General features: G+C 41.5%; 2 protein-coding genes and 1 long non-coding RNA gene across 7 annotated transcripts; 1 reads left to right on the top strand and 2 right to left on the bottom strand.

Annotated features, from left to right (window-relative positions):
• Positions 1-52,552: 52,552 nt before the first annotated feature.
• On the bottom strand, positions 52,553-172,079 carry LOC125459762 (uncharacterized). Of its 3 annotated transcripts, XM_059648356.1 has the most exons (7): positions 171,898-172,077; positions 157,453-157,606; positions 136,806-136,918; positions 130,452-130,554; positions 111,348-111,461; positions 97,150-97,250; positions 52,553-52,650 (listed from the first exon to the last, which is right to left on the bottom strand). In XM_059648356.1, the coding sequence occupies exons 1-6, from the start codon at positions 171,950-171,952 to the stop codon at positions 97,184-97,186; spliced, it is 606 nt and encodes a 201-aa protein (XP_059504339.1). In that variant the 5' UTR covers positions 171,953-172,077; the 3' UTR covers positions 52,553-52,650; positions 97,150-97,183. The 3 variants fall into 3 exon arrangements, with proteins under 3 accessions (XP_059504339.1, XP_048402538.1, XP_048402548.1); XM_048546581.2 differs by lacking the exon at positions 52,553-52,650 and having other exon boundaries at positions 93,246-97,250; positions 171,898-172,076; XM_048546591.2 differs by lacking the exons at positions 52,553-52,650; positions 111,348-111,461 and having other exon boundaries at positions 93,246-97,250; positions 171,898-172,079.
• Positions 171,118-172,744, top strand: LOC125459772 (uncharacterized). Its single transcript, XR_007249102.1, has 2 exons — positions 171,118-171,324; positions 171,461-172,744. It is a non-coding gene; the product is annotated as an uncharacterized LOC125459772 (long non-coding RNA).
• A 13,339-nt stretch (positions 172,745-186,083) lies between these two features.
• LOC125454680 (vasculin-like) lies at positions 186,084-242,782 on the bottom strand. 3 transcript variants are annotated; one of them, XM_048535725.2, is made up of 12 exons: positions 242,645-242,782; positions 239,271-239,442; positions 238,959-239,077; positions 228,876-228,999; positions 225,996-226,216; positions 217,961-218,024; positions 214,289-214,473; positions 208,168-208,287; positions 205,710-205,874; positions 197,503-197,690; positions 196,629-196,731; positions 186,084-187,005 (listed from the first exon to the last, which is right to left on the bottom strand). In XM_048535725.2, the coding sequence occupies exons 3-12, from the start codon at positions 239,019-239,021 to the stop codon at positions 186,859-186,861; spliced, it is 1,380 nt and encodes a 459-aa protein (XP_048391682.1). In that variant the 5' UTR covers positions 239,022-239,077; positions 239,271-239,442; positions 242,645-242,782; the 3' UTR covers positions 186,084-186,858. The 3 variants fall into 3 exon arrangements, with proteins under 3 accessions (XP_048391682.1, XP_048391690.1, XP_048391674.1); XM_048535733.2 differs by lacking the exon at positions 242,645-242,782 and adding an exon at positions 242,059-242,598 and having other exon boundaries at positions 239,271-239,423; XM_048535717.2 differs by lacking the exon at positions 242,645-242,782 and adding an exon at positions 242,059-242,598.
• Between the last annotated feature and the right edge of the window lie 37,076 nt (positions 242,783-279,858).

A 279,858-nucleotide genomic window follows, 5' to 3' on the forward strand; every position in this document is an offset into this window, starting at 1 on the left:
GGTGTCAAGCTGCTTGAGTGTCGTTGGGGCTGCACTCATCCAGGCAAGTGGGGAGTATTCCATCACACTCCAGACTTGGACCTTGTAAATGGTGGACAGGCTTTGAGGAGTCATGAGGTGAGTTACTCGCCACAGTATTCTCAGCTCTGGCCCGCTGTTGTAGCCACTGTGTTTATGTGGTGAGACCAGTTGAGTTTCTGGTCAATGATAATCCCCAGGATATTAATGGTTGGGAATTCAGTGATGGTAACACCATTGAATGTCAAGGGACAGTAGTTAGTTTGTCTCTTATTGGTGATGGTCATAGTCTGATATTTGTGTGGCGTGAATGTCACTTGCCACTTGTCAATATCTGGATATTGTCCAGATCTTGTTGCATTTGAACATGGGCTGCATCAGTATCTTAGAAGTTGCAAATGATGCTTAATATTGTACAATCATCGGCAAACACCCCACTTCTGTCCTTATGATGAAGGGAAAGTATTTGATGAAGCAGCTGAAGATGGTTGAGCCTAGGATATTACCCTGAGGAACTCCTGCAGAGATGTCCTGGAGGTGAGAAGATTGATGTCTAAAACCATAACCATCTTCCTCTGTGTCAGGTGTGATTCCAACCATCAGAGATGTATCCCCTGATACCACACTCAGCCGAATGCAGCCTTGATGTCCAGGGCTGTCATTCTCTACTCACCTCTGAAGTTCAGCTCTTCTGTCCATGTTTGAAACAAGGCAGTAATGAAATCAAGAGCTGAGTGACCCTGGTGGAACCTGGACTGGGCGTCACTGAGCAGGTTATTGCTGCTTGTTAGCACTGTTGATGATACCTTCCATCACTTTATAGATGGTTGACAGTAGATTGATGGCACGGTAATTGATTAGGCTTAGATTTGTCCAGCTTTTTATCTATAGGACACATCTGGGAAATCTTCCACATCATCAGGTAGATCCCAGTGTTAATTGTACTGGAACAGCTTGACTAGGGGAGCAGTAGGTTCTGGAGCACAAGTCTTCAGTACTATTGTCGGAATGTTGTCAGGGCCCATAGCCTTTGCAGTATCCAGTGTCTCCAACCGTTTCTTGACATCACGTGGAATGAACTGAATTGGCTGAAGACTGATTTCTGTAATGCTGGGGATCACTGGAGCAGGCCGAGGTGGATCATCTACTTGGCACTTCTGGCTGAAGCTTTCTGCAAATGCTTCAAACTTTTTTGGACTGACGTGATGGCCTCTTTCAGTATTAAGGATGGAGACCCTCCCCAATTTGTGGAGCCTCCTCCTCCTGTGAATTGTTTAGCCATCTACCACCATTCACGAATGGATGTGGCAGGACTGCAGAGCTCAGACAGGATCCCTTTGTTTTGGGATCACTAAGCTCTATTTATCACCCACTGTTTATACTGTTTGGTGTGCAAGGCGTCCTGTTTGGTGGCTTCACCAGGTTGCCACTTCATCTTCAGTTATGCCTAGTGCTGTTCCTGGCATGCCCTCCTGCACATGCCATTGAATCATGGTTGATCCCCTGGTTTGATGATAATGGTTGAGTCGGACATATGCCAGACCTTGTGCTTACAGATTATGCTGCGGTATTCCGCTGCTGTTGATGGTCCACAGTGCCTCATGGATACCCAATCTTGAGTTGATAGATCTGTGTGAAGTCTATCCCATTTAGCACAGAGATAGTGCCAGACATGAGGTTGTTCTCAATGTGAAAGTGGGATTTCATCACCACAAGCACTCTGCAGTGGTTGCTCTTTCCAATACTATCTTAGATAATGCATCTACTGCTGGCAGATTAGTAAGGATGAGGTCAAGCATTGTTTTCCCTCTTGTTGATTCCCTCACGACCTGCCACAGACCCAGACTAGCAGCTATGTCCTTTAGGACTCAACCAGCTTGATCAATAGTACTGCTGCCAAGCCACTCTTGGACATTGAAATCCCCCACCAAGAGAACATTTTGCACCCTTGCCATCTCAGTGCTTCCTCTAAGTGTTGTTCAGCATGGAGGAGTATCAATTCATCAGCCGAGGGAGGATGGTATGTGGTAATCACTAAGTGGTTTCCTTGCCCATGTTTAACTTGAAGCCATGAGACTTCATGGGGTCCAGATCCAATGTTGAGGACTCCCAAAGCAACACCCTCCGGACTGTATACCACTGTGCCCAGCCTCTGATGGGTTTGTCCTCTCAGTGAGACAGGGCATATCCAGGGATGGTGATGGTGGTGTCTGGGACGTTGCCTATAAGGCATGATTCCGTGAGTACGACTACGTCAGGCTGTTGCTTAACTAGTCTGTGAGACAGCTCTCCCAATTTTTACACTAAACACCAGATGTTAGTGTGGGGGACAATGCAGAGTTGACATCACTGTGTCTGCCATTTCTTTGCCGGTGCCGAAGTCAATGTCCGATGATCCGTCTGGTTTCATTTCTTTGAGACTTTTTAGTGACTGGTACAACTGGGCAGCTTGCTAGGCCATTTCAAAAAGCAATTGATAGTCGACCACATTGCTGTGTGCCTGAAGTCGCGTGTAGGCCAGGCCAGGTAAGGGTGACAGATTTCCTTCCCCGAAGGACATTCGTTAACCTGATGGGTTTTTCCAACAATCAGCAATGATTTCATGGTCATCAACAGACTCTTAATTCCAGACTTTTTTTGATTGAATTCAAATTCCACCTCCTACTGTTTAACACAGGATAAAAGAAGTGAAGGAAAGAGAGGCTAAGGAACGTGAATAAGAGGCTCCTATAAGCTTAGAAACATAATGGGGACAGAAATAGGCCATTCGGCCCCTTGAGCCTGCTCCACCAATCAATAACGTCATGGCTGATCTGTTTCTATTTAACATTCCACATTCCACATTCCCATTTACCCCAATAACCTTTGATTCTCCTGCCTCTTGGGTAACTTGTCACAATTCCATAAATTCTTGCTGTCACTAGCCCAGGTACTACAGCACTACTTACTTTGTGCATGATGTATTTCAGAAGGAGTGTGCAATGTAAATAGACAGTAAAGTCACGTAATCTGGTTTTAAGCAATCACTCATCATAATTACGAAGTAATTTGAGCCTTTCTAATTGAATGAAAATATTTTATGAATTGGTTCTGGAATGAGAGTTACTTATGTTCCTACCAATTTATAAAATTGCATTTAATTAGAAGTTGTACATTTGTACATACTTTACAATCTAAATCAATAGTGTAGTTTATAATGTTTAATGTTAATACTCTAGAATCAAATGCAAAATTATTCTGTTGTAACTTCATTTACTTCTGGTCCCTTCTGACCAGTCTCCTTTCCAACAGATAGTAGACTTGACTTCACTAAACCATCCAGTCACGGCAGCTACTTCTCTTGGGTCGAACACTATTCAATGCTATTCCTTGAGGCCATGGAGATGAATTTAATGGCAGACTGCCAAAGATGTATTTTAAAATTACTCATGTGCTATTAGCGTTTTCTACACGAACTGCCAATGGGGCCTTGATGCCACCAAATCTTCTTCTTCAGGTATTAGGCTCAGATCAAATGCCAAGCGACAACGTCCAACCCAAAAGCCAGCGGACTAAAACATTTTCTCATTAGGGATGCATCGAAATATTTTTGGTATGTGCTAATATTACTAATCATACTTCACTGCTCAAAGCTAATTCCTGTTTTCAACTTTGAAATCAGAGCATGGCTCAACAGTAACATTAAGCAATTGCCAACTTTTATCCTGCAGAGAAATAGCCCATATAAATAACCCATTAAAACTCACCTTTTGAGTTACATTAATTCGGCACCAGCATTGTGGCACGTGAGGGTGGATCCCGAGTTTGAGAAGTTGGACTTGGGGAGCAGGACTCACGGAGTTTGCCAGTTACATAATTGTACCCAAGAAAAAGAGATGGCTGTGATTCCAAAGCCTTAAAAGCAACAACACTGATTACTTTTGAGGGACTAGAGGGTGGGTGACACAGAGAGCTGAACCAAATGTATTTTTGGCATAGCGTGAGTTGTGTCAGGTTTTTTGCATGATTTTTCAACGTGAGACTTGGAGAGATTCCTCACTGTGTATTACTGATTGTGTCTCAATAACTAGCTAAACTACTTCTAGGAAATCCTTATTTCAAACTAGCTTTGACTGAGTCAGCGTATATGGAACTGGACAGAGTGTGCATGATAGAGATCAGAGATAATGGGAACTGCAGATGCTGGAGATTCCAAGATAATAAAATGTGAGGCTGGATGAACACAGCAGGCCAAGCAGCATCTCAGGAGCACAAAAGCTGACGTTTCGGGCCTAGACCCTTCATCAGAGAGTGTGCATGATAGTTACCCTGATTAGTTCCAACCCAACATGGGAAGCAGTTCGAGAGAATGGTACTTTTCAAGGCCTATAACTTTAGACTTCAGGTGATAGATCGCTTCCAAAATAAATCCATTAGAATTGCTGAGGTTATCAGGTTGATACGGTCATCAGTAACTCATTACTCCATATGTAACCGGTGAAAATGAGTCTCAATAACAGCACTGGCCACATTATGGCCACTAATGCTCCAACCTAATTATATCCAAAAAACAGAGACTCATTTGCAGCACTAAATAATTTGCATGATACGTTTGCTAAGACCATGGATACTATACTCACAACTTATAACTTACATGAAACTATTAATGAACCAAGTCTTTCTACAAAGTTAAGGATGAGACAAAATCTATGCAAAGATGCTACGGCTGGAATTTTCACTGAGTTCGGGACAGTTGGTGACTTCCACTTGTTTCAAGGCTGATCTCATATTCTCACGAGGTCAGTGTAAGGTGCCAATGGGTTATTTGGAAGATACAACTTTTGTAGAATGTGGAGCTTAATGAACTATTGGCTGAAGTCCAGGATGGGTGCATACAGCAACAATAGGGTTTGTGAGGGGGATCTTCAGTAATATTGCCTTTAATTTTCTAACTTCTGGTTACAGTTCTCTGGCACAGGGAATCACAAATTGGTGTTAAGGACATGTGTTTACATAGCAACTGATTTAGTGACAGTTGAAAAAGTCCCAGCTCAACATCAGGCAGCTTTCTGTCTTTCTACCACTGCAGGAAAAGTTGTCTCAACGGAATCATTATCTATCTACAGGTTTTTCTTCTTATCATATTTGTTTCAGAAGTTTCCAACCTTAACATACCTATGTATGAAGCTTTTTGCTTGATTTTTAATGAAATTCTGGAATCATTGGGAAGACTAGCATTTGCTGCCCATCCTTTGAAATAAGTGACTTACCTGGCCATTTAAGAATCGACTGCTCTGCTGTCTGGAATTGCACAGCGACCAGATCAGTAACAAATGGTAGATTTCTTTCACTAAGGGACATGAATGACCCAGATAGCTTTATACAACAATTGATTATTGGTTTTTTCGTCATCATTGATGAGACTGGCTTAATGTTACTGATTGAATTTTAGTTAATCCAGTTTATATTCCATCAGCTTTCATAACATGATTTGAAATTTTGTCTTGACAGCTCTAGCCTCGAACTTTGAGTTAGCAGTCCAATGTTGAACGATATTACTGCTCTGGATTACAGCTTGCTAGACTCCATATTAATTCCACAACTCATCTCATTATTATCCAGCTTGCTACTTACCAAGTTTCTAAAGTATAATATAAATCTTTCTGAAGTGCATTGTGCCATGTTTATCTCACACCTGCACACCACCTTATAAATCCACAGCATGTGCAGCAAGCAAACAGCTATGTCTCAAAGTATTAGGGCAGTAGTCCTCAAGAAAGCCTATGGAAGCAGCAGTCAGTCAGCAGGCACAGTAAGTCAAGGGAAGCTCTGAAACCAGTCCAGAGGAATGGCCATAGTCAGACTTCCTGTCAGTGTAATCTCAACCAGGGTTCTCTGTCTTCACTTTCAATAACAAAACCTACAGACAAACCAACAGTACATCCATGGGATCTCCGACATCAGGGTTCTTAGCAGAGGCAGTAATGCAGAGACTCGAACAAACAGCTCTGCCAATCATCCAACCCAAACTTTGGGTCCGCTACGTGGATGACACTTTTGTCATCACTAAACAAAACAAATTAGAGGAAACCTTCAAGACCATCAATAATACCCTTTACTGGCATAACATTCACAAAAGAGGAGGAAAACAACAACAAACTGCCATTCCTAGATGTCACAGTAGAGCGAACAGCCAATGGGGAACTTCAAACCAGCGTCTGCAGGAAAGCAACACATACGGACCAAATACTGAACTACAGGAGCAACCATCCCAACACCCACAAACGAAGCTGCATTAGAACATTATTCCAACGAGCCACCACACACTGCAGCACAGAGGAACTACGAAGAGCAGAGGAAAATCACCTATACAGCGTATTCAAAAAGAATGGGTACCCTATGAACACAGTCCGCCGATTTCTCAGCAACAAACCCAAACAAACAGACAAAACATGCCCTGAAACCATAACCACTCTCCCCTACATCAAAGACATCTCGGAAATGACTGCCAGACTACTCAGACCTCTTGGCATCATGGTAGCCCACAAACCCACCAACACACTAAAACAGCAGCTAATGAACTTAAAAGACCCTATACAGACAACAAGCAAAACGAACGTCATTTACAAAATACCTTGAAAGAACTGTGACAAACACTACATTGGACAAACTGGCAGAAAGCTAGCCACCAGGATAATGAACATCAACTAGCCACAAAAAGACATGACCCACTATCACTAGTATCCTTACATACAGATGAGGAAGGACACCACTTTGGATTGGGGCAACACATCCATCCTAGGACAAGCCAAACAGAGACACGCACGAGAATTCCAGGAAGCATGGCATTCCAACCGGAACTCCATCAACAAACACATTTGGAGCCCATCTACCACCCTCTGAGAAAAAGAACAGGAAATGACATCACCAACACAGGGAATGACATCAACACAGGAGATGACATCACCAACCCAAGGAAACCTAAATACATAAATAGAAAGCGGGACATAACACCAGCGCTTCAACGGAGGCTCACTGATGATGTTACCTAGAATGGTGACAAAATGCCTGAAAACTAACCTTCCAGCTCAGTGAGCAAACTCACATCCAGAACCTCAACCTGAGCTACAAATCTTCTCAAAACTTGCTAGGGTTCTCTGTGTCTCTATGGCCCAGGGACGGGGAACCCATCATTCCTGGCACTGCGCACCAGTCAGTCTGGAAGTGTGGGACTAAACCAAATGGGGAAATTTACAGGCATCAGTCAGAGCTCTGCAAACTTCCTGTCAGCTGCCGCTCTGTTAGGTTGCTCAAGGAATGGATTCATCCAGAGAAACTAATGGTGTCCGAGAAGTGCAGGGAGACAACAGGGACCAGTGTCATGGAAATGAGGCACAGGAACCTGTCCTTTGTGGCTGGAAGTTGCAGCTCGCGTGAGATGAGATTGTAAAGGCGAGTAACAATATTTTTTAAAGGGTGGCTACGGTAAAACATGGATGGGAATAGAGTAATGCGGGAATTGTAGGCTTGTCCATGGTTAGGAACACCCTGCTGTTTCAAGGTGGGTAAAGTGCATGACCGCAATGGGTGTGGTCTCCTCATACCCCAGGGCTAGGGTGAGGGGGCAATGGGCAGGTGAAGGCTCATGTAGATAGGTTTGGTGGAGGCCTGAGGAGGTGCAAACCCTATGAGATTTGCAGGAAGGAGATTTGAATGTTCAGGGCCACACCTACAATGTGCAGCTGGAGGCTCAAAAGCTACTGGCACTCACAGTTGCCTTCCATCTTGCTGGAACACAAAAAGTAAATAATATGAAAGAAAATGGCCACAACCACACACAGAGTTTTGAAGGTAAATGTCTTAATCTGTGAGGGAGGCCCTTCAGAAGTCACTAACATTTCACACAGACCTGTGCGCTGTAAAGGACACAGACCTGAAGTGTCCCTAATCCCTGGCCATCCTAATGCATTGACTCTCTGTGTGTTGTACAGCTCCTGTTCAGACATTACTGACCGCCTCATTCACTCCAACACTAAGGAAATAATCAAGATGTTTAAGACAGTGGGCAATGGTTTCAGCAGGGCCTATTACCTGTATACACTTGTTCCTCTTGCTTTCACATACTGCAGCAGACTTTCAACACAAATATTTAGCCGTGATACTTCTTGCATAGGCATGAAGTCAGGCATCGTGCTGTCAGAGTTATCTTCAGGGCTACTCAGTCATTCAAGCAAATAGATCTGGTGCCAAAAAAAGAAATTTGTAAAAACATGCAACTTCATGCACAGTTTAATTTCAACCTTGTCACAACAGTGCCCTCAATTCAGTTCCCTATTTCTCTCCTTCCCACTGCATCTTCGCGTAGTTCCTAGATTCTGGGTTCTGAGGAAGGATCACTGGACCTGAAACATTAACTCTGAATATTCTTCACAGATGCTGCCAGACCTGCTGGGCTTTTCCAGCAACTTCTGTTTTTGTTCCTAAAATCTGTAGCTCGGTTGGAGAGACGCTGCTCAACAGTGGAGCCTGGCGAACCTAGACATTTAGTGGGCAGTCCCAGAGTGTTTGAGTTTGGGCCCTAAAGGTGTCAAATCCAGCTTGCCAGTGCCTTGTGCTTCTGTGCTGGTCATCCTGGAAGAGACGACCCTTAGCTTGCATCACAACCACCCATGGGGACCTCCAGGTCCATATTGCAGCATGTTCCCTCTCTCCAACATGTTCAGAATCCGTCCATCACGGTGCTGAGAGCTTCAGAATGCCAGTGATCCTCCATGCATGCTGCAGCTTTTTAAATATGGCGCGCACACCAGATACTCTGATCCTACCAGCATCCACATCCAGAGGATTGTTAGCTGCCATTTCTGCCACCTCCAGAAGAATGCCACTACTAGACTCATATTCCCCTTCCCTCCCTCGTCAGCCTTCCGCAAGGACTTTCCTTCCAGGACACCTTGGTCCACTCCTCCTTCACTCTGAACATCGTCCCGAAGCCCCATAGCACCATCCCCTACAACTTCAGAAGGTGTAGCAGCTGTCTGTTTACTTCCTCCCTCCTCAGTATCTTTGGCAGATATTCAGTGGGAGGCAAGTTGTTCTGGGAATGGCCCATAGTAAAGTGAGCCTAGGATTAGATGTGAGGCCTCACAGGAGCAGGGTAGATAGTTAATAAGGCGAGTTTGCTCAGAATAGTGAGAGATCTCACTGCGTCTATCAGCAAAAATCCCTCCAAAAGACTTAACGCAACCGATACTTATGATAAAAACCGTAAGATTCAGCCCTACATTTCTCCATTCGCAGATGGTGCCTGACCTGCTGCGTCTTTCCATAGTTTTCAGTTGTTTAAGTGATTTCTTGGCTGCTATATCAAGCCAGAAGCCAAAAGAAAACTTTTTGAATGTTATTTTGAAGAGGGAGATTATAATTAAATTGACACTTGGAGCAGCTGTAGAGTTTCTCATTAATTTATGGAATTTTGAGACACTATTTATTCAGATAATAGCTCAGCAAATATATTCCTTTTCAGTTTTACATTCATATTATTCAACTAGGATCAAAAATTGACTGGAATTGAAGTGACCTCTCCATTCTAAAACCATGCTAATTTAGATGCATCTGCACTTCAAAAAGACAACAGCCATCTTGAATATGCACAGTACACATGATGTAATGGGGATTTTCACAAGGCTGCCTTTCTTCAATCAGAAAATAAATGTGGAAATCTGGATCTTATTCATACAGAACAGAAATACCGTAGAGTTACTTTTAACTCATTCACTGCCAAACTATCTTAAGTTACCATCAGATTGGAATGTCTAACAGATTTATACAACAGTCAACAAACTACTATAAGTAGCAAAAACAGATATTGCTGGAAACTCTCAACAGTTCTGGCAGCATCTGTGGACAGACATCAGGGTTAATGTTTCGGGTCCAGTGACCCTTCCTCAGAACTGATGGTAGCTAGGAACAGAGAACAGAGAACATAGAACATAGAACAATACAGCGCAGAACAGACCCTTCGGCCCTCGATGTTGCACCGACCTGTGAACTAATCTAAGCCCCTCCCCCTACACTATCCCATCATCATCCATCTGCTCATCTAAGGACTGTTTAAATGCCCCTAATGTGGCTGAGTTAGCTACATTGGCAGGCAGGGTGTTCCACGCTCTTACCACTCTCTGAGTAAAGAGCCTGCCTCTGACATCTGTCTTAAATCTATCACCCCTCAATTTGTAGCTATGCCCCCTTGTACAAGCTGAAGTCATTATCTCGGAAAAAGATTCTCACTGTCCACCCTATCTAATCCTCTGATCACCTTGAATGTCTCTATTAAATCCTCTCTTAGCCTCCTTCTCTCCAACGAGAACAGACCCAAGTTCCTCAGCCTTTCTTCATAGGGCCTGCGCTCCAGACCAGGCACCATCCTGGTAAATCGCCTCTGCACCTTTTCCAATGTTTCAACATCCTTCCTGTAATGGGGCGACCAGAACTGCATGCAATATTCCAAATGAGGCTGCACTAGCGTTTTGTACAGTTGCAGCATGACATCTCGACTCCGGAACTCAATCCCTCTACCAATAAAACCTAACACACCGTAAGCTTTCTTAACAGCACTATCAATGTGGGTGGCAACTTTCAGGGATCTATGTACATGGACACCAAGATCCCTCTGCACATCCACACTACCAAGAATCTTTCCATTGACCCAGTATTCTGCCTTCCTATTATTCCTCCCAAAGTGAATCACCTCACATTTATCTGCTTTGAGCTCCATTTGCCACCTTTCAGTCCAATTCTGCAGTTTATCCACGTCTCCCTGCAACTTGTAACATTCTTCCACACTGTCCACTACTCCACCAACTTTAGTGTCATCTGCAAACTTACTAAGCCATCCACCTATGCCTGCGCCCAAGTCATTTATAAAAATGACAAACAGCAGTAGTCCCAAAACAGATCCTTGAGGCACACCACTAGTGACCTGACTCCAGGCTGAATATTTTCCATCAACCACCACTCGTTGCTTACAGAAATTTTACAGAATCTTACAGATTTCTTACAGAAATCCCGTGTCTAATCCAAACTGCAAAATCTCCCTCAATCCCATGCCTCTGTATTTTCTCCAATAGCCTACCATGTGGAATCTTATCAAAGGCTTTAGTGAAGTCCGTGTACACCACGTCATCTGCCCTACCCTCATCCACATGCTTGGGCACCTTCTCAAAAAACTCAATAAGGTTTGTGAGACACGACCTGCCCTTGATGAATCCATGCTGACTATCTCCAATCAAATTGTTGCTTGCTAGACGATTATAAATCCTATCTCTTATAATCCTTTCCAAAACTTTTCCTACAACAGACCTAGGGCTCAAAGGTCTATAATTACCTGGGTCATCCCCACTGCCCTTCTTGAATAAGGGCACAACATCTGCAATCCTCCAGTCCTCTGGTACTAAACCTGTAGACAATGAGGACTTCAAGATCAAGGCCAAAGGCTCCGCCACCTCCTCCCTAACTTCCCAGAGAATCCTCAGAAAAATCCCATCCAGCCCAGGGGATTTATCTACCTTCACACCTTCTAGAATTGATAACACCTCCTCCTTACTAACTTCAACCCTTTCAATTCTAGTAGCCCGTAACACAGTCATCTCCTCTACAATATTTGCCTGTTCCCCAGTGAAAACAGATGAGAAATAATCATTTAGCACCTCTCCAATCTCCACAGGGTCCACACACAACTTTCCACTTCTGTCTTTGACTGGGCCTATTCCTACCCTAGCCATCCTCTTATTCCTCACACACCTATAGAAAGCTTTAGGGTTCTCCTTTATTCTACCTGCTAATGTCTGCTCATGTCCCCTCCTTGTTCTTCTTAACTCTCTCTTTAAATCCTTCCTAGCTAAGCTGTAACTCTCCATCGCTTCATCTGAACCATCTCGTCTCATTGTCACATAAGCCTCCCTCTTCTGCTTAACAAGAGATACAATTTCTTCAGTAAACCACGGTTCCCTTACCTTATCGCTTCCTCCCTGCCCGACAGGGACATACCTATCAAGGACACGCAATATCTGTTCCTTAAACCAGCTCCACATTTCGAATGCCCCATCCCCTGCATTTTGCTAACCCATTCTATGCCTCCTAAGCCTTGCCTAATCTCATTACAATTGCCCTTCCCCCAACTATATCTCTTGCCCTGTAGTATGTTTCTATCCCTTTCCATCGCTAAACTGAACATAAACGAACTATGGTCACTCTCTCCAAAGTGCTCACCTACCACTAAATCAAACACCTGGCCTCGTTCATTACCAAGCACCAGATCCAGTTTGGCCTCCCCTCTTGTTGGACCTTCGACGTACTGTATCAGGAAACCCTCCTGCACACATTGGACAAAAACTGATTCATTTCGAGTCAATGTTAGGAAAGTTAAAGTCTCCCATAATGACCACCCTGTTCCTTTCACTCCTGCCCAGAATAGTTTTGCCAATCCTCTCCTCCACATCCCTGGAGCTTTGCGGAGGCCTATAAAAAACTCCCAGCACTGTTACCACTCCTCCCCTGTTTCTGACCTCTGCCCATACCACCTCAGTAGACAAGTCCTGGTCAAAAGTTCTTTCAACCATCGTTATACTGTCCTTGACTAACAAGGCCACACCTCCCCCTCTTTTACCACCTTCCCTGATCTTAATGAAAGATCTAAACCCTGGAACCTGCAACATCCATTCCTGACCCTGCTCTATCCATGTTTCCAAAATGGCCACAACATCGAAGTCCCAGGTACTTATCCACGCTGCAAGCTCACCTACCTTATTCCGGATACTCCTAGCGTTAAAGTAGACACACTTCAAACCAGCTTGCTGTCTGCCAGCACACTCCTGTGACAATGAGATCCTGTCCACGTCCCCCCTACTCTCTTCCTCCTGTGTACTGGAACTATACCTCAGTTTCCCATCGCCCTTGTGAGCTAGTTTAAATCCACCCAAATAGCACTAGCAAATTTCCCAGCCAGGATATTAGTGCTCCTCTGGTTCAAGTGGAGACCGTCCTGTTTGTAGAGGTCCCACCTTCCCCAGAATGAGCCCCAATTGTCCATGTACCTGAAGCCCTCCCTCCTGCACCATCCCTGCAGCCACGTGTTCAGCTGAAATCTCTCCCTGTTCTTGGCCTCGCTATCACATGGCACAGGTAACAAGCCAGAGATAACTATTCTGTTTGTTCTAGCTCTCAGCTTCCACCCTAGCTCCCCGAAATACTGCCTGACATCCCTATCCCTCTTTCTGCCTATGTCGTTGGTGCCTATGTGGACCACGACTTGGGGCTGGTCACCCTCTCCCTTCAGGACCCCAAAGACATGATCCAAGACATCACGGACCCTGGCACCTGGGAGGCAACACACCAACCGTGAGTCTCTTTCGTTCCCAACAAGCCTTCTATCAGTCCCTCTAACTATTGAGTCCCCAATGACTAACACTCTCTTCCTACCCCCCCTTCCCTTCTGTGCAAGAGGGACAGACTCTGTGCCAGAGACCTGCGCCCCAGTGCATGCCCCTGGTAAGTCGTCCCCCTCAACAGTATCCAAAACGGTATACTTGTTTTTCAAGGGAATGACCACAGTGGATCCCTGCACTGACTGCTTTTTCCCCCTTCTAACAGTTACCCAGATTTCTTCATACTTAGGAGTAACTACTTCGCTGTAACTCTTATCTATCACTGACTCTGCCTCCCGAATGGAGGAGCAAGAGTTGGGTGGACTTCCTGCAGACGTATTTGGACGGGACACCAATGGAGTCCCTCACCTCATACATCATGCAGGAGGAACATTCCACTCCCTGCACTGCCATCCCTGCTAGTCCCCTTATCAGAAAGTCAAAAAAAGAGAAGCTTACCTGATTTGTCCCTGGTGTATGAGGTTAGAGGAGATGGATGGGTGGGAGGTCCTACAAGGGTAGGGTCTCGGGTTTAGCCAACAATCACTTATATAGCTGAGGGATGAAAAAAAAGGTCCCTCCCTTCCCAGAAACCTCTGCTCCGAGGTGCTGCTGCAGCAACCAAAAATGGAAGGCTCCGACACTCAAGGTAAGCTTTTTAAAGATTTAAAGTCACTGACCAGGAAAAGGTTGGTTTTACGAAGAAGATATGGTGGAAGGAGGAGGTAAAGAGCAAACGATGTGGGGAGATAGAGCTCAAAGAGAGAGAAGAACAGTTGGACGGAAAAAGGAGTGGATAACAGTCAGACTAGAAAAATGAATAACTGCTAATGGGGACTATTAGTGGCTAACAATGGGTTATGTGTAATAGCAGAGTGTGTGATAACAAGTCTTGGTATGTGGGAATTGGGGTAAGGACATGGGAGTAAATGCCTCATGCCCCAAAACTGTTGAACTCATTATTGAATCCAGAAGGCTGTATAGTTCCCAAATGGGAAATGAAGTGCTTCATTACTGCAGCAAGTCTGAGACAAAGATGTTGGCCACGGAACAAAGTGGTGTGTTGAAATGATAGGGTCTTTTCTGCAGGCAGAATGTTGGTGTTCTGCAAAGTGATGCCTCAGTCTACATTTCATTTCCTCAAAGTTAATGAGACCATATTGTAAGCATTGAGTACAATCGGCTAGATTGAGTGAAGTGCAGGTAAAGTACTGCTTCACCTGGAAGATGTGTCTGATCCCTTAGATACTGAGAAAAGAGGAAGTAAATGGACAGTTTTTACACTTTCTGCGATTGCAGGGAAAGGTGACATGGGGCTATGGGTAGTGAGAAGAGTGAAGGAGGAGTGGACGAGGGTATCCCAGAGGGACCGGTCCTTGCAGAAGGCTGACAAGGGAGGGGAGTGGAAATATGCGTCTGGTGATGGCTTCCCACTGGAGGTGGCGTAAACAGTGGCTAATGAATTTTCTGTTGGGATGGTAGATGAGGGCAAGGGGGATCCTATCACTACTGTGGGAAGGAAGAGAAAGGGCGTTTGGTGAAGTGCAGGAGATGGGTCAGACCTGGCTTAAGGTGCTATCAATTACAGTGCTGGGGAATCCTCAGTTGAGGAAGATGATGGGCATGTTAGAAGCTCCCTTGTCAAAGTTGGCATCACCAGAGCAGATGTGATGGAGGCAAAGGGAATGGGAGAATGGAATTGAGTCTTCGCAGAAAGAAGTGTGTGAGGACGAAACAAAAACGGAAATGGCTGTAAAGTTTCAGCAAGTCTGGGAGCATCTGTGGAGAGAAGTTAGAGTTAACGCTTTGGATTCAGTGACCATGCAGCAAATTTTGTTTCAGATTTCCAGCATCTGCAAGTAGCAATTAGGTATTAATTGGAATGACTGTAAATATCTACAAATAATCAATGTTGGGGCATTATTTTTCCAATTTAATTTGTAAGTAACTATGAAAGAATTGCAGCTCGTCAAGGGGTATCGTGAAGCAGAATTTGTGTACAAGAAAAATAAAATTCTTGGCCAAATTGACACACATTGGTGATCAGTGGCAAATCCGTTGTAATGTTTTCCATGGAATTGGAACTAATTACTCTAAACAGAAAACATTGTACTGGTGGAGGATGAGATTTTCTCAGGACACAGTATAATGGAATTTTAAGCATATTATTTATGAGTACGTTGGCAATTGCATGACAATGTAGCACAGGAAATATTTCTCTATTATTTATTCAAAGAATAAGTTGGTTAAAGGACTTCTGTTGCTGATGGTCAAAGGACGTGGGGTGAATGATGGAGTTTTAGGCTTGATTTACATTGTGATTCGTATCAGAGCCTCACAGCCAGAAAATATATTCAGCATAGAGTGTATTCATGACAACTGGGGATTTAAAATAACATACTACCTCTTTGAATTGGCGTGAGGAACATAGAACATAGAACATTACAGCACAGTGCAGGCCCTTCGGCCCTCGATGTTGTGCCGACCTGTCATACCGAATGCACAGAAATAATCGTATTACAAATTTAGATGAGATGAGGTGTCATCGAATCTGCATTTGACCAAGTGTGGCATCAAGTAGCTCTAGAGTCAATGGAAATCAGGTGGAAACCTCTCCACTTGGAAATGGCACAAAGGAACTGGCTGCAGATATTGGAGGCCAGCCATCGCAATTCTACCAGGTAGATATTTTCAAATCAACCAGCTCAAAGGTGAGATTACACACCTCTGGAGCAGGTGGGACTTGATGTTGAATCTACTGGCTCAAAAGTAGTGGCAGTACCACTGCGTCAGAAGAGAAATTCTTTGCGGTAGTGTTCTATTGCTACCTATCCTTAGTTACTTCAGCAATGACATTCCCCCCACCTTAATGTTAGAAGTGGGGATGTTTGTTAATGATTGCAAATGTTCAATACCATTTTTGCCTCCATAGATACATGTCTAACATATAAATATGTATTCTATCAAAACCCTTGATAATTCTGAATGTTTATGGAGACCAAAACTACACATTGCAGTCCAGTTGTGGTCTCACAAAGTCATGGCAGCAAGAATTCTTTTTTCTTGTACTTTAAACTCCTTCAATAAAGGTAAACATGACATATGCCTTCAGAATTGTTTGTTGTAAATGCATGCCAACTTTCTGTGTAACTTATACAAGTAACCCAAGTTAAATCCTCCTTTCCCAAGGCTTTAACAGTTTGAGGTATGCCATCTGAAACTGTAACAAATTGGGGAATCTTGCCTAGGGACTGGTTGCAACAGTAGATCGTAAATAGCTGAGTAACCAACACTGATGCTTGAACCATTGCACTGGTCACAGTCTGCCAACTTGAACATATCTCCTGCTCCAATGATGCTGCTTGGCCTGCTGTGTTCATTCAGCTCTATACCTTGTTATCTCGGATTCTCCAGAAGCTGCAGTTCCTACTATCTCTGATTTATCCCTCATCTCTTCTTTGGGTCCAGGAACCAAACTTCTACCTATGCTAATATATCACTCCACTCCATGTGCAGTAATCTTTCACATGCTCTCTTTTTTGAACACCTTTCCTGCACTAACAAACTTACTGGAAAAGCTCAGCAGGTCTGGCAGCATCTGTGAAGGAAAAAAACAGAGTTAACGTTTCAGTTCCAGTGATCCTTCCTCAGAACTGATTTACAGCATCAGCCGTTCTTTCAGTTTTTACCTTATCTGCACTATTGGTTGTATCCCCAAAGAATTCTAATACATTTTTCAAACATTATTGCAGTTTCATAAGATGATGCGGACTTGTTCTACTTATAAGTCCATCCTAAAGGTTCCCTTAATAATATATTTCAAAACTTTCACAATGGTGTGTGTCAGGCTAACTGGCCTGTAGATCTCTGGTTTTTTCCCGCTTTCCTGTCTTGCACAGCATGGCAGTTACCAAATATACTGACTCACTGGGATTTTGATGGGCAGAGGAGAAGGTAAAAGCACAATATCAAATGGTTCAAAAAGCAACAAAAAATTATTTTTTAATGTTGGAATTGCATTTTTGAAGAAACCACATGGGCTTAATTGAGCCCATTGTAATGGTTCACAAGGTTAGCTAAACGGATTTGAATTCCATCAGCTTTGCTTAAAGCCAATATTGAGAATGGAAAGGTCTTTCTAAAAGGCTAAACTGACAATTTTATGAGACAGATTTTGAAAGAACAGTATCTTCAATTGTTTTGACTAAATAAACCAGGAATGTTCCAACATGTTTGAAATAAATAGAAGAAAATTGCTAGCTACCAGCAGAGCTGAGTATACCATAACAGAACAGCTAAATATTTTGACTTTGAACAATATTCTATTCAAAAGTTTTGGCTTTAAAGCTTTGGCAGTTAGAAAATGATAACCTACTCACTGAATGCTTAGTTTAGGTTACAAAAGGAACACTCTTTATCTAAGAAAAGACTAAATTCCACAGTTGCGGGGAAAACAACTGCACTCAATATCAAGACAACACTTGACCAATGCAGCATCAAGAATCCCTCATGCCCACTATTGCCCCATGGAAAGGAAAACCAGCCTGTGTGTTACTCCAGATATACAGCAATGTGGTTAACTCTTAACTGCCCTCTGCAATGGCCTAGTAAGCCACCCAGTACAGGGTAATTAGGGATGGTCAATATTTTGCTGGTGACTTTCACATCTCGTGAAAGAACAAAGAAAAAATAACAGAAGCATTATTAAAATCAAAATCAATGGGAATCAGGAGAAAACATTGTAGTACAAGACAACAACAACAAAAATGGAAGCTGCTGGAAAAGCTCAGCAGGTCTGGCAGCATCTGTGGAGGAAAAAACAGAGTTAACTTTTTGGCCCCGATGGCCCTTCCTCAGAAGGAGCTGAAGACAAACCTGCACAAAGAAGGATGGTTGTTAGCCAATCATCACAGCTCAGGACATTGTTGAAGGATTTCATCAAGGCAGTTTCTTGGAGCCAGACAACTTCAGCTACTTTTATCATCAAAAAATTAGGAGCAGTACTATTTGCTTACACAGTTGTCGACTCCATTTGTAATTCCTCAAATACTGAAGCAGTCCATGTGTTACGAGATGTGCCTTTAAGAAGGATTTGGTCTGTCGTATTTTTTTTTAAAGCAAGTGTTGGAAACATGGAGGCAAGCTGTCTGCTCTGAGCCCAACTAGTTTTAGTTTCTCTTTAGAGTTAGAGCAATAAAAGCAGCATGTAGGGGTAGGGTCATGCTCACGTAGAACTAGGATTTTAATATAACTTCCAGTAATTGCTGGGGATCTTGAAGTCAGATGTGGAAGCTATTATTCTTCGCTCTGTTGCTGCTAAAAGCTTGGGTTCTCTTCCTGCTGCTAGAATTGGATGTGAGAACACCTATTTTACTTAATTTGCCTTTGCCGAGAATGCATTTATGGGATGTTACTAAAATGGAACAGTTGCTGTTTAGCAGTTAAATAATCAATTGTGCTGTTAAGTTTTCCAGTAGGGTTAAGTTATTACAAAGAACAAAGAAGAAAGAAAATTACAGCACAGGAACAGGCCCTTCGGCCCTCCAAGCCTGCGCCGATCAAGATCCTCTGTCTTACCTGTCATCTATTTTCTAACCGTCTGTGTCCATTTGCTCCCTGCCCATCCATGTACCTGTCCAAATATATCTTAAAAGACGCTAACGTGTCTGCGTCTACCACCTCTGCTGGCAACGCGTTCCAGGCACCCACCACCCTCTGTGTAAAGAACTTTCCACGCATATCTCCCTTAAACTTTCCTCCTCTCACTTTGAAATCATGACCTCTAGTAATTGAGTCCCCCACTCTGGAAAAAAGCTTTTTGCTATCCACCCTGTCTACACCCCTCATGAGTTTGTGGACCTCAATCAGGTCCCCCCTCAATCTCTGTCTTTCTAATGAAAATAATCTTAATCTACTCAACCTCTCTTTATAGCTAGCACCCTCCATACCAGACAACATCCTGGTGAACCTCCTCTGTACTCTCTCCAAAGCATCCACATCCTTTTGGTAATGTGGCAACCAGAACGGCACACAGTACTCCACATGTGGCCAAACCAAACTTCTATACAACTGCAATATGACCTGCCAACTCTTGTACTCAATACCCCATCCAATGAAGGAAAGCATGCCATATGCCTTCTTGACCACCCTATTGACCTGCGTTGTCACCTTCAGGGAACAATGGGCCTGAACACCCAGATCTCTCTGTTCATCAATTTTCCCCAGGATTTTTCCATTTACTGTATAGTTCGCCCTTGAATTTGATCTTTCAAAATGCATCACCTCGCATTTGCCCAGATTGAACTCCATCTGCCATTTATCTGCCCAACTCTCCAGTCTATCTATATTCTGCTGTAATCTCTGACAGTCCCCTTCACTATCTGCTACTCCACCAATCTTAGTGTCATCTGCAAACTTGCTGATCAGACCACCTACACCTTCCTCCAAATCATTTACATATATCACAAACAACAGTGGTCCCAGCACAGATCCTTGTGGAACACCACTGGCCACAGGTCTCCAATTTGAGAAACTCCCTTCTACTACAACTCTCTGTCTCCTGTGGCCCAGCCAGTTTTTTATCCATCTAGCTAGCACACCCTGGACCCCATGTGACTTCACTTTCTCCATCAGCCTGCCATGGGGAACCTTATCAAACACCTTACTGAAGTCCATGTATATGACATCTACATCCTCATCAATCAACTTTGTCACATCCTCAAAGAATTCTATTAAGTTGGTAAGACATGACCTTCCCTGCACAAAACCATGTAGCCTGTCACTGATAAGCCCATTTTCTTCCAAATGGGAATAGGTCCTATCCCTCAGTATCTTCTCCAGTAGCTTCCCTACCACTGACGTCAGGCTCAACAGTCGATAATTACCTGGATTATCCTTGCTACCCTTCTTACACTAGGGGACAACATTAGCAAGTCTCCAGTCCTTCGGGACCTCACCCGTGTCTAAGGATGCTGCAAAGATATCTGTTAAGGCCCCAGCTATTTCCTCTCTCGCTTCCCTCAATAACCTGGGATAGATCCAATCCAGACCTGGGGGCTTGTCCACGTTAATGTCTTTTAGGATACCCAACACTTCCGCCTTCCTTATGTCACCTTGACCTAGTGTAAGCAAACATCTATCCCTAACCTCAACATCTGTCATGTCCCTCTCCTTGGTGAATACCGATGCAAAGTACTCGTTAAGAATGTCACCCATTTTCTCTGACTCAGCGCATAACTTTCCTTCTTTTTCCTTAAGTGGGCCAATCCTTTCTCTAGTTACCCTCTTGCTCTTTATAGATGAATAAAAGGCTTCGGGATTTTCCTTAACCATGTTTGCCAGCAATATCTCATGTCCTCTCTTAGACCTCTTAATGCCTCATTTCAGATTCGCTCTACATTCCCGATATTCTTGCAAAGCTTCGTCTGTCTTCAGTCGCCTAGACCTCATGTATGCTTCCTTTTTCCTCTTGGCTAGACTCACAATTTCACCTGTCATCCATGGTTCCCTAATCTTGCCAATTCTATTCCTCATTTTCACAGGAACATGTCTCTCCTACACGCTAATCAACCTCTCCTTAAAAGCCTCCCACATATCAAATGTGGATTTACCTTCAAACAGTTTCTCCTAATCTACATTCCACAGATCCTGCCGAATCTTGGTATAGTCGGCCTTCCCCCAGTTTAGTACTCTTCCTTTAGGACCACTCCTATCCTTGTCCATGAGTATTGTAAAACTTACGGAATTGTGGTCGCTATTTCCAACGTAGTCCCCTACTGTAATATCAACCACCTGGCCGGGTTCATTCCCTAACACCAGGTCCAGTACGGGCCCTTCCCAAGTTGGACTACAGACATACTGCTCTAGAAAACCCTCCTGGACACACCTTACAAATTCTGCTCCATCTTGACCCCTAACACTGAGTGAATCCCAGTCAATGTTGGGAAAATTAAAATCTCCCATCACCACCACCCTGTTTCTCCTACACCTTTCTATTATTTGATTGGTCAAATTACCACATTTTAAACAAAACATACTTTACTTTTACTCTATAGTTAATTACAAAGAATCAGAATAACACAGCAGGCCAAGCAGCATCAGAAGAGCACAAAAGCTGACGTTTCAAGCCGAGACCCTTCTTCAGAAATCATTTCTGAAGAAGGGTCTCGGCCCAAAATGTCAGTCTTCCTCTGATGCTTCTTGGCCTGCTGTGTTCATCCAGCTCCACACCTTGTAATCTCAGATTCTCCAGCATCTGCAGTTCCTCTGTTTCAGTTTATCTCTGAAACAGTTGCAATAGGGTCTCCGGATTAACAGTCCAGTGATAGTACCACCAGGCCATTGCTTCCTGTGAAGCTAGTTCAGGAGTCTGGAAATTTTCAAATGGGCAAATGATAAATGTAGGAACAGAATTTAATGTTTTCAAACAGGAAGATCAAGATATGGCTAGTACTTAGGCAGAGTGGCAATATAACAAAATGCATTCTGTTCCCATGCTCAGATATTCACATGTAAGTATCACGCATAAGCTTTAATCAGAACATTCACATATGGGCCCAGGTCATTGGATAGGGATTTCAGGGGAAAATGCTTGTTAAGTTTTCTTACTCCCTAGAAAAGTGAACGAAACATTTTAAGATCGTTGGTCTCACTGTGATCAACTAGCACAGCAACTGCCCACAGATTAACTGAACACCCTTAAAAGACCACGATGTGGTCATTCACTTCACCAGCCACGCAGTTCAATTTTTAAAGGTTTTCCACACATTTTAGTTTCAATTTTGAGGGACAGGTGAACTGTTGTCAGAATTGCTGCCAATTATTGGCAATTCCTCCTGCACTGCAATAAAAAAAAGCAATACCAAATGGAAAGACAAGATTTTAACCTTGAAAATGAGAAGATTCTTTAAAGCACTTCTCAGTTTGTTCAAAAACCTCTTCTCTGCTACAGAGAAACTTGAAACCTATATTCTCTAAATGCCTGCTGGCTGTTGGAGTGACGCAAATGACTCATTCAGAAGCCCGTCATGTCATTATTTCTTATGCTGAATGTTTGCGCAATTGTCCATCTCCTACTTGCTTCTCACTGAGCAATAATCAGATATTGTCTCATTCTGTTCTGAAATACTTTATGTAAAGGTTGCAACTCCAATGCTCTTAAATTATAATCCATCCGATCAGCATTCCCCTCCCTATGCCTTGATATTTGAAATGCTAATTTGTCATTACATCCATTTAGTAAGCTTCCTTCACTTGAAAGCGCCTGGGGATTCACTTAGATTCTTCAAGTATGTATTTTTCTTGCAGGTACTTTTAAAGCTGTGCAGCCATTGTTCTGTGAAATCCATGTAGACCAGTGCAAATTGATAAAAAGAATTATGAACTATGATTAAAAATTGCTGTTAGGCTCATCAGCTTCTTTACCACCCTTTGAACATCAGTAACACTGCGTGAGGAATGCTGAGCTGGAACACTGCCAGCATATGAAGCTGATGTTTATACTCTAATGAATTAAAAGCTCAGCAGCTGGAAAGAGAAAAGTGAGCTGAAAAAAACCACTGGTAATGAATGTTACCATCGCTGGAAGTTTTCTAATTAATTTTTATTGCAATAAACTCCCATGCAATCCTTGACATTCTCATCACAGAAGAAGGGCTTATTACCTATTGTGGAAAAAATAAGTTCTCTCCAAAAATAGGCATGAAACTTGCAGTGCAGAATTACTCCATGTCCATTCATAACACAATGAACGAGAGAGAGTGGGGAGTCTGGTGAAGGAGGCGAAAAGGAAGACAGACTAACCAGTGACACTCACATATCAAACAAATTTTTAAAATATTTTTAACAGTTCACTTTCTTAAGGTGTTGTCCACCTTGAATTAATTATCCATATAACTCACAAAAAATGCTAAATGGAGAGTCTGCCTTATTCTGAACTCACTGAGCCCTTTGGGTCTGCAAAAAGTCAGCCAATTTCTGTAAACGAAAACTCCAAAGTCAAACAACCAAGAACAATAATCACTGGCAGGGAGAGCATTGCAGCTCAACCGTGTCCCAATTCCTGATGAAATGGTCACATAGTTGCATGGAGACTTCGGCTTCTGTTCAGATGTAAGTTACAAAGAGAAAAATCGCGTACCAAGTTATTGCCTCCAATTTAGTGTGATTGGAGCTTTCTTCTGAGCGAAACAGAGAGAAGGGCTGAATAACTGTATCTGGAGATTTGATGTAATGTGGAGATTTAACTGATATATCTTTTTGAAGTTCAATGGTTGTCTAAGATTACAAAGCGATCTTGATCAATTGGGTCAATGGGCTGGGAATGGCAGATGCAGTTTAATTTAGATGAATGCAAGATGTTACTTTTTGGTAATGTGAACCCAGTCAGGGCTTATACAGTTACTGGTAAGGACCCAGGTAGTCTTGTTGAACAGAGACACCTAGGGGTTCAGGTACATAATTCTCAAATGAATGAATGACGATTCATTGCCACTTGTATTCTACAATGAGCAATATGGTAAAATACAGTGAAAAGCTTCAACTGTCATCACAATCCATCACCATTTAAATACTTTAAGAATAAAAAGACAAAAGCTGAAATAAAATCCATCTTCTCTCCGCCATGTCCACCATGTTCCGAGCCCAGACTTGGCCAACAAACCACACCCATCGCCAACTGGGCTGGACCTACCTACGTCAGAGTCACCACTCTACAGGTTCCATCACTGGACCCACACCATTGACGGGCCACTGATGCTGGGTCCTGGTAGCTGGACTCACATTCACCCTGCCAGGAGTCCCCGGCTCTACCACTGCCTCATTAATGCCTGGAGACCCTGCTCCAGGCCTACCGCAACCAACTAAAGTTCTTTGACAGAGATAATGGGAACTGCAGATGCTGGAGATTCCAAGATAATAAAATGTGAGGCTGGATGAACACAGCAGGCCAAGCAGCATCTCAGGAGCACAAAAGCTGACGTTTCGGGCCTAGACCCTTCATCAGAGATCTGATGAAGGGTCTAGGCCCGAAACGTCAGCTTTTGTGCTCCTGAGATGCTGCTTGGCCTGCTGTGTTCATCCAGCCTCACATTTTATTATCAAAGTTCTTTGACAGTTGTGTCACAGGTTCACAGGGTGGTTCAAAAGATACATTTAGCACACTCGTCTTCATTGCTCAGACCATTGAGCATTGGAGCTGGGGCATCATGTTGAGGTTGTTCCGGACATTTGTGAGGCCACTTTTGGAGTATTGTGTACAGTTCGGGTCACCCAGTTATAGGAGGAATATTATTAAATTGGTGAGGATTCAGAAAAGATTTACCAGAATGTTGCCGGGACTGGAGGGTTTGAGTTATAAGGAGAGGTTGGATAGGCTGGGACCTTTTTTCAATGGAGGGTAGGAGGTTGAGGGGTGACCTTATAGAGGTTTATAAAATCGTGAGGGTCGTAGATAAGGGTGAAGAGCAAATGGCTTTTCTCTACAGTGGGGGAATTTAAAACTGGGGGGCATGTTTTTAAGGTGAGAAAAGGAAGGTTTAAAAGGAAGCTGAAGGGCAATATTTTCATACAGTGAGTGATTCGTACGTGGAATGAAATGCTAGAGGAAGTGGTAGATGCAGTGCAATTATAACATTTAAAAGACATTTGGACAGATTCATGATTTTATTTGATTTGATTTATTATTATCACATGTACTTAAGTACAGTGAAAATTTTTGTTTTCTGAGCAGTACAGGCAGATCATAATATAAATGGACATACAGATCAAAAGGTGTTGAGACACAATGAGGCATACAAGGCTGTGGTGTATAGGAGGTTCGGAAATGCAAGATCAACATTAGATTTAAAATTAGAGAGGTCCATTCAGCAGTCTAAAGACAGCAGGAAAGATGGTATTCTTGAACCAGTTAGTTCCAATGTTCAAGCTTCCATATCTTCTGCTTGACAAAAGAGGTTGGAAGAGATTATATCCGGGGTGGGAGAGGTCTTTGATTATGTTGGCAGCCTTTCTGTGGCAACAAGTGTAGATGGAATCAGTGGATGGAAGTTTGGTTTTTCTGAAGGCCTGACCTGTGTACACAATTTTACGTAGTTTCTTATGGTCCTGGGCTGAGCAGGTAACAAAGCAGGCTGTTACGCACCCGGACAGTATGCTTTCAATGGTACATCTGTAGAAGTTGGTGACAGACCTTATGGACATGCTAAATTTCCTGAGCTGCCTGAGGAAGGAGAGGCATTGTTGTGCCTTCTTGACTGTCACATCTATGTGGGTGATTCAGGACAGATTGTTGGGACTATCATCCCTCTTAGGAACTTGTCACTCTCCACCATCTCCACCTCATCTCCATAGATAGGGACACGACCCCTCCTTTCTTCCTGAAGTCAACAATCAGTTCCTTAGTTTTGCTACATTGAGGAAGAGATTGTTACCATTGCATCATGACACCAAGCATTCTATCTCTATCTCCTTTCTATATTCTGACTCATCATCGTTTGACATCTGGTCTACAATGGTGGTGTTGTCAGCAAACTTACAGATGGTATTCATATTAAATTTGGTCTTACAGTCATGAGTGGACAGGGAGTACACATCCTTGCGAGATGCTGGCATCGGGGATTATCGTGAAGGAGAAGCTGTTGTCTATCTTCGCTAATTGCAGTCTGTGGGTGAGAAAAGGTTTAGAGGGATATAAGCTAAAAGCAAACAAATGGGACTAATTTAGTTTAGGAAACTTGATTGGCAGAGACGAGTTGGACCAAAGGGTCTGCTTCTGTGCTGCATGACCCTAGACTTAAAATCAGATTCTGCAAAAAGCTTTTAAGTAAATTGAACCAGTCTAATGAAATGATATATCTGCCTGAGATATTTTTCAATCAGCCTACTTAGTCATGTTACACACTGCTGGAGCAGCTGGGATTTGAATCTGGACCTTCAGGCTCAAAGGTAGAGATACTGCCACTGCACTAGAAGAGCCACTAGGCAGCTACAGGATGTTGACAGTTATCATTTCAGGTACCTTAAATCCCTTGTCTAGTGAGGTGTTGATTACTCCAGCTAAGAGGTGGCTCTGAGCAGCTCCATATAAGAAAGGGATTTTTGTACTGCTCAGTCACTAAGTAACGTGGCTGATGAATGGAGACATTGATAAAAGCCCAAGTGAAAATATCTGGATATTTGGTTTTAATTGAGAATTCATGGCAGAGCGAGAAAATAGCAGCTTTAAGTAAGGTTCAAACCAAGAAACAAAATCTCCAGAGTGAGGTTGAGGTTTGAGGTTGAGGTTACTTGAGGTTATACAAAACTCTACAGTCTGTGTCCTTACTGACCTCGGTTCTCATTTAGCTACTTCTCTGATCTCACTGACCTACATCCATTCCATGTTAAGAATGGTCACAGATTTAAGATTCTCAGCATTGTGTTCACATCATTCCATGGCTTAGCCTTCCCTGTCCCCGAACTCTCTTAAGCTCATACTCATCTGAGATATCTTCACTTCTGGCTTCTTCAGCATCCCTTAGTTAGTTTCCAACATTGGAGGCAACAACTTATCTGCCTAAACCAAAGTTCTGGAACTCCCTCCCTGACACTATGTCTTTCCCACTCACTTTCTTACTCCTTATGTCTTTGACCAGATCTTTGGTCTTCTGATCTAATATCTCCTTAATTAACTTCACGCTGTATTTTATTTTAGATTCTACCTGTGCAGTGCCCTGAGATGGTTTCTTACTTTTAAAGTTTGGCACAAAATTGCTGCGACTGCAAGGTGTATGCAGCAAAATGCTCAGTAAGTTGGAAAACCTGGCGTAAAATCTGCTGTCAACGTCAAGGAGCATAGAGGAGTCAACTTCCCTTGACATTGGTCCTTTCTCAGGGTTTAGGATCCACCCTGTCCAGCATGGAGCTGGCAGATCAAAAGAACAACCCTAGTTTCTGCAGTGGGATTGCAATTGACTTCCATCTGGGATGGAGAGGAAAGATTGTGACAGGAGAAGCTCAAGGATTTAACTGCGGACTAAAGGAGAAGAATTCCAGCTTCTCTGATTTGTAGTTTTAAAACGGATTACTTAACATTTTTGTGATTTTGGCCACTCCGCGGCCCCATGCTAGTTGTTTCTAACAGGCTGTCACCTGGTTTCAACTGACACTTGCTGCCCCAGCAAATACCATTCCACAGGGAAGGTGACAGTCCTTTGGTATTAATAGTGACCTGTTAATCCAAAGACACAGGGAATGTTCTCGGCAACCAGGTTCAAATCCTGCCATGGAAGACAGTGAAATTTGAATTCAATGACTTTTTTATAAAATCTGGAATTAAGAGCCTAGTGGTGGCCATGGATTGATTATCAGAAAAACCATCTGGCTCACTAATGTCCTTTCGGGAAGGAAACTGCTATCCTTTCCTGGTCTGGCCTAGATGTGAATCCAGACGCACAGCAATGTGGTTGATTCTCAACTGCCCTCTGGGAAATTAGGGGTGGGCAATAAATGCTGCTCTAGTCAGCAATGCCCTCACATTTGAATGACTTTCTTTTAAAAAATAGCTCAATAGCAGCAGTCTTGTCATCAAGCAATTTCAAGTAGGTCCTTACCTGCCTAAAGCAGGAGCTCTGGCCATTTGAAGATAAACTGCTGGAGATGAAATGTTGTCAGGTGGGAAAGGCCTTGTATCAGTTGAGATGACTCCTACTCGATGGAGGGTAGGGAATAGATAATGTTGACCCCACCTGTTGGACAGCCTTTGACCCACACCTGCCGGTAAGCAGAGGCTGCATACAAAGTCATTTCTAGCCATTGTGAAAAAAATCTTTCCAGGGAAATTTGTGAAGCCTTTTGCTGAGTCTAAAAGGTTGTTTGAAACACATTCTACGACAATAGGGGACAAAAGGCTATGATCCAATGGGGTGCAAGAATACCCTGGATTGGGACAAGAAAAACAACCTTATGTTAAATATATTTGTTGCACAGGCCACTGGCACATATTGTAGGTGTTAGATTGATGTTTCAGTGTAGTCTACATCAAGATTTCACACTCTGGACAGATCCTTATTGATACATATGGCAGGCAACTGGCTGTCTATTTGTCACTGTTAAAATGGTGAAATATGGTATGCTTTCTATATTGCATTAATTAACCAAAGATATAACATATGAGTTAGAGATCATACAACTGTTGTATCACGCACCTGTTAAATTTAATCAAACAATGTATCAAATAATCTAAAATTACATATCATACGGTCACCGTTAAAGCAAATGGAGCAGTTAACTTATGAAATGCTGTAAAGTCAAGAAAGGATATGACCGTTTCCCAAGGTTATACTGAATTCCAAGAAGATGTACGGCAGAGTTTGTCAATCAGACTGCTTGTGGGAGGGTTTGATGATACTGAATGATGACAATGAGGTATGCACAGTAAAACCACATTCACATTTCTGAGGCAACTTTCCTGGCAGTTTGAATTACCGTGCTGTAAGCAATAGCTACTGGCAACTTAATTTGTCTGAATGGAAACCAATGACACGTTATGTCACATTGTTGTCTATTATGTAGCATAGTTATATTCTTTCACTGCAACGGCTATAATTAAATAAATTACCTAGCTTAATTATATTGTTTACTGCTGTTGCAGTTCACAAGGTCACAATCTCTATTAGCCTGAATGCAAAGCTGGTGTAAACTAGTTCATGAAGTGCCTCACAGCACTACTGAACAATATAGAGGGAATGCCCTTGAGGAGATGTTGGTGTAATGGGTGATGTCACTAGACTAGTCAACCAGAGACTTAAGGTAAAACTCTCAGCAGGTGAGATCCTGCAATGGGATATGGCTCAACTTTAAGGGTCCTTGTGACCAGGTTCAAGTTCCATATATCCCAGACATTTGGCTGAATAGGTTAATCAAAAGTATCTGTAAAGAATGCCCTGCAGTAGAGAAGAAGTGGTTCTAGGCTGTTGCAAATAAAAGGCACAATAATGGATAGCATGCATTTTATACTCACGTTCTAAGAGCTAAGAGCTGTTCTTTGCTGCAAACTGAGATGTGGTGTAGAATCTTATGGGTTTTTCAGTGAGTGCCATTTGTGTTGTGATTTTTTTGATGGGTCCTTTGCCATGACGTCAGTGATATTTGTCTCTGTATCTTATGATTCAATCTGTTAAATATGTACTGCATCCTGATGGTGCCACTATCATTCAACTTTAGTTTTACCTGACCACGTGACATTCCCAGAACAACTCGCCACTCAGAATGCATCTGCCAAAAGAACAGCATCTGTTTTTCCCATGCCATCTCTGAAAAACTGCTGAGCACACTGTTAAACTTTGGTAATCTACCATTGCTCCTCACTCAGATGTAGGGTAGTGTATGTCAATCAGACTGCTTGTGGGAAAGACTGATGACACTGAACCCAATGAAATATGCGCAGCAAAACCATATTCACATTTCTGAGACAAATTTACTGGCAATGTGAATTTCTGGGCTGTACCCATTAGCTACTGGCAATCTAATTTCTCTGACTGGAAAGTAATTACGTGTTACATCACATTGTTGTCAATCAGGTAGAACAGTTTATGTTCCCATAGTTATATGCATATAACCACCCTACATCTCCTTGGATCTCCTCACTGCCATATGGAACCCCCAACACAATAAGCAACCACAGACACCCAAGACTAGGCAGGCTAGGAAAAGACTTATACAGTTACTGGTAGGGATCTGGGGAGTGTTGCCAAACAAAGAGACCTAGAAGTGCAAGTTCATAGTTTCCTGAAAGTGGAGTCACATTTAGAAAGGGCAGTGAAGAAGGCGCTTGACATGCTTCACTTCATTGGTCAGTGCGTTGAGTAAAGGAGTTGGGATGTCGTGTTGCTATCGTACAGGATATTGGTGAGGCCATATTTAGAATGCTGCATTCAATTCTGATGTTCTTGCTATAGGAAAGATGTTGTAAAACTTTAAAGGATTTGGAAACGATTTACAATGAAGTTGCTGGATTGGGGTGTTTAAGCTATCGAAAGAGACTGAATAGGCTGGGGCATTTTATTTACCTGGAGGGTCAGAGGCTAAGTGGTGACTTTATAGAGGTTGATAAAATCATGAGGGCACAGATAGGATTAATAACCAAGGTCTTTTTCCTGTGACAGTGAAGTCCAAAACTACAGGGTATACATTTAAGCTAAGAGGGGAAAGAGGTAAAAGGGACTTAAGAGGCAACAATTTCACACAGAGGGTGGTGCATGTGTGGAACAAGCTGCCACAGGAAGTGGTGGAAGCTGGTACAATTACATTTAAAAGGCATCTGGGTGCAAACGTGAATAGGAAGGGTTATAGAGTGATATGGGCCAGATGCTGGCAAATGGGATTAGATCAATTTAGGATATCTGGTCATCATGGATGAGTTGGACTAAAGGATCTTTTCCGTGCTGCATAATTCTAGGACTCTAATTCTGTGTTGCAGACAACAGAAAACAGCTCTCAGGCATGATTGACCAGATCCCAGACCATTGAGCTTGCAGCTCTCACATTAATGATTCCCCTGACCAGTTGTGATGGCCCATCAGGTCTGAGTATCGCCCACTCCCCACACTACAGTCAGACATGTCCACTGCCCATGTCCAACGCAAACAGAAAACTGACTATGCCAATGACTGACTATACCATGGTCCCTTGACTAACAGAAACAGCCCCTTGACTGGGGTCAGGGAAAGCCCTCACCCACCTTCAGACATGGCACTTATGTTAAATATATTTGTTGCACAGGCCACTGGCACACATTGTAGATGTTAGATTGATGTTTCAGTGTAGTCTACATCAAGATTTCACACTCTGGACAGATCCTTATTGATACATACAGCAGGCAAATGGCTGTCTATTTGTGCAAAAGAGCACATCAATGTGACAGTGTGATAGTCTCTAGACTGGTTGAAACATCAACACGCTAATAGGCACAGCATGAAAAGGCAAGTTTGCAGGTAGGCACTGAGTGAGCAAACCATAAGAGAGTAAGCAAGAAACTCTGAGGTGCAACCTGGTTCTGTCAGTAAACTGGGTGCCTGTCCATGTGAGCAAACTGTCCTTGCAGCAGCCTTTTGCTGCTCGTTGATGCAAATGTAAGTCTGTGTTTCCAATGCAAGTGGATTGGAGACATGCCATGAGGAACGCGAGAGGTTGGCAAATGTTAGATGCCAATGTGTATGGTCAAGGGGCCAGTGTGGCTGGTGCCAAAGGCATACCCTGAGATGCTGTTTTGTGCTGGGTAACACAGAGGCACCTGAATGCCAACAATGAACTGAAGTCACCAGGTCTGACTTCTAATTTTCTTAGCCTCTAGTTTGTTCCGTATATTTAGAGAAATAGGATGTTCAACATTAGTGAGGTGAGTTGTGGCTTTAATAAGGCATTTAACAAGCTTTAATCCCCCCTATTTAGCAACTCACTATTGCCTGGTGAGAAACTGACTATATCACTCAGCAGATGGATTTAAAAATGCAGTGAGGTGCGCTCTACAATGAAACAATCCTTGCTGGACTTCTCAGGCAATCCTGCACCAAATCTTGTACAGCACCTGTTATTCAAGCCCCTATAAGCTTCTACCGGTAATTTGTTTTCTTTATTCCATCAAGAAATGTAGACATCACTAGGCTAACACTTCATATTTCAGATTTCCATTGAATTTAAATTTCACCATCTATGTGCGTTACTGAGAGGTTCTGGATTACGATTTCACTGATTTTAATATGATATATTTGATCAGTCGTAGCCTCCTCTGTGACTTATCTATTTTTATTCTTTGAACCACTGACCATCTGAACAATTCCTTATATCCCCACCCACCCAACAGTGCCCAAGCTCCCATTCAATTCCATTTTCTACTACATCTTTCCCTGAAAGACATACCAGCCTTTTTCAAATTTCTAGACATAGGCCCTTCATTTCCATGATACTTTACAATTGTACTGTCAATTTCTTTATTTGTGCTTTGATTTCTTGGCCTTATCTCATTCCTAAAAAGTTCTTAATTCTATCTCAATTCTATTGGTCTCCTGGATTCTTCAAACTTTGTTCCTTTTAGTCTAAGGAGCACAACTAATTCACAATGTGTTCAATCAATAGTTGCCAGATCTGATTAAGCCAGACAAAAGTACCAGACCTTTCTGAAAATTGCCTATAAGCATTCCAGGTAAATATCCAACTCATTAATTCTTCAGCTCTGCCTCCTAGGAAACCTCTTCCAACCACTTTACCATCAGTTGCAATTAAGTCTTTAATTGTCACCCAATTCTTGGCATTCCTTCCCTTAATAGCTCTACTTTGTTATTTCATTCGCTAACTTATTGTTCTTCTCTGTAGAGAACATATCATTAAGGATGCCGTATGAATGTAAGCTGTTGTTGAATTTAGCATAATAGCTACTTTTTGTATTTATGGTAATTTTACAACCAAGACTGAAGTCCAAACAGGTCATCATCTGTTTCACATCTAAAACCCAAGTTCTCAATCTCAACTCAATGCATGTAATATTTTCCCAATTTCCTGGGGCTATATTTTGTCCCATTCTCTGCTGAATGCACTGATTCATGATTAAGTACAATTCCACATGGCCGCCTAGCCTTTGGCAACTTCTAATAGCCATTTGTGATGTATTGAGTTTTGATACTGCATAGCTTCCTGGAAGGATTAAATTTGGCAGAAAGAAGCCATGCTAGTCCTATGGAGCTGAAAGAACACAGCAGGCCAAGCAGCATCAGAGGAGCAGGAAAGCTGAGGCTTTGGGTCTGAACCCTTCTACTTTTCACAATTATTCTCACTCCACTCCCCATAACGCTCCAGCAAACCTTTCCTGTCCAAGTATATATCCAATCGCCTCTAGAAAGCTGCTATTGAAGTCACTTCCACCAGCCTGGCTAGAAAGAAGATAAAGTTGATTAGCTTCAGAGATAATGGGAACTGCAGATGCTGGAGAATTCCAAGATAATAAAATGTGAGGCTGGATGAACACAGCAGGCCAAGCAGCATCGCAGGAGCACAGTGCTCCTGCGATGCTGCTTGGCCTGCTGTGTTCATCCAGCCTCACATTTTATTATCTTAAAGTTGATTAGCTGATTATTTTTCTCCCTTTTGCCTTCAACATTGCACCAAGTGACGTGAGCTAACTCAGCACAAATCAAGGTTAAGATAATAAAATGTGAGGCTGGATGAACACAGCAGGCCAAGCAGCATCTCAGGAGCGCTGCTTGGCCTGCTGTGTTCATCCAGCCTCACATTTTATTATCTTGGAATTCTCCAGCATCTGCAGTTCCCATTATCTCTGACACAAATCAAGGTTAACCCTGATTGTAAAGCCCGTGTGTCTCAGGAACACACTACATGAAGCAGGAAACCATTATTCAATCATTATTTTACTGACTGATAAAAATTAAAACTGAAATCGTTCTGAGGGGGGGGGGTCACCAGACCCGAAACATTAACTCTGTCTTCTCCTCCCCATATGCTACCAGACCTGCTGAGCTTTTCCAGCAACTTTGTTTTTGGTCCTGAATTCGACAAGCTTCAAATTTTGCATAATATTGTTGTGCATTAGTTTTCTGTTGAATAAGGCAGTTTTCTGGCATAGATTTACATAAGTTCATGAGGTTAAATACTGAGGAACAAGAAAGAACATTGAATACCATTGACAAATTGTTACAGTTCACATAAAAATAAGTGAAAATTGGAAATCCTTAGTGACACAACATTAGGTCGCTACCTTTGGGTTTGTGCTGCTTTACAGAATGTTACGCAACTACGTGTTTCATTTAAAATGAGGTTGCCTTTCTGGTTTTGACCAAAAGGATGTAGAACTGAAACATCATTTGAACTGGTTTGGTTTGATGGTAATCAGCTCTGCAGCCCCAGTAGCTCAGATATCCAGCTGTTAAGTTGTCAGTCATTAACACTTCAAGCATGTGAGGCCTCCATGGAGTCTTGGTTTTGGGACATAACGTTCTCACTTTACAGAATAATTTCTGTTTATCCATCATGTGGGAGCAAAGCTCACATGACTCAAGCAAAATAAGAAGCCAAATGATTTAGGAGGCACATGGACAAATCAGTGAATTTTACTGTATAAGTTTAAAGCAAGTATTAGACAAAATTTGAACATTCTGAATTTTACAGCAACTTGAAGTGTGCTGCCTGCAGAACACATTTTCTAGTCTGAAAATGAAGATTTGATGTATGCACATGAAATGAAGGATCTCAAAGGAAATGCACAAAAAATCAGTTTGGTTATTTTTCTCTGATTACCCACCAAGCAACACGCTGTCAAACTTTTAACATACTAGGATAATTAAGACACCCAAAGGCATGACAGTACCAATCAATGCAGCTAATCATTCTTCACATCATGTTTTTTAAGTTCTGCAATTTCTACTTGAGCTTCGACCATGGCTTATGAAATTTCAATAGTGGATAAAAAATTTACATTCTGCATCTTCCTCATTCCTTTTATTTTTGCTTCTGTATCTTGCTTAGGATCTTTCCATTGTATCAAGAAGTCTTATTATTACAGCAATTCATATTTGGTGTCAGCCTTTGCTCAATTTTAGGGCTCCCACCTCCCCAATCACCTCATATGTGCCTCTCATAATGTTACACACCCTATCAACTTCTACTAACTTTCTTTCACCCAGTCCTTTCATAATTCTTTTCTTCCACGTGATCATCTATTTGAAAATTCAGTCTGCTCCATACCCAAGTTTTGGTCATTGACCCCCGTCCTTTTTCCAGTGCCTTTATGCAGACTCACTCTCACTTGAAAAACTGCTGACAATATCTGCTATTGACCTTATACCAGTCTCCCCACTCACACTATTGCACCATCTCGAATTTTTCTTTCCTTTCCATATCTTAGAACATGTCAGTGTCATCTGTTGCTCAATATCGTATCAAAATTGTATCATTCTCAACTTTTTTCTCTGCTCACAACATCAATTATGGCTTTTGTCACTGCAACTGTGATCTTTCCACCCAGAACCCATAGCAATCAACATCTTCTGCTGCTTTCTGATGGCACTGTTCTCACACTCTGCTCTGCACTGGCCAAAACAATCTGTTGCTACTTAAGTCAATTCCACACACTCCTTACTCATGTTCTAAAAATCCATTGTTCTCTTTCTCCTTCTCATTTACTTAATGAAGATGAATTTTCATTTTCAATTGGCCTACACAGTAGATCCATTGCATCCAATGTCCAAAAGTTGAGATATTTAAGTAAAAAAGATCTATTTAACTCAGTCTTTCATTTTCAAATGAACATCCTAAAATTGTCCTAAACTGTAAAACAGTGACCCCTTGTCTGGAATTCAATCAAGTCACACTTCATTGTTCTAACCTCCAGTGAAAACAAGCCCGATTTGTCCAAACTTTACCCATGAGCTGCCTCACTAATTCTAATATCAATCTAATTAACCCATTTTGAACTGCCTCTAATTCAGGAACAGCCTTCTTTTAAATAAGGAGACCAAAATTTCACACAGTACTTGAGATTAAGGTATCACCAATATGTTATATAACAAAGCATATTTCTCATGACAATGGACCAGAACCCCATATTTTTACTGGAAATATTGAACTTTCGGACAAGACATGCATTTCTTTTTCAAAAAAGACAGCAAGCCAAACCTGGCTAATAATGTAAGTTCTCAGAATGGAATTTACTGACTGCTGAAAGATTCTCTTGTGTGAACCCCTTGAAAGTTGGACCTTGTAGGGTGCCAAGAATGCTTCACAGAAAGAAGAGTGGTACAAAACAATCTAATTACTACTTCTCAACTGGAATATATCTCCTGGGTTATATTCCAGACTTTGGATGTGAACTAAAAGATATCTTTGTGCTTTACCCATTCATAAATATAAAGATAAAACACTTAAAAACAACTGTAACCCCTCATCTGTGTGTGGGAGGGCTGAAAACATTTTTCCTGATTTCACACGAGCGGCCTGGCCACTCTACTTTGAAGATAACGGATTCACGTACTAGATAACTCTACCAAAAGGAATAGTTTCTCTACACCTGCCCTATCAATCACTTAGTTATTTAGGCACCTCACTTAGATGACCTGTTAACCTACTAAACTTAAGGAAGTACCAACCTAGTCGATATAGCCTTGTGTCACATTAAACTTTAACTGCTGGTATAATTCTAAACCAGTATGGTTTTCCTCAGCTAAATGTGAAACACTGCAGATGCTGGAAATCTAAAACAAACAGACAGAATGCTGGAGAAGCTCATCAGTTCAGGCAGCTTCTGTGGAGAGAGAAACACAGGATTACTGTTTTGAGTCTGATATGACTCTTCTTCAACATTCTCTGTGTTTTTCCTCAGATTTGGTGTTCAAACAGCAACGACAGGATCAGTGAATGAAATTACCTGGCCAGGGTGCATTCTGTGCCCTCATTTCTCTCAGAATATTCAGTACTGCATGTGGAAAAGAGTATAATTGGCCTGCTGATCCTATGTAGAAATTCTTTCTTGTCACTGTCCGCCTCTCATGGATAGCACAGCCAACAGACAACACAAACGGTGCCATCACACTACCTTATCTAAAAAAAAACCTTGGACAATGAAGATTTAATTTGATTTGACTTATTATTGTCACATGTACCGAGATACAGTGAAAAGTATTGTCTTGCATGCTAACCAGAAAATGCCTTACATAACTAATCATGGTAATAGAACAGAACAGAATACAGTGTTACAGTTACAGGGAAGGTGCAGAGAAAGAGCAACTCTAATAAATGAAAGGTCCATTGAAAAATCTGATAACAGTAGGGAAGAGGCTGTGCTTGAACTTGTTCCTACACGTATTCAAACGTTTATATCTTCTGCCCAGTGGAAGAGTGTATAACCAGGGTGGGAGGGGTCTTTGGTTACGTTGGCAGCATTTGCAAGGCAGAGGAAAGTGTTTGCCAATTAAATGGATGTAAGACTGATTTTCATGATGGACTGGGCTGCTTTTACATCTCATTGTTTTATCATTGCGGTCTTGGGCAGAGCAGTTGCCATGCCAAGCTGTGATGCATCTGGATAGGGTTCTTTCTATGGTGCATCGATAAAAATTGGCAAGAATTTGTAAGATGCACCCACAGCTTGGCAAATAAACCGTCCACCTCTCATTACCTCAACTACTCTGTCACAGGTGAACACTGTCTTTCAGCAAGATAATAAAATGTGAGGCTGTATGAACACAGCAGGCCCAGCAGCATCCCAGGAGCACAAAAGCAGACGTTTAGGCCTTGACCCTTCATCAGAGAGCTCTCTGATGAAGGGTCTAGGCCCGAAACGTCAGCTTTTGTGCTCCTGGGACGCTGCTGGGCCTGCTGTGTTCATCCAGCCTCACATTTTATTATCTTGGATTCTCCAGCATCTGCAGTTCCCATTATCACTTTCAGCAAGATACTCCACTTCACTGTGAGGGTAGGAGCGAACATAAACTTGACAGCATGGAGGGACTGAGCCTTTAGGGAGCTGGCGACAGTAGCGATTCTGGGTGCAGCTGTCAGTGATGGCACCAGAGTGGGGCATCTTTGATGTTGGTAAGCCCGGCACAGGGCTCGAGGGGGTGGCAGCAGCATTGGATTTCAGGTTGGTGGAGAAGGCAGTATCTGTGCCTGGCATCGGTCAGCTGCAGCAATGCAGTCAGTCGGAATTGATACTCTGGGTGCTTTGGCAATGGGGAGTACGCCCAGTGTGGAGTCTCCTGGCATGGACTGTGCAGGAAAAGCGTGACAAAGAAGAGGAAGTCGAGAGGGTGTAGGAAATGAAAAAGACTGTAATGTTTGACTTTTAGCTTTATTTCTTTACTTTTCTACTTAATACTAAGATTTTACTGTAATGTTTACCTTTTAACTTTGTTCTTTCTATGTGGTTCTTATGATTCTATGCCTAGGTTCTTGCACCTAAGATGGTGCTTCGTGTGGAAACATTGTGTACTTTTCACTGTACTTTTTTTTGTACTTGGGTACACATGACAATAAAAGTCTAAATCTAAATGACCTAAATCATGATACGTCTCATTGAACTCAGGCAGTGTGAAAACTCCTAATTCCAGCTGTAACAATGTAATGGGGGTCTAAATATTCCTGCCACTGTTATGCTACATAGGTTATTAGCAGAAAGCAATAAATCTTCTTGGTAGATCACTAAATTCTGCATGAGTGAGCACATGAAGGAATCATTTCTTCTGGTATCAAGGCTTTCCATTCACTTTATTTCCTTGAGTTAGGGGTTTTTGTAAATATGAAGGACCGTGGCACGATAGAAGGATCGAGTCATTTATGTTTGTTTTACGAGGTCCGTGCATCTTCCGCGAAAGTTTAGCAAACAATTGGTACAACCTCACGCTCACCAACATTTGCCTGAACCATCAGGACAACTAGATAGGTTCTCTGTTTTATATCTCATCACAAAGGCAGCACTCCAAATCAAGAAGCATTCACTCACACTGCAATGTCAAGGCAGAATATAAGCTCTAGACATGGATTTATGACACTGACTGAAAGGCCAGAAAGATACCAACCATAAATAAAGTTGTATCCAGCTGGGTGTTAAAAAGTTCTGCAAATCACTTCACAGCGATAGACATTTCCTCATGGTACCTGTTGACATGAGTTGGTATTTCTGATATTTCTGAATAAATTGGTAAAAAGTCAAATTTTAAGCAAGACATCTAATGGGCACTTCCCTTTAGCTAAATTTGCTCTTGCACTTTTAGGTGTTTATCCTTTTTTTACGTAACAAATTTCTGAAAATGCAAGCTGATACCTGTACAATGATAGATCAAGATTTCTGGAGTCTGAGTGACCAGAACAACAAATTTTTAAGTGCACCAGTAGCCAGGTAATGAAGGTCATGATCTGTGACCTGCCTGTACTGGTGTTGGTGGAGACAGACAGCATCAGAATTTAGCTGACTCTGAGCCAGTATTTATCCTTTTTCTACCCTTCCTCCACCCACCTTACTGCCCCAGAAAACATAAGATATATTAGAAAAGGTGGAAATGGTATTAGTATTGGTCCTTTCATAAACCTGGTTAAAATAATACAGCTTTACAAATGATTAGGAGAAAATGAAAGCTCATAGGCTAGCATGGATTTTAAATATTGCGTAAAGGATAAATGTTTCATAGAATTACAGAGTCACTCCTTCAGATGATTATAATATGTTACTTGCCGGTTGTCACCTTTGTTTTGTTTCAAGTGCCTGTATATGGAAAACATTTGATAAATAATCAACTTAACCTACTGTTTTTGGAAAGAATCGAGTTACTGTCATGAATAATGAGCTTTTATGAACAATTAATTCAATCTTGCCACAACGCTGCTCCCCATACTTGCATCGTAGTTCAGTACATGTAATAGGTGTCAAACAGCTCATTTGTATGATGCAGCTGTGAAGTAGAGGAATGAGAAGTTAAAACAATGAATCTGATCTAATGATGTGCTGTTGGCTTAAGGGTGCTCCCAGATATCTCTGCTTTGTTTTGCTTATCTTTTGGTTTAAAATATCAAGAGAAGGTCTCAATTCCAACTCTCTGATGCCTTCTAGTTTTTATACCAGGAGGCAATTAGTGGCAATCATTTGGTGGAAAACCAGCTTGGCAGTAAGTAAGTAAATGAATGGAAAAGGCAACACGTACCAATATTCTAAAACATGTCAATTGCGTAAAGCTGTTTAGCTGGATGATTCCGAACCATCACCAGACCACTAGATCACATGGGAACACAGATTCATTCCTAAATGCCTGTAATGCTGACCTGTGTACAGAGGAAATGAGAAGCAATAAACTTTACAGACAGACAGCTGCAGGAGATGTAAGTCTCCATGTTGAAGAATTGTTTAAGGTTGCCTTGGCTAACTCAAATTTTGAAAAAAACTGTTTTGTAATTGCTGAACTAAGGCATTGTTAAGTCCAGTCATAAGAGTTTAAGTCTGTACCATTCCATAATTTTCAGGCCTGATTACAATACCTGGTTCAGAGTGGTTTAATCCTGTACCCCCTCCAAGGCCAATATATCCTTCTTGAGATATAGCACCCTAAATAAAACACATATATTTAAATGGAATTTAACCAGTGACATCTACAACCAGAGTGATCAGTCCATTGCATTCCAGCCCTCTCTAGATAAATGGTAAGATTTTGCTAACATTTTCAGTTTTTTTTGTATCTATCATTGTCATTGTGATTTATCTACTTGGAATTCCAGCGAACAATAGTTCTATTTTTTCTTCATTTAGAAAACACTCTGAGCTATTTTTCTAAGATCCAGGACAGATGACCTCTCAGGTATTCATCACCTCCTACTCGAGCAAAGGAAACCATTTAAAACAGACAGAATCTAAAAGCACGCTACCTAACCTGTGGACTATCACAAAACTCTGCAACATAAAGAACAGAGTGGTGCCTGCAAGATAGACATATACTGCAAAGAAGAAATCTAATAACAAACAAGATTAGTGCTCACGACTGCAGGAAAACTGCAGACAACTTGTTGTATAAGGGACGATCTTAGATGCAGTTTGCTATTTACTAATTAATATGCAATAAACCTATTTACACTTTATCATAGCAAGCCAAGCAGCATCAGAGGAGCAGGAAAGCTGACGTTTCAGGCCTAGACCCATTTCTGAAGAAGGGTCTAGCCCCAAAACATCAGCTTTCCTGTTCCTATGAGGCTGCTTGGCCTGCTGTGCTCATCCAGCTCTACACCTTATTATCTCAGATTCTCCAGCATCTGCAGTTCCTACTATGCCTACACTTTATCATGATTAGGCCTTTCTTCTGCCGAAGATGACATTGGTCATTCTTCCCCGCGTGGTATCAGTAGCCTAGATTAATACGATAACAACATAAGATTTCAAAGCAGAATTTGGCCATTTGGCCCATTCAGTCAGCTCCTCCATTTGACCATAGTTGATATATTTCTTAACTCCTGTCCTCTCCCCATAACCACTGGCCCCCTTACTAATCAAGAACCTGCCTGTCTCCATCTTAAATACACTCAATGACTTGCCCTCCCAGCCTTCTGCAACAATGAGTCCCACAGATTAACCACCCACTGGCTGAAGAAATTCCTTCTCATCTCAGTTCTGTACAGTTATCACTTCACTCTGGGGCTGTGCTCTCGGTTCCTAATCTCTCCTAAAAGTGGAAACATCTCCACATCCACTCTATCCAGGTATACTGTAAGTTTCAAACAAATCCCCCTTCAGCCTTTCAATCTCCATCGAGTACAGACACAGAGTCCTCAATCGCTCTTCATATGACAAGCCCTTTGTCACAGGGATTATTCTTGTAAACCTCCTCTGGACCCCCTCCAAAATTAGGATCTCCTACTTTAGATATGGGGTCTGAAACTGCTCACAATACTCCATATGCAGTCAGACTAGAGCTTCATACAGCCTCTGTAGTACATCCTCACTCTTGACCTCTAGTCCTCTTGAAATAAATGCGAACATTGTATTTGACTTCCTAACTGAACTAGGATTCCCTTGTCCCTTTCTGCTTTAGATTTCTGAAGTTTTACCCCATTTAGAAAATAGTCTTTGCCTCTATTCTTCCTACTAAAGTACATAACTTCACACTTTCTCATATTATACTCTCACATTCTCCCACGCTCCTAGCCTGTCCAAGCCCTTCTACAGGCTCCCTGCTTCCTCAACACTACCTGTCTCCACCTATCTTTGTGTCAACTGTAAACTTAGCAACAATGTCCTCAGTTCCTTTGTTCAGATCGTTAATGTATAGCGTGAAAGGTTGTGGTCCCAACACTGACTCCCGCAAGAACTCCATTAGTCACCTGCTACCAATTTGAAAAAGACCCCTTTATCCTGAGTTTTTCTGTCTTCTGCCATTCAGCCAATCCCTCTATCCATGCCTGTACCTAACGCTCATCTTATTTAGCAGTCTGCTTTATGGCACCTTCTCAAAATCCAAATAAATCATGTCCACTGGCTGTCCTTTGTCTAATTTTCTCCTTACTTCCTCAAAGAATTCTAACTGTATTGTCCAGCATGATCTCTCCCTGACAAACCCGTGCTGTCTCAACCCTATTTTCTCTCCCACTTCCAAGTGCTCCACAATCTCATTCTGAAGAATTGACTCTAAAGTCTTTCTAACAACTGAGGTCAGGCTAACCAGCCAAAATTTCCTGTCTTCTGCCTCCCTAAGATTTGTGACACACCTTGGTTCAGACCCAGATGAAGAGGAGATTCTGGAATGTGTAGTGGATCTCTTGGCTAGAATTAAAAACAGAATGGGAATGGGCCAATAAGTATTCTCAGTTTTTAAAAATAAGGATTTAGACATATAGAGCAGAAAATTACCAGCTCCTGAACATTGTGGGCATTGGCAAGTCAGTTAGAAAAATAGGTGAAAAGTAGAATGAAGACAACAAGCAGCTGGTAATGTAGTGATTAGTAATCCAGACATCTAGCTAATGATCTGGGGGCCAGGGTTCAAATCCCATTGTGACAAGTGTGACACGTGACTCCAGACTGACAGAAATGTGGTTGACTATCAACTGCACTCTGAAATGACGTTCAGTTGTATCAAAACTGCTAAAAGCCTTGAAAAAAAGGAACAAAACCAGGCAGACCACCTGACGTCGCTTAATGCCCCAGAGACAACAACAAACCCAGCCCAGTTGACTATGCAAAGACATCCTTCCCAACATCTGGAGTCCAGTACCAAATTTGTGAGTGCTGTCTCACAAAATTGTCAACATAACATAACTATACCTTACAAACACTTCCATCGCCATTCTTTGGTACGTCCTGTGCCACCAGAAGGACAGACCCGGCAAAATTGGCATCACAGTGGTATACAATTGAAAGGAGTTGCCTGGGAATTTGAATCCTAACCCTACAAGGTCAAACATGGGCAAGAAATCCTGCTGATTTAAACATTAACCTCCCCTGCCTTGGCTGATGAATCAGCACTTGAACTTCACTTGGAGGAAGCATTCAGATCGGCATGGGTGCAGAATGCATTCTGGATGGATGATTCAACACCCATCAACAAGAGTGGCTTGGCATTGCCACTACTGATCAAGCTGCTTGAGTTCTAAAGGACATGGCTATTAATTGGGTCTGCAGCAGGTGGTGGAAAAAGCAGATGTGACTTCATCTTCAATTTTCCAGCTGCAGATGTATCTATCCATGACCACCTTGTGGAGAAAAACTCCTAACTTCATAATAAGCATAGCCATGATTGCTTCGAGTGTTGCCATCACTGTGTTACATGGGATAGACTTCTAACAAATTTAACAATTCAAGACTGGGCATCTATGAGGCACTGTGCACCATTAGCAGCAGAATCATACTCCAGCACAATCTGTAACCTCATAGCCCAGCATTTCCCCCACTCTACCATTACCACCCAGCCAGAGGATCAACCCCGGCTCAATGAAGATTACAGAAGGGCATGTGGAGGCAGCACCAGGCATACCTAAAAAATGAAGTGTCAACCAGGTGAAGCCACAGCACCTATGCTTATTTGCATTCCAAACAGTAGAAGCAGTAAGTCAAAAACTGGGCTAAGCAATCACACAGCCAATGGATCAAATCTAATCTCTGCAATCTTATCTAATTTAGTATTGAATGGTGGTAGATAACTAAACAACTCACTGGAGGAGGCAGCTTTATAAATGATCCCATCCTCAATGATGTAAAAAGCCAGTGCAACTTTGCAAAAGTTAAGGTTGAAGCAATCTTCAGCCAGAAGTGCTGAGTCAATGTCCTGTCTTGGTCTCCTCCAGCGCCCCCCAACATCACAGATGCCAGTCTTTAGTCAATTCATTTCATTCCACATGATGTATCCAAATTGTTGGAGGCACTGGATCCTGCAAAGGCAATAAGCCTTGACAACATTTCAGCAATAATGCTGAAGACTTGAGCTCCAGAACTCACCCCACCCCTAGTCATGCTGTTCCAGTCCAGCTACAACACTGACACCTATCTGACCGAGATTGAGATAATTAACTTCAAAAACCATACAGTTGAATAAGGTTTCTGAAGAGTTTACTCTCCATGTTGCTGTAGTTTCAACTGATCTGTTGATGTCACACACAGTCTATGGATGGAGACAAATAATTCTACTCTAGCTGTTAGAAGGAGCAAATGTATCTGTACCAGCTCACTAAGGTACTTGTTATTATATTTGACTAAATGTGATTGTACGTATCATGCAACAAATCTTGTTTATCATACAGAGGATCATGCACGTATGGAATGAGCTGCCAGCCGAAGTGGTGGAGGTGGGTACGATTACACATTTTAAAGGGAATCTGGATGGTACACAATTAGGAAGAGTTTAGAGGGATATAGGCCAAATGCTAGCAAATGGGACTAGAACAGTTTAGGATATCTGGTTGGCTTGGATAATTTGGACCAAAGGTTCTGTTTCTGTGTTGTACTTCTCTTGGACTATATGACTCCAATTAAGAAAAATGTCTGTTCTATAGATATTCGTTAATGATGCATGCTGTACCACTAATCACTCAACAGGTCAAAGACAAATGAGAATTGGTGGCAGCAAACTACCTCAAACAACCTTTACCTAGTACCACAAACCGATAAGATGGCAAATATCTAGAGCTAAGGACCACTATTTAAAAACAATGCGCTATCGATTCAAGACAGTGAAGAGTCCTTTCCTCACAGGTGGTTGTGATATTTTTGAACGGTCATTCTCAAATTGGAATGAGCCTGTGGATAGTTTTTAAGGCAGAGGCAGACAAATTCTGGATAATGACGGGGATGAAAGTTTTTCAGAGTAGGTGGGAATATGGATGAAGAGATCGGCTGTGATCTATGGAATGGCAGGGCAGACTTGAGGGCCTAGGTCACCAACTTTTTCCAATTTATATGTTCATGCCACAAGGTACCAGATATAGTCATGTTGTAAAAAATCCGTGACAACCGTCTTCTTTTGTATAAGGTATGACTCGAACCAGCAGGGAGCTCTCCCCCAATTCCTATCACCTTTAATCATAACAGGATTCCTTGATGCTGCACTCACTCAAATGCTGCCCTGACATCAGACTAATCACCTTTTTAGTTCAGCCTTTTATCCAGGTTAGACTAAGGCAATGGTGGACCAAACACAAATTGAGGCTGGCCCAGTATCTTATTGCTGTATGAGTGCCTCTTGATCACACCGTGAATGACCACTTTCTTCAATTTGCAAATGATTGGAGAGTAAATAGATGGAATTGAATTAGATTTGTCGAGCATTTTGTGAACCGAATGTCTTGCCAAATTTTCACTTTCAAATTAGATGCTGGTGTGGTAACTGTGCTGGAAGAGCTTGGCTGGATTGAAACTAGGTCTGGAGCATAAGCTTCCAGTCCTTTTTCTGGAATGTTGTCAAGGCTCATGGCCTTTGCTGTTTCTAGTGCCTTCAGTCATTGATATCACTTGGAGTAAATTTAATTGGCTAGAAACTATGGTTGTGGGGATCTCGGGAGGAGGTGCTTATATCAAAAGATCTGTGTGGAGATTGCTAAAACATTCCAGAAATGTAAAACAAAAAATGCTAAAGTCAGAGACAGAGGCAAGACTTAAAGATAGTAGGAGACCTAGCTGTAGCTGATTGCCAAGAAAACTAGGTTTGAAAAAATGGAATTTGTCAGGATATTGGGAATCTAGTAAGTAAAAAAAGAAAGAGCTTTCAGTTTTGTACTGTATTTATTGATCTCAGGCTGTTACAAAGGACTTTACAACAGAAAGTGTACTTCTGCAGCATGGTGATGAAACAACAGAGCCAAAATTCAGGAAAATCACAGGAGTTTCAATATACAGGCTAAAAAAGTTTCTGCAGATGAAAGGGTGGGGCTTCAACAACTTTCCTTCTTTTGATTGATGAGACAATATCCACAAGTTTATCTCAATTGTTGCATTTTGGAAAGTCAAACTAAGGTAGGGCTTATACTGTAAATGGTAAGGTCCTGGGGAGTGGTGTGGAACAGAGGGGGACCTAGGAGTACAAGTACTCAGTTCGTTGAAAGCGGCATCACAGGTGGACAGGGTGGTGAAAAAGGCATTTAGCATGCTGGTCTTCATTGGTTGAGGCATTGTGTATAGGAGGTGGGATGTTATATTACACTTGTATAAGTCATTGGTTAAGCCGCACTTGAAATATTGTGCGCAGTTTTGGTTACCCTGTTGTAGGAAAGACATAGTTGAACTGGAATATATGCAAAGAAGATTTATGAGGATGTTGCCAGGACTAGTAGGCCTGAGTTATAGGGAGAGATTGGCAAGGATAAGACTTTATTTCTTGGGATGTAGGAGAATGAGCAGTGACCTTATTGAGGTGCATAAACCATGAGGGCCATAGATTAGATGAATGCATATAGACTTGTTTTTCCCCAGGGATGGGAAATTGAAAACTATAGGGCATAGGTTTAAGGTGAGATGGAATAAATTTAAGAAGGACCTGAGGGGCAATTTCTTCACACAGAGAGTGGTGTGTACTTGGAATGAGCTGCCAGAGAAAGTGGGTGAGGAAGGTACAATAGCAACATTTAAAAAACATTTGGATAAGTACATGGATGAGAAGGGTTTAGAGGGGTACGGACCAAATGCAGGCAATTGGAACTAGCTGAATGGGCACTATGGTTAGCCTGGACCAGTTTGGGTCTGTTTCCATGCTGTATTACTCTATAACTCTATAATTACAGGGAAAAGTTTATTTTGTCAAATAATAAGGCATATGATGTAATTACTGCTGAACAATATCCAGACTCGGGTAGCCAGAGAGTGGTGGGCCTGTGGAATTCATTGATACGGAGTGCAGCAGAGGCTGTGACTTTAAATGCCTTCAAGGCAGAGATCGATAAATTCTTGATCTCAGAAGGAATCAAGGGCTACGGGGAGAGTGCAGGGAAGTGGAATTGAAATGCCCATCAGCCATGATATAAATGGCGAAGTGGATTCGATGGGCCGAATGGCCTTACTTCCACTCCTATGTCTTATGGTCTTTTAAGTAGGATGCAACAAAAACAGAAATAGCTGAAGAAATTCTTAAACAACATGGCTGCAGCATGTTGTTATGATCCCTGTTGATGTTATTACTGGACAAGTGACATCCTAAACTTGACAGATCCAATGATTTTTTAAAACTTAGTGAGGTGGACTTTCACTTATACATAAGCATGCAAAGTTTCAGATTGGTTTTAGCAATAAAACAAAAGTTTGTTAAACAAAAGAAAGGAGGATAAAATAAAATAAGCTTTTTACATGCAACACAAATATTTCACACAACTAATTTCCACCAGCGTCTGTGTGAACTGAAAAACAAAAGTTTTGCTAGATTTGAGATTTTCCCCTAAATAAAAAATAAAACCTGATCTTTCTAAACACGATACAAACTATTACTTTTGGAATTGTGAGCAATGTTCACGTCTGAAGAATTTTTTTTCTCTGTTTAAATAGAGAGCTTTCAGAGAGGAGGCCAAGTTACATCTCCTAAATACAAATAGAAGGCTGTAGACCACAAATGGGAGAATGGATGAAAGAATGAGAGTATATGATGTTGGAAAATGAAAGCACGAGTTTGACTTAAGTATACCATATTAACAGTTCGTCCAAAAAGCAGCTAAGGTTTGAACCTAAATTCACAATCAAAAACCATTCTTAAACAAATCTTTCACTAACATTTGAAATATTTTAAATTATATCATTTGGAGAATATGTTGCTGTTCCTGTTTGCCTAAATGAGAATTACTCTGTTCCAATGTTTTTTAAATAAAAACAACTATTGATTAGTTACTGATTTTGCAGCCCACAGGCATACTGCAGTGACCTTGGCTCTGGATCATTGCATTTATTTGTCAGCTCAATTTGTTCATACATACTCACTAGCATGCTCAGGTCAGGGTTCCATGGAAAATTAAGCTTTGAATTTAGCTTTAAATCTCTCAGGTTAACAACTATATATTCTAAAAATATACTACATTGAAAATGTGCTGCGTTATAATCACCAACAGTGTTGAAATGCATTGGAACATAAAACACTGAGATAGAGCAAATTAAATTCAACTTCCCTGGAGATAGCTTCAAATAAGATGTTAACCTTTCTCTCCCCAGGGAGTTCTTCGCAATAACAGACAACTATTATTTTTCTTTCTTTTTCCACCCAAGACCTGGCCTTGCATTTTGGCCTGCCTTAATGCAACATAATATCAGCAATAGTCACTTATCCATATTCCTTTCACATTCCTTCATATCTGGCATATTCCTTTCCAGAGCTTCCCCAGGATCAATCCATCCTCTCCCCACAAATATCTTTGAGATAAATGGCCAGTCAATGGGTTTGGTCACATTAGTTGAATTGTAGGAAGACTGCACACAGCAAGTCAAATCCAAGTTTTCACATGAACACATAGTTACAGTAAGGGGTAATGGGAACTGCAGATGCTGGAGATTCCAAGATAATAAAATGTGAGGCTGGATGAACACAGCAGGCCAAGCAGCATCTCAGGAGCACAAAAGCTGACGTTTCGGGCCTAGACCCTTCATCAGAGAGGGGGATGGGGGGAGGGAACTGGAATAAATAGGGAGAGAGGGGGAGGCGGACCGAAGATGGAGAGCAAAGAAGATAGGTGGAGAGGGTGTAGGTGGGGAGGTAGGGAGGGGATAGGTCAGTCCAGGGAAGACGGACAGGTCAAGGAGGTGGGATGAGGTTAGTAGGTAGCTGGGGGTGCGGCTGGGGGTGGGAGGAAGGGATGGGTGAGAGGAAGAACCGGTTAGGGAGGCAGAGACAGGTTGGACTGGTTTTGGGATGCAGTGGGTGGGGGGGAAGAGCTGGGCTGGTTGTGTGGTGCAGTGGGGGGAGGGGATGAACTGGGCTGGTTTAGGGATGCAGTGGGGGAAGGGGAGATTTTGAAACTGGTGAAGTCCACATTGATACCATATGGCTGCAGGGTTCCCAGGCGGAATATGAGTTGCTGTTCCTGCAACCTTCGGGTGGCATCATTGTGGCAGTGCAGGAGGCCCATGATGGACATGTCATCAAGAGAATGGGAGGGGGAGTGGAAATGGTTTGCGACTGGGAGGTGCAGTTGTTTGTTGCGAACTGAGCGGAGGTGTTCTGCAAAGCGGTCCCCAAGCCTCCGCTTGGTTTCCCCAATGTAGAGAAAGCCGCACCGGGTACAGTGGATGCAGTATACCACATTGGCAGATGTGCAGGTGAACCTCTGCTTAATGTGGAACCCTGCAGCCATATGGTATCAATGTGGACTTCACCAGTTTCAAAATCTCCCCTTCCCCCACTGCATCCCTAAACCAGCCCAGTTCATCCCCTCCCCCCACTGCACCACACAACCAGCCCAGCTCTTCCCCCCCACCCACTGCATCCCAAAACCAGTCCAACCTGTCTCTGCCTCCCTAACCGGTTCTTCCTCTCACCCATCCCTTCCTCCCACCCCCAGCCGCACCCCCAGCTACCTACTAACCTCATCCCACCTCCTTGACCTGTCCGTCTTCCCTGGACTGACCTATCCCCTCCCTACCTCCCCACCTACACCCTCTCCACCTATCTTCTTTGCTCTCCATCTTCGGTCCGCCTCCCCCTCTCTCCCTATTTATTCCAGTTCCCTCCCCCCATCCCCCTCTCTGATGAAGGGTCTAGGCCCGAAACGTCAGCTTTTGTGCTCCTGAGATGCTGCTTGGCCTGCTGTGTTCATCCAGCCTCACATTTTATTATCTAGTTACAGTAAGTCATGGTTTCAAAACATTGAATTTCAAAGTAATCAATTCTGTTCCTACTTTTGTGAACTATGTTCATTTAATATTATTTAGAAGCGAAGAAGTCAATATGGGTGAATGGGAATGAGAGAGTAGAAGACAGTAGATGGGAAGGTAAATAGAGATGCAGGTGGGTGAAGGGGTCGGAGAATAGGGTGAGAAGGGGCATTATGGTGACCAGGTGCTCTCTGTTGATCTGTAGAATTGGGTTGATACATTAGCCACTCCCATTTCCATTCCAAGCTGTCTCCACCTTCTGCCATTGAAAATTGTCCTGATATTGCCATGATGAACACATGATCGTAATGTTGGGAAAGTTCTCACCTCACAATTCTCACTGCCATGATGAAAATCTGACCCAATCAGTTACTATCAGCTGAAATTTCCAAAGATTATCTAGGTATAAATTTTGATGAATTTAATGAAGTGAACCCTAATGACTTTGATCATGCAATTCTACAATACTCACCTCATAAAGTATGCACCACACATCCATTGGGCGACATGCATGCTATCTTGCACTCAGCAGCAGTGAAATGCTCATCATTGGCTGCACCTTTCGGTACTCACACTTGGGGCACTGTATTTAAATACCAGCTGCACACTTTGTCAAACATTGTCAGCCTGATCTGGAATAGTCACTGCAATGCCAATGGTCTGGAGGATTGTACAGCAATGCTGTAAGGGGGTTAATGATCTTCTGTGCTCCATTATCGCTCTGCAACCTCACACTTAACATAACTCTGCAACTGTGACTATTGCACCAACCCCCCCCCCCAAAAGCTAATGGTCTCAATTCTCAATATTGCAATGCTCACTGGCCCTCAACCCCTCCATCTATTCAAAATACCTTTGCTAAACTGAGTGCTTCCTATTCACTCAATGAGGATGCTTCACTACTTTTCCTGACTGAGAACAAACCAAGCTTTGATTCATCATAGTCTCACTCAACTGTTCATTGCCGTCAAACAGGATAGCTCCCTGGTTATCTGCCCATGCTAAGTTGCAAGTCAAGGCAAAGATGCTGTGAGCTTCAAAATGGGCACAAATCAAGTAAGTGCTATGAAAGCAAGAAAGAGGCCTGAGATGCAGTGTGCTCTGATTCATGAGCTGAACGTCTCTGGCTTTGCACAAAGTAACCTTGTAGCAGCACTGCAACGAAAAGCGTTGGTAAGTTCAAGTTTGGTGTAGGAGTGCTAAAATGTATTTTAGGTGAGTCTGAGATGTGCCATGATGACGCAGTACCCTGAAGGTTTGGGGAATGCTGGACAAGATGGAGGGAGTGGGAAAATGCGAGGAAGCTGCAGCCAATAGGTAGCCCTCTCTGAATTCCATGTTGGTATTGTCTCTGTCCAGTTTCTCTCCACTACCTGGGAAATAGTAAGCTGCATAAATAAGAGGAGAGACTTAGGCAATAATGGGATGTTAATGCTTACACATTGACACCTAGCCAGTCACATGGCAAAATTCTTATCTACCCATTAAGACCTTTCAAAGCTTTCTCCTTTCTTGCCCTTTTTTCCCAACCCTGTACCATTGCCCATGTCATTCAGAGCCTTGAGCAAAAGCAACTCTATGTTACATATAGGATGAAGAATTTTGAACAAGAAAAGGTTGAAAAAAAGTGTGCGACACAAATGTGGTAACAGGAAGTAAGGATCTGATCGAACTAAGTTGTTAAATAGATCTGAATTATCTTTATTATTGATAAAATGTTATTTGCCAGTTTACATATTAATAGGACAATGAGCAACTAGTTTAACTGCTAACATTGCTATGTATGTACATTCTACCTCTGTCATCTACAATGCTATCTATCACTTTCTGTAACATATATTGTTCAGTGTTCTATTTTCCAAAGTTGGGCAACTGTAAACATGTGAAACATTTGACAGCTGAAAATATTTATATAAAATCCTGGAACTACAAGTTGCTTGTCTCAAAACACCATCATACTATTCACTTCTACATTGGTAGCATATCGAAAATTTGCCCTTTCATCCATACACAAATGCCAGAATCTAAGTAGAAATGCTGGGCTCACATTCCCAGGTAACATCTCCCCACACTTTTCCATACATCTCAATATTCATGGTTCTTACTTTAACACAACATCCGGACAACTCAAGAAGAGTTTTTTTTTGATGAATCGCTTTTCACATCATTTGTGTTGGAAGCTTGACATATTTGCACTAGAAGCTGATTTTATGATACATTCAACTTCCTTCACTCACGGTAATGTTTTTATACCATTTTATAGTGAATGGAATGTATATCCATAAATAATTTGCTGTCATAACATTAAAAATTTGATTGCAGGAGCAACTGCAATTGCTAAGCAGGAAGTTGAATATGAGATATGAATCAGTCTGAAAAGCCATTGTAGAGATAAGAGGTTTATATCTTGCAAGAAAACAGTGTCAAAATATGGAGATCCATGATCATCTGAAAGAAAAACATAAATTAATGTCTCAGATTGACTTCTCACATTATAAATGATTCAGGACAATGCAGAACAAAACAGACAGCAGAAAAACCAAAAGGAAACAGTATAAATTGCCAATTCTTATTACAAAGACTAAATGTGCCGATTTAACAGTCAAAAACATTTCAACATATATTATTTTACTATATTTGTTTCACAGGACAGAACTTCACCTGAAATCTAGACTTAAGCAGCCCCTTTTAACCTTAGCTTTTTACAGATTGGAAAAGGTTCAACACTTGTTGTTGAGTTACAAACCAGAACATGATGTGAGGTTGCTTATTTTTTGCATTGTTATTTATAAAACTGACCTTTCTATTAAATAAATGAGATGCAAAATGAGTAAGCAGGCTATTCTAGATCTAACACAAAACATTGGTCAGTCCTTTAACTCAATCATGACACAATTGCCTCTTGCTCTTAAATATACAAATGACGCTTATAACTGCGGAACTCATATTTCTTTAATTGATTGAGTCAATGAGCTATTTAAGTGTTGCTCTGTACCCTGAAGCAAAATGGTACATTTCCACTTTAAATGTAGTCTTCTTTAGATTTGTGCGGCTTATCACATGGCATATAAATCTGTGCTGAAATACTTGAAAGGAATTTTTAAATGTAAATTATCACATAGTTCACAAGGTTCTGAGGTCTGTGTCCCACCAACCAGTGAATTTGAACAATGGAGGGTATAAATGGCAGCCTGGATTGCAGGGACAGAGTCATGCCCACTTAGCAGTTAGCTCAAGCTCACTTGGATACAAAAGAGGAAATCGCCATGTTCACCTCATCAAAATGGAAAAGACTTCTCCTGCCTTTGCAAATTAGGCAAAGAGAAGGTCCTGTCTGTTCATCTCTGTAAAGGTAAGCTATGAGTTTACAAAGAATAGCATGTTTTCAATAGCGTGACATGGTTTATTTGATACCTGTTAAGATGGAATATGTGTTCCTTACAGATATTTTTAACCAACATTTTCAAATGTGTTATGGAACCTGGCCTTCTAGCTCAGAGTAGGGATATATCAGCACCACAAGAATTCTCAAACATTTTTATGAATTCAAAGTTCATTATCTGCCAGTGTAGAATTCGCCAAATCATCAGCCTGGGATTCTGGATTATAGTCAGGTGACATCACCTCTATGCCAGTTTCTCCCTGTTTTGTAGTCTTTATGCTCCTAGACTATAGGCGCTGATACACTGATAATATCATGAGCATGTGTTTTAAAGATACTGACTGGAGAGATAACACAACATCCCTCTTTTTCCCCAAGAATATCCTGAACAAATACTCATGGTTGTACATAAGCATGTGTTGTCTAGTAATAGTTACATGAACATATAAAACAGCGTTTGCAAGACCGCCAGCTTAAACTTCAATGTAATGCTTTGGAGATCTGACAACTCATTGTGATTTGGTGATTGTATAAACCAATTTGAAAGGTGCGCATTGTTCTCTATTGCAACAAGTTGTTTGGCAACTTGGCTGTCCTCTGCTGGTAGCTGTAACTTTCCATCACCACATAAGCATCACTGCCAGTGTTTTCTTCCTCACTCTCTTTGTGTATGAATGGAGTGTTGTACTTTGGTGTGACCTGGCTTACATTCCTTCATAATTAAGCATCATGATCAGTAGTGACTTTGCATAATCTGGGCAAGCTGTGTACTCTAGCAACCTTTGCTGGTGTCTAGGTATTTGCATTTATCCACTGCAGCAAGGTGGCAATCCATGGAAAGGGAACTTCTGCCAGCATCTTCTATCTCCTCCACAATGAGATGTTGGCAATGGTCCTCACTGGTGGTAATATGATAGAATTCTTTGAGGCCAAGACAGTGATAAAGCAAAGATGTAACATCGCTCCTACTCTTTTCTCCATCACCACCATTCTTTATCTTGTGCAGAACAAACTTCCCGCTCGTCTGAACAATGTCCACAGAATGGACAGAAAACCTTTCTACCTCAATTGGTTATAGGTTTGCATTTGCCTTTCAAGTTTAAGTTGTGCTGGAGATAGTAAATCCCTTCTTCAATGTTGGTGCACAAAACTCCTGTTTTGTTAGTCAACACCTAATAACTGTTGTATTGATAATGCATACCATATGTTATTGACCAAACTATTTGAACATGGAGAATGGGGTAACAATATGATGTGTATCAAACCCTGCTTTGCATGCATGTCTTGAAATAATTAGCCAGTGAGCTATAATCCATTGTTCAATGTTATTCATTCTGGGATAGTGAACTGAAAGTAACTGTCACCGACTGTATACATAAGTCAACTTATTGAGTTGCTAAATCATTGAACACTAGTAAGTATTAGAGAAGTAACCTAGTACAAGGATTGCTCAGGCACCTTGAACAGGACTATTTGTAATTTCAACCAAAAAGTGAATGGAACATCATGTGGGTATTGAGATTCTCTCCGTTGCTGGTGTTGATAAGTTTGGCATGTCTCACATACATTTGCAAGTTTTTGAATATCGTGATTCATCCCTAATTGGCACACAGATTCGTGATTAGCTGTTTTGTGTGTTTAATATCCATATGTCCCTGATATAACATGGACATGATATCTGGACATAATACTTTTGGTATGAGGAACTGTTTGCCCTTGAAAATGGCATGCTGTGATATACCAGGGTCATATTTGTATGGACAAAATGAATGGTACTTCTTTAATATGTCAAGTCATTGCTGCAGCATTTCTTCAGAAGCTATTCACTGCAGATAGTTTCACTGACTTTAGCTAAAGTGTACTCACTTAGCCAATCTATATTGGTCTGCATTTTTGTTATGGCATCTTCACCAATATTATTCCGCCTGTTTTTGTGTCATTTGCAAGTGTAACCATTGTGCCTTTGCTCCCTTCATCTAAGTCTTTGATATAAAGTATAAAGAATTTGAGGAACCAGCACCGATCTCTGTATAACCCCTCTCGCCACATCCTGCCATTCTGAAACACATCAATTTAGGCATTCTCTTTGTTGTCTGCCACTGAGCCAATCTTCTACTACATCACCCCCCACACCATGAGCTCCTTCTTTACACAATAACTTTTTATGTGTCACCTTCTCAACTGACGTGTGGAAATCCAAGCACAGCACATCAACAGCCTCTCCTTCAACCACAATGCATGCCGCACCTTCAAAGAATTTCAATACATTGGTTAAAAGAAATTTCCTTTCCACAAAACCATGCTGGCTCTTCCTGATTATTTTGCAAGTGCCCGGTTACTACCGCTCTAATGATTGATTCTGATAATAGACATCAGCTCGTTGCTGTTAGATTCCTGTTTCCTGCCTCCCTCCCTTACAGAATACTTGCTTCCTTTCAATCCAATGGAAGCTTTCCAGAATCTAATGCGTTTTGGAAAATTAACACCAATGCATCTATTGCCTCATTAATCAGCTCGTTTAAATTCCTAAGATGAAGTTCATCAGGATCCGAGTTCTTATCAACTTCCACCTCCATCAATTTGCTCAATACCACATCCTTAGTGATTATAATTTCACCATGCTCTTCACTTCCTTCAAACTCCTGATTTACTGGGATTTTTATTTTGTCTGCTATTGTGAAGACAAAGGCAGTATAATTATTTATAACCTTCACCATCTCTTTGACTCGACACTTGCACCTTAGAGAACCAAAACTCACTTTACTCACTGGACCCAAAACGTTAACTCTGTTTTTTCCTTCACAGATGCTGCCAGGCCCGTTGAGCTTTTCCAGCAACTTTGTTTTTGCTCACTTTACTTTTTCCTTTTCAAACACCAAGATAAACTCTTACTATTAGTTATTTTTACACTTCTATCTAGCATCCTCTCCTGTTTAAATTAATTTGTTCTGATTAACCTTACAGTCATTCTTTGCCATTATTTTTATTTTAACTAGTCATATGATCTTCAACTCAGCTCAGTGAAATTATATTCTTTTCCTAAGTTGAAACTATCCTCAACTTTCCAGTTAACCATAGGTGGTGGTTCCTCTCTTTGGAATGTTTCTTTATAGTAGGAATGTACTTATTCTGAGTGGGTTGGTGAGCTCATTTGGGTGGATGGCTAGTTTGCAATACAGAATGATGCCAGTGTGGGTTCAATTCCTACACAAGTTGAGGTTACTATTAAAGACTCTTCTTCTTAGCCTCCCCCTCACCTGAAGCATGGTGACCCTCAGGTCTAACCACCATCAGTGTCTCTCTCTCTCTCTCTCTCTCTCTCTCTGTCACTAATGAGAGAACAGTCGGACAGGACTATGACAACTTTACCTTTTTTATCAACTTTTTGCTTATTTTGAGTATGCTGAAATGTCCCTTTAAATATCTGTCACTCTTTCTTGACTATTTATCTCCTAGCCTAATATTTATGTTCACACCAATTAATGCAGCTTTTATGCCTATATAGTTGCCATTCTTTAAAGTTTAAAATACAAGGTTTAGATCCAATCATCCCCCTTTCAAACTGGATGCAAAATTTAATCATTTTGTGGTCACTGCTACCCAGGCATATCCTAACTCTGTGGTTATTAATAGTGTGCTGCTGTTTGGCAGTTCTGGAATATGTCACTCAAAATAACTACCTCAAAAGCATTCTATGAAACCCACATCCAGGAACTAATGATGGTATGACATTACCAGTTTATATGTTGAATGTAGTCACCCATAGTTATTGCTGTTCCTTTATAAGAAGTACCTAGTATTTTTTGCATACTTTGTCCCATACTGTGACTAATGACTTATTTCGCCTAATATTCCTTATTTACTCCTAATCAAATCTACATCTTGATCTCCTCAACCAAGGTCATATCTAACTATTACACAAATGCCATCCTTGATAAACAGTGCTACCACTCCAACTTTCCTTAGCTTCCCATTCTTTTTGAATATCAGATAACCCTTATTATTCAGGACCATTATTATTCATTACTATCCTATAGCCAATTTTTGTAATGGTTATCAACACCACATGCATTGAGATAAAAAGCCTTTATGTTTTGTCTTTTTGTTATCTTGATACATCTAGCCTTGATTTCTTTTTTATCTCTCCATCCCTTCCTCTGATCCTTATTTGCCATAATGTATAACTATTTTCCTCTCTTACCATGTCTCTCCTCTTTGACATCAGGAATCTTTCCACATTTGGTCCCTTGCCTGTCACTATTTGCCTTAAATCCAACAGATGTTTAGTACACTTAGCAATTATATGTAAACATTGTATTCATAGGCACATAAGTGTCTGGAGTAGCGTTAAACCATGAGATCACAAAAAAAGGAAAAATACCAAGGCCCATTACCCAAATCATCACACACCCACCCTCAACCAAACATGACCATCCCAATTTTTCTTCCATCCCCATCACTACCTCACTCCATCGCCCTGTCCCGCATAGATCTTCCTCCAACCCACCAACTCCACCTGCACTACCCAGGAATCTGCAATTCAAAGCAGTGCATAGCGATCATGCTTCAATGCCAGAAAATGCAGTTTATGCTATAATGCACCCTGATGCTTTTGTGATAACCCCATCCCCCTACAATGAATACACTAATAGGGGAGGTTAAGCTACACACTCAGCTTAACAATTTACCAAGTAATCCTTCAAAGTAAACACAGTACCTGTAATGCCCATCTTCATCATGTGACTGAAATCTGACCTTAGATTGCTTAAATTGAATTGTTTAAATGTACAACACTGGAATTCAAATTAAGTTGCTGTTAGGCCACCTGGGGAAGACTTCCAGGCTGTCAAAAGCCTGCTTCAGAACTTTTATCTCTGTCTCTACTTTACTGCCTCAGAGCAGCCTACAATGAATTTAATAATATACTTCATAAGGTGAAGGTCTTTGAGATGTGAAAGAAGCAATAAGGGAATAATAGTGACAACAATTTTTGTACCTTAGATCATTCATCAAACAAAAGGAATAGATGTACTTCTGACAATTCAGCTTATTCCTTCCCAAGTAGAATGGACTTGCTGAGAAAAGTAGCAATTTGTCATTCTGCTTATAAATTATTGTGCAAACCCAACATGGAAGTCATTACATAGAAAAAAACTTGGCTGTGCTGAAGGGAATAATCAGCAATCTGTCCCAAAAAAAGCGCCAAAGTCAGAAAATCTTTTTGACTTTGAGTCAAGAAAGGCAAGGTATAATGAAGTTAAATTGACTGACAATGTCTAATTAGAACAAATGATCACACATCTAAAAGCTTCAATAATGCAAATATAACAAGTTTCATTTTAACACTATCCAATCAGAAGTTGGACAAATGCTAAAACTCAATACTACCCAGTTAAAAAAAATCCTTACCACTGACAAATAATTCCATGTGCTGCATAATATGAGAAAAAACTGACTTGTGCGTTGCCGTAAGTTTATTGTACTAAGCAAATAACTTACTTCCTGTCTCATCCACCATCTACAAGGCACAATTCAGGAGAGTGATGAAATACTCCCAAGTCCAGCATCAATCCAGGAGCTAAACACCACCCAGGACAAAGCAGACCACGCGATTGACAGCCCATCTAATATCTTTGATATTCACTCCGCCACTACCAATACATAGCAACAGTGGTGTACACCATTTACAAGTTACACTATAGCAGCTCACCAACATTGCCGTGACACAACCATCCAAACCCATGACCCCTACCACCTAGAAGAACAAGGTCAGCAGATATATGTGAGAATAGCAAACTACAATTTCTCACTAAACCCCGCATTATTCTGATTGCAAACTACATCATCTTCCTTCACTATCACTGAGTCAAAATCCCAGAAGTCCCTCCTTGACAGTAGTGTGGGCCTACCTACATATCAGGCAGTGCAGCAGTTCAGGAAGGTAGCTCAGCACCAACTTGGCAATGGGAAGGATAATACATGCTGACCTAGTCAGCAACACCCACATCCCATGAACAAATAACAACAGGTAGACAATAGAATAGATGACAGAGGATCATTTTGTGTCTTACCAAGTGAAGGAAATAGGATAAGTCCCAAAAATGATATTGGAATTTTCTATGTGCCAATCACTTCCTTAATCAAAAATTGTCCTCAATTTCCTTGCTTCTTTCAAATAGGAACATATTTCCTATAATTTGAAGCCAACATCAGATTTTTTCCAAAAGAATTCCAACATAAATTACTACAACATTGACAGATTAACTCAGAGGGACCACAAACTGGCTGATATGGAAAATAGTTTGGAAAACATCACCCAGGTGCAGAAGTAATGTTGTTTCGAAGCAACGGCTAGAGACATTTAGCAGCTTACATGGAGTATCTAACCATGCTATACCACCCTCAGAAGAATTTAAACTGGCTTAGAACGGAAAAGTAGTTACATTCCCCATATTAGAACACCCCCACTTCACAAAGTTTTGCTTCTGGACTGCTCTTATAAAGTGAGAGAACTCACTGCAAATCCAGAACTTGCTTGATTTTGATGTTCTTGCCTGATATAACAAATTCATTTTTTAAAGTCATCATACAAAAATGCTCATATAATATTTTAATGACTAGCGCAAGTACTGAAAGGTAAGCTTGAAGCTGAAGGGTGAAAACATCATTTGCAGCAGGAAAACCAAGATGCCTGTGTCAGCTGGTCCATTCTCCTTATTTGAATGAACAGGACAATAGGACATCATTTTTGCCATGATATAAGTGAAGTCCAAAAAACTTTAAAAAGAAATTTGGACATCCAGTTCTTAACTGAAGGACTTACTACTCAAGATTTCATGATTTAAGCAAAAATCATCAGTGTTCAAGAATTAAGCAAAACAAGTACTATTCACTGAACATTATTTTTCATACACTTTTTTGGTTAGAAAGAAGTCTCAATGGATCACTTTCTGTTCTACTCTTGCTCTTTTATAAGAGTTTCGCTGATACCTCACAGGATCTTGAAGGTTTTTTGACTTCTGTGACCAAGGAGTTCTCTTCAGCATCCCCACTATTCGATGAGATATGAGACTATTTTGGGTCCTTCCACTAGCATCTGACTAAGTGATCCTCTAACCTTCCTTAAGCATCTCACAGTTCTAGAAACCATAGCTCAAGCAGTGACCTCATTGCATTCTTTCAAAGTAACTCCAACTTAGAAATATCTCTAAATTTCCGACAGTCCTGTGTTCCCAGTCCATACCTTCTGTACAGCTCCTAATCCAAACTTCAGTGCTTGGTTCAAAGCTGCTTTCAAGCTGGCTAATTGCTTGTGTGAGACAAATGAAACATAGAGCAAATAAATTCAAATCAAAAGTGTACCTCCAAAGTAATGTTGTACACCCAGGATGTTCCAGACATCAAATTTAATTAATAACTTAATAACCTAATTAAAAGCTTTTCCATTCACTTTGAGCAAAATCATAGAGCAAAGTTGGTGAATCTCTGCGTAAATTTCTGACTTATTAACATTTCGGAATAGGATAGAAATATGACTGTGGAAAATGGCCGAAAAGACATGAGAAAAAGACAGATGCACAGATTGCTACTGTAAGGACAAACATCAACTCAAACTTTTTAAACTGTTTCAACTGGTTATTGCCATTTCTGTGTAATCCTATCTAGTTATTAAAATGGACGAATTAATTCCATTTGGACATAAGACAGCACTGGCTCATGGCTCAATTGGTAGCCAATTCACGTCTAAGTCAGAACATTCTTGGTTCAATGTCCACCCAAGACATTCGCATACCCAACCACACCGAGAGAGTGCTGCACTGGCAGAGGTATTGGTTTTTGGATGAGATGGTGAATTGACTCTAGATAAAACTCACATATCATCGGTCAATGGAGGATCCCACCAGAAGATCAGCGGGCTATAACTTTATGTTCGAGGAATTGTGAGCTTGCCTATTTCTGAACATTACATTCCTACCTCCTGAAAGAACCATGCCCATGGGTTAATAAAATGTGAGGCTGGATGAACACAGCAGGCCAAGCAGCATCTCAGGAGCACAAAAGCTGACATTTTGGGCCTAGGCCCTTCATCAGAGAGGGGGGTGGGGTGAGGGTTCTGGAATAAATAGAGAGAGAGGGGGAAGGCGGACCGAAGATGGAGAGAAAAGAAGATAGATGGAGAGGAGAGTATAGGTGGGGAGGTAGGGAGGGGATATGTCAGTCCAGGGGAGACGGACAGGTCAAGGAGGTGGGATGAGGTTAGTAGGTAGGAGATGGAGGTGCGGCTTGGAGTGGGAGGAAGGGATGGGTGAGAGGAAGAACAGGTTAGGGAGGCAGAGACAGGTTGTACTGGTTTTGGGATGCAGTGGGTGGAGGGGAAGAGCTGGGCTGGTTGTGTGGTGCAGTGGGGGGAGGGGACAAACTGGGCTGGTTTTGGGATGCAGTGGGGGAAGGGGAGATTAGCTTCCTGCCAGGGAATCAGGGTCAGCATGGATTCAGGGACATGTAAGGTGGGTGGATGCCAGGGCTGGCAGGATAAAAGTCTTATATCCAATTGCTAGGACATCAGCCCAGATCTATTCACAATTGTTAGACACCTACCCCTAGGCCATGTCTCAGCCATATGTCTGATTTTATTAAACAAAACTAATTTTTAACTTGTAAAAGTGGAAGATCAGGGAATATTTCAATCCTGCCAGTTACAGCAGCCTCTTCTCTTTCCTAATAAACTCATTCCCTTCCCCCATGTGCAGCACCATCTCCAAGTTAAAAACTCCCAAGGGGTGACTTTCCTTGTTTCTTTAGTATGGCAGAACCATTCACCATGGTCCAATAATTAAAGTTGATGTCTTTAGTAAATATTTACAACAATGTAACTCAGAAAATGTTGACCAAAGCAGTTTTTTAGTGATATAATCACTAGCAATGTTAATTTTATTTACATTTGCATTTGTGAGCATATGTGGTCTTTATATTTGTAAACCCTACCAGACATCCTGGCTATCTTCCTCTTCAAATAATCACTTTTGGTAAACATATATCAGTGATAGAGTCCAAATATCAGCTCTGTGTTTATATACACATGCTGGTCTCTACATTGCAAGCACTCATTGGTCACTCAGTTCAAAGAAAAGGATTTCTGTTTGAAAACAGTCACCAGTATTATTGCTCAACATTCAGATATATTAGTCTGAACTTCCACCAGTGTTTCTCCAGTGAAACCTCAGAAAAGCAATTTATTCATAACAGACACTCTATTTGTACAGTTTCTTTTGCCACTTTTACAGGATAAGGTTGATTAAGACCTATCGATATTTCATAAACGTGATTAGGGAAAAACTGAATAAAAAGTCTTTCCTTGAATATATTCATTCCTTTGAAAGTGGATTAATTAATACTAGAAGCAGCTAATAAAAATCTGATGTTGCTTGATATGTTTTTTTGTTGAGGTCACAAGTGAGAAATACTTAAATTGCGGAGTGAGTATTTTGTTCCTCTGAAGAGTTAGTGAACTGATTTAAGCAGGAGTGTTTAGATGGTGGAGATGGACGGTCCAGGCATAGTATATAGTTGTCATGTAAAGTTTAATTTCAAAGTACAATTAATTTTCCATTCCACGAACTAAGTTGAGATGTAATCCTTTCAAATGTGGATCTGTTGTTAAATAAAAGTAAACACATGGGAAAACATGCAGGGCTTCAGGGTGAAGCCAGGGGAGTAGGACAAGATGAGTTGCACTTTTGGCAAAGCAGCACAGACTGAACGGGTCTGAATAGCCTCTATCTATGATTGTAACCATTTATGATTCTGTGACGTTGTTACATTGCAAAGTAGTAGATGATACAATGGGGTAGCATGAATTCCATTAAGGAAAACATGATAAACATGTTCTTTAATACCATTTATAATATTCCTTACATGCCAACCAACCAGATAAATGGATAAACACTCTGTCATTGAGGGACCGCCTGTTCCTTACTTTTCCTGGAAAGACTGTTAGCTGACAAGAGACATCCACGGCATCCGGTGCAGACAAAGCCAAGTCCTGCTCTAATAAGCACAAATTACAAAATTATAACAAAGTTTCTTACATTCAGCCAAAGGTGATTATGGGTGTTCAACTGAGAATTGAATTTTAGCATGTTATCATAAAGCCTTGAAAAATATGTTCCTCCAGGGAAGGCAAACATCGTGACATTGTAAGGCTGATTGTGCAGAGTGCCAGGGCTAAGTTCTGCTTCTTATAACCGTGTTATGCTGCACAAGCTGGCCAACTGTGTGAAGGAAACCCAATTTTGGCTTTGCTAATCAAATTGATTACCAAGAATGAAATGGCCTTTCTTCCTCATTACTTTAAATGAAAACCCAAGAAGAATTCATTGAGTTCATGAAACGCCAAACATTTTAGATATGACAAAAATAAAGCTAGGTGCAATTCTTAAGATATTAATGTCTGTGCTAAAATTATTTTGTGACTCTGCCTTGAAGTTTACTATTAAATAATTCACCTACACCAAGGAACTGCCAACTACATTTGTTATAAAAGCATTGGAAAACCTCTAGATACTGAATAAAGCTCTCAAAGGTCCGATCTACAGCAGAGCATGGAACATAGTTGGAATTTCAAAAGACTTTGAATGGACTCAGATTCAGCTACAAGGCAAAATGGTCCTCCACCCACTCACTACATTGAATGGAAAGATTAGTGTTAATGTTTGGCAACTGAGCAATGTTTTTCACCGAGTGGATTCTGCAACGTTCCACTAAAAAGATATCCAAATAAAAAAATTTGTATTGATGGCATACAAAAGTAAGTTTTAGACATTAGATGAACATGTATTGGAAGCAGAAGTGTTGCTATTTAGTGAACACTGCAAAAGACTCAATTATCTTGTCTTCATACTACTTGTCAGATCCCTCTCAAAACGATCAAGACTATTAAGAGTATCTTTGTCAAATAACCACAGGGCAGGCAAACAAGCAAAAGCCAGAAAGCTTCAGCTTCCAGAAACTGTTAAACACTGAGCAGTTTGTATCTGTGTACTGTAATTTGCTGTTTTTGTTAAAGGCCTGTAAATAGAAGCTTTAGAGGTTGAATATTGCAAAACTGTTCCAAACAAGGTTAAAAATGAATAATGTGGCATTAACACACCTCAGAACTGTAATAAAGAAAACTTTAAAGTCAGAGGGTGAAAAAGTGAAAGAAAAAGAAAAATGAGGAAAAGTTGCATTCACATAACCTTGTTCATGACTTCAGAACATCCCAAAGCTTTACAGACAACGAAGTATCTCCGAAACATAAACTTCTCCCTTCGTGACCCCATTTTGGCGCTTTGACCTTGCCCCAACTCCAAAGAGGAGCGGGGCCTGTGAAAGTTGGGAGTGGGAAGTGTGAAGTTATTAGTGAGGGATTTGTGAGGGACAGAGTTGAGAGACCAGAGTGGGGGAAAGGGCAGATGGTTAGGGGAGGGATTGAAATGCCTGTGGTACAGGTTGGGGAAGAGGGAATTAACCTTTGAGAGCAGGGGAGGGGTCTTTCCATTTAATGTACAGTGTTTTTAACTAAAAAGGATTTACCTTTCTGCTGTACTTCTCAGGAGAGTATTTGGGCCTCAATCAAATAGAAACGTAGACATTAAAAAATAGAATATAGCAACCAGAGGTCAATCATCCCCTTGAACTGTTCAGCCAAGATAATGACCATCATCTACAAGGCACAAGTCAGGAATGTGATGGAATACTCCCCACTTGCCTGGATGAATGCAGCTCCAACAACAGTCAAGAAGCTCAATGCCATCCAGGACTAAGCAGCCTCCATGATTGGCACTACATCGACAAACATTCACTCCCTTCACCACCGATGCTCAATAGCAGCAGTGTGTTCTGTCTAGAAGATGCAGAAATTCACCAAAAATCCTGGACAGCACCTTCCAAAGCCATGACCAATTCCATCTGGAAGGACAAGGGCAGCGGATACATAGGAATGCCACCACTAGCAAGTTCCCCTCCAAGCCACTCAACATCCTGACTTGAAAATATATCTTTCCGTTCCTTCACTGTTGCTGGGTCAAGATTCTGGAAATTCCTCCCTAAGGGCATTGTGGATCTACCTACAGTTCATGGGTTGCAGTTTTCTGAGAAGGCAACTAACTATCACCTTCTCAAAGGCAACTAGGGACAGGAAATAAATGCTGGACCAGCCAGTGACACCCACCTCCCAAGTCCCACTAGTGAGTTTTAAAAAAATGACGATCATCTAACTCAGTTCCCTGTTCCTGCTTTCTCCCCATATCCTGCAGACCCTTTAGTCCCCCAAGTGCTATATCCAACTCCTTCTTGAAATCGTACGATGTTTTGGCCTTGACTGCGTCTATGTTAGCAAATTCCACAGGATCACCACTCTCTAGGTGGAGAATTTATCCTCATCTCAGTCCCAAATGGTTTACGCCATGTTCTCAGATCGTGATCTCTGTTTCTGGGCTCTCACACCATCAAGAACATCCTTCCTGCATCCACCTTGTCTAGTTCTTACATATTTCTTACATATTTCTATGAGATCCTCGCTCATTTTAATATACTTTTGTGAATATAATCCTATACTCCAGTCTCTCTCTCTCTGTACATCAGTCCCCTCATCCCAAGAATGAGCCTAGTAAACCTACTTTGCACTCCCTCAATAACCAGAACATTCTCCCTCAATGAAGGAGATCAAAACTGCATGCACAACTTGAGACATGGTCTTCCTGAGGCCCTGCACAATTGTAGCAAGACATTCCTGCTCCTGTATTCAAACCCGCTCACTATGAAGGCCAACATGCTATTTGCCTTCTTCACTGCCTGCTGCAACTTCATGCTTAATTTCAGCCACTGGGTACAAGGACACTCAGGTCTCATTGCACCTCCCCCTTTTCTAATTTGTCACCTTTCAGATAGTAATCTGCCTTCTTAATCCACATTAAACTGCATCTGCCATGTATTTGCCTACTTACAATTCACAATGAAGCTTCCATGCATCCTCCTCACAGCATAGTGTCTCACCCAGCTTTGTGTCATCTGTTACATCCCCTATCAAAAAATACTACAAGCAGCAAGAGGAACCATACAGCTATTAGCTCTCTCACTGAGCCTGAGGCTGCAGCTGAAGCAGAGCCGCCTCAGGGCTCACAGCCTCAAGATTTTCACCGATGCCTTTACTGAAGATTATTTGTGAAACTTTCCAGTATTGTAATGTAGGAAACTTCACAGCCAATTTGGAAAGAACAAGCTCTACAGGGAGCAATGTCATAATTACCAAATAATCTTCTTTATTTGCTGAACAACAGATGAAAATTGATCAAGACACCAGGGTCAAATCCCCTATTTTTCTTCAAAGTAGTGCAAACTAGGCCTTGGTTTAACATTACAGACAAAATGTGCCACCTCTGCCTGTGTAGCACTTTCTTAGTCCTGCACCGAGATTTTTAGCCTCAAGTTTCAGGGGCAGAAGTGAATTCACAAACTTGTCTTGAAACCAAGTGTAAAATCAACTGAATACTAATGCTTTACATGTCAACTCCAATTTAGGGTAGCACACATGGAATCAAAAGGAATTCATTGAAGATGAGAAATTTAATTTGTGTATGATAATACAAAATAGTAAAGACCAGACATCATGAGAAATGATTGAATATTGGTCCTTATAGGGATTTGGGTGCCCTTATATTCAAGGTTCCTTGCAGGTACAGAAAGCAATTAGAAAGACAAATGGTATGTTGGCCTTTATTGCAACAGTCAGGACATCGTGTTGCAATTGATAAGGCTATGCCCAGACTATTGTGTAGTTTTGTCTCCTTACTGAAGGAAGGATGTGCATGTCTTACAAAGGGTACGATGGGAGTTCATTGATTCATGGGAAGAGAAGACTGTGTTCAAGTACAAAGTTTATAAGATTGTTATGTTTTGAGTCAGCCTCTTTAATGTAGGATAAGATGGAAGAATGAAAGGTGTCACGTGGGCTGTTCTATAAGCTTCGTAATTATAAAACAGCTCTCTCATCACATGAATCAGTCAACTATCATAGAGACTATTTCGCTTCAATTTTTATGCCACTGAAGTGAATGGTAGACATTACTGTTCAATGGATAAACTTAATGCTTATTATTAACTTTATTGTTGAACCAATAGGAATTCCACATTGAAACTAGCATGACTGACAAAGTCTTTCAAGTCCAATTCTGGAGTAGCCAATAAGGCGGCACATAGCCCCAGAACTTTCTTTCGACTTGAGGTTGGGTTCCCAGATCCTGCTCATTCAATTTTTTTTTCAGTATTTGAATATCTAATGAAATTTCTATTGCCCCACTCTGCTTTCTAAGTGCTGTGCATAGCAGCAGGAGTAAAACAGACTTGAGGAAAGGGGTGCTGTTGAAATAATAATGATAGCAACTGGTTGCAATAATAGAGACTTCCATAGCTCTATAAAAAGTGAAGCAGCATAAGCATTCACATCAACTGTGAGTAGCTCAGTGGTTAGCACTGCTGCCTCGCTGATTCCAGACACAGGCAACTGTGTGTGGAGTTTGCACATTCTCCCCCTGTCTGTGTGGGTTTCCTCCCACAGTCGAAAAATGTGCAGGTTAAGTGGATTGACCATGCTAAATTGCCCATAGTGTTGTCTTAAGTATCAAATTGTCTGGCACATTTGTTAAACAAACAATTTTGCAATGGTCTTCCATAAGGTAGAAAACATGCTATCGCATAATAGATTTGTGTACAATATATAGTCATATAGAGTCAGAGTTTTACAACACAGAGACAGGCCCTTCAGCCCAAACTGGTCCGAGCCAGCCAAATGTCAATCCCATCCTAAGCCAATTTTCTTACACTTGGCCCATACCCTCCAAAACCTTTCCTATCCGTGTATTCATCCAAATCCCTTTAAATGTTGTTAAAGTACCCACCTCGACCACTTCTGCTGGCAGCTCATTCCATTTGTTTACCACCCTCTGCATAAAAATGTCGCTCCTCAGGTTCTCACGTATTGTTTCTCCTCTTACCTTAAACTGATGCCCTCTGGTCCTCAATTCCCCATCACTGGGCAAAGGACTGAGTGCATTCACCCTTTCCATGCCTCTCATGATCTCATACACTTCAAAGAAATCCCTCCTCAGTCTTCCACACGCTAAAGAAAAGAGTACTATCTTGTTCAACCTCTCTCTTAATTCAGTCCCTTGAATCCTAGCAACATCCTTGTAAGTTTCTTCTGCACTCTTTCCAGTTGAAGAGCAATCTTCCTATCGCAAGGTGACCAAAACTGAGCACAATATTTCAAATATAGCCTCACCAACGTCATGTACAACTTCCCAACTTCTGTACTCAATACCCTGACTGATCAAGGTCAGTGTGTCAAAAGCGTCCTTTCACTGTCCTGTCGGCCTGTGACTCCACTTTCAGAGAACCATGCACTTGAACTCTTTTCTTCCACTACACTCCTCAAGGCTTTACCTTTCGCCATGAAATTCCTACCTGGATTTGACTTTCCAAAATGCAACACCTCCTACTCATTAAACTCTATTTGCCACTTCTCGGCCCACTTCCCCAGCGATCAAGATTCTGCTGCAATTTCTGATAATCTTCCTCACTGTCCACGATACTGCGTCACATATAACTAAAACAATTTAAAGTTAATAAATTCTGGATGTGAGTTTGCTCGCTGAGCTGCAACGTTAGTTTTCAGACGTTTCGTCACCATTCTAGGTAACATCATCAGTGAGCCTCCAACAAGCTAGTTAATAAATTACCAAGGATTATAAGAGATCAACTTGATCAAACCTTATAATACATAAATAGGGATTTACTGAATTAACTTGTGTGAACTGTTTGATTTAGGATTTGCTTAAGCGATTGGTGATTGCTACACTTACTATCTTGTGAGTCTGTATTTGCTTGATATCCTTCACCATAGAGGCATTATATGCCAAAAGCAGAACAGGAAGTTCAGGCACATGCGACACATACAAATATGCAATTTGCTCTCCTGCTGTGTGAAGTCATCTGCCAATACGGCAGTTTTAAAATTAATCATTATCACCAACTTACCAATATCAAAGCTGCACCCACAACATGGAATTTTTACATACCAGAGTCTTTAAAATTATTATATAAAACAGGAAGTTCTGGATAAACTCAGAAAACCTGGCAGCGTTTGTGGAGAGAGAAATGAAGCAAATGTTTTCGTTGGAGGCTTGTAAAATGATTTTCTGAATTTAAAGAAACAATTTCCTTTGGTGAGGGAAGCTGTGACATAATCTTAAAATTAGATTTAAACCATTTAGGAGTGAAAGCAAGAAGCACTGCTTCACAAAGATTAGCAAAAATCTGGAACTCAGTCCCACAAAAGACTAAGCAATACTCAACTGAAATTCTTAAGACTGAGGCTTTTACTAGGTAAGTGTGGTAACCAAATGAAACAAGGGCATGAGAATAACATTGAGGTGCAAATTAACCTTGATCTAGTCGAATGGTGACGGGTTAATAGGTTGATTGCCTTTCCTGTTTAAGCACAACTCAAGTAAAAACGCTTCACCACATTTTTCAGACATCAATTAACTATCTCACTAGCTCTGTTTATTGTTACTTTTTTATTTACTCAGAAAATATACTGTTTAATCAAAAGTAAAATAAACTTCAAGATATGAAAGAAATTCAGTATATTAAATGTTGTTGTGGAAAGAGGATTCATGAATTTCCCAGTGTGTATAAGATTCATCAAAGAACACAAGAACTCATTAACAGTTCTGCTCTATAGGATCCTGCTTTCAAAGATCTCCCACACAACATACACAAAGATCTCAGTGTTTGGAGCACATCTGGCACAGACGGAAGGGCCTGCTGGAGCTTTCAGCTCATGTGAAATAAACTGTAGCACCTAATCTCAACAGTGGGTATGATTGGGTACGTATCAAATGAATGAAAATAACTATATTGGCCATTTCTTTAGGGCACGGACTATGCACGGTAGAAAACTGAGAACCATTGTACAAAATAGATCCCATCAAATCAAAATGATTAGCCTGATAAAGAGAACACAAAGATCATTCAGTTTTCAAACCAACATGCAAATTGGGAGCAAGACGAAACCATTTGGCCCTTCAAGCCTGCTCCACATTAGATAAGATCATGATTGACCCAATTATGGCCTCAACTCCCACTTGTGACCTACCCTGCCCTCAATTATCCTTTGATTTGCTTGTTAGTCAAGAATCTATCTATCTATCTATCTACCTCTGCCTTAACATTCAACAGCTCTGCCTCCACCACTCTCTGGTGAAGGAAGTTTCACAGACTTATGACCCTTGGTGATTTTTTTTTGCCTCATCTCCACAGGGACACACATTATTTTTAAACTAGTTCTGGATTCTCCAAGAGGAGAAAACTTCTTTTTGGCATCTATTCAAATAGAGTCAAGGCCCACCAGGATCTTATTGAAATGCATAAGATCATCTCACATTCTTCTAAACTCCAATGGATACAAGCTTAACCTGTATGATCCTTCCCCATGAGATAACACCTGCTATCAGTCAAGGGAACATCTTCCAAACTGCTTCTATTGTTATTTTTATCCTATTCGAAATATGCAGATTAAACCATGTACAATGCACTAAACATAATTACTTGGCTGTACTGATTATAAATATTGTTCAAAGGCAGTGCGAGGTCAAAACTTTTTGACTTGCACTCACCTAGACACAGACACAACCTGGAAAAGCAACACAAATTTAAGCACCATGAGAGAGGGTGCTGGTTGGAATGGGATTGCAGCAGGAACTGTTAACTCTCAATCTTAGCTGACAAAACTCAAACCAGGCAAGTAGACTGTGATTGGTCAGGATGTTGCCATGGGGAAAGCCGCAGGGATTGACAGTCTCCATGAAGGGCAGTCTAGTAATGGAATCATGTCTAATCCACGACATGATCTTCTGGAGTTGGGCTATCATTTGTTGGTTTTAGTGCTGGTGTGATGCCTAGTATCCTGACTGTCAAGCCCAATGACTTGCAGTTTATATCAAATGATATATCTTTTTGACCATTTGCAGTGAAAAATGTGCCAATGTGAAAAATGTGATCTCAACTAGCAAATGGTTGCAAACCTCAGAATGCCACATCCAATATTGGCTACAATTCTGCTATTAGATAACATTTAGTAAATAATCTGACTGCACTAAGGATTACAATGGAAACCATTTTGGATTATCAATTGGGCTCACAGTATGATTAATTTATGTTTGCTAAAAATTACACACACTAACACATTACCCTGTACCTTGTAACCAAAAGGAATGTATTTGTATATTGTTCCTTTTTTCTTAGAGACCACCAATCCCTGTTGCATTATCCCTCACAACAGCCTGATAAAACAAAGCCTGAAGTATTTCAGCTAAATTAGATTGGCATGTAACTGTCCCTGCTACATCTCTTTGTAAACATGATCCGACCAGTCAGCATACTCTTCCCATACCATATATATTAGTATTCATTTTCCAAGTTTGTTTTCTTTTGTGTGACAATCCTGGAATAGAATTCCTGACAGAATAATAGAGAAACCTTGCAATCATTTAAGAAACAATTACTTCAATAATGAGGAGAATGTACACTTGTTCTGCATGGATGATTTAGCTGGGTCAACATCATTCCTCATCCATAAGTATCATGTGATGTTTTGTGATCTTACTCTGTTGTTAGACTCTGAAACTGGAACAAAGTCAGGAACTTTGGTCTTTATCTGATCATGATGTACTTTATCTGAGGGTGCTCAGTGTTGTATGGACATACTAGTTCACTATTCTGTGTGGGCTGTTACACATGATGAAAGTTCTTGTACCATCATCTTTAAGTGCAACAAACCACACAGATAACATGTTTTAGCATGATAAGGGAAAACGACTTCCTGCTTTAACTACAAGGGCCTCTTTCGGTTAACAACATATAGTTTATTGCATATTAGCAACTAGTCAAATCCTGCACAAGTATTATTAACATTGTTACAAAGATTTTTGAGGAGGGCCAGATGGTGGCCTCACTTTTTTTGAGGTCCTCAGCTATTCTGACCCATATACAACATTTTTCCAAAGCCTATAACTCATCATTATTTTTTGCATATATAATATTCTTTACCATTATTCCATTACTCCGAAGTCTCTAATTTTATTGTCAGCCTTGGGTGCAGTAACCATACCCAAGCATTACTCATTTAGTTCCATAAGGGAAGGGAACTGATGTCTAACCTTGCCATCTCTGCTTGCTTCATGCAGAAGACATTTGAAGGTCCAGAACACACTGCACTGTAAAATTTCTTAATCCTGGGACAGAAAGCAAGGAAATGGTGGAGAGTTAAGTTAATGTTAGTTAATGATGCTATTAGCATAATAGAAAAGGATAACCTGAGTTCAGGAGGTGGAAACACTTTGTGTGGACTTGAGACATGGTAAAGCCAAGCAGTGTTTTGTGAGAGCAGTGTATAGGCTCTCCAACAGTAACCAGAGAATCAGTGAAGCATAAAGGAAGAAACAATGAGAACTTGTCAGATAGGCATAGTGTTAATGATTGGAAATTTTGATCTACATCGAGAGTGGCAAAGTCAGATGGACAAAGGGAGTCTAGATTGTGAATTCATAAAATGTTTTTGACATAGTTTCTTTGAACAGTATGTTCTGGAGCCAAGCAAACAGGAGGTTGTACTACACCTGGCATTTTGCAATATGATAGAGTTAACTAATGATCTCATCATGTAGGCATCATTGGGCGGCAGCAATTATAATACAGCTGAACTTTATAAGCAGTTTTAAGGAGAATGGAATGGGTCCAAGATTACTTTTTAAAGCTGAAATAAGGATAATTATCTTCAGAGGGCTGCTGTCATCTACTTGCGGTTGAAGAAGGGCACAGTATGCCATGATAATGTGGTACACAATTCCTGGTTTATACTGCAAGGCCCCATTGGAACTGTTTTAATGAGGCCTATAGTCTGTTGCTTTATGGCCTTGGTGGAAGAGAGGGCAAAGTTGTATCTCTGCATAAGTCAGAGGGTTTCATAAAGGTATCACCAGCCATATTTGGAAGGGGTAGTCCTACTCCCCAGCAGTCATCCCTGTTGGAGCCAGGTATCTTGGAATAACACAGGAACCCCTAAGTTCTCCAACATGTACACATCATCAGAATTTCCAGGATTTGTGGCACAGGCCTCCCAACCTGGCATCGATGGCTACAAATATGTTGTCAGAAGTCACATGACACCAGGTTATAGTTTTTCTGAAGAAGGGTCTAGACCCAAAACATCAGTTTTCCTGCTCCTCTGATGCTGCTTGGCCTCTGCATCGTGTTATCTCAGGTTATAGTCCAACAGGCTTATTTGAAATCACAAGCTTTCGGAGAACAGCTCCTTTGTTAAGTGCATAGTCACCTGATGAAGGAGCAGTGCTCCAAAAGCTTCTGATTTCAAATAAACCTGTTGGACTACAGCCTGGTGTCATGTGTCTTCTGACTCTGTCCACCCCAGTGCAACACCGGCATCTCCACATCACAGATATATTGAGCACTGATGGAATGGAAGCCTCTTCGGCTGTTAAACTCTGCAGGTTGAAGATTGAGTGTGCTTAAAGCAACTTGGATGCAAATGTCAGGGAAGGCAATGGCCTTGTGGTGTTATGATTGGATTGTTAATCCAGAGACCTAGATAATGTTCGAGAGACCTGGGTTCGAATCCTGCCACAGCAGATGGCGGAATTTGAATTCAATAAATACCTGGAAATAAACGTCTAATGCTGACGATAAATCCATTGCCAATTGTCAGGGGAAAAGCCCACCTGGTTCACTGATGTCCATCCTTACCTGAGTCTGGGCCTACATGTGACTCCAGACCCACAGCAATGTGGTTGACTCTGAACTGCCCTCTGGGCAATTAGGGATGGGCAATACATACAGCCTAGCCAGCAATGCTCTCGTCCCATGAATGAATAAAAAAAACTGTCATATCCTGCTAGCATTGTTGGAGAATTCCACTGGCCAACCTGTTGGACTCCCTTCATCGTGAGGGATGGATAGAAACTGATCTAATCTGGAGAAAGTGACATCAATGCCATCCTGGATGCAAATATATGTCAGGGAGTGGATAATGCCACACAGGTCCCCAATTACTTCTTGAAATGATCTGCTGGCAGAAATACTAAATCCATCTACAACCTTGACAACCACTGGGATGGGATGGCCATACAGTCATCCTCCAGCAGATGACACAATGCGACCATGGTGGCCCAGGATATACTTAATGTGCGGTTGCACTTCGTTTCTCAGAAATGGAGATAATGACTGCCAGGTCTTCTCCTCTGCCACCTCTTTGGTGAAGTTTTTCACTGCTGCCTCTCCTTCTGGAGGCTGTGTGTCAGCCACTGGAGGTTGCTGTGTTTTTGCTGACAGTATTATAATCACCCTCTCCTTCAATATTGTCTTTGTGCACCAAAGCCACAAGCAATCCACCAGCCGTGATGTCCTTGCAGATATGTGAATGAATAATCTACGGGCATTTCACAAACAATATTCCAGAGCGCTCACATCATCACAATGAACCATTGTACAATCTGACATATTGTTAGACTTCACAAGGAGGCCAATATCATGCCTGGATAATGCATTCTGAGCTATACAACCTTATTCAGATGCGTGTTACAGAACCACGTCATTAATACTGCATTGGAGGAGTGAGATTCACTTATGTACTGTGATAGCATCCTCTCTCAAAAAACCCACCCTTGGACACCACAGGCCATGTGCAAATTTATAGTTCAGTGTGCGAACGTGGCAGCTCCAAAACATTGTGTTCCAGTATTTGGTATGAAATGTAATTCAGAAATGACAAACCCAGGTGAGATGTTTAAGTCAGGTTGCATAATAAACATGGCAAGGAAGCCATTAGTGAAAACTATGTAATGATCATGATTGCTTGAGGTCACAATTTTAATGTTCATTCTTGCAAAAAGAATGACCTGTCAATGAATTGTACTTTTGATGCCAAATGGATGGCATTACTGAATCAGTGAATATACGGATCTATCCCTGCAAAGGGAGGCCAGAGGGAAATGCCATCCCCACTGGAGGTGGTGGAAATTGTGGAGGATTATGCAGGGATTGATGGATTGGGCAGTGAACAACATAAGGGTATTTCTTTTGTTCTGAGAGCGAGTGGAAGGGGCGAGAGTAGAAATGTGGGAAATGGGTTGGACCTGACTCAGGGCCTTTTCACTTGCTGTAGGGGAAAGGTATCTTGGTCGAGGACAGGGGAGGTTATGTCAGAGGCAGCCTGGCAGCAACTGACATCATCCGAACAGATGTAAGAGACGGAAAAACTAGGAAAGCAGAACAGAGTCCTAGCAGGAAGCAGGATATGAGGAATCATAGTCAAATACAGTCCTGACACCCTGTTTTTGTTTATCACTTCTCTTCCTATTCACCTTTTGTTTATTATGTTATGGAGTTATGCTGCACTGCAGGTTTCAGCCACCCATGGGAATTTACTGTAGTAAAGCTTCTGGACTGCCAAAGCTTTGTGCTTACATATGACTGGATCCTGTATCTCTTATATTTTTCACTAAGTGATTCAAAATAGTTGGCAGAAAGGCATCTTTACACAGGCTTCTTCCAGTGGCACCATGGTCTGGGAGCACACTTAGCTCTCGGTAGCTGCAGGTTAAGGGGTTGGCAGTAAGTTGCTGACTGGGAAGATCCACTTTGCTGGGACCTTGAGGCCTTCATGCTAGGTGGTGGAGGCAGTTCAGCTGTGCCTTACAAAAGCAAATTGGATAATTATCCAAACTCTCAAGATTTTCAGGCTGCAGGGAAAAGGGAGAGAATGAGAACTAGATGAGTTGAAGTTGCAAAGTGACAAAACAGAGCTGACAGGTGAACGGGCTTCTTTTGTGCTGAAACTATTCTATGCCTCTTAGTTAGTGCATTGGAATCGTTTATGCAGATCTGAGAGGGAAAATCAACTCTTGGTTTAATATTTCTCCCACTTCCTAAGTACTGTATCACCTGCCTGGATTTATTCACTCAAATCTCTGAAAATGCACTGTCTGGAACTCAAGTTTTTCTGGGGGAATCTACAGTGTCAGCCAATGAGCCACAGCTGATATGCAAAGCGACTATTGAGCTATCCATTTGATACCGATATCAAAAAGGTATTAATTCAAGCTGACAACATTTTCCAGTTACATTAAGCAACATGTAACTTCTGCCACAGGTGATGGCTGGAAACTATTTGAGAAGCACACAGCAGCCCAAATATTTCTAAATCACAGCGATGCCTCACTAACAATTTTAAAAATTGCTCTTTGTCAGCAGAATCTACTGATTTGTGCTGATTTCATTGTCTCATTTAATTTTGCTGGTGGCATATAGAAGTTACACACCTTAAACAGCATTTCTTTTCTTCTGTAGTTAATTAACCTCATTGGAGTCAGGGGGTTAAATCGAATTGCAGGCAACTGTCCAATAAATTCAACAAAGAACACATCCTTTGACAGAAATGTGGAACAGATGTATAAGTTTGTTAGACAGAGGGAAGAACTTAGCTATGCTCTAGGAATAAATTAGTCCCATGTTATTTCTCTTAAGTAAGTTTTCTTTTAATTTAGTAAGCATTTATGCTTCTTAATTGTAAAGTTATCATTGCTTCCTTTGCTAGACCCTGGGGGAAGCAGACTGCCCTCCTCCGCATCTCGCCATCCTCCAGGACCTCCAGATCTCCATCCACGAAGTGGGGAGCAAACGTCCCCTTATCTACCACATACTTGGCAAAGCAAATCAGGGCAGCTCTAGACTGTCCTTCACCTGGTACACAACTGCCTGTTACATTGGCTGCCAGTGCCAGGAATCCTACTTCAGCCGACAGCAAGTGGGAGAATCCAATGAAGGGGGTGCCATAGGGGCACTGGTAATGGTGCAGGTTTAGGAAGACAGCATGGGAAAACATGATGGGGGTGTCACAGAGAAAAACATACCTTGAAACTCGACAAAATTGAGGCTAAGCCAATTTCTGGTAAGATTCAGCTCCATCAGAAAGAAGGCAGGTGGGGAGTATGGATGTTACAATTTAAGTAGAAGGCTGAAGGAGTTGAGTGATCTACTCCTAATTGTTTCGTACTTAAGTTATTATTTGGATTGGTTGGTTACTTTGAGACTGACTAAAATAATAAGTTGTCTTTTAATCATAGGGGACAGCATAATGGCTCAGTGGTTAGCACTGCTGCCTCACAGTGCCAGGGACCTGGGTTCAATTCCACACTCAGGCAACTGTATGTACGGAGTTTACACATTCTCCCTGTATCTACGTGGGTCTCCTCTGGGTGATCCGGTTTCCTCCCACAGTACAAAGATGTGCAGGTTAGGTGGACTGGCCATGCTAAATTCCCCGTAGTGTTCAGGGGTGTGTAGATAAGGTGGTTTATAGGTGGATGGGTCTGGGTGGGATGCTCTGAGAGTCAGTCTGGACTTGTTGGGCCGAAAGGCTTACTTTTAAAAAAAGTCAAACATTCTGCAGTTGTTCTGATGTAACTCAAGTGACTGGTGAAGATGCAATGGAGGTAGAATATAACATTGATAATGTCTGCACCAGGGACCTGGGTTCAATTCTAGTCTTAGGTGACTGGCTGTGTGGAATTTGTACGATCCCCCCATGCCTGTGTGGGTTTCCTTTGGGTGGTCTGGTTTCCTTTCACAGTCCTAAATTGTGCAGGCTAGGTAGATTCGCCATGGAAAATACAGGGCTAAAGGGCTGGCTCTGGGTGGGATATTTTACAAAGTGTCAGTGTGGTTCTGATGGGCCGAATGGCCTGCTTCCACACTGTAGGAATACTATGATATAAGCTTTATAAGATTATAAGTCCAAGAGCTGAGGCCCAAGTACAAGGGGTCTTAGAGCAGGGTGGTGAGGTATGAGTGGGTGGAGAAAGAGTGCATTTGTTGGGGTTGGGGCTTTGTTCAAGTTGCCAAAGCTGGATGGAACATCTACAGTGGACAAATCCCTACAGAGGTCACCTACCATGAAAAGGGGTGCCATAGGAGGAAAACGTCTGGGATGTTTTGGGCTGGTTTCTGGTCATGGGTTGAGGGTGTCAGATCCGACATGTGGGAGGGCTTGATCAGACTAATGGAGGCAGGGTGGAGGTGTCAGTGCTGGGGAGGTCAGGCCAGTGGAGAAGGTGTCAGGTCTGAAGACTTTACAACCCACCATGAGTTGGGGAGGTGTTGGGTCAAGAGGATGACAGGCTGGCAGTAGGGTAAGTCTGTCAGTTCCATGGGCATCGTGTTGGCAGGCAAACAATGTTTACTTAGAGGGAGGAGTCATATTGGCAGGATCCAATTGTTTTGCTTTAAATTCCCTTCACTATCTGTGAACCATTTTGCAACATGCTACGGGATATGATGTGCTTCTGTAAATGATACATTTTTATTACCAACGTCAGAATAGGAAGACTGTTCTGGTATTTATGCTCCATTATTTATGCTCCATTTGTACATGGACTTCAGTAAAGGCTTTGATAAGGTTCCACTTGGTAAGCTATTGGAGAAAATACAGAGGCACGGGATTGAGGGAGATTTAGCAGTTTGGATTAGAAATTGGCTTTCTGTAAGAAGGCAACGAGTGGTGGTTGATGGAGTCCGGATACTAGTGGTGTGCCTCAAGGATCTGTTTTGGGACCACTGCTGTTTGTCATTTTTATAAATGGCTTGGATGCAGGCATAGGTGGATGGGTTAGTAAGTTTGCAGATGACACTGAAGTCGGTGGAGTGGTGGACAGTGTGGAAGAATGTTGCAGGTTGCAGGGAGACTTGGATAAACTGCAGAATTGGGCTGAAAGGTGGCAAATGGAGTTCAATGCGGATAAATGTGAGGTGATTCACTTTGGGAGGAATAATAGGAAGGCAGAATACCGGGTCAATGGAAAAATTCTTGGTAGTGTGCATGTGCAAAGGGATCTTGGTGTCCATGCACATAGATCCCTGAAAGTTGCCATCCAGGTTGATAGTGCTGTTAAGAAGGCTTACGGTGTGTTAGGTTTTATTGGTAGAGGGATTGAGTTCCGGAGCCGTGATGTCATGCTGCAACTGTACAAAATGCTAGTGCGGCCTCACTTGGAATACTGCATGCAGTTCTGGTCACCCCATTACAGGAAGGATGTGGAAACATTGGAAAAGATGCAGAGATTTACCAGGATGTTGCCTGGTCTGCAGCCCAGGCCATATGAAGAAAGGCTGAGGGACTTGGATCTGTTCTCATTGGAGAGAAGGAGGCTAAGAGGGGATTTAATAGAGACATTCAAGATGATCAGAGGATTAGATAGGGTGGACAGTGAGAGTCTTTTTCCGAGAATGATGACTTCAACTTGTACGAGGGGGCATAGCTACAAATTGAGGGGTGATAGATTTAAGACAGAAGTCAGAGGCAGGTTCTTTACTCAGAGAGTGGTAAGGGCGTGGAATGCCCTGTCTGCCAATGTAGTTAACTCAGCCACATTAGGGGCATTTAAACAGCCCTTGGATAAGCATATGGATGATGATGGGATAGCGTAGGGGGATAGGCTTAGATTAGTTCACAGGTCGGCGCAACATCAAGGGGCGAAGGGCCTGTTCTGCGCTGTATTGTTCTATGTTCTATTATTCCACCAGCCATCAGAAATGTATAAATGCATATCTGAATTACCAAGATGGTTAATTTGCCTGAATTTAGCTGCTATATGGAACAAAATAAACTCACACTGTACTAGATTTCATTAAAAAACAATAAAAAAATCAACAAATTTATCCTTTAACAAATGGATTATTATCAATCAACTTAAAGTATGCCACCTTTGAACCCAAATACACACGCACACATTCATTCAGAAATAGAACTGACAAGACCACTCTGCAGAAATATCACAGATGGAAAACATTGGCAAAAAGGGCCAAACAGTCCAAACCATAATAGTGGAATAAAGTGACTTTGGCACAGTTCTTGTGATCTTTTCATCATGTTATATTGTTGCCAATCACAGGGTGATGAATTTCCTCAATCCTGAAAACGGTCAGTTGAGCCTATGTCTTTGATTAAGTCATAAATTCTTGTTTTCAAAGTCTTTGAACTTTTTTTCACCCACATAAAGTAAGCAAAAAAGACATCTGTCTTTCCTTGCAGTCTTCCAGGACTTCAGAATAGCGTTTCTCAGGACCATGACAATTTGCAACTTAAAAATGCAAAAGCTCTTTCTAGCCTGCTTTTTAACACAAAGCACCTGGTTTCAAAAAAAAACATCAAATCCAGCTCCTCCAAATGTTACATGAAATTCTGTAAGCAATAAGTAAATACCATACATTTCCACTTTTGACCTTTTGGTTACGCAAAAAAAACAAAACCACTCAATTCTCTGCTTCATAGCAGTGTCCAAGCTTGTATTCTTCCCAGATTATTTTGCAAAAAAAAGACTTTACAGAATACATTATGACATTGACAGATCACAGATGATAAATGTAAACATTTCAAAATTTTGAAAATGTAAAAATTTAATATAACCAATAATAAGAAGTGGATTTTATTTCTCCAGCAAAACATAAATGTCAAAACAGCAATATTCTAAAATAATGAAGTGCGTATATTTTAAATTGTCAGATTATTTAAAATTTATTTATACAGAAGGTGTGGGAGCAACAGTAGAAGTTGTGAAAGACTGAGCAATTGAGACCTATTGCAGATTGGCCATGATCTTCTTGATTGACAGGGTAGGCTTGAGGGGCCAAATGGCATACTCTTATCTTTATTTCTTATGTTCTTGGGGTAGAATTAAGTTGGATACCCTGCTAAAGACTTTCAGAGAAAGCTTTATGTCTCTGCAGTAAGTTGCCAGTAGTGTGGTGAACATGGGTTTACAAAGAACAAAGAACAAAGAAACCTACAGCACAGAAACAGGCCCTTCGGCCCTCCAGGCCTGCGCTGATCAAGATCCTCTGTCTAACCTGTCATCTATTTTCTAATGGTCTGTGTCCATTTGCTCCCTGCCCATCCATGTACCTGTCCAAATATATCTTAAAAGACGCTAACGTGTCTGTGTCTACCACCTCCGCTGGCAACGCGTTCCAGGCACCCACCACCCTCTGTGTAAGGAACTTTCCACGCATATCTCCCTTAAACTTTCCTCCTCTCACTTTGAAATCATGATCCCTAGTAATTGAGTCCCCCACTCTGGGAAAAAGCTTTTTGCTATCCACCCTGACTATACCCTTCATGATTTTGTAGACCTCAATCAGGTCCCCCCTCAATCTCTGTCTTTCTAATGAAAATAATCCTAATCTACTCAACCTCTCTTCATAGCTAGCACCCTCCATACCAGGCAACATCCTGGTGAACCTCCTCTGCATCCTCTCCAAAGCATCCACATCCTTTAGGTAATGTGGCGACCAGAACTGCACACAGTACTCCACATGTGGCCGAACCAAAGTCATATACAACTGCAACATGATCTGCCAACTCTTGTACTCAATACTCCGCCCAATGAAGGAAAGCATGCCATATGCCTTCTTGACCACCCTATTGACCTGCATTGTCACCTTCGGGGAACATTGGACCTGAACACCCAGATTTCTCTGTTCATTAATTTTCCCTAGGACTTTTCCATTTACTGTATAGTTTGCCCTTGAATTTGATCTTCCAAAATGCATCACATCGCATTTGCCCAGATTGAACTCCATCTGCCATTTATCTGCCCAACTCTCCAGTCTATCTATATTCTGCTGTAATCTCTGACAGTCCCCTTCACTATGAGCTACTCCACCAATCTTAGTGTCATCAGCAAACTTGCTGATCAGACCACCTACACCTTCCTCCAAATCATTTACATATATTACAAACAACAGTGGTCCCAGCACAGATCCCTGTGGAACACCACTGGTCACAGGTCTCCAATTTGAGAAACTCCCTTCTACTACTACCCTCTGTCTCCTGTTGCCTAGTCAGTTTTTTATCCATCTAGCTAGTACACCCTGGGCCCCATGTGACTTCACTTTCTCCATCAGCCTGCTATGGGGAACCTTATCAAACACCTTACTGAAACCTTTCAAAAGGGAAATATGTAAGTTGCTCAGATTCTGAGTTGTAGAAGTGGAGGTGGGTTAATTGGGGCAAGTGATAGCATTTGAGGCAGTCTTCAGGAAATTGTTTGGTTGCTTTCTGATGACCCACAGAAATTTCCTCTTCATTTTCAAAAAAGGTGTTGCTCTATACAAAGGGTGGGTTCATGCTGCCATTGGTCTCACCATGTTGTAAGCTTAATAAATCAGTAAGTATTGTCTTGTCCACTTTTAAATGTTCATTTTCTTTTATCCTCAGATTATGCATTCCAAGATTTTAAATTGTAACTTGTCACGGTCTAACTTTGAAGTCTTTTCAGTTGGGTTTCGTTGTTAATTTAGAAAGGTTTAATGTGTACTCTTTATCTTCTATCTAATCATACAAAAGGAAAAAGCTCACCTACATTTATAACATTGGTTTGTTTGTACATTGTCCGCAGCGTACACTGCAGCAAAACTGTGTAATGCATTAAATACTTGCGTATTTTTTTTAAATGTGGCTTCAAAAGGTTAATGCTCAACTGACCGGTTACAGGATTGAGGAAATTCATCACCCTGTGATTGGCAACAATATAACATGATAAAAAGATCACAAGAACTGTGCCAAAGTAAACTCACTTTATTCCAGTCTTATGGTTTGGGCTGTTTGGCCCTTTTTGCCAATGTTTTCCACCTGTGATATTTCTGCAGAGTTGTCTTGTCAGTTCTATTACAAGTTATAAACAAAATAAAAGGAATAAAATAGTTCATCTCTGGCATGTTTTTTTTCAGTGAAACCAGGAGAAATGAGAAGGCATTGGTACAAACTAATAAAAGGCAAGTTCAGCACTGAGATTGTGGAAACATTCAAGAGTGCACTAAAGATCTATTGTGATGCATCAAGCCGATTATAACGAGCATTTCAGGAAGCACCATGTCACAAAAGGAATGACCAGTACTTGGTACAGTCATCCAAGGAGGAAAATAAGTACCAAAATTCTTAAAAAAATTAAGTGGCAATTGAAATACTGAAATGGATACACTGCATGACCGAAATGGCCTGTGAAGAACTCACCAGGGTAAGATGCAATGGTCCATTTAAATTGTAGTTGCTATGCACGGCTGGTGTTATGATTGTGTGATCCTTTTAAATTTAATTTGTGCAGTAATTATAACAGAATCTTTCATGGGACCTTCCAGCAGTTGCATGGTCTCAGCACCTTGGCAAAAATATTGATGACAGAAACAATTTAAAAGGACATAGGCACCTCATGATAATGCTTACATATACAGAGGGAAATGTTTGGTAACCTTCCAAGCTTCCAATATTTTTCACATAAATTGTAGTCTTTGTAGAGGCTACTTGACTGCCAGGATATAGTGGCTGGCAAAATAAATGTGGAGGCAGAAAGCAAAATCTTGCACGAAGAAATGGAGCAACAGAAAACTTGAATCGCTTGTGTCAGAGTTGATATAGTGAACATAATACGAGCAAGGAGTAGCCCTGTTTGTTATACCAGGACACCAACCTCAATCCCCATAAGACAACATTTTAATATACCAGGAAGTAAGTAATGGCAGAGACCACAGCTGAAATTACTTCCAAAGGCAGCTCCAACCCTAATGTACACATTAGTTATACCTTCTCCTGCAGGAACCAGCCCGCCTCCGTTATTGCCTCCTGATGATTCAAAGGTTACTTGTCATTTGTATTCCTTCACAGGATGTGGGCATCACTGGCTGGGCCAGTACTAACTGCCCATCTCTAAAGTGAATGTAATAAATCTGATGGGTGAGTTGTTTCTACTTTCAACACATAAAGGAAATAAGGCCCTATAGGTCAACCAATCATGCCATTGTAGTGAAGGTTGCAAGTAACTGGGAGTGTAAAATTATTATTTTGCAGCAACAAAAAATCACTTCAGTTCATACCAAAAAAAATAAAAATGACAATCTCGAGCAAAATGGGACACCCATTTTACAAGGATGGGTTAATGACAGTGCTATGTTCAAGCAAGCTGTAGGAATGTGTATGAATTTCTAAATCACATGAATAGAGCCTCACTTCAATGTCCTGACTGACAAATTGTTGACAGTGCTTGAAATTCTCACTGGAAAATTAAATTGGGCATTAATGAAGAGAAGGCGATGACATTGTATTATTATTGCTAGACTGTTGTTCCGAAAGCCCTTGTAATGTTCTGGGGACCCAGGTTTGAATCCCATTATGGCAGATGGTTAAACTTTAATCCAACAAAAATAGGGGAATTAAAAGTTTAATGATGACCATGAAACCATTGTCAATTGTCAGGAAAAACCCATCTGACTCTTAATATTCTTCAGGGAGGGAAACTGCTGTCGTTACCTAGTCTGGCCTATACGTGACTCCAGACCCTCAGCAATGTGGTTGACTCTTAACTGCCCTCTGGGCAATTAGGGATGGGCAATAAATGCTGCCTCGTCAGCAACACCCTCATCCCGTGAATGAAAAGTAGAAATCATCTTAGCCCGATTACAAAATCTTTACATATAATTATCAGATATAATTGTTAGCTAAATCAATCTCAACAATACTTTTTAAGTTCGCCCACCTAATAAAGTAACCGTTTTTCAAACTAATTACCTGTGAAGCACTTTTCAAAATTCTGTGAGTCATAACATGCTGTATAAGTGGGAGTTCTTTCTAACCTATATAGAAAGTTCATGTGGAATTTACATAATCTGCAGAGTAAATGCAAAAATCTTAACACTTTTGAAAAGACATAAAAATGTGATTTTTGAACACTGGTTCTGTGTTGAACAATAACAACATTTTAATTTCTGTAATTCTGAATAAGTTTTTAAAGGATCTAAGCCTCAAACACAATGAAACACTGGTTTTACTGCAAAAGAGTAATGGTAACACATTTCTAATGACTTTACTTTTAAAAATTTACTCTTGGGCTTTGAAGATTGCCAGCAATAATTGCCCATCATTACTTGCACACCAATTTTTCCATAGCAATAAATACTGACCTTGTTACTGACTCCTACATCTCATAAAAGAATAAATTTACAAGATCAATAAACCAAGTTACAATGTTTGAATGCAAAGATTTTTCTTTTATTAATTCTGAGGCTAGTTCAGCATTTATTTTCCATTCCTAGCAGCCCAGGAGACAGTCAAGAGTGAATCAGAGATAATGGGAACAAAGTGTGGGGCTGGATGAACACAGCAGGCCAAGCAGCATCTTAGGAGCACAAACGTTGACGTTTCGGGCCCTTCATCAGAAAAGAGTCTAGGCCCGAAACATCAGCTTTTGTGCTCCTAAGATGCTGCTTGGCTTGCTGTGTTCATCCAGCTCCACACTTTGTTATCTCACAGTAAATCACATTGCTGTGGTTCTGGAATCACATGTAGATCAGATTAGGCTAAAACAGCAGATTTCCTTTCTTTAGCAAACTATGTGGGTTTTTATGATAATCAACTATGTTTAAATGGTCACCATTGGACTAGCTTTTTATTCTAGATTTTTTTTCTAATTTGATTCAAATTTCACTTTCTTCTATTGTGCATCATGCCCATGTGCCCAAAGCATTAACCCAGGTCTCTGGGTTACTAGTCTCATGACATAATCACAATGCCATCTCCTCCCCAAACTCACACTGTGTAGAACTAAATTTCAGTCAGGTCAGCTTCTATCAAATGTGTTAAAAGCCTGATCTCTTACTCCTCATGTTGATCCCAATTTAATTATGCAAGAATTTATCGAATTTAATTAAAATCATAAAGTGATACTATTATACTTCAAATCTCATCAGAATTGCATACAAAGAAGCAACTGATGAAATGTATAGACCACAAGAAGTTCTGTTGAAAAAAGTGGAATCCAGGAATGGTTAGGTCTGCTTTCAAACAAGTGACTCATTTGGGAAGACAGGATGAGGGCCATAGTGCAGGAGATAGGTCAGACCCAGTTGATAGCCCTGTCAATAATGATACTGGGGAACCCTTAGTTGAGGAAGAAGATGGACATATCAGAGGTTCCCTTGTCAAAGCTGGCCTTATCAGAACATATGAGACAGAGACAGAGGAACTGGGAAATGGGATGGAGCCTTTATAGGAGGCAAGTGAAAGGATACATAAACCAGGGAACAGTGGGAGTCGGTGGGTTTGTAATGGATATTAGTGCCCAGTTCATCCCCAGAAATGGAAGCAGAGATATTGAGGCAGTGGAGGGAAGAGTCAGAGATGGACCAGGTGAGGGTGAAAAGGGGGCAGAATTTGAAAGCAAGCTCAATAATTTTTTCTAATTCTGGATGAGAGAAGGAAGCAGCACTGATCATATCATGGAAATATTGGAGAAAGAGTTGTGAGTGGGCCACGAGCAAGGAATGTTCCATGTAACCTCCAAAGTAACAGGCATAACTGCAGCCCATGCAGTTACGCGCGGCCACCCCTCTGACCTGAAGAAAATGAGTGGAGTTAAAAGAGAAGCTGTTCAGGGTGAGGACAAGTAACCTATGTCACTTTGACGGTTCTCAATGAACAGATCGAGTGCAGGAAGGACTCCTCCCTTCCCCTCCGCGACATCCATTTCCATTTCTGGGGATAGAATGGCCACCAATACCCACTATAAACCCATCGACTCCCATAGTTAACTTGACTACACATCCTCACACTCTGCTTCCTGTAAAAACTCTGTTCCTTTCCTCTAGTTCTACCACCTCCGTCACATCTGTTCTGATGATGCCAACTTCGACAAGGGGGCCTCTGAAATGCCCACTTCTTCCTCAATCAAGGATTCTCCAGCACCATTGTTGACAGGGCCCTCAGTTGGGTCTGATCCATCTCCCACAATTTGGCCTTCACTCCCTCTCTTCCCTCCCACAATGGCAATAGGGTTCCCCTTGTCCTCAGCTACCATCCCAACAGCATCCACATCCAGAAGATTAAAGTTAGCCACTACTTCCAGAGAGATGCCACTGCTAGACACATATTCCCCTCCCCTCCCCTCCCTTGTCCTCCTTCTGCCGGGACCGTTCCCTCTGGGACACACTGGTCCACACTTGCTTCATCCCAACACTCCCCCACAGCCCTATGGCACCTTCCCCTGTAACCGCAGAAGGTGTAACACCTGCCCATTTACCTCCTCCCTCCCCAGAATCCAAGATCCAGACATACCTTCCAGGTGAAGTAGCACTTTACCCGCACTTCACACAATCTAGTCTACTGTGTTCGCTGCTCACAATGTGGTCTTGTCTGCCATGGGAAACAAAGTGTAGACTGGGTTACCGCTTCACAGAATACTTAGGTTCTGTTCACAAAAAAGACCCCGAACTTCCAGTCAATAACCAAAAGAACTGCAAATGCTGTAAATCAGGAACAAAAACAGAAGTTGTTGGAAAAGTTCAGCAGAATCTGTGAAGAAAAAAAATCAGAGTTAATGTGTCGGTTCCAGTAACCTGAAACATTCTGAGGAAGGGTCACCGGATCTGAAACTTTAACTCTGAGTTTTTCTTCACAGATGTTGCAAGCGCTGCTGAGCATTTCCAGCTACTTCTGTTTTTGTTCCTGAACTCCCATTTGCCTGCCACTTCAAAACACCACCCTGCTCCCTGGCCAACATTTCTGTCTCAGACATGCTGCAATGCTCCAGTGAAGCTTAGAGCAAGCTGGAAAAACAACACTTCATTTTCTCCTTGGGGACCCTGCAGCCTATTGGGCTCAATATCAAATTCAATAACTTTAGGGCTTGATCTCTCCCATGTCTTCATCCCTGCCCCACATATCAGGCCTGGTTACCACATATTTTGCTATTACATGCAGCCCATTGTTAGTCACTAACTGTGCCCATTAATAGCTATCCACCTTCCTAGCCAGATTGTTATCCACTCCTTCGTTCATCTGCTCTTCCCTCTCTTTGGGCTCTATCTCACCTATAGTTTACTCCTTAACCCCTCCCCTCACCCATCTTCTGCATTAAACTGACACTTTCCTAGTTACCATCAGCACTGAAGAAGGGTCACTCAACCCGAAACGTTAACTCAAGTTTCTTTCCACAGATGCTGACAGATCTGCTGAGCTTTTCTGGCCAACTTCTGTTTTTATTTCAGATTCACAGGATCCACAGATCTTTCGGTTTTTGTCTAAACTCCGCACCCTTTCTCAGAAACTTTCAGGGATGTTGCAAATTAATTTTATCCTTGCTACTCGCTAATCTTTTTTTTCCAAATAATGTGCACTCAACGGTGAATTTACTAAGGTGCGATAATTACTCAGATCAAATGATTAATTTGCTGTTTGAGAAGTGTAAAAAAAGTCATAATTGCAGCCATTTCTTGTAACTATTTCATAGTCGTTAATTAAATAGAATTCTTACCGATCACACTTTTCAGCATGCATATCCCTCTGATTTTGTCAGCAGTTTTCTTAATCTTATAGAACCTGCCTTTTGCTTGTGACTGCAAGTGATCTGATCAGACCATAACGTACAGGCAATTATAAACTGGTCTGAGAACAGCATGAAGGCACTGGGCTATCTGGCATCACATTCTCTCCAGATCTGTGCTTTAGTTGGAAATGTGAAAACAGTAAATTGTGAAATACCTTTCAATGATGAAGCAATTTTCACCTAATTAGCCAGTACATGCTCAGTAGTTTCTTCATTCACTAACTGGAATAAAATTATTACCTCTATAACTGGTCACTGCTGTCCTGCAAATTTTTCAACACTCAGCCTTCACCCCAGACATCAGCCTATTCATTCCCCTCTCGGAATTTTTCATCCATGAGAGGTATTTGTAGATGGATTCCAACAAAGTTTGGTAAGGTATTCCAAGGCACAGCATAATAACAAGCTCATAACAATTACTTCAAAAATGAAGCCTTTTGATGATATAAATTACAACGCATGCAACACACTACTGATCAGCTAAGCTCAAAATCCCTGTATGTCAATATTAATTATTGACATCCATGAGCCTTCAGCTGAGCTTTCCATGAAATGTGTCCTCCAATATAGGGCTATGACAAGAAAAAACAGTTCACCAACTCACGTTTTTGAGTGTCAGGTTTAACTGTTTGCAGTTTTCAGTCATGGTACATGCTGTAACCTTATTTTTGTGCTTGTTTTTGACTTTTAAAAGAACCTTTAAAGGCGAGTTATTTTTAGAAAGGCTCATTAATAGCCCTCCACCTACAGATTCAGTCTGGACATCCTTTATGACAGGTTCCTCTAGGCATGCAGTTTGTAGGCTAAAGATGTCAAACTAGCCTCCGCTTTAATCATCTTCATTTTCACATGCGAAGGAAGTTCATATCTGGGTCTCAAGAAAAACTCCCAGAACACTCAACAGTCCCTGAAGCTTCCCTAAAGTTAAAATTACCCTCCATTTCCTCAATTATCCATTTTCAAGCAAATGTTTGGTTCCCAATTGTCACCACACCTAGCTGTGCTTCTTTTTTAAAAACACAGTGACTTGAAGTAGAAGCAAAAGCTTGGTTAATTCCTCATGCCGAGCTCTTGAACATTACCTTAGATGAAATCGAATGTTGAAGGTTTGTAGTTGAACTTGAAGCTTTCCTAATATATGGTCCCCTCCGAGGCACAGACTATCTTGACTTGGAACTGTATTGCCATTCCTTCAATCAAAATCCTGGAAAGTCCCGGAACTCCTTCCCTACCATAAATGTGGGTGTTCCAATATCATATGGACTGCATCAGTTCAGAAAGGCAACTTACCACCACTTACGTGACCATTCCCATACATACACCCATTCCCAAAACAGTCCCCATCCCCACTTCCGGCCCCAGATCTATACCCAACCCCAGTCCCAAGCCATGCCGAGTATTCGCCATTTCCCCAGACCTCCGCCCTCACTGTGGATGAATGGTCAGCCCTCAGTAGAGAACTCACCTTCTTTCCCCTGTGCCCTCACATCAAGGAATTCCATTCATGTCAAACATTTTTTCCGCCACCTCCTGTCTATTTCTTTGTCTAGGAGTCTAACCCACCCTCTGCCAACCCCATCTGCCACCTTTGACAAACCCCATCCCTTTGGACACCATACCATGGCCTCTTACCCTCCCTCGAACTCTTCATCTTCAACTGCCATTGCAACATCAATTACCTGAATCTCTCTACCCCTCTCACTCACTCCAACCCCTCCCCCATGGAAGGTGCAGCCCTCTGCTCCATCCGCTCCAACTCCAACTTCACCATCAATTCTGCAGATTGGGAAGCAGGGGATGGGGAGCGCAGTAGTGGTGTGTACTGACCTCTACATCGTCGAGGCCAGGCGCCAACCCTCTGACACCTCCTCCCACCGCTGCCTCGATTATGACCCCTCCTCTGATCACCAAACCATCAAGTCTCAGACCATCCAAACATTATCTCCCACCCAAAGCCTACAATCTCATCATTCCCCAACCCCGCAATTCTTGTTTCTATCTCCTTCCCAAAATGCACAAACCTGACTGCGCCGGCTGACCCATTGTCTCTGCCTGCCCCTGCCCCACTGAACCCATCTCCGCTTACATCAACTCTATCTTTTCCCCCGGTCCAGAAACTCCACACCAATGTTCGGGACGCTACCCCTGTCCTCCACTTCCTCCATAACTTCAAAATCTCTGGCCCCCAACACCTAAATACCCTCCGCTTCTTCCTCCCCCACAGGTTCTACCAGTCCTCCCACACCATCACCCTCATCTGCCTAACGGAACTTGTCCTCATCCTCAATAACTTTTCCTTTAACTCCTCCCACTTCCTACAAACTAAAGGTGTGGCCATGGCCACTTGGATGGGTCCGAGCTATGCTTGCCTCTTTGTAGGATATATGGAACAGTCTCTTTTCCGCTGTTACACTGGGACCATCCCTCACCTCTTCCACTATTACATTAATGACTGTATCAGCGCCGCCACATGCTCCCATGAGGAGCTCAAACGGTTCATCAGCTTTACTAACACCTTTCACCCCAACTTCAAGTTCACCCGCACCATCAATGATACCTCCCTCCCCCTCCTGGACCTCTCAGTTGCCATCTCTGTTAACCACCGACATCTATTTCAAACCCACTGACTCCCATGGCTACCTTGACTACACCTCCTCTCACCCATATTCCTGCAAGAATGCGATTCCATACTCTCAATTCCTCCACCTCCGCCACATCTACTCCCAAGATGGGGTGTTCCACTCCCTAACATCCCAGATTCCTTCTATTTCAAGGACTGTAACTTATCCCTCCAGTGATTAAAAATGCCCTCAACTGCATCTCTTGCATTTCCTGCACTTCTGCCCACAAAACCCTTCCTCCCAACAAAAAACAGGGACAGAGTGTCCCCAGTCCTCACATACCACTTCACCAACCTCCAAGCTCAACATATCATCCAACGCCATTTCCGCCACCTACAATCTGACCCCACGACCAAGGAGATATTGCCCTCCCTGTCCCTATCTGCCTTTCACTGCTCACTCCATGACTCCCTCATCCGCTTCACTCTCCCCACTAACCCCACCACATGCAGCACCTTTCCCTTCAACGGCAGGAAGTGCTACACCTGCCCCTACACCTCCCCACTCACCTCCATTCAAGGTACAACACAGACTTTCCAAACCCGAGAGGGGTGATCGGTACATTCTCCAACCTGGTCTACTGTATCCATTGGTCCCAACGAGGCCTCCTCTACATCGGTGAGACCGGGCGCAGACTCAGGGACTGTTTCGTGAAACATCTGTGCTGTGTACATGATAATCGACAACAACTTCTGGTTGCTGACCATTTTAACAACCTCCTCCCACTCCCTAGGTGACGTGCCCATCCTGGGCCTCCTCCAGTGTCACAATGACACTACCCACAAACTGGAGGAATAACACCTTATATTCCTCCTCGAGAGCCTACAAATTGATGTCCTTAGCATAGAATTCACCAATTTTAAAATCTCCCCACCCCCGGCCGCATCCCACGTCCAAGCCTCCCTCTCATCCCCACCTCCTTGACTAGACACGACCTGTCCATTTTCTTCCCCACCTTTCCACCCCACCCTTCCCACGGACCAATCCCTACTAGCCCCCACCTGCATCCACCTTTCACCATCCAACCTCCCCTCCCCTAGCCCCACCCCTCCTCCCTCTCACCTTGACCTGATACAACCCATCCATCTTCTCTCCCACCAATCCGTCCAACCTTTCCCACTGACCAATCCCCACCACCCCCTACCTGCATCTACCTATCACCATCCCACCTACCTTCCCCCAGCCTACCCCTCCTCCCTCTATTTATTTCTGAGCTCCCTTCCCCCTCCCCCATTTCTGAAGAAGGCTCCTGACCCATAACGTCAACTTTCCTGCTCCTCTGATGCCACCTGGCCTGCTGTGTTCCTTCGGCTCCACACTGTGTTGACTCTGACCTCAGCATCTGTAGTTCTTGGCATCTTCGAGTGACTTTCCACCACCTTCTCGAGGACAATTAGTATGGAAAATAAAATTTGCTAGCTGGCGATGCCCAAGTTCAATGAACAAATTTTTAAGACAATTGCACATGAAACATTACAATTCATCCATTAGATACTCTATTTCATCATAATATATATTATTCAGATTGATTTTACAAAGTTACAGAAATAAACAAGTTACAAAATGTGACTTATCAAACTCTAAAGCTCATGAGAAAGAATCCTCTTTCAATGAAATTATAAGAGGTAAAAACTCGCAGAATGAAGAATGCTCCGATTCACAAAAGGTCTGAACGTAACTGCAAACAGAAGGATTGTGAGCGTTATAGTGAGCATTACAGATCTAGAGGTCGACAGCTATCAAAAACCAGCATGGATATATCCAATTGCTTCTTTTTCAACCAGATAAATTTGTTTGTTACCAAAGGAGAGAACCTGGTGCTGGAATGGCACAGGAAGAAACTGACAGCACGAGGGAGAAGATAAAGTGAAGGCTTGGCTTCAGGTCCATCACCTTACTGAAGAGGGAATCAGGAGCCGGATCAGTCATACAGCAGAGTTTGAAAAAATGGAAATAAAAATAAGCAGCTGGTGTCACTGCAGCATGTCCATGAGGCTTAGAGCTTTATGTGTAGTATATTAATGGATGTAGTTACCCTGCAGCTTAGGACTACGTAGAGACAGGGTATAGTAGTGTTCTGAGTGAATAAGTGAATCTCACTGACAAACCAATATTCAACCTGAATACTGACAAAAATGTTGTTTCATTATCACCCAGGTAAATTGGTATCAAAGAGTGACAGACAAGACTGAAACTAAACCACTAGCTCCCTTTAAAGAAGAGATCCTTCAGGCACAATTAAGGCATATTCCACCAGGGGAAAGGTAGCCAAATCATCGTAGAATTTCGTGATGACAAATGAGATAGAAAGTAAAATGAAAATAAAGCAATGTGTTATGTCAAATTTCAGGTGAGCCAAGACCTAGACCGAGTACAGAGGTTTTAGAGGACAAGTTAAAAAAAAAGCTATAGAAGCAAAGAGAGAGTATATAAAAGAAACTGGCAGCTAAAATAAAGGTGAATTCAGAAGCCTTCTCCAGGTATATAATTAGGAAAATTTGGTAAAAGGTGCAGCAGGGACAATTAGGAACCATAAAGGGGATTTACAAATGAAAGCAAGACGTATGGCAAGGATATTAACTTTTTATCTATCCTTATCAAGGAAGAGGATGCTGTGCAGATAATGCTAAAATGGGAAGTGTTATTGGATATGCCACCTGGAAAGTTGATAAGGCACCAGGTCTCACTGAAATGCATTTAAGGATACTGACAGACGTGACATTAGAAATGGCAGACCATAATTTTCCAGTCTTCCAATGATTCAGCAGGTGGTGCCAGAGGACTGGGAAATTGCAAATGTTACACCTTTCTTCAAACTGTGTACAAAGATAAATCAAGGACTATAGGGCAGTCAGTTTAACTTTAGTGGTGAAGAAGCTCCAATCATTTGGTACAAAATTAATAGTAAATTTGGCAGTTATGGATGAAGAAAAGAAAGCCAACATAGATTAGTTAGTGGTGAAATAATAACTAGCTTGCTTGTGATTTTGATGCCATAAGAGAGAGGTTAGATGAAAGCATTACTGTTAATGTCTTTCAAAAAGTATTTGAACAAGTTCTGCACAACACAGCTCTGAAGAAAGGAGGGCTTCCTGACACAGTATGTAGACAGGCCAACAAGGGGTGAAGCCACATTAGATTTGGTACTGGGTAATCACCCCGGCCAGGTGTTAGATTTGGAAGTAGGTGAGCACTTTGGTGATAGCGATCACAATTCTGTTATGTTTACTTTAGTGATGGAAAGGGATAGGTGTATACCACTGGGCAAGAGTTATAGCTGGGGGAAATGCAATTACGATGAGATTAGGCAAGATTTAGGGAGCATAGAATGGGGAAGGAAACTGCAGGGGATGGGCACATTAGAAATGTGAAGCTTATTCAAGGAAAAGCTCCTGTGTGTTCTAGATAAGTATGTACCTGTCAGGCAGGGAGGAAGCTGTAGAGCACGGGAGCTGTGGTTTACGAAGGAAGTGGAATCTCTGGTCAAGAGGAAGAAGAAGGCTTATGTTAGGACGAGATGTGAAGGCTCAGTTAGGGCGCTTGAGGGCTACGAGGTAGTCAGGAAAGACCTAAAGAGAGAGCTCAGAAGAGCCAGGAGGAGACATAAGAAGTTGTTGGCGGATAGGATTAGGGTAAACCCTAAGGCTTTCTATAGGTATTTAAGGAATAAAAGAATGACGAGAGTAAGATCAGGGCCAGTCAAGGATAGTAGTGGGAAGTTGTGTGTGGAGTCAGAGGAGATAGGGGAAGCACTAAATGAATATTTTTCAACAGTATTCACTCTAGAAAATGACAATGTTGTCGAGGAGAATACTGAGATACAGGCTACTAGACTAGGTGGGATTGAGGTTCACAAGGAAGAGGTATTAGAAATCCTACAGTGTGTGAAGATAGATAAGTCCCCTGGGCCGGATGGGATTTATCCTAGGATCCTCTGGGAAGCCAGGGAGGAGATTGCCGAGCCTTTGGCATTGATCTTTAACTCGTCATTGTCTCCTGGAATAGTGCCAGATGACTGGAGGATAGCAAATGTGGTTCCCCTGTTCAAGAAGGGGAGTAGAGACAACCCTGGTAATTATAACCTGTGAGCCTTACCTCAGTTGTTGGTAAAGTGTTGGAAAAGGTTACAAGGCATAGGATTTATAATCATCTAGAAAAGAATAAATTGATTAGGGATAGTCAGCACGGTTTTGTGAAGCGAAGGTTGTGCCTCACAAACCTTATTGAGTTCTTTGAGAAGGTGACCAAACAGGTAGATGAGAGTAAACTGGTTGATATGGATTTCAGCATGGCGTTCGATAAGCTTCCCCACAGTAGAATTCAAGAAAGTTTATGATTCAGTTGCTAGGGGTCCATTAGGACCCATGGCTCCTGATTTATGACCTCATCCAGAACGCAGAGCACAATTTCAAAATTTGCAGTTGATAGAAAACTTCTCTGTTTTCTTAACCATGAGGAGGATAGTGTAGACCATCAAAAAGACACACGCAGGTTGGGGAATGGGTACATAAGTGCCAGATGAAATTTAATGCCAAGAAGTTTTAAGTTAAGTGATTGTGGTCATATGAACATGAAGTGATAAGATAAGGTAAAGTCTCCAAATCTAAAGAGGGTACAAGAGCAGAGCATCCTGACAGCTTATGTGTAGGAATCATAGAAGCAGGCAGGACAGATTGAGAAAGTTAATAAAGCATTCAGAATCCTTGGTTTTATTAATAAGGCTATAGAGTTCAAATGTAAGGAAGCTATGTTAAACTTGCATAAACTGGAATATTATTTTCAGTTCTGGGTGACACACTTTAGGAAGGATGTGAAGGCATGAGAGAGTGCAGAAAGCATTCACAATAATGGTTCCAGGGTTGAAGAACTTCAATTGCATAAACTGGAGAAATTTGGACTTTTCTTCTTGGGGAGGAAAAATTTGAGAGAAGACTTGACAGAGGGATTCAAAATCATGAGGGGTTTGGACAGAATGAGAAGAAACTATTCACAATGGGAAAAAAATCAAGAAGCAGAGGGCACAGATTTTTTTTAAAAACTTACAAAAGAAACAATGGCGACATGAGGAAGAATATCTTCACAGAGCAAGTAGTTAGTTTCCTGAATACATTGCTTAAGAATGTGGTAGGGGAAAATCCAACCACAGTTTCCAAGAGAGGACTGGATTATTATCTGTAAAGGAAGGAAATGCAGGGTTATGGGGAGAAGGTGGAGATGGAGACACTAATGAACTACCCCTCTAGAGAACAACACAGATGCAATGGGGCAAATGTCCTCCCCTTGTGCTGTAAGTATTCCGTGATTCTGTCATCCTGTTTCAAAATCCAACAGAGTTCTGCAGAACAGGCTTGAATATCGTTAACAATCCAAATTGCAGAATGTGCAAATAAGGCATTAAAATTACATTGTGCATAAGTCTCTTCAGGATGATGAATTGATCACCCAGCATTCTCTTCGTTCTCGCCAAAAATGAAGTAAGGCGCCACTTCTGCATTGCGGCGAAGCCTGTTTAGGAAAGAGAGATATGACATGTGACACTTTCTACTGGCTTTTTATGTATCGTTCATAATGCAAAAAAAAGGCCCGAAATAGAATCTAAATCTACTTAACTATTTTCCTTTTTTTTTAAATTTTATGCTTGTTCAGTTTGCATCAGAGATGCCGTATGAAAATACTGAGGTAGAACTTCTTCTTTGAGTGCACTGAAAAATTGCTTCAAAATTGTGCTCGTTTGGCTTCCACTGGCATTTATGGTGTATTCACAAACATAAAATCTTCCATGCACCAGTGCAATTGGGTGACATAACAAATGCATTTGTTTATATTTTCCTACAAAAATATACATCTTGATGTATTTAGGAATGGTAATCTGTTGCAGCTTGGTTTATACAGCTCAGAATTGCTTTTTACCAAAAGGAACTATTTTTAGCAAGTGTCCAGTCCTCCAAATATGAATAGCTTGATTTAACATCAAATGAACACAATTACAAAAACTGTACTGAATCTTTTAATAACTAATTGATGTACCTCGGTAATTTTCCTAAACACTTTTCATCCCAGTGGTGCCTGCGTGTCTAAGAAAATGAGCATGATCTGAAAAGACTTCCCAAACCATCATAATCAATAGAATCTTCTAATTTCAACCTAGGGCATAGCAACTTTTGTAGATGGGGCCTGATCCAGTTAAATTGAACATTAAACCAACGTGAAAGGTCAGCAAATTACATTATTTTTATGCTGCTATGATCGATTTAAATGTAATGTGGTGCAAAACTAATAGAACAAAGTGGAAACTCTACTCCAATATATTTGACAGATGAAAGCTAATGTAATTTATTTCAGCAACTTCACTTACAACATCAGACAGGTACTGGAACTTGAAATGAAGATTACGTTCTCCCTTAAAGGTCAGCAGGGAAGCATAATGTGAGTACTATTTTTAATAATAACTTTGACTAGAATGAGAAATGATAGTCCAGTGGTGTTATTGCTTGACTATTAATCCAGAAACCCAAACAATGTTCTGGGGACCTAGGTTCAAATCCTGCCAATTGTCCAGAATGCTGGGCTGCTGGGTTTTGTGAAGCCGGAGGATATTGGTAGAGTATTAAATATTTCACATCTATCTTTACTTTTGGAGAGGGAGAGTTACTACACTCAACTCAAGAATACAGGCTGCAAAGTTCTTGAGCAGATTAATACAGTAAGTGAGAAGGAATCAGAGATTTTGGCGGATTTAAAAGCGGACAAATCCCCAGTTGTGGATGAGTTGCATTCCAGGCTGCTATGGGAGATGAAGGACAAAAATAGAGTCCCTGACCTAAAGTTTCAAAATGTCTATGGCCACAGGACAGGTGCCAGAGGATTGGAGGACAGCTATTTTAGAAAAAGAGTGGTGAAGGCAGAGCAAGGAACTATTGACCTGTGATTCTAAAATCAGCGATAACAAAGTGTGGAGCTGGATGAACACAGCAGGCCAAGCAGCATTTTGTGCTCCTAAGATGCTGCTTGGCCTGCTGTGTTCATCCAGCTCCACACTTTGTTATCTCGGATTCTCCAACATCTGCAGTTCCCAGTATCTCTCATTCTAAAATCAGTGGTAGGGAAACTATTGGAGAAAATACTGAAGGAGAAAATTAAGCTCCGTTTAGAGAGGCAAGTTTTGATCAAAGATAGGCAGCTTGGCTTTATCAGAGCAAGGTCATGCCTAACAAATCCTGGTGGAATTATTTCGGAAGTGACCAAGTGTTTTGATGAGAGTGGTGTAGTGGTTTTAATGAGGTCAGCCAGGTGGACCTCACAAAATATGAGTTCCCTGAATGGGACTGTTAATCTGGTCCAGTCAGGGAGCTCTGGCTGATACGCAAGAACAGGAGTGTCAGACATCTTGTTCACTATGAGACCTGTCTCTGACTAAGCTGGATCAGTGTCAAGGACATTCCATATGTAAATAAAGGGTGATTTGGTGATGGGATATTGGCCTCTGTGGAGTTATTTCAGGTGGGGTACTTTATGTAGTTTTTATGGATTTGAGCAAGGCCTTTGACTAAATCCCACACGGGAAACGGGTACAGAAGCTAAAAGATCATGGGATCCAGGGTAACGCAGCAAGTTATATCCAAATTGTCTAATGACCAGCAACAGAGGATGGTGGTAGAAGGTTGCTTGTATGACTGGAGCCCAGTAGGCAGTGGTGTACCACAGAGATCAGTGCTGGGTCCTTTATTCTTTATAATATTCATAAAATATGTATATGAGAACGTGGGGAATGATTATAAGTCAGTCTGCAATGACACAAAGATTGGCCTGATGGTGGAGACTAAGAAATATGTTAGATTATGGACAACATAAACAGGTTGGTCAGATGGGAAGCGCAGTGAAATTTAATAAATGTGAGGTGATGTATTTTGGAAGAAAGAACAAGACAAGGGAGTACTGAGCAAATAGTACAACATGGGCAGGCTCAGAGAAACACAGGTCTCTTGGAGCGCTTGTCCACAGATGCCTGAAAGTGGCAGGACAGGTTAATAGGTTAATTAGGAAGGCATATGCGACATTTACCTTTATTAAACATCTCATAGATTATAAGAACAGGGAGGTTATGTCAGAACTGTACAGAACTTTGGTGAGGTCAAAGCTGAAGTACTGTGTGCAGTTCTGATCATCACACTGTAGGAAGGATGTAACTGCACTGGAGGGGGTGCAGAGGAGATTTACCAGGATGCTGCCTGGGATGGAACATTTCAGCGATGAGCAGAGACTGGATAAGCTCGGGTTGTTTTCTTTAGAGCAGAGAAGGTTGGGGGAGTTGTGGTGGGCTGATAGGCACGTATAAGATTATGAGGGGCATGGACAGGATGAATAGAATAGAAAGCAGCCTTAGTCAAACAGTCAATAACAAGGAAGCATAATTTTAAAATGAAAAGCAGGAGGTTTAGAGAGGATTTGAGGAAAAACTGTTTTGCCCAAAGGGTAGTGGCATCTGGAAGGCATTACCTGGAAGGGGAGTTGAGGAGGAAAACCTTACAACCTTTAAAAAGTACTTGGATGAGCACTTCAAATATCATAACATTGAAGGCTCTGGGTAAGTCAGAAGATTGGGACTATGGAGGGAGTAGTCTCTTTTTGGTGATATAGACTCAATGGGCCAAATGGCCTCTTTTGTACTATGATGCTATTCTAATATATTTTAGAGGTACCTTCAGAAAAAAAAGAGTACTTAATTCTCCCAAATATGATGCTATCACTTGGCAGGTAAGGGTGCTCTGACACAGCAAAGTGTTTCATTGATGTTGGCTTTGGACACTACAATAATTATCATTGACAAACATTGGGGTGAAAGTCAGCATGCTTCAGTAAACTGCTGAAAACATTCAGAAAACAACGAACCGTGAATGACAAAGCATTTATAAATATTTCAACATTTTTTGAATACCCAAATCTGATAAATGCAAGCAATTAAAAGCCAAATTGAGCTTCTACTACAAAAGAATGATACAACATAATTGACAGCATAAATGCATCACTAACTGGAAAATATGGATGGGAATATGTCATTTGCTTCAAAGTTAGCTGGAAAGTTAAATGTAGCTAGAAAAATGCACAATCTTACATCTGAAATTAAGTACGTTCACAATTACACTACAGTGTGATGATGATCACTTGTGTAAACAACACCATCCCTGACTAAACTTCATCTCAAAAATAAAGATCAAATCCAGCTGGAATTAACTGAATTAATGCATTAACCTCGCTACAATTAAACCAATTTGAACTCTTTATAGAGATAGAAAAGAGATATTTTTGGTACATCTGACCATATAGGACTTAGACAAAAAGATAAAGCTCCTGCCTTTCATTTTAATAATATGCCCCTTTGTTATTGACCTTTGACCAAGGGGAACAGCTGCTCTCTATGCCTAGAATGAAGAAAAACATTTAAAATTACGGTTTGCATTGGCTCATATACCAGGAGGGAAATGTTATGCCCACAGCATTGTATATTTGGTTAGGAGGGATATTAGTATTCATCACAATAGTGGTAAAATATGAGTTGTCAATCCCCAACTGATTTTAATGGCTGAGGCCTTTATGGATTAAGATTGTCTCTGAGAAAAGAAGAAACACTGAAATGGCTGCAATAATCACCCGACGACAGACAGACACAAGTTCAGAAAACCAAAGTGGAATAAAGGAAATCAGCTGGACTACTTTAGCTAAAGAGACTGAAAATAGTCAACCGAGTCAGGAATCAAGAAACTCACATCTCCTGTTTTAATTTACACATACGAGAAGTTGTACATTTTGCACATGAAAAGGTTTCTTGCAACTATCCACCTTGGAAAAACAATGCAGCCTGACTCAGGAATATAGGAAACAAACTGTATTACAGTGGCTGTTTAGTAGAGCAGCAGAGAGAGAGAAATTTTGACCACATTTTAGCACCATCATTCCGACAACTGCAGATCACATGGTGGATATCCTAGAATTGACATCCTTTGTCCCCCAGCCATCATTAAAATCTCACTGCATGTCCTCAAACACTGTCAATACAGACCTGCCCTGAACAGTTCCTGATACTTATCCCAAACATGGTTGACATGGGGAAATTGGCACCTTGCTCTGTAGGCAGGATGTGACTTCCTCTTATCCCAGATCCAGCACTAGAAACCATGACAACAGACCTTGCCAGCCTAGTCTGAGGCTGCCACCGGGTTAAAACAGCCATAACTGTCTGGAGTAATGCTGAGTACCTGAAGAAAAAGGGCAATGACCTTCTCCACTCCACCTGCAAAAGTGTCACTATCTTCTCTCCAATAACTCACATTCTACTTCTGTTACTGTACCCACCTCCCACCAGGGCTCATGCACTACCACTCTCAATATTGCCTGCAACACCTTCCCCCACTCAAACACGCCTACCCCAAATCCCCAACACCACTAACTCTGTGTGCCCTCTGTGCTGCCTACTCACTTGCTCAGGACCCCTCCCCACTTGCACTAAACATAATAACTGTACTGGCCACTTCCATCTTCTGTCATTTGGATCCCTCTCTCATTCCAGGAGGAGACGAGCCCAAATTTGGGAAGTGTCATGGCCTGCATGATGGACAGCATCCTGACTCTACCCATCATGTTGACCATTTTCTAAGTCCTGAACTGGTATTGAAGACTCACCCAGATAGACTCAGGGCCACTGAGCACTATGACAGCAAGTGAAGAGCCAGATTTGTAGCCTGATCCAATCCATAAGGGTGTCCCTGAATGCACGGTGACGTTGCTGCACAAATAGCCAGGATTTTATTGAATGGTGGATCAACGTCCAGGGGCCGAATAATCTCCTGCTATTTCACCTGTTCTAATGATCACAATACTGTATAAATAGCCGGAACTCCCAAAGAAATGGCCAATTCTGCCATTTTCAACATTTCTCCAGGGTTTCAGCTGATTTTTAAAAAATTCATTGATGGGATATGGGTGTTGCTGGCTAAGTCAGCTTTTATTGCATGTTTCTAATTTCCAGAGGCAATTAAAAGTTACCTACATCACTGTGGATGATCCCTGAATGTTGTTAGAAGAAATTTTCACAGGGGTTTAGTGTTGAGCATAGGACTATATTATAATTTAAAGAGATTGGATAAATATTTACAAAGAACATGTATAAAATGATAAGGGAAAGGCCAGCAGATTGGAATTAGTTGAGCTACTTATTTTTGGCTTATTCATTCATGGGACGAGGGTGTTGCTGACCAGGCAGCATTTATTCCTCATCCCTAATTGCCCAGAGGGCGGTTCAGCCAGTGGGTATGGAGTCACATGTAGGCCAGCCTGGTGAGGACAGTAGTTTCCCTCCCTAAAGGGCATTAGTGAACCAGATGGGTTTTTCCAATAATTAACAACGGGTTCACGGTCAACATTAGACCCTTAATTCCATTTATTTATTGAGTTCAAATTCAAACATCTGCCATGGCAGGATTCAAACTCGCGTCCCCAAAACTTTATCTGGGTCTCTGGATTAAAAGACCAGTGATAATACCACTAAGCCATCACCTCCCAGTTAGCTCTGCTTAAAAATCTACACTATGATTTCTATGGTCTGGCCTGTACTCAAACATCTTATCAAAGTCATTTTAAAATTGTGTATGTATTTATGCAAAGAAGTTTGAGAAGCCTTTGGCTGATTGTGTAAATTTCTAAGTAAATATTTCAATCGTAATTTAATGAAAAGGGTAGTATAAACATGATTTTTGTGTACTTCAGAAAATGATATGATTGCTCCAAGTTTATAATTTCCTGTTATTTGTTTGTGTAGTAACACACAGCATTAGTAATCGTTTGGTTTGGACACTTGTATCTGGCGATGGGTTTCCGGCTGACGAAAAAGTATGGGTTATCCACAGTGACGTGTCGCATACGTGTGTCTCAAGTAATGTGTGGGTGTATATTTCAAACACTGGCTTGCTTTACCAATGTGTGTTTTACTGTCATCCCAGTCATTGTTATTGGCAAGCAAAGGCTTTTTTTTTAAAGTTTCTGCCCTAAACTACAGTGCCACCAGTAGTGAATTTGCCAAGAAATATTAGCTCTTGGATTCAACTTGTGTGCTCGGCGAAAAGAAAAACAAGTACAACAGATGTACTCTAAAACAAATTTGTGCTTTTGCTCTCAACAATCACCCTGAAATCTAGTATTTTATATTCAAAAGCAAGATTGTTTTAAATCATCGCTCAATTATTTTTTTCCCGATATTTCAGTAAAGTTGCTAACAAGCTAATAATGAAGAGGGCGTTTCACTTGATTGCATTAACCATTTATAAACTAATATTTGAAGAGTCTAATTTGGAGATATTAAATTTGAAGAGTTATTGGATTTCTTTGGCATTTTAAAACAACTCAGAATGAGGTTATTTTGCTTGATTTCCTGCACTAAAACATGAATTTTACCCTGAGAGTAAGCTGTGAGGTGGTGGGGTGATTTTTTGGCTCTGGAGGCAGGCAGGCCACTGAATTTGGCAAGCTGGTGGCATTCCTGACCCCTGCCACCTTCTTGCTTCCGTCTGAGTTAAGTTCTGGGTGGAGATGCCCAAGCTTTCTGCATTGACCCCCAGTTGAGGCCTTAAAATGGTCAAGTAATGAGCACTTCAGGGACTTCCCCAGCCTGAGCTGCAACAATTTTAGCTCCAGGCAGGTTGTCACCCAGGTTGATAGTGCTGTTAAGAAGGCTTATGGTGTGTTAGGTTTTATTGGTAGAGGGATTTAATTCCGGAGCCATGATGTCATGCTGCAACTGTACAAAACGCTAGTGCGACCTCATTTGGAATATTGCATGCAGTTCTGGTCGCCCTATTACAGGAAGGATGTGGAAGCATTGGAAAAGGTGCAGAGGAGATTTACCAGGATGTTGCCTGGACTGGAGCGCAGACCCTATGAAGAAAGGCTGAGGGACTTCAGTCTGTTCTCATTGGAGAGAAGGAGGCTAAGAGGGGATTTAATAGAGACATACAAGATGATCAGAGGATTAGATAGGGTGGACAGTGAGGGTCTTTTTCCTAGGATTATGACTTCAGCTTGTACAGGGGGGCATAGCTACAAATTGAGGGGTGATAGATTTAAGACAGATATCAGAGGCAGGTTCTTTACTCAGAGAGTGGTAAGGGTGTGGAACGCCCTGCCTGCCAATGTAGTTAACTCAGCCACATTAGGGGCATTTAAACACTCCTTGGATAAGCATATGGATGATGATGGGATAGTGTAGGGGGAGGGGTTTAGATTAGTTCACAGGTCGGCGCAACATTGAGGGCCGAAGGGCCTGTTCTGTGCTGTATTGTTCTATGTTCTATGTTCACTGTCTTTTGTTCATAATACTTATCTTCTCCCCCTTGTCATTAATTTGACAATCAGTAGAAATAAGTTAATAAAATGTGAGGCTGGATGAACACAGCAGGCCAAGCAGCATCTCAGGAGCACAAAAGCTGACGTTTCGGGCCTAGACCCTTCATCAGAGAGGGGGATGGGGGGAGGGAACTGGAATAAATAGGGAGAGAGGGGGAGGCGGACCGAAGATGGAGAGTAAAGAAGATAGGTGGAGAGGGTGTAGGTGGGGAGGTAGGGAGGGGATAGGTCAGTCCAGGGAAGACGGACAGGTCAAGGAGGTGGGATGAGGTTAGTAGGGAGCTGGGGGTGCGGCTTGGGGTGGGAGGAAGGGATGGGTGAGAGGAAGAACCGGTTAGGGAGGCAGAGACAGGTTGGACTGGTTTTGGGATGCAGTGGGTGGGGGGGAAGAGCTGGGCTGGTTGTGTGGTGCAGTGGGGGGAGGGGATGCACTGGGCTTCCTGCACTGCCACAATGATGCCACCCGAAGGTTGCAGGAACAGCAACTCATATTCCGCCTGGGAACCCTGCAGCCATATGGTATCAATGTGGACTTCACCAGTTTCAAAATCTCCCCTTCCCCTACTGCATCCCTAAACCAGCCCAGTGCATCCCCTCTCCCCACTGCACCACACAACCAGCCCAGCTCTTCCCCCCCACCCACTGCATCCCAAAACCAGTCCAACCTGTCTCTGCCTCCCTAACCGGTTCTTCCTCTCACCCATCCCTTCCTCCCACCCCAAGCCGCACCCCCAGCTACCTACTGACCTCATCCCACCTCCTTGACCTGTCCGTCTTCCCTGGACTGACCTATCCCCTCCCTACCTCCCCACCTACACCCTCTCCACCTATCTTCTTTACTCTCCATCTTCGGTCTGCCTCCCCCTCTCTCCCTATTTATTCCAGTTCCCTCCCCCCATCCCCCTCTCTGATGAAGGGTCTAGGCCCGAAACGTCAGCTTTTGTGCTCCTGAGATGCTGCTTGGCCTGCTGTGTTCATCCAGCCTCACATTTTATTATCTTGGAATCTCCAGCATCTGCAGTTCCCATTATCTCTGATAGTAGAAATAAGTGTTTGTCCAAATTCATGACTTTCGCTTTTATATTTTGTGTCTCATATACAGAAATCAGAATCTGCTTTGTCCCCGTTAATAGTGAAAATTCTGGGGAAAATACCCAGTGAGTAGCTCAGTGGTTAGCAATGCTGCTTCACAGCGCCAGGGACCTGGGTTTGATTCCACCCTCACGCGACTGTCTCCGTAGAGTTTGCACATTCTCCCTGTGTTTGCTTGGGTTTCCTCCCAGAGTACAAACATGTGCAGGTTAGGTGGATTGGCCGTGCTAAATTGCCCATAGTGTTCAGGGGTGTGTAGATTAGGTGGGTTATACGAGTTGGTGTGACCTTGTTGGGCCGAAGGGCCTGTCTCGACACTGTAAGGATTCTATGATGATGATGGTGATCAGTGTGGCCGAAATGGAACCTTTTCCTGTCAGTGGAAAACTGGTGTGATTAGATCATCCACCCATTTTACGTCTCACCCAATTTTGCCTGCAATTGACCTCCATCAGTTTTCTAGCCAATAACCAATCAGATACCATTAGTTTACTCCATATCTCTTCACTTGGACATCTCTCAGCTCACAATCCTTCTATGGGAGAGTATATTTAAATTTCATGTTCTTCACTCTCCAGTGCCCGACAAAAATACGACTTTATATTTCCCACCATTGAACATTATCTTCAAACTTTCTGCTCACTCTGTCTCCCATAAAGTTTCACACACAGCTAACTTTGATGCCATCCCTTTGTTCCTATATCATGTATGAGAGGGTGACGGTATTGCTGGTGGTAAAATTATGAGATTAATAATTTCAAATATCCAGGCTAATGTTCTTGGGCCATAAATTTCAGTTAATTAATAAAGAAAAATTTGGAATTAAAAGCTAGTCTCGGGAATGGTAACCATGAATCTCTTTGGGAAAATAAATCTGAATCCTTATCTGCTTTGATTTCAGGCGCACTGAAATGTGGTTGGCTCTTAACTGCCCTCTTAGTAAACCATTAAATTCAAAGGTAATTGGAAAGAGGGCAACAAATGCTGGCCGAGTCCGTAATGCCTACATCCTTTAAAAAGAATTTAAACAATGAATATAGTAAAGAAACTTTAATGAGACACACGATTTCTCAAATCCTGCCAATCTGAAAAAAAACTTTTCTTCCACCGTTCTATCCACAAGTTGTCACCACGTGTGAATAATTACACTGGCCTTAATACCATGTCCATTCATTCTCGTTATATTTCTGATATGTGGTACCTTCTCAATATCACCTTATACATACATTCCACGTTCATGGCATTCTCTTCCTCCACCTGCTGTGATTCATTTAAAGAAATTAACTTCTACCTGCCCTTTCCAGAAACTGGCTATCCCAGGTGCCTTGCTAAGTTGATAGTAATGTCAACCAAACATATTAACTCTGTGGAATTAAAATTAATTAAGACATAATTTCTTGCTGGACACATTTCTTTATTCTGAGTAGGGGCTGGCTAGATCAATTGCCTGGATGACTAGTTTACAATGTCCAGTTCTGAGGAAGGGTCACCAGACCAGAAACGCTAACTCTGTTTTCTCCTCCACAGATGCTGCCAGACCTGCTGAGCTTTTCCAGCAACCAGTTTGCAATGCAGAGTGACAACAACAGTGAGGGTTCCATCCCCACAATCACATTTTTACCTTCTACAATAGAAAATGTGGAAAACACAGAGGCATCTCCACCATTTTCTCGCTTCATGTACAACAGTCTGCTTTGAGACCAGGTTATCATACCCCTCTTTTAACTGGACTTTCATGTCTGAGCTTAGAAAAGCCCCCTTTTCTCATTAGTTCTGCTGTAAATCTTCTTTTCACACTTCCATCTCAATATTTCTGATCTCAAATTTTCCTCCCTTTTTAAGTATTGGGTATAATTTCCTCTTTTATACCTGATGCTATATTATATGTCTCTCCTTAAGTTGCATTTTGTTTCTCACTTATTTGCCTTTTGCTTGGGCATTACCTTGAATGCACATTTTTACTCCTTGTTAAGTACCTTATCCAATTCATTTTTAAACATTCTTTATTGCTGATCTGCCATTTAATCTACTTTCTTTTCCTGGACAATTAATCACTCACACACAGACTCAATTCCCTTCAATAATCAGGAGTTAAGTCTGCCAAATTAGACCAAAGGGTCTGTTTCTGTGATGTATGATTCTATGACTCTCAGAGCCAGGAGATCTCCCCACTCAAGCTTTCAGCTTCTACAGTGAAAACCTGGTCCTTTTGAAATATGAGAAACAGAAGTACAAACTTCTCCTATTTCTGATATCGATCATTTCTTGTCATCTGTTGGATCAGTTTTTAACAACATTGCAAGGTAAGCGGACAAGATAACAGACAAAGACACATGCCTCCCGGACATGCTCAATGCTCTCCATGCTTGGTTGGAGCAGAATACCACCAGCATGGCAACGTCTGCGCCGACAGCCCCAGACACACCTGTACCCTCGCTCACCGCTGCAGGTGTCAGATCAGTCTTCCTGGGAATCAACCCAAGCAAAGCAATAGGCCCAGACGGTGTCCCCGGCTGAGCACTCAGATCCTGTGTGGACCAAGTGGCGGAGGTATTCACTGACATCTTCAACCTGCCCTTTCTACAAGTCAAAGTCCTCATCTGCTTCAAGGAAACCACCATCATGCCCGTACCTAAAGCACGTGCAGTGTGCCTTAATGACTACTGTCCAATTGCTCTGACTTCAATAATCATGAAGTGCTTCAAGAGGCTGGTCATGGTCCACATCAACTCCAGTCTCCCAGCCTGTCCCAATCCCCTACTGACGAAACAGGTCCACCACGGATGCCATATCCTTTGCCCTGCACTCATCCCTGAAACATCTGGATAACAAGGACACCTACATCAGTCTCCTGCTGATTGACTACGGTTCTGCCTTGAATACCATTATCCCCTTCGGACTGATCTCAAAACTCCGTGACCTTGGTCTCAGCTCCACCCTCTGTAGCTGGATCTTCAGCTTTCTGACCCACAGACCGCAATCAGTGAGGATGGGTAACTGCACCTCCTCCACAATAACACTCAACACTGGAGCCCTCCTCAGCCCAATACTGGATTCCCTGTACACCTATGACTGTGTTGTCAAATTTTGAACAAGCACCATCTACAAGTTCGCTGACGACATCACCACAGTAGGACGATATCTAACAATGACGAATCAAAATACAAAAGGACGATAGAGGGCTTGGTGACATTGTGCAATGAAAACAAGCTCTCTCTCTCTGTCAGCAAAACTAAAGATCACTGACTTCAGAAAGAAAGGAGAAGGGCACACCTCCATCTACATCAATGGAACTGAGGTTGAGAGGGTGGACAGCGTCAAGTTCCTCAGAGTGACAATAACGAATGACCTGCCCTGGTGGATAGCAAAAAGCTTTTTCCCAGAGTGGGGGACTCAATTACTAGGGGTCATGAGTTCAAAGTGAGAGGAGGAAAGTTTAAGGGAGATATGCGTGGAAAGTTCCTTACACAGAGGGTGGTGGGTGCCTGGAACGCGTTGCCAGCGGAGGTGGTAGACGCAGACATGTTAGCGTCTTTTAAGATATATTTGGGCAGGTACATGGATGGGCAGGGAGCAAATGGACACAGACCGTTAGAAAATAGATGACAGGTTAGACAGAGGATCTTGATCGGCGCAGGCTTGGAGGGCCGAAGGGCCTGTTCCTGTGCTGTAGGTTTCTTTGTTTCTTTGTTTCTTTGACCTCCCACATAGATAGGACGGTCAAGAAACCACAACAACGCCTCTTCTTTATCATGCAGCTCAGGAAATTTGGCATGTCCATAAGGTCCCTCACCAACTCCTACAGATGCACCATTGAAAGCGTACTGTCTGGGTGCATAATAGCCTGGTACGGCACCTGCTCTGCCCAGGACCGTAAGAAACTACAGAAGATGGTGTGCACAGCCCAGACCATCACTGAAGCCAACCTTCCATCCAATGGAAAGGCTGCCAAAATTATCAAAGACCCATCGCACCCCGGGTAATGGCCTCCTACAAACTCTTTGTCAGGCAGAGGATACAGAAGACTAAACATATCCACCAGCAGGTTCAGGAACAGCTTCTTCCCAGTCATCATTAAAGTGAGGAAGGGCCCTCTAGCCTCAAACAATGCTGATTTTGCTCATGTTGATCTTGCCTAGCATACGCCCTGTGCTATGTAACCTGTATGCCTCTGTCTAAGTCTTTTTATAACTTCAGTTCTGTACATACTTGTCCGCCTGTACTGCTCATAAACAAAGTTTTTCACTATACTTCGGTACATGTGGCAATAAATTGATCAATCAATCAGTACGTCTTCAACTTTAAATTATTGACAAAGCACTCAGATTTCTCGGTTATGGTTTAGAATTATGCTGCAAGTCTTTACCACGTTCCTACCTTGAAATTAACTTTGCATTCTATGAATTATACATACATTCATACCCTCCATTAAATGAAATGAAAGTGCAAGAAGCAGAAGGTCAGGATATTTATTGAAGTTGTAGCAATATCTTTCCAATCGTGGTCAAGTTATCACGTTAATAGAACCAATGAGTTGAAATGTTTAAGTTAAACAAGAATCTTGGATATATTTATTTAATGAGTAATTGCTGTTAGAAGTTGCAAATTCCATTTTTTTTATTTGAAAGCGCAGGACTGGAATAAAATTTGGGCATCTCATTACTACATAAAAATCTACTTAATTGGGGCGGCACGGTGGCTCAGTGGTTAGCACAGCAGCCTCACAGCGCCAGGGACCCAGGTTCGATTCCAGCCCCGGATAACTGTGTGTGCGGAGTTTGCACATTCTCCCCGTGTCTGCATGAGTTTCCTCCGGGTGCTCCGGTTTCTTCCCACAGTCCAAACTTGTGCAGGCTAGGTGGATCGGCCATGCTAAATTGCCCGTAGTGTTCAGGGGTATGTGGGTTATAGGGGGATGGGTCTGGGTGGGATGCTCCAAGGGGCAGTGCGGACTTGTTGGGCCAAAGGGCCTGTTTTCACACAGTAGGGAATCCAATCTAATCTTAATCTTTGGATATAAAGAACATGTTACCTTCACAGTGGCCTTTTCAAATCTTAAATTCAAGTAAACACTGTCAAACAGCTTAAAAACAATACAATAATCTGGCAATTTAGTACCTTAAGAATGTACGGAATCTTTCATCCATTCTCCACTTTTTATAAAATGAATAGGACAGATATATCAGGATTACGCCACCAATGCAACCGAACACAGCTCCAGTCAGTACATCCCTTACCGAGAAAAGAAAGCAAAATAATCTTCAAGATGTGAAAATTTGCTCAAACATCACACTTTCAGAAGCTCAGCATTACATTTTACACTTCATATACTTAGTCAGACTGTGCATTTGTACGTAAAATTATATGAAAATAAACAGTTCCTAATTAATTTAAAAATAGTTATTTCTTTTGTAATGAAAATGGAACACTGCAACACTGAAGCTCCCATATTTTGAACCCTGTAATTCCATAAAGATACACCAGCACAAATTATTTCAAAATAACTATCAAATACTTAACTGGCAGCTTGCAGTAATAACCAATCATAACCAGGATAGGGCACTAACATTATGTCATATCATAAAATAAATTATTTCACAAATGCACATTCCAAGTCCTCGGATGGAATCTTCCAGAATCTGAGGTAGTAGGCCCAGAGACGAGAAGTAAACATCAGTAGGCAGGATGGTGGTGGACCAGAACACCGGCACTTTTCTGTTTTTTCTCAAATAAATTCTGGGCCAGGTGGCCCAAGGTCCTAGTCCATCAGTCGCTAGAATATTTAAGAAGCCAATTAAGAACTATGTAAGGGACTTGTGCTGTCTGGCCTGGAACTGTTTAAACTCCAGGTGAGACCAGAAAGAACTGTCCCCTCTTAACAGTGCAAACAGGCTGTCATGTCAGTTGGAGGGTCTCTCCATCTGCTTTAATGTCTACACAATCAATGGACTGGGCATGGGGAAGTGGGATGGTGCCTGAGAGATATCCCATTGCCCTTACTTCCAAATCTCATGAGACCACTCCCAAGCGTCAAATAGCTTTCCCTGGAGTGATAATCCATCCTGGGATCCTGTGGCTGGGGATCAAGTTGTTAGGACTTCTGGAGCTTCCACCTTAGATTTGTCAGCAGCTCTTGATGGCCAGGACTTCCTTGCCCCAGGTCCAAATTCCAGGTGAAAGCCCTGTATCATCCAACTGGCTGATTGCTGGAAGACCCGACAAGCTTTCCAATCTTCTCAGGCTCCAAGTTTCCCTCCCTTATAAGCTGTGCCGTTTTCTGACTTGGCCTGAGAGCTAGAAGAGCCCAGCCAATTTTCAATTGTCTGGAGTACATGTTGGAAAATGGGCATTGCAATTTAACATCCATTTAGAAAATTACTCCTCATAAAATATATCTTACCCAATGGACTGTTCTAATGGAGCTCTATCATCTGACTCTGAAACAACTTCTATTGTCTTCATTTGGAAGCTTAGCTTTCAACAATGTACAGCATACAGGAACATAAGTAGGCTATTCAGCCTATCAAGCCTTTGCTGCTATTCTAGATCATGGCTAATTATTTCCTTAATGCATTTCCTGCACTGTCTATCCCTGAATACCATTCTGTCTTTTTAAGAGATGGAAATTCATTTCTATTTGTGTTATTACCTATAGGCATCATTTAATCACAGGAAAGTTGTCTCACTTGTGTATCCTGTTAGTGAAAAGCAGTGTGGGCATGTTTACCATTGATTGAAAAGACAGAGCTCAGTACCACCATACCATTAAGGAGGTCATGTAGATGACACAATCAAGACACCTTCGTTTTAGGTTTCATCTGGCAAATATTGATCACGCTGCTATTCTCTCCAGTGAAAGAAATAATTCATAGAAGCAAATGAGTGTAATGTGACATTCACAAGAGGACCATATGGCACTCTCTAGAAATTTGAGCTGAATATGAGGATCACCACACCTCAGGCAAGGATTGAGGTTGAGAAGGCACAGATGTTCATGGTGACCTCTGCCAGTACAGGAATTAAACCCATGCAGTTGGAATCACCGCACTGCAAACCAGCCACCCAGCCAATTTAACGAACCACTCGAAATAGAAAGTGAGGGATAGAAGCACCGAAATATAGAAACAAGGGTAAGCCGTTTAGCCAACCAAGTGTGTTTCACCACCTAATACGATCATGACTAAACCTCCATCTTCTTCTATTCATTGCTAGAATGGGAAGTAATTTATCAAAATAATTTATCACTGACTAGGCCAGCACAATTGCCCATTAAAAGGTAGTGAGTTGCCCTCTTGAACTACTGCAGTCCATTTGCTGTAGGGAATGTAATTAGGAAGGAAACTTCAGGATTTTGACCCAGTGACAATGAAGGAACGGTGATGTATTCTCTAGTCACGATTATGAGCGGCTTGGAGCAGAACTTGCAGGGGGTGGCGTTCCCAAGTATCTGCCGCCCTTGTCCATCCAGATGGTTGTGGTCATAGGTTTGGAAGGTGATGTCTAAGGAGCTTTGGTGAATTTTTGCAGTGCATCTTGTAGATGCCTCACACTGCTGTTGCTGAGCATCAGTGGTGGTGGGAGTAGATGTTTGAGGATGTGGCGTTCACGAAGTAGGCTGCTTTGTCCTGACTTCTTCAAAATTGTTGTAGCTTCATCCATCAAAGCAAGTAGGCAATATTCAGTCGCACTTCTGACTTATGCCTGGTAGATGGTATAAAGAGAATATTGGAGCAGAAGTAGTCCATTTGGTCTGTAGCACTCTGGGGAGTCAGAGGTGCATTATGCATTGCAAAATTACAAGCCTCTGACCTGCTCTTGCAGCCACAGTTTAAGAATAGCTAGTCCAGTTCAGTCCCAGGAACTCAGAAAGCGAGGACACAGCTACAGCAGATAATCAGGAAAACCAATGGAATGTTAGCCCTTATTTCAAGGGAGTTAGACTATAGGAGTAGGGAAGTCTTTCCGCAACTGTATAAGGTGCTGGTGAGATCACATCTACAGTACTGTGAGCAGTTTTGGTCTCCTTATTTCAGGAAAGATAAAGTTTCATTGGAGGCAATTCGGAGAAGATTTGCTAGGATGGTCCCCAGTATGAAGGGATTGTCTTATGAGCAAAGGTTAACACTGGAGTTTAGAAGAATCAGAGGTGATCTTGTGGAAGCATACAGGATTCTTAAGGGACTTGACAGAGTAAATGCTGAGAGGGTGGCTCGCCTCATGGGAGAGTCTGGGACCAGAGGGCATAATCTCAGACTAAAGGGGCGCTGATTTAAGACTGAGATGAGGAGGAATTTCTTCTCTCAGAAGGTTGTGAAATCTTTGGAACTCCTTGCCACAGAGAGCTGTGGAGGCAGGGTACTTGTGTTTATTTAAGGCTGAGATAGATTCTTGATCAGTAGGGGAATCAAGGGTTACGGGGAGAAGGCAGGAAAGTGGATGTGAGGAATATCAGATCAGCCATGATCCTGTTGAATAGCAGCGCAGGCTTAAGTTGCAGAATGGTTTCTTCTTTGTCCTTTTGTATGATAGGATGTTGATAGTAGGATTTAGTGATAGTGATCCCAATGTATATCTTGGGTAAACTGTTAGATCATGTCTAGTTGGAGTTGGCGCAAACCTGGCACTTTGTGCGGCATGAATATTACTCGCTTTTTGTTAGCCCAAGCCTGGTCAGGACTTACTGCATTTGAATATGGGCTGCTTCAGTATCCAAGGAGTCACAATAATTGCTGTGCACTCATTAGCAAACATCCGCACTTCTGACCTCATGAAGGATGGAAGAGTATCTCAACACCATACTCCTTGCTGCATTTATTGTCAGAAATCAAACTAATTCTTTCTTAAATATATTAGGTGACTTTGTCTCCACAGTCTTCTGAGGTACATTATTCCACAGTGTCACCACCATCTGAGTGAAGGAATCTCTCCTCACCTCAGCCATAAACGTCTCCCCTGTATTTTGAGACTGTGACCCTCGTTCTAGATTCCCAGGCCAAGGGAAGCATTATCCCTGCATCGGTCTGTCCAGCCCTCGCAAAACTTTATACATTTTATGTGAGCTGCCTCTGAACTCATTCCTCTGAACTCCAATGGATTCAGGCCAGGTTGACCCAATCTCTCCCAACACAACAAACCTGTCCTCCCAGGAAATAGTGTAGTAAAGCTTTGTTAAAGTCTGTCCATGGTCTATCATTTCTGAGACAATGAGGCCAAAACTGAGCACATTACCGCAGCTGTAGCAAGATATCCTTGTTTCTGTACTCAAACACTGTTGTGATGAAGATTAACACACTACTTGTCTTGCTCACTCCTGGCTGCAAATGCCAGTAGCCTTTTTAACATCAGCATTTTCCAACCTAACACCACTTAAATAATACTCTGCCATTCTGTTTTTCCTACTGAAGTGGATAACTCCACAGTTATTCGCATCTGCTATGTATGTGCCCATTCACTCAACCTGTTTAATTCGCCTTAAAACCTCTTTATTTCCTTCTCACCAGTCACATTTTTTCCTAATTTTGTGTTGTCAGCAAACTTTGAAATTTCACATTTAATTCCCTTATCCAAATTATTAATATGTACTGAAAATAGCTGGAGCCCAAGCACTGGTCCCTCTGTCATCCTATTAGTCACTGCCTTCAACTGCAAAAAAAAATTTATTCTCTGTTTCCTAGATAACCAAGTGTGGAGCTGGATGAACACAGCAGGCCAAGCAGCATCTCAGGAGCACAAAAGCTGACATTTCGGGCCCAGGCCCTTCATCAGAGAGGATGTTTCCTGTCTGCTAAGTAATTCTCAATTCATGCCAGTATACAATTCCCATTCCCATGAGCTTTGACTTTGCACAAGAGCCTCGTACCCACTGACAATCCAGATAAACCACACCCTCCTCATCTATTCCTGTAGTTACATTCTCAAACATCTCCAGCAGATTTGTCAAACATGATTTCCCCTTAATAATACTTTGTTCATTTTGTTTAATCCTTTGATATTTTCCAAGCGTCCTGCTGTTGCAGTCTTTATTAGAAACCCTCTTATTTTACTTACTACTGATGTTGTGCTCACCAGTCTGTAATTCCCTGTATTCTCCTTCCCTCCAATTGTAAATATTGTGGTCACATTTGGCAGACTCCAATCTACTGGGACAGTTCCAAACCATATTGTAGGAAAGGAATTGAAATTGAATTTTGTAAGATGACAACCAAGACATCCATTATCACCCTGGGTAAGAGCCAAGATTCAAAGGGAAGACAAGTAAGAACTCAAGTGAAAGATAAATAATCTAGTTGAGTTCTTCTGGGGAGAAATGTACTTTACAAAATATTTGCTGCTTGCATTACCCTGCAGAGATCTTCACCTGCTAAATATGCAGTCAACATATCACACACATACAACCATTGATTTTCAATCTTTAGATTTTAATGTTTGGAAAATAATGAGTCAAGTGTCTGCAATTGATGATGTACAATCATGAAAGATAAAATTTTACACTGGAACTATATTGATCAGGTAAAATGGGCAGATTTTACAGAAATGAGTTATTCAATGCCTCTAACATGATATGGAAACAGATCTGTATGCTGAGTCACCAGAAGGGAAACCTGTGGGCAAATTATACAGTTGCTTTCAGGTCAGTGCTGTTTAAATACAGGCTCTTTGTTTACTTAGTTTTTTTTAAAAAGTCACTACAATACTAACCCAATTCAATCTCAGTTCTCAGGAGAGGTAAAAGGTATTCATGGATGATATTTTACGGATATTAAAAATAATCAAAGATTACCCAGAAAGTATATTCATTCCAAGATCGTTATTCAATGAACTTACAGATTCCAAATGTCAACTTATTAGCTTATGCATTACGTACAAATAATATCCTGGCAGATGTAATGCTGTTAGAAACATATATAAATTCAAAAACAGAATCAATCCCTTTTTGGAAAAATTAAGAGAGTAATGTTCTGATCTTTAACAACTGCACAAGACTGAACAACTGTTACAAACAACAAATAGTGTTCCAATGCCAAATGTGAAGTCCTTCATAGGGCAGTTGATGTTAAAATCTTTCCAAATATGAAACAGGATTCATAATTAAAGATGTCGAACTTCTTTCATTTTGTTTAAATTGCAGGAAGCATCATTCAAAGAAACAATGAGTTGATAAGGGAAAAGTATTGGATATAAATACGAAGTATGTTGGTAGAATTAAGGATCACAGTATCAGAGGGAGTAGTGTGGACATTGACTATGAAACAAAAAGAAGATTGCGCTTAACAGAGGATTTTTGGACTGCAGAGATGTCAACCTAGGGTTTATTTCTTAAGGCTGCTGCTGTTATGTCTGTACAAATGATATAGACTCAGAAAGGAAAGACAATTCTGAAATGTACAGACAATGCAAAAGTAAAGGCCATGGTTCATCATGAAAGCCAGTGCAACCATCCTCAATAAATCTGTGGACTGATTAACAAGTTGTGCTATGAGGTGTAAAATGAAATGTAGTGCTGGGAAGTGTGGTATAATAAATTTTGGAAGGATAAGAAGTATACTTTAAAGTGTATGTGGAAAGTGTTCCTGATGGTGCTATCACAAGGAACTTCCTCAGTAATAAAATTTCTCACTGGCACACAGTTTGGGTTTGTCATAGCTACATAGCTCCTAATTGACTGCAGCCTTGGTCCAAGCATGAACAAAAGTGCTAAACACAACAGGTGAGGTGACAGCGATTAATCCTTATATCAAGGTAATATTTTACCGAAATTAGACTCAATGGCAATTGGGAAGAAACTCTCTGCTAGTTGGAGTCATACCTAGGACAATTAGGACACTTGTGGTTGTTTCTGTATAACCTTCTCAGTCTCAGGATAATAAAGCAGGAACTCCTCAGGGCAGATATTTTCTAATCAATGCTTGGAAATGTTACTGCATACCACTGCAGGAGGTGGGACTCAAACTTGAGACCCCTAGGGATACTACGTTTGTGCCAGATGAGCCATTTACTTCCTCCCAATTAAGCTGAATGGCCTTTTTTCTCCAGAATGATACTTTAGCAGGTGCAGAGCAAATTAGACTGAATTTTGTTGAAACCACTGGAATATTGGAACAGGAGTAGGCCATTCAGCCCCTTAAACCTATTTCACCACTCAGTAAGATCATGGATGATCTGGGACCTACCACTGTATACCTGCTTTGGCCCATTTCCCGTAACACACTTTTGCTTAGAAAGAACTTATCTGTCTCACATTTAAAATGAATGACTGGCTCAGCACAACTGTCATTTGAGGAAGAGAGTTCCAAATATCTACCGCCCTTTGTGTATAGGAGTGCTTCCTAACATCTCTCCTGAATGCCCCCTTCGTTTTAGAATTCTAAACCAGTGGAAATAGTTTATTTTTATGTGTCCTGTCTCTTCCTGTTAAAATCTTGAAGACAGATCAGATCACCTTCTAAATTCTAGAGAAAACAGGCCCAATGAGAATGATCTCTCCTCATAACTTAACTGCTGAAGTCCAGGTATCGTTCTTATAAACATACATTGTACTGTCTCCAAGACCAATGTGTCCTTCCTAAGGTGTAGTGCCCGGAGCTGCTCACAGTACTCCAAGTGGGATCTAACCAGGGTTTTGTACTGCCACAGCATAACTTTGGCGTCATCATCTCCAGTCCCCCAGATGTGAAGGGCAGCGCTCCATTAGCTATCTTGATTACTTTCTATGCCTGCTTGTAACATTTTAAAGATCTACAAAACTGAACTTCCAAATTTCTTTGGACATTTCACTTATTAACTTCATGGCATCTAGAAAGGACACTGATCTATCCTTTTTTGATCCAAAATGGATAACACACACTTCCTTATATTCAGTGCTATCTGCTACAGCTTTGTTCATTCATTTAGTCTATCAATACCGCTTTGTAATTTTATGCTATTATCTATGCTATAATGCTACCTAACTTCGTTTCATCAGCAAATTTGGATTTATAACATTCTATGCCACTGTTCAAGTCATTAATAAATACTGCGAATAACTCAGACCCTAATACAGAGCATTGTGGTATAACACAGTTCACATCTTGCCAAATTGAGTACCCATCCATTATTCCTACTTTATGTCACCTACCACTTCACCATTTTGCCGGCTATATCTATAGCTTGCCCTCAATTCCATGGGCTTTACCATAGTTAACAAGCTCTCATGTGGGATTTCATCAATTGCCTCTAGAAGTCCATATAAACAACATTGATACATGAGTTTTGAGAAGATTTGTAGCTCAGGTTGAGGTTCTGGATGTGAGTTTGCTCACTGAGCTGGAAGGTTAGTTTTCAGACGTCTCGTCATCATTCTAGGTAACATCATCAGTGAGCCTCCGACGAAGCACTGGTGTTATGTCCCGCTTTCTATTTATCTGTTTAGGTTTCCTTGGGTTGGTGATGTCATTTCCTGCGTTGGTGATGTCATTTCCTGTTCTTTTTCTCAGAAGGTGGTAGATTGATTTGGAGCCAATGTGTTTGTTGATGGAGTTCCAGTTGGAATGCCATGCTTCTAGGAATTCTTGTGTGTGTCTCTGTTTGGCTTGTCCTAGGATGGATGTGTTGTCCCAATCAAAGTGGTATCCTTCCTTATCTGTACGTAAGGATACTAGTGATTTTGGGTCATGTCGTTTTGTGGCTAGTTATGTTCATGTACCCTGGTGGCAAGCTTTCTATCTGTTTGTCCAAAGTAGTGTTTGTCACAGTTCTTGCAAGGTATTTTGTAAATGACGTTCGTTTTGCTTGTTGTCTGTATAGGGTCTTTTAAGTTCATTAGCTGCTGTTTTAGTGTGTTGGTGGGTTTGTGGGCTACCCTGATGCCAAGAGGTCTGAGTAGTCTGGCAGTCATTTCGGAAATGTCTTTGATGTAGGGGAGAGTGGTTATGGTTTCTGAGCCCGTTTTGTCTGTTTGTTTGGGTTTGTTGCTGAGGAATCGGCGGACTGTGTTCATAGGGTACCCATTCTTTTTGAATACACTATATTAGGTGATTTTCCTCTGCTCTTCGTAGTTCCTCTGTGCTGCAGTGTGTGGTGGCTCGTTGGAATAATGTTCTAATGCAGCTTCGTTTGTGGGTGTTGGGATGGTTGCTCCTGTAGTTCAGTATTTGGTCCGTATGTGTTGCTTTCCTGTAGACGCTGGTTTGAAGTTCCCCATTGGCTGTTCGCTCTACTGTGACATCTAGGAATGGCAGTTTGTTGTTGTTTTCCTCCTCTTTTGTGAATGTTATGCCAGTAAAGGGTATTATTGATGGTCTTGAAGGTTTCCTCTAATTTGTTTTGTTTAGTGATGACAAAGGTGTCATCCACATAGCGGACCCAAAGTTTGGGTTGGATGATTGGCAGAGCTGTTTGTTCGAGTCTCTGCATTACTGCCTCTGCTAAGAACCCTGATATCGGAGATCCCATGGGTGTACCGTTGGTTTGTCTGTAGGTTTTGTTATTGAAAGTGAAGTGGGTGGTGAGGCATAGGTCCACTAGCTTGATGTTGTCCTTGCTGATGAGGTTGGTGGTGTCTGGTGTATGTGTCTTTGGTTCTTCTAATAGTGTTGTCAGTGTTTCTTTGGCCAGGTTGATGTTGATGGATGTGAACAGGGCTGTTACGTCAAAGGAGACCATTATTTCATCCTCTTCTATCTTGGTGTCTTTGATGGTGTTCAGGAATTCTTGGGTGGAGCAAATGGAGTGTTGGGAGTCTTCTACTAGGTGTTTTAGTCTTTGGTGTAGTTCCTTGGCTAATCTGTAGGTTGGTGTTCCAGGTAGCAACACTATGGGTCTGAGGGGGGCTCCTGGTTTGTGAATTTTTGGTAGTCCGTAGAAGCACCCGCTTCACTTTCAATAACAAAACCTACAGGCAAACCAACGGTACACCCATGGGATCTCCGATATCAGGGTTCTTAGCAGAGGCAGTAATGCAGAGACTCGAACAAACAGCTCTGCCAATCATCCAACCCAAACTTTGGGTTCGCTACGTGGATGACACCTTTGTCATCACTAAACAAAACAAATCAGAGGAAACCTTCAAGACCATCAATAATACCCTTTACTGGCATAACATTCACAAAAGAGGAGGAAAACAACAATAAACTGCCATTCCTAGATGTCACGGTAGAGCGAACAGCCAATGGGGAACTTCAAACCAGCGTCTACAGGAAAACAACACATACGGACCAAATACTGAACTACAGGAGCAACCATCCCAACACCCACAAACGAAGCTGCATTAGAACATTATTCCAACGAGCCACCACACACTGCAGCACAGAGGAACTATGCAGAGCAGAAGAAAATCACCTATACAGCATATTCAAAAAGAATGGGTACCCTATGAACACAGTCCGCCGATTCCTCAGCAATAAACCCAAACAAACAGACAAAACGGGCTCAGAAACCATAACCACTCTCCCCTACATCAAAGACATTTCCGAAATGACTGCCAGACTACTCGGACCCCTTGACATCAGGGTAGCCCACAAACCCCTCAACACACTAAAACAGCAGCTAATGAACTTAAAAGACCCTATACAGACAACAAGCAAAATGAACGTCATCTACAAAATACCTTGCAAGAACTGTGACAAACACTACATTGGACAAACTGGCAGAAAGCTAGCCACCAGGATAATGAACATCAACTAGCCACAAAACGACATGACCCACTATCACTAGTATCCTTACATACAGATGAGGAAGGACACCACTTTGATTGGGACAACACATCCATCCTAGGACAAGCCAAACAGAGACACACACAAGAATTCCTAGAAGCATGGCATTCCAACTGGAACTCCATCAACAAACACATTGGCTCCAAATCAATCTACCACCCTCTGAGAAAAAGAACAGGAAATGACATCACCAATGCAGGAAATGACATCACCAACCCAAGGAAACCTAAACAGATAAATAGAAAGCGGGACATAACACCAGTGCTTCGTCGGAGGCTCACTGATGATGTTACCTAGAATGGTGACGAAACGTCTGAAAACAAAACTTCCAGCTCAGCGAGCAAACTCACATCCAGAACATTGATACACATTTCCCTGTCCACTATCTTAGACAACTCTTCAAAAATTCAATGAGATTTATCAGGCTTGACCTCCCTGTCATGAATACATGTTGGCTCTCCATGATAAACTGAAAATTTTCAATCCTGAATTATCGAATCCAGCAATTTCCCCACCACAGATGTTAGGCTAACTGATCCATATTTCCCTGGTTTCCCTCTTTCACTCTTCTTATAAAATGCAGTGACTTGTGGAATTTTCCAATCCAGAGGGACGACTCCTGGATTGAGGGAACTCTTAAAGATTACATTTAGGACATCTACAACGTGCTTCCCTATTTCCTTTAACCAATGGAATCCTTTAACTCAAACTAATACAACAGACAAGAGACAAGGTGAGGAAGAAAACAGAAGAATAGATGACGATTACTGGAACAAAAACAGAAGTTGCTGGAAATGCTCAGCAGGTCCGGCAGCATCTGTGAAGAAAAAAATCAGAGTTAACATTTTGGGTCTGGTGACCTTTCCTCAGAACTAGACCTGAAACGTGAACTCTGATTTTTTTCTTCACAGATGCTGCCAGAACTGCTGAGCATTCCCAGCAACTTCTGTTTTTGTCCCTAATTTACAGCGTCTGCAGTTCTTTCAGCTTTTATGATGGTTATTGAAGTTTGTTGATGCACTTCTCTATTTCGCAAGGATTGCTAATGCATAACTTGGAGAAAGGATTGAAGTGAGGACGTAAGACTGTTTTTAAATATTTGCAAAATTTTACATTGTTAAACCTCTGAGATCATCCTACATCTTCATTGCATATCAATGTACAATTAAAAACTGGCTGTATTTTAATTTATAAGAAGTTATTTTTTACACCACTGTAAACTGAGTCACCTTAATCCTAAGTTATTTTTTATAAACATCTTTCAAACTCAAGGCACTTATTATTGGGTGAGTTCTACAACATCATCCAGCTTTAGGACTGCAGTCTACAGTGCAAAGTGCTCTTGACTTCAAAGCTGATGAAACACTGGCCAAAATCACATTTTTACTCAACTGCTGTAAACATAAACTCCACAATCTAAAAATGTCAACACCCACTCACTGTTGAATCTTTGCGTCACATTTTATCTAAACTGAAGCATTTCTGGAATCAAACACACTTTGTGAACAAACTCATGATTCACAGAAAGTTCTACCCATGAAGACCTTAATTACTCAACTTTTCAATGTGGTCTGCAATTAAACATCCAAAAAGGCTTTGAAGAAAAATCAATAATTCTGTAACTCGCTGTCATTCCATAAATGTAATGACATATGAATTAACGGTTAGAATACAAATGTCTTTAAACTTTCTCATGAAACAAATCAATGCAGACATTCAGAAACTGATATCAAATTGTAAAATTTTGATGTACAGGAAAACAATGTTCCTCATGCAAAAAGAAATTTGTTAGGTGATGGTAAAATCAATCAGAACAATTCTGAATACCATTTCTCTTCTTTTTATGCAAAGCTTACTGTTACTTTGTCAAAGCTTTTTTTTGAAACAACAGGAAGGAAAAGAGAAAAATCTTTGGGGGACGCACTTTGCCCAATTTGGGGCACCCTCTTACTTCAAAACCAACATATTGCCTTGTCCCCTTCCATAAAGTGGCAAATCTTCCGCACTAACTATGCCTTTGACTTACCTCACTCCAGGATACTCAGGATCGCTACTCTGCACTCAACTCTCATTTTCACGTTGTCAGTGCTGCCCATAGCAATCTCGCCTTTCACTCCACAGCTCAGTCTCTAATCCAATTTCTAGTCTAGTGGGCATTACTGTGGGGGGGGGGGGTGATTGAGGGGAAGCAGTCCACACCCATAATTTTCACCCAAAGTTTCAAAATTAAATATGCAACATAATTTTCTCCTTGAATGAGTCACGAAAAATACACTGGCCAAATATTTTGAGCGTTCAATCATATCCACTCCTAAAGGGCTTCGCACATTGTCCAAATTAGCTGTAAAATTAGGATTAAAGTGACTCAGTTTACAGTGGTGTCACATTCCTTCAACATAAACATTAGGTTACAGGTCAGAATTTTTACTTTATAACTGAATTTGGCAGTTAACTTGAACACAGAGGCTACTTTTTCTAACAATAGCATTGCTATAAGATATATATCATTCGCATATCAGTCGGTCTCCCATGATGCTGTTCACAGTGAATCATACTAAACAGACTTTCATAAGGTTGTCAGTTGTCTCTGAGATTGGCAGGAGCACTTAAGGTTCAGGCCAAACTAATATTTTCCAGCAAAGCTAGTGGCTCCAAAAGGTCCCTGCATCTCGTCAGTTCTCCCTGGATAAGAGTTGCTCTGCTATTGTTGCATGGAGAGCGATTCATTTTACAGCATCAGCAGTTGCAAGGCGTGGGAGCATATTGAATGTGTCCTAAGGTCTGTACAGAATTTGGGGGCAGGAAATAATGTCCTATGTACCCAGGGCATTGGGGATGTTTTTGGGATCTGAGAGTACTGAGAATGCAGTCCAGGGAACAATAGGCATTAGAAAGCAACTAGGTGAGGGAAGAGCAGCCTTCGTAACCATCAAAATTGTGGTGTTGTATTTTGAAAGGGCTAACGTCTGAGGATGTGAATATAATCATATTGATGATGCAAGAGAACATGTGACTAAAAAGACTCATGAGAGTATGATCATGGCAATAGCAGAGTAAAATATACTTTTGTAAAGCTGTATATAAGTGCTTTATATAATAAACGAGTTACTGGTTATGTCCATAGAAGATAATTTCTCAAAGTCAGATGCACCAAGACACAACAATTGGAGAGGAAATTCAGAAAACAAGGGGGTAACTGGAATCCATCCATATTGAGATATCTTGCCCTCACAGTGTTCAACAATCAAAACCAAACTGCACTTGGCTCTTTTGAAGGATTAGAACAGAATTACACCATCTTCCCACAAATCGGCCTCCTCTCCCAAACTGTTCAGACTTGTGTTGATAGGTACCACCCTTTAATGATTTCACCATCACTGGATGAGTTCTTGACTTTGCATTCCTACCTTCTGTGCTCTTTAACAATTAGTGAGTCTATATCCAGATTTTAAGAAACTTAAATGTTCATAATCATAAAAACTATACCATATAAATTCAAAGCTTGATTATTCATTCACTTTCCAAGTTTTGAAATATTAAGACAATCCCCTAAGGCACGAAAATAATACAGAACACAAATATTTTCACCTTTGATTTTTGCAACTTAAATAAAACTGAAAATGTTGCGGTTTGCATAAATACTGTCAGCTTGGCAGCATCTATGCAAGAGAAACAGAGTTAAGATTTCAGGTCAGTGACCTTGTTTACAAACTTGCTTTGACTGGCACAGGCCATATCAAGTTAACAATCAGCAACAAACATTTGTACCACACAAATGCCAAGCAATAACTATCTTCAATAAGAAAGAATCTAACCATTGCTCCTTTACATTCAATGTTGTCACCATCACTATAAACTTCCGGGGGTGGGGTGTGGTTTACCATTGACCAGAAACTGAATTGGACTCGCGACATATATATAGTGGCTACGAGAGCGAGTCAGAGACTAGTAATCCTGCAGTGAGTAACTCATCGCCTGACTCCCAAAGCCTTTCCACTGTCTATAAGGAACAACTCAAGAGTGTGATGGAATACTCCCTACTTTCCTGGATGCGTGCAGCCCCAACAACACCCAAGGAGCTTGGCATCAAACAGTTCAAAGCAGCCCACTTGATATGTAGAAAATCCACTAACATACATTCCATCTATCACTGCCAATCAATAGCTGCACTTTGTAATATTACAAGATACACTGCATCCATCATGCATCCATCAAGGCCTCTTAGACATCACCTTCCAAACCACCGTCACTACCATCTAGAAGGACAAGGGCAGAGTGTACAGGGGAACACCTGTAAGTTCCCCTTCGAGTCACACAGTATTCTGATTTACAAATATATCGCTGTTCCTTCCATTTCACTGGGTCAAATTCCTGGAATTCCCTCCCCATTCAGATTGTGGGTTCACCTACAGCGCACGAGCTGCAGCATTTCAACAGCAGCTTACTAAACACCTTCTCAACGGCAACTAGGGATAAGCAATAAATGCTGGCTCAGCGTCCCATCGCAAATAAACAGAATCCAATTTCTCAAGACTCTTTTTCCAATTGTTTTTAAATCGCTCAGAGAAACTCGAACTTGATTTAAAAACATAATATTGACTAAAAAAAATTTCTACAGTCAGCAATCAATTGCCCTTCCGTGAAGTACAGCTTTATTATCCACAGGTAACGTTTAAATCAGCAACTCAGCATCTAAAAAAGTAAATATAGAAATGTACCTCAAATAAAGCTTTGAGAATTAAATCACCAGTCTTTGGGAAGAAGCAAAGGAATGCACAAATTCTAGGAGACTGACAAATCCCTAAGTCAAAAGCTAATGATAAAAACTCATAAATTCAGCAATCTGATGTGTTGAAGATGCAAATAAAATTGGAAACTCAATTGTTCTGGGGAAAAGTAATCAGTTGAAGTGTAGCCTACTGAGGTTGACTGAAGTTATAAAGTAATTACTTTAATGTAGGAGTCAGGAGACATATAGAAGTTGATTCAATACATTAATTGAGACAAACTGCTGTGCTCTATGTGCTTTTTTTGACTTTGTTGCTTTATTTAAAACAAACTTTGGATACAATTAATACCAGATGCTGAAAAAGAAAGCTAATTAATTTTTCTATGAATTTCAAAAATTTCACTTTGTTCACTTTTCCAAGTATTTTTGTTGCAGGCTTCCAGACTATCATTCAGCACATAACTTCATGCAGCCTCAGTGGTCTCTGCTTTGCAATTTCCTATCTGGCATAACTTTACTTGCATTTGTATGCTCCGATTTTAACTCCAGCTGGATTGAGAACTGGTGGGTATTAAAACAAGTGCAAAACTCACCCAATGCCTCAAAATAATTATGCGAGGAGAAAAATCTATGCAGGGCTAAGGGGAAAAAGGCAGAGAGAGTACAATTAAGTGACTATTATTGAGCCAAGTGGCCTCCTTCTGTGCTGTTGCCATTCAATGGTTCAATAAAATGCTTAGAAACAGAAGCCATCTTTCACTTCGTGACGTTAATATAAGTGAAATAGTTCAAAATTAATGATTTGCTGACCCCTACTGGTACAACATAGCAGAGCATAAGGCCTTCAATACAAAACTACTTCCACAATATAAATTACTTCTCAGCTTTGACAGACAACACAATTATTACAATGTGCTGAGTTTTCCCAATATTTGGCGAAGTGTTAATTTCACACACCTTCATGGAAGGTTTCTCTCTGTGAGCTCTAGCAACCTTTCTTACACAATTCTAAGCTGTTCACTACATTAAGTACATACCCTGTCTCCATGAGGGCCACTCTCATTCAATCTGGCACCCAGCAGTGGCAGAAACGCTCGCGGGAGCCAGGATCTTACAGCAATCAAACAGTGCATGCTAAATTTAAATGCCAGCTCATCTTATTAGGCACTGCCAGGCTGGTCTGAAGTGGTCACCCAGGTCAGTGCAATTATCATGGTCTGGAGGAACACACAGAAATGCTGCAATTACCTTCTGCATTCTACAGGATAAGTACACCTTCTCTCTGCAACCTCACACTAACTCTGTCAATGCACCTACCTTCCACCAACGCTCATGTACTACCCATTTCTATGATTTGTATCATCTTGTCTCAGTGACCCTCATCTACCACATTCCCCCTTGAACTACCAACCTTTCCTCCTTGTGATCAGTGATAATGGGAACTGCAGATGCTGTAGAATCCAAGATAACAAAGTGTGTAGCTGGATGAACACAGCAGGCCAAGCAGCACCTCAGGAGCACAAAAGATGACATTTCGGGTTGGAGGGTCTAGGCCCGAAACATGAGCTTTTGTGCTCCTGAGATGCTGTTTGGCCTGCTGTGTTCATCCAGCTACACACTTTGTAACCTTTCCTCCTTTCTGTGTTTCCTACTCCCTGAGAACACCTCACCACTTTTTCTGACTGAGACAGATCAGCCCACTGACTATCCACAATTCCCTTCGACTGAACTAAAGATTCTCCCTTATGACTGCCAGACATGGCCATTTGGTTGGAACACATGCAGACGGTGTGCTACATAAGCTGCTACTGCATGCTGTACATGTGACATTGACATAGCATGGTGCTGTACACCCAACATATTCATCCCTTGCCTGTTCATTTCTGACAGGCTGCTGGATTTCTGCCTGTGCTAAAAGGCAAGACAAGACAAGGCAGAGATGGTGTGTGTATTCAGGTAAGTAAAAAGGCAGTGAGCATCAATAAAGCAATCTAGTTCCAATACATGAGGTGGGCGTGTGTTCCTGTACACAAAACTCTGCAGCAACACTGCAATGTAACGTATTGGTGAGCTTCAAAGTACAGTATTGAAACACTGAACCATATTATAAATTAATCTGAATCATGCCATGATGAAGTGGTGAGTTTGGTGCTTTGTCAATGCCAACCTCCATGGATGGAGGGAGATGGTCTTCACTCAAGGTCACCTAGAATAGTAAATCTAGAGCAGAGTCCAACGTCAGTCCAGGGGCTTGGGCACACTCAGTCAACTACTCGGGCAGTCACATTCAAGCAATACATATCAAAACAGTCTGCAGAATTGGTCACGGTCAGTCCTGCAGCTCCAGTGCAACTACTCAGGGAAGACATGGGAACTTAGTTGGGGGAGCTACACCACGATCAGGCAGAGGCTTGGTCACACACCATAGGGGCTTCCATCAAATCTGATCAGCGGTGTGGCCCATGGGGTTCAGCTCAATGAAAATCAAGGGGGATTATCAGGGCCCACTGCTATAATAGGGAAGTGACAGAACACAGTTGTGGGTGAGGCAGCATGCCGCCATGCAGAGGGGACAACAATTGAGAAGGAGGTAAATTCGACATATAAAAGGTGCGGATGAAAATTACAGGAGATGAGCTTCTGCAGGAGGTGGGGTCATTGACAGTCTCACTGCTGGTACAATGTAGCACCAATAGCTGGCATGGCACTGCTGTAGAGCCTGGGCTCATGAGATAATGCTGTGAGAGGAAAAACACAAAGCAGGACACTATGGACCATTTAGCATAACATCCATCATTGGGAAAATGCTATTGTTATTTATTAAGGTAGAAATAGCAGGATATTTGAAAGACTTTACACAATCAAATCAACATTTTTGACAAATTTATTGGCATTCTTTGAGGGTATAACAAGGAGACAGGGTTGATTGAGGGGAACTGGTAGATTCAGTGTATTTAGATGTCCATAAAGTAATTGATAAGGTGCCACGTAAAAAGATTCTTGGAAAAGATAGGAGTTCACAGCACTTTGGGTTATGTAGCATGGAGGAAGTGCTGCACAGCTGGAAGTATCGCCTTTCAGTAGAAGCATTTAATTAAAGACCCCTCTGGTAGATGTAAAAGATCCCATTGCATTCTTTTAACCTTAGACCTTAATCAACCTCACTGAAAAAAAGAGGCTTTCAGATCAGTCTTACATTGTTGGTGGGAACTTGCTATGTGCAAACTATAGTCCACATTTGCAACATTTCAACAGTACTTTAAAAGTAGTCACCAAAGACTTACCAGAACATAGGGCTGCTCTCTCATTACAGACAGACAACCGGTGATGGTTTAACCTGAGAATCACCACACCTCATGTGAGGAGAGAGGTCGAGAAGGAGAGTCCTTTACGGTAACCTCAACTGGTGCAGCAAGTGTTTTAAAGTACTACACAATCTATATACCTGGAGGTCTTGAAAAGCATTTATATTTTTTATCTGTTCATGGAATGAGCCAGCATTTCTTACCCATTCTTAATTGCCCTTGAGAAGGTGCTGGTGAGCTGTTTTCTTTAACTGCTGAAATCTTTGGTGAGTACGGACACCCTGCAGGCTATGGAGGAGGGAGTTCCAGTATTTGGATCCTGCAGTGGGGAATGTAACCTTTCTTGAAGTTTCAGGTTGTAAATTTGACTCTGCCATTGGGAAAATGTTCAAACCAATGTGGGTTTTGAGTGATTTTGGAAAAATTCCAACATGCACTGCCTGAGAACAACTGTTGTAAGCAATTTCTACTTTGGAACCAGTATAAAAGTTATACGTACGAACTGAGTATCTTGGCATCATTCAGTTGATTGCCTAATGTCGACTGAGTTCCTGGTCTTGATGTGTACAGAGATGTCAATGGGTGAAAACTTGGCGCGATACCTGGAACGCAAAACAAAGTGATGTTTCAACACAAGACAAACAAAAGAGATGAAGAATGCTTGCTGCAACATGAGGAATTGAGAGTTAGAACCCAATTCTATCTTAATTAACACATGTTAGAACAACTTCAAATTCATTATCTAAATTGTGAAATATATAATCTGGAAGATTTGATTCAAAGGAAAGAGTGGGAATCATTATCTAGGCCAGCATTTAATGGCCATTCCTTACTACCTTTGAGAAGGTGGTAGTGAGCTGCCTTTCTGAACTGCTGTCGTCCACGTGATGTATGTGCACCATCAGTGTCACTAGCAAGGGAGTTCAAAGATTTTGTTCCAGGAACACAGAAGGAACGGTGAGATATTTTCAAGTAAGAATGGTACATGGCTCGGAGGGAAACTTGTAGATGTTGGTATTCCCACATAACTGTTGCCCCTTTCCTTCTATGTAATAGAAGTCGCAGATTAAATGAAGGTACTGTGTAGGAGCCTGGTGAGTTGCTGCAGCACATATGCAGATGGATGAACACCACTAATACTGTGCTGAATAGATGTTTAATATATGGTTGGGTGGTAAATGGACTGCTTTGTCCTAGATGGTTTTGAGCTTCTTTAATGTTGCTGCAGCCATATAATGCAGACAATATTCCATCACACTTCTGATTTGACTCTTGTAGATAGAACATAGAACATAGAACATAGAACAGTACAGCACAGAACAGGCCCTTCAGCCCACAATGTTGTGCCGACCATTGATCCTCATGTATGCACCCTCAAATTTCTGTGACCATATGCATGTCCAGCAGCCTCTTAAATGACCCCAATGACCTTGCTTCCACAACTGCTGCTGGCAACGCATTCCATGCTCTCACAACTCTCTGCATAAAGAATCCGCCTCTGACATCCCCTCTATACTTTCCTCCAACCAGCTTAAAACTATGACCCCTTGTGCTAGCCATTTCTGCCCTGGGAAATAGTCTCTGGCTGTCAACTCTATCTATGCCTCGATAGATAGTTGTTAGGCTTTGAGGAGCACAGGAGGTGGGCTAATTGCTGCAGAATTCTCACCTATAACCTGCCCTCTTCCTTGAATTCATTCAGAATATGTGTACTTCACAGCATTTATTGCCCGTCCTTAATTGAGAAGGTGGTAGTGGTGAGATGCCTTCTTGAACCACTGCAGTCCATTTGGTGTGGTTATACCCACACTACTGTTAGGGAGGGAATTCTAGGACTTTTACCCAGCAACAATGAAGGAACACATACATATTTTCAAAACAGGACAGTGAGTGTCTTGGCAAGGAACTCGCAGATGGTGGTGTTTCCATGTAATGGCTGAGCTTGTCCTTCTGGGAGGATTTGGAGCTATCTAATGAACCTTGGTGAAATTTTTTGTAGGTACAATATATTTACAGTTGTTCCATTTCACTTTTCAGGCAATAGATGTTAATAGTGAAGGATTCAGCGATGGTGATACAATTGACAATTGGTTGGGGCAGGGAGGGTCGGGTGTTAAAATCACTCTTTTTGAAAGTGTCACTCCCACCTGATTAGGAAGCAATCGCACGACCAAAGGGATGGCAGATATTGACCAACATTCCAGCAAACACATAAAAGACTGTAAACAGGGAAATATATGCCAAAAAGTTGAAGAAAGCTACAACAAAAAGGTTCTTGGGGGCACTTGTATATGAAACATAGAAAGCTAGCACAATGGTGCAGTAGCCAATCAGGAAGGCTATTGAAAGAGGGGCGGCACGGTGGCTCAGTGGGCGTGCTGGTGATGTTTGGGGACCAGGGTGACATGGAAGAGTTGCATTGGGATAACTTGCTACTGCATTCTGGGCACCAGGAACTTCCCAAGGTTTTGTGGAAATAGGATAGGCTCCCCGCTCCACAGAACAGCAGCCTGTTTGCTGCTTTGTCACCATGGTAAGGGTGATTTTGTAGCGTCACCAGAATTTTGGCAGCAGTGCCATGGCACTGGCCATGTGCAGAGGCGACGAGCTCAGTATAACGTGGTGAGATGGCACAGTGGCTCAATGGTTAGCACTGCCGCCTCACAGCACCAGGGAACCGGGTTTGATTCCACCTTCAGGCAACAATCTTTGTGGAGTTTGCACGTTCTCCCTGGGTCTGCGTGGGTTTCCTCCGGGTGTTCCGGTTTACTCCCACAGTCCAAAGATGAGCAGGCAGGGTGGATCGGCCATGCTAAATTGCCCATAGTATACATAGGGATGTATAAGTTAGCTGGATTAGCCAGGTGAAGTGCAGGGTTAAAGGGAAGGGTGATGGTCTGGTACGGACTGTGTGGACTTGTCAGGCCAATTGACCTGTTTCCACACTTTAGCGATTCTACAATTCTAGTGAATCCTATTTCAAGGGGTTTGGAACATAAGTGTAGGAAAGTCTTACTGCAACTTACAAGGTGCTGGTGAGACTATATATGGAAAACTGTGAACAAAAACAAAGTTGCTGGAAAAGCTCAGCAAGTCTTGCAGCATCTGTGAAGGAAAAACAGAGTTAACCTTTCAGTTATCCAGTGACCCTTCCTCAGAACTGGAGAGCTGTGAGCAGTTTTGGTCACCTTATTTAAGGAAAGATATCATTTCATTGGTGGCAGTTCAGAGAAGGTTTACTGGGATGATCCCTAGTGTGAAGAGATTGTCTTATGAGCAAAGACTAAACAGGTTGGGAATCTATTCATTGATGTTTGGAAGAATCAGAGGTGATCTCATGGAAACATATAGGATTATTAAGGGGCTTAACAGGATAAATGCTGAGAGGATATTTCCCTTCATGGGAGAGTCCAGGGCCAGAAGGCATGCTCTCAGAATAAAGCGAGCCAATTTAAGGCTGAGATGAGCAAGAATTTCTTCTTTCAGACGGTTATGAACCTTTGGAAGTCCTTGTCACAGAGAGCTGTTGGGGGGAATGGTTCCTGTGTGTATTTAAGGCTGAGATAAATAGATTCTTGATTGGTTATCTTCTACATCATGAGCTTTCATTTTCTGCAATAACCTTTGAGGCACTGCTTTATCAAGTGCCTTCTGCTTGTGCTGTGAAGGATTAGCCCTTCACAAAACTCCAATAAATTGATTAGAGATAATGGGAACTGCAGATGCTGGAGATTCCAAGATAATAAAATGTGAGGCTGGATGAACACAGCAGGCCAAGCAGCATCTCAGGAGCACAAAAGCTGACGTTTCGGGCCTAGACCCTTCATCAGAGAGGGGGATGGGGGGAGGGAACTGGAATAAATAGGGAGAGAGGGGGAGGCGGACCGAAGATGGAGAGTAAAGAAGATAGGTGGAGAGGGTGTAGGTGGGGAGGTAGGGAGGGGATAGGTCAGTCCAGGGAAGACGGACAGGTCAAGGAGGTGGGATGAGGTTAGTAGGTAGCTGGGGGTGCGGCTTGGGGTGGGAGGAAGGGATGGGTGAGAGGAAGAACCGGTTAGGGAGGCAGAGACAGGTTGGACTGGTTTTGGGATGCAGTGGGTGGGGGGGAAGAGCTGGGCTGGTTGTGTGGTGCAGTGGGGGGAGGGGATGCACTGGGCTGGTTTAGGGATGCAGTAGGGGAAGGGGAGATTTTGAAACTGGTGAAGTCCACATTGATACCATATGGCTGCAGGGTTCCCAGGCGGAATATGAGTTGCTGTTCCTGCAACCTTCGGGTGGCATCATTGTGGCAGTGCAGGAGGCCCATGATGGACATGTCATCAAGAGAATGGGAAGGGGAGTGGAAATGGTTTGCGACTGGGAGGTGCAGTTGTTTGTTGCGAACTGAGCGGAGGTGTTCTGCAAAGCGGTCCCCAAGCCTCCGCTTGGTTTCCCCAATGTAGAGGAAGCCGCACCGGGTACAGTGGATGCAGTATACCACATTGGCAGATGTGCAGGTGAACCTCTGATTAATGTGGAATGTCATCTTGGGGCCTGGGATGGGGGTGAGGGAGGAGGTGTGGGGACAAGTGTAGCATTTCCTGCGGTTGCAGGGGAAGGTGCCGGGTGTGGTGGGGTTGGAGGGCAGTGTGGAGCGAACAAGGGAGTCACGGAGAGAGTGGTCTCTCCGGAAAGCAGACAGGGGAGGGGATGGAAAAATGTCTTGGGTGGTGGGGTCGGATTGTAAATGGCGGAAGTGTCGGAGGATAATGCGTTGTATCCGGAGGTTGGTAGGGTGGTGTGTGAGAACGAGGGGGATCCTCTTGGGGCGGTTGTGGCGGGGGCGGGGTGTGAGGGATGTGTCGCGGGAAATGCGGGAGACGCGGTCAAGGGCGTTCTCAATCACCGTGGGGGGAAAGTTGCGGTCCTGAAAGAACTTGGACATCTGGGATGTGCGGGAGTGGAATGTCTTATCGTGGGAGCAGATGATTAAACTATGCTGACTGCACCTCGGGTTTTTCTAAGATATAATCTCTTTAGTGATCAATTTAAGACCTTCCCACAATGAGCTAACTGGACTACAGTTTCCTTTTTTGGACCTCTGTCTTGAACAGAGGGGAATCCAAGGACCAAGTGGGTGGAGCTTACGGTCACAGTCTGAATCATAGAAACCAGCAGCAGTGAGAAAGCATTTTGGAGAAATCACTATTTGCAGAGAATTCAGGATCCGCTAGCACTGTCAAACCTAAAGAAACAGGGCAACAGCTAAACAATTACACTCAGGCTTTTTAATCCTTGCCAACCAAAGGATTCCTAAGATTTAGTCCTGCATTTGCCTTTACCTTCCTCTCTATATGAGACATCCCTCCAATGTGTGTGTGTGGTGCATAGTTTCATCAAAGGGAAATCACGTTTAATCAATTTATTGGAGTTTTGTGAAGGGCTAATCCGTCACAGCATAAGAAGGCACTTGATAAAGCAGTGCCTCAAAGGTTATTGCAGAAAATGAAAGCTGATGATGCAGAAGATAACCAATCAAGAATCTATTTATCTCAACCTTAAATACACAAAGGAACCCTTCCCCCCAACAGCTCTCTGTGACCAGGACTTCCAAAGATTCATAAACGTCTGAAAGAAGAAATTCTTGCTCATCTCAGCCTTAAATTGGCCCGCTTTATTCTGAGAGCATGCCTTCTGGCCCTGGACTCTCCCATGAAGGGAAATATCCTCTCAGCATTTATCCTGTTAAGGTCCTTAATAACTCTATATGTTTCCATGAGATCACCTCTGATTCTTCCAAACATCAATGAATAGATTCCCAGCCTGTTTAGTCTTTGCTCATAAGACAATCTCTTCACACTAGGGATCATCCCAGTAAACCTTCTCTGAACTGCCACCAATGAAATGATATCTTTCCTTAAATAAGGTGACCAAAACTGCTCACAGCTCTCCAGTTCTGAGGAAGGGTCACTGGATAACTGAAAGGTTAACTCTGTTTTTCCTTCACAGATGCTGCAAGACTTGCTGAGCTTTTCCAGCAACTTTGTTTTTGTTCACAGTTTTCCATATATAGTCTCACCAGCACCTTGTAAGTTGCAGTAAGACTTTCCTACACTTATGTTCCAAACCCCTTGAAATAGGATTCACTAGAATTGTAGAATCGCTAAAGTGTGGAAACAGGTCAATTGGCCTGACAAGTCCACACAGTCCGTACCAGACCATCACCCTTCCCTTTAACCCTGCACTTCACCTGGCTAATCCAGCTAACTTACACATCCCTATGTATACTATGGGCAATTTAGAATGGCCGATCCACCCTGCCTGCTCATCTTTGGACTGTGGGAGTAAACCGGAGCACCCGGAGGAAACCCACGCAGACCCAGGGAGAACGTGCAAACTCCGCAAAGATTGTTGTCTGATGGTGGAATCAAACCCGGTTCCCTGGTGCTGTGAGGCGGCAGTGCTAACCATTGAGCCACCGTGCCATCTCACCATGTTATACTGAGCTCGTCGCCTCTGCACATGGCCAGTGCCACGGCACTGCTGCCAAAATTCTGGTGACGCTACAAAATCACCCTTACCATGGTGACAAAGCAGCAAACAGGCTGCTGTTCTGTGGAGCGGGGAGCCTATCCTATTTCCACAAAACCTTGGGAAGTTCCTGGTGCCCAGAATGCAGCAGCAAGTTATCCCAATGCAACTCTCCCATGTCACCCTGGTCCCTAACTATCACCAGCACGCCCTCCACAATGTCGCTGGGAAAATTCAGACCGTTAGCTCTGCTGTCAGACCTGCAAACTATTTCCAGCATTTTCTGTGTTTACAACAAAACCATGCCTTCATTCTGAAGTGATATTAAACGACACCAACATACCTGTATCAATGCTGATATTTGAAGACTTGAGTATCGTTTCTCCATTGAAACAGTTGACACTGATAGTGTAAAGAGTCCCAGTCTTGCGATCTGTTAGCTTCAAACTTCCATTTCTAGAATTATAATAAATATTAAATATATCAACATGATTTCAAGCAGCTGTAAAACATCATAACCAATAGGCGTTAAGGTGGAGCCCAAAGGACCACAGTATGGTGTTCAACAACTTATCATTTGAAAAATAAAAGCATCAATATACCTCAACAGTGTACTTAAACTATAGATAGTTTATTACACTTCAAAAGTGATAATACATCCTGTTTCCCTCCAGTGCATTAGACCAAAACCTGAAACAGTGTCCAGTATCCACAGGTCCCAACAGGAACTTTCTGCAATTAAAAAATGGGTCAAAGAGATCATTTGATGACATAGTGATAATTGATAACATCATTGGTGTAAGCATACGTTGACAGAGGCATTTTGTTTTGCGGAGAACTTTCAGCTCGTCTTCAAAAAGTGTAAGGAGATCATTGAAGCCTTTCAGACAGTGTTTCAGTTTTATATCTCAACCAAAAGACAGCAGTGTGGAGTTTTGAGTTTGCCTGGCTAACATTGCAATCTGGTCAGAATGAAATGAAATCGTGCTAGGGACTAGAGAAGTCAAAGTGTAAACAACAATGCCCTTTACTGACTTTATGCAGGAGGTTTTAACATTGATTTAAATATCCATTTGTTCATGGAGATCTTCATTGAGAAGTCTGTCCAAGCCCCCCTTGGTGTTTGGAGCTGTTCATACTTTCTACCAGATTGGGTACACTATCACCCTATGGAATGATAGAATTCCTATAGTGTGGAAGGCATCAAGTTTACACCAATCCTCTAAACAGCATCCCACCCAGACTGACTCCCTTACCCTATTCCTGTAATCCTACATGTTTTAAGCTAATCCACCTATCATGCGCATCCCTGGATACTATGGGGAATTTCCCATGACCAGTCCGCCTGACGTGCATATCTTTGGACTACGGGAGAAAACCTACGCAGACGTGGGGGAACGTGCAAACTCCACACAGACAGTCACCCGGGGGTGGAATCAAACCGAAGTCCCTGGCCCTGTGAGGCAGCAGTGCTAACCACTGAGACACTGTGCCGTCCACAATCACGTGATCCTTGCATCAATCACCAAGAGTTGCAGCGGGCAGCTGTGAATGAAGCCTGACTCAAGCTGTTCCTCCTGTTGTTGCTGCAAGTATTTCAAATGAATTGAAACAGAATTGAAAACAAACTATATTCAGTCCATTTCAGCAGTGGACACCCGGTGGCTTCAACTGCCTACTGCTCACCATTCTGACATGTCTAGAGCACATCAAAGCAGTCAATTGATATCAAGATAATAAAATGTGAGGCTGGATGAACACAGCAGGCCAAGCAGCATCTCAGGAGCACAAAAGCTGACGTTTCGGGCCTAGACCCTTCATCAGAGAGCCTAGGCCCGAAACGTCAGCTTTTGTGCTCCTGAGATGCTGCTTGGCCTGCTGTGTTCATCCAGCCTCACACTTTATTATCTTGGAATCTCCAGCATCTGCAGTTCCCATTATCTCAGTCAATTGATATCAGTTGTGATTAGAGACATGGATAATTTGGTGATGGGGCAAAAAGGAAATTCAGAGGTGTGCAAATCTCTACATCAAAGAAAGACTGAAAGTCGTCATGGGCCCTTAAAAAGAATTGACTTATATTAAGTTTAACCTGAGGCTCACTAGGCCTCAGGTAAGGGGTAAAGCTGAGAAGGTGGGACACTCATGGTGACATCAGCCAGCACAGTACAGTGTCAGTCTGTGTCACAAACAAGCCAGCCAGTCACCTGAATTCACAGAGCACGACCACCCCATCCCCAAAAGTCAACTCAAAAGTAAGAAGACACAATCTCCTGCCATTAATTTCTCTTTGTGATGCCACAGAAAGCTCCTGTACAGTCATCTACCAAAGAGCAGTGGTTCCAACGTTAGTTTACAATAACTTGCAGGGAGTAGGACATTTTGATTTGATTTGATTTGTTACTGTCACATGTACCTAGGCACAGTGAAAAGTTTTGTTTTGCATGCAGTGCAGGCAGATCATACCATAAAAAGATTGAATCAAGCGAGGAATACAAAGCTATGCCTGTAAAGGAGATGCACATAAAGCAATATCAAAAGTAGATTTCAAATTTGAGAGGTCCATTCAGAAATCTAATATCAGCAGGGAAGAAGCTGTTCTTGAATTTGTTGGTACGGGTGTTTAAGTTTTTGTGTTTTCTACCTGACGGGAGAGGTTAGTTAAAAGTAGCGAGGAGGGGTCTTTGATGATGTTGGATGCCTTTCCATGGCAATGAGAAGTACAGATGGAATAAATAGATGGGAGGTTGGTTTGAGCAATGGACTGGGTCGTATTCACAATTCTATGCAGTTTTTTATGGCCCTGGGCAGAGCAGTTGCTATACCAAGCCATGATGCACCCAGATAGAATTCTTTCTATTTTAGTATAGAATAGTAGCTGGACTTTCATTTTCCACTTTATCGTACAAAAGAAACCAAAAAGGTCCATGGCAACATGATCCAAGTTGCCTCTGTTATGTAACGTCTGTTTCTTCTATATAATAAAGCAGAAAATGAAAGTTCAACTGTTACTATCTACTAAAAGTCCCAAGAGGAAGGTATTTGTGACTTTGAGATCAAGTGAGATAGTGAGGTGTACTTTTTACTTGCTGTATTTTTGGACAGTGAGGCAGACACATAATGAGACACAGTGGCACCAGGAGTCTATGAGTTAAGCAAAAACTGCTTAATGACTAGGATTGGTCTGGCTGCAGTTAGTTACAGACTTGTGAGCGCAGCACACTCAGACACATTGACAAGCCTATGCCCAAGAAGCATCTCTCACCAACTCTCTGCACAGGGGGAGTTCAGGCAGAACTTGCAGACTCTGAGAAAAAACTACATTCTCAGAGAAGAAAACACCTGGGTCCACCCAAACAGCTATTGAATCAATATTGAATCTTGCTCAGCAGACAATATTATGTCACTGACGCCAAAGAAAATCAAAAGAACCATGAGAAACAGTGATAATGGGCGCTGCAGATGCTGGAAAATCCAAGATAACAAAGTGTGAAGCTGGATGAACACAGCAGGCCAAGCAGCATCTCAGGAGCACAAAAGCTGACGTTTCGGGCCTAGACCCTTCATCAGAGAGGATGGCTTTTGAACCAGGGAATTTGTTTCTCCATGGCTATCTTTTCCTACCATAATATTTATGTTATATTATCTGTGTATTTTCTGTCTTATTCATCAATGACTGTGTATGTGTTTCTGGTTTTAAAGGAGCATAGCTGAAGGTGCATAGCAGTAAAGGGTAATCCATTTTTCTTTGGCCATTTGTTAAAGAATAAGTTTACTTAGAATAAAATTATTTTCCTGTTAATGTCAAATCCCAGCATCAATTATGTTTATCTTAAATAACTGTCAGTCTTGCCAATTGATCATCTTGCTGATTTAGTTGAGTCATGACACAGTTGTAAAGGTTGTGGAACAGTGAGGCTCGGTTATCAGCACATTGTCACGACTCAATTAGAAGCAATGTGCTGACATCTTGGAATGAGTCTGTCAGTTACTTTAGCATCAAGTAGTAAATATTCCCAATAAAAGCAGTGATTTTTATCAGCTCTGAGTGAAAGCCACAAATCCATGCAATGTCTGTTTTGGAGACTATGCTCATAAAAAATGGGACATACTGTTGAAACTTTTCAACCTACACTTGTCAGGACAGACACAACATTGCCACATTTCAAAGCAAGCAACAAGTTATACTGCAGGGGAAATGAGTGCTAATCGGTTGCCAAGTCCATTCTCAATGGCTGGCATATGACCAAGGAGGATGCACCAGAAAAGTATTGACCCTTAAGTTTTTGTTTAATTTTTTAAAAATTGCAAAGTTTGTCTCCATTTCTTTTTTCTGTAGAGGACGGTTCTCTGGGAATGAATGTGCTTAGCAGAGGTTAGAGAACTTTTTATTCATTCAGTGTAACTTCCTTATTTCTGTACTCAGTTATGTCTCTACTTATGAAGCCCATGGTCCCAAATAGTTTGCTAATCATACTCTCAATTTGTATTGGCACTTTTCAAAACATGCATTGTCAAGCTCTTCTGTTCCTGTATATTGTCTTTGGAATTTTGCCATCGAGTCTATTTTGCCTCTCCCTGTTCTTTCTGTCAAATGCGTCACACTGAAAAAGAATGCTTATAGAGTCTTACAGATGTGCAGCATGGAAACAGACCCTTTGGTCCAACTCATCCATGTCGACCAGCTATCTTAAATTAATTTAGTCCCATTTTCCAGCATTTCGCCCATGTCCCTCTAAACACTTCCTATTCATGTACTCATCCAGATGCCTTTTAAAAGTTGTAATTGTACCCACCTTCACCACATCCTCTAACAGCTCATTCCATACACACACTACCCTCTGTGTGAAAAAATAGCTCCGTTGGTCCCTTTTAATTATTTCCCCTCTCACCATAATCCTATGCCCTTTAGTTTTGGACTCCCCTACCCTGGAGATAAAGGCCTTGGCTGTTCACCCTGTCCATGCCCCTCTATAAGATCACCCCTCAGCTTCCAACACTCCAGGGAAAATAGCCTCAGCCTATTCAGCCTCTCCCTATAGCTCAAACTCTCCAACCCTGTCAACATCCTGGTAAACATCTTTTCCAAACCCTTTCAAATTTAACAACATCTTTCCTGTAAGCACATAGACTGTTGCCCAAGACTGGAATTAAACCCGGGTCCCTGGCACTGTGAGGCAGCAGTACTACCTAAATCTTTTGATTTGTTTTCTCAGATTGATTCCAAAAACATACCCACTAATAATGTTCAACTATCTGACCTGTAGTTGTTAAGGCTGTCCTTGATTGATTAAGTGTGTGAGATTTACTATTCAGTTCTCTAGGACTTTCCCCATATCTAAAGAAGGTTGAAATATTAAGGCCAGTCCTTCAAACTTCTCCACTCCCACTTCCTTTAACAATCTGGAATGCAATCTGCCAAACCAGGTACTTATCTACCATAAACTAGTCTTTCTAGTACCTTCACCCATTCAAGTACTCTTTCAAGGGATGCGGGCATCATTGGCTGAGCTGGCATTTATTGCCCAGGCATAACTGCCCTTGAAATAAGTGGCTTGCTAGGCCATTTCAGAGGGTCAAGGCCCTCCTAGGCCAAGGGTCATCAACATTGCTGTGGATCTGGAGTCCAATGTAGGCCAAACCAGGTAGAAACATCAGTTTGCTTCCCTTATGGGCATTAAATACTCGATGGGTTTTTATGACAATCAACGGTGGCTTCATGGTCATCATTATTGTGTCCAGTTTTATATTTCAGATTTGTATTAATTGTATTTTAAATCTCACTACCTGCCATGATGGGATTCGAACTTATGTCTCCACAGCATTGGCCTGGGCCTCGCCATTACTTGTTCACTGACATTAACACAATATACAGTGATTCCACGATCTCTGCTCCTGTTGATATTTTATCATATTTCTCTTCCTAAATAAACAGTACTGCAAAAAACTTAAGTATTCTAGCCTTACCCTGCCTTTCTAACAATACATCATCCTTTTCATCCCTAATAGGACCCACTTCATATTTTTCTACACCATACCAATTTAAATGCTGGCAAATCTTTGGAATTCCTCTGTATGTTGACATCAAATGCCTTCCCCATCCACGACAGCAAACACACCTCCCTTTCTTCGTTTCCCTTCCTCATCCATGCACTTTGTATCCTCGATTAAGCACACTGTCTTTACCATTTTAAAGCCACATTTCCATTATTGTCCCCTATCATGTTGCCACATGGCTATCTATGCATTTAGCTCAACAACTTTATTCACCACAGTTTCCTTCTTAGTTTGCTCCCACCTAATGTGGTGTTACTTCCTTTTCTAGTACTGTCCAAACCTCTCACTTGGTGCACCTTTTTCCTCTTGCTACTTATATTTGCTGGTGACCACTCCCCTGCCAATTTAGTTTTTGATCCTCCTCAACCTGCAACAACATTTGCCCCAGTTCTATTGAGCTGCATCGCTTCTGAATAGTGCCTTCTATCTCATGGCTGGTTGCAATGCCACAAGAATCTGAAGCCCACTCAACTGCACCATGTTTCAAGGCATCCATCGACCCACTTATCTTCCTATTTCTACTCTGGGCAGCATGGAAATAATGCAGAGATAACTCCTGTCAAAGGCCTACTTTTTAACTTCCTCCCTAGCTCCTGAAAATCTGACTTTAGGACCTTAACATGTTACCTCTCAACGTCATTAGCAATAATCCGCATTATAACTCCCTCCTCCCGGAAGAAAACTCTGCACCCTCTCCATGATGTCCTTTATCCTGACACCAGGGAGGTCACACATCATACAGGACTCATGATTGCAGATGCAGAAATGCCTGCCTGCCTTCCCAACTAACGACAGCAGTCTCCTATAATAACTGCATTCTTTCTTCTTACTGTTTCCCTCCTGTTAGGTCCATAGTCCATCGGCTCTATGGTTTGGGCTGCACCCCTTCAAGGCACCATCACTACAAGCAAATTCTAATTCTGAATGTCTGTTTCAACATGGCACATGCTTCTACTACCTGCCCTTCTATCCTTCTGGATGGTTGCCCATCTAATATCAAGATCTCTCACTGCCTGTGGGGTGACCACTTCCTGAAACATATCACCCAGGAAACCCTCATCCTCCCTGCATCTGCAGCTTTTCCTCAAGACCAGAAATCCTGAGTTTGGAGTTGTAGCAGTTAGAGTCACTTCCAACTCACATGGTCACCAAGACATCTGAAGCGTCCTGAAGTTCCCACGTGGCAAGGGATTCCATGTCTCAGAAGCCCATCTATGATGTCCTTGATTGCTAAGCTTTCGTAGATTTTCTTCATATCAGTCTTGTTAGTGTTGTCCCTGTCGACAATAACATTTCACTCTGAAATAATCCTTTTATAATCAAGAGTTTCAACATTTTAAGGACTGTGTCATGTCTATGTGAAATCTGTGTTTAATCCATTCTGTGAACCTCTTCATATGAATCACAATTTCTGCCATGGAATCATCTTGGTTTCTATGTTGTAAATCCATAAAGCTTTTAGTGCATCTCTGCTTAGACGTTTCTGTTGTTGTTCATCGATTCTTCTTCTCTCAGTCTCGTTTATTAAAACATTCTTATTTCCAAATAATGGAGTGCTGCCAGCTGATAACATCGGCTAAAGTAGATGATATAGAGCAAATTCAAAAGCTGAGCAAGAGCTTTGATAATCTGAGCATCTACACCTCCTGATCTAGTAGTTCATTCTTTATAAAATGTACCAAATGGCCTCATTCTGCACTCTAATTTCTTTATATTCAAAGTTCTTTTGTATAAACATGTTCTGACTAAATTAACTTCCATAGAAATTTTAACAGGCTTCCACAAATGCTCATTATCCTCTGTCTTGCAAGCCTGTGATTGGAACTTTGTCCTTCTCAATAGGGTGAAAGCTAGATGCAGAATGCATATTTGACTGTCTCCAACTTGCCCCAGCTGAAAATGAATCAATGAATTTCTCACGCCCTTCAGCCAGCAGTGGAAGAGAGCGACACTGCCATCTAGTGATCTTCCAATTAAAATCAAGGAGTGAAAATATTAATTTTTAGGATTTTTTTTTAAAACTGAAGTTAAAAATAATTTGATCAAGAAACAATATTTTGAAACAACTCTCAGGGAGGGGTATGATAACTGGATCATACATTTAATTATTTTGTGACTCTGAATGCCTCAGGAAGGATATTAATAATACTTGCCATGTTCAGGAAATTTGGCATGAATGAATGACTTCAGGACTGTGCATTCATAATTTAAAGGAGAGTCTGAAAGATGAGCTTACTTTTGTTAGAGAACAGAGAGTTGAGAGGAAAGGGGACTGATTTATAGCTGAAGTCTTAACTATAACCCAAACTGAAACAAACAGCGATGGTACGAATATTGTCAAGACTCAAATCTGATGAAGTCTTGCAAGCGTAAGTGTCTAGTGTAACCGATTAACAAGCCTCACGGTAAGCATCCAAGGTTTGCATCTTAAACAGGCAGCAGCCTTATTTAAATATTTAAATCAAGTTCCAACATTTATCATCAGACATCTCAATCCAGAATTTGTTAAAAATAATAAATGTGAACATGACACAAACCCAGCCTAGTGATCCATGGCACAGTGCAGCCTTGCCAGGAGTCCTTAAAACAGGAGGTTGCACCAAAACAAGCAAACAAAGAATTCTTGCAATTCTGTGGGCCCATGCATAGAAAAGAGAAAGGAACATCACAGGTTGGTCAGGGCGGTAAAGAAGGCATTTGACATGCTTGCCTCCATTGCTCAGGCCATCAAGTATAAGACCATAAGACATAGGAGTGGAAGTAAGGCCATTCGACCCATCGAGTCCACTCTGCCATTTAATCATGGCTGATGGGCATTTCAACTCCACTTCCCTGCACTCTCCCCATAGCCCTTGATTCCTTCTGAGATCAAGAATTTATCGATCTCTGCCTTGAAGACATTTAACATCCCGGCCTCCACTGCGCTCCGTGGCAATGAAGTCCACAAGCCCACCACTCTCTGGCTGAAGAAATATCTCCTCATTTCCATTTTAAATTTATCCCCTTTAATTCTAAGGTTGTGCCCACGGGTTCTAGTCTCCCCACCTAACGGAAACAACTTCCCAGCGTCCACCCCTTCTAAGCCAGACATTATCTTGTAAGTTTCTATTAGATCTCCCCTCAACCTCCCAAACTCTAATGAGTACAATCCCAGGATCCTTAGCCATTCATCATACGTTAAACCTGCCATTCCAGGGATCATCTTGTGAATCTCCGCTGGACCCGCTCCAGAGACAGTATGTCCTTTCTGAGGTGTGGACCCCAAAATTGGAGACAATATTCTAAATGGGGCCTAACTAGAGCTTTATAAAGCCTCAGAAGCACATCGCTGCTTTTATATTCCAACCCTCTTGAGATAAACGACAACATCACATTCGCTTTCTTAATCATGCTGTGACTCTACCTGCAAGTTAACCTTTAGAGAATCCTGGACCAACACTCCCAGATCCCTTTGTACTTCTGCTTTATGAATTTTCTCACCGTTTAGAAAATAGTCCATGCCTGTATTCTTTTTTCCAAAGTGCAAAACCTCGCATTTGCTCACGTTGAATTTCATCAGCCATTTCCTGGACCAAAATACTAAAGTGTCTAAATCTTTCTGCAGCCTCCCCACCTCCTCAGTACTACCTGCCTGTCCACCTAACTTCATATCATCGGCAAACTTTGCCAGAATGCCCCCAGTCCCTTCATCCAGATCATTAATATACAAAGTGAACAGCTACGGCCTCAACACTGAACCCTGCGGGACACCACTTGTCACCAGTTGCCATTCCGAAAAAGAGCTTTTTATCCCAACTCTCCGCCTTCTATCAATCAGCCAATCCTCAATCCAAGCCAGTAGCTCACCTCGAACACCATGGGCCCTCACCTTACTCGGCAGCCTCCCGTGAGGCACCGTATCAAAGGCCTGTTGGAAGTCTAGATAGATAACATCCACTGGGTTTCCCCGGTCTAACCTACTTGTTACCTCTTCAAAGAATTCTAACAAGTTTGTCAGGCACGACCTCCCCTTACTAAAACCATGCTGACTTGTTCTAATCTGACTCTGCACTTCCAGGAATTTAGAAATCTCATCCTTGACAATGGATTCTAGAATTTTACCAACTACCGAGGTTAGGCTAATCGGCCTATAATTTTCCATCTTTTGTCTTGATCCTTTCTTAAACAAGGGAGCTACAACAGCAATTTTCCAACCATCTGGGACTTTCCCTGACTCCAGTGACTTTTGAAAGATCACAACCAAAGCCTCGGCTATTTCCTCAGCCACCTCCCTCAGAACTCTAGGATGTAGCCCATCGGGGCCAGGAGATTTATCAATGTTTAGACCTTTTAGCTTTTCTAGCACCTTCTCTTTTGTAATGCCTACCATACTGAACTCTGCTCCCTGGCTCTCCCTAATTGTTGGCATACTACTCATGTCTTCCACTGTGAAGAGTGATGCAAAATACTTATTAAGTTCTTCAGCTATTTCCTTATCTCCCATCACTAGCCTTCCAGCATCAATTTGGAGCAGCCCAATGTCTACTTTTGCCTCTCGTTTGTTTCTTATGTATTGAATGAAGCTTTTACTATCATTTCTAATATTACTAGCTAGCCTACCTTCATATCTGATCCTCTCCTTCCTTATTGCTCTCTTTGTTATCCTCTTTGTTTAGGGGTTGGGGTGTTATGTTGTGATTGTACATGATGCTGCTGAGGGTTCTTCTGGAGCACAGAGTACAGTTCTGGTTGCCCTGCTATAGGAAGGATATTATTAAATTGAAAAGGTGCAGAAAAGATTTACCAGGATGTTGCTGAAACTGGAGGGCTTGCGTTATAAGGAGATGCTGGTAAGACTGGGCCACTTTTTCACCTGGAGTGTCAAGAGGCCAAGAGGTGGCTTTATAGAGGTTTATAAAATCATGAGGGGCATAGATGAGATGAATAGCCAAGGTCTTTTCCCCAGGCTGGGGGTATCCCAAACTAGATGGCACAGATTTAAGGTAAGAGGGGCAAGATTTAAAAGGGACCTGAGGGGCAACTTTTTCCACACAGAGAGTGGTTCGTATGTGGAATGAATTACCAGGGGAAGTGGTGGAGGCTGATGCATTACAATATTTAAAAGACATTTGGACAGGTGCATTTTGAGGGATATGGGCCAAATGCAGGCAAATGGGACTAGTTCTATTTAAAAAACCCAGTCGGCATGGACCAGTTGGTCCGAAGGATTTGTTTCTGTGTTGAATGACTCTCTCTCTTTTCCTTGAACAGTTCCTCCCCGTCACCTCCTTAAAGTACTCCAAGTTAGATCATTCACATTGCAGTCACAAAAACAGAACATATTGGAAAAACTTAGCAGCTCTGGCAGCATCTACAGAGACTGAAACAGAGTTCAATATGACACTTCTGAAGAATCACACTCAAAGTGTTAATTTTGCTTCCATCTCATTGATCCTCTGCTTTTGTTTCAGATTTCTAGCATCCACAGAATTTTGCTTTCATTAGAACAGCAGTCTATTTCCTGGCTGCTCAGAGTTTCAAAATTCCAAAGAGAGTTTGCAGTGTAGCCAGGCAAAATTTGCAGAAAGACAAAAACAGGCCCATAATCTTAATCTTCAGAATATTGAGAGGCATAGATGATATACACACAAAGCAGTTATCTGACTTCAGCTAAAAGCACAGAATAACAAAACTAGATTTAAATTTATGAGAAAGGGTGACCAGACCTGAAATATTACCTATAATTTCTCTCTACAGATGCTGCCAGACCTGCTGCGTGTTTCCAGCAATTTCTGTTTTCATTTCTGATTCACAGCATCCGCAGATCTTTTGGTTTTATGTTATTTCAGTGTCAGGTAGCAATAGTGTGTTAAAGACAGGCTCTGCCTCATATGTTTAATGCAGTTTTTGGATAAAATAAGTAATTAGATGGGTAAAAGTGAATGCAGAATGTGCACTACATACGCGTTTCAAAAATATGGTGGCTCACAAGAAGCTTGTTGTAAAATTCAGGAATTGAGCAAAAGATGAATTACATTAGCATGGATAGAGCCTGTTTAATGGACAGAAGACAAAGTTTCAGTCAATGGGTTCTACTTTGTGAAGGGGAGAATTCTGTTTGACACACACAGCAGTCAATACTGGATCCACATTTGTTCTCATATGGATGACTTGGACTTGGATTCAGAAAACATGACCATGACATCTGCTAACTGGACAAGAGGACATGGCTTGCTAAATATTAGCCACTGTATTGAATACAGCAGGAATACACAGTTTAATGGAATGGATAGACAGATAACATACGATTCAAATGCGAATAAATGTGTGAAACATTTGGGGAGAGTGAAAACCAGGATCAGTAGTACACATCAAAAGAACTATTGAAAGGGTATGGATACATCACAATATCCAAGGGTTAAGTATATATTTCTCTAAGTATAGAACAGTACATTCAGAAGGAGGCCCATCAAGTGTTTGAAATAGTAATCCAGATAATGTTATTAAAATGCTTTTTCAAGTATTTATCCAACTCCCTTTGAAGGCTATTATTGAATCAGTGTCCACCATCCTATCACATTATGCATTTCAAATCTTAACCATTGCTCATATACAAAAGATTCATCCTCGTGTAATCCCTGCTTGTTTGACAATCCCATTCTTTCTGGTTAACAATACTCAGCCACTGAAAACAGTTTTATTTATTTCCTTTACCTAAACAATTAATTATTTTAAATGCTCAGATCAAAACACCTTTTAGCCCTTACTGCTCTGATGTGCAGAATCTCAGTTTCTCCAGAATGTCCATATAACTGTAATCCCTGTCATTTCTAAAACCTACTGCCCAGAATTGGACATTATAGTCTATCTGGGACTGAACAAGTGCTTATATATTAACATTAGCCACCTGTTTATAAAGACCAGGATCCCAGATGCTGCATTAACTATTTTGTTATCTTATGGTGCAGCATTCACCAATCAGTGCACAGACACTCCTAGGTCCATAAGTCAAATAGTGGTAGAGTCTCTACCTCAAGACCCAGTTTAGGATGTCATGGCTACAGAGATATATCATGGCATGTCAAACAAGTTAATTAAAATAATATATTCCTAGATCTCTCTCTCTTCTCATATCCCTTCAGAATTGTAGCAAGCAGTTTGTATGGTATGCCTTCATTCTTTGTCCACCTCACACTTCTCTGTGTTCAAATTTTCTCTGTCACATGTCTGCCCATTACCTCGGTCCTGAAGTCCTCTTGGTGTCAATGACAATCTTACTTACTGTTTACGACACTTCCACATTTTGTGACATTTGCAGATTTCAAAATTTTGCTTGTACCCTCATCCAAGTCATTAAAATAGCATTACAACAGCAGTGGTCCTAAATAGTGAACCTTTAGGGGAAACTTCACTGTGAACTGCCCTCACAGCTATTCACAATAAATCTGCTTTACTATCCCTCAGCTAATATTACCGATACTACTTCTGACACTTTTACTTCATGAGCTATTATTTCACGAACAAGCCTACCATGGGGCCATTAATCAAACGGCCTTTGGAAATTGCAATAATCAACTGCACTACCTTCAGTCACCATCTTACAATGTAAGAAATGGGAGCAGCCCTTGGAGCTGCATTCAACATAATAAATAAATTCCATGTAATGCCCTGATTAAAGTGGCCTCTGCAAAAAAACTCAACCAAACTATTTAAACAGAATTTGCTCTTACCAGCTCTGTACTGATTCAATCTTTTGTCCATGTTTTGTCCATGATTGACTAAATGGTGACTAACATTTTCCCAGATTATTGTTGCTAAATTTTTTTCTGAAAATCAATGTTAAAGTGGCAGGCCTATAATCACGACAGTTTTATTATTCTCCCCTTTATTGAGCCAAGATGTAATTCTTGCAATTTTCCAATCCTTTTACACCTTCCACAGTCTTTTGTTGTAACACATTGTTTTCCTCATTCAGTCCACATTCAGAAATAAAGTCAAACAAAACAATACATTCCTCACAGCATCAGCTCATCCAAATTGTATAACCTATCCACAACCTATTCTTAACCTATTCATAGAGCTACAAGTTTCCAAATATCCACTCTTTATGTTTTTATGCTTTTCTAGAAGATCTAATTGATTCCATTGTATGTTAGCTACCAATCTACAAATACCCTAGAGAATAACACTTCTAGCTTGAGTCAATAATGTTCCTGATTTAACAAACCTGCCGAGAGATAAACAACCCTGCCATAAGTAATTTTCACAATGCGGATGCAAGGACAGGACCAAATCATAGAGTCATACAGCATGAAAACAGACCCTTTGGCTCAACTCCATGCCGACCAGGTTTCTTAAATTGAACTAGTCTCATTTGCCTGCATGTGACACATATCCCTCGAAACATTTCCAATCCATGTTCCTGTTCAAGTGTCTTTTAAGTATTGTAATGGTATCCACCTCTACCACTTCCTCTAGTAGCTCGTTTCAGACACGCACCATCCTCTGTGTGAGAAAACTGCCTCTCAGGTCCATTTTAAATTTTTCCCCTCTCACCTTAAACCAATGTCCTCTAGTTTTCAACTTTCCCAGCATGGGGAAAAGACCGTGGCTATTCACTCTATTCATGACCCTCACAATTTTATAAACCTCTATAAGATCACGCCTCAGCTTCTGATGCTCCAGGTAAAAAAAGTCCCAGGCCATCCAGCCTCTCCTTATAACTCAACCCTCCAGTCTCAGTAATATTCTGGTAAATCTTTTTTGCACCATTTCCAGTTTAATAACATCCTTCCTACAGCAGGATGATCAGAATTGTACACAGTACTCCAAATGTGCACTTACCAATGTTTTGTAGGGCTATTATACCATGTCATAACTCCGCTGCTCAATGCTCTGATTAATGAAGGCAAGCGTGCCAAATGCCTTCTACACTCACATGTCTATCTGTAACGCCACTTTCAAGGAACAATGTATCTGCACCCCTAGGTCTCTCTGTTTGACAATACTCCCGAGGGCCCTGCTACTTATTGTGTAAGTCTTGCCATCATGCAACATTTATCTCAATTAAACACCCTCTGCCATTTCTTGGCCCTCTAGTCCAGATGATCAAGATCAGGTTGTACATAACCTTCTTCACTATGCATTACACCACCAATTCTGGTATCATCTGTAAACTTACTAACCATGCCTCCTATATTCTCATCCAAATCAGTTAAATAAATGATGATCAGTGGACCCATAACCGATTCTTGTGGACACTGTTGGTCACAGGACTCCTGTCCAAAATAATAACCCTCTACCTCCACCCTCTGTCTCCTACTGCTCTCCCTGGATCCCTTGTGATCAAACCTTACTAATTAGTCGACCACATGGAACCTTGTTGAAGGTCTTACTAAAGTCCATGTAGACAATGTCCACCACACTGCCTTCATTCATCTTATTGGTAACCTCTTCAAAATACTTAATTAAGTTTTCGAGATGTGATTTTCCTCTCAGAAAGCCATGGTGACACTCCCCATTCAGTCCTTGCATTTCTAAATCATGTCTGTCAAGCGTTCTCTCCAACAACTTACCCACTATTGACATCAGGCTCAATGGTAAATAATTCCCTGGTCTTTCCTTGCAGCCTTTCTTAAACAATGGCACATTAGTCACCCTCCAGGCTTCTGGCACGTCATCCTGGCAGTCAACGATATAAATATCTGTGAGGGGCAGTCAAGTTATTGCTGGAGACCCATTTCCATTCTCCAGGATTTTATCATGATTATTTTTAAAGCTGTTAGGCTTTCTAGTTAACCCATCTGAGACCCTGCCCACTTCACTGCACATGCACACCACCTCACAGTCCAAGTGCTAGCTTAAACACATCATGGTATCTCCATACTCTCATTGGAACTCCAAGTCATAACTAGCCTCTATGCCATCTCCAAAGCTACACAACTTGTATCGAATATTGGAAGACATCAGAAGCTATGTGGACATGAAAACAATAACTTTTAACAATTGAATGGAACTCATATACACTTGATACAGAAAAGAAATCTCTCATTTTTGAAGCTCATTCAGAGGTTTTAAATTCCCTCAAGTGCTCAATCTTCTATAACTACAAATTTCTATTAAGTAATTACATCATAGAAATTAATCTTTTAACAATCTTGTTAAGCCACCCCTGACACAATAAGAGCTTTGGGTGCTTCTGAAATTCAGACAGCATTTAGAATGACCACGGCTGTAATCATAGCTCTTCTGAAATCTCAACAATGAGCTCTATTGAAATTCGCGAGCAGATACTAAAAGATGTTACTAAGCTATACCAGTTGGCTTGTAAATCTAAGCAATCCAAATGTCCATTTTTCACTTAAACTGCAGCTCATGAGTTTTTTCTCATTTTTAAATCATTTCAGATCATGGCACTTCTCCAGATTTTATCTTTACTTCAAATGTGATTCCTATTCTGAGAGTTAAGACCCTCAGAACAGTGAAAATGGAGCTACAAAAATTTTGCATTAATTTCAAATGGTCCTGCCGAGGTTGAGTTTCTGCCGATGTGATTCATAGCCCGTCCGCTGCCAGCAAAGTGAGATTTCTTGTTAATGGGGTTGGGACATGCAAATCCATGTCTTGCTGCTAGTTTTAAAGGAATCCAGATTCAGCCTGTTCTCACAAAAATCTGGGCCGCAAAACAACTTATGCGTGGAAGACAGCCACTCAGCCCATCTAGTCCATTACAGTTCCCTGTGGGGAATTGCAGTTTGTCTCACACCTGTTCCTGAAGCCATAGCCCTGCGGGTTTACCTCCTTCGTGTGCCCAACCAATTTCCTTTTGAAATCCTTGACTGTCTGCATTTACAGCGTCCTTGTGGATGTAAGCATCAGATCAACAACTGCAGCCTTTCCAAATAAAGCTTGCAGCCAAAGTCCCATAATCTCTGGAACTATTCTGATAACTTGCTTCTGTATCCTCTCAAAACCCACACTTCTTTGCTAACACTTGGTGTTTCTTTGAACCACTTATCTCTTTTGTTTCTCGCATCTCTGTTGTATGTTTACACTTGTCCTGGTACTTCCCTTCGTTAGCAAACTGAAACCTGTTGGACGTTGCCATTTTCTGCTCTATTCAAATGGAGCATGTAAGAAATGTACTCTAATACCACAGGTGACTTCAATACATATGTAATTTGGAAGAGTCAGGTTGACAAAACTATCTTAGAAAATAAGCTTATTAAGTGGCTTCAGGACAATTATTTAGTACCTTCCAGAGCCAACCAGGAAACAGGTCCATAGATCTAGTAATGTGCAGCGAGAAAGGCTTAATTAATAACTTCAAAGTAAAGGAGCCTACAGCTGGCAATAATCATGATAGAATTTAATATTCAGATTGTAAAGGAGAAACATGGGCCCATGACTAGAGTTTTAATCTGAAATAATGCTAACTATGAGGGCATGAAGGGAAAGCTGGCAAACGCAAAATGGGAATCTAAGTTGAAAGTTAGGTCCGTGGAGTTTCAATGGCAAATCTTAAAGGAGATGTTCAGTTACTTTCAGCAAAGATTTATCTCAGTTTAAAGAAAGGCTCTTTGAGAATGAAGCATCACCGTGGCTAAATAAGTCATGTAAAGACAGTATTAAATTTAAACAAATACTGCACAAACCTGCAAAGATTACTGATAAGTCAGAGGTTTGGGCAGGATTTAAGAATGAGCATTGAAAGACTAAAAAGGACATAAGGCAACAGAAAGCAAATTATGAGAGTAAACTAGCAGGTGATATAAAATCAGTTAGCCAACACCTTTCTGCAAGTACTTGAATAGGAGAAGAGTAACTAAAGATAGAATTGATCCCATAGACAGTGAGTCAGATAAATTGAAATGGAAAAGAACCACATGGTGGAGGATGTCAACTGGTATTTTTAATCTGTTGTCAAAATATTTACTCATTACTTCTTCTATCTTGTTCTTATCTACAATGAACTCCATTCTCACTCTCTAGAGGACCAACTCTCACTTTTCTTACCTACAGAAACACCTGTGATTTGTTTTTACATTTCTAACTAACTTCCCCTCATATTCTAATTATTTGTTTTGATTAACCTTTTAGGCATTCTCTGCTGTTCTTTACATTCTGATCTGTCTAATCAGGACCTGATCTATCCTGTTACTCGATTATATAGTCTTTTTCTTAAGAATACTTAGTGAACTTCCCAAGTATAATCAAGAGGTACTAGGGAGGGAAAAACTTACAACAATCACCAATACCAGGAAAAAGATGCTAGACAATGATTGGGCCTACAGGCTAATAAATGTACAGGATCAGATGGCCTACATCAAATGTCTTAAAATAAATGGTGGCAGGTTGTAGATGCATTGGCTAGAATCTTCCAAAATTCCTGAGATTCTGGAGGGGCCTGGGTCATATGAAACAAGAAATGTAACACCTTTGTTCAAAAAAGAATAACGGCCGAAAGCAAGAAACCTTGGGCCTTTGCACAATAGTCTTTTATGTACAAGCTTGTTAAATGCCTTCTGGAAATCCAATTACAGCATATCAGCAGCTCCCCTTTATCCAAAGTGCACTTTAGCCTTTCAAAGAATTCCAAAATACTGGTTAAACTGAGTGGCCTTTCACAAAACAATGCTGGCTCTTACTAACTGCCTTCAACCCACTGTTCCATTTAATTGCTCAGGGCTCGTCTAGAGATTATAATTTGATTAAGTTCCTCTCTTCCTTCATCTTCCTGATTTACTGGGATGTTTTTATGTCTCCTCTATGCTGAAGATGGAAACAAAATATTTACTCATTACTTCTTCTATCTTGTTCTTATCTACAATGAACTCCATTCTCACTCTCTAGAGGACCAACTCTCACTTTTCTTACTCTTTTCTTACCTATAAAAACACCTGTGATCTGTTTTTACATTACTAACTAGCTTCCCCTCATATTCTAATTATTTGTTTTGATTAACCTTTTAGACATCCACTGCCATTCTTTACATTCTGATCTGTCCAATCAGGACCTGATCTATGCTGCTACTCAATTATATAATCGTTTTCTTAAGTCTGATACCTTTTCTAACATTTTTAGTCAACCATGGATTGTGGGCCCCCCTCTTTGAAATTTTCTTTATACTAAGAATGTACTTACAGTGAATATTCTGAAATATACCTTTAAATGACTGCTACGCTATAACAACTGATCTACATCCTAGGCTAACATCCCAGTTCTCTTCACTTAGCTCCAAAGGTTGCCCTTTTTTAAGTTTAAAATACGAGTCTCTTCTTTTCAAACACAATGTAAAATTCAATAACATTATGATTGCTGCTACCAATGGGTGCCGTAATTCTGAAGTCATTCATGAAACCTGGCACATTATACAGTACCAAGTCAAGTGCTGCTTTCAGTTCCAGAACATGTTGGTCTAAGAAACTACTTCAAAAGCATTCAGTGAGTACTTCATCAAGGCTAGTGTTACCACTGTTACTTTTCCAGTTTATATATAGTTTCAAAATCACCCACAATTACTGCCATCTCTTTAAAGTAAACACCAAATATTTCTTAAAAATCGAAAGAACTGTGGATGTTGTAAATTAGGAATAAAAACAAAGTTGCTGGAAAAGGTCAGCAAGTCTGGCAGCATCTGTGAGAGAAGAAACAGAGTTAATGTTTCAGGTCCAGTGACCCTTCCTCAGAAGCATTCTTCTTGAATGGTTCATCCGACATCATGCATTTCTCCCGTACCTTCTGTTTGTTTCAGATTTCGGCATTTGCAGTATTATAACTTGATTGGAAAAGATTCCTTCAGAGGGTGGTGAATCTGTGAGATTTGTTACAAGAGGGCTGTCAAAGCTTGGTTGGTTAAGAATATTTAATTCTGGACTAGTCATATTTTTAATCATTAAGGGAATGAAAGGTTACAGTTTAAAGGTAGGATGGTGGAGTTGAGGATTATCTAATCAACCATGATCTCATTGAATGGCAGAGCAGTCTCAACGGGCCAAATGACCTACTTCTGCTCCAATATCTATTGGTCTTAAAAGAACAAAAAGATGCAAAGGATGATACATAGTAGATAGAAGCAGACTATCTTCACCAGTTGAAGGATCAGGAGCAGAAATCAGAGGTACAAAATGATACAACAAAAGAGACCAGGAGATGTTTCACCACAGCGATGTAAGGCTGCTGAATTCACTTCCAAAGTTACATTTTTGGGTAAAAACTATGTTAAAAATTAGATAAGAAATGGAAGAAGAAGAGGTGATGAAGGGACATGGAACAAAGTTGTTGAATGTGATTTAGATTTTGCTTAAGTGGAGGCCAAATGTGTGAGTGCACTGGTACCACATGTTACTTGTGTCGGTGCTCTGATTTCTTTGAACTCTATAAGAGAAATGCTGTCAGGACTGCTCCTGTTCTATAGAACATAGAACATAGAACAATACAACACAGAACAGGCCCTTCGGCCCTCGATGTTGCGCCAACCTGTGAACTAATATAAGCCCATCCCCCTACACTATCCCATCATTATCCATATGCTTATCCAAGGACTGTTTAAATGCCCCTAATGTGGCTGAGTTAACTACAATGGCAGGCAGGGCATTCCACGCCCTTACCACTCTCTGAGTAAAGAACCTGCCTCTGACATCTGTCTTAAATGTATCACCCCTCAATTTGTAGCTACACAGAAACCCTGATTCAAAATTGCACAGGGCAATTGATATAAGCACTAAATGCAATTATTGTCTACATCTTAGAGAATGTACACTGACAAAGTATTCCAAAGTCACTCAATCCCAGAATTAACTTACATATCTAAAATGGCTTGTAATTATGTAATCTATGCTGGTTGTGGAGTGATCTCAAGTCTCAATAAAGAAAATAATCAGGAAACATCTGTAACAATGCAGAATATTTGCATGTTTCCTTTATCTCCTCAACGGCACTGTACAGTGTTTTACCTGGGCAGTAAAAATATCTCATCTTCCTTGCTTCCTTTTACGAAGATGACCAGAACACATTGCAATACAGAATGAAGATGTGAGTCCCACTTAATATGGATACTGGTAGAGTTTTCCACTTCCACCTGCACATCAACATGAGGTCCCACGACATCTGAAATACACATTAAGAACACATTTTAGGTTAAGTGTTTTAATCTTGCAGAATCTACCAGGCTTATACAGTGGGCCTAATTTTGATATTCAGTCCATTTTAAATGAGTGATCAGCTTTCCAGATCCCCTGGAACCTAAAAGAGTAAGAAAAGGGTTAAAGACCTTATCAGATCTCCTGAGGTCAAACATCCTACAGTTTGAAAACTGTCTCACATCCCCAACAAACACTAGCAATCACTCCCTGCTCCACTGCACCAGCAATATTTCCTTCCACATATATTCACAAAATCAATACCTATTATCTCGTAAGTGGCTCAAACACCATTCTGCTTTCACCTTGTTTGGACTTGAAATCATTTTTTCACTTCTCTGATATTTTACACTGCGCAATTTTTCATGTCCCCTTCGATTTTGCACTCCCTTGCATACATTTCCTGTTCCATTCTGTCAGAGTACACAACCAGTTAAGCTTCCTCGTCCACCTTCAATTTACCCGTATTGACCTACTCTTAATATTCTTGCAGGATAACTTTGCACTCAACAATAGGAAGTCTGGAAGAACACTGTTGTCTTGGACAGAGAGAGGGATGCAAATGTTACTAAAGCTGGTCATTTACAGCAGGGTGATTGACTAGTTTCCATTACTCTTGACCCAAATTTTCAGTTCACACCCCCACAGCATGGCACGTTGGAGTTTCATTGTGCTGCCAATAAATTGCTTTTATTTGCCTCCGGGAACAGGATTAGATGGAACATAATGATCTAATTGACAGTGGCACCATAGTGGACTTAATTCAACTGACTCAAAATTGCCCTTGATTTTACCAGAGAGCAAAGTCACTGTAGTTGGCTGTGCAGCCATTTCAGTGAGAAAAATGATGGGGTGGTGCAAAAGGCTCAGGAAATTAGGGAGCTGATTAAGTAAACATGGAAATCACTGAAAAAAAATTTTTGCAGTGTCTGAGACATTGTTACACCATCATCTTCTTCGGGAAATTCAGGCCAATATTTTTATAAGGACAGCAAGACCTGCAGATGCTGGAGTCAGAGATAACAAAGTGTGGAACTAGACAAACACAGCAGGCCAGGCAGCATTAGAATATTTTGGCGTAGAAGGGTCCCGACCCGAAACATCAACTTTCCTGCTCGTCTGATGCTGCACGACCTGCTGTGTTCATCCAGCTCCACACTTTGTTATCATTATTTTTATAAATCAATTTATGTCCTCGCCATGAGTTGGAAATAGGCATACAAATACAAACAAGATAATGCTCTCAGCACATTCAAAACATGCCCTAAAATAGTGAAATCTAGATGAGTTGAATGGTTCCATTTTATGTGTTGTGCCCTGATGTTTAAATGGCCAAATATGTTGCACAATTTCCAGCATCCACAGTTCTTTTTTCTCACATTTACTCTACTGGGCAACTACTTGTCAATGAAAAATATACCAGCGAAATTGTAATGAATAGTTATCTGATATTATGATTGATTACATGGCTTAAAAGTGATAAAATCACTGGTCCCAAGCAAGCAGCACTTAGCAACTCACACAGTAACAAACCCTTGTAACAAGAAGATCTTCCTGTCATTTCACACTCCTTTGGTTAAATCTCATACCGGTCACGAGGTAGTACTATAAACCACCAAAATTAAAATGCAAACAAAGTGGGAAATACGTAAGAGAGATAGCCAAACAAAACCTGAAGGATGCTGGCAGTATTCAACGTGCCAGGCAGCATCTGCCATGACCACAGTTTGATTTGTGTGGTTTCTTCTGGGGCAGAGGTGACCTGTACATGAGGAACGTGTTACACCTGAACTGGAGGTGAACCAACACCCTGGTGGGGAGATTTGTTAGATCTACTCAGGAGAGTAAACTAGTCTGGCAGCAGAGTGGCACCCTCAACAGTAGAGGGCTGTTTGTCAGACCGGAGACCTGTGACCAGCGGTGTTTCGGAGGGCTCGGAGCTGGGTCCACTTTTGTTCACCATTCATACAAACAATTTGGATGAGAGTAGTAGAGGCATAGTTAGTAAGTTTGCAGACGACACCAAAATTGGTGGTATAGTAGACAGTGATGAAGGTTATCTAAGAGTACAACATGTTCATGATCAACTGGGCCAGTGGGCTAAGAAATGGTAGATGGAATTTAATCTGGATAAATGCAAGGTTGTTGCAGATTGGTACAGCAAACCAGGTTAGGACTTATACTGTTAGTGATAGGGCCCCAGAGAATGTTGTCGAACAGAGAGACCTAAGGGTGAAGGATCACAGTTGCTTGAAAGTAGAGTCACCAGGAGATCGGGTGGTGAAGGCGGCATTTGGCATGGTTGCCTGTAATCAGTCAGAACATTGAGTACAGGAGTTGGGCATCATGTTATGCAAGACATTCAGAGTACTGCATACAATTCTGGTCACCCTGCTATTGGAATGTTATTTAACAATAGAGGCTGCAAAAATTATTTACAGGGACATTACTGAGGCTGGAAGGTTTTAGCTATAAGAAAAGGCTGGATAGGCTGGGACTTTTTTCCCTGGAGCATTGGAGACTGAGAGATAATCTTGTAGAGGTTAATGAAATCATGTGGAGCACAGATAAGATGAATAGCAAAGGTCTTTTCCCTAGGTTGGAGGAGTTCAAAACTAGAGGGCTTAATTTTAAGGTGAGAGGGGCAAGGTTTAAAAGGGTCCTGACAGACATTTTTACACAGAGGGTACTGCATATATGGAACAAGCTGCCATAGGAAGTGGTGGAGGCGGATACAATTACAACAGTTGCACGGATAGGAAATATTTAGAGGGCTTTGGGCCTAACGCAGGCAAATAGGACTAGTTCAGTTTAGGAAACTTGGTCAGCAGGCACAAGTTGGGCTGAAAGGCCTGTTTCTGTGCTGTATGACTTTACAAGTCTATCTATCCTGTTTGTTACTTCCTCAAAGAACTGCAATAAATTTGTCAGGCATGGTATTGTTTCAAAGGAGTCAAGGAATATAGGGAGAAATCAAGAATGTGGCATTCAGATGGAGAATCTGCCCTGGTAATATTCAACGGCATGCAGGCTGTTATTGAAGGGTGAAATGGATACTCCTGCTCCTAATTTCTATATTCCACCTTCATGAAGTCATGCTAACTTTGCTTGATTATATTACATACTTCTAAATGCTCTGCAATTACATCCTGCACAATAGACTCTATTTTGTTTTCCCAATAACAGATGTTTAGCTAACTGGGTTTTGTTTTCCATCCTTTTATGAACAAAGGTGGCAGTTTCCCATTTATCTGATATTTTTCTAGAAGCTAATCACTCTTGTTAGTTTACCTGAACACTCATTATCTGTTCCACTACTCAGTTTAAAATCCTCCGGTACAACCTACCAGCCTTTAACTCCATTAGTTTCTCCAGAGACAGCTATTGTGTTTACTTTGTCGACCCTCTTTAGTGATAATTGACATCTGACCTATTATGTCATTCTGGGTAAAGAGATTTGCGCTAGTTCCCCGACCCTCCTTTGTTTTTGACAACAACAGGAAGTGCTAGAAAGACTCACCATGTCAGGTAGTACCTGTGGAGAAAGGGAAAAACAGTTCACATTATGAGTTCAGTGAACTTCCTTGGACAAGTCAATTGATTACTGACAGAGAAAACTGGCAGGCAACTATATGTGTGGAATTTGCACATTCTCCCCATGTCTGCGTGGGTTTCCTCCGGGTGCTCCAGTTTCCTCCCACAGTCCACAGTGCGGGTTAGGTGGATTGACATGTTAAATTGCCTGGAGTGTTCAGGGATGTGTGGATTAGGGGGGTTATAGGGGGGTGGGTCTGGGTGGGTGCTCTGACGGTCAGTGTGGACTTGTTGGGACAAAGGGCCTGTTTCCACACTGTAGGGATTCTATGAAAACTATATCATAGCACATCTACAGAACAGGCACAGTTCTTCGCGTACAAGGTTTATTGCACGATAGCAATACGTGCAAGACCATTTGGTCAGGCATAATTACTAGGAATGACTGATCTCATTTTGTTTAAAAACAGATGCTTAAAGAAAACTTTAAAATATTTTCAGTCAACTATGACATGTACAAAGTTGCATTCTTACAAACAATTCTTTTTTTTCTGAAACAAATTTATATTCAAAATGTTGGCTCTTTGCACTTCCTAAAAACATACCCACTGTAGCTCACTCAGTCCTCAGTACAGACCCTGTACCCGACTCTGTCCTCAGTACAGACCCTGTACCTCATTCTGTCCTCATTACAGACCTTGTACCCCACTCAGTCCTCAGTACAGACCCTGTACCCAACTCTGTCCTCAGTACAGACCCTGTACCTCACTCAGTCCTCATTACAGACCCTGTACCCCACTCAGTCCTCATTACAGACCCTGTACCCCACTCAGTCCTCATTACTGACCCTGTACCCTACTCAGTCCTCAGTACAGACCCTGTACCCTACTCAGTCATCATTACAGTCCCTGTACCCGACTCAGTCCTCAGTACAGACTCTGTACCCCACTTAGTCCTCATCACAGACTCCGTTCCCTACTCAGTCCTCTGTACAGACCCTGTACCCTACTCAGTCCTCAATAGAGACCCGGTACCCCACTCTGTCCTGAGTGCAGACCCTGTACCCCACTCTGTCCTCAGTACAGACCCTGTACCCCACTCTGTCCTCAGTACAGACCCTGCACCCGACTCAGTCCACATTAGAGACCATGTACCCTGCTCAGTCCTCAGTACAGACCCTGTACCCTAATCAGTCCTCAGTACAGTCCCTGTGCCCCACTCTGTCCTCAGTACAGACCCTGTACACTACTCAGTCCTCATTACAGACCCTGGACCCCATTCTGTCCCTGTACCCAACTCTGTCCTCAGTACAGACCCTGTACACTACTCAGTCCTCATTACAGACCCTGTACCCAACTCTGTCCTCAGTATAGACCCTGTACCCCACTCTGTCTTCAGTACAGACCCTGTACCCCACTCAGTCCACAATACAGACCCTGTACCCCACCCAATCCTCATTACAGACCCTGTACCCTACTCAGTCCTCAGTACAGTCCCTGTACCTCATTCTGTCCTCATTACGGACCCAGTAGCCCACTCAGTCCTCAATACAGACCCTGTACCTCACTCAGTCCTCAGTACAGACCCTGTACTCCACTCAGTCCTCAGTACAGACCCAGTACCCTACTCAGTCCTCAGTACAGACCCTGTACCTCACTCAGTCCTCATTACAGACCCGGTACCCGACTCAGCCCTCAGTACAGACCCTGTACCCCACTCAGTCCTCATCAGACCCCGCACCCTACTCAGTCCTCAGTACAGACCCTGTACCCTAATCAGTCCTCAATATCGACCCAGTACCCCACCCAGTCCTCAGTAAAGATCCTGTACCCTACTCAGTCCTCATTACAGACCCTGTACACCGCTCAGTCCTCAGTACAAACCCTATACCCGACTCAGTCCTCATTACAGACCCTGTACCCCACTCAGTCCTCATTACAGTCCCTGTACCCCACTCAGTCCTCAGTACGGACCCTATACCCCACTCAGTCCTCAGTACAGACCCTGTACACTACTCAGTCCTCATTACAGACCCTGTACCCTACTCAGTCCTCAGTACAGATCCTGTACCCTACTCAGTCCTCGTTACAGACCCTGTACCCCACACAGTCCTCATCACAGACTCCGTACCCTACTCAGTCCTCAGTACAGACCCTGTACCCTACTCAGTCCTCAATACAGACCCTGTACCCCACTCAGTCCTCATTACAGACCCTGTACCCCACTCAGTCCTCAGTACAGACCCTGTACCCCACTCAGTCTACAATACAGACTCTGTACCCCACCCAATCTTCATTACAGACCCTGTACCCCACTCAGTCCTCAGTACAGTCCCTGCACCTCATTCTGTCATTACAGACCCAGTAGCCCACTCAGTCCTCAGTACAGACCCTGTACCTCACTCAGTCCTCAGTACAGACCCTGTACCCCACTCAGTCCTCAGTACAGACCCTGTACCCTACTCAGTCCTCATTACAGACCCTGTACCCCACTCAGTCCTCAGTACAGTCCCGGTACCTCACTCAGTCCTCATTACAGAACCTGTACCCCACTCAGTCCACAATACAGACTCTGTACCCCACCCAATCCTCATTACGGACCCTGTACCCCACTCAGTCCTCAGTACAGACCCTGTACCCCTCTCAGTCCTCAGTACAGTCCCTGTACCGCATTCTGTCCTCATTACAGACCCTGTACCCCACTCAGTCCTCAGTACAGACCCTGTACCTCACTCAGTCCTCAGTACAGACCCTGTACCCTACTCAGTCCTCAGCACAGACCCTGTACCCCACTCAGTCGTCATTACACACCCTGTACCCTACTCAGTCCTCAATACAGACCCGGTACCCCACTCAGTCCTCAGTATAGACCCTGTACCCCACTCAGTCCTCAATATAGACCCTGTACCCCACCCAATCCTCATTACAGACCCTATACACTACTCAGTCCTCAGTACTGACCCTGTACCTCATTCTGTCCTCATTACAGACCCTGTACCCCACTCAGTCCTCAATATAGACCCTGTACCCCACCCAATCCTCATTACAGACCCTGTACACTACTCAGTCCTCAGTACTGACCCTGTACCTCACTCAGTCCTCATTACAGACCCTGTACCCGACTCAGTCCTCATTACAGACCCTGTACCCTACTCAGTCCTCATTACAGACCCTGTACCCCACTCGGTCCACAATACAGACTCTGTACCCCACCCAATCTTCATTACGGACCCTGTACCCCACTCAGTCCTCAGTACAGACCCTGTACCCCTCTCAGTCCTCAGTACAGACCCTGTGCCCCACACAGTCCTCATCACAGACCCTGTACCCACTCCATCCTCAGCAGAGACCCTGTACCCAACCCACTCCTCATTACTGACCCTGTACCCCTCTCAGTCCTCAGTTCAGACCCTGTACCCTACCCAGTCCTCAAAACAGACCCTGAACCCCACTCAGTCCTCATTACAGGCCCTGTACCACTCTCAGTTCACAGTACAGACCCTGTACCCCACCCAGTCCTCATTACAGACCCTGTAGCTCACTCAGTCCTCAATACAGACCCTGTACCCCACCCAATACTCATTACAGACCCTGTACCCCACTCAGTCCTCAATGCAGACCCTGTACCCCACCCAATCCTCATTACAGACCCGGTACCCCACTCAGTCCTCAGTACAGACCCTGTACCCCACTCAGTCCTCATTACAGACCCTGTACCACACTCAGACCTCAGTACAGACCCTGTACCCCACTCACGCCTCATCACAGACCCTGTACCCCACTGAGTCCTCATCACAGACCCTGTACCCACTCCATCCTCAGCAGAGACCCTGTACCCAACCCACTCCTCATTACTGACCTTGTACCCCTCTCAGTCCTCAGTACAGACCCTGTACCCCTCTCAGTCCTCTGTACAGACCTTGTACCCCACTCAGTCCTCATCACAGACCCTGTACCCCACTCCGTCATCAGTAGAGACCCTGTACCCAACCCACTCCTCATTACAGACCCTGTACCCTACTCAGTCCTCATAACAGACCTTGTACCCCACTCAGTCCTCAGTACAGACCTTGTCCCCCACACAATCCTCAATACCGAACCTGTACTCCACTCAGTCCTCAGTACAGACCCTATCCCCCACACAATCCTCAATACCGAACCTGTACCCCACTCAGTACTCAGTACAGACTGTGTAACTACTCGGCCTCTCAGTACAGATTCTTATCATCTTTTCTCAAAAAAATGATGAAATCTCTTCTCCTACTCTGATCTGATAATCCCCTTTTACACTCAGTAATTTTGCTGAAGCCACTTCCTCCTACTGCAGCACTGACCTCAGACAGAAAGAGAAACCAAGAACATAAAGAACTAGGAATCAACCATCTATTGTGGAGAGTCATTGGAAGCTATAATTACACTGAGAATAACTGTGCCGCAGAAAATTCGAAGCTAACTAGAGGGAATTGACATGGGTTTGTAAAAGGTTTTTCATGTCAAAAGAACCTAATTAAATGTTTTGACGAAGTAAATAGAGTAGCAATATGGGAATTTATGAGGGATTCTCAAGGACATTCAACAAACTTCCATATATGATACTGTTCAATATATTTGAAGCTCATGGGATAGATGGCAAGTTATTGACATGGTTAGGAGTTTACTTAGTCATGTGGAGAATTGATACATACTTGGATTGAAAAGAAGAGACTATTTGAGTTGCACAAAAATCTTTACTAGGTCTTGAAATGTATGTTGATAGCACAACTGAAAGCCAGATATCCAAATCTGCCAATGACACTAAGATTACAAAGAGTTATTCACAGGCTAAAAGAGGGCATAAAAGCAAAAGTTCAGTTCAATGCAAACATTTGTGAGATCCTTCATCTTTCAATATCCATCTTGTACTCCTTGCGTCAGGTAAAAAAAAGTCCAAAGTATTGGTGGATTAGTAAGTTTGCGGATGATATGAAGGAGGGTCAAGTTGTGGATAGTGCGGAGGCTGTTCTAGGTTACAAAGTGACATTGATAGGATGCAGAGCTGGGCTGAGAAGTGACAGATGGAGTTTAACCCTGGAAAGTGATTCATGTTGGAAGGACAAACTTGAAAGCAGAATACAAAGTTAAGGGAAAAGATTCTTGGCAGTGCAGAGGAGCAGAGGGATCCTGGTGTTCATGTACCACAGTTCCATGAAAGCTGCCACCCAGGTGGATAGAGTTGTTAAGAAGGTGTATGGTGTGTTAGCTTTCATTAATAGAGGGATTGAGTTTAAGAGCCATGAAGTTATGCTCCAGCTCTACAAAAGCCTGGTTCGGCCGCAACTGGAATATTCTATGATCTATGTTCTATTTTCTATGTTCCATATGGGAGGAAACCCATGCCGACACAGAGAGAGTCTCCACGCAGTTGCCCAAGGCTGGAATCGAACCCGCCCTGCATGTCCCAGCCAGTCTCCAGTCATGTTTTACATCAAGTTAATGAGAAGTGATAGCAGGGATCATGGCTCTTAAGCCGACATGATCACCACCTGGCTCCAACTGGTCCCTGGAGCCTCGATGTCCCTTTTCATCTCACTCTACCCCAATATTTTATTCCCACAAATGAACTTCCACTCCAACTATCCTCCCTGCCCCAAGGCCAAATAGTACACTTTGATAAAGCGCACTCTGGTTCATTACATCTCCCGTGAAGGTCACAATGATGGTCACTGCGAATAAACAATATCAGATTACATTTGTAATACCATGAGCAGTTTTGGGCCTTGTATTTAAGGAAGGGTGTGCTGGCATTGGAGAGGGTCCAAAGAAGGTTTACAAGAATGATCCAAGGGATGATGGGCTTGTCATGCGAGGAGCAGTTGAGTGCTCGGTGGAGTTTAGAAGGATGAGTGGAGAGGATTTAATTGAAGCTTACAGAATACATAGAGATCTGGATAAAGTGGATATGGAGAAGATGTTTCCACTAGTAGAAGAGACTAGGGCCCGAGGACACAGCCTCAGAGTGAAGACACAACTCTTTAGAACTGAGATGAGGAGGAATTTCTTCAGCCAGGTGGTGACTCTGTGGAACTCACTGCCACGGAAGGCTGTGGAGAAAAACTCATTGAGTGTATTTCAGACAGAGATAGATAGACTCTTTATTAGTAAACAAATCAAGGGTTATGAACAGAAGGCAGGAGAATGGGGTTGAGAAACATCTCAGCCATGATCGAATGATGTGGAGTGCCAGTGTTGGACTGGGATGGACAAGGTCAACAATCACATGACACCAGGTTATAGTCCAACAGGTTTATTCAAAAACACAAGCTTTTGGAGTCTTACTCCTTCTTCAGGTGTTCGTGACAGAGGTGGCATCTAACACAGAATTTATAAACAAAAGTTCAAAAGGATCATAGAACTGATGTAAATGTATTGAACAAACCTAAGATGGCTGTTAAATCTTTAATCAGTTAGAAAGGAGATGCAGGTTTCGATTGATTAATATGCAAATCCCAGAATTTCTTTCAAGCCCCTGCCCCGAGATAGCCAAAGGTTTTTTCCAGTGAGGTGATGTACTAGAGGTGACATCTCAGGTCAGACAATGCATTTCAGGTGTGAAGCCTTATTAAGAATCTGTGTTTTATCCTGGAGTCAGACTGGTTTTATTTCCAAAGCAGGAATTTATAAAATCCCCATTGACCGATTGTGCCTACAAATTATGTGCTCTTTGAACAAAATAGAATGTATCTGCAATTACAAATCTGCAATTGCAAATTCACACCATAGAATTATATGTACGTGCACGTGTCTGTATGTGTGAGGGGTGGGGAAAGAGAGAGAGAGTTTGTGTGTGAGAGGGAGAGTGTGGGAGAGACTGCATGCATGCATGTATGTGTGTGTGTGTATGAGAGACAGAGAGTGTGTCTGTGTGTGTGTGTGTGTGTGTGTGTGTGTGTGTGTGTGAGTGAGTGAGTGAGAGAGACAGACAGAGAGAGTGTGTGTGTGCACGTGAGGGTCTGTGAGAGTATGTGAGTATGTATGTGAGCGTGTGTGAGTGTATAGTGTGGTGGGGTCACCTGTAGTGTGACATGAACCCATGAACCCAGTTGATGCTGTCCTTATTGATACTGAACTTGCTATCAGCACAATAATCAATTGAAACCTGCATCTCCTTTCTAACCGATTAAAGATTTAACAGCCATTTTAGGTTTGTTCAATATATTCACATTAATTCTATGGCCCTTTGATCTTTTATTTATAAATTCTGTATCTGATGCCACCTCTCTCACTAACACCTGAAGAAGGAGTGAGACTCTGAAAATACATGATCTGGTATCATGAGATTTTTCACCATGATCGAACGGCAGTTGGGCCAATGGCTTAATTCTGCTCCTACGTCCTACAGTCTCATGGATAGTTTTCAACAGTTAATTTTATCAGCACAATTGGTAAGGTGGATGCCAAATATTATTAATATTGCATTTCACCTGGATAAGACACGGAACAAGCTGTAACCCTCTTAATTGGAAGCTCATTGCGCCCTAGTGAGAGACCTATCTCACTGCTTGGCAAAAGCATAAAAGATGTAGCCAGTTGCTCCTGACGTCAAGATGGACCTCACTGGACTTCCTACATAATTCTGTCACAAATCTTACGCAGCCAGCATTCCTCAGGCCCCAGTACATTTCAACAGGAAACTGGACAAATGGGTGAGAACTATCAAGCATGGAATTTCAGAATGTGAACTCAAAGAAACCTAAGAAGTCTCTGAGGTTAAAGTTTCTAAAGAATTTTCTCAAACTCCTATCACCTGTTTTGTTGAACAGGATGCATGCTGAAATTGACCTGTAGCAATTTCAGATGAGCAGGTTAACTTGATAAGTTGGATTCTTTGCACTGAACACTTTGTTGGCATCTCTTTGATTGTCTGTCTGATCAAGACAAATGCAAATACAAACATAAGCCCAAATGTTACTGACTGGAGAAAATCCCCAATGACTCGAGCAGAACGTCAGCAGAAACTTCAATAAAGTACAAATTAAATGGATGGAGGTCAGTCTAACCTCTCAAAATTCTGGATGAGCAAAATATTACTCTTTTAACCTTCTTGAGAAATTTGAGTTTGTTTGATTATTTATTTCCTTTTCTTCAAAGAACATCTCATCAGCCACAATGTTTTGCAAGGAAATTTCTGCACATTATTTCTTTGTAAACTATCTATAATTTTAATAAATGGAAGAAAACAGATCTTCTAACAACCCACACTCACCCTCTTGAGAAAAGATCACAGAAAAACAAGTTAAAAAGCAACACTAATATTAAAAACATCAAAAGGGAAAGCTTGCTTAACTTGAGTGTTGGATTAGTATATATTTTGGTTGGGTGGGGCTGTCAAGTGAAGTTTTCCTGTGAGCAGTATTTATACAAAATACAATGAACAATCACACAATGATTAAACTGCTTTTAACGAGACGGTGGTACCACATTACACTAAACTATGTCTCAATATTATCCTCAAGAGATACTGTTACTGCAGACTTTCAAACCTATTGTGACAGACCAGTGGTAAAACTTGAATTTCCACATGAACATACAAACTAGGAGGGGAGTAGACAAAACCACCCCTCAAGTCTGCTCTGCTGATACGTTTCTTTTGAACTCCACATTGTCATCTAGTTCTGATCACCTTTCATTCCCTCGCCCTTACAAGGTTCAATCTGCTTCCATTTTAAAAAGTATTCAACAAACATACCTCCATCACCTCCTGAGGCACAACCTTAAAGAAAACATTTCCCATTGTCCCTGTTCTAAATGAGTGATGCCTAACTTATAAACAGTGTCCCCTGGTCCTGGACTGACCTGCAAGAGGAGATTTCATAAGATCATTAGACCATAAGACTTAGGAGCAGAAGGAGGCAGATCGGCTCATCAAGTCCACTCCACCATTCATTGACATTGTGATTGATCTGGCAATCCTCAATGCCACTTTCAGGCTTTATCTCCATTATCACTGAATCTGTAGAACATTGAACTGTACAGTATAGGAATGGGCCCTTCAGCACAGGATGTCATGCTAATCATGATGCCAAATTAAACTAATCCCTTCTAACCTGCCCTTGGTCCATATTCCTCCATTCCTTGCATATTCATGTGCTTGTCCAAAAATCTCATAAACGTCCTTATCGTACCTGCTTCCACCACCATCCCTGGCAGTACATTCCAGACTCCTACTACTGTCTGTGTAAAGAAATAAATAGGGCGAGAGGGGGAGGCGGACAGAAGATGGATAGAGGAGAAGATAGGTGGAGAGGAGACAGACAGGTCAAAGAGGCAGGGATGGAGTCAGTAAAGGTGAGTGTAGGTGGGGAGTTAGGGAGGGGATAGGTCAGTCCAGGGAGGACAGACAGGTCAAGGGGTGGGATGAGGTTAGTAGGTAGGAGATGAGGTGGTGGGGCTTGAGGTGGGAGGAGGGGGTAGGTGGGAGGAAGGACAGGTTAGGGAGGCAGGGACCAGCTGGGCAGGTTTTGGGATGTGGTGGAGGGGGGAGCAGATTTTGAAGCTTGTGAAGGTCACATTGATACCATTGAGCTGCAGGGTTCCCAAGCGGAATATGAGTTGCTGTTCCTGAAACCTTCAGGTGGCATCGGTGTGGCACTGCAGGAGGCCCAGGTTGGACATGTCATCTGAGGAATGGGAGGGGGAGTTAAAATAGTTCGTGATTGGGAGGTGCAGTCACTTAGTGGGAACTGAGTGTAGGTGTTCTGCAAAGCGGTTCCCAAGCCTTCACTTGGTTTCCCCGATGTAGAGGAGGCCGCAACAGGGACAGCGGTTGCAGTATACCACATTGGCAGATATGCAGCTGAACATCTGCTGATTTGGAAAATCTTCTTGGGGCCTGGGATGGGGGTGAGGGAGGAGGTGTGGGGATAAGTGTAGCACTTCCTGCGGTTGCAGGGGAAAGTGCCGGGTGTGGTGGGGCTGGAGGGGAGTGTGGAGCGGACAAGGGAGTCACGGAGAGTGTGGTCCCTCCGGAAAGCAAATAAGGATGGGGAGAGAAATTATCAGTCTACTCCCAATAATCAGCGACGTGTTAGAAGAAGTATCGTCAAACAGTTTTGGCAGGGAACTAGGAACGTTAAAATTGAACCATTGATGGACCAGAAGCCAATGTAGATCAGAGGTAGGATTGGAAGAGATTGCAGTTTAAAATTGAGCTTTGTTTATAAATGTTAATCGTACTAGAACTATTCAGGAGGCTCTAATCAGTTCTGTACAGTATTACTCTCAAGAGTTGTATTTTGTTTTTAAATAAACAGGGCACATCAAAAATCAGAGGCGGATTTAAAGTCAACAACATAAATGACTGTTCTAACAGTGCCTCGGATACAGTACCAGCTAATGAACAAGGATTCCCTTTCAAGTTTTGGAACGAAATTAATTGTAATTTTCTGTTTATTCTGTAAATAAATGTCAGCGTCCAAAACCTGGATTTAAAATCAATCAATTAAAACTCTACAGTAGATACTTCCTATCAATTGTTTGGCGATGTTGCCAATTACAGGAAGACCCGCCTATTCGACCCTCATTCGTCCAGTGTCAAGAATAATATTGTCGTCAGTTATTTAATTAGACACTGAAAGCATCAATCACTTGACGCTGGATGGAAACTTCGCCTTTGTGCTCAGCGGAGAGACAGAAGTGAATTGCGTATTATATTGGACGCAGGGAGACGCTTGTTTTGCTCACCCCTTACCTTCATCATATGCGATTGGTACTAAGGAGAGCAGCAGCAAGAAGGATAGGCTCATGTTGTGTGGCACCCGGTGCAGAGTATTGCTGGTCCTGAGATCTGGGCTTCCATTCCGTGCAGTCCTGTTGGCCGCCTCCTGGGCAGTTTGCCAGCGACGTGCACTACTCGGAACTCACCGCTTCCTGTCATCATACAAAGGCGGAGCAAGGAGCTGCCACCACCTCTCCCTGGCGTTAATTCACAGGAGACACAGGCTGTAGAAACCTACCTGCACCATTCCTACATCAGGAAGCAAAGCTGGGGGGAAAAAAAAGATAATTTTCCTTTCAGTCTGGCAATCCCGGTATTCCTACAAATTCTGTCTGACCTACCTTTTACGATATTATGCGTGAAAATTTGTAATTCCGCAAGCTGGCCGTAGACGGCACTCGCTTTTAACCTTCAAATCGCTTCTTGATTATTTTAAGAACTGAAAAATTAGGGAGGAAGCGCATCTTTTGCCGTACGTATATTGAATATGTTTATTGAATTATGTTTTGGTTTCAAATTCAAGATGAGCTCTCTGAAGCACGTCTGCTTCACTACCCAAGAGATAGTCGGAGCTGCAGAATCCAAGATAGCAAAGTGTGAAGCTGAATGAGCACAGCAGGCCCAGCGGCAGCACCCAGCCAGCCGACTTACAGCTCCTGACCATTGTCTACCTGCAGTCGTATTTGTTTTCATAGCATTGCACAAACTGGCAATCTCCAGAATGACAAGAGGCTAATGTGAACCCCACAAATTTTTAAGCTTCGGCTGGGCCCAAACCTTTGGATTTCCTTCATTAAACGTCTTGTTTTTCCTGCTTTAACACACTAATGGTTCAATTTTTTTTGATATTGCTTCTGTTATGCCCTTTGGGACATTTTACCACATTGAACATACAACAACTTATATAAGTAATGTCTTTATTCAAGATTTCCCTCTTTTTTTTTCATGGGGTGTGAGCATTGCTGGCCGATCCAGCATTTATTGCTATTCCCTAGTTGCCTTTGAGAAGGTGGTGGTGAGCTGTCTAATAGAACCATTGCAGTCTACCTGCTGTGGATAACCCACAAAGCTGTTAAATAGGGACTTCCAGGCTGTTGATTCTGTAACAGTGAAGGAACAGCAATATACATATGTCTGGATTCTTATGCTTGGTAGTAAGGAATAGTGTCTCCCTACAGTCCAGTTGTTACAGGTAGATCTGTAATGCCATTAGGGAGGGAATTCCAGGGTTTTAATCCAATGATGCTGAAGAAATGGCAATATATTGCCAACTCAGGATGGCAAATGGCTTGCAGGGGAAGTTACATGTGGCGATGTTCCCTATATCGGCTGCCCTATCCCTCAAGACAGAAGTGGTTGGGGGTTTGGAAGGTGCTGTCTAAGGATCTTTGGTGAATTTACGCAACACATCTTGCAGCATGTAGACATTGGTCCTATTGAGTGTTGGTGATGGAGGGAATGAATGCTTGTGGATGTGCTGTCAATCAAGCAGGCTGCTTTGGTCCGACTGATGTCAAACTTCTTGAGTGTTGTTGGAACTGCACTGAGGCAAGGGAGGAATATTCCTGACTTGTGTCTTATCGACAATGGACAGACTTTTCATAAAGGCATCCAACCCAAAATCTTCCTCAGCACTTTAACTCAGAGCTTGAGACCAATGTTGGATTGGCCATTGATCCATCAAGGGCCTACGGGTACCTTATGGACCAAACCAGTCAGATTCACCTCCTCTAGCCCTGGAATCAAGCAACTTTATTTGTTATGTCACCTAATTTTTTTTAGAAAGATTATGTTTCCACTACCCTCTCAGGTATTCTATTCAAAGACATAACCACTCACTAAGAAAGATTTCCTCTCATCACCTTTGCATTTCAGGCCAAAAGAACTTCCATCTGTGCCTCAAGGCATGGCAGAATTAGCTAATCATAACAGCTTTTATATATTTTAATCTAAAACCTGTTGTTATTACAAACAACAGGTGGAGGGCAGCACGGTGGCTCAGTGGTTAGCACTGCTGCGTCACAGCACCAGAGACCTGGGTTTGATTCCACCCTTGGGCGACTGTCTGTTTGGAATTTGCACGTTCTCCCTGTGTCTGCGTAGATTTCCTCCAGGTGCTCCTGTTTCTGCCCACAGACCAAAGGTGGATTGGCCATGCTGAATTGTCCCATAGCATTCATGGAGGTGTAGATTAGGTGAGGTGCTCTGAGATTCAGTGTGGGCTTGTTGGGGTCAAAGGGCCTGTTTCCACACAGTAGGGAAACTGTGAAAAACTCAATCAAATCTCAATCTCCTTTCAACAATGCCAAACTTTAACAACCTAACCTTGTCAATAAAATGCCTCAACTCCTGAATCACTCTCACAAATCCATTCTAAAGGATCCTCACATTTTTCCCCAAAGTATCTTGACCAGAACTCAAGGCCACGTTCTAGTTATGACCTCAGCAGAGCTTTATAACATTTCATCATGACCTGCAAAGATCCCATACACTTTGCTAACTACACTGTCAGTATGTACAACCAACTTCAAAAGAACTCCCAGGTCCCACTGACCCTACAATTGTGTCATTAAGTCTACATTCACTTCCCCTATCTCCTCTGTGAAAAAAGAATATCACCTGACACTTCTCTGTATTAAATTCCATCTGCTTCTCACCTGCTCATTCTGTTACACTTGTGTCCCGTTTCATGCAACTGATGTCATCCCATCTGTCACACCTGCAAATTTGGTATCATCGGCAAATTTTGAACTGTTATTCTGTATTTCAACATCCAAATCATTTATATGTAGTTAAAAAAAAGGTAGTCTTAGCATTTATACACAAGGAAAATGACTGCCTACCACACACACCTGAAAATCTACTGCTTTCACTCCTTAAGCCAATTTTTTGTCCAAACTGAAATGCACCTGTTTATTTATAGAGTCTGTTTTGTCAACTAGGCATTTGGTGGCTGATTGTCAAACAATATTGACATTTTCTACCCATTCATTAAAATCTACTTTTTCCTTTTTATTGGTTTTAAAACCTTACCCAGCACTAATATAAATCTGACCAACTTGTTGTTTCCAGGAACATTCTTGCACATTTTCATGACTAAGAGTGTTACATTTGTTGTTCTCTAATTCTCAGGCAGACTGGAAGATTATGGTGAGCCCTTCCATAATCTTCACTTTACCTCCTTTAGCAATCTAATTCACAAGTCATCAGATCTGGGCAAGTCATCAACTTTAAGCATAGATTGTCCCCTTACTATCAATTCTCAATCTATTCAATCTCTTGCTTCCGCTAGTATTTTGAAAGATTCCTTCTCCTTGGTATCAATATGAAGCACTCATTAAGTATTTGAGCCTTGCCCAGTGTTTCTGAACATAATTACCCTTGCCTCACTGTCTCTTCCCACCTGGTTACTCTATACATGTTAGTCAAAAATATTTACAATTTAAAAATCTCAGAAATCAATTAGACCACAGTTTCATTTCTCCCTGGCTGCAGGGTGTCTTCGTTTAAAAACTTGCTAAATTGTTTTCTTTCCTTCAGTAGACAAATCGAATCACAAATACTCTCAGCAAAGCACCTGCAATTGTTGACACTCTGGCACAAACTTTTCCCCACCCATCATGTTCCCCACCAAACTCCACATTCATAATCTGTGTTTAGGAATCTTTGAACAGAAATATCACTGCTTAACCAACTGGAGCCTTTTTTCCCCCCCCTAAAAAAAATGTGACCACTGTTTCAGAATTTATTCTTTTGAGCATCAAAAACGCAGGGTATCAACGAAGCCAAATAAGCATCCGTTTGTATCAGAGATAATGGGAACTGCAGATGCTGGAGAATCCAAGATAACAAAGTGTGAAGCTGGATGAACACAGCAGGCCAAGCAGCATCTCAGGAGCACAAAAGCTGATGTTTCAGGCCTAGACCCTTCATCTGAGAGGGGGATGGGGAGAGGATTCTGGAATAAATAGGGAGAGGCGGACCGAAGATGGAGAGAAGATAGGTGGAGAGTATAGGTGGGGAGGTAGGGAGGGGATAGGTCAGTCCAGGGAAGACGGACAGTTCAAGGAGGCGGGATGAGGTTAGTAGGTGGTAAATGGAGGTGCGGCTTCAGGTGGGAGGAAAGGATAGGTGAGAGGGAGGCGGGGACAAGCTGGGCTGGTTTTGAGATGCAGTGGGGTAAGCGGAGATTTTGAAGCTTGTGAAGTCCACATTGATACCATTGGACTGCAGGGTTCCCAAGTGGAATATGAGTTGCTGTTCCTGCAACCTTCGGGTGGCATCATAGTGGCACTGCAAGAGGCCCATGATGGGCATGTCATCTAAGGAATGGGAGTAGTGTAGTTAAAATGGTTCGCGACTGGGAGGTGCAGTTGCATCCCAAAACCAGCCTGGCTTGTCCCCACCCCCCCAATCTGTTCTTCCTCTCACCCATCCCTTCATCCCACCTCAAGCCGCACCTCCATTTTCTACCTATTAACCTCATCCCACCTCCTTGACCTGTCTGTCTTCCCTGGATTTCAGTTGAAAAGGAATCAGGTAACGAGGTAGGCTGTCATGACCCAAGAGAGGGTTTGTACATGTGTGCCTTGCCAATGAAACATGAAAAATGTAAAGCTGGACTCCGGCTCTCCCTTTTGTTAATGAGGAGCGGCAAAGTGTGTAGCTACACTACGCCATATTTGTGTGGGGAGTTGATGCTAGTGGTTGTGGGTGTATAAGAGATATTTGTTAAACAGACTACTTCAAACGAAAATTTATATTTGAGGCAGCACCTGTGCGTGTTCATTCACAAAATGAACAAAAGGAAAAAAAGTGGGCTCTTGTTGATGATTTCTTCATTTGGTATAACTTGAATATGTAGTTATTTTGGTTTACTATTTCTGCATGGGTCCATAACAACAAAGATACATAGTAAATATGTAGACCCTGACTGACAAGTGGCTGGGTAAACACACTCATTTAGTGTGACACTAACATAGCGACCCAGTTTGATTGCCAAATTGTTCACAATTTGTTCAAAGGGTGAGATAAAGTCAATGAGAATTCCCGCTATGATTGTTTATGCAGCAATCCTTGCTGCATAAACAAAGTGCATGGCTGTGATAATCAGCAAAACAGGACCATGTAATTGAGTATAGCCTGTCTGCTGCTGCAGCATTGAAAGCATTAGACTCATTAAGTACAACTTCCTCACGCAAAGCAGCATTTCCTGCAATGGCAAAGGAACCAACATACTAAGCCAGGATGAACAATAAACATTAAAATTTAAAATTAAAAATAAACTACAGATCTGAAAATCTGAATCAAAAACAGATTTTTCACCAGAATTGAAACATTAATTTGTTTCTCTCCAAAGATGGTGCCGGAACAGCTGAGTTTGGCCAGCAATTTCTGTTTTTGAACAGTAAACATGAAGCGTGTCATTTATCAGACATAACTCCACATCTTAAGAACTGATTATCCATACTAGCAGTAGGTTTCACAGGTGAAACAAACATGTTAAAACACGTAACCTTTAAACAAAAATATGCTTGTGTTACAAGTATTTTGTAGCACAAATAGGAGTCTTATAAACAGTGATTATGAATTCCTGATAAGACAGGATGCATAACTGCTATCCACTTACAGTCACTGTGACTTAAAGAACAGGAGCAACAATGCCAATGGAAAACCATCAATCCAAGGTCACATTATCTGACTTGGATATATATCTTCACTGACACAGCGTGAGTATCCTCAAACTTGATACCCCTCCTCAGCACACAGCCCTCATTCCTACAAACGACTACAATGGCACAAAGTGCTGGCATCTTCTCAGATTGATATTAAATGCGGACTCGCCCATGTTGGCCATATCACATATTTGTGAAAGAGTGTTACAGGTTATGAACAGTGTTCAGAATATTTAAACTAAATTGACAGGGGAGTGGGAACCAGTATGTTCAGCACCGGAAGATAAATGGCCAAAGTTAGAAGAGACAGTGAGTCAAAAAGCCATTGACGCTCTAAGCCAGCTAAAGGCAGGAGTATAGGAAAATGGTATTGATTTCAATGCAGCATATGACAACAAAGGCAGGTGAGGCATAGGGTTTGCTTCCATGCTATGACCCTTCAGACCAACTCATCCACACTCAAAAATCATCCCAATCTGATTGAATCCCATTTGCCACTATTTGGCCCATATCCCTTTAAAACCTTCCTATTCATGTACCCATCCAGATACCCTTCAAATGTTCTAACTGTAGCCACCTCTACCACTTCCTCTGGCAGCTTGTTCCATACACGCACCACCCTGTGTGGAAAAACTTACCCCTCAGGTCCTTTTTAAAATCTTTCCCTCTCACCTTAAACCTATGCCCTCTAGTTTTGGACTCCCCACCGCCACCCCAGGAAAAAGGCCTTGGCTATTCTCCCAATCCATACTCCTCATGATTTTATAACCCCCAATGTCACCCTTCAGCCTCCAATGCTCAAGGAAAGAAAAAGCCCCAGTCTATATCTCCTGGCAACAATCACTAAATCTTTTCTGCAACATCTCAAGTTTAGCAACATCCTTCCTAATGAAGAGTGCACAGTATTCAAAAAGTGTGCAGCGCAGCAGGACATCCCACTTCCTATACGCAATGTTCTCACCAATGAAGGCAAGTGTGCTAAAACCTTCTTAACCATCCCCTGTCTACCTGTGATGCAAATATCAAGGAATTACGTACCTGCACCTTAGGTCCGTTTGTTCAGTAACATTCCCCCAGGCCTAACCATTAACCATATATGAGTGCCACCCTGGTTTGCCTTAGATAAATGTACAGTGTTGCATTTTGCTAAGTTAAACTCCATTTGCCACTCCTCAGCCCATTAAGCCCATCTGATCAAGGTCTTGTTGCACTGTGAATTATTCTTCATCACTGTCCACTACACCACCTAGTTTGGAGTCAACTGCAAACTGACTAACCATGCCTCCAATATTAACAAATGACAAAAAGCAGCGGACTCAGCACCAATCCTTGTGAACACACCGCTGGTCACAGGCCTCCAGTCTGAAAAGCAACCCTTCGCTACCACCCTCTGTCTCCTACCATCAAGCCAATTTTGTACCAGAGTAGCTCTCCCTGGAGTTTGTGTGATCTTCCCTTACAATCCAATTTACCATGTGAATGCTTTGCTGAAGTCCATACAGAGAACATCCAGTGTCTGCCTTAATCTTCTCTTTGAGCTTTATTCCGCGCCCCCCCCCCCCACCCCTGCCACAAAAGGTAACAATCAAGTTAGGTGAGACAGGATTTCCCACACACAAAGCCATGGCGATTATCTGAAATCAGTCCTTGCCTTTCCAAATATACTTAAATCCCGTCCCTCGAAATCCCCTCCAACAACTTACCCACCACTGACGCAAGGCTCACTGGTCTCTAGTTCCCAGGCTTTTCCTCTCAGCCCATCATAAATAATGGCACCACATTAGCCACCCGCCAGTTTTCCAGCTCCTCAACCATAGCTGTTGATGAAAAAGTATCTCAACAAGGGGCTCAGTAATCTCTTGAGATAATGGGAACTGCAGATGCTGGAGAATCCAAAGATAACCAAGTGTGAAGCTGGATGAACACAGCAGGCCAAGCAGCATCCTGAGATGCTGCTTGGCCTGCTGTGTTCATCCAGCTTCACACTTGGTTAGCTCAGTAATCTCTTTCCTAGTTTCCACAAGGTTTTGGGAAACACCTGATCAGGTCCTGGGGACTTATCTATCCTCATGAATTTTAAGACCTCCGGCCCCTCCTCTTGAGATATTCTCTGGGAAATAAATTGCGACACTTGTCCTTCTTTAGTAGTATCTCACCCATCTCTTGTGATTTCACGCACACAGTCTTGTTGATCGTTAAGAGGCCCTATTCTCTCCTCAGTTACTCTTTTGGCCTCAAGATATTTATAAAATTTCTTTGGATTCTTCTTAGCCCTATTTGCCAGTGCGCACACATATGCCTTATTGCCCTCCTGATTTGCCTCTAAAGTATACACCTTATGCCCTTATACGCCTCTTGGGATTCACTCAATCCCAGCAGTCTATATCTGACATACGCCTTCTTTTTCTTGATCAGATTGCCTACACCTAGCCGTCTTGCCCTTCACACTAACAGGAATATTCTGTCTCTGAACTCTCATTATCTCATTTTTAAAGGCCAGTCACTTTCCAACCATCCCGTTCCTTGCAAACGTCCTCCAATCAACTGTTGAAAGTGCCTGTCCAATACCATAAATATTGGTCTTACTTCTATTTATAACTAACTTTTTGATCAATTCTATCTTGTTCCCCTAACTATTTTAAAACTAAAAGAATTATGATCACTGGCCCCAAAGTGCTCCCCCATAGACTCAGTCACTTGCCCTACCTGATTTCCCAACAGAAAGTAGGTACACCCAAACACTGAACAGAATTGAGCACACAAATTAAAACAAGGTGGCATGATGGCATTGCTGTCACTGACACGTTTGGGAAGAGGAGAATTGGCAGCTCAATATTCCAAGATATAGGGTCTTCAAGCAAAACAGGGGAAGGAGGTGGTGTTGTAATTTTGAATAGGTAAGCTATTATTACAGCGGTAAGGAATAATGATATCTTACAAAGTTTCACAAATGAAGCCATATGGGTAAAACTTAAAAACCAAAAAAAAGAGTAATCAAATTGCTTGGAGTGTACTGTAGGCCCCCTAACAGTCCAAGGAGGATAGAACAGCAGATATGTAGGCAAATTTCAGGGATGTGTAAAACTAATAGGGTAGTGCTACCAGGGGATTTCAATTTCCCCAACGCTGACTACAGTAGTCACAGTGTGAATTGTGTAGAGGGAGTGGAATTCTTAAAATACATCCAGCAAGGCTTTTGAAGCTAGAACATAGAAGGCCCTGTGACAGGGGGCAGATCTGGACCTACTTTTAGGTAAAAAAAGCCAGGTGAAATAGTTGAAGTATTAGTCAAGGAGCATTTTGCAGACCACAGTCAGAACATTGGATTCAGATCGTTGTTACAGAAAAGGACAAGGATGGTCATGAAATCAAACTTGTAAAACTAGGGAAAGGCTGATTTTACTAAACCAAGTAATGATTTGTCCAAACTGGACTTGCAAAATACCACATCTTTAACTTCCTTATCCTCTCTAAAATCTTTGTGCTGTTATTTCCCCACATCTCTGCGCATCTTTCCCCAAACTCTGAATTTCTCCAATTAGGTTTTTATCTCACCAACGTACTAAAAACACTCATAAGTCACAAATGATAGCCTATGTGACTGTGATTCTGTTAAAATATGCCTTCTTGCCCTGTCTGGATCCTTGGATATGCTTGACCACAATGCCTTCATCCAACATCTTCCAGTAGGATACGGATACCTTTTTCTTATTTATCCAACTATGGCCACAGAATCATTAGATTTTCTGATGAAACTGCATGAACCTGAAACATGATCACTTTCTCCTTCCACAAATGTTGCCAATCTGATTATTTCCAGAAGTTCTGATTTTATTTCAGACAGTGTACAGACTTGGCATTGCATTTTATTCAGAGTTCACCCCAGCACCATTCTGCTGAAGCTTACAACTGATTAAACCCCCATCTAGGTCTCTCTTACTCCTGGGTTACACTATTCCAATGTACACTTGGCTAGCCTCCTATTTTCCAGCATCCACTGTCTAGCTCATTCAAAATGCCACATCCATCATAATTTATATTTACCTTTTTCATAATGCTCACCGACACATACTGGTTCCACATTAAGCATGATTTTCAAGTCTCTCCATTTCATCCCTCCAAATGTCTAGCCTCAGATTCTCATGTTCCTCCAGTTCAGACTGCTTGTTAACATTCAGCTGCCAAAGGTCATAATCTTGGGAATTTCCTCCTTAAATCTCTCAATTGTTTTGTCCATTGACCAAGCACTTTGGTGATCAGCCTTACGATTTCTCCGTAATTTAGTATGAAATTTTATTCATTAACACTCCTGGGAAATTACTTTGAGATGTCTTCCAATGAAGAAGATGCTGTATAAATTATTGTATGAAGAAAAACTTGAAAAAATCATGTTATCATATTTAAAGGTGAAAAAAATTGTACAAAATATTACAGAATTTCCTGATAGGGTGAAATGTAGTTGAGGACGGGGAATAACCATAGAGGAAACCAGCTGAATTGAACAAAAGCAAAATACTGCAGACGTTTGAAATCTGAAACAGTACTGAAAAAACTCAGGAGGTCAGGCAGCATCTGTGGAGAGAGAGCAAGAGCGAGACAGACAGAGACAGACAGAGACAGACAGAGACAGACAGAGACAGACAGAGACAGACAGAGACAGACAGAGACAGACAGAGACAGACAGAGACAGACAGAGACAGACAGAGACAGACAGAGACAGACAGAGACAGACAGAGACAGACAACATTTCCAGTCCAGTTTATTTCTTCTAGAGAACCATACTACATCAAATTCACTTACTGATGAGGTTTATTATTTTGAACCTGGAAAGAGGGAAATTTGGACACTGATACACAGGAAAGATGAGAATGTGCAATTGTTGATACAAGAAGTGTGATTGAGGTTTTCGAATTTGCCATCAATAATGTAATCATGTTCTTGTCCCTGTCTTTCATCCTCTCGCTTCACATTTACCTCCTCTTATTTCTGCTGCTCAGCTTCTCTGACGATTGGCGACGCCAAAGCCCTGGAAAATGCACAGGTGATGGATCATGCACATTTCCAGTGTAAAGCTTCATACCAAGTACTATGGCACTCCTCAAGTAGAGCAAGAACACTGACCATGAGCACAGATGGCATGTTCTATCATACTCCTTCCAGTAACATTGCTCTGACTGCATCCACACTGTGCACATACACGTTTTCCAAACCAAATTTATCAACAAGCACTACACAACAATTGACATGATCTCCCTGCTTCACACGTTAGAGTCAAAATGCACATTTGCACCTTTGATACCATTATCTGGCATTGGAAGGCCAATTTAGTTTCAGTAAAATATAAAAAGATGATTAGGGTCATACAGCCTTCGGTCTAATTCATCCATGCCAACCAGGCATTCCAAACTGATCTAGTCCCATTTGCCAGCATTTGCCATACCCCTCTAAACCCTTCCTATTCACATACCCAGCCAGAGGTCTTTTAAACATTGGAAGTGTACCAGCCTCCACCAATTCTTCTGACAGCTTGTTCCACACGTGCACCACTCTCCATATAAAAAGGTTGCCCCTTAGGTCCTTGTTAAATCTTTCCCCTCTCACCTTAATAACTTATGCCCTCTAGTTTTGGACTCACCCCGTCCTAGGGAAAAGTCGTGGCTGTTTACTCTATCCAAGCCGTCATGACTTATAAATCTAAATATATAAACGTCTATAAAAGTTACTGCTCAGTCTCTGATGCTCCAGAGAAAACAGCCTCAGTCTATTCAGCATCCTCCAAGAACTCAAACCCCTCCAGACCCAGCAACATCCTTGTAAATCTTTACTGCACCCAGTCCAGTTCATATCCTTCCTCAAGAAGGGTGATCAGAATTATATGCAGTATGCAGAAAGTGGTCTCACCGATGTCATGGGCAGCCAAAACAAGACATCCTAACTCCTGTACTCAATGCTCTGACTGATGAACACTTTCTTCACCACCCTCTTTACCTGCAACTCCACTTTCAAGGAAATCTGCACCCATAACCCAAGGTCTTTGTTCAGCAATTCTAGCCAGGGCCCTACCATCAGCTGTACAAGCACTTCAGCCTTAGCAAAATGCAAAACCTCACACTTTTAGCTAAATTAGATGCCATCTGCCATTCATCAGCTCAACAGCTCATCTAATCAAGATCCCATTGTACTCCAATATAACCCTCTTGACGGTCCACTACACCATTGGAAAAGCTATTCACCATACCTGCGATATCACATCCAAATATTTTATATAAAATGACAAAAACAGTGGGCTCAGCACTGATCTTTATGGCACACTGCTGGTCACAAGCCTCCAATCCAAAAAACTAAACGATGAACCAAATGAACCATGAATAAAACTTCACTTAAAGAGCCGGACCCAGTATTTGGTTATGTACAACAGGACGCACCTGTATAATGAGCTTTTATAGAAAGAACAAAAGAAGCAGAAGCCTGTTAACAGGAAGCACAAAAAGGATAAAATGCCTGAAAAGCAGGATTTTGTTTAGTTGGAAAAAGGAAGACTAGAGTGGTGCAATTAAATATTTAAACTAACAAAACCAAAACATGATCATTAAAACAGAGGTAGAGCAGAAGCTGAATGTAAGGTAGCAATATAAAAAACCAAAAGAGCTTCCTTAAAAATTTAGAAAGAAGAAAAAGAAGAAAAAACATGGATACTCAGAGAATTAGGTTGCACAAACAATAATGAGAAACCAGGAAATGGCAGAGGAATTGAATACATACTTAGCATAAGTCTTCACAGGTGAGGACATTGATAGCATCTCAAAAATACTACATCACGAGGTAAAAGGTGGTTATGAAATAAACAAAATAACTATTAAAGAAAAAGTACCGCAGAAACTAAAACAAAACTGCAGATGCTAGAATCAAGAACAAAATGCTAGAAAAACCAAATGGTTCTGGCAGCATCTGCAGAGAGAAAGCAAAGTTAATGTTTCAGGTCCAGTGACCCTTCTTCAGTTCTGAAGAAACAGAAACCAATTGAGCGAAAAGATCTCTCATATAATACAGACAACAAGGTGTAGAGCTGGATGAACACAGCAGGCCAAGCAGCATCAAAGGAGCAGGAAAGCTGACATTTTGGGTCTGGACCCTTCTTCAGGAAGTGCCTACCCGCAAGCAACCCCTCTGAGCCCCTCATCGTCAATCTTAGTCTCAGTCTCCAGACCCCACTTCCTCTAACACATACACATTGCTGCACCGTTCGGACTGTCTCTGCTTTCTCGATTCTGATACCAATCTCTAGTTTGTGACACCTTACATGCCACAAACATGTTGTATCTCCTGCACTTTAAAAATGCAAGAGACAAGATGCTGATATTTGAAGGTTTAAGCAGCTGAATTTCTACTTTCCCATTCAGCAAATAAGGCCACAGAAAGTCTAGCAAGAAATGGTGTAAGCAGTGTCTCTGGCAGTTCAGATTCTTCTGCCTAAGTTATGTTGATAACAGAACTCCAGTAGAAATTCATCATCCAACATTAATGAGACCACTTATGATGATTTCAAAAATTTGATTTCAAAACACAAATACCAGAAGAGAATCCAATGGAATTAAGTTTCTTCAGTCCCCATAAAATCAGTGATCCTGACTTTACATCCATTGTTATACATCACAATATAGATACCCTCTCAATCAAAGCAATGACACAGGAGATCGTGTGCTTTAAATAATTTGCTGCCTCAGATTCTAACGCCCATAACACACCGTTAGGAACTTTATACAATTTTAGTAGTATTAAATGCCTTAAAGAAATTTTAAAACGAAATACTATAAGCAAGCTTCCAGGGGTAGCATTGACTACCTCTGGACCAGAAGATCTGGATTAAATTCCCAACTGCCACGGAGGTGTGTTGTAACAAGTCTGAACAAGTTGATTAAGATAACTGTAACCAGCAGTCAGATTGCAATGTCCAAATAAAATAATTGTGTGCCTATAGTCAACATTAATGAAATCAAAGGCAGAAAATCTGGGATGAAGGAAAGAAAAAGGTAGAAAATGTGCATTTATATCGTATCATATCACTTGTTGAAAGAATGATATGGATTGATCACGAACTGTAATGTGCGTAAACATAGCGGTCAATTGGATATAGCGAGGTTCCACATGGAATAGATAATGAAATGAATGACCACAGTCAATTTTGTTACTGATTAAAGGAATAATTTTAACTAGTCCAGAGGAAAATTCTATGCTGTTTGAATAGCACCTTGGGATGGTTAAATGCATAATTTAATGTCAGTACCTCTGCGTAGTACAGCAGTGAAGTAGAGTGTCAACCGCAATGTTTTTAAGGTTTCAGCTTCCCGTACAAGATGATGAGAATTTGAAGTCTGCCCTCGAGACAGACATTAAATGTGCAGGAGCATCCACTCCTAAAATATTTCTGGCACAAAAGTCAGACCAGTATCAGACTTGCTGCAAATCCAGTTTTTATTCCATTTAGGTGAATAGATCCAGCAACTGTGATCATAACCTCTTGGTAAGACTTGTAAATAACTGCTTTATCAAAATAATCTGTCCTTTTTAAATAGCTTGCTTTGGATAGTCCACCCTGAATATCAAGGCTGTGTGCAGTAATGATAAAGCTCTTGATCTCAGAATGTGATGATTTTAAAACAACCTAAAAATGGTTTTTAAAAAAAGCAATCAACTTGGAAAAGAAAATGGAGCAGTACAATAGTACTCCTTAAATTTAGGCAATGAGAATTCTACTGTATCTTTCACCATTTCTGATGAACATGTTACATCACCTGTTTTACTGTACAGCGAACTTGCAGGTCCTGTTTTGGTAATGAGTATGATTCAACAAGCAGGATACTGCATTTTCAGATTGCTGTTTCTGAACAAATAGAACAACTTTAAGCTAAAAGCTCCATGGAACAATACACAATTTGAACTTCAATTTGATTTATTAGATCTGTAAATTATCCCATGATCAATAACTTTTCACATTGTAGTAATGCATCTTCTGATCATCAGTGATGAAGCAAATCAATGCTAAATCCAACTGAAATCCTCATTACTACAAAAGGCCGTTACAAAGCATTAAGCAAAGTTCAAATTAGGCCAAGTCCAACAATCTGTGTTCTTGAATAAAGAAGTCCCCTCAAATTTCTTCTGGTGGGGTACGGCACTGCTTTAAATGCAGTTTATTTTTGGCAGTTTACCACAATGATAATCATTTTACCCAAATAATTTTATGTCTTTCTTTGATCTCTCACGCATCATCATCAGATGTATCACTGCTGCTCGTCTCTGTATCATCAACAGTGGGCTTGTAAGTGCTCTTCCAAGTACTAAATTTGAAGTTACAAGTGAGACCATTTTTCAGAAGACCATTTTTTCTAAGGCCGTTCTTCTGCAGCTGAAATTAAAACCAGAAGCGATGTAAGAACATGTACAAAAATCGTCACTACAATTTCTAAAATCTCCCACTATACTGAATTGGAAAGAACCCAACAGTACAGCAATTATAAATGCAAAAGGCTGCAGCCTTGAACCAAACATGGACCAGGACGTGAACTTCAGGTGCAAGATTTAAACGTCTGCCCTTGTCATGCATCCAACTAAGTGAAGTTGCAGCCAAAGTAAATCTAAAGACAATCCTAATCAGCAAAAGGTCTCCACCAAGAGAAATCTAATCTTACAGAAAGAATGTGTTTACAGTTGGCACAGGGCATTTGTCTCAACTTCAGGCATCTGCACATGAAATCCTGAGTCCAAACATCTTCAAATGCTTAATTACCGATTTGCCTTCCATCATAAAAGGTCAGAGTAGGGACGTTCACTGATGATTCCACAATGTTTAGTACTATTTCTGACCCCTGCATATTGAAATGATCCAGGTGCACAAATGCAACAAGACCTGGACAACATTCAGGTTAGGGCTACAAGTGGAAAATACCAATTGTGGCACACAAATGCTACGCAATGGCCATCTCCAAGATCAGAGAATATCGTACCTCTTTTGCTATTGATCGTCATTACTATAGCTAATCTCCCACAATCAACATGCTTTGGAGGAAACAGGACAGAGACTGAAAATTCTCTAGTGAGGAACTCATCACCTGACTTACCAAAGTCTACTCACTATCTACAAGGCATAAGTCACAAGAACACAATTTCTCCACTTACCTGGATTGGTGCACCTCCAAAGTCCTCAAGAAACTCAATACCAAAAGAACAAAAACAAAATTGCTGAAAAAGCTCAGCGGGTCTGGCAGCATCTGTGAAGGACAGAACAGTTAACATTTCGGGCCCAGTGACCCTTCCTCAGAACCCCTCCTCTGAGGAAGGGTCACGGGACCCAAAACGTTAACTCTGTTTTCTGCTCCAAAGATGCTGCCAGACCTGCTGAGCTTTTCCAGCAATTTTGTTCTTGTTCCTAATTTGCAGCATCCGCAGTTCCTTTGGTTTTTACCAAAAGGGCCTGCACGATCAGTTTCCCATCCACCAGAAACATTACGCCTGCCATCACCAATACACAGTTGCAGTAGTGCATATCATCTACAAGCAGCACTGCAACAACTCACCTTCGGTATTTTCCGAACCTGGTGACCCTTACCAAGTAGAAGAACAGTAGGTACATGGGAATTCCATCACCCGCAAGCTCCCCTCTAAGCCATACACCATTACGACCTGGAACAATATGGCTATTCTTTCACCCTCACTGTGTCAAAATTTTGCAGATCCCTCACACTAAAAGCACTGTGGGTATGGACATGTCGCATGGATTTCAAGTAAAAAGTTCATTGGTTGATCCAGTCAGACTCAGCTCAAGAAGGTGGCTCACTCCTCCCATATTCTCAAGCATAATTAGCAATTAGTAATAAGTGCTTGCTTTTATTCTTGGCTCCCAAGAAAAATTTTTATGTTACTATAGACTTCAGAACATGAATAAATTCATGGATTGAAAGAAACAGCAATAAGTATTTCTGGACTAAATGGTTTCTTGAGATTAAAGACAGAGACAAGGGGAAACTGTTTTAAAGGAATTAACAGAAACATGCAAATTAACCATCGCTGGAAAGAAGCAACAGAAACAATGTTTTCTGGAAGAAAGGAGATAATAACTGCCTGATAGCCTGTTGCCTGATGACAAATGGGCAGTTAAGCCTGCCTGCACAAGTAACATCCGAAAGTAATGGGGTTAATTGCAGGAAAAGCTGTGGCGTTTTAAACAAACAACTAAGCCTGAATGTTACACCAATAGGCGAGCTACTTCTGATAAGGTGGCAGGATGCAGACTTGAGGTCTCCAAACGTGTAATCAGCATTGAGGATAAAAAAGATTCTATGGAGTCATACATAACATCATACCACAAACATGAAAGACAGAACACTGAATAAGAACCCAACTCCAGAACATTTCAGCAGCATAACTTCAAAGAACAACAATGCATAAGAATTGAGCCCTAGACATATTCAGAGATAAGCACTGCTGGTTGGAATCCTGACTAGATTCTACCATTAACTGGTTAATAGCCAAGTTGGGTTGCCGCTTAACGTGCTTACTTTCGGGGTCATATTTTGGTTGCTACATGTAACAAAAAGTTTAAATCATTGTCTGTGAGACTTGTTGATAATTAGCCCAAAAGAGAGATTGTGGTGATTTACCCACAACAGTTTTCAAAAAGTGCTCAAGCCTTTGTAAACAGCAAAAGCTCTGAACTCAACTTTTTTTTTAAAAAATTGGTTCTGCTGTCATCACAACATTAATGGTGGCAATGTACCAAAGTAAATCCATTCTTTCTCCTTCACATTCCTTTTTCCTAACCAGGTTGAAACAAACAATCTAAGTGACTGCTAAGAATGAAGCATGAAATGAATAAAGACAGTATAAAACAAAAATATTTTGTACCTATTTAAGACACTTATGTTTAAACTGCCATCTTAAGGCTATCCAAAATATATAAAAAGTGAGATGTATAGCGACGCAAACTCTCTTGCAAATACAGTCATAGAGCTGTGTGGCGTGAAAACAGACCCTTCAGTTCGACTCGTCCATGCCAACCAGATATCTTAAATTAATCTGATCCCATTTGTCAGCATTTGGCCCATATCCCTCTGAAACCCTTCATATACCTATCTAAGTGCCTTTTGTATGTTGTAATTGTACCAGTCTCCACTGCTTCTTCTGGCAGCTCATTCGAAACACATACCACCCTGTGTGAAAATATTGCCCCTTAAGTCCCTTTGAAATCTTTTCCCCTCTCGCCTTAAACCCACACCCTCTAGTTTCAGGCTCCCCCACTCCAGGGAAGAGGCCTTATCTATTTATCCAATCCTTGCCCCTCATGATTGTATAAACCTCTTTATAAAGGTCAATCCTCAGCCACGGATGGACGATAGAAAATACCCCAGCCTATTCAGCCTCTCCCTATAGCTCAAACTCTCCAACCATGGCAACATCCTTGTAAATCTCTTCTGAATCCTTTTTAGTTTCCCCAAGAGAGACCAAATTACATGCAATACTCCAACCGTTCAAACCAAAGTCCTATACAGCCGCGACACGACCTCCCAACTCCTATACTCAATACACTGACCAATAAAAGGCAAGCATACCAAACACGCTCTTCACCTATCCACCTGTAATTCCACTTGCAAGGAACTATGAACCTGCACTCCCAGGTATTTTTGTTCAGCAACACAGTCCAGTTTCTTACAAACTTAATGGTAAGTCCTGGCCTGATTTGCCTTTCCAAAATGCAGCACTTCTCCATCTGCCACTCCTCTGTCCCTTTGCCCATCTGATCAAGATCTCGTTGTACTCAGGACGTAACCACATTCTCTGGCCACTACGCCTCCAATTTTAGTGTCATCTGCAATTTTACTAAATATACCTATGTTCATATCCAAATCATTTATATGAACAAATAGGAGGAGACCCAGCAGCAATCCTTGGAACAATCCTACTGGTCATAGGCCTCTGGTCTGAAAAGCAACCCTCCACTACCACCCTGCCTCTTACCTTCAAGCCAGATCTATATCTAAACAGCAAGTTCTCCCTCCATTCCACGTGATCTAACCTCGCTAACTGGTCTACCATGAAGAACCTTGTCAAACACCTTACTGAAGTCCATATGGGTCAAATCCACCACTCTGCCCTCAATCGTCTGCATTACTACTTCTTCAAATAAAAAATGGAATCAAGTTTAGAGAAACAGGGTTTAACATGCACAAGGCTATTTGACTCATCCCTTATTAGTTCTTGCCTTCCCAAATACACTTAAATCCTGTCCCTCAGGATTCCCTCCAACAGCTTGACCACATCGATGTCAGGCTCACTGGTCTGTAGGTCCCCAACTTTTCCTTACCACCTTTGCCAACCTCCAGGTCTAGTGGCACCTCACCTGTGGCTAAGGGGCCCAGCAATCTCTTCCCTCACTTCTCAGAGTTCTAGGGTACACCTGACCAGGTCCTGGGGATTCATCCACATTTATGCATTTTAAGATGCTCAGCACCGCATCCTCTGTAATATGATCATTTTGAGATCTTGCTATTTGTTCCCCCACGTTCTCTGGCTTCCATATCCTACCCCGCAACAAACATTGTTGCAATGTACACGTTTAGTTACCTCCAATCGCTTGCAGATGCACACGTAGGCGGCCTTGCTGATCTTTAAGGGGCCCTATTCTCTCCCCATTTACCATTTTGTCCTTAAAGTATTTGTATAATTCCTTGGGACTCACTGCAATCCTATTTGCCAAAGCTATTTCATGTTCCCTTTTGGCTCTCCTGAGTTCCCTCTGAAGTAAAAGTCAGAGTTAAATATGTACTAATTAAAGGAAAGCGAGCAGAATGTGAGGAAAATTAAAGACAAATAGTGAAAACAGAAAATGCTGGAGATCACAGGAGGTCAGGCAGCATCCATGAAGAATAAGCAATCGAACGCTGAGTTTAGAGGACTCTTCAGAGCTAACAGTGTAGAGGGGGCAATATTTACACAAAAGTGGCAGGGTAGAGTGCCGGGGCAATAAGAGTGTTGATAGTGCATATTAAGTGATCAGAATGTGAGAATGGCAGAAAAATTGTGTGTCTAACTGCCAAACTGGAAAAAAACATATGGCCCCACTGGAGTCGGGCTAGGGGAAGAGAGAAGACAAGGTGACAGAGAACTAAAGACAAAAAAAGTGTTAAACTAACTTGATTGGGAGGGGGGGGGGGGTGTCGCATTCGTCATGGCGCAGCCAGTAATCATTCCTGACTTGTGCCATGCAGAAGGTGAACAAGCTTTGGGAAGTCATGAGATAAGCTACTTACTGCAGCATTTCTAGCTCTGACCTGCTCTTGTAGCCACAGGATTTACATGGCTGATCCCATTGAATTTCTGATCAAAGGTAACTTCCAAGACTTTCACAGTAGGACATTAAACAATGCCATGCTACTGAATGTCAAGGTAAGATGGGCACATGCTCTCTTATGGGAAATGCCCTTCACTGACTGTTTCTGGTACCTACGTTAGCTGATATTGAGAATGAATGTCTCTCTACAGATATAGTCCCTACCTGCTTAAAAGGCTCTTGATCAATAATCCTTGGAACGAGCAACCCATTTCCAACCTCTTGCCCCCTCCAAGTCCTGTTACCGCTTCCTAAATCAGTGACTCCTTTAGTTTTAATGCCTTTATGGAATGTGGACACTACCGGTAACGTCAACAAATGACTACAAGTACAAGTACATGTATACATGCAGACTAGGACAAGTGAACCCTGGTGTCTCAAGCTTGCTGCGCCATTCATCGTGGCAAATCAGATTACGACATAATGCTACCTACCCTTGACAACATTTCAGCCCTTTGCTGATCAGTAATTTCAGGTGGCAGAGTGGTTAACACTGCTGCCTCACATGGCCAGGCACCAGAGGTCAATTTCAGCCTCAGGCGACTGTGTGTGGAGTCTGCACATTCTGCCCCTGTCTGTGTGGGTTTCCTCCAGGGACTCCGATTTTCTCCCACAAATCAGAGATGATCAGGTTGGGTGGGCTGGGTAGGCTGGGTTGGTTAGTCATGGGAAAGGCAGGTTTACAGGGATAGGGTAGGAGGATGGGTCTGGGTGGGATGCTGTCTGGAGGGTCAATGTTGACCTGTTGGGCCAAATGGCCTGCTTACACACTGTAGGTATTCTACGACTTTATGTTTCTATATTAAAATATTCAAAGATTCTGCTTTCAATGCATGTGGAGGAGAGTTCCAAACACAACAAAACTAATTAAATAAAAAACATCTAGTTATCTCCACCTTAAAAGGCCAACTCCTAGCTTTGGTAGCTCCAAAAACAGAACACACCCTCTCGAAATCCATCAGAACGAGGTCCCTTACCATCTTATACATTTCAATCAAGCTACTTCTTATTCTTCTAAACTCCAGCAGAAACATGTCTAGCCCATCTAACTTCTCTGCGTCAAGCTGATGATTCAGCTTCTATTCTAGTAATGGTTTCACAATCATGGACTTCATCCTACAGTCTTAAAACATAGGGGCTAATGACCTGTTAATTTTTATTCTCAAATTCCCTGGATGTTTCATCACATTGAGAAACACGGTCATAACTCCTTGATTTATAAAAAGATGGCAGAAACCAGGAAACTAAGGTTCGTGCTTAGCAACTGTCGGAGGGAAAAACTGAAGAATCACAGAAGGGTTACGGCACAGAACGAAACCATCTGACTCATGCCTGCACCAGGTCTTGATGACTTACCATCAATTTCCTCGTTCATCCTCACACATTATTTGGATACAGGTAATCACCCAATACCCTCCTGAAGCTATTAATAAGCAAGCTGTAGCAAGGCACTTGGATAACTTCAACGCAATCATAACATGATGACATAGGAGCAGAAATTAGGCCATTTGGCCCAGAGTCTGCTCCACCCTTCCATCACGGCTGATAGGTTTCTCAACCCCATTCTCCAGCTTTCTCCCCATAAGCCTTGAGGTTCTTGATTGTCAAGGGGCTATTACTGTCTAAAATATACTCAATGACCTGACCTCCACAGCCTTCTGTGGCAATGAATTTCATAGATTTACCACTCTCTGGCTGAAGATGTTTCTCCATATTTCCATTCTAGGGGATCTCCCCTTTACTCTAAGGCTGTGCCCTCAAGTCATAGTCTCTCCTGCCAATGGAGACATCTTCCCAACACCCCCTCTGTCCAGGCTGTCCAGCATTCTTTAAAAAGATTCCCCACCTCCCCAATCCTTCTCAATTCCATCGAGTACAAATCCAAAGTACTCAAACATTGCTCATATGTTAAGTCTTTCATTCCTGGGATCATTTTCATGAACCTATGGGCTTCAGATCGGTATGACAGGTCAGCACAACATCGAGGGCCGAAGGGCCTGTACTGTGCTGTAACGTTCTATGTTCTATTAACCTCCTCTGGACCCGCTCCATGGCCAGTACATCCTTCCTGAGTCAACATTGGCTGGTGACAGGAAAATCATGTTAAGCCAACCTATTGGAATTCTTTATGGTATTAACACATGCTGTGAATAAAAGGAAACCAGTGGATATTTGCACTTACAACTTCCAGAAGGCACTTGAAGTGCCACATCAAAAGGTTATTGCAGAAAATTTGATACAATAGAGAACAGCATACTGACACAGATAGAAAACTGGCTGGCTAACAGGGAGCAGAGAGTTGGGATAAATGAGGTTTTCTTTAAAAACAAAGTTGGCAAGATGTAACGAGTAGTGTGACACATGGATGGACACTGGGAATTCACCTGTTTATAATTTATATAAAACGACAGATGAAGGGACAGAGTACCTAGTTACAAATTTAAAGGTTGACAATGGAAATTAAGTTGTGAATAGGCTGTAAAAATATCGGTAAAAAAGGTAAGGGCCAGGGGGCATATTGGCAACAAGCTGGCGAATTGTGTTAACAGTAGAAAAACGTCAAATTGGCCATTTGGCAGGAAGAATTTTTTAAAAATCTGGTGTTATTATCTAAATGGTGAGAAATGAAAGGATTCTGAGGATAGATAGATCTGGTTATCCTAGTGCATGAATTGCACAAGATTTAGGTGCAGGTACTTCAAGTAATTAGGAAAGCTGATAGAATGTTTTAATTTTTCCTTTAGGCTGCCTCACTTGAGCAGTTACTTGTACCATACTGCTATGATCAGGTCACTCAGCCACCTGCAGATCTCCACTCTTACCCAAAAAGCTGAAAACAACTGACTTCCACAGTTAATTAAGCAACTAACTATGTTCACATGTTTCTGTGCCATTTGTTTTGTATCATGCATTAATTCAATTTATTTTACAAGGCAAGCTGCAAGCTTATCTTACACTGGCTTCCTCCATCATAACAGTCCATGCATTTGGATGTTTGTGCTGTTCAGAGAGAGATGATTGCACTATTTTCAGCATCTTTTAATTGAGCTGAATCAATATTCCTGTATTTTAGATTTCTCCAGAACATCATAACGGATATTCTTAATTCCTTATTTATTACACTGGCCAATTAAAAACTGTAAAAATAACTTGCACTATAGATGCATAACGACAATTCTATTTATGTTCCATAAATGGGTGTTCGTCTGATTGGCAGAACTGAATGACTGGAGTCAGTACTGGGGCCTCACCTTTTTACAACAGATATCAAAGATAGATAGGTAGGAAACTATGTTTTGAAGAGGACTGCAGTCAGTTGCAAACCAATATTAGATAGTTTGAGAGAGTGGGAAAAAAATCTGGTAGACGACATAGATAATGGGAAAATGTGAAGTTGTTCACTTTGACAGGAAGAACAAAGACAGAGTATTACCTAATTGGAGAACAACTGTACAATCTGGAGGTGCAAAGAGATCTAGGTGCTCTCACACAGGAGTCATAAAAGGTTAGCTTGCAGACACAGGCTAATGGAATGCTATTCAAGAGCAATTGAACATAAAAGCCAGGGTGTACGTGATAGGGCAATGAGATCAAATCTTAAATATGCGTGGCCACCTTATTTCAGGAAGGGCATAAATGTAACCGGTGGTAGTTCACTGAAAGTTGTGATTGATGCCTAGAATAAGCAGGCTATTTTATGGAAAAGACTGGATAGGCTAAGCCTGTTTTCACTGGATTTCACAAAAGCAAGTGGTGTCTTGATTCAAGTATAAAATGCTGAAGGGTCCAGACAAGGTGAATATAAAAACATGAGATTTCCTCTTGTGGGTCAGTTTAGACCTACAGGTCACAGTTTAGAGGTCATCCTGACAGAGGTGAAGGGATTTCCTTTTCTCACAGAGTTGTTCAACACTGGAATGCTAGCTCAGAAGGCAGTGACAATACAGCCATTCTATTTTATCCAACATGGAGACAGATTTTTGTTGGTCAAAGAATCAAGCATAGAGTAAATGGAAATGTGGAATTTTAAATTCAAAACAGACCACTTGTGATCTGACTGAATGGTGGAGCAGACCTAAGGGGCCAAATGACCCAGTTGCATTTCTCATTCATATGTTTGTATGCTCATAACCATGCAAAGTGCTTTTAATTATCTGCACACAACCGTCTTGGGGACAAAGAGACATATTGGCAAAATTCACAAGCTCATCCACAATCTTGTCATGAAATATCGTGAATGTTGTTCCTGTTGCGTCAAGCATCTTTATAACATCTGAAAGAACATTTTTAATGGCAAAAGGAAATCATTGGCTTCTAAAATTCAAATATCTGGAACAGAGGGAGACCCAACAACCTCGATATCAAGCCTGGTTCCAGCAATTAAAGCCAAAGCTCTGTTCAGCACATGCCAAGAAAACCTACAGTGGGGGTTTGACCACTGCATGCTTAGAGATGGCTTTAGACTTGCGAAAAATCCTCTCAAAATTTACCAACTTACAATTTGATGTTTGCAGAATTTCACTAATTTGGAATATTGACTGCTATCTATCCAAAAAGTTGCATACCTATAAATACAACAGGAATTTACAAAGGGAAAAGCTGAGGATTTGAAAAGTTTGAAGAATGGATCCAATTTTGCCTATTACCTGTTCACTGATGGCCTGGAATTCCCTCATCTCATCCTCTGTTAATGGAGCACAAGTTTCATCATTTTCACTTTCTTCCTGCCAACCCATTTCTTTAAGCAGCCTACATGCAAAACCAAAATAATATTACAGAGGTGACAGTGGCATACCAAAGGAAATCCACATTCAAATGTTAAATACAATTAGAAATCTTCACTAACATCTGAAGAATCGAGCAACTTTAAAGTGAAATTTTGCCATTCCATGTTTCTAGTTCAAGGTCAATTATTCACCATTTAGCAAGTTAGTTTCAGTGTGGCCCAGATCATGACATTAGAATTTTTAAACCCATTTGTACGAACAAAGTACAGCAAACCCAATTATCCAATACAACATTTCCATACATATTCAAAGAACAGTTTAGTTGGTTGTGATAACAGATGCAAACATTGTACACTGAAAAATGATTTCTGGTATGGTATATGATGTAGTTGGAATGAAAACATGGCGTTGGTTAAAAATACTGCCAGGATAGCTTGACTTATGGCTATGACAAAATGAATGTAACAATCTTTAAGATCAAAATAACATATCTATTCAAGAGAAAAGGATCGCTTTTATATAGGGGGGGGGTGAGAAAAACTCAGTCACAAACATGCCAAAATACCATTACCAGGATAAAAAAAGGGGAAGGAAACTGCACCTGTCTATGGAAATCACCAAGGCTACAGCTGGACCAGTATATTCATAGCAGCCGGCAACACTAATGTCCAAGTCTCGCTATCAAAGGATGGTAATTTTCTTCACAACTCGGATGCAATTTTGCTATGCCCATTCCAAAAGACAAACTGAAGTTTCGAGGTTTAGAAGTAAGTCAATGATTTTATACACATACCTATGCTCAGCTTCCAGTGAACTTGATAAAATATTACATTGGGGAAAAGCTGCTGGGTGAATGGTTGACTGGGACAGAGTTCGAGCATTTCCCTTCTCCCTACGATCACCACTTTTATCAAAATTTCGATTTTCATCTCTTTCTTGATGAGTATTCTTGTTTTGTTGCATGCTAAACATTCCATAATCCTGCAGGCAATAGACCAAGATAAAGATAAACAATTCTTGCAGACAAGCTGTCGGAAAATATTTATTTCTTGGTGAAAACTTTTAAAGCTCCACAATTACAGTATAACAACTTTTATAGGTAAGCAAAAGCCAAGAGCTGTTGATGCTGTAAATAAGGAACAAAAACAAGTTGCTGGAAAAGCTTAGCAGATCTGGCAGCATCTGTGAAAAATAAGAGTGAACGTTTCAGAACTGAGGAAGGGTCATCAGACCTGAAACGTTAACTCTGATTGCTTTTCACAGATGCTGCCAGACCTGTTAAGCTTTTCCAGAAACTTCTGTTTTTGTTTATAAGTGAACAGATGTTTACTTTTTCTTAAAATACATGCTCAACGCAAAAGTCGTCCAATACCATTTGTAGCACAAGTGCTTTCAATATGAGCCTTTGTGATTAGTAATTCTTAAGAAAAGTAAAATATTTCTATTGGGCAAGAGAAAGTGTATCCCTTTAGAAAGCAGATGGAAGAAAACCAAAAGAAAATCAAACATCAATTTTAAATATACTAACATCTATCAATACCAGTGGTTCTGTAGCTGAAGTGAGAGCAATGTCGTGACCGAGTCAAAAGATTCAAGGACCCCAGCAGTTTGACCCAATTTCTAGGCCAACACTTCAATGCAATACTGAGGGAGTAATACTCTGTAAAATACCATCTATTGAAGACTTGTGTAAATAGGGCTCTGCCTGCTCTCTCAAACGGAGATAAAGAGGTTTCATATTACTGTTTCAACAAGGAGCACTGAAGTTACCTCTGGTGTTCTACCTGAGATACATCCCTCAAATAACATTACTAAGACAAACCAAGTCACATTCTGTTGCAGTCCATGCAAGCTGCAGCATGTAAACTGGCTGTCGTTTCTTCCATAAGAGGGCTGCACGTCAAAAGAATTTCAATTGTAAATTCTGCAGGGTAAAGGTAAGTCAATGTCTTTGCTCCCAACATAAAATATATTCCATTCTCCAAGACATCATTTCAGTCTGAAATTAACTGTATTTTCCTCCATCACACGACATGCTACTGCAATAAGAACTGAAGTCTTAAACAGTGTTAGAAATTAGCGTCTCTGTAAAACTCACATACACCCGCGCCCTGTGCCCCCCCCTATACTTCCTGTAAAACACACACACACACAGTCTCATGTAAACTGTTGTTACAGCAGTTACTTTCTGTTCCTAAAATAAACAATTCTAACAAGGCAAAAAGGATGTTATAAAGACCATTTGGATCATTCTGCCCTATAAGCTGACATCTGCACTTCATTATGAAGGCAGAGTTTCGGAAAATACAAATTTTATTTTCTTAAAAAGATTAACAACTAATCTTTAAAATGAACGTTTGGAATTGGGGAAATAGTTATTCTAACAGAGTAGTTGCCCCATATCCATTGGCCAGAAGGATTCAACTAAGTAATTAACACAGATTAACAACTGGCCCTGAGAAATAAAGGTACATCAATAAGTGCTCAGGGTTAGACAGCAGTCACCATCAGGTGATCCTTATTCAGGGCAGCCCAAATCAGGACTTCTCCAGGTGGGAAGATTGACAAGAGATTTAAGTCAGGTCCAAGAAAGAGATCCTAATACTTGAGCTACAGCATAGGATGCTGCCTTCACAACTTGAAAGAGATCACTATCCTCTGTGATAACTGTGGCTTCTCTTGGGATATCTGTAAACCATCCCCAATTTTGATGGACAAAGAGGAGAATGTAGCCCAAGTAAAAAATGTATCATGCCTTGCCTGTTGCTTCATAACAATTTAATGCATCTGATGACTTTATAACAAATGATCAGATACGATAGGAGTCAAATTAGCTCATCTGAGCCATCCTCCACAGTTTGCTTATGAATGATATGTTTCTCAACACCACTATGCTGCCTTCTCTCTATAGCACTTGATCCTCTGACTAATCGAGAAGCTGTCTGCATTAAATACACTCAATGACTTGATGTCCACAGGCTTCTGTGGTAGTGAGTTCCACTGATTAATCATCCACTGGTAAAGAAATTCCTCCTCAACTCTATTCTGAAGGGTTGGCAGTCACCCTGGGCTGTGCCTTTGGGTCCCAGTCTCTGCTACTATTGGAAACATCTTTTCCACATTCACTCTATCCTGCCCTCTCAGTATTATTTAAGCTTCAAACATATCAAAATTAAGTCTCACTGTATTTTACAAACTTTTTTTTAAAGATCTAAATTCAATCCAATTTTTAACAAGGGGACTAAAAGAAAATTCAATTAGTACAGGGTCTGTCTATACCTGATTTCGGTTCACAATATGAAGAGCGGCAAGTCAGAGAGAGGCAAAACAGGTATAAACACAACCAAACAGCTGACTTGGTATTGCCTAAACCGGCCCAAGGCATTTCAAAGACATATTATGAAACAGGATGAGGCAGTGGAGTTACACAAGGAGATATTAGGACAATTGACCAGAAACTTGGTCAAGGAGGTTAAGTTTTAAGGGACCTTAAGAAAAGGAACGACAAAAAAGTGGGATGGAAAAAAAGGTGAGACAGAAAGAGACAGGGGGAAATTCAAGAGCTTGGGGCCTAAGCAACTGGTGGTGCACAGTCACCACAGTGAAGCAATCTAAGTGTGGCATGGAGAGACTAGTATTAAAAGATTGCTGAAATCTCAGGATTATAGGAAATGCCAGATAGTCAGGGTGATACCATGAAGGTATGCAAAAACGAGAATGAGAGTTGTAAAAATCAAAGCATTGTTTCTTCAGAAACTAGTGTAGATCAGCAAGTACAGGTCTGTTAGGTGAGTAAAATTTGCTGCGTTAAAGGTACAGGCATTCTCTGAAGTGCAGTCATTGCGTAGAAATATAGAAGCCAGTATACCGACAGCAAAATCTCACAAAACAGTAATGACTAAATTATCAAAAGTTCCCAAAATGAACAGCAGGATCTGTCATGTCACTGATCCAGTTAGAAAATGACTTATGCACCTTGCATAGACAAAAGGAGTCCAACTATTTCACAAATAGCCAAGTTGTTTTTTTAACCCCTGATGCACACGCATAACATGCACGCATGATGTCACAGAAATTTGTTAAGTTCCGCATATAGTCTCAGATGGATGAGAGTTTGCTCGCTGAGCTGGAAGGTTAGTTTTCAGGTATTTCGTCACCATTCTAAGTAACATCTTCAGTGAGCCTCTGGTGAAGCGCTGGTGTTATGCCCCGCTTTCTATTTATCTGTTTAGGTTTCCTTGGGTTGGTGATGTCATTAGCTGTTCTTTTTCTCAGAGGCTGGTAGATGGGCTCCAAATCAATGTGTTTGTTGATGAAGTTCCAGTTGGAATGCCATGCTTCTAGGAATTCTCGTGCGTGTCTCTGTTTGGCTGGGACAACACATCCAACCTAGGACAAGCCAAACAGAGACACGCACGAGAATTCCTAGAAGCATGGCATTCCAACTGGAACTTCATCAACAAACACATTGATTTGGAGCCCATCTACCAGCCTCTGAGAAAAAGAACAGCAAATGACATCACCAACCCAAGGAAACCTAAACAGATAAATAGAAAGCGGGGCATAACACCAGCGCTTCACCAGAGGCTCACTGATGATGTTACCGAGAATGGTGACGAAACGCCTGAAAACTAGCCTTCCAGCTCAGCAAGCAAACTCACATCCAGAACCTCAACCTGAGCTACAAATCTTCTCAAACCCCGGTAGTCTCAGATTTCAGAACATCCTAATATTATTACTCCATATGGCAAGAAGGATACATGATAGAATTACCCTCCACAAAGCAATACTTCACATACCAAACTAATGCAGCAAGGAACAAAGGCAGCAGATTCAGAAATATCTGTAACAGTGCTAGAACAGGCGTCCGTGAAATAGTTAAAATATTTACCTCCCCCCACCCTCCAAGTCTGATCTGACTGTTCAGATTCGATCTGTTGTTAACCGTTTCTCTCTCCTGGCCTAAGTTGTTCCAATCCCACTATTTTGCTTTTACTCCGAAATATTTAGCTCCTTTACATATCCAACAATTGGTGACCAAAAAAACTCAAAACAAAGGAATCACTGCAACAATTTTCACAAGTTATTCGTAATAAGTTACTTCTGGGCTGCAGTTAAAATTATTACACAGGTAAACAAGGCAGGCAATTTTCACAGAACAAATGAAGCAGCACGAGTAGCTCATGCACTGACAAAAAATACCTAACAGAAAGAATGGCTCCATTGGCCTATTTCTTCCCCTCCACCTCCATTATCAGTGGGAACAAAGTTCATGCTCCGTATTGTTTGCCAGCAACCTGCTGTTCAAAGTAAGTTTCTAGACAATGGACAAGAGATGATTGGAATCAGCTACAGCAGCCATACAGCTAAATGGGTAATGGTACATTGACAGATTAGCAACACAGCAAAGAAAACAACTTCAGATAAGGAGGAAACATTCAGGGCTGGAAATGGGGCAGATGCACATGGAAGAGAAGGGAAAAACTGGGGGGCAGTACAAAATAGAGTAATAGCATGATAAATAATTTGGGTCAACGGATAAATGTAAAGAACTGAAAATTTCTGGAAAGGAAAAAAGGCAATAAGAAATGCCAAGTGGCTTAGTGGTTTAGCACTGCCGTTTCACAGTACTTGGGTTCAATTCCAACCTTAGGTGACTGAATAGAGTTTGCACATTCTCCGCACGTCTACATGGGTTTCCTCCAGGTGCTCTGGTTTCATCTACAGTCTAAAAATGTGCATGTTAGATGGATTGGAAATGTTAAATTGCCCCAAAGTGTGCAGGTTAGATGGATTAGCCACCGTAAAAGCAGGATTTAGGGGGTGGGAGTTTATAGGTACAGGTGGCATCTTCTTTGGAGGGTTGGGGGTGCAGACTCCATGTGTCAAATGGCCTCTTTCCACCCTGCAGGGATTCTATGAATTTGTGACATTAGCAAATGATCACAAATCTAAAAAAACTTGTATTGTTTCCATGTGTGGTATTGGCTAGATTCTGGACACCCAATCGTGGGAAGATACCCTTGCAAGCATTGTAACAATTAAGATTCCTTATAGCAAGTGCTTGTTGAAAGAATAAAAAAAGTCACATCCATCCCAGTGAACCCAATAGCCAGGATTGGTTTCCAAAGTCCTCATCTTCCACTTTCCCCACAATCCCATCAAACCAGAGTCATACTTCAGTGAGAACCACTCCACACCCGAGCAATCAGAATAGTTTACTCCTCTACAGTAACTCCAACTTGGTCCATTCCTCAGTCACTTCAACATCTCCTAACCTTACCTAAAACATGTCCACCTCACTGCTGCACCCCCCACCCCACCCCGATCACCGCAACCCACATTACCCTCCATGCTAAGTCAGGAGATGCAACTCTTGCCCTTTTATCTCCTCTCTTCTCAACATCCAAATTCAAAGCACTTATTTAAAAAGTAAAACACTCACTTACTTCTATTTCTTTCAGTTTAGCATGCTGTATCAACTGCCTACAACATGGCCTAGTCTACATGGAAGTGACCAACCGTGGACTAGGTGAATATGCATGACTTCCTATACATCACTTATTATTCGACTTCTTCAGTTTCTCCTGTTCTGAACTTTATCACTTGGTTTCCTGCATAATGTTCCAGACATTTTAAGAATAACACCTCATTTTTAATCTGAGCACCTCTGGACTCAATGCTGAATTAAAAAATTTCAGATCATAACTATGCCTCCAAACGTACTTTTTGATGTTTTCTGTCTCCACATTTTTGCTTCCAGACAACAGCAATTCAACATCTCACCATTCATGATTCATGTACATACATCTCTTCTTTCTTCACTTTTGTTAACAGTCCCATTATCACTCCACATGGCATTTCACAAGGATCACAGTGAATCTCTCCTGCCCTCCACCTCATTACAGAGCTTCTATTTTGTTATTTTAACCTTCCTCTATCTTTTTACTTACTCAAAATCTATTACATGTCTAAAACTGTCCAGTTCTTATGAAAAATAAGAACAGACCCAAAAAAAGTCAACTTATTCTTTCTCCACAAATGCAAACAAACCTACTGTTTGCTTCCTGTGTTTGTTTTATTTCATTTCAGCTCAGGTTTTGCAAGGTGATCCAGGTGACATCTTCAAGATTAAGAATGGATTGGTCAAGTGTTGACAGTAAAACATGAAAAACTCCAGAGTGCTTATAAGATAATGTTCAACAATATTAAGACGATGGCATGGCTGGCCAAGCCATTTCTAATTGTTCTTCGAGATTGATAAGCTGGTTTCCCAAACCACTATTAGTAGTTTGATATGACCAAAAGGTTTTGCACAACATCACAGAAGAGGCTAGTCAACCACGTCGAGTTACGATTGACGGTTTGAGACCAGACAGTCATCCTCCCCAAGTGGACATTACTGAAACAACACTTGATAAATTTGAGAATGATTTTAAATTACATTTTAAAAAAAACCTGGAAATATCAATTGTCCTTACATGAGAAAATAATAAATTTACTTTCTCACTTCCGATGAAATCTGAATGTGTTCTCAGAAACATTAGTGTAGGGTACTCCATTACTAAAGGAGTACATTGGCATTATTATACTTTATCTAATATAAAGGTCAGGAACTCATTAAAGCCCATCTAGCTTTTCCTTGAAATGAGGAAATTATTAGCACAGTTTGCATTTTGTTTCACAGCTTTGGTCCCCTTACTTGGAAGCCCATTTCAAGAATTAAATCATGAAAAATTATTATACAAAACAGCAGTGAAATTGCCCTTCTGCAATTTTTACCCAAGATCTTTGTTCCCACAGACATTTGAATTTGAAATTCAGTTTAAATTTTTCTACTCCACTTGGTACTTTACATACTGTCTCACCTCCCGTCAGGGGCTTTTGCAAATTATTTTAAATCTGCAGCATCTGGTTATTCAGCCTCTCACCAAGAGAACTGCTTTTAAACAGAACAAAAACCCTATCGGAACCTCTCGTCATCCCAAAAATTTCAAATACATCTCCTCTTTGCCTTCCGTTCCAGGGAGAAAAGTACCAACTTGGTAAACCTCTCCTCAGAATTGAAATAATCCTCAACAATCCTCGATCGTCTTTCTAATACCTCTGGCATTCTTGAAATACCCCAAAAATTCAGAAAACTGCAGCTTAATTAATTGGACCAGTGATTTATAAACTTCCCCAATTATGTCTACACATCAGTATGCCACGCCTCCAACTGTAAACCAAATTAACCCAAATGCTTGATTCATCACCTGATCAAAAGTTCACACCATCATTTCTTGCCGATTTTGCATCACCAGTAAAATAGCAGTGCTCACTGCTGACCTCAAGAGAAGCAGTTGATACAGATTTTGAGGGCAGTAAAACACCCACTTCAATGCTCATTGACCAATGGAATTTGAATCTAAAAAGGGATCTAGGATGTCTAACTACTAAAAAAGTAGGCATCAAGCTGGCTAATCAGCCAAGCAAAATGAAGAGCTCAGTAAATCAAGAGCAAAAAGCACAGACTAATTAAATTGGTAATTCACTTTGCTTTCTGAAAATGATTAAGATTGTCTGATATTTCAGCATTTATCTTAAAACTTGAAGCAAAACTCATTCTTGAGATGATATTCTAAAGGCAATAAGGTCCCAAAATTGTAACGTGTATTTCCCATGGTTATTCAACAGTAATCTTGATTGAATATACCATTTGAAAAGTCAGTTGCATATCACTGAATAAGAATCATTTCCACTGGTTCATTTCAAGTGTGTACATTGTGTGAGCTTCCTGTTTTTACAATCAACAGAAAAACTGAAATAATATCTGTAAAGACTGCAACAATGCACCTTGTTAATAAGCAAAGCACAGAATTCAGAGTGTGCGCATTTAACTGAGCAGGTATGAATATCAGCAATTGAATACCAGAAGTTACCATGCACACAGCACAAAATGAATGCAGCAATATCAAATTATGCCAACTAGAATATTTTCATATTAGGATACATAGTTACCTTTTCTTTATCCATACTGTCTCCATCAAGATATCCTTCACCGGGCTTGTCCTGTTTCAAAGTCTTCAGAAAATCACTTTTCTTATCAGAGCGCATGCGTGTCAGTTTCAACATACGAGGCTGACTTGCTATGTCAATTGGTGAAGAAGAATTGGAACGACTACTCTATTGAAATAAATTGAATCAGTAAATTAATTCAAAGATAATGTACAGCAGATTCAACATATGACTTAGATTAATGATACATTTATTTCATCTGTTAGTGTTTTGACAGAAACAGACAATAACATTCTACTTCCCAGAAAAATGTTATACACTGCAGTAAATATTTTAGTAAAATTTCAGTAGGAAATGGTATGCAGATAGGCTTTAATCAGATAAGTGGATTCACAAGCTGCAACTTGTGTCTAAAATATTTGTTACTGTATTGGGTATACCATGTGGAGAAAACTAGGATTTAAAATGAAAATAACTACAGCATGAATAGGAAGTATAGTATTGCAAGATTCAATGTGCTGACTTGACAAACATAACTTCTGTACTCTGTAAGCCATTATGGTCAAAGCACATTTATTTTAAATATAAATGTAAATATTTAAATATGGAAAACCTCCAGTCCATATTAAATTCAGATAAAATAAAAATCAAGGGTGTAGGGTAGATTTCCTTTCCATTTGGTTCCTCACAGATTGGCACATACCAAATATTTATAAAGGAAAATGACTCCATCACAAAATAGGTTACCAAAAGGCTGGCATGGTGGCTCAGTGGTTAGCACTGCCTCACAGAGCCAGGGATCAGGTTTGATTTTGGCTTCTGGCGACTGTGTGGAGGTAGCATTGAGGGGGTGGAGAAGATGGAGATGGGTCTGGGTGCTGTGCTCTTCCTAAGATTGGTAAAAACCTGATTCCCAAACTACCATAAAATGCCTATAGTGTACGACGAAACGCCAAAAACACCCTGGGGGAGTGGGGGGAAAAATAAAGTCAATAATCCCGGATTAAACAAGTGAGTGGGGATAAGAGGTTCTTTTCCTTCTGTAGGAACTGCATTATTACTTTTGAGAGGATTCAAAAAAGATTTACAAAGATGTGTCAGGACTGGAGGGTTTGCGCTACAAGGAGAGGCAAGATAGGCTGAGACGTTTTTCCACTGAAGCATAGGAAATTGAGGAGGGAGTTTATACAGGTTTATACAATAATGAGGGGTATAGATAAAAGCGAGCATCGAAAAGGTCTTGCCCTAGGGTAGGGCAGTTCTAAACTAGAACATATTTTCAAGATGAGCAGAGAGATTTAAAAAGGGACCCGAGGGGTAACTTTATACCCCCTCCCCACCCCCCAAGAGAGTGGTGTGTTTATGGAATCAACTGCCCAATGTAGTGGCAAATGCAGGTACGATTACAAGATTTAAAAGACATTTAGACAGGTACACCAATAGGAAAAGGTTTAAGAGAGATATGGGCCAAGCGCAGGCAAAGGGGACAACATTAGTTTGGGAAACATGGTTGGCATAGACGAGTTGAACCAAAAGGGTCTGCTTCCGTGCTGTACACGTCTATCACTGAGGTTGGCGACCTGTGAGGTTCCAAAGGGATCAGTGGCGAGAACACAACCGTTCTCAATATACATCAATGACTCGAGGAAGGAAGCAAATGTATCATAGTCAAACTTGCCAGCAACACAATAATAGATGGAAAGACCGTCACTCGTGACTGTTCATGACTTAGGATAGAAAATATTACTTTTCACAACTTCCATGAGGAATTTTGGTATGCTACAAAAATTGTACACAGGTATAGTTTGCATTAAATGAGATTCTTCCTTCTCATACTTTCCACAAGGCATATTAAAATGCAGCTAAATTTGAGGTGTGCAGGTATTGCCAATTAGATGCTCATTCAAATTTCCATTGAATGAGAAATGGGAACGTGAATGAAGTGGTTTCTCTTGCTCATCCTTTAAAACGGCATAACAAACCAACTGTTGTTGTTTCATCATAGCTACAGGCTAAAAAATGATCAGAACGACAAATACTGCACTATATCAACAAAACAGGAAGTATTTGTCTCTCAAACAGAAAACTGTTTTTATATAGGTTTTAAATGCATTTTAATGGCTGTCATATCCAATGCAGAATTTCAGAGCCAGGAGCAGACCCAAAAAGTTTGTTACTTACGTTACATTCATCGAGAGTAGCCTCCAGAAATTCACTATGGGGAAAAAATCTCTACCAAACGCCAACTTAAGCAAACTTATGACTGAGTCACTGGCCACAGTGCCCGCTAATCCACCACAAAAGCATCTCAGTCAGTTTCTGAAAAATTAGTGACTTACTTTGCACAGTTTAAGTCTCCACACAGAACCGAGGGCATCAAGTGAAGTTTCATGACAAAACACATTTTAAAAAACGAGCACATACAATAATTCAATACTTCATGAATACATAAAAATTATACCTCCTTTAAAGAGTTTGGTGATGAACTGAAGGTTTGAGGTACAGGTTTGAGGAGAGCATTGAAGCTGACAAATGGAGTCCCATGTTTGTTCTCCTTCGCCGAGCCTTTCCACTGTGCAGGCTAAATAAAATAAATCAATTGCAAATGCTTCCAATTATAAAATTGCATACCATTAAATAGAACAAAGATGTGGGAGAGGAAAGACAAGATAAATAGAACTAGAACCAGATCAGTTGATAGTACTTTCCCTCTTTCTTTTTGTCTAAGGAAAAGATTAAGAATGCACCAAAAGGAGACAGGGGTGGGAAGAGGCAGAGGTTTAAACATGTTGCCTGTTGTTCAAATCTCAATTAAGCAATTCATTATTTCAGAACTATTTTGAACTAATTGGGGTCTCAAATGTACAATAGTAAAGATCAGACAGTTTTTGGGTATTATTTAAATCAACTGATTGAATTTTACTTCTGTAGCATTGGATCAAACTATACACAAGCAATTTTTCCTCAAATCCAAATTTCCAATCATGCTGGTTTTGGACCTGGGAGAAGAAAGTCAGAAGTCATATGACACCAGGTTATAACCCAACAGGTTTATCTGAAGTCACAAGCTTTCACAGCATTAGTCCTTTGTCAGGTGAAGTGAAAGTGAACGACTTCACCTGAGCAAGGAACAATGCTCCCAAACAAACCTATCGGACTATAACCTAGTGTCGTGAGACTTCTGGCAATTATGAGTATCTCAGTTTATCTACCCTCTGATGATTTTTATACAGAAATATGGAAAGAATAAGATGGGCAATATTTCCTTACAGCATGCCTTTTTCTAAGTAATAAACAAGGTCTATTAGCAACAAATCGTATTTTGTTTTTGCATTTTGTATTTTAATTAGTTCCCTTGTGGAGAAGAGATTACAAACACATGAATTTAACCCAGTAGCTAACAGGCACCAATTGTGACATGGCTGTTCAAGTACAAACTACCAACATCTCCATGCTTCCTTCCAAATCATACCCACTTCTAATTTTCAAAATGCTCATTGTTATCAGGCATAATTAAGGAATATGCCAGCAACAGAACTCAAAGTACCTTCACCACATAAAACAGCCGCTCAACAATCAATGAAACTCAACATACTAACTATCAAATGACAACGCAAACCCAAACCTGCTCCTTAGTAACATAGGGTGCTTGTGCCAAAACTGGAAGAGCAGCCCCCAAGATTAGTCAAGCCAACAGTTACACAGAATTATAACTAGCAAGTTTTGAGAAGATTTGTAGCTCAGGTTGAGGTTCTGGAAACAAGTCTGCACGCTGAGCTGAAAGGTTCGTTTTCAGACATTTCATCATCATTCTAGGTAACATCATCAGTGAGCCTCCGGTGAAGCGCTGGTGTTATGTCCCGCTTTCTATTTATCTGGTTAGGTTTCCTTGGGTTGGTGATGTCATTAGCTGTTCTTTTTCTCAGAGGCTGGTAGATGGGCTCCAAGTCAATGTGTTTGTTGAAGAAGTTCCGGATAGAATGCCATGCATCTAGGAATTCTCGTGTGTGTCTCTGTTAGGCTTGTCCTCGGATGGATGTGTTGTCCCAATCAAAGTGGTGTCCTTCCTCATCTGTATGTAAGGATACGAGTGATAGTGGGTCATGTCGTTTTGTGGACAGTTGATGTTCATGTACCCTGGTGGCTAGCTGGTAGACAAACAGGCAGAAAAGCTAGCCACCAGGGTACATGAACATCAACTGTCCACAAAACGACATGACCCACTATCACTCGTATCCTTACATACAGATGAGGAAGGACACCACTTTGATTGGGACAACACATCCATCCGAGGACAAGCCTAACAGAGACACACACGAGAATTCCTAGAAGCATGGCATTCCAACTGGAACTTCATCAACAAACACATTGATTTGGAGCCCATCTACCAGCCTCTGAGAAAAAGAACAGCTAATGACATCACCAACCCAAGGAAACCTAAACAGAAATAGAAAGCGGGACATAACACCAGCGCTTCACCGGAGGCTCACTGATGATGTTACCGAGAATGGTGACAAAATGCCTGAAAACTAACCTTCCAGCTCAGCGTGCAGACTTACACGCAGAATTATAACTTACAGATCCCACCGTTACCATTCTTGGGTATGTTCTCAAGAGTGAGATGACAGACTGACCAAAAGGTAGCCGCAGTGCAGCATACAATCAGAAAGAATTTGCACTAGGAGATCTCAGCATGTATTCTGGACCCTAAGTCATCTCACTGGCTGAAGGAGGCTGAGATGAATTATTCACTTGGCACTGCTGGTTTAAGATGAATGTAAACGCTTCAGCCTTCACTTTTGCCCTGATATATTGGATTCTCTTGTAATTGACAATGGAATATCATGCAGCCACTTCCTCAACTTAATTGTTAGATCATCCATCATCATTGCTAGATACTGAAGAACTGATGAGCTTTGATCAGACCTGCTGGTTACGGGACCACTAATCTCTGTCTATTAGATGCTGCTGCCACAAAATGGCATCTAAGTCTACGCTGCAGTCTCATGAAGTTAACGAGCCTCATTTTTAGACATGCCACATGCTGACCCTTGCACGTTCTCTGCCCTATTCATTAAACGAAGGTTGGTCTTCAGCTTGATAGTAATGGTAAAGTGGGGTACGTGCCAGGTCATAGGGTTACAGTTTGTGACTGAACATGATTTTGCTGTTGCTGTTGGCTCACATGACCCCAAGGATACCCAGTTTTGGAGTTGCTCGATCTGTTCAAAATCCATTAAACTTTGCACATCTCCATAAGGTCTGTGCAGTGGTCGCTCAGCAATATTGTGATGGGCAGATGCAACTGTGAGAGATACTGATGAGAACAAAGTCAAGCAAGTTTGACTTTCTCAAACAAGAAGCGAAATTGCTGGCTAAACTCAGCAAGGCTGGCAACATCTGTGGAGAAAATTCAGAGTTAACGTCTTAGGTCCAGTGACTTTTCCTCAAAACTTGATGAGAGGTCAGCTCCAGCGATGTATAACATTCAAGAAGGTGCACTTGTCCTGAACAAGCATGTGAACCATGTGAAAGCTGCAAACTTGCCAACCGTTCTAGAGCAAAAACGTGCCCAGCTCCTCAACAGCGTCTGATCTGTTCCAGAAACTGTGGGTCCTCCCTCTTCATCAAGCACTGAAGATACCCGAGAGTGTGAGATGAACAAAGCAGACTTTGGCATCTCGGCAACCTGATGGCTCGAAGAGAGGGTGATTTTTTTTCCCCCCCAAGACACCCAGGTGCAAGTGGTCAGTGACTGTGCATTATACACCACTCATACAAGGTATAATCGAAGAACCTGACCCAGTGCTGGAGCAGCTACACAAAAATAGAGAACTGGCCAATATCATTGGACATGAGAGTTGGGGGTGGGGGTGGTCAACAGCAGTGATTCTACTGTCGTCAGACACCTGGACCTCAGAATAAGTTCCCTGTTTGGTGCTGTTACTCAAGGTCTGATCAGGGAGCCCTGGCTGACACAAACAAACAGGAATGTCAGACATCCTGTTCACTCAGCAGGCTCTAGTGGAGCTGGGCATTTTCAAGGACTCGCCACGTGTGCCAGGATACCAGCTTCTGGAGTCATTTCATACCTCATTTCAAACAGGAATGCCCCCACAAAGCCATGCTGACTATCCCCAACAAGTCTATTCTTTTTCAAAACAGATAAAATCATGTCATTTAAGAATCCTCTCCAATAACTTGCCCACTACTGATGTAACCTGAGTTTGTTTGGTTTTCACTGTGCGATTTCACCGAGTCAGAAGCATGCAATCTCGTAATTCTGGTTTTATGATTGAAACAGAACTGAAGTTTCCTACACAAAAGAAATAACGATAAAATACAGTCAACTGAGCTGTATGGAGAATATAACTTAGAGGTTTCAAAATCATGAGGGACATAGATAACGTGAATAACAAAGGTCCTTTCCCTCAGGCGGAGGGGTTCAAAACTAGAGGGGATAACATTAAAGGAGAGAGAGGAAACGGATTTAAAAGGAGAAACAACTTTTTCCGTGGAGGATGGTGCAGATGTAGAATAAACTGCCAGAGGACACAGACATAGTTATAACATTTAAAAGACATGTGTGTAAGTACATAAATAGCAAAGGTATAGAGGGATCCAGGCCAAATGAGGCAAGTAGAACTAGTTTTTCTTTTGCTTCTCCCAAATGTTCACATCTGGCAGCCAACTAAATAGATATTAACAGTGATAACTTATAACTCGTCCAAAGATCAATCAGCTACTTGTTGCCAGCCAAAGCCCCATTCCACACAACTTGGCTCCAGCTTGACCGCAAACTCTTCTTACACTAGACCTAGAACAAGCAACTGTGTCAACAGTATTCAAGTTGCTTGCTTTCAAGAAGTGCAATAGTCCTTCAACCCTTGGTTAAATTACCTTGTATAAAGGTATTTCAGTCTGCAAAAATTCAGGAAAATAAAAAAAGGTACACAGTCTTTCCACATGGATCAGGCTAAGAGTTTTGCCCAGACTATAAAACTTAGGGTTGGTCCCCTTAGAGCAAAGAGACACTGTTGAGCAATTCAGTGGTCAATAACCAGCGGTACCAATTTAAGGTGAGTGGCAAAAAGGCCAGGGGTTGTAGGAGGAATAAAAAAAGTTTTCATGCAATGGCTAGTGAGGATTTCGAACACATTACCCAATTTGGGTCGGAACAGATTCAAAATGCAAATTCAAAAGAGATTTAGATTACTACCAAAAGGAGAAAAAAATTGCACGGGTGTGACGGCAGTGGGCTAACTAGACTACCCTTTAAAAGGGTTGGCATGGACCTGATGGGCTACATGGCTTCTTTTGTCACTAAGATTTCATAACGCTAATGACAGCAACCTTAGCTTCTCTCGTCTCTCTACATGACTGCAATGGATACACAATTAATTTTATCCTTTGCTTTCCTCACACAGGGAAATCTGAAAACATCAGTTACTATAATCAGAGGTTTGGGAATATTATACTAAAGCTTGTTTGTGTTTAAAATTTATTGAATCTTCTCCATTACTTAGGGGAAGATGGGCAGATTGTTGATCAGGAGGAGAATCAAGGGTTACAGGGAAAGGGCAGAAATGTAAGTGCGAGGAATGTCAGATCAGCCACGATCCTATTAAATGGTGGAAGAGGCTAGAGGGGCCAAACAGCCTACTGGAAGCTTTCATTGCTGTAGGTATCCTTAAAAGTACTCTTTTGCCACCTATTCAAGACCACTGGCCTCGAGTGACATTACGGATCAGTTTCAATTTGACCTGAATTAGTACCAATCATGGTCTTGTCTACATTTCCTACTGTAGATCTCCTAAAATTTGTTGTCATTTAACCATGTCAAAAATATTGAGCTTTACAAGACTAGTCTTCAAGAGATCACAAAAAAAATGAGTTTTTTTCTTCCATGCCTTATTCCTTTCCGAAGAAGTTGTTGTTTGGTTTAACTGGGTGATCTGTTTTGAAGTACTTTTGGAAACTTCAAATTAGTCAAGAGACATTTGAATGCATTGTAGACACAGAATTAAAAAGCACTGAAATGCAAATTTCTGACCTAAAAATTACATCATTTCTACTTCATCTTGTACATCAAAACTTCAAAGCCAGGCATAATTGCTCTGGGCCTTTTGCTTATAATTTGTAGAATTGCAAAAAGATTTCAAATGAAGCTTCTGCAGTGGACAGCTGAGAGTTTTCCTCCAGAGATTGTGAGCACCAGGAGTCAGTCTCCCAACCCCAGCTTTCCCTTTAGGTTCTTGTGTACCATCAGAAAGATAACCTGAAATAATATGTAGACACGCACAATGACAGGCAAGACCAACACATGGTTAGCAATGCTGTTATTTTACTATGAATTTACTTGCTGAAAGTTGCACTTCAGATAATTACATCCTCAAAACAAACCAGATAAGTTAGTGTTTCAAATAAATGCTAACTGTTTAACAATATTTTTCTAAATAGTTTCAAATTAAAGTGGGGCTTTGAACCTGACTAAGTTCTGCATGATAAAATGGAAAAGGTAGTTGAGAACTTGCCATTAAACATGAATTATTATTACCCATTGCGATAAGATTTCGCCTTACCTTTGCTGGAGGACCAGCAGCCTTCGGAACCAATCCCTTATAGACACTGGGTCCTGTCCCATTCTTCACAGGCTGGGGATGAGATCCCCCTGTCAGAGGATATCCTGGTAGTATTGGTTCTTCTTTGAGGACCTTTTTAATGACCAGCATTTTAGATGTTCTAGATTTTGGATTTGGAGGATTTTCTACATTACAGAAAAAAAATTACATGTAAATTTGCACATTAAGTTAGCTATCAATGCTGTTAGTAATGGTACAAACGCTGAGGATTGAATGAAAAGGTGAGACAAACAGGATTAAGTATACGGCAGTAAAGAGTGAAATTTATCAAAATTACTTTACACTGACCAACAATACAGCAACAGCAAAATTAGGGATGCACAAGGATTCTGGATCACAGTTAAGAGAAAAAATAAATCAGAATTTAATTAATAGATTGATTTCATACCCTCCATGCAAAGCAGACAAGAGGCATTATCATTTACATGCTTTTTACAAGCTGATCCCAAGAATACATTTGTATACATATGGCAAGTAAATGTTTACCAAAGTAAAGAATGAAAAGAAGCTGAGAGAGGGAATTCTGAAGCAGATAAAATGAGGCACAACTACCAATAATGAAATGAAATAGAAGATATGAATTCTTTTTAGCGAGTTTTGAGAAGATTTGTAGCTCAGGTTGAGGTTCTGGATGTAAGTTTGCTCGCTGAGCTGGAAGGTTAGTTTTCAGACATTTCGTCACCATTCTAGGTAACATCACCAGTGAGCCTCCGGAGGCTCACTGATGATGTTACCTAGAATGGTGACGAAACGTCTGAAAACAAACCTTCCAGCTCAGCGAGCAAACTTACATCCAGAAGATATGAAGTTCCAACAAGTGGAGATCTCAAAAGATTCCAAATTTCTCACAGGATGCATGCACTCTTCAGAAGGGTGCTTCTCTGAAAGGGTCATAAACTTGTTGAATTCACTAACCCAGAAAGCAGTGAAAGCTGGGGCATTGAGGAGTAGATAGATGGATTCTTAATTCATAACAAATGGAAGGATTATGGTGAGTTCACAGCAAAGTGGAGTTGAGACGAAGAAGAAATCAGCTATAATTGTATCAAATGGCAGGGCAGATCAAGGGACTGAGTTCTCTAATCCTGCTCCTAGTTCTTATCTTGGCATTCGAAGGCTTGTATCAAACAAAGGCAGCCACAAAAGGTAATTTTCATTATCTTTATCCGTCTTCCTGTGCTTTTCATCAACAAAATAAACTTGAAACATACAGAAGTTGCAGTGCTGTGATACCAATGAACAGGAGATTTAAAACTATAGCACTTCAACACAAAACCGGAGAGAGAAACGGGTTTAAGTTATCAAAGTGTGAAGCTGGATGAACACAGCAGGCCAAGCAGTATCTCAGGAGCACAAAAGCTGATGTTTCAGGCCTAGACCCTTCAGAGGTATAAGTTAGTCATTTTTAAGTAAAGAAAAAGCATAAGTTGATGTAGACAAAAAGAAAATTATGAAAGATCATTGTTCTATTATAATTGCTGCCCCAATTACTGGTATCATGCCATTTATATCATGTAAATTACCACACTGGGGATATGCTACTGCAGGAGCCTAGTCCTAAAAATACAGTTGCTCAGAATTTCAACAAGACAAAAAAGGTGATTCAATAGTCAGAGTAGACTAAGTTTGTGTGCTTTAACCGAAGAAATAAAGAAATTGCTCAAATATTGTCAAGGGCCATGTGAAGTCAGTCCTTATTTCATGGAGGTTAGAGTCTAAGAGTAGGGAAATCTTCTTATAAATTACAAGGCAATTGAGGCCACATCTGGAATATTGACAGCAATTTTGGTCATCTTAATTAAGGAAAGATTATTCCATGGGAAGCAGTTCAGAGAAAATTAACTAAGGATAATCCCTCCATACCAGGGATCACCCATGAGCAGCAGTTGAACAAATTGGGACCACTCACAGGAGTTAAAAAAAGTGAGCGGTGATTGCATGGAAACATAGGATTCTTAAGGGACTTGACAAGGTAAATATTGAGAGGATGTTTCTCCTCATGGGAGAGTCTAGAACCAGAGGGCATAATCTCAGAATAAAGAGGTGCCAATTTCAAAGCGAGGTGAGGAAAAATTTCTTCCCTTGAATTGGAGTGTCTTTGGAACTCCTTGCCGCAGAGAGCTGTGGGGGCAGAGTTCCTGTGTGTGCCTTTAGGCGAGATAAGTAAACTCTTGCTCAGTAAGGGAATCATGGGTTACCACAAAAGTGGAGGCAAGAAACATCAGACGAGCAGAGACCCTCCTGAATGGTGCAGCAGACTCGAGGGGCCGAATGGGCTATTCTTGTTCCTACTTCTTATGGAAGGAACAGCAAAATTGATCTTCATTTTGGAACTTACATACTCTTTAAAGTACTAAATCCAAATGTAACATCTACCGCCGACTTCAACGTAAAAGGATTGGCAAAACTATTCAACCATTGGTTGATGTGAATGATCAATAAAATTACATTGTAAAGGTACTACTAAAATTTCGGAACAAAAGCAAAGTTGCTGGAAAAGCTCAGCAGGTCTGACAGCACCTGTGGAGGAGAAAACTGAGTTAATGTTTCGGGTCCGGTGACCCTTCCTCAGAACGGATGGTGATTATTAAAATTTAGCCACTGGCATATTTTTACAATTAAGCCACAGTTATCTGGTTAAAAGCATTTTAAAAAACATTCATAGTCTGTTTGTCAAGACTTAAAAGTTTGAGGTCAGAATTAAGAAAAACTACTGTGAGGTAACCCATGTTACAATATGGCTGAACACAAATTATTGACAAGAAAGAAATCTCATTATAGGTCTGTTGAGTATTTTCAGCAATTTGTTTCATTCTTACATGTCCAATTATCAGTTTCATTAGTTTTTGCTCTGAGCGAAATATTCATTTCCTGTGAAGCGAAATTAAGTAGAGCCAAACATCTCTCTACAACACTGCAGCTTGGTAGGCACCTGCAACCCTAACAGATATTACAGCTCATAAAACTGTAACAACTCAGGCCCATATTTTAAAATTTATACGGCGCCACGACCAGGTGCCCAAGCTTCGCACATAATTAAATAAATTTTGAATAACAGTCAGTGTAAAAATATCTAAATGCAGCAGAGAACTCTCACAAAGAGCAGTGCCACAATGACCAGATAATCTGTTTCTGTGTTGATAATTGAGAGAGATGAAGAATAGCATGAAATCTTTTACACCCAAAGACAGCAGGCAGGGAATCATGTTAATGTCATGTTTGACATATAGCATTCCCTCAATACTGCAGTGAAACAGTAGTTTAGACTGTGGTGGTCAAGCCCAGAAATGGACTTTACACCTACAACTTCCTGACTTTCATGTACCAATTGAGCCAAGTTGCCACATTGTTCTGCAAGAATTTTATTGATCTTTTGTTAGTGTTATTATCTCTGGGGGAGAAAAAAAACACACATGATCAGTGTCAGAAACTTGAAATATATTAAAATTAATGTATTTAAACCTCTTCCTGGACCCCAAGATATTTTGGTTTAGAATTATGCAGCCTAAAAAGACTTTGTAATAATTTAGTGTAAGAATTTCAAATAAATTTAGTTGTTTCTACACTGGTTAAAAATTGCGAACAACAACTAAGAATTAGTTAATAACTCACCCCATACACCTGCAATGGATTTGTTCTTGCCAAGTTCTTTTTTGGACTCAGGGTTAAGTGATGGCTGGAAGGTAAAACAAAACAATTATCATATGATTGAGAAACATGCTTGCAAACAACATTAAACTTTCAACCGACACAAAAAATTCGAGAAATTGGCAATACTCAAAACAACAAACTGGGTTTCACCAAAGCAATTCAATGCTCCAGGACTGATAAAGACTGAACAATGCAACTTTTTCCCCTTACATTTTGCTCTTACTTTCCTAATTTAATTTTTAAAATGGACACAGTATGCATGGGTGTTTGCAGTGCTTTTGGGTATCTGTCTATCAAATGGAAGTTTTTCTGTGTAGAGGATGGGGAGGGAGACCAGGATAAAAAGTTATTTATTTGCAAAAAAGTTCCTTCCCTTCCCTCAAAATCTAGATTCATAAAAAGGTAAAAATCTCTTAAGCATCCAATGCTTACAACTGTTTTGAATCAAACAGTCTGTGTAGCCTTTTGTTTTTAAACTCTTCCTCCATAGTCATTTCACACCTGACATGCTCCCAAGTTTCAATCAACATTCTGCATTCTGAAAGTCACCTTAAGTCACTTTTAGCTTCTGCCTAGAATCAGCTAAGTACCTGACATGTTGATGCTGCTAAATGAATACTAGAGTTAACTTAGCAATATAACTGGTCGTTTGTCCTCAGGAAAATAGTTACTAAGCCACAGATTCATTCTTGTTGCCAAGTTTTCAAATCATTAGCTTACTGCACCATTACAACAGATTTGTGGGCACTTCAATAGCTTATTAAAATCTATCAAGTTGTCAATTCTTCATATGTTGTCGTAGAAATTGTTTTTCACAGAGGTCTCATTAACCATCATTTAACAAAGATTTCATTGGTAACATGTAACGTTAATGGCTGTAGAGCCTCTGCTCCCCTACAAAGCTAACCACTGTAGTTGGAAAAATAATTTTTTTTTTTTTTTTTTTAAGTACAATTATTGAAACTTTCAACTTAAGTCACTTTCTCTTTTTGGTACAAAACCAAGAAAGTTGCCAAAGTGGGCAAAACAGGAACGAGGAAGGTAGCTGAAAACTTTGAATGCCTGAGCATGAGGGTACACTTACTTGGGTCGATGTAATCATTAAATGCTGGAGGCTTCAGGAAATCACTTCATTTAAGTAAACTGAATTGTCATCTAATATAAAATTTCATCTCTAAACCTAATATTCAGAATTCATTACTTGAAACAGAAAAAGCAAAGTCAAAAAATGCTATTAACTGAATTTCTTGCAATTTAGCATTTACAAGTAATTCCATCGGTAAAGCTCTTTAAAAATCATAGTACTCAACTAATTGTGGAAGCTTTTAGTGTGTTGTTAAATATGCTCACAATGATTTTTTTACTTCGGCATTTAACTAACTCAGTACAATAACAGACAAGCTATTTTTTTTAAAAAAAAAGGTGACCTTGCATTAAATTTTACACTAAGCAATGACTTGTAGAACAAGGGGCATATACTTCACATAGAATATCCAAGATGACAGTGTGCCAATGATGTGATCTCATCTCTCAATGATTAAAAAATGGCTTGCCCAATCAGTTTCAAAACACCTCAAACCACAAAGTAAGATAACAGAATAAAAAGCAAAACTAAATCCTTGCATAGCAATCATTTAAACTTTATGACGTCATGCCAAATAGACCAAATCAAAATCGACAGACTGACTTTTATAAAGTTACAGAAAAGAAGTACAGAGTCACTCAGCTGTACTTTCCTATCAACAGAGTTTAATGATAGTATGATGCTCTTACGTACAATTTTAAACTATTAGCAGATCGCCTTTGGCGTTCTTCTGAGTCAGAGTGCACACCAGCTTAATGAGATAGGAAGTGTGACACTGTTGTGAAGTGAGTGTTGTTCACAAGACGGATAATTTTATATCTGTAGATCAACTACAAACGTTCCTTCTGGTTACTCAATGTTGCTTCTTTTTTTAAAAAAAAGTCAAGAAACATTTACGACACATAGATCATAATTCTAGGGCAAACTAATAACTGCTTTTAACCTACATCCGTCAGGACTTTTTTGACATTAATAAGATGCTATGCCACACATGAAGCAGAAATTTAGAGCCTGAATTTATGGTTGTGACATTTCTCTAGTATGCAAAGCAAGAGGAAGTTGGGAAATGGGCAAGTGGTCTGATATTTTGCCATCATCATTTCTCACACAAACACATACTTTCTTTTTACAATGAAAATCAAATACAACATCAAACCAAGTGTAGCTTTGTGCTTTTCTGTAGAAAATTTTGATATACACATAATTAAAAGTTGTCACGAGAAAGAAAGCAAACAGACACTTTCTTCAAGGCTCCGAGAACATTGTGCTGAAGTATGTCAGCACTTTGGCTGCATAAACATGGCAGACATCTTTAAAGTAGCTGCAGAGAAATTTATGAAGAACTTTCTAGAGTTTTTAAGCATATACATTAGAAGGTATTGCGGCCTAAAAGTAGTAACAGATTTACTAGAAACCAGAGTTAAAAGAATGCAAAACTCTTGTGGGTTGTACAATTGGAGGTAAGTTATGGAGTTAGGGAACAATAAAGTCAGAGGGTGAAATTAGTATAATTGAAGCCAACAACAAAACATCAATTTCAGCACCTCAGATGTGTCTCTCTATGTATCGTAGCACAGAAGAAGACTAAAGTGGCCAGGGTCTAAACAGGGACAAGTTTCCCATTAGTTAGGAACGTGTAAGACAGTAAAGCTGGTAAAGGAGAAGCTGCACCAATACAAAGCAGGAATAAAGAGGCAGTTATTAAGAATAAATTTAAAGATACGGTTGCAGGCAACAAAGGAAGGGGCAACTGAAACAAAGCTGACATTGACCAATATAAACAATGAACTTGTAATGATTACAATCTTGTCTCTTGTATTCCACGTCAAAACAACAGAATATAACCAAGATAATGAAATGTGAGGCTGGATGAACACAGCAGGCCAGCAGCATCTCAGGAGCACAAAAGCTGACGTTTCGGGCCGAGACCCTTCATCAGAGAGGGGGATGGGGTGAGGGTTCTGGAATAAATAGGGAGAGAGGGGGAGGCGGACTGAAGGTGGAGAGTAAAGAAGATAGGTGGAGAGGAGAGTATAGGTGGGGAGGTAGGGAGGGGATAGGTCAGTCCAGGGAAGACGGACAGGTCAAGGAGGTGGGATGAGGTTAGTAGGTAGGAGATGGAGGTGCAGCTTGGGGTGGGAGGAAGGGATGGGTGAGAGGAAGAACAGGTTAGGGAGGCAGAGACAGGCTGGACTGGTTTTGGGATGCAGTGGGTGGAGGGGAAGAGCTGGGCTGGTTGTGTGGTGCAGTGGGGGGAGGGGACGAACTGGGCTGGTTTTGGGATACGGTGGGGCAAGGGGAGATTTTGAAGCTAGTGAAGTCCACATTGATAGCATTGGGCTGCAGGGTTCCCAAGCAGAACATGAGTTGCTGTTCCTGCAACCTTCGGCTGGCATCATTGTGGCACCGCAGGAGGCCCATGATGGACAATGGTATCTAAAGAATGGGAGGGGGAGTGGAAATAGTTAGCGACTGGGAGGTGCAGCCGTTCATTGCGAACCGAGCAGAGGTGTTCTGCACCTCACAGGATATAACCAACATTACTTTATCTTCAATCTACCTGTTGTGGAGTTAGATGACAAAGACAACATGATTTGGAATGACTCCCACTCAGCCTGCAAAGACCAAGGGCCATCTTCAGGGTATTCCCTCCAGTGAATTGAACCCCACCCCACCAACTTTCAATACTGGCAGATTCTAACAGGATGGTAAAGGCTACGCAGAAACATTTACAATAGTCTTCTACTGGAACAACAACTGGTTGGTTCTTGCCAAAATTTTCCCATACCACCATCATAGCTACCAGTCTTCAGCCAATTCACATAGCATTTAATTGCCCTTAAAAGCGAAGACCACATGAACATGGACTGGATTAGGCTGTTCTGCCATGAAGCCTACATGGCAGCACTGTAGTGTCACAGTGATAGGGACCCGGGTTCAATTCCACCTTCAGGCAGCTGTCTGTGTGGACTTTGCACATTCTCCCTGTGCCTGCATAGGTTTCTTTCTGGGTGCTCCAGTTTCCTCCCAAGTCCAAAGATGTGCATGGGAGGTGGATTAGCCATGCTAAATTATGCATAGTTGTGTAGATTTGGTTAGGGCGGATGGGATGCTTCGAGGGTCAGTGAAGATTTGTTGGGCCGATGGGCCTGTTTCTGCACTATTGAGATTCTATAATATATAGATGAAGGCCCATGTTCTAGAATCACATCCAGCCCTAGCAAGGACTAACTACTCTAATACCACTGCAGCCTTGCCATCAACACAATGTTGAAAATTATTCTGTTATATTTGGTCAAAAAAAAAGAGCAAGTCAAATCTAAACCAACCTGTGTGCAATAGCTCAATTCTAAATTATTTGTATTAATTAACACCCAGGCAGCATTCCACCAATGTGGCGTGAAGGAGCCCAAGCAAAAGCCATGTCAGCAGAAACCAAGGGAAATTGTTCATTGGCTGGAGTCATAACTGGCACAAAAGATGATGGTTAATCTGTTCAGCCTCAAAATATCATTGTAGCTGTTTCTCAGAGCAGCAAATGGAGCCCAAATTTGTTCAGCTACTTCACTGACGAACTTCCCTTTATCCTAGCATGAGATATTCAGTGATTATTGCAACTTTCAGCTCAATTCAAAATTCCACAGAAAAGCAGCATCCATGACTGCATGCAACAAGACCTGAACAAAACAAGGCCAGAGCCAGACCGGACACAGCCATTTGATCAATTGAGTTTGAACTAGCTCTCCAGAGTTACCTAATCAATCCCATTTCCTATTTGATCACATAGCATGGAGAGTTCACTCCTGTCAGGTGACAATTCAATTTTTTTTGGAAATCATGGAGTATCTCTGCTTCCACCACACTCTAGTCAGGCAGTTCAGATTTGCTGCATAAAAAAAAATTTTCCTGATCTGCATGGTTTGAACTCATCACAACACCATTACAGTCTAAAAGTCTCCTTTCAGTCTATTCTCCAAGAAAAACAAATGGCAGCATCTCCAATGTAACATTACAAAAATTATTCTGGTAATTTTCCGTCTGCATGCTGTGATGGATTTTCACACCTTCCCTAATTTGCAGTCTTACACTTGAGGCAGTGCTCTAGTTAGGGCTTAACCTAAGCTTTATTAATGGTTCAACATCATTTCCCTACTTCTGTACTCAATCTTTCATTTTGTCCTGCCACATTCAGACATCTTTGCACATGCATTCCCAGGTGTGTGCTCCTGCAAGCGCCTTTTGGATCCAGGCAATTAAACCGGTCCTTCCCTCTGCCTTCTGCTGAAATTCCTCACAGCATAGTTCCCACTATTGAACTCCATCAACAACTCTACCTCGTCTGCTAGCCTGCGTTCCCTTGTAGTTGACAAGTGTCCTCACTGTTAACCATAGAAATTTTACTTGTTCCCCAAGATCCAAGTTACTTATGTGGTCAGAAAAGCAACAGTCCTAGTACTGATGCTTGGGAAACACTGTACAATCGTCCAGTCTGAAAGAAAAACAACCATGTAGGAAAATGTCCAGAAGGCAATTTTTTGTTAAAATCAATTTGACATAGACCTTCTTTATTCATGAGGGCCCATTAACCAGCCTTTTATCCAGTACTTTGACTAAATGTTTTCCTAAGACTTACGCAGACATTGTCAATACCAAAAAATACTTAACGCTGACCAAGTGATAACCTTTTCCAATGAGATTAATCATAACCACTTCGCATTCCATGACATTATGACCACTCAGATCAAAATCTTGATCGTCAGTTACCAGAAATGCCACTGGGTCATCAATGCAAATATTACGACTACTGCATTAAGTCAGAAGCTCATGTTAACTAAGCGATTCACCCCACAATTCCCCAAAAGCTTGCCACTGTGCACACGCACAAGTCAAGAATGCGATGGAATACTTTTTAACTTGCTTAAATGCACGCTCGTTGCACAACATTCATGCTTTGTACAATCCATGAAAAGAAGCCCACTTGATTGACACTTTACCCACCAGTCTCAACATGAAATCTTCCATGATCAACATTGCATGGATAATACAATTAGTTTCCGATCTACGCACAGCAGCTGCTCACAAACTGAAACTCCAAATGGACAAGGGTACATGAGGACATCAGTTACATGTCCCTGACTCACATCTTGACAGACATTTATCAAAATATCTGCAAGCATGACCTTAAAGCATTGTGAAATCGAAATTACGCGGAGTGACAGTTGAAAAAGGCACATACCAATACTTTGGCCATGTAGACCTCCTTACTCATGCCTACTTCCAGAATTTTAGCTTAAAGAGAAAGATTTTCCAATTATTACACATAGTATAAATGCGCCCTTTGAAAGATAGCTGTGAAATGAAGTTATGTGCTATTTTAAAAAGGGAGCAAAGTGCTTCTTGAAGTGAAGCATTAATATAAAAATGACAGTAGTTTACAAGAATGGTCCCAGAGTTGAGCAGCTTATCATACGATGGATGGTTGAGAACTTGGGCCCATACTCGCTGGAGTTTTGAAGGGTGAGCAAGGGATCTGACTGAAGCTAAAGAAAACAGAGGTTTGGATAGAGTGGACATTGAGAAGATGGTTCCACTTATGAGAGACTAGGACCCCAGGATGCAGCCTCAAAAAGTGAAGGGATAACCCCTTAAAACTGGTATGAGAAGGAATTTCTTCAGCCAGACTGATTTACCTGCGGAGCTCATTGCCACAGAGGGCTGTAAAGGTCAAGTCATTATTAAGACAGAGAAAGTTAGATTCTTGATTAGTAAAATGATCAAGTTTCAGGAAGGCAGAAGAATGAGTTGACAGCCATATCAGACACAACAAAATGATGGACTGAACTTAATGGGCTGGATGGTCTAATTCTGCTCCTGTAGAATTTGGTCCTCAAATGCTTGAAAGCACTAAACATCTATTAAGTGAAATGACCTGACACTCCCAATACAAGTTGGCTAAAATATTACTTCAAGTTGTTAGACTGTATAAAAAGTAATGTTGGCGTGCTGATCGTATATGTTTTTACAATCCGTATCTTATCATAGATGAATGTACTCTTTTACATTCATCTTACAATCTATCACGAATAACCATAGTCAAAACTTTTAATCATTTTAAACCTATTCAAATTATTACCTAACACAATATAGTGGAGTGGAGCAAGGGGTTCGGAAAAAGAGCACCAGAACAGTAGAAACTGAAGAAATAAAAAACTTACAATACGGGTTCAATTTCATGAAGATTATTCAACTTGCTCACTGAAGCATTGGGGGATGGGGGTGCGACCCCAGTCAAAATAAGAACTCGTGTAACAACTTGGAATAATTTTTGGTTATGAGAAGCATTTAAAACTAAAAGCATTCTTCAATTCCAACTCCCAACATTCTTAACCATGTGGAGTGCTGTGCTTTCCAGATGCACTGGATGTGTTTGATTTTAACATGCTGGCTTGTGACAGATAAGAGCAGTTGTCTAGATTTGTGTATCTGGCAGTGAGACGCACCAGGGGGAATTACAGATCAGCGAGTATCCCATTACTTAGAATGTCCACTATTTTCTGGTGACCAATGTATTTGGAGTCATCTGCCAGGACCTCAGAACAAAAATACCTTGTCATGATGGCAGATTGGTCATCTAGTGATGGAGCAAAAACAATTGCATAACCAAAATATAGTTTTAGCAAAAGATGAATAAAATCAACCAATTGAAATTATAGCATTTCTTGCATCATGTATTCATCTTGTGTAATAGCTTCCAAACATACACCTAACGTGGTAAATCAGATGTGATGGCTTAAATGCACAACTACAAGCATAAAATGTTGATTATTTGATGAATTTAACATCCTTTTCAAGGTTGGATTGTCAAGTCAATGACTGTTCAAAGATAATTTTGAAAAAAAAAAATCAACCTACAAAATCCTCAGCCTCAAACTGCTTAGATTTCTCCTTGTCTTCCTTTTTCCCATTTTCATCTTCTGTTAAGTTATTCTCATGCAATGCCGGGGCTTTTCCTCCATGGAAAGTACCACTTCTAGGACGGGGATTCCCTCCATGGTAGCCACTTCTTGGATTTACAGTTTCTGTGCCCCGTCCTTGCGACCGCCAACCATTTTTCTCTTTTCTTCCAAAGTTTCCTGCAAACCAAACGAATTTTATTGGCAATTTGTAAACAATAATATAAAGAAAGCTAATTGAGTTTGATAATAAACTACACAGCATGCAAATCATTATAAAAAACCTTAGGTGTCAACATATTTCCAAAAAGAAATCAAGTTTTACATCAATTCAAGACATCTTAATTAAAAACAAGACAACAGGATCACATAACGTGATTCCAATCTAAAATTTTGGACCAAACAAAAAAGGAAGCCTGGTCAAATGCTTTGTCAGCAAATTGACAGGAAAAAGCCTGAAGTAACAAATACCATCAACATCTAGTCTGCAAAAGACTACAGTAACCAACAAAATGAAGTATATTATGCAGGCCATCACTATTCCTGCATGCTAATTAGTGCAAGAAGAACCTATTCTTTTTGTAACTGCAACATGCTGAACTATCTCAAGATGCTTCGAAGAAAATTTGAGGGCAAACAGTCAAATGCTTGGTCAAGGGGCAAGTGTTAAGCAAAACATGCGGCAGAAAGGCAGGATTTTTGCAATAAAATTGCAGAGCATGGGACATTCAAAACTGACAGCTCAGCAAATACTTGTGATGCAACTAAACTATTGGATTATTAAGGAGGGTAGAATTCCAGGGCTTAAATCTCTGCAGATGTAAGAAATAATAACGTTTTAGTAAAAACCAAGGCATTGCTTGCCTGGAAGCCCATGTAGGTCAGCAAGCAGAGGTAGTAAGCGATAAGGACTTGGTGCAACAACTTCAAGAGTCATCAGCATGTTCTACACCCACATAAAAACTATCCTTGTACAGGAATCACAGCCGGTTAACATGCAGAAACAGCAACCAGTCATTACTTGGACTCATCATTTTATCAAAATGAAATGGTCTGCCAAATCCTAATTTCCCAATTTCTTTTGAGATGGTATAAGTGGTGACAAATAAAAGTAACCATTGAACACAATATATTTCGGTCGACATTCACTGAAAGAGAGGTTGGTACATAAGATGACAATGCAGTGTGGAGCAGGGAGAACACAGGCCAGGCAGCAGACCAGGAGGAAAACTGATGCTCCCTTGCCCCTCCCCATTTCTGAGGAAGGGTCCCAGCTTGAAATATCAACTTTCCCGCTCCTCTGATGCTGCCTTACCTGCCGTTTCTCCAGCATCTGCAGTTCTTGCTATCTCTGGTATACAAGAACACATGTTTCGTGAGGTTTGGGTAATGTGTTGAGGACTGATTAACCGATAGAAAACATAGGAAGAATAAACAAGTCATTTTTGGATTGACAGGTTGTAACTAGTGGGAAGTCCAAAAGATTGGTACTTGGCCTCAGCTGTTTACAATCTAGATCACAACTTAAATGAGAAGGCCAAATACAAAAAAGGCGCCAAGGTTGAAAACCACATAGCAAAATCAAAAAAAAATGAAGAGGACACAAAGAGACTGCAAAGGAAAAATGCTCCAGTTAACTGAGCAGGTAATGAAATGGCAACAAGTGAAACGACACTCTGAAAAAGTTTTTACAATGGTGAATTATTACAAACATTGAAAATTTGGGAATTCTTTTACATGAAAGAGAGAATTGGCATGTAGCAGCAATAAATGGTTACATTAACCTTTATTGCAAGGTGGTACTAAAGTGACTATGTAGGGCATTGGAGAGACCAGAAATAACTTGATATCAATTATGTCCAAATGATAATGCAGAAGAACAGATGGTGACTGACTGCTTGCCCTGCCAATACACAGTCTCAAACTAAAGGTCATTGACTCAGGGTACCAGTTTATACAGGATGAAGAGAAATTTGTCCAAAATTACAAAGGGCTGTGAATCTTTCGAATTCTTTACCTTTGAGAGCACAAATACTCATCTACCAAGTATCTTGTAAACAAACAAAGAGCTATAGATTTTTTAGATACAAAAGGAATCAGAACACAAAGGGAACACAGGACAGAATCAAACTTATTTTTTTCACGTTCTTAGGCCAGTTTTGCACTTGCAGCCCTGAGCTACATTGGAAACAAACCACACAAGGATATATGGCACATTAAAATCAATTGTACCTAATTAGGTTCACCCAATTTTAACATAGGTTATAAAAATACATTGAAGATACACAGGAGGTATGAATTATGTCATAATAGGTTGACCATTCAATTTACAAGTTTTGTAATGTGTCACCATTTGTCCATCCAAATCCTATGAAGTATACAAAATACTTAGAAGTTTTGTCTCCTAAATGATCATACCCAACATGCATTTCCTGAGTATTCAATTATATCAAGGAACAACAGATGAAACAGCAAATTAATCTGATATTAAAATTATGTCAAAAGATAACAGGCTTTTTTTTCCTACGACTTCTACCTAATAGGATTGATAGCTTAACCCCAGTTTAGATAAGCTCACCTCTTTACATACTATATTGAAACAAGCTACTTGTATAAAAACATTACTATTGCCTGGTTACTTGTAAGAACATTACAGCTAAAGAATTTTTAAAAAAAAGGAGGAAATAAACACGATGAAAATTTAAAATAGTTCAAGATATTAATTAAATAATGAGGTCAACTATCATTGCCATGCACTATTTTCAACTTACACCACCACACAATACCTGTAAACACACACACAAGCTTCTCACCACACTCAGCTGATTAATCAACACACCTCCGCTAGAACGAGTCCCAGAAGACTCCAAGCTGTCTGACGAGTTGTGTCGCCTGCGATTCACATCATAACGATTCTCTGGTCGGACCAAAGTTTCAGGATTCTTTTCAACATTGAGTGACTGCTGTACAGTAAAAATAAATTTAATTGAAAACCAAACAATGAAAACATAGAAAAGAAAACAAAAGATCAAAATCCAAAACAACTACAGGGCACCATATCACATCTTTCGTTAAGGACTTTGTGATGCAATAATTTAAAACTGAAATCACTTGTTTTGTTGACAGATTCGTCATTTTGTGTTCAAACGCCAACCAACAATAAAATTTTGAGCCATTAAGTCAGTTTTTAGAAGGATACCATCTTCTGGTTTCAGATGTAACCAAAAAAAAACCAATTACATCTTACAGAACAAAGAGCGTTTCAGACAATGCAAGATTTAGCTGCTTCACAGACAGACAAGTCCTGAAGCTCGACTTCAATCCACAATTTTATGACTCAGCGTTGCCTACGACATCAAGCTGATTTTGTACATCACCTTTAAGTTGTATCAGACAACACTGGCAGGCACTCCCCACGTAGCCACACAACAGACTCAACATGAACTTCATCCCCCCTTAGTGAATTATAAAGTGAATTTCTGCCTTTGCAGTTAATTTGTTGTCATCTAACATTCTTTCGTTGGACATCCGCCACAAACAACATACAACATAGTTGAATTGAATCTGTCTGAAAGATAAATTCAGGAACCTTAAGTACGAAGCTCAAATCTTGATTACAAATCACTGAAAACTCCATAAACAAATAAATATATTGTGAATAGTCTAATATGAAATAATTTTCTTCAGTTATCTCCAAACACACTATCCTTGAAATGAATTAGGCTTTGAAAAACTAAAAGCTGAGGGAACTAAATCGTATCTTTTAATTTTGTATTTTACAGGCATAGTTCTACTTTCAATCAGCTTTTCATGTGAATATATGGAAGTGAGCACAGCATTTTGGGTAGTGACAAAAACAAAGCTGCTGGAGAAGCTCAGGAGGTCTGGCAGCAGTTAACGTTTCGCGTCCAGTGATCCTTCCTCAGAAGGAATGGAAGCAACCTTCTTGCTTCTATCTTAGCTATTCCTTTCACAAATTTTACATGCTTCTGTAAGATGCCTCCACTTTCTAAATTCCAATGAGTACACTCCTGGCCTAGACAATCTCTCTTCATGAGACAACCCTCTTAACTGCACCATCAGCGTAGTGAATTTCTTCTACATGCCCTCCAGTGCCAGACCAGCCTCTCTCAATAAAAGAAGACCAAAACTGTACACAGTACTCCAGATGTGGCCTTACTAGTTTCAGAGCTGTAGCATAACCTCCACAGTTTTAAAGTTGATCCCTCTAGCAATTAAAAGACAATATTCCATTTGCCTGAAATACCTGCTGCACCTGCAAACCAACGCTGTGATTCATGCTAATGATTCATAATCCACCATCAGCACCTAACCACTTGCTCCCTAGAACAGAAGGATGTTTACATGCACACTTCAGTCCTTGTATCATATCATGATCACAATCTCCTTGACTCATTCAAGCCTTTAGCTGCACAGACCAGCTTTAGGTTGATTACTTATACTTTAGTGCCACAAGGGAATACCTTGCCTCATTAGAGAGGCTTAACTAGTGGTGGTTAAACTTGAGGGTCACCACACTTTAAAAAGTTAGGGCAGGTTGAGAATCACTGACTTTCACCGTACCCTCAGCCAGTGTGGGATCTGGACCTGCACTGTTGTGAACTCTCCAGCCAAATGAGTTAACTGACTCCCGAGGAATGCATAGGCAAGTTTCCAAATTACAGCACAGACAAAGTTTCAAGCTCTCCAGCTAGCTGTTTTGAAATTTAGTTCAGAATGATTATGTGTCAAAGTATCAGATATTTGAAATTATAGCATTTCGTTCAGGAAACAGCCACTGTTTGAGAAGTGATTTACAGAGACTGAAAAAGCAGGGGAGAATTTCCAAGGTTGGATGAATCAGGTTGTTACTGATAAGCATCATCTACAAAACAACATTCACTAACTGAATGATTGCTTTATGCCTTGGCTAGTAGTATATTTGGCACTTTTTGATCTGTTTAGCAATTCCTCCTGCTCTTTTGTAAAGCACTGTGGGGAGACAGCAAACAAGGTTCCACAAAGGTAGCAGTCTCACATCAAACTTGGATAATAGGTAATAATTCAGTCTTGAATTACGAGTAGAGTTAGAAAAGCAATACAGTTCTTTAGCTTTGAAGCTGGGAATTAACAAAATTATGTTCTAAACAATTAATTCTGATTTAATTTCTTGTTATTATTTAAAAGTTTACCTTTCAAACTGGGCTCAGATAATCGCCTAAACCACAAGGATGGAAAGGGAGTATTCAGTTGCCCAAAGATGAAGACAGAGAGCGCAAGAGATAGCACGGGAAACAGCGTGAGAGAGACAAAGAACAAAGAAAATTACATTACAGGAACAGGCCCTTCGGCCCTCCAAGATGGCGCTGATCAAGATCCTCTGTCATCTATTTTCTAAGGGTCTGTATCCCTTTGCTCCTTGCCCACCCACTTACCTGTCCAGATACATCTTAAAAGACACTATCATATCTGTGTCTACCACTTCCACTGGCAACGCGTTCCAGGCACCCACCACCCTCTGCATAATGGACTTTCCATGCATATCTCCCTTAAACTTTGCTCCTCTCACTTGGAACTCATGACCCCTAGTAATTGAGGCGCCCACTCTGGGAAAAAGCTTCTTGCTATCCACCCTGTCTATACCCCTCATACTTTTGTAGACCTCAAATCAGGTCCCCCCCCCCTCAATCGCCGTCTTTCTAATGAAAATAATCCTAATCCACTCAACCTCTCTTCATAGCTAGCACCCTCCATACCAGGCAACATCCTAGTGAACCTCCTCTGCACCCTCTCCAAAGCATCCACATCCTTTTGGTAATGTGACGACCAGAACTGTACACAGTATTCCAAATGAGGCCAAACCAAAGTGTTCTACAACCGCAACATGACCTGCCAACTCTTGTACGCAATACCCCGTCCGATGAAGGAAAGCATGTGTGCCTTCTTGACCACCCTATTGGCCTATGTTGCCACGTTCAGGGAACAATGGACCTGAACACCCAGATCTCTCTGGACATCAATTTTCCCCTGGACTTTTCCATTTACTGCAGAGTTTGCTCTTCCAAAATGCATCACCTTGCGTTTGCCCAGATTGAACTCCATCTGCCATTTATCTGTCCAACTCTTACGTCATTGACTAATGTCACTGTCATTAACTCAATGACCTTGTCATTTCTGAAGACCAAATCATACTAGCCACAGTTTAATCTCGGACAATGCCAAATGACGAGTCATTGTAAAACAAAAACAAAGAATCACACTTCAATTTGAAGGCATTGCTTATGAAAACGGTCATTCATGTCAAATAAGCGGAAAACATCTAGCACAGCCTAAAAATCCTAACAGAAATGTTCAAGCATGATTTGGTAATTAATTCCAAATGCTGAAGTTTTCTTCTGACCTAATAACTCAGGTACTGAATCCTTGAACATTCCAGTGATTTCCTTGTCATGTCCAACATCAGCGTTTTTATCTCCAGCTTCTGATAACAAGCAAATTGGTTATGAATCACACTGGCATCTAATTCCTATTTTTATTTATTTAACAGAGCCAAGTTAAAACAAGTGGCATTACCAAGTTACAAGAAAAATGGAGAAACCTGTATGTAACACAAACCAATGCACTACAAATAATGCATAGGCAAGTTTCAACTGAACATGGTACAGTTTTCAATTATCTTACAGCTATTAGCAATGGAATAGAGACTACATGGGTTAATTTTATATAGCGTCACAACCACAAAGATGGGTAGGTTGACCTGTTTGTAGGCTGGATTTAAAGCGAATTCCTATGTCTGTCAAGTTTGAGAGAGAATGTGCAATGGAGTCCATGGTTTCAAAGCTCATATTTTCTTTGTTCAGCCAGAACATAAGTGAAACAGAAGCAGAAACAGAAACTTCAGCTCAAAGAAAAACTGGATATTTAGGTCGAAGAAAATGAAAGCGTAAATGGATATTTCAAGTTTACAGAAAAGAGTGACAATGGTTCAAAGTAGATTTTGTTTAACAATACTGTTCAACTTGAGATCTCATTGGCTTGGTACAGTACGTGCAAGCTAAGGATGGAAACAGGTGCCAGGAGACTGCAGTAGACAAACACAACTGCTGTGCAATGGTTTTGGTTGCTCAGACCTGGGTCTTGACTCCATGGATTAACCACTGCGGTCAGATTTGAGGGGATTCTACAAACCTGTGTTGTTGGTGAAGGCTATGCCATTTGAACTTGGGATGGCCTAAAAAGTTGTTCTTGGTTAGGGATAAGGCTAAGCCCTGGAAAAAGCAAGCTGGAATTCTAACAGAGTAAACGCAGGTTTTATGACTTGGAAAATGGACTGTACATGCAAAGCAAACTATCTACTAAACCTGTCACATCTATCTTTGTTGTATGTTCGCGCAGTCAGGAAGTAACTTAGATTGGAGTGCAATTTGCCTAATTCAAGTGTAAATTCAGTTTTGCTTTTGGCTTGAATATTAAGCAAAAGTCAAACCTCAATAAATTGGCTTTCTTGTTGGGATCAAAAGCAGCCTATTTGGTTTGTTGGGATTCCCCAGAGGCAAAATAAAAATCCCCTTAGTGCCCTGACCTTTGGGCACAAAGGTCCAGATTCAAGTCCCACCTGACCTTGATGTGTCATAACATGCCATACAGGGTGACTGAAATGTCTATGGGGCCAATGATGGTTGAAAGTAGACTTTTTAAAAACAAATGCTACTCAAACTCTGGCCCCTGTCGTGAAATACCAGGCAGACTGAAAACGGAGAAACATTCCCAATAATTTCAAATATTTCAATCAACCTGTTCAGACAGGCTGTTTTGACAAATATAATGCACAGTACAGAAAATGTTCAATTTATATAGTGCTAGGATGATTAAGCACCTTCACATCAGTGACCAAAGTGATAAAAAACATCATGTCTCAACAAAGCTTATGACATTTTGACAGGTAAAACAAAAACTTAACATTTTAAAACTGATATAATGACTTGTTAGACAACTCTGAATCCTTTTGAATCCTGCTCTGTATTATGTACATGTACTATTCACACATTTAAGCTGTGTGTCTCAACACAAGATAATGCATGAGAGAATGAAAAACCAAAGTCTGTAAAAGATGTTCACAACGGAAAACATTTCACTGGTTAAGTTTACAAGCGACTTGATGTCAATGTCGGAGGCATGAGCATCATAATTATTTCATCAATTGCTAACAATGTACATAATATATGTAACAGAACACTGTGTACATTGAAACAATATTCTCTATGACTGAATTTGAGTTTACAAAGATGGACACAAGTATGTGGCATTTCCAACTACAATGTCAACGCAATTACAATAATTCTTGAGACATGAGCTGGAATTATTGGATGGGAAACCAAAATGTGCTCAGATTATGGAAATAACCTTGGAAAAAAGCCAAAGTTACAAAGAGAGTTAGCAAAATACAATACTACCAAGACCACACTAATATCCACCATTTTGGTGTCCAGGTATTGAAGTGTTCATAAGGAATCCAAGTGAATTCTCAATGGTTCCTGTTTGTTTCCATTTTGATGTGCCCTTCATCGTTTTGTCTGCATTTCCATTCAGATGACAGGGACATTTAGTTAACACTTCTGTCCAATTCATATTATTTTGCAGAGTCCTGGATGTCAGTGATGAATGCTACATAATGCAAGGAGTTTGTGGAAACGTAATTTTTGCTCAACCTCCCATTCAAAACTCGCCTTTGTTTTGCCTGCTATTAACGAACTTGTTGGAAAATTAGTCTACCATAGAAGAAAGAGATCTCAAGGAATACATAACAGCACTTCTGTACTATGTTAAATAGTGCATGAAAGATCTGACCAAAATCAATAACAAATGCTTTATTTTAACTTTTTGTCTTAAAAATGTATGAGGCACGCCAAAAAGCATCAATCTCTGTAAAATGGTCATAAGTGAGTGAAGGAAAGCATTTTACATCTCAATAGAAACCAAATAACAGTGGGAATAGGCATAATTACTTTTCAGCATTAAGACTGCAAATGTTAATCTAAATTGTGAGGACTGAAATTTTGTACATTCTACAAATGCATTGCAATTCACTCCAGGTGCAGGTGTTATTTTGAATGACCTTCCAAACTATCAACATCTACAAAAATGAATAAATTCACAACATTTTAATGAAAAATATTGCTGGTTTTCACTTTTAAGTTAAAGATCCAACTAACTCATTTACAAGAAAAATAACTCTTTAGCAGTATATTACACAAAGTTTTTTATTTAAAAAAAACAAAGTTTGAATATTCCAACATCCTCTTACAGTTTACATTAAGCAAACAAAAATCACGTCTAGCCCCTTACTCTTAAGCAATGGAAAAAAATACCGATAAGACAGATCGGGCAACCAAGAAGTGTCACTCATGGATCTTGCATTCCAATACTTTGTCAGCTTAAAAGAAAAAGGATTAGTAGGGACATTATTTGAAATGCAAGAAGACAGACACAAATTTTAGAAAAGGGCCTGGAAAAAAAAGGGGTAGATTATCTGTTGGTTTTCCTTTAAAGGTTCAACCACAGTCAAATCCATGCACAACAACTGAAGTTACACCAAAACCCACATGTGCCGATGGTTTCCACAATAGTTTACTGTTTCAAAGCAATTCATTCATATCAGACCCCAGCAACAAAACTAGTCACAAAACCTCAAACTCAGAGATCCTGCTGATTTAGAAAGACTGCCTATGCTCTCTCATTGGTACTACATGTTTAAGATAATGATTTTACATAAGTCAAGAAAAAGTTAACTTTGAGAAGGATTAGTTTTCACCAGTTAAGTGGATCAAAGAATCATGGAGTTATACAAAGAAAGCCACTCACAATTTGTATCACACATTAGGACCATCCAGAACCATCCAATTAGACAACTCCCATTCACTAGACATCTTTTCAAATCATTTTCAGTGAATTAACCGTGATAACTCAGAAGAACTGCACAACTTTAATCGTTTGTGTCAACAAATTTGTTTTCAACTGCACTAAAGGAAACTGCAACAGGCTATCAATATTAAATACAAAGACAACTTTGCACTGAAAGAGAATTACATTCTGTTATACGACAAATGCACTGTTTCATGTAAAATTCTATGCTTGATACTGCAAATTGTAGTACAACCGAGTCAACACCATCTCAAGCACATTTTGGGCCTACTTTCCCAACTGCAAAAACAGAAACCCATCCTTTAGACATCCAGAAGGTACAAATGATTCAAACGACCAAGAAGAAAGAGTAAAACTTTCACAACCAGCAAATGGATCCGGGAAACAGTGATTACTGCAAAAAGTACTTACATAGTATGACAATTCACAGGCATGCACTGACATTTTGAGACGAAGTCAGAAAAACAAAACATCTTATGGGTTTTAGGCACAATTTCAAAGCTTTGGGCCTCCGTAGCTCAAGGAACAGCCTTCAGTCGTGGACAAAATGAAATTTAGGATGCTCAAGAGGATTAAATTTGGAATACCAAAGACCTTAGAGATTCAAGGCAAGAGGCAATTAAAGAAATGGCAAGAAAAAAGGCCCAACACTCTAATCTTAATAGTCAGAACTCACACGGCACCAGGTTTTGTCCAAGAGGTTTATCTGAAGTCACAAGCTTTCAGAGCACTGCTCCTTCACCTAAATGAAAGAGCAGTGCTCTGAAAGCGTATGATTTCAAATAAACCTGCTGGACTGTAACCTGATGTTGTGTGAATCCTAACTTTGGCCACTCCACTCCAACACTGGCATCTCCACATCTTAAATGTCAATGTCAATCAGAATACCAAGACGAGAACATTAACCTCAAGATATCAGAAGAAAACATTCGGTTCAAAGCATAAATGAGTATTACGATACTGGCAGCATTTTGCATCAACTGAAGGCTGCTGTGTGGAATGTGCAAGATCAGCCAGAAAATCATTGGAATAGCAGATAATGTAGATAATGTAACTAATCTTGCTAATGGAAGCATATCCAAACAATTCTGCTCCAGAAATGTTGTTTGTGGTTAAAAGCAAAGAACCCATCACCATTCACCTCCTCGTAAGCCTTGTAAGATTAAGAACCAGGAGGTCACTAACGTAAGGGCACTGTCAAAAGAATCAGTGACACAACATTTTTGAAAAGGAAATGCCTTGACAAACTTAGGCGTTTTTAAGACTGTAATAAGCAGGATAGATAGAAGCCAACCAATCTTGTGCATTTAGCTTTTCAAAAAGCATTTCATAACGGAGACTGTGCACATTTAGCATTCATGAGATCAGGAGTGTTAGATTAGCACCAAATAAAGTTTAGTTAACAATTCAAAAATAGTAAGCAAAGAGTGGATTATTTTCAGGATTGTTTACTGTAGCCCGTGGGGTACCAGGGCAATCAATCATTAGAATGCAGATATTTGTAACTGCAATGACTCAAATACAGGAACCATGCGTGACGTACCCACATTTGCTGGTGATACAAAGTTGAGAGAGAAAACAAAACATAAGTGAAAGGGGCTACAGGAGGGTGGGTTAAAAAGACAGAAACCATAAAAATAAGGGAACAGAAGTAGGTCATTCAGTCCTGAGCCTATTCTGCCATTCAATAAGATCATGGCTGATCCGGCACTCCTCACTTAGAGACTTTACTGCCCTTAACCCGGAACCCTTGATTCCCCTACTCATCAAGTAGCTATCCCAGCCTAAAACGTGCACAAGAGCTCTGCCCCCACAGCTCTCTGTGACAAGGCGTTCCAGAGACTTGCACCTGCTATGACAAGAAATTACTCCTCATCTCAGTCTGAAATTTGGCACCACTTTATTCTGAGACTACGTTCTCTAGTCTTAGGCTCTCCCACAGGATGAACCTTGCTTTCAACATTTATCCTAAGTCCCTTAAGGATCCTATGTTCCGATGATAATCGCCCCTCATTCTTCGCAACTCCACTGAGTACGTATCTGTCCAACCACAGCTCGTAAGCCGAAGACATGATACTGGGGATCATCTAAGCAGATCAAGGTATGATTTTACTGAACACAATGCAAGAACAATGGGCCAAATGTTTACACCTTCTCCTGTTTCTGCTGTTCTCATATTCTTCTCCAACTCCTCAGCTGATTTTCTTACCTGCGACCCACCCACGACATCTGCCACCACTTGACTAAACATGACTAGATCCCTCACCTAAAGACAGAACATAACATTACAAGCGAAGTCGAAGTGATATTATGTGGTTCCCTGCTAGTTACAACCAGCCAAACCAAAAATGATCAGTTTATTTGTATTACATTTTTGCAATGTTAATCATTTTGTGCTAATACGCCTTCCAAACAACGCGCAGGTTCTAAATTTGTGGTCTGAAATTATTGAAATTTGGAATTTTATTGCAACTCTGAGCAGTTGAAGTATGATTGCATCATTTAAAAGAAAACTGAGTGCAAAGAAAGTAAAAACACATTTTGGGGAAACTGCATTCATTTTGAATTCTCTACCAAAAAGAGGACACAGACAATTAAGAGGCCAAATGGCTACAATTTATGCTCTGAAATTTTTATGTTTTATGTCTAATAATAGAAGTTAGTGCATTCCAATTTATATTGAAAAACAAGATTTAACACTTGATCAATGGAAAGCAGTCACTGAGATTTCAAGAGTTAATCTATTACAAGGAAATAATAGATTTTTTAAAAATCCATATTACAACTTAATTAAACAGTCCAATTAAAATCAGTTTACAAAACAAAGCACAAGCAACATTCGTCCTCAACTAGAAAAAACACATTCTTACGTACTGCAGTTATAAGAATTGAATATTCCACTTGTACACAAAAGAATCCTTGTGAAACAAATATTGTGAACCAAAAAAGTGAGCTGTTCAAATATCAGAAAATGCAAAAGTTAAATGGTGTATTCTAATACCTTAGTTGATGAAGGTGGAGTTGGAAAATTAAGCCAGGCTGGAGCAAAGTCATGCTGCGCCATTTAGGTCCTATGTCTCAGGGTTTTAAAATATGGTATCAACACCTCATGGCAGATCCCTATAAGTGTAAAATACATATGATTATCTTGAGTCGACTTCTGTTTCCTCAATGTAACTCAGAATAAACAAAACCTATTTTAACCTTTTTATTTGTCGTTGTTTTTTTAAGAATGAAAAATTAGAAAATAACAAAGGCTAGCAACAGATCAGTGCATTATTGTCTTATCATAATTCAGGATCTATCAATGTACCTTTCTTCACCAAAAGGGAGCAATTCCACAGTGTGAACTTCCCAGCAACAGCACCACACGACTCTGCTTCTTTTCATCGCAGCACAACCCAAGGGTCATTCAAAGATTCATTTTTCCAGTTTTAACCGCATCAGCATTTATTGCTGTATGAACCTGATAAAAGGTTGGAAAACTGTAGAAATGTACATGAAAGGAAATTAGACATTGTCAAGAAATCCAATGTACCTTGTCCATCTGATTTGTTGGTGAGAATTTTTACACAAAGTGCTTTTTTTTGCAGTGAAATAATTGCAATGTGCCTTAGGAAATGCAATGAGTAGTAGATAATCATTACTACCAGTTTGGGCAGTTAATGATGTATAGAGTGTGGACTTTTTTTTAAAAAAGTCAATAATATGAAGCTTTGGTTCTCAGTAAAACTTGTATTCTTTCTAGTGTTAGAATGTACACAAATATTGCACCTACTTCAGCCCATGGAGGCTAGTTGAAAAAAAGTGGAGAAAAATCTGAAAAGGTTCACAACTCCATAAATATTACCATTTCCTATGGAGATTATACTAAGCAAGATAAATAATGAGGACAATATAGAAAAGAAAAATAAAGACTTGGTACAAAAAGAGCTATCAATAGTGGCGTAACTGTAGCAATGTTTATTTCCAGACAGAAAGTAAGTGAAAGCTACCTCACAGCCAAGCACAAAACCCTACTGCACCAAGCAATACCTAGCACTGAAGTCATTTATGTAGTTAAATCATGCTACACCTTTAACCCTATAAAGTGTACTATGTTCATTCACAAACTCAAGGTTTTCATGAAGTGCTTAAAATTGAATTCACTGAAGTCATACCTTAAAAAGGAACAGAAGTTACTTAAAATAATACTGTACACTGATTAGAAAAGGAACAGATCAAAAGGAAGCCAATTAATCTTGACATAACAGCAACTCAAAACTGCAACATGGATAAACAGACGTGTTCTGTTACACTTCTACTGTAACTAGGCAACCTGTCAGAACTACAAAAAGTGAGGTGAACGGATATTGAATATAGCTATTTTCTTTCTTACTTAAACTTACACAAGTTTAAACATGAATACTATCATACAATTTACCCAAAAATACCCACTTATTCACCAAGGATGCAGTTTCTACCGAGATATTCATTTATATCTAGTTTGATCAACTAATATCAAAGTCTTGATGGAAATCAACAGCACCTAATCGATACGCATAGGTAAAATACAGTTATTAAAGACCTAAAACTACAAAAGATAATCATGCTGACAATCACCAATAGCAAAATATATCCTTCCCAACATGCCATCCTCCCAGTTCTTCAAGACCTGGTAGGAATGAATATGAACTGCCACTTCGCAAAGGTGGCAGTTTGCACAAATTAATAGAAAACACTTCAAACAAATACACTAGGTGCCTTAAATTCTCAACATCAACTTCACCTGATACCTGGCTCTCATTTGAAAACTTGGTTATTGTAAATAGCAAAGAGACTACCAATACATCTTATTTTCCCTCATACAAATCAATAGAGCATTTGTACTCAATGTGAGGAATGTCAATAATACTGATAAACAAAACATTTTTCCCTTCTGTTGGCAGCAGGTGTCAGCATCCAGCATTTCAAACAGAATGCAGCCAGATTAAACCTCTCTTTACTTTCTTCTACCAAGGTCTCTTCACAGCAAGTTCAGAAAAGTAGCATCTAATTTACTACTTGAATTTTTTTCTACTGTTATTTCTTACACTAACCATCACTTCACCCTTTAAGTTTAACCATTCATTTAGTGACCACCATTAGCTGAAAGTTAAGAGATGGGTGGAATCCACTTCAGGAACATCTTTAGAAAATGAACTAATAAATACTTTGCATCATTTCAGATGCCAAAAGGAGGGGGGATTGGTGTATTCACATACGATGGCACATGATACTTTTCAAAGTCCAAGTCATTCTTAATTTCTCTCGTAATTCTGATTCTTCACACCACAGCAGTACAACCAAAAAAAAGCCTTGTACTGACAAATTTTCAGTTCAGTGCATACTCCTCACTAGCTCATACCTCTTCAATTAAGTCATTTCAGCTAGCATACATCATTTTCAGAAATTCATGTGACAATTACTCTGCATCTTCAAACACCAGAGATTTGACAAAGATGACACTCATTCATGCTAACATGGCTACATATTCATGTAAATTCCCTCTTCTTCTGATAGTACAACATTCATATCATAGCTTTAATGCAAGAAGCTCACCCCACAGAAGCAAAACTAGGTTAAAAATTGACAGTAAGTTTAAGCACATTAAGACTAGTTACCAAAAAATTTCAGATGCAGGTTGTAAAGGTAAGAGTTGAGTTCAACCTATGTGCTAAAATTTTCATTTACAGAAGTTTATAAACTTTTTAGCTCAGAATTCCCAATTAGCCACAACCCTTGTATCCAAAACAAGTGTTTTTACTCCAACTGTACCTTACTTTCTTCATTTGTTACCAACAATTGAAATTTTTTTTTAAATTTACACAAAGAAAGACAAAAATATTACACAGGTTTAAAAAGTTTAAGTTAAAGTTAAAGTTAATTTTAGAAACAACATTTTGCAATGGTTTTAGGCCACAACCCAAAAAACTGAAGGCTTAAAAAATTAGTTAGGCTCAATTTCAAAATGAACTCTTAGCATATTTAACCAAGCAGCATATTAAGTAATATTCAAATAAGAGTCAGTATGAAAAGCTGTATTTAAATGACACATCTGAAAATGTTAAGTATACACTTACTGTTGCAGATATCCCGCGGCATAACAGTGAAGTTGAGTTACATGAAGCAACACTCTGATGTAATTAATGGTACGTTCACTAATGCTCAAATTGAATAGAAGAAAATTCTTTCAAGAACTTGGCAGCAAAAAGTGAAGTATAACCAACAAACAACTGTTTCTTATTCTTGTTTACAAACAGCGACAATTAGGCCTCAGAAATTCTCCACGTTTGTAAATATTTGGGAAAGCGGAATGAATGAAAAGGTTTAGGAAATTGGCCGTTTTGAAAGCGAGAAGAAACTACAAACACAGGAAGGACAAAGCATCACCAACAACAGATACAGATGCAACCAAAGTGAGACAGGGAGATGGCTCCTTTCTATATTCAAAATTAATCTTCAAACTCTTCCAGCGCCTCCACAATCTCTAAACTTAAGCGACATCAGGCACCACGTGATGACGACACGGGCCGGTCGCTTCAATGACGTCAGGACGAAAATAAAAATCAGGGACAAAAGCAAAGTACAAACTTCCATCTCGGTCAATAAACAGGGCACTGGGCAAACAGGATACTGCCATTCCCATCACCAACTGAGCGACCTCACCTTTCCCACGCACTTCATTTTAACCTGTAATCTGGAAATTAAATACAATTTACTGTTTGACCCGGCAGGGAGTGACGTTGCACCAAGGGTCATCCAATGGGAAAATAAATTTAAAGGCCAGGCTTCAGATCACGCGAGATCCGCCCTCAACCCTTGGCGAGCCCCCTGAAAAATCCCCTCTGCGCCTGCGTGCCACTGCCGCCTGAGCTATGCGCCTGCGCGCCACCAGACACCGGGCGACACCGCTGAGCATGCGCGTCGCCTGTTCTGTGGTGTATCGTTTGTGTCGGTCGACGCGGACATTGAAAACTCAGATTGCAGTTAAATCCAATATCGATCAGAATCATAGAACAGAATCCCTACGGTGTGGAAGCAGACTAATCGGCCCATCAAGTCCACATCGATCCTCCGAAGAGCATCCCACCCATACCAATCCCCTACCCTATCCTTGCATTTCCCACTATGGACGATTCAGCGTGGCCCATCCACCTAACCTGCACATCGTCAGACTGTGGGAGGCTACCCACACAGACACGGGGAGAATATGCAAACTCCACACAGGCAGTCTCTCGAGGCTGGAATCAAACCCAGGTCCCTGGTGCCGTCAGGCAGCAGTGCTAACCATTGAGCCATCGTATTGCCCTGGGGGTAGGAGCCTGAGTTGACCTGCTCCATGATTGAGTGGAAATATCTCCAGGTCCAGGCTTTTCAGTTTCAAACTGTTCCCCCCTCATATTCTAAACTCTGTCAAGTACATGATCATCAACTGTTCTTCATACGACAGGCCCTTCATCTCTGAGATCATTCTTGTAAACCTTCTGTGGACTCCCTGCAACACCAGCACATCCTTAAATACAGGGCCATCTTGAAATGAATGCTAATATTGCTTTTGAATTCCTAACTGCCAAATGAAATTGCATGTTAACCGCCAGAGAATCCAGAACCAGAACTCCCAAGTCCCTCTGTGTTTCAGATTTCTGAGGTCTTTCCCCATTTAGAGAATAATCTGCACCTCAATTCTTCCTACAAAGATGCAGAACCTCACACTTTCCCAGGTTGCATTCCATCTGCCTCTTTACTCAATCTCCTAGCCTGTCGTCTTCCTCAACTCAAACTGTCCGTCCATCTATCTTTGTGTCATCGGCAAGTTTAGCAACAATGCTAACAAAGTGTGAAGCTGGATGAACACAACAGGCCAAGCAGCATCTCAGGAGCACAAAAGCTGACGTTTCGGGTCTGGACCCTTGCAGCTTTTGTGCTCCTGAGATGCTGCTTGGCCAGCTGTGTTCATCCAGCTTCACACTTTGTTATCTTGGATTCTTCAGCATCTGCAGTTCCCATTATCTCTTAGCAACAATGCTGTCAGCTCTTTCATTCAGATTGTTGATGTCTGACATGAATAGTTGTGTTGCCAACACAGACCCATGTGGAACTTCACTAATTGCCGCTGCCATTCTGAAAAAGACCCATCTGCCAGTCAACCAATCCTCTACCCATGCCAGTACCTTGCCCCTATCACCACGGGCTCTTAATAAAAACCACAAGAACTGTGGATGTTGTAAATAAGAAACAAAAATAGAAATTGCTGAAAAAGCTCAGCAGGTCTGGCAACATCTGTGAAGAAAAATCAGAGTTAATGTTTCAGATCTGATTACCCTTCCTCGGAACAGTTCTAAGGAAGGGTCAACGGAACCGAAACTTTAACTCTGATTTCTCTTCACAGATGCTGCCAGACCTGCTGAGCTTTTCCAGCAACTTCTGTTTTTGTGTCTGGGTATGAGCTCTTTTTTATCAGTCTCCTGTGCAGCATATTGTGAAAGACCTTCTGGAAATCTAAGTAATCATGTATGCTGGCTATCCTTTGTCTAACTTGCTTGTTACTTCCTCAAAGAATTCTAATGGATTTGCCAGGTATGACCTTGCCATGATGAAATCATGCTGACTCCATCCTGTTTTAGTGCGCACTTGCAAGCGCTCAGCAATCTCAACCTGAAAAAGAACTCTACTCTACCTTCTGCCAGTCACTGTACAATAAAATGTTTTTCTTGCATCACCCTTGCTTCTTTTGCTCATCAATTCAAAATCTATGCCTGCTCACTCTTTTGTATTTTATGAGTGGGAGAAGTTCCTCCCTAACTATCAGCCCACTCACGACTTTAAAGACATCGACTGAATCTCTTCTCAGTCTTCTTCGCTCCAAGGAAAACAATCCAACTTCTTCAGCCTATCCTCAGAACTGAAGTTTTTTTTTCTGGAAGCATTGTTGTAAATTGCTTCTGTACTCTCTCCAATGCATTCAAATCTTTCCTGCAATGTGGTGCTGTTACTGTAAACAGTCTTTCATCTGAGGTCTAATAAGTGTCTTATACCCTTTTTTCTTCCAAAGTTTTCTTTTCTTACTTTAATCTATTTACTTTCTGTGGAGAGATCAGTGGAATCAAGGTGTCCAGCACATCTGAGCCAAAGTTTGTTCCCAGCAGCAGCAGTGGAGGGAGTTGACTACGGTGCTGTGCAGTGAGATTGAGCCCAGCGTGGGGGACATCGAGACCAGCGTGGCGGACATCGAGCCCAGCACTGTGGTGGTGAAGAGCATGCCTAACGCAGAGAAGATCGAGCTCAGCAAGGAGGAGATTGCACCCATGCGCGGAGTGCAAGTCAAACATGGCTAAGCACTTAAGAAGACTTTAACGTGGAACTTTTAACTTCATTCCTTTATTTTTGTACTTTATACAAGTACAAAGTACTTTAATGTTGAATGTTTAACTCTATTACTTATTTTTCTACCTTGTACCTAAGATGGTGCCAAGAATGGTGACATTGTACACTTTTCACTGTACTCTTGTATCCCTGTACGTAAGTACACATGACAATAAAATCTAATTCTAATTATCCAACTTCAACATTAACTTCTTGCTGTCCTACTGCTAGAGCACTGAAGGAACTCAAAATGGTGGTGCATTTGGGAAGGCCATGAGGAAGAGGAGTGGCAGCAACAGCAAGAACATACCTTCATAACTAGAAAAACAGAAGTGTATGTCAGAGTGGAGACAATGTGTGCCACAAAGTCCAGAGGTTGAAAGTGTTGTTGCTGGGTGGAGTGAAGCTCAGTTAGCCAGACAAAGAGAGAGTGTACCTGAGAGAGGCAAATAGTGAGAGAGGAAAAGAGAGAGGGTGTTAAGGAACAGGAGGTAGGGTATAAGGGACAGGAAGAAAGAGTGTGTGAGGGAGGAAGAGAGAATCTGCAGAAGGGAGAGAGACTGCGCAAGGGGAGAAGGAAGGGACACAGCAAGAGAGCATGAAAGAAGGAGAGATGAGTATGTTGTGGGAGAGAGAGGATGTGCTTTTCTTATTCTGTCATAGGATTTGGGAATTGCTGGCTGATTGCCATTTATGGCTTGTTCTTAGCTGCCTTTAAGAAAGTGGTGGTGAGCTGTCTTTTTGAATCGCGGCAGTCTGTGTGCTGCTGGTAGGCCCACAATCCCATTATAGAGAGAATCCCAGGATTTTGACTCAGCGACAGTGAAGGAACAGTGACATTCCAAGTCAGGATGGTGGCTTTGAGGCAAACTTGCAGTGAGTGGTGTTTTTTCATACATCTGCTGCCCTTTTAGATGGAAATGGTTGTGGAGTTGGAGGGTGCTGTCCAAGATTTTTGGCAAATTTCTGCAGTGCATCTTGTAGGCCATGCACAATGTTGATCCTGAGTGTTTTTGGGACAGGAAATGAATGTTTGTTGCTATAGTGCTGATCAAGTTGGTGACTTTAGTCTTGGATGGTGTCAAGCTTCCTGAATGTTTTTGGAGCTGTATGCACCCAAGCAAGTGAGAGTATTCCATGACACTCCTGACATGTGCCATTTTGGTGATGGATATGCTTTGGGGAGCCAAGAGGAGAATTACTAACTGCAGCATTCCTAGCCTTTGACTTGCTCTTGTAGCCGTTGTTTTATACGGCAAGTTGAGTTTCTGGTCAATGGTAACCCGAAGGATGTTGATAGAGGGGGAAATCAGTGATGGGAGCATGACTGAATGTCGAGGGATGGTGGTTAAATTGTCTCTTGTTGGAGATGGTCATTGCCTGGCACTAGCATGGCATGAAGGTTACTTGCCACTTGTCAGCCCAAACCTGGATATTGTGTAGGTTTACTCTTTTTGCATTTAACTATGGACTGCTTCAGTATCCAATGAGCCGTGCATGGTGCTGAACATTGCAAAATCATTAGCAAACATTCCCATTCCTGACCTGATGATGGAGGGAAGGTCATTAATGAAACAGTTGAAGATGGTTAAGCCCAGAACATGACCTTGAGGAACTCTTGTAAAGATATTCTGGAGCTGAGATGACTGACTTCCCACAACCACAACCATCTTCCCAGGTGCCAGGTTATGACTCCAACCACTGGAGTGTTTGTCCCTGATTCCAGTTTTGTTAGGACTCCTTAATGGTACACTCAGTCGGTCAAATGCAGACTTGATGTAAAAGGCTGTCACTCTCACCTCACATCTGGAATTTAATGCTTTTGTCCAAGGCTGTAATGAGTGTGTATGGGACAGAGATGAGACGAAGTGGTGGGGGAGGGAAGGGAGAAATAGCGGAAGAGCTAAATAACTACTTTGCAACAGTCTTCACAGTAGACAAAACTACTGGCATTCCAAAAATACCAAATTAACAAGGGCAGAAGGTAGGAAGAAATGAATTTAATAACTATTACTTGAGAAAAAGTCTATGAGGGAAACTGATGGTGCTTAAGATTAATTGGTCCATTGGCCCCAGTTGGTTACATCCTGGGATATTAGAGCAAGTAGCTACAGAGATAATGGAGACACAATGCCATTAGGGAGGGAATTCCAATGTGAATCTACCTACAGAATGTGGACCACAGTGGTTCAAGAAGGCAGCTTCCAACCATCTTCTCAAGGGCAAAAAGCGACAGGCAGTAAATGATAGCCTCATCATTACAAAAAATGATGTATTTCTAAATTCTCTACTATTATATCCTTTATGATCAAGCAGAATCAATACAGCTGCATGAAAACAAAGTTATGCCAATTGAAGGAATGCCAATTGAGGAGGAAAGTTTAAGGGAGATATGCGTGGAAAGTTTTTTACGCAGAGAGTGGTGGGTGCCTGGAACGCGTTGCCAGCAGAGGTGGTGGACGCAGACACGTTAGTGTCTTTTAAGATATTTCTGGACAGGTACATGGATGGGTGGGGAGCAAATGGACACAGACCCTTAGAAAATAGATGACAGGTTAGACAGAGGATCTCGATCGGCGCAGGTTTGGAGGGCCGAAGGGCCTGTTCCTGTGCTGTAATTTTCTTTGTTCTTTATTCTTTGAATCGATTAGAATTCTTTGTGGATGTAACAAACAGGACAGATAAAAGGGAACCAGTAAATATGACATATTTACATTTTTGACAGGTATATTCAATGAGGTACCCCACAAAATTTAATAAGAGCTCATGGTGTTGAGGATCGCACATTAGCATGGATTGACAACCAGCTAACTAAAAGAAGACGAAGAGTTAAGATGAGAAAATCATATTGAAGAAGCCAACCTGTAACTTATGGATGCGACAAGGATCAGTGATGAGGTCACAATTACTTATTACATATATACGATTCAAATGAGAGAAGTGAATGTATTATTGCCAAGTTTGTGAATGACACAAAAATAGATGCGAATGTACGTGCTGAGGACGACACAAAGCGTCTACAGAGATATAGACAGGTTGAATGAGTCAACAAAAGCTTTGCAAATGAAATATAATATGTGAAAATGTGAGGTGGCTTACCAACCAAGTTAAGGAGAGTATTAAGTTGACAGAAGAAGGCCAAAGCCAGGAATAGACCTGCAGACTGGGCTAAATTCAGAATCCAGCAAAGACCATAAGATGTGCAAGCAGAATTAGGCCATTTGACGCATCAAGTCTGCTCTACCATTCAATCATGGCTGATATGTATCACAACCCCACCCCCTTGCCAATGAAGAACCTATCTATCTGTCTAAAAAACACTCAGTAACTTGGCCTCCACAGCCCTCTGTGGCAATGAGTTCCGCAGATTAACCACCTTCTAGTTGAAGAAATTCCCCTTCATCTCAGTTCTAAAGGTTCATCCCTTCAGTCTAAGGCTATGCACTTGGGTTCCAGTTTTTCCCACCAGTAGAAACATCATCTCCACGTCCACTCTGTCCAGGCCTCTCAGTATTCTGTAAATTTCAATCAGATTCTCCTTATCCTTCTATACTCCATTGAGTACAAACCCAGAGTCCTCAACTGCTCCTCATACTACAAGCCCATCATCCCTGTGATCATTCTTGTAAAACTCCTCTGCACCCCCTCTCATGCCAACATCCTCAGATATGGAGCCCAGAATTGCTCACTAGATTCCAACTTCAGGCTGACCAGAGCCTTCTATACTCTCAACAGCATATCACTGCACTTGTTTTCTCACCGTCCTGAAATGGATGCTAACAATACATTTGCCTTCCTAATTGCCAACTGAAACTGCTTGTTAGCCTTAAAAGAATCTCGGACCAAATCTCTTTGTGCTTCAGATTTCTGAAGTCCTTCCCGTAAAACAGCCTATGCCTCTACTCTTCATAACAAGGCGCATTAGCTCACACTTCTGAACATTCTTTCCATTGGCCACTTCTTTGTACACTCTTCTAGCATGTCCAAAATCTTCTGCAGCGTCTGTCTCCTCAACATTAACAGCCCCTCCACCTATCTTTGTGTCGTCTGCAACTTGGCAATAATGCCCTCAGCTTCTTCAGATCACGAATGTGGAACATGAATGGTGAGTTCCCGAATGGATCCTTGTGAAACTCCGTGGTTTGATTTTTTTTTTATTGGGTTTGATTTATTGTCACCTGTACCAAAGTACAGTGAGAAGTTTTGTTTACAAGCAGTACAGGCAGATCATAGTAAGCAAGGACTACAGATCATAGGGTGAAAAAAGACTTGGACAGAGGCAGACAGGTTACATCGTACAGAGTACACGCTAGGCAAGATCAACATTTCCAAGATCAGCATTATTTGAAGTTAGAGAGCCCATTCATCAGTCTAATAACGACAGGAAAATAGCTATTCTTGCACCTGCTTGTGCGTATGTGCAAGCTTTTGTACTTTCTGCCTGATGGAAGAGGCTATCAGACAGCATTATTGGGGAGGAATGGGTCTCTGATGATGTTTGCAGCCTTTCCACATCAATGAGCCATGTAAATGGAGTCAATGGATGGGAGGTTGGCTTCTGTGGTGGTCTGGGTTGTGCACACCACCTTCTGTAGTTTCTTACAGTCCCAGGCACAGCAGTTGCCATACCTGGATATAATGCACCCGGACTGTATGCTTTCAATGGTGCATCTGTAGAAGTTGGTGAAGAACGTTATGGGCATGCCAAATTTCCTGAGCTGCCTGAGGAAGACAAGGCATTGTTGTGCCTTCTTGACTGTCGCATCTATGTGCGAAGTCCAGGACAGGTTGTCGGTTAATGTCACTCCGAGGAACTTAATGCTCTTCAGCAGAAGATTGAGAAGCTTGAACACACCAGCACCAGCAAGTTCAAGAACAGTTTCTTCCCTGCCATTGTTAGACTGATGAATGGACTCTTTAACTCCAAATAATGCTAATCTTGCTAATGCTGATCTTGTCTAATGCACGCCCTGTGTGTTGTAACCTGTGTGCCTCTGTCCAAGTTTGTTCTTACCCTATGATCTAACCCAGGGACAGTGAGGTAGAAGAGCAAACATGGTGATACTTACCCTTGTGAAACACAGAAGATCATTGGCCTTCCTGAATGGCTGAGCATCCCTCTTCACAAGGGAGACAACACTAATTCATGTACAGACCTTCTCGTCACCATCTCATTTACCAACACCTCAAGCTCTTCAGCCTGGAGTTATGCTTTCTTCTGTGCCAACTCTTAAAATTCAGAGACGAGACCCACCAGAGTGAGGGGTAGCAGCTTCCTTTGTCTACAGTTGTGTGCAGCTGGGTTTTAATTATGCTGTGATACATGTGAAAGTGAGAAGGCCGCTATCATGCAAGCACTTCAGTCGAGCTCATCAAATGATTCCCTGAGAAACATGTCAATATGTCATTTGTATAATTCATAAAATGAAGAATGGAAGGTGGTGCAAGGAAACACACCCAGGGTCATGGCAAACTTCTTTCATAAAACTTGCTGCAACTGTACTTGGATTTCAAGTGAGTAAACTCCAATCTTTGAATAAATTAAGACCATAAAATTTATTTCCACCAAGAATATCCAGATTAAATGAATCTGTTACTGACCTAAGATGCCATATCCCTAACTCTAGCACTGATGTAATACCGGAAGAAAAACAACGTTGCTGGAAAAGCTCAGCAGGTCTGGCAGCATCTGTGAAGGAAATATCAGAGTTCATGTTTTGGGTCCGGTGACCCTTCCTCCTGAGGCAACACCAACTTGAACAACAGGTATCAACTCCTCCAATTTACATGATTAAACTGCAGAAATGGCAGTCATGAAGATGGTAAAAAGACATAGACACCAAATATGGATATTCATGCCTCTGTTTCATTGGAATGGAGGTAGTGACAGGGCTTTAAAAATTGTGAATTAAAAGTTTTTAAAAAGTGTCCTTCAAAGACTGTCGCCACCATCTTCATTTCCAGCAGCTTTTGCTGGTGTTGAATTACGGTGTGAGAAGTGAGTACACACACAACATGCTTATTTTTCTCTGATTCCATGCGACTTTCATAGAATCAGGACAGTTTGTTTCAGAAATGTGCTCTGTGGCTTCTCAGAAGATTGAATCAAGGGGGACCTGAGAATTAGAATTAGATTTCATTGACACATAGAGCACAGAGCATAGAAAAGTACAGCACAGTACAGGCCCTTCGGCCCACAATGTTGTACCGTGGAATAATCCTAATCCAAAAATAAAATAACCTAACCTACATTCCCCTCATTTCACTGCTGTCCATGTGCATGTCCAGCAGTCGCTTAAATGTCACTAATGACTCTGCTTCCACGGCTACCACTGGCAAACTATTCCATGTGCTCACAACTCTCTGGGTGAAGAACCTCCCTCTGACGTCTCCTCTATATCTTCCTCCTAACACCTTAAAACTATGACCCCTCGTGGCAGACACATATGCTCAAGTACAGCAATACAGCGAAAAGTGTTAAAAGTTGCCATTCTACAGCGTCATCTTAAAATACAAAATCAGAATGTAAAAAAGAGCCAAAAGAAAAAAAAAGCCACATCTTAAAGTCTTTATCCAAAAAGGAGGGAAAAGTCTAGACGTTAAAGCCTTATCTCCCGGGACCTAGCCCTCGCCTGCAGTTTCAGTCAGCCTCCTCCAGGGACATACTTCACTGTTTGCCAATGCTGCCGGTGGTGCTACCACCAATCACCAGGATGAGCTACTTCTGCTATCTCCAACTGCCTCCACCGATTGCTAGAAGGAGCGGTCTGTATTGCTGTTGTTGCCACATATGCTCCAGAGACTGGGCCCTCTCTAACCCCGTCAAAGACACCAAAAAGGCTTTTAAAGTGTTAAAAAAAGGGAAAAAAAGAGACAGATCAAAAGTAAAAAGAAAATAAACAAAGAAAGCAGAAAGAAGCGGACAAGTCCCAGGCTAGCAGCCCGATCACAGTCCTGCTACCCCACCGTTATTTTGAATTCGGTTCCAGTCAGGAATTTACAAAATGCTTTCAGGCTCCCCTTTAAAAAAACATTGCTCCTCTTACCATCTCATAACATTCCAACCTAAACATTGGCAGTGAAAATATTGTTAAGAAAGCCTTCAATCCACTTGACACTTCTGAACCTTATCCAAATAAATTCATAGGCATTGAAAACACTCTTCAAAGTACAATCAGGTTCTTTTAACAAGATAACAAACATGTCAATGAAACAAAGCTATTACTCCCCTCCCAGCTGTGTAAACAGATCATAGCCATGCAGCAAGGAAGCAGACCCTTCAATACAACTCGTCCATGCTGATCCCTCTTCCCGTTCACCTGCGTTTAGCCCATATCCCTTTAAACCTTTCCTTTTCATGTACCTGCCCAAATGTCTTTCAAATGTTGTAACTGTTCCGACACTTACCACTTCCTCTGGCAGTTCATTCCACATACGCACCACCGTGTGCGTGGAAAAGGTGCCGCTCAGGTCGGAGTTAAATCTTTCCCCTCTTTGCCTTCTATTTTTAAATTCCCCTACCCTGGGGAGACAACCTTTGCTACACACCTTATCTCTGCCCATCATAACTTTATAAACCTCCATAAGATTACTCCTCGACCTCTTACACTTCAGGGAAAAACATTCCAGTCTACCCAGCCTCTCCTTATGACTCAAATCCTCAAGTCCCAGTAACATATTTGTAAATCTTGTCTGCACACTTGTCAATTCAATCATATCCTTCCTATAGCAGGGTGACCAGAACTGTACTTGGTACTGCAAAAGTCATAAATGTTCTGTACAGCTGTAAAATAATGTCCCAATTCCTATCCGTAATGCCCTGACCAACGAACGCAAGCATATCAAATGCCTTCTTTACCACCCTTGTGATGCCGCTTTTAAGGAACTATATACTTGAAGCCCTAGGTCTCTCCATTCAACAACACTTTACAGGACCCTACCACAAACTGATTAAGCCCTGCCCTATTTGTCTTACCAAAATGCAACACCCCCCCCCCCCCCCCACCATTTATCTAAATTAAACTCCATCTGCTATGACTCAGTCCACTAGCCAGGTTGATCAAGATCTCATTGCACTCTTAGATAGCCTTCTTCACTGTCCACTCTACCACCAATTTTGGTGATCCTGAAAGTCTGAGTCCATTTACTATTCATGGAGCTGAGCCAAGCATTCATAATGAACCCATCTGGGTTAATATGCAGTTAACTATCTATGCAAATTGCGACTATTAAAATAAGTGCTTAGCTTGAAGGGATGTGGACATTGGAGATTTCATGGGGGCATGAATGGATCAGGGCTAGAGGGCCTAACAGGCATAAGTATGAAAGAGCCTATTTCCCAAAAAAATGGTGGTGGATCTTCTAACCAGCTAGCCTCATCATGCATTTTGGTCTGGTGCCACTTCCAACCTGCCTTTGGAAGAGTGGGCTCATCTGCAGCCCATGCCATAAATGTCTGCAGCCAATCCAATGTGAAAATAGAGTGGGCAGACCACGCCAAGAGGAAGACAGGATCTCTGGTTCAGGAAAACCTCAAAGCTTGATACCTGTCACCTTAACAAAAGCAAAAAGCTCCATTCTGTCATGCTGGAGGATTAGCCATTTTCTGGTGACTCAATAGCAGCCACAGGACTCAATTGTTTATCAGGATTGTACAGTACAAGGAAGAAATAAAACTACTTCAGGATAATGTTAATCTGGTTGGTCAATTAAACATGAAGAGAACTTTCCTTAAAACAAAAATATGAAACTGGAGTTCTTCACCCTTTATGTTTTAAAGCATTGTTCATCTTTTATTAGTAATAATGGGGAGGCAGAGTCTGTTCAACTATTTTCCGAGAGAGATAATTACCTCTTTCGCTGTGTAAGAGTAACCATCTGTTCTCTTTGTTCTACATGAACCTTTCCTTCATAGATTTACTACAAAAATGAACACACCGACTACCCACAAAGACATATCCCTCTTCTCAATTAACATCAAGTCTGGTGACCTACCTTGGTTCAGTGAGGAGTCCAGGAGAACTTGTCAGGAGCAGCAGAAAGCATATCTAAAAATCAACTGGCAACCTAGTGAACCTATATCACAGGATTACATGCATTATTTTGATGGTGAAACCAATATGCAATGAACAAACGTTGCAATGCCATTGCAAAATAATCATATCAAAGCTGTACAGTCCTGTCACATAGTGTAGCAAATGAGTGATAACAGACAATTAAATAATTAAAGGAGAGTTCACAAACATCGTCATCTGAAGTGAGAGCCTAGCCCAGCTCATTAGTGCAAAAATTAAGCTGAATCATTTGTCAGCCAGAATTACGAGGTCGGTGATACATTTGAGGCTACTCCTGAGGTCCCCAGCATCACGGGTGCCTGTCTTTAGTCAATTCACTATCAAGAATTGGCCAAGTACAGGAAAAAAAATAGAAAATAGGAGCAGGAATAGGCCATTCAGCTCTTCACATCTGCACCATCATTCAATATGATCATGGCTGATCACAGCAAAGTCTATAGGATTCAACAAAATTGTGTCTGTCACACATCTAAGGATTTGTGTTCCACTACTCATTGCACCACTAGTCAAGATGTTCCAGGGCAGTTACCACAGTGACAACTACTTGACATGATGGTAATATGCTCAGTCATGTCTGGTTCACAAACAGTAAGATAAATGCAATTTAGCCAATTTCCATTCCATCAGTTGGCTGTTCCAAAGAAGAAAGTGGTCTAGTGGTAATATAACCGAACTCATAATCCAGAAATCCAGACTAATGCCATCATCAGAGTTGGTGAAACTTAAAATCAATTAATGAACCTGAACCGTAACATGGCTCAGTGGTGAGCACCGCAGTCTCACAGCGCCAGGGACCCAGGCTCAATTCTAGTCTTGGGTAACTCTCTGTGTGGAGTTTACACATTCTCCCTGTGTCTGTGTGGGTTTCTGCTGGGTGCTCCGTTTCCCTCCTACAGTGCAAAGATGTGCAGGCTAGGTGGATTGGCCACGCTAAATTGCCCATAGTGTTCAGGGGTGCGTGGGTTATAGGGGGATGGGTCTGGGTTGGATGCTCCAAGAAGGGGTGGTGTGGACTTGTTGGGCTGAAGGGCCTGTTTCCACGCTGTACGGAATCTAATCTAACCTAGTTCAGCAATGGTGAACATAAAACTAGGTATTGTTGTAAAAATTATCTTAGTTTACTAATGTCCTTTACGGAAAGGAATGTGTCCTTTCTACCTTGTCTGGCCAGAAGTGACTCCAAACATGTAATTTTGTTGACATTTTACTGGTAGCTAAAATGGCCAAGCAAATCATTCAATTAGAAGACCTGTAAGGGATAGGCAACAAATGTTGGCCTTGCCAAAGACATCCATATCCCGTGAAGGACTGAAGAACAAAGAAAAATAATCAGCAAAATAAAGGAAGGTATTCTTGATTGTGCTGTCAAGTAGCAGTTATGAATAACTGCACAACACTTCCCAATTCGGATTCTGAGGGGACTTCTCTGAGAGTTTTCCAAATTCATGACAATTCAACCAAGTATAGTCTAAAGAGTTGAATTCCAAAGACTGGATGACAGTAACTGTCCTTGAAATCAAGGCAACGTGTAAATGCAAGTCAGAGCAAAGTGGCTGGAATCAGGCAGAAAAATGGATTGCTTGTCAAAGGCCAGTAATCTCAGTCCACTCTCGGAGTTCTTCAAACTGGAGGCTGGAAGAACACAGCAAGACAGGCAGCATCTGGAGGAAAGGAGAAGCCAATGTTTCGGGTATTACCCTTCTTCAGGGCTGGATGTGGGGATAGGGGGAGCTGCAGATTAACTGGGGAGGCGGGGTGGTCCAGAATGCTGGTGACAGGCAGACCCTGGTGGTAGGTACAACCTGGTTGGTCAATGGGAGAGATGAATCTGGTTGGTGGCTGGAAGGGAAGTCAGAAGGTGGAATGGGAAGGAGGAGGTGGGGTTGAAAGGGGAGCCGTGGCATGGGTGGGAAAGTTAATTGAAACTGGACAACTCAAAGTTGAGACCTCTGGGTTGTATGCTGCCCAGGTGGAAGATAAGGTGTTAGGATAAGGATCGAAGACCATCACCTAATCTTCCACCTGGGCACCCTACCAACACCAGAACCTACCACCAGTGTCCACCTATCACCGTCATTCCATTACCACCCCTGAGCCCCTCGCTTTATCTGCAGCTCCCCCTGCCTCCACATCCAGCCCTGAAGAAAATTATTCCTTCAAACTTGACTTTTCCTTTCCTCCAGATGCTGCCCGGCTTGCAGTGTTTTTCCAGCCTCCTGTTTGTTTACCTTGGATTCCAGCATCTGCAAATTTTTTTGTCTCTCAGAGTTCTTCAAGCTAGTGTCCTAGGACAAAACATCTTTATTTTGCCTCATTTGTTTCTGTCCCTTCACCGTAAGGTCAGAACTGGGATGGTCACTGATGTGACACTTCTGTTTTCTACTCTTAAGAAAATGATGCGGTTCATGTTCATTTGTAGCAAGTTCTGGAAACTGTTCAGGCTTGGGCTGATAAGATGTAGGTAATATTTGCGCCATACAGATGCCAAGCAATGACCATCTCCAACAAGGCAGGATCCAACAGCATCTTCTTGAAATTAAACAGCATTGCCATATTTGAATCAGCCGCCATCAGCATCATTAGATTTATCATTGACCAAAAACTGAATTAGACCACTCATAAATGCTGTAGTTAAAAGAACAGGTCGGAGGCTTAGAGTCCCATAACAACTAACTCTGCTTCTGATTCTCCAAAGCTTGTCTGCAATACTTTGACTATTGTGTACAGTTTTGGTTACCCTGTTATAGGAAAGACATAGTTAAACTGGAAAGTGTGCAAAGAAGATTTGTGAGGATGTTGCCAGGACTTGTAGGCCTGAGTTGTAAGGAGAGGTTGGCCAGGATAGAACTTTATTCCTCGGTTTGTAAGAGAATGAGGGGTGACCTTACTGAGGTGTATAAAATCACGAGGGGCATAGATAGGATGAATACATACAGCCTTTTTTTTCCAGGGATGGGGAATTGAAGCCTAGAGGGCATAGGTTTAAGGTGATTAAAGAAGGACCTGAGAGGCAACTTCCTCACACAGGGAGTGGTGTGTTCATGGAATGGGCTGCCGGAGAAAATGGTTGAGGCAGTACAATAGCAACATTTAAAACACATTTGGGGAAGTGTATGGATGAGAACGTTTTAGAGCAACATGGACCTGATATGTGCAATTGGAACTAGATGAGCAGGTACCATGGTAAGCATGGACCAATTTGGGCTGAAGGGCCTGTTACCATGCTGTATTACTCTATGATTCAATAACTCTATCCATCCGCTTCCTCGTAGCACTAGTACGCGTAGATCAGAGAGTTGTTGTGTTTCAAGAGAGCAGTTCACTATTCAAATTTTGAAGTACAGTTAGCGATGATTAATAAATACTTACCTTGCCAGTGATTCTCACATCCATGAAAGAATATGTTATGTTAAGTTGGGAATGTGATAAAATGTTTCCCCTCTGCCTGGGAAAAGCAATTAACACCACCAAAAAAAAGTCACAATTCAAGTATTGATTCTCTCCAGTTTAGATGCACAGAGCAACTGTGTGTACTACTCCCAGGATCCAGTGTTGCAGATTGTCAAGTCTCATCAACAAACACATTCCAAGCCTGTGAACTCCATCGTGTAGAAGAACAAGGGAAAAAAAACACACTGAAAAAAATGCACTTGTAAGTTTCCCTCCAATTTACATGCCATCCTAACATTTTGTTCATGTTTGGAACAACTGTCATTTTGCCATTCCTTTTGGAATGGAATATATTGGAATAGATGGAATAGAATGGAAGAGATCTTGGAATATATTCCTGAACCTACTCTTGCTAAACTGTTATAGTTTAAGACACAGCTCACTATCGTCTTCTCAAGGGCAATAATTACGAGCAAACCAAATGTGAGGTAGCCAAATTTGTTACCATTCCAGGTGAGATACCCCAAATCATTAAGCTCCAAATTAGGATGGCTCCTCCCTTTATTCACCCACCCCTTTGGATGGCTCTCTCTTCTCCCAGACCCAATTCAGTTTATGTTTTCAAAACAGCCAATTTAGATAGGATTTCTTGAACAGACAAAGAGCGAAGATCAGCTCAGCTCCAGAGCTCAAGAAAGATGCTGTTGAAAGCACACAATCAGTAAGCTCTGCACAGTCGGGAAGGAAGGATCCATCTGTAGTGAGGCACAGCCACAGTGAGTATATAATACAGGAAAAGTTGGAGGTAATGTGGGAATTTGGTGCAGATGGAAACATATTTTCAGGAGCTTTTTTTGGATCATAGTTTGTAAGTTTTTTATACAGAATAAATTGACGAGTACAAAAGAGTGATATCACGTGTAAATCATAAGATCATTTGTTAGTGATAGCTATTAATTTGACTATCTATTATAAATGACTTTCAGATTGAAGGCAAGCAAAGGACATATTTACAGACTACAAACTAAAGGAGCAGTAGGACATTTTTAAAAATCAATTTAACAGCTGAGTTCAGAGTTGATGAAATTGAGTCTCACCTTCGAACACTGTGACACATCAGGGAGGGGGAGAGTTACCTAGACGTTGTGTTTCAGGAGGCAGTCACACACCTTAGACTAACGACCTCAAATTAGGTCAGTGGTCAGGAAAAGGAGACTATGACTACAAGTGAAACAGATAGGAGTATTCAGGAGTAGTGCTGAAGGAGCCCTTGAGCTTGTCTAGTAGATTTGAGATTCTAGTTCCCTCTCTGGATGAGATTTTAGGCGGTAAGGAGGATGAGCAAATTGACCATAATGCCGTGATACAGGGAGCCATTCAAGGTGGGGTGAGACAAAAATTACAGTTGTTATCAGGAATAGTACAGTCAGAGGAATAGGCACCGTTTCCTGTGGCCTGAATTGAGATTCCTGAGGGCTGTGTTGCCTGCCTGGTGACAAGGTTCAGGATATCTCATCTGGACTGAGGAGGAACTTGTAGAGGGAGGAGAAATATCCAGTTGTTGTGGTCTGCATAGGAACAGGCAATATAGGTAGTAAGAGGAAAGAGGTTCTGCTCAGGGAAAATGAGTAACTAAGGGCTAAATTAGAAAGCAAAAGCTAAAAGGTAAAAATCTCTGAATTACAATCTGAACCAAGTGCAAACTGGCACAGGGTCAACAAGATTAAACAGATAAATGTATTGCTTAAAGTTTGTTGTGGGAGAAACAGGTTCAAAATCATAGGACATTGGCACCAGTACTGGCTGAAGCTGGCCTGATGGGATGGGCTCCACCTGAATCATGCTGGGATCAGACTTCTTGCGAATCATGTCACTTGGGCTGCGGATAGGGCTTTAAACTAAACAGTGGTGGGTTCAGTTGCAAGGAAAATTATGGAAAATGTTAAGATCAGGGAGGACCCATCAAGGGTTAAAGTTTCCATAACGATGAAAATAGAACAGAGAGCACAGAAAGGAATCTAACTTCAGCATAGCAGATGGGGAAAAAATCATGAGAAGGAGGCAGTCAATGCATGACTGAGGATATTGTACTTTAATGCATGCACTGCATGAAACAAGGCAAATGAGCTTACAGCACTGACTGAAATTGGCAGCCAGTGTGTTGTGGATATCACAGAAACATGGCTGTAAGGAGAACAGGGCTGGAACTAAATAGCCAAGGATACACAACCTAACCAAAGAACAAGCAGATATGCAGAGGAAATGGGGCTGCGATAGGGGATAGCGAGAAACGATATAGAGTAAGAAGGCGTAGAACTTGTGTGGGTGGAGTTGAGAACCAAAAAAGAGAAAAATGCTGATTGGAGTTGTGCACAGGTCTTCCAACAGTAGTCAGGATTTGGAACAGAAAATAAATCAGGAGATAGAAAAAGCATATATGAAAGATACTGTTATGATAATCATGGCAGCTTCAATATGCAGGTGAACTGGGAAAATCAGGTTGGTGGCAGAGCTCAAGAAAAGAAATTTGGAATATTTACAAGTTTTTTTTGGAGCTGCTTGTGGTAGAACCTAATTGGAGACAAACAGTTCTGGATTTGGTGATGCACAATGAGACAGACTTGATTAGGGCGATTAATGTGGAGGAACCCCTCGGGAGCAGTGACCATAATAAGATAGAATGCAACCTGCAGTTTGAGAGGGAGAAGCTGGAATCAAATAGAACCGTATTACAATTGAGTAAAGGTAACGACAAAGATATGAGGGAGGAGCTGACCAGAGTAGATTGGAAGAGCAGCCTGGCAGGGAAGATGGTACAGCAGCAATGGCAAGAATTTCCTGGGTAATTCAGGAGGTACAACAGAAAATCAGCTAAGAGGAGGGCAAGGCAACTGTGGCAAACAAGAAAGCATACAATGAAGGTTAGTGGAAAGGCTAAAAAAACGATACAGGGCAGAAGATGAAATATGAGAGTAAGTTAGCTAGGAATATAAAAGAAGATTGCAAGAGTTGCTTTCAGATATATAAATAATAAGAGAGAAGCAAGAGTCGACATTGGACAGCTGGAAAATGAGACTGGACAAGTAATAATGGAGAACAAAGAAATGGCAGAGGATATGTTTAGATACTTTGCATCAGTTTTCACAATGGAAGACTCCAGTCGCATACCAGAACTTCAAGAGAGTCAGGGTACAGAAGTGAGTGTAGTGGTTATCACAAAGGAGTAGGTGCTGTGAAACTGAAAAGCCTAAACTGGAATGTATCACTCAGACCCAAGGGCTACACCCTGGCATTCTGAAGAGGTAGCTCAGGAGATTGTAGAGTCATTGATGGTTATCTTTCAGGAATCACTGGAGTCAGGGAGGGTCCCAGACACATGAAATGATTAATTTAAACTCCCCTGCTTAAGGAAGGGAGAGAAGCAGAAGACAGGAATCCATAGGTCAGTAAGCCAAATGTCGGTCATTGGTAAGGCTTTAGAGCTCATTATTAAGAATGAGATTGCAAGTATTTGGAAATGCATGGTAAAATAGGGCACAGTCAGTATGGTTTTCTGAAGGGGAGATCATGCCTGACAAATCTGTTAGCATTTTTTTGAAATGGTAATGAGCAAGTTAGATAGGGGAGAACCAGTAGATGTCACAATCACAAAGGTATTCAGCATGGAAACAGATTCTTTGGCCAACAAGCCCATGCTGACCACATTTCCTAAACTAAGCTTATCCCATTTACCTGCATTTGGTCCATATTGCTCTAAACCTTTACTATCCACGTACTTGTCCAAATGTAATTGTATAAACCTCCATCACTTTCTCTGGCAGCTCGTTCCACATATGCACCACCCTCGGTGTGAAAAAGTTGCACTTCAGGTCCCTTTTAAATCTTTCTCCTCTCACTTTAAACTAATGTCCTCTAATTTTGGATTCCTCTACCTTGGAAAAAAGATCTTGGCTATTCACCTTATCTATGGCTCAACATTTTATAGGCTTCTATAAGGTCACCCCTCAACTGCCTATGCTCCAGTGAATTGAGTCCCAGCCTATCTAGCATCTCCTTATAACACAAACCCTCCAGGCTTGATAACATCCTTCTAAATCTTTTTGCACATTTTCCAGTTTAATAACACCCTTTTTATACAGTACAACCAAAATTGCATGCAGTATCCCAAATGTGGTCTTACAAATGTCTTGTACAGCTATAACATGATATCCCCACTCCTGTACTCAATGCTCTCACTGATAAAGGCAAACGTGCCAAATACCACCCGGTCAATCTGTGACAACACTTTCACGGAACTGTGTACCTGCACCCCTAGGTCTCTCTGTTTGCCATACTCCCAGGACCGTACCAATAACTCTGTGAATCCTGCCTAGTTTGTCTTGACAAAAAGCGACACCCTGCAATTATCCAAACTCCATCTCCCATTCCTCACTCTACTGGTCCAGTTCATCAAACCTCATTGTACTATCCACAATACCACCAATTTTGGTGTCATCAGCAAACTTAGTAACGATGTCTCCCATATTCTCATCTAAATCATTTATGTAAATGATAAACAACAGTGGACCCAACACTGATCCTTTCAACACACATTTGGTCAAAGGCCTCCTGTCTGAATAACAACCTGCCACCACCATCTTCTGACTCCTATCGTCAAGCCAATTTTGCTTCCAATTGGCAAGCTCAGCATGAATCCCATGTGATCTAACTTTACTAACCAGTCTACCATGTGGAACCTTGTCGAAGGCCTTGTTAAAGTCCATGTAGTCAATGTTTACCACTCTGCCTTCATCTATCTTCTTGATCATCTCTTCAAAAAAGGCAATCACGTTTATGAGACATGATTTCCCACCCGCAAAGCCAAAAGGTTGTTGACTTGCTCGCTGAGCTGGCTTGTTCTCGTTCAGATGTTTTGTCACCATGCTAGGTGATATAATCAGTGGGGCCTCCGATGAAACAACGTTATTCTACTCCATTTGGAATTTATACTGTCCGGTCCGTTATGCTGAGTTGTGTCATTTCCGGTTTTGACCTGCGTGGGTTTGTAAATGGAGTCCAATTCTAAATGTTTGTTGATTGCATTACGGGTGGAGAACCATGCCTCTAGGAATTCCCGTGCATGTCTATGTTTCATCTGCAGACACCTACTAAACAAACAACAACAGAAGGACACAGTACACCCTAACACACTGGCCACACTGTCCTACATCAAGAACATATCTTAAATGTCAACAAAATTCCTAAGGCCACGAGGAAACATGGTAGCCCACAAGCATACAGCCATTCCATGACAAACGCTCACAGGATGAAAGACCTCATTTCCAAAACATGCAGAACAAATGTGGTTACAAAATACCATGCAACGACTGCTACAAACATTACACCAGACAGACAGGACCTGTCTTTCTCTAAGACATAGAGGAGGCTGTAAGAGCCAGCAATTCTCTTTTGAGAGCTAAGAGCTATTAGCACTGGTGGATGGCAGTAATCTCTGTTGGCTTTGTCCAACTGCCCCTTTCTTTTATACCCTGGATGTCATAGCAATGTTTCTAACAATAAGATTGATCCTATGTTGTTAAAACCATCAGATTTGAAGAATTCACTGATAGGTGGAGTTTATAGGCCGCCAGATAATGACATCGTAGTGGGGCGGGTAATAAACATAGAAATGGCTAATGCATGTAAAAATGGTAGAAATAGCAAGACATTTGTATATAAATTGTCCCATTGGGAGCACCCACCATGGGCTCATGTAGGGTAGGTCATGTTTAACTATTTTGCTGGAATTCTTTGAAGGCATTACTTGCATGGTGGACAATGGGGAACCTGTGGATGTGGTGTATCTGGATTTCCAGAGGTATTTGACAAGGTGCCACACCAAAGGCTGCTACATAAGGTAAAGTTGCACGGGTATCACAGGTAATGTATTGGCGTGGATAGAGGATTGGTTGACTAGCAGAAAACAAAAAGTAGGGGTAAATGGGTGTTTTCTGGTTGGCGGTCAGTGGCTAGTGTGTGCCTCAGGGATCAGTGTTGAGAATGCAACTGTTTACAATTTACATAGATGATTTGGAGTTGGGGGCTAAATGTGGTGTGTCAAGGTGACACCAAGGTGAGTTGTCGAGCAAATTGTGCAGAAGACACTGAAAGTCTGCAGAGGGATATAGATAGTCTAAGTGAGTGGGCAAAGGTCTGGCAGATGGAGTACAATGTCGATAAGTGTGAGGTCATCCATTTTGGTAGGAATAACAACCAAACGTACTATGTTTTAAATGGTAAAAAATTGCAGCACACTGCCAAGTAGAGAGACTTGGGTATCGTTGTGCATGAATTGCTAAAAGTAGGATTGCAGGTGCAGCAGGTAATTAAACTGGCAAATAGAATTTTGTCTGTCATTGCTAAAGGGATGGAGTTTAAAAGCAGGGAGGCTACACTGCAGCTGTATAGAGTCCTAGTGAGGCCACACCTGGAGTAGTGTGTGCAGTTTTGGTCTCCTTACTTGAGAAGGGATACACTAGCACTGGAGGGGGTGCAGAGAAGATTCACTCGGTTGATTCCAGAGTGGAGAGGGTAGGGTCATGAGGAGAGACTGAGTAGGCTGGGATTATACTCATTAGAATTCAGAAGAATGAGGGGAGATCTTATAGAAACATACTAGATTATGAAGGGGATAGGTAAGGTGGTGGCAGGGAGATTGTTTCCACTAGCAGGTGAAACTAGGATGAGGGGGCATATCCACAAAATAAAGGGAAGCAGATGTAAGACTGGGGTCAGGAAGAACTTCTTCACCTAAAGGGCTGTGAATCTGTGGAATTACCTGCCCACTGAAGCAGTTAAAGCTACCTTGTTTTCAAGGCAAGGCTAGATAAATTTTTGAACAGTAAAGGAATTAAGGGATATGGTGATCAGGCAGCTAAGTGGACCTGAGTCTCAAAAAGATCAGTCGTGATCTTATTGAGTGGTGGGGAAGGCTCAAGGGGCCAGATGGCCTATTCTTGCTTCTAGTTCTTACATTCTTATGTTTTTATATTTGAATTTAATTGGTTTTTAATGTCTAAATGCCTGGTTCAAATTGATGGGCTAAATTAAATGGTCTGATGTAATGGTAAAAACTGTTGCTTAGCTTGCTAACTGTATGGCCATTCAATACAAATGTTTCAATTTGGGTGCTTTCTGTGTACTTGCAAACTTTGAAGCTGCTGATGTAGGCATTCGTTTTAAATCTCTGAGCACAGAAAAAACACATCGTCTTTTAAAGGGACCATGCAATGCTTCCTCCCAAGCATTTTACAAACACCAAATTCTAACTTCCTGCCTCCCAATGCATAAATACTCTACTCACCTTCGCGACACCTATCACAATGTTTTCATCAGTCAGAGCACTGAGTATAGCAGTTGGGATGTTTGTTGCAGTTGTATAAGATGTTAGTGAGGCCAAATCTGGAATATCGTGTGCAGTTCTGGGCATCCTACTATCAAAAGGATATTATTAAATGACAACGAGTGCAGAAAAGATTTGTTAGCACGTTTTACCTGGACTGGAAGGTTAGTGTTATAAGAAGAGATTAGATAGGCTGGTACTTCTTTCCCTGGAGCATAGGAGACCGGAGGGTGACCTTATAGAGGTTTATAAAAGCATGAGAGGGATAGACATGGTCGATAGCTAACAGTTTTTCCCCATGGTGGGGGAATCTAAAACTAGAAGGCTTGTTTTAAGGTGAGAGGGGAGAGATAGAAAAGGGTCCAGAGGGGCAACTTTTATATGCAAAGGGTGGTGAGTGTCTGGAATGGGCTTTCAGATATAGTGGTGGAAGCAAGTACAATTTTGTCCTTCAAGAAACATTTAGACAGGTACATGGATGAGACAAGTATGGACTAAATACGGGCAAATGGGACTAGTTTAGTTGTGAAAACTGGACGGCATGGGCAAGTTGGCCCAAAGGGTGTGTTTCCATGCTGTAGGCCTCTACGAATCTGTGGTAATGGCTGGCTTAGACACATCCTGCTTTACAGCAGAGTCAGTCATGGTGCCAAACACTTGGCCGCTACTGACATTTTTCCCCAAGATGCTATCCAACACCCCACCCTAAAGATATCCAAAATGGTATACTTGCTTGAGAGGGGGATAGCCACAGGAGACTCCTGTACTTCCTGGCAGTTACTCATCTTGCTAACTGAACCTGCGGTGTGGCCACTCCTCGGAGCTACGATGTATCACATTCTCTGCCTCCTGTGTATGGTCCTCAGTGTGTTCAGCTGTAGTTCCAAACAATCCACGTGATCTGCAAGGAGGTGCAACCGGACGCACTTCCTTTAGACACAATCACCAGGGACAGTCAACTGTTTCCTGATCTCCCACATCTTAATGGGGAGTTCATAGTTCCACTCGCCCTTTAATAACTTCTCTTTTTTTGACTAAACCCTTGAAAATTTAAAATTTTTCAGAAGACTTTTGAACAGTCAGTAAACTCCCTAAACCTTACTTCAACAATAGTAGTTTACTTAAAAATTAATAGTTTGGGAATACCCACAAGGACTCACTCACCAATCAGCTGCTTCCATTGGTCCCATTCACTTTCTGAACTATTACGTTTTGTCTACTCCTGTCCCCAGCTGGGCCTGTGGAGTAGTCAGGGAAACAAGACACAGCAATGCACCCCGTCCCCCACTTCCCTAAACTCCCACACTCACCTCAACTCCTAGCATTTCACTCTCTGCAGCTAGGACTCTGATCTATTTGTATTTCCAGAAGACCCTTGACAAGCTGTTGTATAGGAGGCTGATAAATAAGAACGCATGGTGTTTGGCACAAAGTACTGGCATAGACAGAGGACTGGCTGACTGACAGAAGGTATTTAATAGGGATATAGCAGTCCTTTTCAGGATGATAGCCACTGAATCATGGACTTCTGCAGAGGCCTGGATTGGGACCACAACTATTCATGTTGTGCATTAATTATCTGAACAAGGGAATTGAGGGCACTGTTGCTAAGTTTGCAGATGACGCAAAGATACTGGAGGGACAGGTTGTGTTGAGGAAGTGGGAAGGTTACAGAAAGACCTGACAGCCGAAGAGTGTGGGGAATGAAGTGCAGATGGAATACAATATGGGCAAGTGTGAGCTTATGTACTTTGGCGGGAAGAATAGAAGCAGAGGCTATTTTCTAAATGGGGATTAGCTTCGGAAATCTGAACTGCAAAGGGATTTGGGAGTCCTGGTTCAGAATTGTCTTGAGATTAACATGAAGGTTCAGTTGGCAGTTAGGAAGGCAAATGAAATCTAAGCCTTTATTTCAAGGGGGCTAGAATTCTAAAGCAAAGGTGCACTGCTGAGGCTGTATAATGCTCTGGTCAGACTGAATTTAGAATATTGGAGCAGCTTTGAGCCCTATATCTAAGCGAGGATGTTCTAGCATTGGAGGGGGTCTAGAGGAGGTTTACAAAAACAATCCCAGGAGTGAAGTGCTTGATGTATGAGGAACCGTTGAGGACTCTGGGTCTGTACTCAATGAAATTTAGAAGAATGAGGGGAGATCTGATTGAAACTTACAGAATACTGAGATGCCTGGATAGAATAGATCTGGAGAAGATGTTTCCACCAGTTTGAGAGACAAGGACCCAAGGGCACAGCCTCAGACTGAAGGGACAACCCTTTAGAGCTGAGATAAAGAGGAATTTCTTCAGCCAGTGGGTGGTTAATCAGTAGAACTCATTGTCGCAGAGGGCTAGGAGGCCAAGCCTTTGAATGTATTTAAGACTGAGATAGATAGAACAAAGAACAGAGATATATAAGTTCTTGATCGATAAGGGGATCAGGGTTCCAGGGAAAAGGCAGGAAAATGGCTTTGAGAAACTTATCATTGACGATCGAATTGTAGGACAGACTCGATAGGCCAAATCGCCGCCTTCTGCCTGTATGTCTTATTAATTCCTGAACATGAGTAGAATTTGCAATGAAATACACACACACACACAACACACACACACACACACACACACACACACACACACACACACACACACACACACACACACACACACAAGTTTGTGAAGGGTGCACACACTTGAACATTGCAATCTAAGTCAGTGCTGACAGTCAGTTTCAGGATTGTTAGTATAGTTGATTGTTTGAGATTCTGTAGTTCTGGTTCATTTTGGCCCTGATTGAGTTCCAGCACTCAAGGTGAGTGAGAATCCTGTGGTTGGCCCGCTTCTTTTTGTATGTTTGCTTCCTAAGACTCAGAATCAGCGGGTCTTTTTCAAACCCTGTAAAACAGGATCACTAGGAAATAATTCTTCCACTCTGACCATCACAGCCTGTTAATGCTTGAACCTAAGCTGTACACACACAAACATTAAGTCCCACTCCCACACCCCAGGATAGCCAGATCTGGCATTTGAATCCCTTTCTTTGGGCGCTCTTCAAAGGGAACTGTTTGCAATTTGGGATATAACCCACTGGGGAGAGCTTGTTATTGAGCAGGGGATCCATCAGCCCCTCATTATCTTTGTATTCCTAAGTGATCAAAGCTCATTCCATTTTGACTGACCACTTCAGCCTTTAAAATGCTGGTTTTTGAAGTTCCTTTCACATCCATTGGTGTGAAACTCTATGGGTCTGTCTCTCTCTCCAGACAACGACTTAATTTACATCAACAGCTATTTTTGCTACAAAATCGTAGAATCATGGAATCGTTACTGTATACGTATTTGGTCCATTGAGTGCACACCCGAACCTCAGAAGAGGATCCCAGATAGACCCCACCCTCCAAACTCGTAACCCCACCCTCAACCCGGTAACCCCACATCTCACTATGGTTTTTCAAATGAAATTATTACAACCGGTCTCCTGCTTTCTCCTTTCAACTTTCACGTTATTTCTACCCAAATGACCATCCGATGCCCTCTTGAATGGCTCAATTAAACCTGCTTCTACCACATTTCCATGCAGAGTATTGCATATCCTAAATACTTGCTGTGCGATACAAGTTCTTCCCAAATTGCATTTGCTCCTTTTTTCAAATCACTTTAAATCTATGCTCTCTCATTCTTGTTCCCTCTTTGAGTGGGAACAGCTTCGTCCTATCCATTCTATTCAGCCCACACATAATTTTGAAACCCTCTACCTGGCTTCGTTTTATCTTTCTTCTTTCCAAATAGAACAGTCCCAACTTTTTCATCCACCTTTATAACTTCTCATCCACAGACCAATTCTGATAAATTGCTTGTAGAGCAGACGTTTAAGCGGTAATTCCAGAATGCACAGAATAGATACATTTCAACAAGGAAGGAAAATTCCAAGCAACAAATCCACCATCTGTGATTAACCAGAAATGTCTAAGTTAATACCAAACTAAACCAAACATACACTTCTGCAAAGTTAATTTGCAAGTAAGAAGATTAGACAGAATATAAAGTAAAGCAAGGAATGATCAGAAAAATAATAAAATGAAAAATGAGAGCTAGCCAGAAATGTAAAAACAGACAGCAAAAGCTTCCAAAACTGTTATCAAAAAAAGAGTTAATGAAATAAATGTTGATCTTACAGAAAATGATACCAGAGAATTCATTCTGAAATATTAGGAAATGGTTGATAAATTGAACAGATGTCCCTCTAGGGGATACAATGAACACTCCAGAAGCAGAAATAAATCAGGACATGGAAGGGACAGATGAACCCAAGAAATTCACAATCACCATGGAAGAGAGAGCAAATAAATGTTGGATCTGAAGCTTGACAAGTCCCCAGGACTTGATGGATTTCATCCTTTAAAGAAATGGCTAGTGAGATAGGGTGGCACAGTGGCTCAGTGGTTAGTACTGCAGCCTCATAGCGAAAGATATAGGACAGATGTCAGAGGTAGTTTCTTTACTCAGAGAGTAGTAAGAGAATGGAACGCTTTGCCTGCAATGGTAGTAGATTCGCCAACTTTAGGTACATTTAAGTCGTCATTGGACACGCATATGGACGTACATGGAATAGTGTAGGTTAGATGGGCTTGAGATGGGTATGACAGGTCGGCACAACATCGAGGGCCGAAGGGCCTGTACTGTGCTGTAATGTTCTATGTTCTATGTTCTATAACAAATATAACCCGTTTATTCAAAAAGAGAGGGAGACAGAGACCAGGAAACTACAGACCGGATAACATAACATTTGTCATCGGAAAAAAAGTTTGAAGCTCTTATTAAATAGATTAAAGTTCAAGGTAAAAACGTTCAAGGTAATCAGACAGAGTCAGCATGGTTTTATGAAAGGGAAATTATGTTTAATTGATCTGTTCCAGTTTTTGAGGAGATAATATGTGTAACAGATAACTGGGTATCATTGGATGTACTGATCTTTGATTTCTAGAGGGCATTTGAAAAAGTGCCACACCAAAGATTAAAAACCAAAAGAACTGCAGACGCTGTAAATCAGCAACTAAAACAAAGTTGCTGGACAAGCTCAGCAGGTCTGGCAGCATCTGTGAAGGAGAAAAGAGAGTTAACGCTTCGCGTCAGGCGACTGAGGAAGGGTCACCGGACCCGAAACGTTAACTCTGTTTTCTCCTTCACAGATGCTGCCAGACCTGCTGAGCTTTTCCAGAAACTTTGTTTTTGTTCACATCAAACATTAATCTGGAAAATAAAAACTGATGATATCGCAACTAATGTGTTGGCATGAGTAGAATATTGGCTGGATAACAGGAGAATGTAAGCACAACTTTTTTTTTCAACTGACAAGATAGAACAAGTGATATGCTGCAGGATGGGTGCCAGGGTGTCAACTGCTTAAAATATATCATAATGACTTAGATGAAGTGGCAGAAGAGATGGTTGTCAAATTTGCAGAAAATATTTGGAAAGTAAGTTGTGAAAAAGGCAAAAGTATGTTAAATAAGATAAAGAGAAAGTAGGAACTGCCGATGCTGAAGAATCTGAGGTAACAAGATGCGGAGCTGGATGAACACAGCAGGCCAAGCAGCATCAGAGGAGCAGGAAAGCTGACGTTTCGGGTCTGGACCCTTTTTTTCTGAAGAAGAGTCCAGACCCAAAACGTCAGCTTTCCTGCTCCTCTAATGCTGCTTGGCCTGCTGCATTCATCCAGCTCCACATCTTGTTATATGAAATGAGATAAAGATCGGTTAAGTGAGTGGCAAAGATATGGCAAATGGGAATGAGTAGAAAAATGTGAAACTTCACTCTCATTCTGAAAAAGTGGTGGAAATTGAGGCCTTGAATTTTTTTTCAGGCAGAAGTAGAAAGAGTCTTCTTAAACAAGTGGGTGAAAAGTTATCAGGGTAGACAGGAACACAGATTTGAGGTCAAATCTGATATTGTTGAATGTTATCGAAGCTTCAAGGTTTTGAATGACTGATACCTCCTTCGAATTTGTATTTTTGCATAGAGAGATGAGGAAAGATATTAAATTCATGATAGACAATGAAATTATTGAACAAGGTCATAGCACAGCACACCTGTCAGGCGGCATGGTGGCTCAGTGTTTATCACTGCTGCTTCACAGCACCAGGGACCCGGATTCAATTCCATCCTTGGGCGACTGTCTGTGTGGAGTTTACACATTCTCCCTGTGTCTGCATGGGTTTACTCCTGGTGCTCAGGTTTCCTCCCACAGTTCAAAGATGCGCAGATTCGGTAGGTTAGCCATGCTAAATTGCCTGTAGTGTTCAGGGATATGCAAATTAGATGGGTTATGGGGGATGGAGTCCGTGTGAGATGCTAGGAGGATCAGTGTAGACTTGTTGTGTCTGTTTCCACACTGTAGGGGTTCTATGATTATTACAGTGGTTATCTCACAAACGTGGAGTGGCAAGGTGACTCAGCGGTTAGCACTGCTGCCTCACCACAGCAGGGACCTGAGTTTGATTGCAGCCTCAGGCGACTATATGGAGTTACATGTTCTTCTCGTGACTGTACAGGTTTCTGATGGGTGCTCAAGTTTCCTCCCATAATCCAAGCATGAGCAGGTTAGGTGGGCTGGCGATGCTAAATTGCCCCATAGTTTCCAGGGATCCACATGCTAGAGGGCTTAGCCACAGTAAATACAAGTTTATGGAGATAGGATGGAAGGGTCTGATCCAGGTGGAATGCCCATTGAAGGGTCAGTGCCAATTCAATGGCCCCAATGGCCTCTTTGCACACCCTAGCATTTCAATGATTTTCTGTTGATTATTGCAAAGCCAGCACCGTAACAAGTGTGAACTCTTATTATGTGTCATGATTCAAAGCCTGCAATAAAAGAATTAGTCAACCACAATTGATCACCAGAATTGACATGCTAATAGGATGTAGGTAAGTTCTATCTACTGACAGAGCCAAGAAATATTAGCTTTTGTAACACTGGGTGAACTTTTCAATATAAAGTCATGTCACGTGGAATGAAAGGTGCACAAGCAACTTTCCAATGATTAAACAAGAATGTCTTTGAAGGTCTATGTAACTGCATTGTTTACATCAATAAACTATTTGCATTCAGTCATACCTGAGAAGGATAGTTATGTCACTGGAATAAACAATTTGATTGGCTACAAAGGGCTAATCTGATCATACTTCTGGCTAAAAATGGACTTGCCAAAGCAAAAGTAACTTATTTGGGCCACATTGTGGGGGACAATGTCAAATACTACCGAGAGAAGTGAAAATAACAGCTATTTTGTATCATGCCATGCCCAACACAGACCACAAAATTGACATGAATGGATTACATAGAAAGTTAATTTCAAACTTCAGCACTGTATTACTCTTTTGACAAATTTATTCAAGAAGAGCAAGAAATATGAATGGACAAAATAAGGTTAGAATTCCTTTGCTAATTTGAAGGCTGTGCTGACAAACAAATGGATTTATCAGCACTGACTCATGAGAAGTCATTTAAACCCACTGTTGATGTCAGCAACATGGGTGTGAGGGCTGTTTTACAACAAAAAGCTAAAGCGTGGGCTTGAATAGAGTACAGTAGCCTTTATTGTCACTTGCACTCGAATGAGTGCCGTGAAAAGTTTCTAAAGTTGTCTTTCAATGCCATCTTAGGTACGGGGTATCTAGGTACAGACACTTTAAGTGTTGTGACAGAATTGAAATAGTAAAAACAATACACAAGTGTGGGAATACACTGTTTAAAAAGTTCAGAATAAGAATAAAAGTATCCTTAAAGTACTCAAGTTAAAGCCATTTTCTGCTGAGTCCAAGCCCCCTAGGCTTCAGAACACTTGGCCATGCTGCCTCCATGCACTGACCTCCATCCAGGACTCATTGTCCCTGGCCGGTTTGGGTTCTCTCTGCTGGCCTGGTCCATTCTCCATTCCCTCCAGGTAGGGCACTTCAAAAGTTGAAAGCTGGAGGGTTGGGGGGAAGAAAAACTGCAGCAAGAGGGGAAAAAACACGAAAGGAAAAGGAAAAGGGACTGGCCGGTAAAGGAGCTCCAGCCATTGCCAGCAGATTAATCAGATTAGTTAATCAGTCATTATTCCATGTAATTGAATAATTGTAACCAGACATACCCTACCATAAAAAAAGTCATCAAGGAATGAATCTTAACAAAAAAATTTTCTGTGTCATTTTTGGTGAGTTTCATAGCGAGCTTTTCTTCACAAGGCTTTGTTTCCTGGCATGATCATTCAAAACACTGAGAAGGACACATTCGGCATTGTCAGAGCCCTCTGGTGATGAATAATGAGGTAGGCTTAATAAATAATCTCAGAGAAAAAGATCTCTTGAAAACAATGACCATAACGTGGCAGAATTCAACATTCATTTTACAGAGGGAGAAACATAGTTCGGAAACTTAAATAAGTGAAATTGGGGAAGAGCTGGGTGGAGTGGAATGGGAAAGGAGCTCAGCAGCAAATACGGAACAATGGCAGACATTCAGGAAATTAGCCCATGGCTCACATTGCAGATGTACCCCAGTGAGAAACAAGGATTCTCAAAAGGGGACGAAACAACCATGGCTGACCAGGGAAGTTAAGGATAGCAGCAAATTGAAAGAAACAAAAAATACAATGTGGCAAAGAGGATCAAGAATGTTTTCAAACACAACAAAAATTACCAAAAATTAAAGTTGGCCTTGAGGTATTATTGCTAGACTATTAATCCAGAAACCCAGCTAATGTTCTGGGGACCTGGGTTCTAAATCCCCCGTGTCAGATAGTGGAACTTGAATTCAATATATGTTTTTAAAAAGTCTGGAATTAAGAATCTAATGATCACCATGAAATCGTTGCCGGTTGTTGGAAAAACCCATTTGGTTCATTAGTGTCGTTCAGGGAAGGAAATCTGCAACCCTCACCTGGTCTGACCTACATGTGACTCCAGACCCACAGCAATGTGGTTGGCTCTCAATTGTCCTCTGAAATGGCCTAGCAAGCCATTCAGTTGTATCAATCGCTACAAAGTCTCAAAGAAATGAAACCGCACAGATCAACTGGCATCAACCTGGGCACCAAAAGATACAACAGCAGAAACAGGCCTATCGACACCGCAAAGTCCTCCTGACTAAAATCTGGGGGCGAGTGCCGAAATTGGGAGAGCTGTCTCATAGACTGGTTACACAACATAGTTATACTCACGGATTCATACTTTATTGTTAATATCCCAGACACCACTATCAGCATCCTTGCAATGTCCTGTCCCACTGGCATGACAGACTCAGCAGAGATGATGGTACAATGGTACACAATCAGGAGGGAGTTGCTCTAAGAGTCGCCCACATTGACTCTGGACCACATGAAGTTTCATGGTTTCATGGTTAAACATGGCCAAGAAAACCTCTTGCTGTTTACCTCGTACTGACATTCCTCAGTTGAAGAATCAGTACTCCTCTGTATTGAACAACACTTGGGGAAGCACCGAGGGCACAACATATACTCTGGATAGGGGATTTCAATGTCCACCATCAAAAGTGGCTCAGCAGCTGTACGACTGATCAAGCTGGTCAGGTACTAAAGGACATAAATGGTAGACTGGGTCTGTGGCAGGTGGTGAGGGAAAAACATACTTGACTTCATCCTTACCAATCTGCCAGCTGCAGCTGCACCTGTCCATGACAGTATCGGTAAGAGTGGCCATCGCACAGTTCTTGTGGAGGTGAAGCCCCACCTTCACAATGAGAATAACATCCATCATGTTTCGTGGCACTATCACCGTGCTAAATGGGAAAGCCTTTGAACAGAGCTAACAACTCATAACTGGGCATCCATGACGTGCTGAGGGCCAACAACAGTAGCACTATCTGTAGCTTCATGGCCCAGCATATCCCCCAAGCAACTATAACCACTAAGCCAAGATATCACCTCTGGTTCAATGGAGAGTGCAGGAGGTCATGGCAGGAGCAGCACCAAGCATGCCTGAAAATGAGACGTCAGACTGGTGAAACTATCAAATGGAACAATTTGCATGTTAAACAGCATAAATAGCAAGTGATAAACAGAGATAATAAAATGTGAGGCTGGATGAACACAGCGGGCCCAGCAGCATCTCAGGAGCACAAAAGCTGACGTTTCGGGCCTAGACCCTTCATCAGAGAGGGGGATGGGGTGAGGGTTCTGGAATAAATAGGGAGAGAGCGGGAGGCGGACCGAAGATGGAGAGAAAAGAAGATAGGTGGAGAGAGTATAGGTGGGGAGGTAGGGAGGGGATATGTCAGTCCACGGAAGATGGACAGGTCAAGGAGGTGGGATGAGGTTAGTAGGTAGGAGATGGAGGTGCGGCTTGGGGTGGGAGGAAGGGATGGGTGAGAGGAAGAACAGGTTAGGGAGGCAGAGACAGGTTGGACTGGTTTTGGGATGCAGTGGGTGGAGGGGAAGAGCTGGGCTGGTTGTGTGGTGCAGTGGGGGGAGGGGACGAACTGGGCTGGTTTAGGGATGCGGTGGGGGAAGGGGAGATTTTGAAACTGGTGAAGTCCACATTGATACCATTAGGCTGCAGGGTTCCCAGGCGGAATATGAGTTGCTGTTCCTGCAACCTTCGGGTGGCATCATTGTGGCACTGCAGGAGGCCCATGATGGACATGTCATCTAAAGAATGGGAGGGTGAGTGGAAATGGTTTGAGACTGGGAGGTGCAGTTGTTTGTTGCGAACCGTCCCAGTTGCAAACCATTTCCACTCCCCCTCCCATTCTTTAGATGACATGTCCATCATGGGCCTCCTGCAGTGCCACAATGATGCCACCCGAAGGTTGCAGGAACAGCAACTCATATTCCGCCTGGGAACCCTGCAGCCTAATGGTATCAATGTGGACTTCACCAGCTTCAAAATCTCCCCTTCCCCCACCGCATCCCTAAACCAGCCCAGTTCGTCCCCTCCCCCCACTGCACCACACAACCAGCCCAGCTCTTCCCCTCCACCCACTGCATCCCAAAACCAGTCCAACCTGTCTCTGCCTCCCTAACCTGTTCTTCCTCTCACCCATCCCTTCCTCCCACCCCAAGCCGCACCTCCATCTCCTACCTACTAACCTCATCCCACCTCCTTGACCTGTCCGTCTTCCCTGGACTGACCTATCCCCTCCCTACCTCCCCACCTATACTCTCTCCACCTATCTTCTTTTCTCTCCATCTTCGATCCGCCTCCCGCTCTCTCCCTATTTATTCCAGAACCATCACCCCATCCCCCTCTCTGATGAAGGGTCTAGGCCCGAAACGTCAGCTTTTGTGCTCCTGAGATGCTGCTGGGCCTGTTGTGTTCATCCAGCCTCACATTTTATTATCTTGGATTCTCCAGCATCTGCAGTTCCATTATCAAGTGATAAACAGAGCTAAGTGACTCCACAAACAATGTAACAGATCTAAGCTCGAGAGTCCTGCCACATCCAGTCATGAATAGTGATGGACAACTAAACAATTCACTAGAGGAGGAAACTCCACAAATATCCCCATCCTCAATGATGGAAGAGCCTAGTACATCAGTGCAACAGATAAGGCTGAAACATTAGGAGCAATTTTCAGCCAGGAGTGCCGAGTGAATGATCCATCTCAACCTACTCCAGTGAGCCCCAGCATTACAGATACCAGTCTTCAGCCAATTCGATTCACTCCACATGGTATCAAGAAACAGTTGGAGACACTGGATCCTGCAAGCAGTACAGGCCCTATTAACATTCCAGCAATAGTACTGAAGACTTCTGCTCCAGAATTTGCTGCTCTCCTAGCCAAGCTCTTCCATTACAGTTTTGAAACTGGCATCAATCCGACAATGTGAAAAATTTCCCAGGTATATCCTGTACATAAAAGGCAGGACAAATCCAAGCCAAATCAATTACCACACCATCAATCTACTCTCGATCATCTATAAAGTGATAGAAGGTGTCATCAATAGTGCTATCAAGCAGCACCTGTTCAGCAATAACCTGCTCAGTGATGCCCAGTTTGGGTTCCACCAGGACCACTCAGTTTCTGATCTCATTACAGCCTTGGTTCAAACATGGACAAAAGAGCTGAATTCTAGAGTTGAGGTGAGAATGACAGTTCTTGACATCAAGGCTGCATTTGACTGGGTATGGCATCGACGAATATCAGGAGACAAAGTCTCTGCTCATTGCAGTCATACCTGGCACAGGAGGATGGTCATGGTTGTTAGAGGTCAGTCATCTCAACACCAGGACATCTCTGCAGGAGCTCCTCAGGGTAGTGTTCTCGGCCCAATCATCTTCAGCTGCTTTATTAAGGACCTTCTCTCCATCATGAGGTCAAAAGTAGGGATATTCACTGATGATTGCACAACTCCTCAGATACTGAAGCAGTCTACTTTCAAATGCAACAAGATCAGGACAATATCCAGTCTTGGACTGACAAGTGGCAAGAAACATTCGAGCCACACAAATGCAAACTATAACTATCACCAGTAAGAGACAATCTAACCACGAGCCCTTTACATTTAACGGTGTTACCATCACTGAACTTCTGACTATCAACATCCAGAAACCCACTTGGACTTGCTACATAAGCACAGTGCTGCAAGAGCAGGTCAGAGGCGAGGAATACTGTGGTGAGTAACTCACTTCCTGACTACCCAAAGGCTGTCCACCACCTACAAGGCGCAAGTCATGAGTGTGATGTCTGAATGAATATTGCTTCAACAACACGCTGGAAGCTTGACACCATTCAGGACAAAATAGCCTACTTGATTGCACTGCATCCACCACTACCACTGAGATCAGTTACAGCAGATACACTGCAGAAATTCACCAAAATATCCTTACACAGAAGCTTGCAAACCAAGGACGACTTCCACCTCAAAGGACAAAGGCACAAATACAAGAGAATGCCATCAACTTCAAGTTCCCTCAAGGTCACTCACCACCCTAACTTGAAAGTGTTGCATCACCCCTTAACAGTCGCTGCATCTAAATCCTGGAGTTTCCTCCCAATGGCATTGTAGGGTCAACCTACAACAGATGGACAACAGCAGTTCAAGAAGGAAGCTCATCACCACCTCTGAAGAGCAATGAGGATGGGCAATAAACACTGGCCAGCCAGTAATGTCCAGATCCCACAAATGAATAAAAGGGAGAAAATAAACTTTGACAGTAAATATGCCAGCAATATCAAGACAAACAGTGTGAAGTTCTTTAAATATGTCAAGGGAGAGGCCAAAATGAACATAGGCCCCTGAGAGGATGAAGCTACCTTCACAATAATGGGGAGTGGAGCAATCACAAAGGAGCTAAATAAATATGTTGCATCAGTCTTCATGGTAGAAGACACAAATAGCATTTCAAAATTACTGAATAATCAAGGGACAAAGGCCAAAGACAAAATAAATACCATTACTACCACGAGAGAAAACTAAGGAAATTATTGGTGTTAAAGACAGGTGCGTCTCCTGGACCTGATAGGATGCATTCTAAGATATTGAAAGAACAAATTAAAGAGATAGTTCATGCACTGACAACAATCTTCCGAGAATCCTTAGATCTGGAAGGTGCCAGAAGATTGGAAAATTTTAAAAGAGGAAAGGAGGCAAAAAAGATAACTGTAGGCTAGTTAGCTTAACACCTGTGATTGGGAAAATGTTAGTCTGTTGGAAAGGATGTAATAACAGAGTATTTATTTGATTTGATTTGATTTATTATTATTACATTTACTGAGATATATTGAAAAGTATTGTTTTATGTGCTATCCAAGCAGATCATACCTTACATAGTTACATCAGTGTAATAGAACAGAATCGAGTATATCGTATTACAGCTACAGAGAAGATGCAGAGAAAGATCAACTTTAATATATGAGCAGTCCGTTCAAAAGATAATGGCAGGAAAGAAGCTGTTCTTCAATATTTTGTTATGTGTTTTCAGACTATTGTATGTTCTGTTTAATGGAAGAGGGTGGAAGAGAGTATAACTGGGGTAGGCGGGGTCTTCAATTATATTGGCTGCATTCCCCAGGCCATGGAAAGTATGGACAGAATCAATGAATGAATGGTTTGTGTGATGGACTGGGCTGCGCTCACAACCCTTTGTGTTTTCTTGCAGTCTCGGACAGAGCAATTATGATCCCAGTTGTGATATATCAGCATAGGGTGCTTTCTGTGGTTGGTAAAAGTTGGTAAGAGTCATTATGGCCTGCTATATTTCCTTAGCCTACTGGGGAAACAGAGGTATTGGTATGATTTCTTGACCACAGCATTGCCATAGATAGACTGGGACAGATTGTTGATATTTACTCCGAGGAACTTGCAGCTCTTGACCATCTACACATTGCACCAGTGATACAGACAGAGGCATGTATTACACGATGCTTTCTGAAGTTGATGGCCAGCTCCTTTGTTTTGCTGATGAGGGAGAGATTATTGTGTTTACACTATGCCACTGAGCTTTCTATCTCTTTCTTGTGCTCTGTCTCATTGTTTGAAATCTGACCCACAATGGTGGTGTCATCAACAAATTTGTTAATGGAGTTAGAGCTGTATTTGATTACACAGTCGTGAAAGTGTATGAGTGTCATTAGGGGCTGAGTATGCAATCATGAGGGCCACTGGTATTGGGGATTATTGTGAAACAGAAGTTGTCGCCTATCAATACTGATTGCGGTCTCTGGGTCAGTAAGTCAAGGA

This window comes from Stegostoma tigrinum, chromosome 1 (genome assembly GCF_030684315.1).
Source record: "Stegostoma tigrinum isolate sSteTig4 chromosome 1, sSteTig4.hap1, whole genome shotgun sequence".
NCBI lineage: Eukaryota > Metazoa > Chordata > Chondrichthyes > Orectolobiformes > Stegostomatidae > Stegostoma > Stegostoma tigrinum.

Excerpts from the sequence above, each read along its gene's own strand:
- LOC125459762 (XM_059648356.1), bottom strand. The coding sequence starts at position 171,952 with ATGAGCCTATCCTTCTTGCTGCTGCTCTCCTTAGTACCAATCGCATAT. Across the intron at positions 136,919-157,452 it reads GAGATATTTTTACTGCCCAG|AAATGGAAGTTTGAAGCTAA; the intron begins GTAAAACACTGT and ends TTATAATTCTAG. Across the intron at positions 130,555-136,805 it reads AAATATCAGCATTGATACAG|GTATCGCGCCAAGTTTTCAC; the intron begins GTATGTTGGTGT and ends TTTGCGTTCCAG.
- LOC125454680 (XM_048535725.2), bottom strand. The coding sequence starts at position 239,021 with ATGGCGCAGCATGACTTTGCTCCAGCCTGGCTTAATTTTCCAACTCCA. Across the intron at positions 226,217-228,875 it reads TGGGACTCGTTCTAGCGGAG|GAAACTTTGGAAGAAAAGAG; the intron begins GTGTGTTGATTA and ends TTTGGTTTGCAG. Across the intron at positions 218,025-225,995 it reads AGTTTGAGGCTGAGGATTTT|CCATCACTTAACCCTGAGTC; the intron begins GTAGGTTGATTT and ends TTTACCTTCCAG.